General features: G+C 40.6%; 7 protein-coding genes across 19 annotated transcripts; 1 reads left to right on the top strand and 6 right to left on the bottom strand.

Moving 5' to 3' along the window:
• Positions 1 to 5436: 5436 nt before the first annotated feature.
• On the bottom strand, positions 5437 to 49435 carry bcam (basal cell adhesion molecule (Lutheran blood group)). Of its 3 annotated transcripts, none has more exons than XM_067510970.1 (17): positions 49116 to 49435; positions 19580 to 19707; positions 19203 to 19419; positions 17378 to 17445; positions 17184 to 17280; positions 16861 to 17043; positions 15995 to 16116; positions 15684 to 15825; positions 15227 to 15342; positions 13911 to 14052; positions 13497 to 13618; positions 12380 to 12521; positions 11721 to 11744; positions 11108 to 11140; positions 9319 to 9460; positions 8639 to 8779; positions 5437 to 7452 (listed from the first exon to the last, which is right to left on the bottom strand). In XM_067510970.1, exons 1-16 carry the CDS (start codon positions 49177 to 49179, stop codon positions 8680 to 8682), a joined length of 1842 nt encoding a protein of 613 aa, XP_067367071.1. In that variant the 5' UTR covers positions 49180 to 49435; the 3' UTR covers positions 5437 to 7452; positions 8639 to 8679. The 3 variants fall into 3 exon arrangements, with proteins under 3 accessions (XP_067367071.1, XP_067367070.1, XP_067367072.1); XM_067510969.1 differs by having other exon boundaries at positions 8680 to 8779; positions 49116 to 49434; XM_067510971.1 differs by lacking the exon at positions 11108 to 11140 and having other exon boundaries at positions 8680 to 8779; positions 49116 to 49433.
• A 15565-nt stretch (positions 49436 to 65000) lies between these two features.
• Positions 65001 to 70168, bottom strand: rps19 (ribosomal protein S19). The gene is made up of 6 exons (XM_067511441.1): positions 70108 to 70168; positions 69293 to 69363; positions 68976 to 69076; positions 67962 to 68145; positions 67260 to 67314; positions 65001 to 65057 (listed from the first exon to the last, which is right to left on the bottom strand). Exons 2-6 carry the CDS (start codon positions 69361 to 69363, stop codon positions 65028 to 65030), a joined length of 441 nt encoding a protein of 146 aa, XP_067367542.1. The 5' UTR covers positions 70108 to 70168; the 3' UTR covers positions 65001 to 65027.
• A 6514-nt stretch (positions 70169 to 76682) lies between these two features.
• Positions 76683 to 211926, bottom strand: cadm4 (cell adhesion molecule 4). 9 transcript variants are annotated; one of them, XM_067511098.1, is made up of 11 exons: positions 114216 to 114637; positions 112314 to 112572; positions 104857 to 105003; positions 99256 to 99543; positions 96570 to 96731; positions 94915 to 95005; positions 90582 to 90754; positions 83591 to 83704; positions 81969 to 82082; positions 79911 to 80039; positions 76683 to 78645 (listed from the first exon to the last, which is right to left on the bottom strand). In XM_067511098.1, exons 2-11 carry the CDS (start codon positions 112408 to 112410, stop codon positions 78536 to 78538), a joined length of 1425 nt encoding a protein of 474 aa, XP_067367199.1. In that variant the 5' UTR covers positions 112411 to 112572; positions 114216 to 114637; the 3' UTR covers positions 76683 to 78535. The 9 variants fall into 9 exon arrangements, with proteins under 9 accessions (XP_067367199.1, XP_067367203.1, XP_067367200.1 ...); XM_067511102.1 differs by lacking the exon at positions 114216 to 114637 and adding an exon at positions 78907 to 78985 and having other exon boundaries at positions 112314 to 114209; XM_067511099.1 differs by lacking the exon at positions 114216 to 114637 and adding an exon at positions 114130 to 114146.
• A 2903-nt stretch (positions 211927 to 214829) lies between these two features.
• si:ch211-79k12.1 (uncharacterized protein LOC568891 homolog) lies at positions 214830 to 223561 on the bottom strand. Its single transcript, XM_067511108.1, has 7 exons — positions 223396 to 223561; positions 222591 to 222712; positions 221788 to 221986; positions 220574 to 220719; positions 218521 to 218662; positions 216679 to 216823; positions 214830 to 215626 (listed from the first exon to the last, which is right to left on the bottom strand). The coding sequence occupies exons 1-7, from the start codon at positions 223445 to 223447 to the stop codon at positions 215539 to 215541; spliced, it is 894 nt and encodes a 297-aa protein (XP_067367209.1). The 5' UTR covers positions 223448 to 223561; the 3' UTR covers positions 214830 to 215538.
• A 1851-nt stretch (positions 223562 to 225412) lies between these two features.
• Positions 225413 to 228953, top strand: taf12 (TAF12 RNA polymerase II, TATA box binding protein (TBP)-associated factor). The gene is made up of 6 exons (XM_067511111.1): positions 225413 to 225572; positions 226581 to 226804; positions 227190 to 227267; positions 227580 to 227694; positions 228381 to 228469; positions 228633 to 228953. Exons 2-6 carry the CDS (start codon positions 226724 to 226726, stop codon positions 228666 to 228668), a joined length of 399 nt encoding a protein of 132 aa, XP_067367212.1. The 5' UTR covers positions 225413 to 225572; positions 226581 to 226723; the 3' UTR covers positions 228669 to 228953.
• Positions 228954 to 229094: 141 nt separating this feature from the next.
• rab42b (RAB42, member RAS oncogene family) lies at positions 229095 to 232565 on the bottom strand. 2 transcript variants are annotated; one of them, XM_067511109.1, is made up of 3 exons: positions 231990 to 232565; positions 231624 to 231846; positions 229095 to 230656 (listed from the first exon to the last, which is right to left on the bottom strand). In XM_067511109.1, the coding sequence occupies exons 2-3, from the start codon at positions 231839 to 231841 to the stop codon at positions 230206 to 230208; spliced, it is 669 nt and encodes a 222-aa protein (XP_067367210.1). In that variant the 5' UTR covers positions 231842 to 231846; positions 231990 to 232565; the 3' UTR covers positions 229095 to 230205. The 2 variants fall into 2 exon arrangements, with proteins under 2 accessions (XP_067367210.1, XP_067367211.1); XM_067511110.1 differs by having other exon boundaries at positions 231997 to 232557.
• Positions 232566 to 233443: 878 nt separating this feature from the next.
• LOC137130670 (CTP synthase 1-like) lies at positions 233444 to 243825 on the bottom strand. 2 transcript variants are annotated; one of them, XM_067511095.1, is made up of 18 exons: positions 243667 to 243825; positions 242583 to 242763; positions 242221 to 242391; positions 241874 to 241974; positions 241019 to 241135; positions 240736 to 240819; positions 240085 to 240165; positions 239354 to 239505; positions 238973 to 239105; positions 238724 to 238812; positions 238075 to 238169; positions 236016 to 236078; positions 235831 to 235874; positions 235630 to 235750; positions 235495 to 235550; positions 235197 to 235293; positions 234917 to 235061; positions 233444 to 234534 (listed from the first exon to the last, which is right to left on the bottom strand). In XM_067511095.1, exons 2-18 carry the CDS (start codon positions 242746 to 242748, stop codon positions 234459 to 234461), a joined length of 1791 nt encoding a protein of 596 aa, XP_067367196.1. In that variant the 5' UTR covers positions 242749 to 242763; positions 243667 to 243825; the 3' UTR covers positions 233444 to 234458. The 2 variants fall into 2 exon arrangements, with proteins under 2 accessions (XP_067367196.1, XP_067367197.1); XM_067511096.1 differs by having other exon boundaries at positions 235654 to 235750.
• Positions 243826 to 288358: the final 44533 nt, after the last annotated feature.

Raw genomic sequence — 288358 nt, 5'->3', positions numbered from 1 at the left:
AAGAGGGAGGGGAGTCTGGAGGTGTCGAAAGGTAATAATAAATACTTAAATACAGAAACACACACACAAAGGAACTGCAAAACATCATACTCAAAGACACTTACTCACACAGTATTTCTTCTCCTGTGTGTGTATGTGTGTGTGCGGTTAGTCAGGGCTATGTCCCCTGATCCAGCATCAAATAAAGTGGACAGGCCTGATAAGCGGATAAGGAGGCAGCTGAGAGAAATTGCAGGACTCTTTACGTACACACACAAAGAGGTGACACAGGAAAAGGGGAACCTTGACACAGGTAGACACAGTGGCACAGCAGCGGTCAGAGACTTAAATGCTGTGTCGTGTTTTCTATTACTCCACAAAGCAGTTTGATAAGACCCACCTGGCTCTGTAATAAGCAAGGGTCTCTCATCACTAGATAACTGGTAGCTTTTTCCGTTAAGGTATAGAAAGTAGGGAAAGGCACAGAAGTGATTGAGTTGTAGAAAATAGAAAATGAGGTGAAAAGGGGAGATTGAAAAGGGAAAAGATGTTATAAATGAGAGGGAAAAAGACAAGGCCAATCAAGGTTGAACTATTATCTCCCTCTTATAACAAAACAAGAGAAACACACAAAATTCTCTTTCTACTGAAAGAGGAAAAAAAGGAGGCCAGGATGGCATATAATGGCAAAGCTCCATTAGTAAGCCAGTGGAGCATATGATAGTAATTATCAGATGTTCTCTTGGGATGCCCTAAGTCGCTCTCACTGTCACTACTATTACGGTTACAACACACAAGGGAAACAAACTCGTCCTGCAGAGTGTGCAGGTACGTAATCTTGTATAATGGAAATTGAAAGAACAGAGTGAAGGAGAGAGGAGGCTGGCGTACTGGCAGATCACGTAAAGGCAACCAATGTTTTCCTTGGCTCTGTGTGTGTGTGTTTGGCCTCAGGCAGCTGTGTGTTTAAAACATTATTGTATTTTCTAGTTGAGTTGAGTGGAGTTGGGCAACAAGGTCAAATGCAAAGAATGGGCCACTCTTTCACTATGCTACACAACTCAACACGCTGCTAGGTATGTGTGGCATTTGGGGAGCCTTGGTTCAACACACACACACAAACACCTAGAAGTGCACATGCTAGACAGGAGTGGTGAGTGTTTTTAGTGTGTGTGGGTGGGAATACCACATCTCTGTGTGTAAATCATCTCCAAAAACACTTGTGTGTGTGTGCGTGTGTGTGTTTTATCCTCCAGACAGCTGCTGTACTGTAATGTTAGCCCTGGGGAGGAGCCTGTAGCATGTACAGAAGTCCTCGGAGGGGCAGCACTCAGCAGCTGCTCTTCAGCTCCTCTGGGCCTTTCTCACTCTTCAACTCTTCTTCTAACACCAACTTTCCTCTCTGATCTTCTCTGTCTCTCACCCCATGTGATTTTGCTCTGCCTTTGGCAGTACCTTAAATCCAGCCTTCCATGGTGTGTGACTGTGTGAACACAGTACAGACCATACAGTACTTTATCATAATCCAGTGTGTCAGGGAATTAAACCTTGTGGCTGTTTATCCCAAAATCTTAAAGTAGTTAGTTTAATTGATTGATTAATTAATTGTTTAGTTTTGTGGTGATTTTTACTCATGCCCAACTACAAATAAACAAAAACAGGCATAAAAATGTTTGGTTGGTATCCAAATATGTGTGTGATGATGGTTTACATTTTAGTTTACATTTTTTTCCTTCCAGCCTTCTACTTTAATTTGCATAAGCAGAGTGAACTTTTCTCTGTGAGATTTTGACAGAAAACCCCAAAATCTACTCGACACTTTTCAGGTTTTAGATCAGAGCAGATCTGATAAAAATATGGATTTTTGAAAATTTTGATTTTCCACAACTCCATAATTATCTGAGTCTTGAGCGAAAATATTGGATTTAGGTTACTTCAGCATGACCAACGGTAAAATTCACAGATGCATTATTATAACTTTGAATGTTTTGTGAATTGTTCTGGGGAAGAACAGTCCTGACTTTGTGTGTTTGTATCATTTAACCGAATCATGTTGTTGATCACTGTTATAGATAATGTTGGTGCCCTTTGACCTATGCACATTGATTCACGCACACAGCTTTCCATTAACTTAGATGAACTCAGAGGGAGTGAAGCACATTAACACAGCTCCTATTCTCCAATTACATTTTTGCTTCTACACATCAATATTACTTTATGTATTTATTTTTTTCTCTGCTGGAAATTCGATCTGTCTCCATTGTATTTGCCTCAGATACAGCACAGAGTAGCCTAAACAATTAAAATTTTAAACACACCCAGCTGTGAGTTAATAACCAACCATCCTACAGGTGGTCTGGTTCTCCTGAGTGACACATTCACATGCTCGCTAAAGCTCGAGCGACGGGGGATCGGTCGCCACTTGGCTTAATCGCGCACTCGCAGATACAATCAATGAAATGAATCTTCCATGCTGCGAGATATATATCAGAAATACAGCAAATATAAATAAGTGCACGCTCACACACGAAGTGCACACACACACACACACACCCACACACACATGCACATCTCTCTATTCAGTCTCTCATAATCGCACCCAAACAGTAAACACATTCAAGCCACAGAGGATATTAAACAATAGGACTGAGGGAGATAAACACATTTATCACACAAATGCTCTTTCATTCTTTATCTCTGTCCACATCTCTGCTATACACCTTCACCCTCCCCAACACCCTATCTCATGCTTTATTTCTATAGAGCCACTATTTGTTTAAAGCCTGGAGCCAAAGCAGACTTATGACATCTTAACAAGGCATCTCCTATTTTGTCCTTCGTTTCCAATGACTACTTTAATTTCCTCTTATCCTGACAGTAACCCCTACTAGCACATCTCCTCTTTCTTTTACTACCTACTCATCATGACTTTAAATCCATTTACAGTTCACTCCTTTTAACTATTTGTCTGCCTTGTAAAAGCCTTTCTATTAATTATCTATCGCTTACATCCCTCCCTCGCCACAGTCTTCTATTAATCTCTGGATGTTTTGTCTCCAGCATGGAGGAAACATCTTTATCCACGCTGGACCACTTCTTGCCTCATTGCTCTTGGGCTTGTGTGCACATGTGCTGCTGGTTATGCAGGATGATGGAGCACATATTCTCAGGAAGGCTGCCACTCCAGTCTTGTTCAACCTGGATCCATCACAAATGCATAAAGAATAGTGTTTCTATTTCTGGGTTGAACTGGAGCCAAGTGCTACTGAGTAGCCACCAGATCTGGGTTGAGCTGGCAGAGGGGACAGACAGTGCTTGTCATCCCTCAATAGGCTGACACTAAATAGCTAAATCAGTTTAAAGCTACTGTAACTAAACCCAGTGGGGACAGCAAGAAAACTCGGCAGGCGAAGGGGGGGAGGGGGGGGGGGAACCTGAGAGGAATGACAGTAATCCCCCTTCATTGTTAGTGAGACTGAAAAGCACTGATCCTTTCATTCTTTCGGAAATAAAAAAAGATCACACAAACAGCCAAAAACACCACCACACACTCACTCTACATACTCCTGATTTATATCATATACTTGTTTTTGCTTTGCTTGTGACTTTACTTCATACATTTATTCATCACTAAAACTGACATCAGAGAAATTGTGTCCTTTAAATGAAACTTTGTAACTTTTAGAAAAGGAAATTACCCAATCCCTCAGTGTTTTTTTTAAATGAGAAGCTGAATTCATAAATAATGAAAGACACCCTTTCTCAGCTCAGTACACTGTCTGGGTATTACTACTGCAGTGATGACCAGTATCTTATGGGGCTAATGGGAGATCAGATTTTAGTATGTAACATCAAAGGCAAGTAACTTTAATAATCTTCTCTTCTTCTACTGTTTTGTGGTTGCACTTGCTGTCTTGCTGAGAGTTTGATGGCATTTAGGGAAACATTTAATTTCTCCACCATGTTTTGTGGAAAAAGAAAAAGTTGCACACATGTACTCTGTGAGCAGAGTCGAGTCATTATTGTTGCAGTGTATTAGGGTCATTACAAATAATTTAGAAAATGCTGTTAAGTGTTGTTCAGGACTGCAGTAGTGCAGAGACGTTCATTTCTAAGCAATCAGAGAATTCTAACTTGCTTGATAAGAAAGTTTTGGACAATTTTTTGTAATGTTATTCTATAAAGATGACCACCTGCGTCACTTGCCAGAGTGTAGTGGAGTGTAGCACAGTGTAGCAGAGAATGATAGAGACATTTTCTTATATAAGAATTCAGCCGAGAGATATTTTAAAATGGAAAAAAAATCTGAAATAGCAAATATTTCAAGGTTTCATTACAGAGATTAAAATGTTAAGACCCTGAAGACAGCGACACATGGAGTACTCTCATCTCCATTCATCAGCAGGGGATGATAATGACATGGTTATTTATGTTTCCCATAAATTCCCCCCATCTGCACACAGTCTTGCTTTTCTTGCTTCTTTGCCGCTTTGTATTCCCAACACATATCGATTCCTCCAGGTCACACCGGTTACAGACTTTTCATTTCCTAATGGAAAAGCGGCAGTGCAGAGCATGTGTGTCAGAGCAACAGCTCAGATGGGCCTATGTCCGGAGACTATGTACGGAGATGTACTAGAAAGAACTGTCACAAAATGGTTCAAGGTGAGTTATATAATCCTAACTTTAGAGGAGAACAAAATAGAGAGAAATAATATCAAAAAGATATTGATTTTGAAAGAATTACTTGATTCTATGTGTGATTAATAGTTGGCTTTTATATATGAATGCTTAAATAGCCAATTTTGATCATAGCTGTTATTGATAATGTCATCCTACAAACTGTTACTGATCTATGCACAAAGCAGCACAGTAATTTGCTGATGATTGATGGCTTCATTTCAGCTCATTTCTAAACATGAAAGCAAGCAGAGAGAACAGTGAATCATGAAGTCAGCAGTGAGCCCATCCTTTAAAGCAGTTATCAATGCAAAACATGAGCTTCCCTGATATTTCTGTTCTGTCACAGCAAATCATGGGATCAATCAATATGAGGGGAAATTTACATAAAGCTGCTCATATCAAAGAGATTAAACTTTGGTGCAAGCTGGGAATCAATTTAGATGTCATCTGGGAAGTGTAAGAGGAAACATACAAGGATGAATTACATCAAAAGCAATCTGAGAACTTTCGGTCTGATGAATGAAGATTTTAGAGATGATGGTTTGGCAGTGGTGACTAAGTGTTTCTGCTGCCATATTGTATAGTCACACTCAATTTCTAGTTCTCATACAGCTGTTGTGTCTCTTAGAAAGCGTATGCATTGACTTTCAAAACAAATTTCATATAATGAAAAAAATAACTGATAAAGCTAAAGAAAATAAAAAATAAATTTTTTTTCTTTTTGGTAAACTGCCTGTTGTGTAGCTGGGAATAAAAACACAGAGAAAATAGAGGTGGAATTGGTTTTCTTAAGTTTTTTTTTCATTATAAATTCTACACAGATGAAACTAAATAAAAAGATGCAACAACACACCACAGAGGTCACAACAGCGTACCACAAAATATACAGTATTACAGTACAGAGAGAGAGAAGTAAAGCACTGAGAATATTTCATAAAAAAGTCCTAAAAAACATAACTACAAACATTTCTCTCTTCTCTCAGCAAATGGAAAATGAAAACTCAGTAGTTCCAAATTTAAGAAACCCCTTTCTTAAAAAACAAAACAAAACAAAACAAAAAAACACTTTAACATCACTGTAGTTTTTTATATAAAACATGGAAATTAAAAAAGAAACAATGCTCGAATTTTACGTATTTAACTTAGCCTGTAACACAGATTTGCTAACAGTGAACATGGCAAGATCAGTAGACAGACAATAAAAAAATGAAAATGAGCTTAAAGGTTGTAGATAGTGGTTTAAAGTGACCTCTTTTTATAAATCAAGGGCCATTATTTCCAGTGTACAACAAATTAAAAGGGTGCGTCACCCCTCTATGAAACATCTTTGACCTCCCAACAGTGTAGGGGAGAAACCGAAATGTCAGTATCCTGTACCTAAACACAGAAACACTCAAAAACAATTAGATTTGGTAAAAATAAAAGATAGAACACATACTCCGGCAAGTAACCCGATCCCGCACAAACCTTCCCTTCCCTGCTCGTATCATGCCACAGTGAACCCACACCAGTGATATCTGCTAACAGGTGAATCTATGCTTCACAGCCACTGAATGTCCCTCGTTGTTGTTATGAGGAAATCCACAACTCAGCAGGCCACAGTTTGAGATTGTCAACCAAATTCCACCAATTTTACAGTAAAGGCTGATAATAATTGGGCTTCCTGAGCAGAACTACTGTGTGTTGTGACTGTGACAATGATTTCATTAGGGAGTAAAGGACTGAGAGGCAGCAGCTCAGTAACTTTGAGCTCCACCTCCCACGTGAAAGACGTGAAAGAAAGAATTTTAATTTACAGGAAAAAAAAACAGGAGAGCAAAGGACAGAAAGAAATAATTTGTAAACTAACATAATATACAACTACACTGGAAATGGCAAAAGAAAATTTTTACAACTTGGTAGCCTGCTTGTTTGGTGATGTGTGTTTTAGCTGGATTTATAAAGGCAAGCAATTTTAGAGAAATGACTGGTGTTTTTAATGGCTGGGCTGTTTCTACTGAAAGTTAATTATACTGTAAAAGAAATATATCAGTGTTCATAGGTGCCAAATATGCAATTAAGCACACAGAAAGAATGCAAACGCAGCTTCTTTGAAAAGAAATAATACAACTAAGTGCACCCAACAGTGTGCTTAGAGATTAAATGTTGTGAGCGAAAATCATCACTTGTTATCGAGAGGAATGAAACAGAAGGGCAGCCTGTGATCATTTTCCCCAATATACCCAGCTGAGAGCAGAAGAATATAAGTGCAGGCTCCAAAGCAAAGTAGACATTCAGTGTTAAACTTCCATGCGAACACATGCTCTAGAAAAATAAAGAAACACAGTGGTTTAATGGCATTTTGTCTTACATTTTGGGGTAGATGGGAAAGATTCTGCCACTGTGCTTGGACTGTGGCCACTACTCAGCACTCACTGCTCAGTGCTCAGTCCACCAAAGGGTGTGATAAGAGTTTCAATCAAAACAACCCATGATGTCATATTATCAATGTGTGGTTTATACCTGTGGTAGCACAGTTGGATGCAGTTGAATCTTGAATTAAAAAAAAAAACTGTAAAAAAAAAAAATAAAATTCACCTACCTGGTCGACTCCAGGTCATAAAACATGAATAACAAAGGCCAAACACTGTGTGCCTCACAATGCCCCACCACAATCCCAACTCCATGCTCCACTATTTGTTGGCCCCCTCACTAGTGTAGTAAATAAAAAATTAGCCCTGTTGTCTTCATGCCTGGTGTCCTCCTTCCCTTCATCCTTCTGTCGGTTGCGTGTCTTGACTCTGTTCATTACTGTTTGAGAGAAAGAGAGAGAACAATAAACACTTCACCAATGCTTAATCATTAGTTCCTTATTCATGGTGCATAATTATTCGTTTGGTTTTTTTTTTGTTATTTGATTTTTATTGAGTTTGTTAAGACAATTCTAGGAAATATTTGAACATTTACCCACTCAGCCACCCCTCCCGCATGGGACCGAAAATAAATTAAAAATAATAATAATAATTAACATAACATAAAAAACAACAAATATAAAATTACATAAGTAAGCAAATAAAACACAATAAATAAAAAAAAATATAAAATAAAATTAGAAAAACTTTTTTTTTTTCAGCATCCTAAACAAGTTAGATATTCATTGTTTAAATTTGACACTGAATGTGTTTGGGCAGCTGGCATTAGATATCGTATGTAAGATCAGATAAATATGTTGTCAAAAAGTGAAGATTTAACATCCGTCTGTGCTTGGCTGCAGCTTTTTAGAAGAGCTTAGAGGGTCGTATTTTTTTTATTGGCAACACAAGAAAGAAACGTCACTTGATAGAATATGGAGAGAGACTTTTATATCTCCCTGTTATATCCATTTCAAAAGCAAAATGAAATGTGTCTGCAATCTCCTTGCAGTTCTAAAATGTCATCCAGTTTTGCTGTCAGTAGTTCTAAAATCACATAAAACAAGGCTCGCTTAAACAAGCTTTCACATTCACGTCCAATATGCCACTGACATAAATTTAACGATGAAATGTTTTACATTTGTGATGGCATTTTCAGGTGACGCCGTACAGCTGTCACCCTCCATCATTTGAGCGGTGGGGACAGCTTTTTCAAATGTGCTTTCTTTGAGCTAAGCCTGACTTTAGACACTCAATCAGCATGACTGATGTGCCTGAAGATATCCCTGCTCACTGTAAACCTTGTGTTCATGTCAAACTGATCACACCTGCCATGAAGAATCTACTGTGGGTGAGTTTATGTCATCATTCCCAGCCTTGTGGTGCTGCATTAATAACATTGTGGACTACAAACTATTTTCATGTGAGAAGGTAATAAAGATCAGGAGTGGCTTTGTTGTCATCTATTGCATTCTTGTTAAAAAACTGATGGGGCATAAACTTGTTGTTGCATATCATTAATTACTTGAGCTTGATGAGTTACATTCATTAACCACCTATGAAAACTGGATTGGTCTGATACCAACATTGAGCCCATATTTGTTCACGCCATGTCCACTGGCCTGACCTATTCTGTGGATGGTCTCTTCTTGAGGAGACCGGCCTGTTCATTGGGCTTGTCCGTCTTCATCTCCACCACAATGTCATTGTTCACCTCTCCAGTGGCCCTGCAGACAGAAAGCAAAAAACAAAAAAGACAGAGTCAGTGGACTGTGTTGATCAAAATGTTTCCTTTGTTCCTTTGCACCTAATGGATTTAGACAGTGTGCTGACCACAGTTCGGACTCCTATGCACTGTTCTTGACATAACAAATGATATTGGACAACTAAAGAAAGCATGTATTTTAACATTTTATGTACAATACATAAAAACGTTGAATTGGCATTAACCCAGTAAATTGTTGCAAAAATGTATTTTGATTTTTATGGAAAAATTGGCATAATTATCGATGATACTGATCAGCTACTAATTACTATATACTAATTTGATTGGCTGCTATTAATTTATTTGTAACATGTTTCCTCTTTCTTAAAAATGTGCCTTTATTGTACATTAAAAAGGCAAACAAAAAACATGCAACAACCTCATATTTTCTTATGAAGAACATCACAAAAAGCACCTAGGTGTAGTTTAGTGGTTAGTGCATCACCGTGCATCTTTTCTGTCCCTTCCTCCCCTTTACTTTCTCCCCACATCTCTACTCACACTTCCTTCTTGTCCTTCTTGCCACAGGGCAGCTTGCTCCTCTTGTTCAGGAAGTAGATGAGACCCACCAACAACAGGAGCAGCAGAACACACACCACCACAGCAATCACCACCCCGCCGGAGCCTCCCTGCTGCTTGTCAGCTACAGCGCCACAGTTCGGGGATCAATGGAGGGAGAGATGGAGAGGTGGATAGAGGGGTGGAGGATTTTGGGGAGTGAAGCATGAAGGGACAAGTTAGGGATTGTTTAGAGTGGAGGAGGTAGGACGAGGTTAGAGAGGAAGGAGAATTTTGTATTTTAAAAGGCCAGAGAGTGGTGCGTCATGGAGGGTGTAGAAAGGGGGGGTGGGGGGTGGGGGGGGGGGGGGGGTTGTGGTGTAGAAAAGAAGGAGAGGAAGAAAAAACAATTTGATTTAAGGGTAACATAGGAGGGAGAGACGAAGAGATGGAAAAATGTAGGGGATGGCAGAGAGGATGGGCACAGGTTGGGGCCAGGCATGGGTGGACAGGGAAAAGAATGGGGGCGGGGATTGGGGTTTGGGGTTAGTTTAACTTTTGAATGAAATGATTGAAATGTAATGGGACCCAAAACAGGGCCTGTACACACAGATAAAACTAGACAGATGGTCAAAATCAGAAAACACTGAACATACTCACCTATCCACCTACAACTGTATTACTATACTTGTGAGGACATGACACTAGATGAGTAATCTCAAAATTGATGGCTCCTTATAAGAAACTATGACATTTTCTAATAGACTTTGATGGATAGAATCAATACCGATTTTACTATAAAGAACTTCTTATTTTTAATTGGCTTTTTGAAATACTGCACAATTTGGGGAAATATTATTGGTGGCTTTCTTAACAGTTATATGATAAAATGGATTTCATCTTTAAACTTGACTGTTAAATATGATGATTAGAATAGTTATAGCTAAAGACTATAAATGAGGGAAACATGGGTACAAACATGAGAGTGCTGTTCTTATACACTAACTCTTAATAAAAATACTGACAAGTGTAGAACAGGGCGCCTCAAAAATACATCTGGTAACATTTAATACAATAGATTATTAGGGCATATTAAATTGTAGGTAACCACAGAGGCAGTGCTTCTGTTTTCTCACTTCAAAACATTAATGCTAATTCAAACTCAGTTTATTTTTGGCCAGAGATAATTCATAGAGCCCTAAATGGTCTGCACTTATATTGTGCTTTTCTACTTATAGGAACTCAAAGCGCTTCTTGTTTACCCATCCGCACTCACAATCACACACTGATGGTGGAGCTGAGGTGGAAGTGTTAACCACTGCACCACAACGCTGCTCAGCACAAACTCTAAATATGTAAATTACTTTGTTTTAACAGGTACAGTAGAACAAGTGAAGTGAAAAATAAATCAAGCAAAAGAAGTAAAAAAAAACAAAAAACAATTTAGCCGTGAGAAGACTATTCATAAATTACTATTCGTAAACCCATTTATACAATCTTGTAAATTTCAAGTTGTGATGGATAATCAGCAAAATCTCTGCTTCTCCCAAAATTAATAATGATACCAAAAATTAAATGAAAAGGTTCTAAAAAGAAAATCACCTCTTTCTTTTTCTTCAAATGTCAGATTTGATCCTCACAACTATAGTAATACACATATGCATACAAAAACACATCTAGTTAGCTCTTGTTAACAGAAATACACTAACCTGTGTGTGCACGCAGGCATCAATACACACACAGTGACTTACAGTTCTAGCAAACACATGTCTATAGGGTTAGCGATACAGACCTGACTTAAGCACAGGGTTTCCATAGAGCAGCACTTTGGGAAAAAGAAAGTTTCTCAGTCCCCATAGCATAGCAAAGCAACAATCACAACAGACACCACAAAGAGCACACACACACACGCGGTTATACACAATCCTACACAGCACTCTGGCAAGTAAAAACGGCGAAAGGGAAAAGCGACAAACAGAAGGTCAAGTAGGGAAAGTAGAGGTGACCACAAAGGAGACACAGTAAAGAAACAAAGAGAGGAAAGGAAGGAATAGAATAGAATAGAATCCTTTATTGTCCCCAAGGGGTCACAAAATATTGTAGTAGCATCCACAAAATATAGGACAGACATCATACAAAGGTGACAAGAGAAGAAGAATTACAATATACAATATCCACAGTGTTTGGTAGCAAGAGGGCAAATATACAAGATTACAGTACAGCAGAAGGAGGTGTGAGGTGTGTGTGTGTAGGTGTGTGTGTGTGTGTGTGTGTGTGTGAGGGAGCGAGATGGAAGGGGTGGGGTGAGAGGAAATGGGTGGAGGTTCAAAATTACAGGGTCTGTAGAACAAAGATTCCTGAGAAAAGGAAGGAGAAGAAGAGGAGGAGGAAGGAGAAGGCTCTACCTCTGTTGGCCGTGTTGTCAATGTCTGCAAAAGAAGAAAATAAAAGGAGCAATGGTTTAAGTTGCAGGCTATGAATCTGGTAAACAGAAACGAGCAGCAAGTTGCAAAACTATTATAATGCTGGATATGTAAAGACATTTCTAATGTCTCAGAAACTTGGTGGTTAGCAGTAAGTGTTTTGCTAAATGTGATTATTGCACCATTAGAACCTTTAAGAAGATGCATCTTTTAATAACTGATGTAGAAAGTGGCTGCTGGGAAAGAGTTTGTTTTACTCTTCAACCTGAAGCAACCGGCTAAAATCATCCCACGTTCTGGCATAACTTCCATAACACACAGTGTGAGATGGCAAACAATACAATAACCCTGCCGACCCATACTTCGTAATGTAGATTATGATTAGCATTTTAGCAAGTGTCAGGTCACATTTGTCAACCCTTATCCATATTCGCCCTATTCTTCCGCCATATAGGAGCAACTTAATGTTACTTTGTCAGTCAGTTCTGCCAGCTGTTACTGGTGCATAATATCAGTATCTAATAACCTCAAGCCACATAAGAACAAGATGCAAATGATTTGTTTAACAATATAACACAAAACTGATTTATATTATTTATATAAATTTATATGACATAAAACGGCATTACATCTCCAATCACCTGCTTTTTGAGAGACTGCTATGATCTTGCTGTCTTTTCCGTGCTCATTGGAGGCTTCGCAGGTCACACCGTCCTTCACGACCTCGGGTGTTGCTTGTAGGGTCAGGGTGCTCACCCACTTGTTGCCATCCAGTGATAGAGACTGAGAAGAAGGTAAAGGAGGGAAGAGGACAAGGACAAGACATGAATTTCTCCACTTTTTCTCACTGTTTCCTAACCACATTTTGATTTTATGGTATTCTATCCTGTTGTTAGCATATTGTCCTCTCAATAAAGACAGGCAGAGCACACTCCAGTGAAGCTTTATTCAGTGTTTCTACATATTCTCATTTATACACAACGGCTTGCTCTTTAAAAATGTCAGCTTTCAAAATATTTCCAATCTACAATCTATATCACTGCCTCTGAAATGATGTTTTTAGAAAGTTCATTCCACTTTTACCTGATTTAATTACTATATTTCTGTAATATTTTTAATAAGAAACAGCATTCTTCTGTTAAGAGTCTGAAGCTGTTTTCTTTCTCACATCAATATGAAAGTCTAAGAATAAAATATTACCATCCATAGCCCTGCAAGCTGTTTCTCACTCTCATTTTAAATTGCTTTTGAAGTATAATAAACTAGCCTTCTATGAAGAAGATCTTAAGATGCTATGAAAAATAAATCATCCTTCAAATTTCACATCTTGACCCAAATGAAAACATTAAAAAAGATAGCTGTGTTTGTTTTAAATCAGTTTGAATCACAGAGGAGCCAACGATGACTGATAGCCCCCCACCCAGAAAAGACCTGAGCCCCTCCAGAAGGAGGGGGGTGAGAATTAAAAAAATAATTAAAAGTCTAGTTAAAGTCAAATGATCAGTTTTTAGTTATTTATACTGTATGTGCTTAGCTCTACAGTGGTCAGAGTGTGACTTTGCTGTCTCCAATGTCTACGTGATTAACTGGGACAAATTCTGGGAAGTTGTGTTTATTCTGATTTATGAGCTTTTTTTTCCATCATCTTCATCTGTGTTTTTTATAGATTTACTGGTACAACTATTTATATTGAAATAGCGACACTTTCCTGTAAATAAACTGTCTTTGTCTCTGCTCTTCTTGGGTGTGTCTCTGTACCTCTGTTCCCGATGATTTCCAGGTAAACTGAGGCGCAGGGGAGCTATAGACCGAGCACTTCAGAGTCACTTTGCCATCCTTTCCCACCTCCCCAGGCACTGGATTTTCAATCATTGGCTTCCCTAGGGAGTGTAACGGAACAAAGGTCACATCTCTTATAAACAGTACAGCGAATTAAAAGCATCTCTCAGCTTCTTCCAACTAGTTCCTTCCACTGAGTAAAACAATAGCCCACATGCTCACAAATTGGCCGCTGTTGTTATTATTTTCCTTTGTGTTTGTGTGTCAATGAGAAAATAAGTACTCAGCTTTACAATAGAACATAAACTGTTCTTACACAACAGGCCTCATTCTTGAAACTGCATGACTGCATGCACGTGTGTCTTTATGCATATGTCTCTGCAAGTGTGATACCTTTGACCGTGAGGTTGACACTAGCCTGGGCTGTCAATCCTGGCACAGATGGCACGGCTCCAACACACATGTACATTCCAGCTTTATCATATGTAATGTCATGTATTGACAGAATGCCGTCCTGAGAGAGCACCTGAGAACCCTGGTGGAACACAAACATCTGGAAATGAAACCAACTAGACTCATGACATCAGCCCACTATTTTTTTGGTTTTATTCTCCATGCATAAATATGAGAGTTGATCGCCTCGTGAACATTTAGTTTGAAGACTCTGGGAAAGCAAAACGAGAAGCAAGTCTTCTCAACCTCTTCTCACAGGAATTCTTTCCACCAACAGTCAGTGAGTTTCTATCACAACCAGGAGAGACAACAATAGATACACAGGATACAACAGGCCTGGCAACAGAGGATCCAGGAGGAACACTGTTCCACTGCACATAATAAATGGAGGAGCAGGAGCGAATACCAAAAATCCCATAGTATCACACTGATTTGTGCTTTTCCGGTACTGAGAATTTACTTTACTTACATACTTGCTTCAAATAAACTTTAACAAATAGTCTGTTGTTTGTAATATTAATAATGTTTAATGAAAATAAACACAATATTGTATGACTTGCATTGTATTTCAGAGAAAAGAGACACTAGGAGTGCTTAAGTTACCAACAAGTATCACCTTTAGCTAGCATTATTATAGCATAACTCCAAAAATGTCTAATCATCCATTACTATTCCAGAAAGCCTACACTTAAACTCAGATGGTTTTAAAAGTTTTAAATCACATGACAGGAAGTTGTCCCATTAGTGTAAATTTAAAATATACAGAACATTTTCTCCCACGGAGGAGTTGTACTGTATGTACTGCTGTCCCTTTTTCCTCATTCACAAATGAGAACTAACACCAGTGTTCTCTCTGCAGTTGCTGCAACTGGACATAGCACAATGCAGCATGTGTAGCAAGACCACAACTGTCATCAAAGGGAGTCCAGTCTCAGACCTAAAGGCTCCAGTTGTGTGGATGCCACACATATAGTTAGCTCTGCATTACTTTATGAAATGGGGTCTTACTTCCAGTTAATTAAACATATTAGGTTGTCCAAAAGCTGGACCAAAGCTAATGAAAAATATCCAAATATGCAGCCTCAGGAGGGACAGAATTCTTGTTCAACACCCAGACAGAGATTTTAATTTGTAAGAATGACATGTTTTATATATTGAATGCTTGGAAATTATTGTGTGGAACGATGAGGACAGGAGCAATAATTTGTACTGAAAAGAGAAGCAACAATTAGGGTAAACAAAGTGATTTTGCAAACCTTTTTCCAATGAACTGTGTGCGGAGCAGAGGCCTTGGTCTTACACTGCCACTCCACCTTGTCTCCGAGCATGACAACTTGAGGTTTGACAGGGGTGACACTTACTGGGTCGATGTCTGAAAGAGAGCAAGACACATAATGCATGAGGACTTCTCTCGTGTTTATTGAATCAGCCTCTTATTGCTTCTCTAATAAGGCTCTTAGAATGACTGTAATATAATTGTTTTTAATAGCGACAAAGCAAATACACATACTCTGAAGTCCAGGTTAAGCCTATTCCAAAAATGTTATTGGATATCGGCCGGCAGAAAAGATTCCACTAAAGCTTATTTTAGTCTAACAACTTTAATTTTGTGATTTACTGATGAAAAGAACAGATTTACTGCAATGGCTAAACTGCAAAAACAGGAGGTAAATTGTCCTATATGTGACTTGTGTGTGTCTTTGCTACACTCACAGTGCACAGTGAGGTTGATTTCCCCACTCAGGTCAGCATCCAGGTTATCAAAATCTGTGGCTGTGCACCTGTATAGACCAGCATCTGCACGCTTGACAGACTTCAGCATCAAAACACCAGCTTGACCAGGGATGCTTTTTTGCTGGAGGTGAAGAAACAGGGATTGGCAATGAAAGACATTGGTGAAGACTCAGTCAGAGAGTAACAATAATAAAAAAAACCTAATAAATATTTTAATTTAAAAATATAGGAAAAACTAAGATTGAGCTCTTTTACTTTTATTCGATTATGTACATGAAATGCATGCCTACATCTTTAAAAAATTCAATCTCAGGCTGAGGGTTTCCATCAGTTTCACACTTCATAGTGACATTATCGCCCTCTTTGACTGGAGAGCTGCTGAGCAGGGTAAATGTCGCTTTCTCAGAGGGATCTGGACAAAAACAGACATAGAACAGGTGAAAAATCATCGTTTTAGATACATTTATAGTTATACTGAATATCATCAGTCTGAAATGAGTAATGCATTGCAAGGGTTGTGTTAAGTTGCAGTGTTAGGTAATGACATGGGCACAGAAATTGAAACACTAATAGCAGTTTATTGATACAGAGCTGCATCTAAAATATATTTTCTTGATTAATAGATTAATTGTTTGTAATCAAAAATACTCTGCTCTAGTGGTAGAGCACTGGGTTGGGATACATAAGGCCACGGGTTCGAATCCCACCCCACCAGGCATTGCCCCGCCAAACCACCAAGAGCCAACTTGGGGCCGGTCCCAAGCCCAGAAGAAAAACAACTTGGGACGGCTGCGGCAGGAAATGCATCCGATGTAAAAACTGCTAAATGGCAATTTAGCTGTGGCAATTGATTGATCATTAATATGTTTTTCCTACAAAATTAACTGAATGCTTGTGGTCACAAAATGGTGTTGTGAATTTACCAAAATGGTTATTTTGGTAAATTCAGGCCTTTTTAGGAGAAATTGCATCTGATGCACATGAATTGATTTAAAATGATCTTGATTAATCCTAATGTGGTAATTTGGCACAAGATTTCAGACAAACCACACAAAGAACCAAACAGGAACTGAAGGACCCCTGACTGAAGACCCTCGATTAACTAAAACTAATCTCCCGGTGCACCACTCTGCTCCTGTCCCTCCTCTCCACTCACAGTTGAGGTTGATGGTCATGGGGTCTGACTTCTTCTGTTTGATCTGCCCTTCTGGCATGCTGTACTCCACGGTGCAGTAGAACACGGAGTCCTTGTCAGCCTTGGTAGGATGCATGTACAATGTACTCTTGAAAGTTAAGAGCCCTGAAGCCTCCCTCACCAGTGAGGGAATAATGTAGGTCTCTGAGAGCAGGAACGAAGAAAGTAACATCATTTGTTAGCATAAATTACTTGAATGACCAATAGAAAACACTTTTCACACTTTTCAAGGTACTGTGTGTGATTGGACTATATTATTGTTTGTATGCAATAGGGAAACATACTCTGTTTTTTGTCCTTGACCTCAGGTAAGGGCTGATCATTTTTGAACCAGATAATTCTTGGCTGGGGATATCCATTCATTGTCACACAGGTTCCAATCTAATACATGTGAGGAAAGAGGAACAGGCAAAGTGTAAGAGGCAGAAAAATAATAATTCAATAAAGAATGTGTAAACACAAACAGGGCGACACAAACCTCAGAGCTCAAACCGACAGAGATGGCCTGGCTTGATGGCTTCGTTAGTTCTGGCTTTTCTGGAGCAACTGAGACAGAAAAAGCCAGGGAGTAGTCATTACTAAATCGTGCAACATTAATCGTCCTCCACTTCCACATATACGCAGCGCATCCCACATGCCTGCTGATCTCGTTAATTAAGTGGAGCAATAAATATCCACACTTATATCATCCTACAGTAACCTTGTTCACATGAACTGAAAAGGGTGAAAAAAAAAACACACACACAACCACAGGTGTGAGTGTGTCCCCCTTGTTCCTTTGCTTTAACTCACTTCACATGCAAGGTCATCTTATCGCTTCCTGCAGCTGTTGAACTCTTATATAAACAAACAGTAGATGGGTTTTTCTGTCTCACTCAATAGATCCTTTGTTTTCATTTTTTTATGCTCTCAAAACTGCTGTAGTATTGTTAAAGCCATTGCCATCCCACATGCTGTGAAATGCAGGCAGCCGTTCGTACAGTATACTGTTGTTTAGATGCACAGCGAGGCCTTGTTAACTTTAAAAAGCAGATTTCTTCACCCTTAACACTCAGAGCATGACTAAAACTCTCTTTTATGGCCCCTTACATTCAGCCTAAATATGCCTTTTAGCCTAAAGGAGAATTTTACACTAGAATAATTTAATGTGAGTTATGGCAGCAGAGGAAACACAGAGAAATGGAAGCAGGATTGTTTTGTGTGGTTTTATCGTGCATCTGTTTAATAGCAAACACACTGTTTGCTCTCCACTGCAGGCCTCCTGAGAGAGAAGCCAGGCTATCTCTGCTGTGGCTCAACCTTCAGGAAACCTCATAACTCAGACCTATTAAGTTAGGGCAGGGCGGACACACAATAACTCATCCTTTGATGAGTCAAGTGGTCAAATGTGGATAAGGAATAATTGCTGGCTTGTGACACAAGCTGTTTTCTTACAAGGGTGACCATTAAATAAAGCTAAAAAGACCTTTGTCAAATAGCACCTCATTGAAGGATTGTTAAGCCCTGACTGGTACTTTCAGAAATAATAGCTTATTTTGAGAGACTGCTTTTAAATTAAGTGCCTCTGAGTAAATAAATGTTACCGTATAACTTTTAAGCTCTTATTCAAATAACAGTTTAACTAAAGAAAGGGTTGTTTTGCCATGCTCCTAATACATATTCTCTCTGTTTAAAATGAATGATCAGTCCAATCCAAAATGCAAATGAATCCTATTCATTTAGTTGGGACTGCTAAATGCTAAAAGTATGATTGATGTTTTAGGAGTTGCTATGGAAAAGGCAAAAGCAGAGCAGGCTGCAGGGTCACCAATCAACGTCTTGGTGATAAATTTGGACTATTATTAAGGTGAGATATATGAGACATGACAGGTGTGATTGAACTATTCATCAGTTATGTCAAGAGTGATTAGACTATGGTTAATTGACCCCTGGAGACCTTATCAAAGGAAACTGGTAGCCCCAAGCATTGGAAAATTCCAATGCCTACACATGATGAAAAAACATTAAGTCATGGTTAATCCTTGAAAGGTGTAGCTCATTGAGAAAATGTATACTTTTTGTGCAGAGTGACATTGAGCATGTGCAAAATGCAGCGAAATAAACAAATCTGGAAAAATTAAGCCATATCTTAATCAAAGCACGCATGAATACAGCCACAGATGGATGAATAAACACCGATCTAATTATATCCATAAGCCTTTAGTAGCAGTGACAAACTAAGTCAAAAATTCCACACATCAACAACCGATGAGAAAAGGAGGAGGGATCATAATGAGGTTGCATAAAGGCCAAAATGCACTCACAGAAGACTTTAAGCAAAGTGACAGCATCTGCAGACCCCGCGAGACCAGCAGTGACCTGACAGGAGAAGCTGAGCTCGTCAGAGGGTTGAACAGAAGAGATGGTCAAAGTGAAATCTTGTTCCATAGAGACCCGGCCTGCCAGGGGGTGGGTTTCATCAGTTTTCCCCTCACCATCCTGGGAGCGGAAAGCCACGCGCTTCCTGGTTCCTTGCTCCTCCTGAATGGTCAGACAGACAGTGAAGTTTATAGAAAGAAAATGGGAGGAGCGTAAGGAAAAACAGAAGTGGAACAATTTAGACCTAAAATCAAGTAATAATACATTTGTCTTTATAATTACTAATATTTAAATGTGAAAACAAATTTCAAATTTTACTTACAATGAACCATTCAACAACAGTGTTGCTTGATGATTGTGAAACGGTGTATGTGCAGGGCAGTTTGGCAGTCTGTCCTTTATACACCTCCACTTTAGGAGACACCATCACAGTCACTGTGCCACTGCACACTGAGGACAAGAGTACACACAAACAAAGACATATTAAGACTTGGTGGTACCTAACCAGAAGGACTGGTTGAAATGTATCAATGACACAAGTATAAAAACAAATACAGTGATTTATTTAACCCCTTGAAATCAATTACATGTGAATGGTAAAGATATTACAGTTACTCGACATAAAATGTAATAAGTTATGGCGTGATCTATCTCTCTAATTAACAGAAGCTTCAGATTGTTCAAACACTGCATTAAACTAAAGTGCCACCCCAACAAGCACCCCAGAAACACAAAGTCATTGTATGCAGCGTAACACCAATGCACACAATATGGTAAACCCCCAGAGATGACAACTGACACCAGAGCAATGGCAGAGGGATGGACCACACATACACTAATTCAAACAGATTCATCATGAAACTCACCTTTAGCACAGAACAACACAAATGCTCTAGAAAAGATTTGTTATTTTCAGTGTAGAAAAATATCTAGTATTTAGAATATTAAATAAATAGTCTGGTAAAAAACAAAGAATTACAAGTTTTTCAATGTAAGCCATGTCGAAAAATAAAGAAAATAAAAAGAAAAACATTCAAAAAATCTTCCACAGAAACTTCTCAAACCATCCCTGCAGCATAATGCTTTATCACATACTCCACTATAGTATCCACTGCTTTCATGTTGTACTACTGCCTGTGCATTGGTTTAAAGGGCTGCCTGTAGTATGAATGACATTTGTTTGGAATATTCAGTTCAGAACATTTCAATCACTTGTAGAAATATGGCTAGAGAAGTTTCTGTGGACAATCGAATATGTTTTTTGTCAAGACTCTGGGTCTGAATAACCCCTAATCCAACCACTATGATTCCAAACAGACTACAACATCAATCTGTCTAAAAATATTCATATTGCCTTAGAGGTGTATGAACAATCAGGGAAAGTGCTTCAAGATGCTTAAATAACTGTATAGCACACACTCTTGAATTGGATATGGATAAAATCTCCAAGCCCCTAAAACAGGGAAGCTACAGAAGAAGGTTTGTCGCTGTCAGTGTGCTCTACTGAATGTTACATTAGGAAGCAGCTAGGGCACGGGAGATGAAATGCAGAAAGGGAGAAAGGGAAGGGACTGAGAGCTGGAGGAAGGGAAGCTCCATGTCTGCTAATAAAGTCACTGCAGAGCCTACAGTGTCATCAATCGCACTGTACAGTGACACATGGTAGCAAAGCACTGTGTTGTAACTGTAATGAAAACGCCGACAGACACACTTAGAGGAAATTAAATGATATGCCAGTAGAGAAAACACACAGAGTTAAGGAAGTGGAGCAATGTTTACTGTAAGATAAGATACTCAGAAATAATCTACAACCAGAAAACATTTCCATAAATAATAGATGCATGAGCAAAGCTTCAGTAAACAACCGCTCAACAACATTCCCCAAAATCCCTATATGCTGCACAAGCAAAAAACTTTATGTGAATAGCTACACTCAAAATATTGTGAACATACATGTTGATGACCAACAAACCAGCCTCGTATTGTGTTTGGTCACATAAATTATTAACAACATCAATTTCTGGACTACAAAATTCCACTTAAATAATTTATTTGTTGCAAGATATTGCCAGGAATGGGCAAGATAGTCATCTGGAAATCTGAAATGTTTGACAGGCTAATTTTAATATGAGTTTAAAATGAAGATGCTGTGTTTGCTTTAAGAGAAACTGAAGAATAGGAGAAGCTGTCAAAAATGTACTACGTGGTTTCTTAGCGACACTCCTAGTTAACATTTGATGAAAACATCTCATGCATTTCTCTAATGTTCTATTTGTTCACTTTCGCTTTTTTTACTTTTTATCTTTCCTTTTTTTCCTTTTGCATTTTTTTTACATTTCCTGCTCCCTTGACCCCATCCAGCACCCGCCCCCCACTCAGCTCAGTAGCTCTCTCAAGTGAACCAACATTAGTTTTACAAACTGACTCTCATGTTCCAGAGTCTGTAAGAAGGATGTAACCCAACAGAAAATCCCCCCTTCTGCTTCTGCGCCAACACAAACAGCAAGCCAGACAAGCAAATGTACAAGAATGTGTGAGTAAACTGAGTGCTGTGCTTTTTAGGCAGCACTCAGGATTTAAGAGTCCTGTTAAGTGGTGCATGTAAAACACACACACTCACACACATACCACATTAAATTAAGTGAGTTGCTTAGAAAGTCCAAATCTTAGCCTGCAGGTTTGTCAAATAATTTGGCTTTTAGAAAACACATCTAAACTTAGAATCTTAGAAAGGGAGGGACAGCTTGTAAAGTTAACTGATGCATAATCAGTTAAAATAAAATAATTATAATCATAAAATAATCTGTACCACATTAAACTCCCCCTGTTTATCTCTGATTTTATTTCAGTGTCTAACACTTGCTGTTGTTCTTTTCAACTAGGGTTTGGTGCATTTAAATGCATGCATCTGAGCAGCAAACTGACAGGAAGTGAAAGCAATGACATAATCTAAAATTGAATATCAATAGGCCATCTGTACCACATCTTTCATTCTCAGCTCTTTATCTCTCATTTAATGTCAATGTCTGACTTACTCTCAATCTTTTTTCTTTTTACATTTACATTATGTTTTGGGCCATAGTGATCAATCAAGACACTGCACTGTGTTGTACACACTAGGCAGCTGCACAGAGAGAGACAGGCAATTAGGGAGCATAATTAGGGAGTCCTCTGTCCATCCTGTTTGATTCTAGAAAAGTGTGTGCGTGTGTGTTTGTGTATTTAGACACAGACTGTTGGCCTGCCACTATAGAAACTAGAGAAAATTAACAAAAGGGGCGGGGGCTACTGGGGGCAAGGGGGAGTGAGACTATCTACATGGGGGTCTCGTTAGCTGGTGCAGGCCAGATAATCCGATTTAGCCAAAGAGAGGGAAAGTGTGTGTGTGAGGTGGTGCATGACCGAGTATAGAGACAGATGGGAATGAGACGGTCAGACTGTGCTCGGCACACACACACGCAAGCACACACACGTACCCGTACACACAAACACACACACGCACACGCACACACACACACACACACACAGTACAGTACAGTACATCTATAATGCATGTGATATTTATGAACTGAGCCACCCTGAAAAAGCTATTAAGTACAGTGTGTGTCGAAAACGTAAAGATTCAAGTCTACGTTCAAAGCAGTGTGGCAGAGTGGAGGAGAACCCAGAGACTTGTGCGAGTCCCACATCTACTGAAAAGTTAATGTGAAACCATCTTTAATACTCTCTCTGTCTAGCTCCCTTTACTTTTCTTTGACTCTACTCTCTCCTACAACTACCTTTCTTTCCCTGTCTCTTTCTGACACACATACACACAAGAGTACCCCTTATTCTGAAAAAAAAAGCTGGATCCTCACGTTCCTGCCTTTCTTTCGTCTCTTTTTCTCCCCTCACCAATCGTCACATTCTGGACATCATATCAGGAGTCCCTTTCTGTCTCTGACTCTCTTCCTTTTATCCCTCATTCTCAAAGAGCATCTTTGAATACCCAGGGTACAAACGTGTGTGTGTGTCTTGTCTGTGCATGTGTGTATTTGAATGAAAATCAAGAAAAGGAAGAGATTGCAACAGACAGGCAAATATATAATTTAAAAAAAGGGGAAAGAAGGGAGAGGGAGAGAAAGAAAAGGATCAAAGGGCAACGTCTTCTAAAAACCCAGGATTACATAGCCTGCATGAGTGAACCCAACTAAAGCTTCTGTATGAAGCCATCATAAACCTCTTCACTGATAGTACCTGCTAGTGCTCAACTTTCAAGAGATGGATGTTCTTTGTTTTGTCTACTGTATAGTACACACCTGCATGGTGGGGTTAGGGATTCAAGAAGAATCTTAGTTTACAGTCAGGATGAATGAAAGAAGTATGAAGAATTGAAGAACACTGTGAAAAAGATTGTACAGAAGTCTTTATCTGTGAAATGAGTGTAAAGCTAAAAAAGAAGAGTGCAAAATGTCTTATATAAACAGGAATATCTGTAGTTATGCGTGTGTCTGTGTGTTTTCCTGTTTATGTGGCTGTGTGTGTGTGTGTGTGTGTGTGTGTGTGTGTGTGTGCGTGTGTGTGTGGTCCAAAACATCCATCGCCCCTAACAAGATTAGTGTGCTTCACTGTTGGCAAAGCAAACAGAAGACACAGTATCAATGTCACGAGGATTGAGTCACCTACAGCACAAGGTCGTAAAAATAAGTTCCAGTCTTTTATTTATCACTTTTCAGTGACTAGAACCTTCCAAAAGGGTGAAAATTATTTGTCAGTCACCTTACAGTTACCTTCTCCTTTTTAATCAAAACTGCTGGCATGTACATGCTAAATATTTGCAGATTTGCGACTCTTAAAAGACAGGATCTTCTGCTTTTCTACTGTATCATAAATCAAATATCTGACGTTAACAGCTAAGTTTCAGGAATTCATTTTATAGCAAATATCTAAAAAGTCTAAATCAGGGTAAGAACACCTATGGAGATACTGCATGGATACCACTAAAACTGCATTTGCAAGCTTTTGGTCACCATAGTCTTATATAGGAACAGTTTGTTCTTCTCAGGAAATATTGTTTGTTCAGTTTCATTCCAGAAGAAGAACTCAGCCAGGCTGAGAAATGTACTAAATGTAAAGGCAGAACAACCACTACAGGTCATGCAGCGGCTGTCATTAAAACTACTTTATGTATATATACTGCATGAAGTATGTGTGTGGTAGAGGGTAGGCCGGGTCACACTGCCACTGTCAGGGTGGGTCCATGTAAGGCATGGTGTCTGTCAACGCTTGACTGATGAGACAAGAACAGGTGCAGTGCAGGAACAGCAGCAGCTGCAAACCCACACTCACACATGCATGCATACACACATACCAACAATGAATGCTACATAAAGAGGGCGAAGGAGAGAGTGAGACAGACAGGCACAGCGAGGCACAAAGAACTACACAGATGATGGACAGGGAGAGGTTTCCAAACTCCTGACAATATGCAGACCTGTTGAAGAAAAACTTTTGGGAACCAAGGAGACAATAAGTAAAAACATACACGCTCAGTGGAATGGGGCAAAAATAGATATTACCGTCATTCTTCCACCGTCTGTCTCCTTGGAAACTTGGAATGGTATGTGTATCCATACTGTACTAGCTGATAAAGTGCTGCAATAATTGGCAGAGCCCTGCTAAGTACTGACCTTTGACAAAGCAACAAAGTTGCTGATGCTAATTAGATTCACACTGCCATTTACTATATTCACAGGCTAGGATTACATCTTATGAACAGCAGCCGAGGACAGGAAAAAGAAAACACATTTGCTATGATAACAATGAAATACCCGGAACAATCCAAATTATACCAATCAGCATGTACTCACTCCACACAGAAAGTGATTTAGTAATTAATTCATTCCTCACAAAATGTTCAAACCATTGTGAATAATCATAACAGAGCTTTCTGCAGACATGGGTGGGTGTCCAGGCATTCTGACCACTGTTTGCTACTGTATCTTACGATATTGCATGGCAAGTGGGACTGACTAGTTCTACCTGATCACACCTGTTTTATTACCTTTAAGTAATTTTTGGATTTAAAGGAAAGCAATTCAACACCTCCTTATGAACAAACATTGCCAAACAGTTAGGGTTTACCTGTAATAAAGTATAGCTGAATCTCCTCAAAGACTTTTAATTATTATTTTTTGGACAGTATATCATGGACGGCAGCACTCCAACATACCAATTACAGCAATCAGAATATCACGTTACAGAGTCCTGTAAATCTGGTATCACGGTTCAGAGACAAGTCAAAAGCTTCTGCAATCATGAGTCCCAGTGAATAGCCAAGATCTATTGTGCTTCAAAGATGATATCTAAGCCTCTAATTGGAGCCAGACACACTAAAATGTTCAGCAATCATATTTCAATGCTTGGTGAAACTGGTTGCATCCGCTGCTTTTATAGCCTCAGTGTTTAATAAGGGTTATGTGTGATAGCTGTATGTGTTCAGAAGGTGAGTCTTGATTAACGGTGAGATCCCATGCGCAGATGTCACATTTAAGCCCTCGCTCCACAATTACAGGATATGGAGGGGCCTGTCTGGTTTCTTGTTCGGACTTGTACAGATAAGCCACTTGAGTGGAGGAAAAAGTCACACCTGGCATCCTGCAGTAACACACAGCCTGATACAAACCTTCAGGTTGTAGCTGGATGTACAGGTCATCTGAGTTTTACCACATTTATTTTAAGTACTAAAACTACCAGCTGTGTATGTGTTATAGAAAAGAGGAAACAGATGAGGCAAACGATGGACTGTAAGGGGAAAGATTTTATTAGATAAGAGTCTTGTAACCTTTTATTGTTGTGTTCGCAGGCCTCAGAAGTTTTTGTATTAGCTCTATTTGTCACTTCTGTCAGGCTGCAGTTTTATGGTTTTTTACATCTCTTCTTGCTTCAAGTCTGATTTCTTTCTCGTCAAATGTGTAAAGCCCTGAAAATGATTAGCACTAAAACAGGTTTAACTTAATTTGGGTTCATAATGAGTAAGAAGAGAGAGAGGACTGACTCAAAAGAAGGGAACAAGGACAGAAGTTCAGAGGAGGTCTGTTTTCCCAAGGACTTGATATTGATGTAATGCAACTGAGTCAAACATAAGGCTATTAACAATTAGACTGGGTACGCATCAGTCCTTTCCATCGGCATAAACACAACAATATTAGCATCTGCAAAATCCTACTCAATGCAATAAAATACAGAGCCCCAAGTCATTGCAAAGTTCAATGACTCGGCAAATGATGTCTGCCAGCCAAGCTGGATGTGTGTACTTCTCCATCTGTAAAAGTGTATGTTGACTTGTACTGAAGGATAGACGGGTAACATCAGTGTGTGCAGTTGTGACAGATAAATCACAGGTTTATTGGTGTGTGTGTGTGTGGGTAGTGTCATTTTATGGCAGTTCAGGGCTCAATGTAAACAACGTGAAGTGGGCTGCAAGGTCAACCCCTCACACAGTCTTTTGTCCACCCAGAGATTCCCTACCGCCAGTCCTGTTGTTCTGGCAACGTGGTGAAAAGTCAACCCCATTCAAACATGAGAGTTTGGAGCCGTGTGATCAATGAGTGTGTTTGTGATGTGTGCTGGGTGGCGGGAATGAGGTGTGTTTATCCTCCTCGAACATGAGCCAGTGAGTGAGGAGGAGAAAATGAGGACAAAGATAGATGGTAGGAACAAGAAGTACAACAAAAAAGAAGGACAAATGTAGATGGAGTGCACAAGCAGAATATAAATTTATGGAGCTGACATTGCAGTCCTGCATCCCATTCTGCAGCAAGCCACATCGGAAAAAAACAAAAAATAAAACAAAGCCAAAATGTTTTTTAAAAGCGATTATAAATAGAGCTATGAATACATGAGTCTTATGAGTTTTAGTGCTATGTAAGTGCTTCTGCAAAAGTAGCCTGATATATGGTCTCACTGATAATCCAAAATGTTCTCAGAGTGTCCTTCCCCATTCGAGTAAGCTGAGGAAAACTGAACTCATACAGGATATCTGGGCCTTTTATGAAGCTAGCATCTTTTAGCTGACAATCTGGTGCCATTATATATGACTCCATTAAGACAGAGTTAGCCCGACAATAGCCAATGCCTTCTAATAGAGCTTCTATATTAAAGCTCACATTTGGCTCTTAATAAACTGGTGGTAAAAAAAAAAAATTAGGTAAGGCTATAGCATTGAATGACATGAAAGACTGGATAAAAATATCAAGTAGAATTTCATTACTTTACGAATCAAAGGGCACAAAACAGAAAGGGTCTGCAAATTACCGCAGTATGTCTACTCCTAGCTGCCTCTCATTTTGAGGAGGATCTCAATTTTGGTGAGAAAGTGTGTGTGTGTGTGTGTGTGTGTGTGCTGATCGACTGAGAGAAAACCCAATCAGTGGATGTCACTAAAGGGGAAGAGATGAGAAAAGGTGTTAATATTTAATGTTTTGGGGCCCCCAAATCTGTGCCTCCATTCCTTCTTCTCTCCCTTCCTTCCATCCTTCTTGCCGTAGGCACTCCAATTAACACTCCCTGTCCTTTTCTTCCCCCTCTCTCCCTGTCTTTCTCACTGTTCACTCACTTGAAACAGGGCCTCTGGCGAAAAACAAAATTTAGAAACAGGAGAAGAGAGAGTCAGGGATGGAGGAGAAGAAATGAGGAGAGTCTGCCTCGGATGGCGCCAGGCAGTGTGGTGCAAAGTTTGGATGAGAACGAGTTAGAGAAACAAGGAGACACAGGGTAGACTGATGCAAATGCAAGCATGAGCAGAAAGTGTGCACAGAAGCTACTGCTAATAGAAGAGTTAAAACTGGAGCAAGAGAGATGGAGAAAGATGAAGCGAGCAAAGCAGAGGCTCCCCAATGCGTTTTCAATTCCCCCTCGCCTCAACCTATTTATCAAGGTAAATGACTTGCTTTAATGGGCCAGAATGAGATGCAGCGTTTGGCAGAAGCAATGCGCTTGCATTTGTTGTCACTGATGTAGTTGGTTTCCATAATGGGCTGTTCTAATGAGGTGCACTGAATGGTAAGGGTGGCAGAAAACATTATAAATCCCTCTCAGGACCCAATAAGGGAAGAGCCAGCTACAAAAAGATGATGGATGGATGGAAAAAGAGTGACAACTGAGATCCTAAATATTGTGTTCATTGATGTTTCTATATATGATTGGGGGGAACAGTGTTTTCTTTTTAATGCAATGTTTTATCATTTTGTCAAGATGCATTCACAGAACTGCTTGAGTTACAAAAGTCAGGTCTTTAAAAAATGTTAGTGGTACAGTTCCTTGATTTTTAGCCTTAGTGTTTTATGTGTACCATCGATGGAGTTTCCTTCCCACATATTTATAAATTTAAAACATTAAATGATGCATCACTTGTTGGTAGAGCAACATGCCTGTGCCTTCATTAAGTTTTACTGTAATCAATTATATTTCCACCGCACGATTGTGACATTAGAATGTTTTGATGTTATGACTAGACATTATAATGCCAAAGCTTCATATTTATTCATATATTTGAAAGGTTTATTGACAGGCTAATGTTAACAGGTTGTGCTCCTCAGTGTGTATTGCTGCATTTCCCTGGGCAGGGCTGACCTTATTTTAGAAATGCTTGGGGTCCATCAGTTTTCAGTGTGTTTAGAGACTGCACTGGTAGAAGAGAGAAAATGTTAAACTTCTTCAGTAACACAGCAGGTCTTTAAGGGAGATTGTCCTCTGGATGCACTGTCCTTTCCTTCTGCTTTCATCAAAGACAAAACTCACATGGCTCCATGTTGTTTTGGATTAGTGGCAGCAAAGCAGTGCAGAGCAGGGTCACTGCTGTTATGTCAATGGGTATTATTTAACGGAGGACAAACAAGGACTTGGATTATCTCTTAAGAAATACAAAAGTAAGAAATGCAGCCCCCTTAAGACATGGCAGGCATTTTATTTTAAATGACTCAAAAAAAAGATTTTTTTTTACTGCTGTTTGTTACTTTAATTGTTTTGTATTTTCAAAATGAAGATGTATTGACACCTCTGTCTTTTACAGTTGGGACAATCTATCAGAGTGTGGAGACAGAGGGCGTGAAGAAAGGCTGACTCAGGGTATAAATAAAGCGAGAGACATTAGGACTACAGCTAATCTCACTAAAAGGGTTAGGATAAAGTGCTGCCGCCACTGCTGGCTCTCTCGCTTCCTCTCTCCTTCTCCTTCTCCTTCAATCATTTCATTCTGCAAGTCATTTCTTAGCATGCAGCACAGATAAATAGTGTAAGGTAGGTGTTATGCTCATTTTCTCTAAGATAAATCCAATGGAGTGTGTCCAATATATCCAGTGTTTGTACATTTGTGTGTGTCATTAGCCCAACAAAGGGTGTGTATGATTAAGATTAAAAACAAAACTGACCCATACACCTGTGTTGTACGAGGGAAATAACATTTGAGATAAGTTTTAAGGTGAGGAAAAGGTGAAAGAAGGCCAACATGTCTCCGTGTGAGTTTCACATTTCCACTCTGGACCCAACAACACACACACACACACATAGACAGTGTGTATGCTGTATGCTGTATTAGGCTGTTCTGCCAGTGCATGTGTATTTTAATACTGATGAGTTTAGAGATGAGTGCCATAGGTTCTATTTACAGTACCATAACCTATTTACAGTATGATTATGGTTACATTCACAAACAGAGCATAACACATGCCGCAACCACCCCTGCTCGCCCTTCAAATCTCAACAGCTCAATTCCTCGAACATGCTGCCTCCTCTTTCACCTTTTTCTAGCAGTCATCTCACACTGAATTGTAGCACCCAGGTGTTTTGTTGGTCTGACAAAGGATTTGTTCCTTGGTAGAAGGGTTAAATACACAGTGCACAAACTGGGCTAAACAAAGAGAAGGGAACAGTAAATAACACTGAGATGCTACTGCACTTTGCTTCCTGACTTTATTCCCTGTAAGGCAAAATCTGAGCTTTCAAATTAATATTTTCCGCCTGCTCAGTTGTCTGACAACAGGAAGATAAAGAAAGTGTTTGAGAACAACTAAATTAGGAGTTTAATGGTATTAAAACAATCCATACATCATCGTAACCAGGGTACAGAAAATCCATTCTAAACAACTGTTGCTGAGATTAATTATCCCATTTTTACCACATGGTGCAGGTGAAATGTAACTTTTTCTAGTTGAAGTTTTAGTGTAGATCTTTACGAAAAATAGCCAGAAGGCGTTAGCATGGATGCTCATTTCTATGCACATTTCACAGTTTCGTATTCTGCCAGGTCCTTTGTCTCAGCCATTCATTGAAATGGTGACAAGGTTCTTGCTTATATATTTTCCATTTCAATTTTTACTCCACATTAACAGAATATTTTGCCTGCATTATCTCTCTGATGCATCCTCTTTCCAATTTTTCTCTCCTCCTCTCTCTTGTCTCTCATTCTGTCTCTGTAGGAGTGCTGAGTAGCACTCTGCCCATCTCATTTAGAAACAGCCCTCCCTTCACTTCTAATGAGCCTTCATTTTGGCAGAAGAGGGAGAAAAGCCAGAGAGAGGAACACCATTTTCACTACTTCAGCTGACAGCAGCTTCCACTTGAAGCCCTCTTCTAATACCCACATGGGACTACACAAGAGGGTTGGAATAGGGAGAAAATGGTGGAACAAATGGATATCTACTCTCACTATTAGCCTCCATTATCCGCAAGCATCATTTCATAACTAGCAACTGACAGCGCTTCTGTGTCCACCCATGCCTCTGTTGTATGCTTGAATTAGTGCCTCGGCTGAGCAAGGATACACAAATCTGGTCTGGACAGCTCAGAAACCAGACAGAATTGTCCTTTTTTGTGCCCAATCTGAAATACGAGAGCAGTTGCTGAATAAAGGGGTCTTACAGGGGGCGAGGGCACTCCTTAGGGGGCCAGTCAGCCGGGCGTGACAAGCCGGTGCCGTTGTAATGAGATAACAGGCACTGGAGTACGCGTTGATTCATTCCTCATTTCTTTCTTTTCTTACTACATCCCTTATCCTTTTGCTGTTTTCTTATCCGTCCATTGCTCCATTTTATAAAAAGCGGGCCATCATGCTCAGCAGGCTGGAAAGACCCGTGTGTCAGGGATAGATAGAGGGATAGAGAGGAATGGGTAAGCACTCTGGCAGGGAGATAGAGTGAGACAAAAAGAAAAGGCCACACAAGTGTGGAAATAAACGCTTTTAAAGGAGCGTGTCTCTTTGTGTGTGTCCCTGAAAACATATCTGAGAGCGAGTTAACAGGATCTTGGAAATCTGAAATTCAAACACAGTGCGCTTAGGAGACAGAAGACAGGGAGTAATCAAGACACAGAGAGACTGGGTGTATGTATACACTTGGGGTCACTGCCTCCAGACAGGCAAAGTAAAGCCTACCTCCACTCCTCAACCATCATAAAATTACCCCTGCACCTGCCCTCCACCCCTCCTGACTTCTTTCCCTCCCTCCTTGGACAAACAATCTACAGTGTTGACAGTGGCAACACAGTGGGAGGTTGAGAGACACGGGACATCCCAGCTAAAATGTGTTCACTCAATGTGTGTTAGGAATACATGACTTTTAACCTGGCAAACCTATCTCAACAAAAGCCTCACCACGTGATTTCTGTGTTTTCTATAGGCACTGGTAATTCACTAGCACCCCTGACCTCCATGTGTCACCTAAACCACTCCAACCAACTTATCTCCAACCTCTTCATATTAATCAATAGTTCATTCAAGAAAACATGTTTTTTTCCCGCCTAGCTCTTAAATAAGGGTTTTCTTATCGTATTTAGGTAGATTTATGTAGTGATAGTGAGACAGCCAAAGCTATGATTTCATCTCAAAGACATGAGCTGTCTGCCCGCCTGGGCTATCAACACTTACTGTCCCAAAACAGCGTATAAGCCAGAGATTTAGAACGGTCTGTCTAGTCCTAAATCTCTACTCTCCTGCCTGGCATACCTCACACACAGCAGACTGAAATACACACTCACCAAGAAAACACACACTACCTTTTGATGCCCCACCTCCAACCCCCTGTTCCTTCTCCCCTACTTTCTGTCTTTTTGCCTATTATGGCGGATTAACTTATAACGCTTGGATGAACTTCAGTAAGTGGGGGGTACAAAGTCACACATCAGCATACACACACAATCGCTGGCTGGCTGGCAGATACGGTCACAAGCCCGTTGGCACAGACACACGGAGCCTTCTGGAGAACAGCAAGACACATGAGGACATACACACACACACGCATACATGTTCATGCACACATATAACAAGCACACGTTTACATACACACATACAGGAACCAGACTCCCATGCTAAAACTGAATGAAAGGTGCAGAATCCAAACCAAAGCCACTATTAATCCCCCTGATCCCTCAGAGATAGAATAATTCTGAGTTAATTACTATTATCCTGCATTCCTCTCTTTCTTTTCCTTGATTTTTAAATCCACCAAACTCCCTATTTCCCCCACGAAGGCAAACATTTGAATATACTGTCTCCTGTAGATCATTCTTTGTCTCCTCTTCCACATTTTTATTTGTTTTCCCCCACTGCTCCTCGTGTGCTTTGGCAGAATCTTCTACACCATGTCTTTATGGAGTGAAAAGAGAGGTAAATATGCTCATGAGCCCTCTATCCCTCTCAATTCTTCTCACTGACACACACACACACACACTCACACAAACAGGTCTTGGCAGTAGCTGATGGAGTGTCTGGCATTGAGGTTGTGTCTTTCTGGTTGAGGTTTGGAACCACAGTGAGTTTAATTAGAGTGGAGAGGGACCACATGGGAGGCTAACTGGCTGGTGTAAGACTAGCTGAGAGGCCGGGAGACCCACTAACAACTACACCGTATGATGTTAGCTGTAAGACCATGTGTGCAAACACAGTATATTTATAGTTATAGACACTAGCTGCATAAAAATTTGTTGCAGACAGCCTTCTCAAATACCTTTCAGCTCTTGCATAAACTCGATATAAAACAATAAAATTCCTGTGCACTAAACGCATGAAAGCATCCTAGATCATTACCCACGTCACACCGCATTATCTTTCGTGTCACATGATATTTAGTTGCATGTGAGCTGCATATTTTACAGCGGAAAGAATAAACATGGCAACATGCATTCTTACATGGTGGTTTCTATTTTCTGCATCAACACTTCAAGACAGGCCAGCAGATAAGCTGGAGACAGGAAGATAGAGAAGGGCTAACACTCACTCATGGGTAGGGCAGAGATGGAAGAAAGCTGTGGTATGTTTACACACCCACAGAGCGTATTTCAAATATCATCCAGCATATGGACAGAGCAAACACACCTATAATAACTGGGATGGAGTTCACATATTATGCACACATATTTTAACGTAAACCCAGGGGAATGAGCTTGCAAATGCACACAAATACACATTTAAGTTAGCCAACTCCTGTCTGTGTCTTCCAGCTTTCCTTGGTAATCTCCAACATAATGGCACACCTGTCTTCTCCCACTCTCTATTACCTCCACAGACATACAGTGGAAATTTGAAAGGGGCGAAAAAACGGAGCACACTTAGCATATTTATGAACAGCTGATCCATCATGTCTTTTAATTTTCTCTTTCTTTATGCATCCCTCTATCCAACTTCAACCCTCCCTTCTCTTCATCTGTTTCCATTTGGGGGTTTGTCTTTGGCTTTAGGGGGGCTGCATGTTACCAAGGTAACAGACATAGAGGCATTGTTATAGCTAGACATGTTATAGTGGTGAAAGTGGGAAGGAATGGGGCACAAGAGGGGTTTCTACCAAGGGCAGGGGCAGGTCAGAGATTGTAACAGTGAAGGCCAGGGGGTGAATCACTAAAGCAGTGGGCAGGCGGGGTAGATAGGTAGGTCACATTATTATTGATTGCCTGACATTATGTGGACAGCAGGGGACTTCACGGAGACAGACAAATAAATTGTGGCTTGACATCAAAGTCAGGCTGCTGACACTGAGCCTGCAGGGGACAGAAGCTGCCCAAGGCTGGATTAGATGATACACACAGGCACGCATGGACACAGAAATAAACACACACTATGACAGCACTGTTTATCAGTTAGTTGATAAAATTAAGGTTGTTTGGGGGGAGCTTAAAAACAAAAATGACAGCATGAATTAAAAGGAAATGTCAACCATGCATAATTTCAATTCCAAGCTCTGATTTTGAATGAAGCCACTTCTCACAAATTGGACATTTTTCTGAATAAGACAGCAAAAATGTCTTATTCATTTACACATCAAGGCCCACCAGAGATTTTCATAAGGTGCATTATTCTAGTCCTTATAACAGTCCAATCTGCTACCCAGAACGTTTTTCATATTCATAATTCTTCATTAAATTATTATTCATAGCTTGGATGATGATGTGATTAGAATAGAAATGGGAAGCAACATACAAAATAATTAGGGAAATGAAGATGAGATTTAAATATTCAACATTTAATCTAACTTTGACTGATTCCAGAGACAGTTTTCTGGCGAATCTGCAAAGCTAAAGAGTCAATCACCTGACAGGACAACAAAATCATCGGAGAAGATAACCACATAACTGTCCAACATGTCCCACCTATTACCCTTATGTCTTGTGGCTGCTTTCATCTGTGGGCATCAGGCCTGACACAGAGGACATCATCCATCATTGTCTGCAAAGTGACTGACCACCCTGTCTAGATGACTATCATCTAAGCTAACCAGAGTCTAGTGATAACATCTGGAATGTGTGAAACCTGAGAGAGACAAAACAACACACGTCTCAACCTGCACAGACCTGCAGCTCCAGGAGATCAAAGATTAGACAGTGTGAGGCTTAGAATGATGTGTGTGTGTGGGTGTGTGTGTGTGTCTTTGTGTCAGTGTGTGTGTGTGGGGGGGGCTGGGTCAGGTGAGGGTTGGCGGGTTTGCTGGGAGAAACTGCAAAGTTAAAAACAGACAGACAAAAACAGTGAAAGACAAAGACAAACAGCAGTCAGTGAGTAAGAGGAAAAGGTTGAAAGGAATGAGAGACTAAGATTTTGAAATATGTCTCAGACACATTTTACTTCCTCGGCAAGGTTTTGAATCAGTGAATTCAATAACAAACTAATGCGCACAATTGCTGCAACTCTGCTCACAGAATGTGAATGTCCTGCTTTACAGGAGAAACTAAATCACAGGACAAAAATATTGCCAGCTCTACTTTAACTTTCTAGCATACAGTACACACCCAAGGTCACACACTGATGTGTGACGCTGTTGGGCTCCCATGAGATCTCACACCAGATGGGCCTGTGACCCTATGGGTTATGCTTTCTATTTCACCCACACACAACGAATCATCAATCATTTATTCTAATTTAAATAAAGCAAATTTAAACTTCTGTAAGGCTTGTGTTGCCCACTGACACTTCATCAATATAACTGCTTCTCCTCTATAGGTTACTGACATCTTCCCCTTTTACTGGCCATTGAAAATCAAGGACACGCCTGGTTAATAAGGCAAGAGTGTGGCATTTAGATCATAAGAGTTGTTAAGTATAAGGAAGGCCAGGTCAGAAAGGTTAAAGCTCATTGGAGCATTCTTAGTACTGAAATTATTAAATTAGATTGTACTTATTTTGACAGTAAGTAATCTTCCAGATTTTCCAATGTGATGATTTGTTGCTTGTTTTTATTTTACACCATAGAACAGATTTTTAAGCTTTTGTGGGAAGAAAGCAAACAATGCAATAATACTACCTTGGGCTCTGAATACTTGTGATCAGCATTGTTCTTTATGTTTTTGATTCTGACTGATTTCTTTTGTCTGATTAAGCTACCGCTTCAACACAACTTTATCAAACATCTTTCTTTTCCTTAGCTCTTTGATGAAAGCTGCATCTCTGTGCCTTACACAAACACGCCCCACAGGTTCAATCAGGATACCATATCAAGGAAAACAATAGACTGATGTAGTCTGAATGACTCCAGTACAGGCGATGGACTCCGACAAGAACAGATGAGAAGGCTGGCTGACACTGATGGGAAGAGAGGGAGAAAAAAGGCCAAGGCCAGTGTGGCAAAACTGGCATGAGGATGCAATGCTAATTGCCAGCATACCAAGATCAAAGGGAAAATGAAGCACAAGAAAGGAGTGTGTCAAGGTGTCCTTGTATCACTTTAATCATGGCTGCTGCATACCTCAGAGGCAGTGAGTGTTGAGAGTGATTTGTCCCCCTCATAATTAATAGAGTGCATCCTGCAGAAACAGTATCTTCCCTAAAAGTACTGAACCGGTAGCTCAGTGGCTCACTATTTTACCTTCGACTTAATAATCCTGCAGTGTGGTAGACTAGCATTTTTATACATCGTTAAATGTCCACATGTGTGCATTTTCATGTGACTTATTCTGTACTTTATTTTTGTGATAAAATTAGGGCTTAAAATGTTCAGCTTGAGCCTGAAAGAGCCCTTGGTTTCTCTCCAAGTAGATCGATCTTTTTGAAGGTATTTACAGGAGCAGATGGTGCAGGTAGGCGTTGTGAGTGCTGGTTGTTTATAATAATGGCGGAAATTAAAGATCATATGGTGAGAAATTATGCAGGCTGAATGTGTGTGTGAGGGGGAGGCTTCTGGAATTTCATAGGTTACTGAAGCTTAACTATCAGCACCTCTGCCACCCTGGCACCACCTCCCCCCATCTTCAAGCATCTGGTATAATGCAAAAATGTTACAGCATATGACGACAGAGGGAGGGAGCAGGGGAGATAGCAGAAATGGGTGGTTAAAGAAGGAGTAGGGCTATGGTGAGGAAAAAAGGGTTTAGATGCAGGGTAGTGAGCTGAAGACCACTGTAAGTGGTAAGTAGGATAAAAATGGAAAACATAAAACCTTCTGCAAGCATTGCTCACATTTTTTCATTCAGTCACATTTAGTCAAGTGAGATACAAAGGGGAAAACTTTGTCTATATCATGTCAAGATAAAATCCATCCTGTGTGGTCACATATTTGTGATCTTATAACTGTGTATCCATAGCTATTAGCCTCATGCGTTTCATTAGATGACTGGGCGGGTGAGGAAAGAGAGAAATAAGATCTAGATAAAAGCACTGATGACACTATTGAACTTGTTTCAATTAAATGAACTCAAAAGCAGTGGCGCTGAGTTGCTGGACCTCCCATTAGCATTGTTTATTTATCATTCATAACACTTTGTCCAGAATCACAGGTCTGTTCATAACAGATGTTTTTAACCAAAGGGCAGAGATGACTCAGAGCATCTAAACATTTACAGTTACAGGATTTTTTTTATTGGCAGGATGTAAGTCATCAATGTGACTCTTTCTCAGAGAATGTCCTCTCCCTAATGCCTAGTTTAAAATTACACACATTCTGCAGCTGGGTTGGGGTCCCCTAGGCGAATTTTGACATTTATCATGGGTAAGAGGAGGTTTGAGAGGGGGTTTGCAAAGAAGCAGCCAAAGGCATGTTCGTACAGGTATGCGGCAGGAAGAGGTAGAGTGAGGGGAGAAGGCAATGAATGGGAGGGAATGAAGAGTTGGGAGATAGCTGTCAAATCCTGGAAGAGGTGAGGAGTGTGAGCTAAGGAATGTGGAAGCAATGTAATCAAAGTTGATGGACAGGAGACATGGAAGCTGTCAATCATCTGCAGCACTCCAGAATTCTCCTTCTCCAAGCAGAAATGTAGGTTAGCCAACCCACAGTCCTCTCAATAGAAAGCAGTGAACCACGGGCTGCATTAATAGGAGAGGCAGAGAAACATAGGAGGAACACTCTGTGATGAGTTTGAGCCACACAAGGCAGATGGGCTTGTTCTTCCTGCTCAAATCATCTATGAATGCTACCATACTACATACAAATTAAACTTTATCATTTTTGTGTAGAGTCATGGGCCATGTACCAAAATGCTTATTAAAGCATCCAAGAGGGAGAGATACACACCCCTAACCCCAACTGGTTGTTTCGTCCACAAGAGATTACTGACCACGTATAGGAGCTGAATTTGGACTAAAAGGAGTTCATTTAGAAAATAAAATACAACTAGGATGTCTTCACACTCAGAAGGGAATAACTTCAACTAAGCCACAGCATTGCCCTGTATTCCACTAGTTTTCTGTTGAGCACAGACATAGGAAGTGAGAACTTAAAACTTGAGCAATAACAAAACTTTTTGGACTCTGTGATGACTGAACATTCCCCCACTAGCAACTAAGAAAATGATCTGTCCAGGAAGCATATAAAACACAGAGTTATTGGCACAACTTAAAATGATTTCTGGAAAGCAAACGCCTCTTTCCACCCACATGCATAAAAGCCTTATGTGAAAACAACCAATAACAGTTTCTGTATTTATCTGATCATTTATTCCATTTTGGATTGCACTACACTGAAGCCAGCTGCTGCAAACAAACATGAGCAATACACTGTGTCACTGTTACTGGCTAATATGGTGTATGGGCAGACCTGCGGACCGAGACTGGCTCGAGCTGATATGGAGGCTTGTTTCCACGCTCCACAGCCAAGCAGCCAATCATTTGGATATTCTCTCATGTTTGTTATGGAGGCTTTGGCTGCCCTCTGTGAGTCAACTGACTGATAATCCACTGCAGAGGCTCTGACCACATAGCAGAGTGGGAACAGACAGAAAAAAAACAAAAAACAAAAAAAAAAAGAAACAGCACAGAGAGAGAACGAGAGAGACAGGGGGATGTGAAATTGAACGAGACAAAGACAGAAATGTGAGAGTATTGGTGGTAATAGCAGTAGTGAGAGGAGAAACCAACACAGCAGGAACTGGAAGAAGATCACAGAGACAAAAAACAAGGACGGGTGGGGAGGAAAAAATTAGGCCTTAAAGAGAAAGAAGTGCACACAAGAAGTGAACACAAGCATCACAATCTTGTGTCTATGACCGTCCAGCTGACCCTCCTCCATCTCAGTCCTTACCACTATTTGCTCTGTCATTTGAGATGGCAAAGGAATAGAGAAAGAAGAAGTGGTGGTGGAGGAAAGAGAGAGTGCGCACTGAAGGAGAGGAGGTCCTGTTCTGACACTTACATACACCTAAAGCGAAGGAGGAGAGAGCAGGTGTGTAACAACAGGAAGACAAATATCCCATTGTTTGGCTCGTACCAGTGTAACCACCAGGTGCAAGTCTCCTCATACGTAGCATTTAGCATCTCCCAGCAAATGTGAATTAATAGTTAGCATTAGCTTGGGGTTACTGTGGCACGCTGTGCTTTGACTTTGTTTGCCATGTAATGCCGACGGTGTGCACCGCTTTGATGCTCTCCTGGACTGTTACGCCAACTGCCCTTAAACCAGTGCCAAACTGACACACACGCACTCACTCAGTCACAGATGGGGCGAGGTAGGGTGAGTATGTGTGTGTATGGGTGAGGGGCTACAGAAAAGGGTGTAGGAGGTGGATGGTTGATTTTTTTGGCTAGCTTTGCTTTGCTAACTTCCGCGCCAAGAAATCATGTATCGCCAGCTGGCAATCCTGGAGGCCCAGCGATGGTGGCACAATATGACACAATGCAACCCACAATTTTTAAGAAAGAGTAAGAGAAAGGACAGACAGTGGGTAACAAAACTTTACCTTGTTTCAGAAATGTCAAGGATAAATTAAAGAAAGAAAAAGAAAGGTAGTTCTAGCTTTGGAAGCATTGGTAGGCTTTACATTGTAGTCCCATTACCAAATGGTACTGCGGGATTACACACACACACACACAGACACACACACACCTATTTATAACTTTTGTTAACTCTGGATTCCAGTTCACATTGCCATTGCAGTACTTTTCACAGGCTCCTAACAGCACTCACTGCTCCAAGTGAAGGGTGCCCACACACATGGATGCAGCCTGTCCCACACCCAGTGCTAACTCCGTTTGGCCTCACACACAGGCACAAACTCATTTACTGCGGCGTTGATGTCGTTAATGGGATTTGCATTCCAGACACACATTCAAATACCCAGACACCCCTTCTGACAAGTGTGTAGATGCTCACACACATACATACATGTATTAATCCATGTGTGCACAATCACACACAGTTTAAAAATCCATAAGTACCAGTGTTTCACTCTACATCCCCCTCTCTTTTCCATTCCTCTCTGCTTCCTTTCCTTCTTTCTCCTTCTTGTCTCTCACTCTGTTGTGTGTGTAATCAGCCCTTCTTTAATACCTGCATTCCAACAGCCAACAGGAATGTTTTAACAGTGAAGCCTTGTTCAGGTGCAGAAAGAGAAAGACCTCTATGAAAGATACATTAAAAAGTGCTGCAGTGAGGAGTCGAGGGACTGCAGCATGCACAATATGAACCAAGACACATTGTGATTTGAGGTGAACGCAGCCGAGTGGAATACACTTGGCTCTCATGCTGCCTCCAGCACTCGAGGCTAATCTATGAAAACAAAGTCACACTCGTAACTGCACAGAGTCTATTAGTCAAGTATACCACTTGTTAACACTATCATTCACATATACGCTTGGTTTCACATATACTGCTTGGTTTTTAGTAATCTCCAATGATAATTATTTTCAACATTTATTATATTTTACATGTAAACAAATCTGCATATTCACTTCACTGTTAATGAAAATAATTATAAGCTTTAACCGTAGTCCAGCCCAGCTCAATATCACAAGCGAATTTGTTGCACTGAAAAAAAATCTAATCCTTTTATACCTCAAAGGTCATTTTTGGGTGTATTTCAATTTGGAAAAAATTCTCTAATATTATTATGATTAATTTCCAGGCCTAAGCAGAAGAGAGATAATCAAAAGCAGTGACATATTGAATGCCCCATAGCCCTCCCATCCCATCCTCCCTCCATCCCTCCCTCTGCCTGTCCCCCTTTGTCAGGCCTTATTATTGAACATGTGTCCTCTCTGCCTCTGCCATTAACCAACCCCACCCTCGCACAGCACTTTCAATGAACAGGCACACACACACACACACACACACACGCACACACCCAAACTGCTAATTGACATGGGGAGTCGGTCCACTTTCATCATTCTCCACAGAGACAAATCTTGAAGCGTGTATGGGTGATGTGAGTGGGCACTGGGATCAAAGAGGGTCCTACAAGCGGCCTGTCCCAGACCTCTAAGCTTCTTTCAACACTCCATCCGGCAGCCAGGGAAGGCCAGATATCTATTGCACTCAATATTCACATGTACTACAACATGAACTTTCAGAATGTTCAGTTTAATGATTATTCAGTTTCAATCATTGTTATCTAAATTTAGCCTTACGGTAGCAACATGCCTCTCAAGGCAAAACACAGGGGTTATAATTACTTTAGGCCTTAATAACAAGAGGCTAAACCAGTTAGGCACTCTGTAAGTTAAGCATTATCCCTACACCAACTATCCATCACATTTGTTATTCTTCTGATTGCACAGACATATAATTGTGGAATCATTTAGCCAGATGGAGTTATAACCCAATTGAATACTATTGATTTTGGATTAAATATTCATGTACCAGAACCAGTTTGTGCTTTTTTCCTGCTCGATTGAATCAAAAATGATGCCTTGAAACTTGACTCTCCTTGTATTACGGGAATATGGCCATAACCACTGAACAACACACAAGATTTCACATTGAAAACAAAAGAAATTTCTGAAAGAAATGCACTTTCCTTAATGGAGTACTTTCCACCACTTGCACTAAGTTGTACTAAGATGATGCAACTTTACAAATACAGTAACACTAGATGTGACTAAATCAACCCCCTTCGGGTTTATTATTGTCATTAGTTGAACTGTCAGACAGAAAAGAGAAAAACACTAATTTCCCCTACTGTTAACAATTAACAGGGATTTGAGACACAGGTATTGTATTGTATTGACGATTAGACAACACACGGTCAAGTAGGATCATATGTTTTTTACTGACATCTGTGATATGCCACAAGGCTTGTGGAGAAGAGAGACGTGAGGAATGTCAAGATAAGAAACCCACAGTGATGTGACAATTTACAGAGCTGAGCAAATAGCAGGGTGTGGTAAAGAGACTGCCAAGCTAATTCCAAGGAGAAATGTAACGAACAGAGAAAAAGAGACTCAAACTGAAGTTAAGAACAGGATGTGACTGGAGGACAACATTAATAGTCAGACCATGGTAATTTTACCCCTCTACTTTTCTGTTTCAAAGTCAAGTTCACACAGGAAGAGAGGAGCAAAGGGAACTTTAGTGCTGTGGTCGTTGTTTCAGTGGGGCTCTTGTAAGCAAAACCTCAATAAAACAAAGACGAGCTATGTCCTTAGGGCAGTTGCCTAACTCAGAAGGCGGAAGGCTTAAAAACTGACACTGGATCTGCAGAGTGATGACACTGGTTCTCAGGTAACATGGAGAGCCCCTTTTTCTCACACAAAAATATGACGTCATACAAAGCACGACCTCTGAATCTCACACAACAACCCCTCTTTAACCTCGCTATCCTCTCCTCCTCATCTTCCTTACCGATGTCCAGGATTAATGTTCCCACTCCTCTCTCCCAGTTCCCCCGGGCCCAGTTAAAGCAATAGGATCTCATTGTCAAACAGTGACCAGTCTCGCTGGGGAGGTTAACCACTGCTGCTTAACCATTAACTAGATTAAAGTCATAGGGGCACACAGGAATGTTTTCTGACAGATGGAAAACAGAGATTGGACATGAAAAGTGATTTCAGGGAGTAATCCCCATGGTTTTGGCCTATCTTTGTGGCAGTTTTTTGAGTAAATTTGCTCCCCTTCATACTCATAGTGTATGTAAACATGGGACATTCTGTAGCCTGGCAAATTTCAAGTGACCCTCATCCCTTGAGAGGAAAAGAATTCTTTGACACTTCCCCTTTCATATTTCTGAAACTACTTCCTGTGAAGCAGAAAGTAGTTTCAAAACAGTATGTACAGTTATTTTGCATTAGCATTTACTGTAATGTCATATAAATATATAAAAAAAACTAGGAGCAAAATGAATAAATTAATAAATAAGCGCATTCACTGTAAACATACAGTTTAAGTCTTTTCAAAAAAGCCCAAACCAGTGGTGTAGAAAGACACAAGGTGAAATAGAACACAAGGGTGTGTGTGTGTGTGTCAGTGTGAACAAAGGGGGTTATCACTGTTTTTTTCAGAAGGGTGAATTCAACAACTGCTGCTGAGGCAACTGTTGAAGTCTGAAAAGCAACAGCTTGCAGGTCTCCCAGAGGACACTCTGCCAGCCAACAGTCAGATGGAGGATTTAGGGTTGGAGGGGCGCAGGGGTTAGGATTTCTTCTCTCCTGCCAGGAAAATGATCTCCTTGGCCACAGATCCAGGCTTTTCCGTGACATTCCCCCCATTCCTAATTGGCATCCCTCAATCCTGACGTACTCTGCCTGTCTGATCCTTAATTCTGCAATTTCTGCTATTTTTGCTTTTGTTCACGTTATCCCCACTTACACGCAATCTGACAGATTAAAACAGCTGGGCAGGACACAAGAGGACTGTTGTAAAAGTAATTTTCTGGAGCAGGCATAAAATGTGAAGGCCATGTTTTATGTCCGCTCTTTGTTGTTTTATGACAGATTTGTATAGCACACGACTAAAACTGTTCAAACCATTTGTGCTACTTTGTATATTCTTAGAACACACACACTGAGAACTAGATCCTTATACTCATATCTTGCTAAATGCATCTGGATCACTTAACCTCGTCTCCTGAATGAGTTTATTTGCTGCAACCCTGAATTGCTCCAACCTTCCTCCTCCCCCCAAACCATCACCACTATAACATACGCAGAGGTAGAGACAAGGACACACATACAGAATCATGGGGCCTCTTTTCAAGGCTGCATTTAAAAATTTTCATCATCATCATGGCCCTTGACACAAGAATAACAAGACTTCCTAACCTCCCTACAGCTTCCACTGATGATTAGACAGCTCCCTCAGAGCAACAGACCAAACAAGTAATCAGCAGTTTCCTTTGTCAGCTTTCTTTCTACACCACTTCTTAATAGATCAACAGCTTTCGGCTTGTCCCTTCAGGGGTCGCCACAACGGAATGTGTTCCGCACTTGGATTTGGCATGCATTTTTACGCCTGATGCCCTTCCTGCCGCAACCCCCCAATTTTATCCTGGCTTGGGACTGGCACCAAGGTGGCCCTTGGTGGCTGGGTGGGGACACACCTGGTGGGGTGGAACAACTGGACCAACTGGCCCCCATTCTTCTTCTTAATAGTCTTGGTAGTTTTTGCTTTTTGAGACAAAACTACTTTAAATTAGGATTGAATCACAGACAGTGGGCAAGGCAGACGTCATACTGCAACGTTTGCTTTGGATAATGAAAAACAATAGTGAACATGCCAAGGGAGGGAGGATACTCATTCCTATTTTAAAATCATTAAAAGTGGCCATAAATCCACTGAAGAACAGCTCTAGGAATGAGTGTCAAAGCAAACAGAGTCCTCTCCCACTAACACACAGCAGGCAATCTTCCTGAAGCTATGCAGCGTCATTAACTGTGAACCCTGCACACAGTGGTAAACACATGCAAAGACAACATGGTAAATCACAGCAAGCACGTGCACACATACACACTCACAAACACAACAGGACAATGAATGACCTACTCTCTAGTGTCAGTGTAATGGAACAAAAGGAGAGAGAATGTTTGCTAAGAGAGAGACAAGACTGAGCGGGAAGTAGACATACCATCAGGAAAAGAGATGGAAAAGTAGACAAAGGTTTTCAGGAGATTATGCTTAATGTATGAGAACCCATGGAAGTGAGTGTATGTGTGTAATCACAGCTTTGGCTGCAGCTCTTTTGAAACTCTTGTGGGGATAAGTGGATAAAAAAAAATCAGAGGGATAAACTTTTCCATCTCCACTGTGAACAAATTATTCTTGCTAACTGACTTCAAACCAGATTTAACCACGTGCATGCAACCTACCATCTGCTGATGCCCAGCTGCATACCAGTGCCGACTGCCAGATCACCAGCTACCATGTGAACTGTGTCGTTCACTGCAAGCAACACTAGTGGGTATGAGGAACGCTGATGAGCTCCAATCCCCTGTTCACAGCTTTTTTTTTTTTTTGTCCTTTCGGCTTATTCCGTGAGTTCAGGGTCGCCACAGCGGATCATTGTCTGCATGTTGATTTGGGACAGTTTTTACGCCGGATGCCCTTCCTGACGCAACCCTCCCCAATTTCTAACGGGCTTGTAATCAGCTCACAGATTACTTAATGGACTTCTGCACAAAAGTCTAGCTGAACATGTTTTTTATTTCTACTGACTAATGTTTAACTTGTGCTCCATGGTTGTTGTGCTGAGTGAAACTTAGTCAAACCATAACAACACACCTTTGCTGTGCACAGACACCGGATTTTCACCTATGACGCAGACTTTAGACATGGAAGCCACATTGTCCATTTGTTTTTACATGGATTACTGTCTGTGGCTTGTGGTGAGATGAGGGTTTAAAGTGAGAAAAGCAAGGCCTTTTCTATAAGAGTCACAAGTGACGGCAAACAAACACACACGACAAAGCGAGCTTCAACGTGTCCAGAGGAATGCAGCTCATTCCATGTCAGTTCTCAACCCAGTCGTTGTCACACACAATGAATGAATCACCTCAGTAATTAGGGGCCCACCTTTCCAAGGCCCACTTCTCCAGATGCCTAAATGACAAGGGGGCAAACATGGACCTGCTCTTAGAAAGCAACCACTATCAATCTGTCACTCACTGCTGTATGAGCTAAGGTTTCCAGAATCCTGCAGTTAGAGACATGTACAGTGTGTGCTTTTATCTACATTTTACATTATGTTTGCATGTGTGCGTTACTTTGTTGTTCTGTAATTACACACATATAATATGCCACCACTGCATGCCTATTGATAGTTTAGTATCCGTGCTTTCAAGAACACACTAATGCTTAAACCAAGTGCCCTAGGACAGCTGTGACAGAGGTCCCCCAGCTTTTATCTCCTCATGGCTAAATGGCTCTTTTTCTGGCTTAATACCATAATAATTGCACGTGGCTGCAGGGGGTGCACTTTTGATTCTGAGCTGGCAGGAGGGATTGAAATTAAAAGTGAGGAAATGACTGTGGGAGTTAAGGCAGCGATAAACAAAGAGGCTGATGCTGCATGTCAGTAGCTAACACCTTGAACTCAGCTGATGCTTGTCACAATGATTCTTTCCACCTGTTCCTGGTCACTTTGGAGTTGCTACCATTTATCTCAAACTCATCTGATCATTCAACTATACTTTTGTAACTTTGTTCTTTTTTATCCCCCAAAATGACAAAAATCGATGTGAAGGGAGAAAACAAGACAGCTCTGCAGATAAAACAAAGTAACTTTTTTTTAACAACCACAATACATTACATTTACTTATTAAATGCATACAAGTCCACTTAGTAAATATGTTTCTAATTTCAGCGAGAATTTTTAAAAACCTTAAATTAACTTATATTTCAGTATGTTTTCTGATCCATGTTGTTTTCTGTGTTGTGATGTAAAACCCAAAGGAATCTCAGGAGCGCAGAACTGAGGTCATTTACCAAAGAGTCTGGGTGAGCAGGTCAAAGGGTCAGCACAATCCTAGGCCCAGGCATGCCAAACAGCTTGGGGCACCTCAGGTTGCCATGCACCACATACAGTTTATGTATGTCAGGACTGCATAAGTAAATACAGCATACATGCTCGTCTGTAGACACTTTTACAGGAGAGGATGCAGGTGTCACGTCTGTGATTCTATGTAGTGCACTTCTATGCTTGACTGCTTAGAAGTTGCATGTCTGCTTGACCAGTAAGTGTGGAAATGCAGGTCTGTGTGACAGAAGCCCACTGAGAGCAAACAGCAATTGCTGTTAGAAAACACAACTGCACAAGAAAGAGAAAAAGAGAGTGGGTTCAGAAATACAATTTCAGTGACAAACGTTTGTTAGAGGAATTTGTATTTGTATTTGTAGCACCAAAGTGAGAAGATTCTTTATTCCCCTCAGACTTCTGCAGACTTGAGGCATGAGGGGAGCGTGGGGAGGGGTTCAAACACCTGGGAACAAGCCTTTAAATCAGTGTCCCACTGCTGTACACAGGGATCTGTGATCATCTGCAATGCATTCATTAATTACAGGGGACTTTTGGGTAGACACCTTTTAAAAGGCTCCATGAAGGGCAGACAGCAAAGCAAAACAACTGTCTCAGAGGCCAGACAGGGAGGGCAAGAGATGAAGCAAACCTCACCCTGCTGAACCCAGAGGTCAATGCTGATATAAAGTGAAGTTGTTCTTTGAGATTAAAAAAAAAAAAACTACACATAGGCCTGCAAACATGCTGAGAGATGCAGCGAGAGAAGAAAAGCCAACCAGCCCCACCCTTTAGCTCATCCTGCTCCAAACCATCACTGACTGACTGCTTGCATGCTAAGAATTATAAATTTCTTTGAGAAAGTTATGTCTTTGTAAATTAGATTATGGCACGCACTCACACACGCACACGCACACATACACACACACAAGGAAGAGCAATGTAAGACTACAACTGTACATGTTTGACATGAAACCGACATTTTATTATTAAACAATTTGCTGGTTATTGAAATATTAGTGATAATAAAATTTGTATTTAAAAAAACACACTAGTGTTATGGCAAATCTCTGGTGGGTAGAAAAATATCAAGTTCACTGACATTACACTTGTAAAACCACTCCTTAGCAGAATATGAAGGCTACTTGACTTTGGTTAACAACTACAAACTTTTCTTTTTCTTTTTTTAATAAGGATCATATAAGTCAAAGTCAAATTGTGTTTAAATTAGCTAAGCCTCTCTAGCAGCACCCAGGGGTCCTCAGGGTGAGAGGAGACACAGTGAATCCGCAGATCAGACATCAAAGGATAAACTGCACCACACCAGCATGAATGAGACGAGCAACATGGTCTTCAAAATAAAACGCACCTTTCTTTAATTTTCAGTTCAGAAAATCAATGACCAAAAAAAACATGTTGCGTGTATTCTGCAGATTCTCCGTTAAAGCTACACACACACACACATATATGTGTGTATATATATATATATATATATATATATATATATATATATATATATACATACACATACATATACATATATGTGTGTGTGTATATACATATATATATATATATATATATATATATATATATATATATATATATATATGTATATACACATATATATGTGTGTGTGTATATATATATATATATATATGTATATATATATGTATATATATATGTGTGTGTGTGTGTATATACACATGTATATATATATATATACATATGTATACACACACACACATCTGTGGTATTCAGAGGTACGTAATGGTGTGTTTAGGTGCACGCAAGTAACGCGCACAAGCCAACTAAGTGCCACCATCAGCCCTCAAAACAGCCCGTCAGCGCAGTTTCAAGTGCGCTGGGGTTGAGCCTCCTGAAGGCTGCTGAAAAGCCTTTTTTGACCAGTTCAAACAACGATGCTCGTCGATTTCGGGATAAATCCACCTGCCGCCGGCGTGTTCTCGCTTCGTTGCGCAGCCAGGTTGTCAGCAAACAGCCAAACTATAACAGGTTTGATTAAGCAAAACGACTTAATGAGCCGCTTCGGACTTTGGCGTGTACGGACAGGTTTGTCCTGTAAGAGCGGACTTCTGCAAGGCCGTCAGAGAGGAAAGTATAAATCTGTAGCCTGAAACCACAAAAAAAAAAAAAAAAAAAAACTAACCCGCCGCCGCGTTCCGTGCACGACAAATCCAGGAGGAAGAGGCAGACAGCAATAGAACGTAGCGGAAAGTTTCAAACACACTTACCTTGCAATGCACACAGAAGCAAGGTGCATAAAAGCGACGTGCGTCTTAGTGCTATCCCGTCCATGGCCGCGTCTCTAACTTTTTCAAGGAAAAGTATTCACTTTGTTTGAGGTTTTAGACTGTGGTAATCTGGCAGCAGCAAGTCTTCTTTCCTCTTCCAATGCTCCAAAGCTTCCTCTCAGTCTTTCGCCCCGTCTCTCTCTCTGCCAAAGCAGTGCCTCTGTCCCTCACACACGTACACACAGAGAAATCTGATGCTGCTGGCAGTCTTCTTGGTTGATATATTTGCACAAAAGGTGACCCCCTCTACTCCCAGTAGCCTACAACCCCCTCCTCTCCCTGGCTCCCTCCCTCTCCCTGCCTCTCTCTCCACCCCACTTGCAGTAAAAGGACTGCTTGACTAATCGTGTTGCAGCTCTACTGGGGCCCGCAGGATTTCTCTAAAGGAACTTAAAAGTGATTTTATCATTAGGGCTTTTTGACTCATTGCAACGCCAAAACATATGCCCTTCCCTGGCAAAAAAAACTTTTAGCAGTGTGGTGTATATTATTTCCCTGTTAGTGGAATATTACTGGTGCTTCTTTTTTGTTTTGTTTTGTTTTTTTTTACCTCAAAGCTTTTAAATGTCAATGTCACTTTTACAAATTATGGAGGCACAGCTTTAAAAAAAACTACATTACCTATAATGAAATAGGCTGTAGAAAAACCACCATTTTATGGAGTGGGAAATTGCAAAATACACATTCCACAGCTGTAACACCCACTGTACTTTAAAGCTGCCAGTAAATGAATCCAGAAGGTTATTAATCATTTTCAGAGATATTTATCTCACCCACTAATTATATAGAAAAAAAAATCAGCTTTCTCCAATCACTTTGTTCCAAACACAAACTGTATACAGTTTAGACATTTTACATGAACCATACCAAACATGCATGTCTCAAATAATGATTTTCATTTTCAAAGTACCAGAGGCTGTTTTTTGGGAGTGGGCTAAGATTGAGTGTCGTTGACATACCAATCATTCCTAGACATGTAACCCCTTCAAAATCTGTTTGGGTATTTACAGTTCAGATATACAGTTATTATGAGGAGCTGTGTGGCTTATGCACAAAGCTGTAATACTAAACAGAGTGGTAGAAGTGTGTATTCCATGACCTTTGATATAGGTCAAATCAGCTAGACGTTTGAAACCATAATCAAATATTAGTTTTCTACAAGATTACTTATTGGCACTAATGCCCATTAAAGTGTACATTCTGACCACAGTTTTGTTCTGTCTGAGGCTGGTTAACTGTGAAGCAGCACAAAAAATTGGCACCCCCTCGACGTAACAATAGCCCCTCGCAGAGCATTTGCACTCAAAGACACACATTCCAAAGACTGTTGGTTCAAAACAGCTGGTTAATATTTTCTCAGCCCTGTTGTATGAGAAATTATACTTGCAACCTGCCGCATCGCAGCATATGGAAGAGTCACCCCTATGGATGGGGGCCTGATAGTTGAGCTGCTTGGAATACACACACACACACACACACACACACACACACACACACACACACACACACACACACACACACACACACACACACACACACACACACACACACACAGCTGTTTTATGCTTAAAGAAGTCAGTGGTAAGCGATTGTATAGAGCTTGATGAGACTGAGGCAGCAAGTTTACCCTCACACACTCTCACTCTGGATTTCTGCTTATGACAGGAGGAGGAAAAAAAGCCTTCCCACTGACGAACATCAATAGAGCCACTCATCCCTGATATCGACCTAGTCATAATCATCTCTCAGTGCTGTAGAGACATGAGATCCACTAACAAGTCTTCTGTCCTGTGGTGAAGGACTTCGCATGGTTTTACCCTCACACTGCCTTACATAAGACTCATATCATGCCGCATTGCTGATTTAGCCAAGCACAGGATATTCTTACGTAAGGCCTTTAGTCATACATACAGTGGCTGTGGATGCGATTTACTGTATTGGCTCATTACTTAATGGAGGAAAGAGCGGAAGAGAATAAGGATGGAAAAGGACAAAGGAGGACACAGAGCTGGGTAGTGAAAGGCATAGGAAAGGAGAGTTGATGGAAACACTTGGACAGTGGGGAAAGACAGAGATTACTACAATATGGAAAGAGAAGCGGGGATGAGTGAAGACTTGAGAGGAAGAAATAGTAAAGATGGTGACAGGAGTTCTATCCCGTGAACTACTGTAAAATGCAAAGTAATTGTTGAATTCAGTTCTGGTGACAAACAGCAGCTCACAGAATTCAGCTTGGTTTCACTATAGAAAACAAAGGTGCAGCAAAGATTAAACTTCATGAGGAGGTAGCCCTGTGTCCTATTTGTAAAAGTGGTGTCAGACAACCGATGACAGGGTAGTCATCCTCCTTCTGTTTCGTGTACTTTGATATAATCCACTGAGTGGGGAGCACTGTTCAAATACTATTATTTTAAAGCCATGTTCCCCCATACCTGGCATTAAGAGTATGTGTATTGGACTCACAGTGTAAACAAAAGTAATCAGACTGTTATTATACAATGGAATGCAAACTTCTAATTAACAGCAACAAGTCACACTTAGATTTCTAGCTGTTTGCCTCCAAACATAATGTTGTAGTTCATACCAAATGAATATGAGTTTGCATCCACCCATGGCTCATGTCACTTCTGCAGCTTACTGTATCTGGTTAAAGATGGCCACATGTTCCCTGTGCTCAGCCATATCCTCTTGCACCCCATTGGTGCCAGGTTAGATATAATCCCTCCAGCATGTTCCTAGGTTGGCTCCAGGACCTTCTCCCTTGACATGCCTAACATACATGGAGGCACTCAGAAGGCATGCTGCTCTGATGCCTAACAACAACTAAGCTTTTTTAAAAGTGCTGCAAACTCTTCATCTTTGTACCTTATAGATCACCGTCTGATTGAACCCACTTCGATCACCAACCAAGACAAATTCCTATTTTCTGTTGAACTTAAGATACTACTTTCAATAACAACTGAATCGGTGCCAAGAGATAACCTTGGCTGATTCCAGTTAGTCAGAGTACATCTGACTAGAATAACTACTATAGAAGATTCACATTATCGTTTTTTTCACTGCAAAAAACTCAAGGGAACACAGTCATAAGCTAAGGACACACCGCACATGTAAAGTGCATGGCTGGACTCCAATAAACCCCCAAATACCCTTGCTTCAAACTGAGTAGTGTACAGTGGCTGACTAATTTTGGTTTTCAGTTTTTTTCCAATTGAGAATCACAAGCCCCCTGCCAGTGCATAGGCACTGTCCAGAGAACTTTTGTCTGCCCCATCAGGGTAGTTACTGCCTCATTAAAACCGATCAAACGTTGTTTAATATTTCCTTCCCGAGCTCTTTGCAGACCTGTGTATTCACTTCCACAAGCTCAAAAGCTGCCTCCCACCATCTGTCTGAGAGGTTACACCAATAAACTCTGATGTGTAAAACTGGTCTCTGTGTTTAATAGATCACCAGAGTTATCACAATTCATCCTGAGCATGGATGACAACAGGCAACACTGTGAATTAACATGATGTCCACCACAACATAGTCTTAGTGATGCCTTTATTTTTCCTCTAGCAAGGAAAACATGTCACATGTCTGCTAGCACAGACTTGTCAGCATTTTAAGACTTCAAGGGAAATAAATTCATGCTGCTACATGGCACTTACTGAAAGGTCCTTATAGGCAAATTGTCGCCTCGTGCAAAACATAAATCAGCCACCTTTATGGTCCCTTGTTTTATGTGATTTACCTCCCCCACCCCATGTCAAAAATTAGGTTACCTGACAGGGAGAAAATTTGACACATCAGCCTTAAGCAAGGGGATAAAGAGGAACAGGGACACGGAGGCACTACAAAGAGAACTGAGATGTGTAATGAAAGAATAATGAAGAGAGCAGATTAGAAGTGGAGGAGAAGGGGAGAACTTTAATTCTAAAGTCAGAGGATGCGTATAGCCCCGGGGATTAATAGCAAAGTATAGGCAGAAAAAAAGAGGGTGGGGGGGGGGTGGGAGAAAGTGAAGGTAGCTGTAATCTTGTATGAATTCTCATGCCTGGTCTCAGCATTGCAGGGAAGAATGAATGAAAGATGTGCTGAAGCTTCACTCTTTACCCTGTGATGCTTTGATCAACCCCTTTATTTCACTCTTTTAGTCTCTCTCTGTATATTTTCTCTTCATCCCTGTCCACTCTAATTTCTCCATGTATCTTTACTACCCTCGGTTCCCGCTCCTCTCCAGCCCTCACTCTGTCTCCTTCTCTTTCTTAGACTATCTTTTCTTGGCTGGACCACGGATGATCACAAAGCTGTTTTCCTGCCAGTGATACATAGAGTGGAGTGTGAGTCAGTGCAGGATTTGTGAAGCGATGAAGCTACTTTCTGAGAATTCAATGCTACTTTATGTAATGTAATCACTTACATTTGGCTCCGATGATCAATACACCCAACAATGGAGTCATTAATCATTGTGAGTCATCCTAACATCACTTTCTATTTTACCAGCTTTAGACATGTCACTCAGTGGGCCAAACAACAGTAGATGACACTCCTCAGGAAGTGTGCATTTGCAGTGCTGGGTCTAACAGGATCAAATGAGCTGCAGCTCCTTGTTTATGTCCCCTGTGAAGTTTCCCTAGGCCCGAGTCTTTTATTGTGTGTTTGTGTCTATCACAGTGACTTCTCTCTGACTAGGAGCCATGCACAATACCACCCACTCTAGACAGTAACTCTGTGGGAGGAAAATCTGTCATGCCCACCATGGACGGGGCCAGGCTACAGGAAATGATGCTGAACAATACCAAAGTCACATGCCCACCTCTTTGCCTATAGAGGAGGTCAGCGCATCATAAAGGTCATCTGTGTGGTCATTGCTGACGAACGCAGGCCATGATCATGAAAAGCCAACTTAGTTTTCATGGTTTTAAAGAGGACATCCACTCTATAATCCAACCCCCATGTATTTTAGTATGCAACAGTTCACTTTTAATTTGTGAGCTTGATATACCATCCAGTTAAACTGATGAGCAGTGAGAGAATCTACTGTCAATTCCTAGAGCTCTGAATACAGATTTAACTCATTGTGATCGCCATTGCGATTATACTGGGATATTAAGACGTTTTCTAATTTACAACTGTAAGCCGCTGCATTCAAATACAAAAATGGTCTGATTCTCTCAAGTCCTTGAGAGAATCAGACCAATTCCTTGTTACAGAGATTTTCCCAAAATTATCTGAATATAATTTTCAGCACAAATAATTCTATTTGTTCTATTAAAATTGGTTCCATAATACTAAATGTAAACACATTCTGCAAAATTACTGCATAAGAATTATGTAAAGCCCCTTTTATGGATGAGTTTAAAGACATTCTAGTAGTAGCACCAATGAGTGAGAGGCAGACATCAAGCCTGATTTTTAACGTGAGTGGCTGGGATGAATTAAAACCAAATCCATGGCACACAATTAGTCCACAGTTCATGATTTAATTTCATGCACCACCAGATGTAGATATCGAACCACATGTCTCTATTTTTTTAAATTCCTCATTAATGTTCTCTAATCCATTCTGAATATTGTCCCAGTAAAAAATTGATATAGATTTACAAATGGAATCTTATTCACTTAAAAATATATAAGTCAGGCTTTAGTAAGGATAAGTATGAAGAGTTTTATGAACATCCTATGAAACTAAATAATATTTTCCACAGTTACTGTTTTTATACAGCTAACTCTTTGATACTCTTGAACTACAGTTGGCTTTTCTACAGACATCTTTTTCTGTAATGCATGTAAATGTAGCTTTAAGAGGAAAATTAATTAGGAATCAGCTCTTTGCCTTCAAAGTCTCTAACGTCTCCATACAGCACTTTTCAGTTGCTTACAAACACACACGCACGCGCGCACACACACACACACACACACACACACACACACACACACACACACACACACACACACACACACACACACACACACACACACACACACACACACACACACACACACACACACACACACACACACACACACACACACACACACACACACACCATGCCTGCTGGGCTCTGTAGACTTCCTCGCGCCTACACCAACTCTACGTTGGTGGCGTCTCTGCTCTCAAACCCTCTGGCTTTTAATATGAATACACAAACCATTTTATAGAATATTAATCATCATTCGACACTGAATGAAGTGCAAGCAATTGCATTTTCTCTGTGTCTGCCCTGAGGTTATGACAAAAAAAGCAGAAGCATTACCACCTCTGTCAAACTTAAATGGTGTAGTTACATATTTGAGCACATTTATATTTGCATGTGTATGCTGTCCTGGCGGTTGTCTTGATGTGACCCAAAGCAATGATATCCACACAAAAACTTGTACAACAACAATGAGGTCGAACACATTGTGTAGTTCAAGACCAACAAAAAGTTTCTATCCAAAATGAGATTCAAAACTGCAGCTTGTTAATCTCAGAACTGATGTTTGCAGAGATTTTCAAGCGCACTTAAAACAACAGCTCATTACTTGAGTTAATTGAGCTATATTTATTTGTATTCATCTCCATGCCTGCATAGTGCTGCCTGATCTGTCTCAACACGTCTGTGTTTGAGTCTGATAAAGCCCAACTGAGGGACCCATCTGTGAGTCCAATGAAGTCCGAACCATTATATTGCCACTGATTTGGCCCCTGAGATCTGTAGCCCAGTGTCTTTTCTGTCTGTTTCTCCCTTATATTCACACTCCTTTCTGTCTCTCTCCCATGAAAAATACCTCTCTCTCACCCTCTTATGCCCATAACGGAGGGGGTAATTATGGCATTACAGCCACAATGAGGGGCTGAAGAACCGTGACACGCGCTCATGCACCATGGCCAAGTGTTGCCATCAACACAGACTTTTGTGACTCTGCAGGAGGGCACTAGGAGGGAACATGGGGGAAGAGAAGAAGAAGGAGAATGAAGCATTGAGGGGGCAAATATAAGATAGATTGGGAAGAAAGTCAGACGTGGGTGGCTGTCAGGGGGGCTGAGAGTCAATTAGTACAAAAGGAGGAGATAGAGCAAGGGAGGAGATGCAGGTTTCTCAAACAGCAGCAAGAGAATAAAAGACAGAAGAGTGAGAGTGTCAGTACAGCCAACATCAAAAGAAAGCGAGTGAAGGGAAAAAGGGGGAGAGACTGATGTGTTTCAGAGTGCAGTGAATCAATTTGAGGCAGGAGATGGAGAAGGAAGGAGAGGAAAAGAGGAGAACGTTTCTATCAATACCAGCAACAATAAGCACTTGAAAGGCTGTGTGGCCCGTCTGACTGGTCATTCAGTTTGCCTAAGCTTGGTCTGCTGGGTAGGGAGACTGCTTGGCATGGTGAGATTTAGTGCACCTCACTAGTGGGCTGTCAGTGGAAACGTGACAGGTAGAAAAGCTGTTTATCACATAGCAGTGGCATGGCAGCGTAAGAAGAGCCACCATCTCGACGGGGAAAGAAGAACTTTCAATTACATTAATTGCATTTTTATATTTTATTTTTGGTCTGTTTGGCTTATCCTGTGAGTTCAGGTGCTCCACATCTATTGCATTGATGTCTAGCTATTCACCTGTACAGACAGCGAACTAACCATTTTATTATTAGAGAGTAAAAAAAAAAAGAACATTTGTAACATATTCTTATTTTAGAGTGGACAGTGACTGGCATTAAAGATTAAATAGTCAGATTAACTGGCCAACACATTTTGTCACACTTGATTACTTTCTTATGAGTGAATTACTTCTGCTTCTGTGCTTGCTCATTCAAATCAATATCTGTTATTGTAATCTATTGGCAGCAGATGGGTTTTGCCATAAATGGTATTCGACTGAAACCTGAGTGCCCGGCTGTACAGCACTTGAGAGGTGTGCATTAGGGGCTCTATCCAACAACACTAACTTCAATTAGGGTGCATGGATGAGGGTGTGTTTATATCTGCGCCCCTCACAATGGACGCTGCTGAAAGATCACATGACTGCTCACAGACCTTGTGTGTTCTATCATTCAAAAACAATCCTCCATATTCATCAGTCCATTTTGCTTCCTCCACTAAACAGAGCTCTGACACTATCAACATGAGCCTGGCTGTTAAGTCAAACACTCACTGATGACCTCGTGGTCATCTGTCATCGCTGTCAGGATCTGAGGGAGGGTGACGTGGCACTGGACCGCAAGCGGAGACGAACAGAGATTGTCTGTAGTCATAATGGCACACATCATAGTGAGCGCATGAGCCGGAAGTGCAGTGAAACTGAAAACAGTCTGAATCAGCTTTGGGTAATTCTGAAATCTGAAGAAGTCATGCTGAAGATATTTGACCTCAAAAACTTTGGATTGCCAAGAACATGTGGGTAATATCCTCTATGGTTTCCACAAAATCTTTTATCTTCCTTTTTTTTTTTAAATTTAAGTTACATTACAAGCAGATATTCAGTTTACACAAGGTCACACTGAAGTGTTTCTTAAGCACAAAAATGGTTTGAACTCCTAGCTCATCAGAACTTTAAACTCCTTCTAAAACTTCATGTCTATGCAGATTTGCAGTATTAGTAACTCAAAAGACCAAAGATATATCACAGAACTAATCCCATTAGTTTTACCCATATAAAAAGAAATACACACACGCACATGCACACGCACGAACACACACACAGAATCCCAATTTTTCCAACTGAAACACAACCAACCTTGATTTTGTTTTGTACTTCATGTTTTTTACTTTCCACTTCGTACTGTTTACTTGGACTAAGCAAATAACTTTCAGTTGACTGATCATTTGTCGTTTGTTCTTTTTTGGAAGGTGCGACCCACAGAAATGTTCTTCCTCTGTGCACTCAGCTAAGCTTGAATGACAATTAAGTTAAACTGAATGATTTCCCTCTGTCAGCATCTGTTGCTTTGCTTCATCTTGCATTCTTCTGCCCTTTCTCCCTCACACCCCCCTCTCTCCTGCCTATCTCTTGTCTGAATGTACATTTTAGAAGAAGTCAACTCATGCTCGTCTACATGCAGAGTGCCTTGGTTCCAGCTGTGACCGGAGGATTGAAATGGAAATGGAAAGGAGAGAAAGAGCAGATTAAGGCCCTCAAATGCATGCACTGCCTCCTCGCTGGCCCACCAGCTGAGTAGAGAGGGAGAGCGAGAGAGAGAAAAAGGAACATGGGTGGGTGGGTGTTTGATAGGGGCTAAGAGTGAAAGTGTAGGAAGCAGAGCTAGACAGCAACAAAGTGTTTAGAGTGACAGAAAATGTGGGGAGAAATGAGGAAGTTAAAAAAGGTCAGTAAAGCAATTTTGGGCAGAAGTTGCAGAACAAAAAGAATGTCTCCAAAGAAAGATGTGGGGTCCCGTAAAACTAGATCGGGACTGTCTGGAAAGCACCAAGTGTTCTCACACAGACACAAAGGTGCCCCCACACACAAACTCTAATGGACCAGACAAGATTCATGTGAATAAACTAATGCTGACCTTCAAAAACTTCCGCAGACAGTTTGGACAGACAGGCAGACAGTGGCTGAAGGAGATGATTAACCGCATGTGTAACATTATACACTGTGCTACAAAAAGCAAAGAGATACACCAGGCTTTTGATAAGCATACAAGAAATGTCTGGATGATATCAGCAAAGTTTACAGACAATAATTGCATTATGTTCATTTTAGGACAGTGAACTGTCTTGTGTCATGGAGAAAATAATGATGCAAACAAACATACATTTTTCTTGAAAAAAAAATACAAGAGATTGATCCACTGCAATCAAAATACTGAGACTGAGTTTTACACACACTTTCCAAATGTCAGGGAGCCTGCCTCTTCACTACATTGCTATTCATGAGATTCCTGAGTTTTGATGCTACTGAGGAGCGGTGAGTATTGACCCCAGCCGGAACAGCCAGATGGGAGAAAGATGGAAAAAGGGAGAGAGGGTGAGAAAAAAAAAAGCTGTAAAATGGAAAATGAAATAATGAGAAGAGAAAATGGGACAGTGAGAAACCAGGAGGACAATTTCTCTATTACGACCCAGAGGAGCACGACCCTCTGCTTTGCTGCCTGCCCGTATTCAGCAGGCCTGGAGGCTAGTGCATAAAGTTAGTCTAATGTTGTACCAAACCTCTGCCACAGCAGGAACCAGCCAGTAAATTAATTGTTCTCTCAGAGGACGGGTCCATGTGGTGTGTCTGCATTTCCATGAAAGGTTCCTGTGATCGTCAAACGGTCAAACGTAGTGTTTGGTCTCAGCTTCTTTCTCACCCTGTCTTCATGAAACCGACAGGTTTGAGATTGCTTGTAATCGCGCTCACTAACCAGCATTTTTTTTTTCTGGAATGTGCAGAAATGTGCACAGACTGCATTTGGACTGGTTTAGAAAATGCAGGTTTCTCAGGAGATGTTTTGACATAACGGAGTAAAGAGCAGAGGAAGCTTTGAAAGAAGCTCAGCGGTTAATACGATTTTCGCTAATGCAATCTTACTTCTCTGTCACACTGTTTTTGCACACACACATATACACAGTCAGTGCCTAGAATGTTCTCACACACAGTTTCCTTCTGTGACACACATACGCATATACACAAGGAAGACAGTGGCCCACTCACAACAGTAGAGGATAAGCCGGTTTAACTATGTATCTATTCGGGGAGGTAAGATAGACAAACAAAAGCCCAGTGACAGACCGAAGGCTGTTTGAGTCCAAGGACAGATTTTGTATAATTGTGTGCACAGGATGAATGGAAAATAAAAAGAGAACGAGACTTGCAGGGAGAAATGAGAGAAACATAGAAGTGATTGAGTCTGGTGGGAAGTACAAAGGACAATGGGGACTAGATGGTTAGGAGATGATGAGGCAGTGAGTAGGGTTGAGAAAAAAAATAAGGGCATGTTGGACACACTGAAGTTACAGTGTACACACCCAGACACACAAATGCATACACATACTGTGTGGGACAAGCCTGTTTTGCTATCTTGATGTGGAATTATGTTGAAATTATTGCCAAGAAAAACAGATGCAAAAGGACTAAAAACTATCCATCAAACTGCCAGTTGTGTTAGTTCAAAGATGGACTTTGTGTTGTACAGTATCTTACTCCGTCTTAGTCATAGAAGAAAACTATTCCATTAATTTTTATATATACAATGACTGACCCTGAATGCACAATTCACAAATACAGTTCTGAAGCATTAATCACATTTTTACTAACGTGTTCAGCGCGTTGATTTGGCATGAGTTTTTCAGCCCGATGCCATTCCTGCTGCAACCCTCCCATTGTATTCGGGCTCAGGACAGGCACCAAAATGGCCCCCCCCAGCCACCAAGGGGCCACACCTAGTGGGGTGAGTTTCTGCATCCCAACCCAGTGCTCTACCCATTGAGCCAGCAGGCCCCCTTTCCCCTAGAAATAATTTATTGTGGGTTTTTTTTTAGATAAAATGAGCATGACACAATGGCAATGCAAGAGGCGGAGAGTGTTTAAGTAATAGTGTACTAATGTTATCAAAGATTACAGGAAAAAGGAAACAGAGGAAAGACGATACCAGGAGGAGGGGAAATATGGGCATATAATAGTAAATGTTGAAAGAAAAAGATAATTACAGCAATTGTTTGGAGGAGGAAATTGGAGGAAAGAGGGGCACGAACTGAGAGAAAACATGGGAAGGAAAAGCGCTAAAGGTCAGGGAAAGTTTTCACGTGTAACTGCAGTTTAAAAGAAACTGGAGCATTGTGAGTGAAATACAGAAGGCATGATTGCTGTAATTATTTAAATAAATATTAAATTTAGTATTTAATGAGTATTATCTTAGAATATTCTACTGCATCTTGGATATTTCTGAGCCTTTAGTGTTTCAGTTTTGGTCCGTTTTCCATTCAACTGCTTGTGTTTATGTGAAAATCCAATGTGCAAAGCTTAAAAGGGCCATGAAGTGTAAGGTCAGTTCAACCAATTTCTGTTAACACAGTATGAAAAAGAGGAACTCTGCTAATAGCTCATGCATCCACTAAACCTAGAAAATGTTTCTTAGGAGTAACACAAAAAATAGAGTCGTTGGGTGACGTGAACTCTGGGTTTTTAGATAGTGAATATGGGAAACTGGTTGGAGCTGTTCTATTGGCTACTTTCATACAAGGCTTGGTCAGTTTCTGACACCTCTGCTTGGCATTTCTTTGGAGATTTTCCTTCTCACCCACAGACACAGAAAGATAGGGGAGACAGTGAGAGAGATAGAGAAATGATGAAGCACAGTTAGAAACTCACACACTTCCTCCTATCTCAGTCTGTCACTGTGTCAACTATCTCCACAGCCATTCTGTGTCACACTGGTGTCTAGCTGTCTCCCTCCGTCCCCCTTTTGTTCGGTGCTGAAGAAAGCGCAGGGCCGAAGCATCAAAGTATGAATGACTTGAAAGCTCTAATCTGAATGTGTGCACACACGAGCACAAGCACAACATAGAAATTATATGGTCTGCACACGTGCGCATACAGTGCACACTGTGCAATCAAGTCAGTTCAGCTGGCTTTGTAGACAGCATCTGTTCTGCTCCCCATCATCCTCCCTCTGTACCCCACCCTCTGTGACAGGTGGAGGGGATTCAGACTCAGGCTCAGAGAAAACACACAGGCACACAAAGCTGACAGAGACCCCAAAGTCACTGACACACGGTTAGTGTTTCGCATACACACTCATATATGTACACACCTGCTGTGGGACAGCGCTTCAGTGCCCTGTGGTGCCAGGCAGGCGGAGCAGCGCATGGCATGTTTACACCACCTGCTTTAAGGCCAAACACAGGATGAGGGAATAGAGCGCACAGCAAACAAAAGAGCAGCATCAGACAGATGTATATAAAACCAGTAAATTGGTGTCAACAAGGTCAAACTTACTCTTATACATACATAAAAACCAAACAAGCAAAAAAAACAGCGAACCTATCATTCAGTTTTTACACACTGACTGGAACTGATAAAAATGTAAACCAGGCTTCTTGTAAATGAGTTGTCTCACTCACAAGACTTATTCAAAGCAGAGGGCACTGAGCACAGCTTTCTACTAAAACAACAACAACCTTTTGGCCTCAGACTAATTTCTATAAACACACTCATAGTTCAGAGCTGACCCTTGCCCCACAGCTTGAACACACTGTGCGTGGCCTCTACACTGTGTGTTCTGTGATGGGTTAGTAGCTCACTGGTATATTAAGAGGTTTGATCAAATTCTCCTTTTTCGTATCTTAGATCAAGATTTTTAAACTAACACAAATGAATGGCTTTAGAGTCTTTTATAAAAAATTTTTTACAGAAAGTCTTATTTTTTTTTATTGAAATAAAATCTAGTTTATAAGACAAGGACAAGTGCATAGTATGCGATCTCAGTCAGCTTTCCCAAGAAACCACCACTGACTTAATGTGCCAGAGACTGGGAATGCTGGGAAACTTTCTGAGGTATGTCTCATCTTCTCAGAAAAACATGCCAGAGGGCATAAAGCTGCAGGTTGACAATGTATGTGTAGCAGCCCTCCTGATAGTGGTTCTATTTTAGAACAACTTGTGCTGTGGAGACATTTCTTAGTTATCTGCTGCTTCCAGCCCTGAGGAGGTGAGAGGCAGGTCTGCATCCATTCTCAGTGTGATCAAGCTGAGCTGCCAAAGAATTGGGAGAATGAGTAGGTGCAACCACCTCCACACACACACACAGAGAATGAGAGAGAGAGAGAACACAGCAAACCACTTGAATGTGCATTTGTTAGAGTGGTAATTGGTCCACAGCAGTAATTGCTAGTCTGATGATAATTACAATGTACACAGTGACAACTCAGTGCACAAGTTGACTAGAGCTGAAAAAAATGCACACATCACCACAGAATATGGATACACAAAACAGAAATGTAAGCAAGCACACACTTGCAATTGAACAGTAGCAAGTGAAAAAACATATCAGACCACCTCTGGTGGATTCCACACATTTTTCTTTCACTCAAGGACATGTTTATCCTTCTCTGTTTTCCAAATTACAGCGTGGAGAAAAAAAGGGGGGATTGTGAAGCCAAGGGAAAAGGGGGAGGGAAATAGTGGTGGGTTCAGGTGTTCAGGAACAGCTGGCCTCCAAATGAAAAAAGAAGGCGGATGGAGAACAGAGAGAGGATGAGTGAGAGGATGATGGTGTATTATAAAAAGACTTGATATTAATATTTCCTGAGAGATGTGCATAATAATCGATGGTGACTGTTTATGATGACTGACATAAAAAAGGAGAAGACAGCAATGTGCTCAGCTGGATGCCACAGCACATACAACATTATGTTTACCGCACTGTGTGCACAGTACACACACATACAGTCGATGACTGACTGGCAAACACTGCAGGCTCCATGTCCAGGGATCTACAACACGATATCTTGCAAACACAGGACCAAATATAAGCCTACACACACAGAGTGAGCACAGCTGGCTGTGGACCATAGCTCTGTCAGAAACAATGCCTTCTGTTCGTCTGCAAATCTGTACATGTATCGAGTTAACAACATAAAAGCAATCTGTATTATTTCAAAGGGCAAGTAGATATATAAAGGCAACACAGCATTTCCTCCCTTCTCCTTCAGTTGTATTTGTAGTTTTTAGCCTCAATGCCAGCAGAGGAATAAGAAAAAGGCAGCACAAGTCCCACTGGCCCAAATTGGAAAAAAGAGATAGGATGTTTACAGTCAGCTCGACCTCACTATGAACTTTACATAAAAAATAGCTATTATGAAGTAACTTTTAGCTGTATTTCATATTATATACAATGAAATACTATAAAAACACTACTGATAAAACAAACTCAAGCAATCTTTAAAGCGTAGTTTTAAAAAAAAGAGCTCAATTCTGGATTCAATTGGAAGATGCTTAATGCTTTCCAACTGGAAACAGGCTGACACTGTGAGATTAAGAATTGCAACTGAATTTAACACCTGCAAAGGCCCCTCTGAGACCATTGTCCTAAACTGCATATATATCTCAATGATAGATATTCTATAGGCTTTGGCACCCTCTGCAGGATTTCAGAAGCACCACTAAATTAAACCAGTCAAGGGGACTCATTGAGCTTGGTGCAACAGTAAGTGCACAACTCAAGAAAACTAGATTGTACTCTGGGTAAAACTGAAAAATCACATTTAGAAACTATATACATACTTTAAGAAAAAAAAACCTTTTTGCTTTAGGTAACTTCCAAATCCTAAGGCTCCTTTAGGAAGACTAATTAGACATAACTGACCATGTTGTTGGCCGTTTTAATCTCTAGGTGGCACTGTGGCCCTGAACGACGTTGCTAAATCATGACATCATTCTTTAACAGCCACTGAACTCTTAACTGTTACTTATGGAAATGTAATCATCGCCCTTTGTTGAGTGGACATTTTATTCCTTGGTTGTCATGGTATCATGCTACAAACTGCATCTAATGCATGTACATAATAAGAAGAACTAAAGATTAGTATCAAATCCAGGTTATACCAGAGTTTGGACACTGATGAACAGCTCTTCAACTGCCCGGCGATACAGAGATCTATTGCAAAAACACAGAACTCTAGCAAACACAGCTCCTGTTGCTTAAACTTAAGCAAGGAAACAGATCATCAGGTCAACCATCTTGGTCATTAAAATTATCTTCCATACTCACAATATTGACTTGAACAAGGCCAATGAATTTGGAAGTATTTGAGCCCAGAGGCCCGTTCAAGCAATTTCTTGGGAGTTAGATAAGAGGAGCGTAGCACTTTGAAATACTCAACACTATTTACATCTTTGTTTTTATCTTGATTGTTGACATTAATAAAGAAAAGACACAGCATTTGAGTTTCTCCAAAAAAAGCATTTATTAAACAGTTTTCTTGTTGGCAGCAGCAACCTGGGGAAAAACAAAGGAAAGCATGAAGCATTTTCACAAATCATGCAGTAGATAAATATCTGTAGTGTCTTTAACAAGTATCGCTTTCTAAACAAAAAACAATGGCTTATAAGAATTTAGGAATTTGGATTTCCCTGAACACCCCACAACTGGCACACTAATAATAATAAAAGTAATGAAAAACATGTGCCCAAAGGATAAATTATAACATATTCCTGGACATTATGTATAGTTTGCAGGAGTCAGAAAATTATTCTTGATGTGCAAGAGACTATTACAGAAACTTCTGGGAGAGGTGCCTGTGCAACAAATATTTAAGAAAATTCTTACACTTAAAATTGAAAGCCCAAACTTTTTTTTTTTTTTTTTTAAAAGAACAGGTCTGGTGATATCAGGCATTTTTAGACTGCCCCCCCAAAGGGAAGCAAAATTTGAAGGTAGGGATTAATTGGCACTTAATTCTAACTACTTTAACTCATTATACTCTGTCATCCAACAAAACCTTGCATCCACTTAATATTCTACAGGGTTTGTTTAGTTTTTTACATTTCTCACATTATGACCTCCTGCAATATTGCGTTTCAATAGGATGTCTGCCACTTAAGAAGTAAAATGCTATCAAAATGCAATTTCATGGAGACTTAAAAAGTGAAAACAGTTTAAAGGAAAATAAAATTAGAAGTTACAGAAAAAAAAAAAGAAAAAAAAAACCAACATGAATGGCCTGCTGACAGTGCACAGCACAATTGTCGTTCTAATCTCTTTAAGCCATCAGAAACTACAACACACAAGGGGCACTCGTGGAAAGGTAGCAGAGCCACACCAACATGCTTCCTGCCAGTTTTGTGAGGCAGGCAGGCAGGCGGGGCTGGGACTAGGTCTACTCATCTGCATACTGCTCATTAGCATGGGTAAACAAGGAGAAAACTGGTGCCATACGGCAGACTTTCCAAGCATGAAATTCCCTCCTCATGTTTACCCCCTTTACCCTTGGATTATCACAATGCTGCTGCATCTCCTCTCATTTTTGACAACTGTGATTTGCTTTTTTTTTCTTCCTTAAGTCAAACGAACAAACAATTCCAGTACTGTGTGTGACACAAGATACATAACTCATTCAGCTGGCAGAGAAAAATCTGCCTACGGACAAGTGCTTTAAAAAGCTTTGTCATGAAGTGACACTGGGGCAGTGTTCTGCTACATGTCACATAAAATGATATTATCATACACAGTCACTAAAAACAACCTTTGCCTGGACAGCAAGAGGCTGATATGACACTCCTGCAGCAGTTAGGATGGATCATATTGGAGCATGTAATTTTAGCAGTGGATCAAGACTAGGCTTTGGCTTTTATATCACCACCTTAGTATAATGGCTGACATTTGAAGCAGTGGAAAAGCAACCCCCCCCCTTAGCATTTTATCTGTTTAAAAATTAGGAAACAAGTACAGATGCAAGTGAGAATCCTCAGTCAGCAGCATTGTTTATGGCTGCCAGAGATACAGGGTTTAAATCAGACCGCTGGAAATATGTTCATTACACCAACCATAGGCCAAAAACACACTATATTAAACCCAAATGAAAGACCTCAGTTAATCTCTCACTCTGACAAAATATACTTTGCACAGTGCCAATCTGATTGATTTTGTACACTACTCCAAGTTAAGCCTAATTTAAAGCAGTGTATTTATAAACAAAAACAGCAGGCAAACGGATGGCAAATACATAGTGAGGCCGTTTGAGGGTTTTTAAAAAAATCACAGTAGCAAGTAAGTTTTATGTTGCTTCTTTAGCAAGCATGCTCAACAGTAGTCATATGCAGGTCACTCATTGGGATTCCAATGTCAAAGCAACAAACATGTCTGTTGCAAATACAAAACATCAGTCCTTCCCCTGTACAGTAAGATATTTCAAACTTAGCCCTCATCTTAAAGTCAGTTCGAGTCCACCATGTTAAAATATACTACTGCAGAGTAACCGCACACAGCACTGACACATTTACAAGTTTATCAACAAGTCAGTTATGTCCTTTAAAGGGTATTCAAATCTCTTAAAATTAAAAGATGCAATTAGGTCATGAACAATTAAAGTATTACACTCAGATTACTGGCAGACTTGTGTAGCTATGCATGTTTTTGCACTGATGTTTAATAATTTGTATACTTAGAGTACATATCAGTAAAAAGAGGTTAGGTTCTCACCTGGCCAGCAATTCTGTCTAGGTCCCTGGTTCCCTGGGCGGTTAGTCTGCGACCACTGGGGGAAGTGCAGAAAACATTAAAAAGTTAAGCAAAATTTTAAACAAGATGACAGGGCACAATAGAATTGGACAAAACTACCCAACTTTAAAACATTAAACATTAAAAAGGAAAGGGGAAAAAAATCAATACACAAAATGCTTAAGTCTTCAATAACTGCTTCTTCACGCCACATTGGCCACAGTATTACAGTCAGGGAAAGCCAATGATCAATTCTCCATCCACACACATTGGCAAAAATCACTCATTATCAACTCTGAAACAAAGACCAATTTAAAAATAGAATTTCATTTTCCTGCCCACTTGAACTGAACAAAAACCAAGCCAATCAATTAGCCTTAGCTCTTGTTACAAAGCAATTACATCTTTACTGCAGGCTCACAACGAAATTTTAACTGATGCATTTAAAGTCATCCAGCATCATGAAGGGTCCATTCCACATCAGTACAAGTACAAAAAGGTGTAGATGGGAGTGTAAACTATTCAGAGCACACACACACACACACACACACACACAAAATATCCAAACAACATCTTTTTAGTGCACCTGTATGCTTGAGAACTATTTCCATTCAAACAAGTTACAAAATGTCTAAGTTTAAAGTCTATATGCAAGACCTAATCGTTCAGCAAATTAAGACTCACCCATTGGGATCCTTCTCAATCATCTTTAGCAGCTCAAGGGCCTGCAGCACCTTACGAGCCACATTCTTTGATCCGACACTGTAGTGGGCAGGGCACACCCCATTCCTCTTGCGACCTCCATAGATCTTGGTCATGGAGCCAACACCAGCACCTCCACGGAGGTACAGGTGGCGGACTGTTGATGCTGAGAAAGTAAAATACATGAGGGTGTAAGTTATGTGTTACCTGTGTGAATTCCCTTTAATAAAGTTAAAGTTAAGTGTAAGAAAGAGGAGTAGTGCTGGTTAATATTTCGAGAAGAAATCCCTAAGAAACAAAGAATTAAACTTAGCTAAGAACTAAGTGTATTATCCAACAGCTAAATTACATGATAAGAAATACACTGTGTCTAAAGTATAAAATTACCACGTTTTTTACTTTCTTTGCTTCTTAAACACTTGAGAGAATGTGATGTTAGGTCAGAGTTTGCTGCATTGTTTGAGATCAAGATCTTGTGAGGTATCATTTACCTGTGCCCACTATATAGGAACAAAATAGATAGGAAATAAGACCCTACCAGCAGAAAGTAAATCGCAATAACAAGCAGCAGTATTTAGTATGTGGTTATGTCATGTACAACCAGACAAAGAAATTATTTTGCAAGTTAGTCCTACAGTATGGGCTATAGCCATAAATTAATAATTATTTAGGTTTGCCTGTAAAGCCCCCCCCCCAAAAAATAAATACAATTTACAGCCTGCATCTTAAAATCTGAAAGTAAAAGGAATCCTTTCAAAATGGCACAAAAACTGTTCAGCACCATATGACAACTTCAAATGTCAAACATATTGTAGGAATACAGGTGCTTATACTTCTTCAGAAGCCAATACCTAGCCCCCAAAACAAAAACTTTTTTTTTTTAAACTTATATGCAATTAAACCTATGCTGCATATATGACTACCTCCACTAAAAATTGATTGTCTTTGTGGTATTGAAACATGTTTCTGAATGCCAAACTGTTCACTTTGACTTACCCGCTCTGATATAGAACCAGTTCTCATCACTGGGCGCCAGCTCCTTGTGCTTACCCAGCTTGACAAGGTCCACCCAGTCAGGCACCTTCAGTTTTCCTGACCTGGGGAAAGTAGAGAAAGATCAGCATGACATACATCACAACCACTTTCTTAACCTGAACCATACAATTACATATTAGCACTTCAAACAACAGGATGTACATTGTGGAAAATCAATGGGCTAATCAAGCAAACTACATTTACAATGAGGCCATTCATGGACATATTTAAGTGAAATTGCAAGGAATGGGATGCTTGGAAGAAAACATAACACTCACTTCTTCAGGAAGGCCGCCAAGGCACGGACAAACTCCTGCTGGTTGACGTCTTTTACAGTCACACCTGGCATCTATGAGAATTAGAAGACAAACTAACATTACATTTTATATAATTAGACTTGGCTTATAAACAAAATTTTAAATGGGCATTCCTCATTTAGAAGCTGTTCATTGTTAGAAATAAAGGGATGCCACAGAACATGTGTGGCTAACTGCATCAGATGTTCAGTGGCTAACAGACTATGATAATACGGTTATTGACAAGGTGGTGAGATTTCTAGTAATCGGATGGCATATTAGCAATCGAATACAAACCCCAACAATACATTTCATTTAAATTTAACCATTAACTAAATATGCAGGGGTTCTCGACAACAACCGGCATTAGCCACTCCGCATCAGAAGAGCAAATAATTAGCATTAAGCTGACGTTATAGCCAATGCCACAAGTCAGACAATTTCATTATTTGCAAAGACCTAACTTAGCTCGTCATAACATAATACCTATTGTGACAATATCCATGGTAATCTTTATTTTCCAAGAATAAATGGGAAGCTAAATCAGGTCAGCTAGCCACTAGCAGGCCTCAACGAGGTAGCATGGGGGCAGCCATTACTAACAGATCTATAGTATCAGTCCAACATTCAAGCAATATCCTTGTAAATATAGAACACACGTCTAACGACCGCACACACAACTAAGTCAGTTAATTAATAAGAGTGTTATACAAAGTACGACAACGTTTTAATAGTAAATGGTAAATATTTTAAGTAATATGCTACTATATAAGCGCGGACGAAAAATAGCGCTTTACCTTGCTTGTGGACAGCGAAGGGAAGAGGGTGCAACGGGGTTTCCAACCCGTGTTAAAACGGGCAAATCTCGTTCAGTAACGCGATATCTGTCAACACATTAATATTGGCTGGGGGCTTCGCACATAGCACCATACACAATACCAGTTTTCACAGAGTCTCCCGTCATAGAGGCAAAATAAAACCTTTTAATTCAAATAACGCTTGGTATTACAAGCACATAAATGCATATTTTTACCATTTTTACCACCTCCTCAGTGTCTCAACTTCCACAATTACCATACTATAGCTGTATTTTTAGGATAAACTGACTTTCTTATTCTGTGTTCTTGATTTGTATCGTGGGTGTTTTCGTAAAATAAAGACCCATCAAATGGGTTTAGTGTGACCCCAGCATGGAGCTTTGCCCTTTTGGCAGACAGTGAGAGAATGATTTGCAGGCACGTTGATATGCTTGGTTGATGTTGTTTTGGAAATATAGGCCATAACTGTAACCTCTACAGTTCAACTGAAGTCGTTTGCATCTAAATAAATAAATTAATTAATGAGTACACCACTCAGTTTCCAATAAGTTTTGGTAACTCCAGGCTTTGTTTCTTGTCATTAGAGCTTTGTATAATTTCTCAGTTGTCTGGAAAGCATTATTGAATCAACTGTCTACAATTGCAGCAATAATATTAATAATGTTAGGTATAAGCCTATTATTTATTTGGGAAAGGACCGCCTCAATGTAGGGTTTCATGGAACAATGCCTTTTACATAATCTTTGCATAACTTTATTGCCTCCACTCCACCAGAAAGCACACCCACTGCTTATTACCATGTGTCTGTTTTTAAAATAAAGAGAAAAACCAAATGAATCAAACGCAATCTGATTAAGAAAGAGTGGTATTGTATATATGTATATGCATGTGTATCATATTTATTTGGATTGTTTCCTGGCTTGGAGAGGTGGTGTTGCCCTTTGGATATCTAAGATAGAAAGGGCAAGCATGCCCCAACATTGACACAATTGATATGTTTGCAGAGACAGGAGAGAGAGATCGACAGTAGGTGGATAAGCAGAGGTTTATGAATCAGGTTCATTCTGTCAGAGGGGCAGACAGTTAACACTGAGAGGAAAAAGGAAGACAGACATCTTGGAGGGAAATAAAAAGGCAGGCAAGTTATACAGAAGACAGCATAGACAGCTTTGTATACACTATCTGTGCCATCGCAGGGCTTCACAACAGGTATCTGTACATTTTTTTATCCTAATATATTTCTTTAAAATTATATCAACATCTAGGCAGCATCACTCTAAGTTGCAGTTCAAATGCTGACAGGTTTGGCCCAGTAGTTTGAATGTTACTTCAAAGAGGTTAATTGATTAATTAAGGCAATTAATTACACTGCGAATAAGTAGACATCAGCTTGAATTGAAAACTCACACAAGGTGGATTAAACTCTATTAATTACTCCAGTAAATCAATTTTGCTTAGGCACTTCAAGTACTGAGACAGGAGACAACTGTGTAAAATGATTATGAAGCGGTATAAAAAGGTTATTTCAGCCAGTCATGATTATTATGGAAAAGTGACAACTAACACCAAATGTTTGAAAAAGGTCAAACTAATTATGTGAAATGGACAGGTGGCATATTGTAGCTGCAAATCTGCTATTTCAATATTCATCCACTCCGCTTTATGTGGGACAGTTGTTTGAAGATGTACTAAAATTAGGTGCCAATCATTTTTGAATACATTTGTTGAAAATTACTCATCGGGGGAGTGGGCATTTATTTGATTGAGTGTCACTGTTTATGCATTTACTCATAAATGTCTAGGCCTATTTGTGTTTCATGATGCATGTTAGGCTACAGGGACAAGAGGCAAAACAAAAAGGAGAGAGAAAGGAGAGTGTTAACAGTATGTTGCCACCCACCTTGGTGCATGTTGCTCTGTGTTTGCATGGTGCTCACATCCTCAGCGGAGAGATTCTGTCAAGTCTGTTCTCGCCTGACCTTTTCACTCTCCAGGCACGTTTGCAGCTCTCCAATACCTATCAAACTATCTACTCTTTCCCTGCCCATCTCTCTGCCCTATAGCACAAACTTGCATCATTTTCTCTATCCTTCCACATCTGTACTTTCTCCATCTGTTGCTGACTGCTTTTATTATTCTGACCTATACACAGTGCTTACACTTAAAATCTCCACCTCCGTTGTCACTCCGTTCTTTATTGCATTCCCTATACTCTTTGCCTTTCTCTCGGTTCCATCATTCTTTTGACAAGGCAAAGAAAGGCTGCAGGGGCAGTTTTTAGCTTAAAGAGCTGCATGGGAACATACAGTGGGGCAATGGTGGCAACTTGTGTGGAAGTGAACGAGACCATATTTACATAAGCATTGATAAATTATTTTTCTAATTTAGTTCTTTTCACATATATTCAGTATTAGCTTTTTAATCTGTAGTAAACATATTCTTAAATCATTGTCTTTTTTTGTATGTCCCCCAGACATGGAATTCATGTGGCTATACTCCCTGTGCCAGTGCATCCTATCTCTATTTGTAATTGTTGTCAGTGTGAGGTTATGTATGGCTGTTAGTTGCACTGGTACCATGGCCGATACCCAGAAGGGATCTCAGGGTGCCAGGCCCCAACCTAGGAGTGTCTCAGGATGTCTTCGTCTGTGCCTGGGCTTGGTGGGGGCCATAGGAGGTGCAGTGGAAATCCCAGTCTCTGTGTTGCTCAACCTGCGAACCACCCAGTGTCTTTACACCTGCATAACATTAGTGTGCTGCCCACTGCTGGTCAGGCAGTTTACCATGTTCCTGTTAATTCTGGTTACACTGGACACCCACCTGCAGGATCTTTTGGCAGAGAGGTGAGTCTAGAACAATACATATTCAAATCCTCAGTGTAAGTTAAAGGGAGAAAAAGACACAAAATATGCAAGATGTTTTTCTGAGAAATATTCTCATTTTAACAAAGCCTCATATACTTTAAATTACATTGCTGTAATACCTCTTTGTATATGTGTTGCAGTGGGTAAGTATGTGCTTGTTTACTCAGATCTATTCCTATTTTAAAACCAACTACCTCCTCCCATCTAATAAGTAGATCACCTGTTAGCTACCATTTTGTAATGGTTAGTGAGAGAGTTAGGTTTTGTATGTGTTCAGTAATTTACAGTAAGTAGTAACAGCTTCTTTCTTCTCTGTGTGCCAGGTACTCCTCAGTAGTGACCCATCAGCGGGCTTTGTGTGTAGTTCTGCTGTGCTGGGTGGGCTCTGTTCTGTCTTCCTTTGCCCAGTTCATCGCTTCAGATGTTCTTGACACATGGAGAAGCAGGGAGACAGGTCCGGGCTCAGCTGGTCTCGGGCTGGGTGGCAACTGGACGACCTCTATACCCCATCTTACCCGTTCCCCGCCCCCTAGGCACCACTATGACCGCAAGGTCATTGGGAAGAACCTTCCATATGGAGGATTTTTGTCCAAATTTTATGTGGAAGACATGCACAACTTCACCTATGCTGAGATTCACAGCAGCCACTGGGGAGTCTGTGCCCATGACACTATTCTCAATCCTCAATTCTTGGTCTATGTTCATGGAATGACAGTGTTCATGCTCCCCTTGCTTTGCCTGCTTGCCATTTACCTTGACCTGCTATGCATGAAGCCTAAGAAGACTCCTTTTAGTCATAAAGACCCCCCAAAACTTGATTCCTCCCGTGTCCGTTCCGTGGCTATGTCCCTTTCCCTTTTAGTTCTGCTGTGCCTGCCTGTCCACATTATTGATGCTCTCATGCTTTTCACTCCCAAAACCAATATTCCTGCTTGGGGTCATGCAGTTGTCCTGTTCCTCTTTCAGATGTACAGCCTTGTGCCCCAGATCCTATTCACTCCTCCTCAGAAACAGGCGGAAGAAGAACAAGCTTCCTTCCCGCTTTCAATTCTCAACCTTCCACCTGCAGTAGCCCCATCCAGAATAAAATCGTTCCGTATGGTCCTGTGTGAGGCAGCCCAGGCAGCTCCATGGTCTTCAGCTAAACACTCTCTTAAAGCTAAAGTGTGCCCAGAGGTCTGACTTCCTGACAAAGAGAAGACCTGAGCTGTTGTTTTAAATGTAGACAGTTTTTATCAACTAAAAGCCGCTAAAGCTAAATAATCGTCCCGTCACTTCCATGTTGTGGTTGCCTAAGTAATAGCTAGCATTTGAAACAAATGGCATGGGGTCTAAAAAAGAATAAATACATATTATTCTTGCTTGTTATTTGCTTTTTAACTAATCAGCAACCTTGTGCACAAACACTATAAATAACTTGCAAATGAAAAGGCCAGTTAATTATCGGGTCCCACACCAAATGTCAGTGAGAAAATTAAGTCTCCAGATGATGACTACTATCCTGATCACAGATGTCGGTTTTCTTTGACTGCTCTTCCCATGGGTCTTATTCTAAGTCTGTTTTAAGTCTTCGTTAAGCCCACCACAATAATGTAGGTATATGAGTGACGCCATTTAATTAAACATTCATTAATAACATAGTGGCCCAGAGAGGATGCAGCATTGGAGAGAAACCATAATTAACGTGGTTATGACACAATCTTCATGGCTGTTCTGATTAAACTTGTAAATACAATGTGAAGCTCTCTTGTAATAAAAAAGACCTTGCTCGCACTAATTGGATTGTTCATCTTGAACCGTGCTGGTATAAGAAATCACCGATGTTGAAATCCATCTCCTTCTGCATGGAACATTGGCATGACAGCCTACACGCTTTCTTTTTTGTTTCTTGTAATCATAGACCTTCTCTTCCATTTCTCTCAGATTTTTTCAATCTTTCAGCTAGTTTGTCATTTTCCAGCTCTTTCTACTGATTTTGTGTCATTTCTCCATTTATTTATTACTCATGTGTTTCTCCGCTTTCCATTTCCTCTTCATGTACAAAAATAAAAACAGACTACAGTATGTCAATAATATACTTGGGGGGGGGGCTTCCATGGCACTGCCCATTCAATTGTTCTGTCTGCCTAAAAGCTTCCTGATTATGCCAGGCTTCACACAGTCAGCCACCTCAATCAATGCCTCTTACTGTGCTGCTGCTCTGTGCACACATCCACGTTTTACTGGTTCCACCTCTAAACCAATGAACATAAACTTTGTTCATTGCACCAGGGTGACTATAGGGTTGGCTCTAAAGATGGTTAAAACAGGGTTTAATCCAGCATATAGCCACCAGAATCAGAAAGAAATAGAAGTATAAACCACAAATATAAGAAATTATTTTAAAATAGGCTGAGATATTTACTGCAACTCATAGAGAAATATTACGATCATAAACATGAAAATTCTAAATGGGAAAACTATTATTTGAGAGAAATGTAAAAGTAATTCATAAACTTTTCGTGTTATTATTGGCCAGATTGGCTTTTGCGTTATTACTGGCCAGAATATGGTACATTCACTGCATGTTATAAACTTGGGGATGAATGCAACTGACTGTTGTCTGGCTTGTCCCTGTCTCATTTTTGCTTGTGTCTATCGAGTCAGCAATCATCCTTTATGACCACAGTGGTGCACTGCTTGTCATCAAGTTCAGCAGCCAAACTGCATTATTATAGTTACAGTAGATAATGGCCAATTTCCCAGGATGCATCAGAGCAAATGGTAACAGCATTAGAAACTCACCCAACAGTAAGTGGTGAAAGTTTGAATGGGCTTAAAATGTTTCCCTAAGGAAACCATGTAAAACTACGTCAAACATTTACTTTTATTGATGACTATTTTTTCGGTAATGAGAGGCAGAAACAACTATCAGACAAACACAGCCAGACTGAGTGCTGTGAACCCCACAGCAAAACACCAGATGAAACCTTTGTTTGAAGGACATGCACTTCTGTTTGGAAGACGTATAAGAGAAAAATATTCCCTGTTTTATTACTCATCGACCACAGTGGGTCTGATAACAGGAGCTACATGTGCTACCTCTGAGTCATCATAAACTGAAGATATGTCTGGGATGGACTTGTGTATGTGTGTATGTGAATTGTTTGTTGGCCAGAGTGTCAACTCATGCTGGTAGCGCCTGGCAAGTCCATTACTTTGATTGCCGTTTGACAATCTGTCTTTATGACAGGCGACCATGGAGCCTTGCCATCGATGGAAGAGAAACACATCGATCTATCACCCTGCGACCTCCGGCAGCTTTCAAATCTAGCCCTGCACACAGATGGACATGTTGAGTGCTCCTCAACAGAATCGCGTATTGATTGCATGGAAGTTAATGGCAGAGTCATATTTTTCTGTGTGCATCTGACTCGATTCTCCTGTCAGCCTTTCTTCCCTGCTATCTGTTCTTCTGATTCATTAGCGGCACCACAGAACCTTCTGTTTTGTTTATTGTGTTTATTCTGAACAAGCTGCCAGTTGTAACCAGATCCACAGCCTTCATCTTTATCTTCCCACCTATAACTCCTCTATTCCCCATTGATCTAATCATATGCTCCATCTCCTGTTCTCTTTTCACAGGAATTCAAAAACAAAGCCTGTTAATTACCCAGTAAATACATCCAAAAACCAGTCTGATCCCCAAGGTTGTTTTTGGATTCTTTTTATTTTGCCGTGCTTTGTATCTTTCCCCTATAAAGAAATAGTTAGCTATATATCAACAGTGACACATGGACTCTAAAATAAACAAGAATGAAAGACAGGAGAAAAGACAACTAGGCACAGGAGACGAAGAGAGAGAGTAAGAGACTGGGAAAGAGAGGAAAGGTAAGAGGAAAAGAGTAGAAGAAAGACAGCAATTTTTCTACAGTAGAACCAAAAACAAACCATAGGAAGTATACATTTCTTTAACATTTACAATTTTAATAATAACAACGGCAATAATAATAATAATAACAGTAACAACAATCGTAATTGTTCAAATAATAACAATAAAAAAATCAAAAAGACCTCTGGTTTCTCATAAAGACAAATTATTTTTTTTTTAAATTCTTTTTAATTTTTCTTTAAAGATCACTGGACAGTAGTTTGTTCGGCTTTACACCTCTATAGGCTAATATTCTGTGTTAGTATATAGTTGCTTCATAATGCGTTTCAATAGTAAACATTTTTGTTGTTTCTTAAAAGTTTCATTTAATTTATGCTGCTGTTCTGTTTTATACAAATAAGGAATTCAGAGATATGTATACTGTTCTGTCAACATGTTTATTGTACGTATGAATGTTTGCATGTATTTGCGTATGTGTGGTAGCATTCAGAAGAAAAAAATCCATCCATTTTATTTTCTCATTCATTCCTTTTGCTATCACTCCCCTTGCCCTTCTTATTAAGACTTTTAAACCTTTTTATCCTCTTAATGACATTCTAAAATAATTAAGCTTTTCTTTAATGCCTTAACAAGTCATATTCCTTTCTTCTGTGTGAAGAACTCAAGCCCAACACTAATCCTTTCATTATTAGGAGCCAACAAAGGAGGAGTGATAGAGGGGGGCAGACAGAGAGAAAGAGAGATGTAAGGGTGAGGGAAGTCAATGGCAAGAGTGAACGGAGAAGAGGAGATGGAGAATAAATTAAAAAGGAAAGAGAACCATCTTGCAGCGAGGGAAGAAAAATTAAAATCTGACAAAATATTCGTAAGACACCCAACAGGGATAGCAAAAAAGGACGGTTATCCTGTTCATAAAGTATGGATACTTCCTGGAACTCTGGGTTTACACATTCCAGTGTTAGGGAATTTAATATGAGTTATGCTCTGTAGGCACAAAACTTTAGCAATTTGAAAAATTTAAAATTTCTAGTATTGAGCACTCGGTAGCTCCTGGTCAGCGCTACTCCTCTCCTCAGTCCCTCCCCCCCTCTCCGTACACACTACTTCTCCGCCAGTTAAAGATTGAGTTTTGCAAAATTGATGGTTTTCTCCAGGCATGGAATTATAGCAGTCATCTGCCTCTAATTTCCCTTCCACTTTGGCGGCCATACGACCAGAGTGCCAGTTTTCTTTGTGCTCCCTACTTCCCACTCGATCAAAATAATTATGGCATCATTTCGTTATTGTCTACATTCACCTCACCTCTCCCTGTTTTGTCTTGCTCCCTCCATTTGCCACAGTTTCTCCGACTTACAGTATATGGCACAGTTGTTAATGGCTGGTGGGTCTATAGGCTTTCTTTTTCTCCATCTGTCTCAGGGTTTATGTCCGTCTTTATGGAGGATATGGGATGAAATGGAGCGGGATGGACTGGCTGTGTGCAGTATCTGTATACAGTCGTTCTCAGAAGGCCGCCTCTTATGGCGTTTTGTATAGAATTGTATTAGTGCGTGTGTGTGTGTGTGTGTGTGTGCGCGCACAAGTCTGTTTGTACTGTATATAAGAAGAGAGACAGGGAGAGGAAGGGATAGAGGATGAGGTCAGAAGAGAAGGGAGTAGGGAAGCGATGGGGCTACAGTAGGTACTCCTTCTTTCCCTGGCTTGCGTCGTTCCCATTGAGGAAGGCCTCCTGCACTTCGCCATGTTCATCCAACCCACTGGCCTCATGAGTAAGATAGGAACCTAAGTGAAAAGATAGACAGAGCAAGAGACACACAGAGAGGGAGAGAGAGAGAGAGAGAGAGAGAGAGGGAGAGAGAGGGAGAGGGAGAGAGAGAGAGAGAGAGAGACAGAAAGAGAGAGAGCGAGAGAGCGAGAGAGAGAGAGAGAGAGAGACCAAGAGGGACATTTGAGGGGGAAGGTTAGGAGGCAAAGCGTCATGATCACTGCAGCATCATGCAGCACTGTCAGACAAATCAGCGCTAATATTATTGAGTACCATACCTGTGACTGATTAATTCATTAGTTAACTGATTGTTAGGTCAGTACCAAGCAAGAATAGGCTCTCGGGTGCGGTATGAGCCTACCAGCGGAAATTAAGGGTTGGGGATAGATGTGTGAATAGAAAAGGCAGAAGTGGAGGGACAGGTGGAAAAAGATAGTAGAGAGTAAAAGACAGGGAGAGAGGAGAGATTGACAGAAAAGGGTGGAGGGAAGGTTAGGTGCAAGAGAACCATGGCATGTTTGCATCACTCAGACAACCCATCAAACATATTTTTAGACACTTCAGGTCTGTATGATTAATGATTCATTGAAGTGCAGGTTACAGAGAGCAACAGCTGCTCAAGTCGTCTTCCGGTTGGAGTGTCCCTTCACTCCAGGGGTGAGTGACACTCTCATTGTCTTTACGCAGAGGTTGACTGGCATGCTTTCAGTCACGGTGGGGCGAAGACAAACACCTAATGGCTCTGTCTCAACACTGATTGGATGTAATGCTCCTGTCTCTGTGCTGATTGGCGGTCAAGCTATTCTGAATGCTGAATGACAGCTTGTCTAGTCATAAGGTAAGTGATGGCTGCTTGCAGCCCGCTGCACTGTTCCTGGATCATTTCTTGGCAGCCGTGGTGCACAGTCAAAGACTGCCAACAAGGGGGCACTTAGGGAATGCAGGAAGGCTGCTTTTAATAGATGAGCCTTGATACTAACATATAGTCATAAAACATGGGGAACACACCTACATTTCCCACCCTGCCCTAACTCTTCTGCTGTCCTGGACAAGGTTGTTCATCATGGACAGTGTCTGACTGGAGAGGAGCATCCCATCCTGTCTGCTTTGCATTGCCCATTTTACACCCGGCCGAAGCTGGCCTCCAGTAATTATTTTTTAACAAATGTTAGGCCAGAGAGTCGGGAAATTAGAAAAAAGGGGGCCCATCAAAAATGTAATAAAATACACAGAGTGCCATGCTTGTGGGAGAAACTTGGGTGTATTTGTGAGCGTGTGTTACCTTTCTGTCGGACAGAGCACCAGATGGTCACAATGAGGACACAGATGACAGTAAAAACCAGAAACGCCAGAACACCACCTATCACTGCATATGGTACTGCACTGTGGGTCTCTACCACTGCACCGGGATCTGAGAAAGAGCAAGAAAGACAAATAAGTGTGCGTAGGTAGAGCATGGGGTATAAAGGATAATATGGAGATAAAGAGGAGAGAGCAGTGCAGGCAAACAAATGGAGACAAAGAGTGAGATGGATCAAAATTGAAAACAGGAGAGATGTCGAAGTGGGGAGGGGGGGTGTTGGAAGAAAAGTGAGAGAAAGAAAGCACATTAAAACACCAGTGTGGGCGCGAGCGAGACAGGAGAAAGGAAAAGTCGATATCTTCCTCCCAACTTGCATTATCACCTTTTATCATCCCCCACTGTACAGAAAGCCAGGCAGTCAGAATAAGGAAAAGGTAAGAAAGAGGTGGAGAAATGAGGAGACTGTATAAAGAAATAAGTATGTCAGCCTCTAAAAACCCACTCCAGCCAAGCATCTGTCAAGTGCACAATGCATTTTGAATCAGGAAAACTTTGAGTGTTTACACCTTGAGTATATGCAGCCCTGGGAAATGAAATCAAACACTGCACCACAAGATGAGTGAAGAGAGATAAAAACATAAGAAAGGCAAGTTAACTTCTGTGACATGTTGTAGTATAAAACTGCATTAGTAGTAAGGAATTTTTCATGTCAACCTCACCTTTCACCAACTTTACACACCGCTTTAAAGGACAAAACAACAACAAACACAGAAATAATGAAGAAGACTGCTGGTTAGTGATGAAATTGTTAGTTAATTAAGCAATTTGAGTACTGAAACCTGTATTCTCTGTACAGTCTGGTTAATTGGCAGACAGTTAATCAATTATATCTTTATATGTGCAGACATAAAAAATATGTGTCTCAAGTAAAAAGAAGCTGACAACACTAAAAGCAGCTGATTGAAGTGCAGGAAGGTAAAGGAAAAGAAAGACAATGTTAGTATGGTACAAATTAAAGTGATCTGTGCAACAAAAAAAAAAAAATCTTTGAATCTGGGCTCAAATACTGAGACAGTGTCTGAGTTGCTGATAATAACACCAAGCTTCTTTTTATTGATGAGGGGGAAGAAGTGTAGTCTAAGGTCAATAGCAGGGAAGGACAGAGAGTTATTGATGCAGCTCTTGGACCTTGACAAAGTGGAATTAAAACATGAATCATTAAGATAGTGCTATCACATAGAGATCAGGAGAGAAGGAAAAAATGATGGGGGAGTCAAAGGAAAGGAAGAGTTGAGAGGATGGTGTGTTCTTCTACGTGTATTTTTTCAGACAAGCGTCTCATCAAGTACTGTGACAAAACGCATCCCATCCCTGTTCAGGAGTAACACATGCCAATACTTGATCATGCACACAGCATGTACAAGTATTGGCATGTGTGTGCGCTAAAATAAAGTTAAGTTGTGTGCATGTTTAACAGGATCAAGCTGTCAGCCCAAATTCACAGGGGATCAAGCGCTCTACCTTTACCTCACACAACTCTGTTCTTAATCCACCGCAGCCCAAAGCTCAACACAAACTAAGCGACTGTATTTAAAGGTGTGGTACTCCCCCCCAATGATACATCAAAATCAACTAAATGTTCACCAAACTGTTCAAGCCCCAGTGTTTCTTATAACTCTTTATGACATCTCCACACATGCCCAGCAGGTGAACAACCTCTACCTGCCAGAGACTGTGGCAGTGGTAACAGAAGAACAAGAAGGATGCTCCTGCTCTCTGTGCTTCATGTTTCCTTTTAAGCAGCAGAGAAGAGACAGAGAGCAGCTAAAAGGTGAGGAAAGAAAGAAGAGATACCAGTGAGCATGTTTTTGTGTTGAGATGAATTGAATGTGTAGATAAAACAAGAAGGAAACTAAAGAGTGTGTGTGCAGTCACCTGAGAATTATTAAATGAGTAGGGCAGTGGAAGACATCAAAGGAGAACAGGAAAGGACAAGTAGAGAAACGGGGGGGCAGAATACAAAGGTGGGCTTGTTACCTTCTGGGTCCAGGATGAAGCTGGGTGTTAGGAAGGTTGGGGTGGCGGGATAGGAGATGATTGGTTGGGTGGTAGTAGGAGTGGGAGGGACCGTGGTAGTGACTGACACATTATCTACAGACAGACAGGGAATGGGATAACACATACACAAATGCTATTATCTACAACATGCAGTGACATTTGAACATCGATGTTCACAGGGTTTATAGCAAAGTTACTACTGCACATAAAAACATGACACATGCTTTATTGAGGCTGAATATTAAATGAGTTTCATGGCTGCTGTGCCTCAGCATTTTTTGCAACAATTGTTCGGAGACACCTATTTCATCCAATGATTTTGGGTTAGGAGACTTTAAAGGACAAAACAACAACAAAAACAGAAATAATGAAGAAGACTGCTGGTTAGTAATGAAATTGTTAGTTAATTAAGCAATTGGTCAACTTCTTCAATTTAATGAATAAATGTTTCAACGGTTTCCAGCTAACAGGATCAAGCTGTCAAGCCCAAATTCACAGGGGATGAAACAGCACACACTCAAGCGCTCTACCTTTACCTCACACCACTCTGTTCTTAATCAACCGCAGCCCAAATCTCAACACAAACTGAGTGATTGTAATTAAAGGTGTGGTACTCCCCCCCATTGATACATCAACATCGACTAAATATTCACCAAACTGTTCAAGTCCCAGTTTTTCTTATAACTCATTATGACATCTCCACACATGCCCAGCAGGTGAACAACCTCTACCTGCCACAGACTGTGGCAGTGGTAACAGAAGAACAAGAAGGATGCTCCTGCTCTCTGTGCTTCATGTTTCCTTTTAAGCAACAGAGAAGAGACAGAGAGCAGCTAAAAGGTGAAGAAAGAAAGAAGAGATACCAGTGAGCATGTTTTTGTGTGAGAGTGTGTATGAGATGAATTGAATGTGTAGATAGAACAAGAAGGAAACTATAGAGTGTGTGTGCAGTTTTACATGTGCGGAGATGCACACACACACACAGAAAAAAGGTAGTAGAGTGGTGCCAAGAAGTCTTTCTTTCTCCTGCTGTGAAAAACTCATCTGGGAGAATACGGTTAGACAACCACCTGGATCCCTCATCTCCCTTTCAGTCTATGTGTGTCTGTGAGTGTGTGTGCAGGTAAATACATTTGTGCAGCATTTTCTCTGCGATTCTTGGCCAGTGCCAGTCAGTTAAAGGCTGGATGCGCTGCCAGTTCCTTAAACCCTTAATGCAGATTCATTAACAATACCTTCCAACCACAGAGACACCCACCAGACAACACATGCACAAATGCTGACTGGGCAGTGTGTGTGTCTATGGAGAGGAGGGGTTGTGGTTGGGGGAGCATTAAACAGCCTGTGATAAGAAAGTGCGAGAGAGTGGGTGATTGCGCACAGTGGATACCCAACTGCAGGCACGTACGCTTATGTACATGCAGGGCAAAGGAAGGTTGCAGCAGTAAAAGGTTGTGTATGTGTGTGATGTGTGTGTTTGTGGCGGGGGACCTGAGAATTATCAAATGAGTAGGGCAGTGGAAGACATCAAAGGAGAACAGGAAAGGACAAGTAGAGAAACGGGGGGTAGCAGAGGCAGAATACAAAGGTGGGCTTGTTACCTTCTGGGTCCAGGATGAAGCTGGGTGTTAGGAAGGTTGGGGTGGCGGGATAGGAGATGATTGGTTGGGTGGTAGTAGGAGTGGGAGGGACCGTGGTAGTGACTGACACATTATCTACAGACAGACAGGGAATGGGATAACACATACACAAATGCTATTATCTACAACATGCAGTGACATTTGAACATCGATGTTCACAGGGTTTATAGCAAAGTTACTACTGCACATTAAACATGACACATGCTTTATTGAGGCTGGATATTAATTGAGTTTCATGGCTGCTGTGCCTCAGCATTTTTTGCAACAATTATTCGGAGACACCTCTTTTATCCAATGATTTTGGGTTAGGAGACACACATATAAAACAAGAAATGGAGGACAGACTTTTTTAAAATGCGCTAATCAGCAGTGGAGGCTGATGCCATTTCGGTACCAGAGACAAATGTAACTAATTATTTTTCTAAATTGACTGTGTGTGGGAAATGGAATCGATCTCGACCCCTGACAAGCGATAAGGAAACAGACAAATTACGTTCTTTGGTGGACCTCTAGACCAGCTGAGGGGGTTAAAAGAGACATTTACAATGGGAATGACATGCTTTAGAGGAGGGGCTGAAGAGAATTACACCTGGCAGACTGACATTCATCTACGAGGCAACAGGAATATATAGAAACACATTTTCTATCACTGACACATTTTCTATGGTACAATGGCAGGAGAGACAGAGACATTGTCTGTGACAGATGCATTCCCAGTGGAGTAGTGCCATGCAGGGACAGTCTCATTCAATGTTGAACAATAGCTTGGATCTTGACACATTCTCCCGATCAATGGCTGAGACACAATGGTAGGTAGAGAGGTAGAAAGAGACAAGTTCATATTGCTGTTAAAGACAAAAATAATGGCTGACACCAACTAAAAGGGAGACGGAGGACGAGGTGTGGAAGCATGCACGTCTGTGTGTAAAAATCAGCACTTTCTGAGTGAATAACACGCCGCTTCATCAAACAATCTCTATAAAACCGCAACATGCAAGGTAGTCTTTGAACTCCAAGTCTCAGGACAGACACACACACTCAGAGCTTGTTATTAAATGTGAACACATGTGCACAAGTGTGTGCATATTTGTGCATAAATGCACACATAAGTGCACGTACAGTACGTGTACAGTATAAAACATTGACAAAACATTGACAAACACACACACACACACACACACACACACACACACACACACACACACACACACACACACACACACACACACACACACACACTGCCCTTTCTGCTCTTTTCTGAGTAATTTATTGGTAAGTATTCCTCTGTCTCTTCTATCCCTTTCTCCCACTGGCCCTAAGATCATCAATCTCTTTTTGCACTCTTCTTATGTCAGCACTATGCCATCTCCCCTCCTACATTTTTTTCTTTTTTTTTTTCAAGCCCAGCCCTGGTCTTTCTTATGGAGAGAAATGTACATGATGCATAGTGCATTTAGTAAATCTAAGTTTTTTGTGAAAGAAAAGTAAGAGGGGAGCTATATAAAGGTATATTGGACTATAGACAGAAAGAAAAATGACCCTAATATCATCATAGTGTGTGTGTATATCTGTTAACTCTATCCTTTATGTGTGCAAGTGTGAGTGGATACATGTGTGTGTGCACGTCACTGAGTAACAGGGCCGAGGATTAATGACTGGGGTTGCTGCACTAATTAAACGGACTCTGATTCATTTCTCTTGACTATCACAAATGACCTACAATAATTGTTTCTCACCATTTCCAACTTTTTCCTTATCTTTCTAACAACGTCGCCCTCTTTATTTTTCCACTTTTCTCTTCACTAAATTCTCTTCCCTCCTTCACTTTCTTTCTCTCTGCTGCCTCTCCGGTTTCATTCCTTGGTTCCCTCACTGCCTCTCTTCAACTTAATTAAGTAGAATGCCATACAGCTGTCGTTCTCTTGGCCGATAGCGTCCCTTTTTCCTACATCATATTGTTATTCATTAACACTATATGGCTGCCAATCAGGCACACAGCCCATGTTATTTGCAGGGATGGATGTGGTGGCACTTGTGATAATGACGCTTCTCCTTGTATCTCATTCTTGCAGAAGTGTGCCTGAGGATACTGCACCGCTATTTTGGTTGAACCCTGTTATTCTTTCAAGTTTAGTCTTCCTGATTATAAGGGCCTTGCCCAAAGCAGTGGTGGCTCCAGCTGTTAATCAGCACTTTGAATGAAGATACTGGTCAGAGGTCGACTGCTGATGCCAAGACAGATTGGCTGAAGAGTCATTCAAGATGTACTCGGATGCCAAAAGAGGTGTGTTGTCAAGTGTGGGGGAAAATGGCAAAGAAGAAAATTTTTTCAGACAAAATTGTCTGTATTATCTCTGTCTGGCTTCCTCTGCCACTAGCCCACAACCTTTTCCCATTTTCATTCTAATTCTGTTTTTTGAAAGTCTCACTTCATTAAACAGAAGTCTATGTTTTTCATTCCAATTATCCTGACAGCTCATTACAATAGCTGAGAAGACACACACTAATACTTGGTCACTTACTATCCCCTTCATCTCACTATGCACCAATTGTTTTGACTTTCTATCACTCTCCTCTGCCTCTGATGAAACTTTCTACCTTTGCTCAATTTCTGTTTTCAGATACATGCACATGCACACTCACATACCTACTGTATGCATGTAAGTGAGTTACAAACCGTATACGCCAACATTAACAATTCTTATATCTCCATCTCTGCCTCTCTCTCTCTCACTTCCTTTGCCTCTCTATCTTCCACACTCTCTCATGCAATTGTAATGGGTTTTATTGGCTTGGTGATTCATGTGGGTGCAGCAGCTCAGTTCAATTACTGTACATAAGGGAGCCTGCTGGGTTTTCACCAGACAATCAGCAACATTCCTTCCCCAGTCACATGCACATCCATTCACATACACCTGTGCATATATAGTACATGCACATAAAAAAAAAATCCAATTTCTTTTTAACAATGGTGGCAAAGAAATGACACAACCAACAGAGAACACTTCCTTTTCACATTTTGCAAAATCTTCCTGTAAGTCCGTGTGGATAATCTGTTCGTTTAAAACAATTTCTCACATTTATATTATTAGTGATTCTGAAAGTTGCTATATAATTTGATCCTAATAAGTTGTGCACACATTAAAACTAGCAGGAAACCTATCTTTCTCTATATCATAAACACATTAAAGCCCATGAACACACTCACACAGATTTACAAGTGAGGCCACTCAAATGAAGCTGAGCTTCAATGCATCACGTCTTTGCTACAGCACGGACTCCCTGGAGAGTTTCCCACTCTTCGCTTTCTGTTCTCCATCGCCCACATTAAGCCCGTCTCCCCTCGTACAGTGACAAAGCCTAAAGCACCTACGACAAATTGGCAGCCACTTTCGCCTGAGTCTGCGCTCAGTGTACAGACCCTGATGGCAGATAACTCTCACAGAGGGAAGGTTGACACGAAATAAGAAGGAGAGAGACAAGACAGAGCACTGGTAGTTTTTCTGCACCTGAAATAAAATGGTTTCTTTTCTGCTGACTCATCCTTTACAAGGTATCCTCCAGCGCTCCCTCCATGCCCCTGCTTCCCCCCACAGTGCACTGTGGGCTTTCCTCTGGGAAGGCTGGAAGCCAACTAAACTGACATCCCATTTATCTGACAGGCAGTGGTATTGAATGTTAACCTGGGTTCGACCTCCATCTTCCTTCTTTGTCTTTTCATCCCTCCCTTGCGCCATCCATTTTCCCCCAACTTTTTACTAATATCTCTATATGCCCTATTCAAGAAATCGAGACCGTCTTTGGTTAAAGACACTGAATTGAGACTGGCGGGCAAGCCATTGGTAAGGTGAGAAAAAAATGAAACGGTGTGGGAGGAGTGGACAGAGGGAGAGGATGTGGACAGGAGGTGTAAAAGAGGTGAGAACAGCAGGCAGAGGACCAAAGGACTGGGTAGTAGAAGAGAAAAGGAGCAATTATAGAGAAGAGAGAATAACTGGAAGAGATGGAAAAGGTGTGGTAAGAAAAAGAGCTAATGATGAAGTGGTTAAAATACTGACTTAAAGAGAAAATAAGCCCACAGAGAATGACAAAGTAAAGAGAAGCCTGAGTGGAATGAGGCTGTGTCTTTTTTCTATCACCAAAGTCTTTAGGAATAGGCAAAAAGCTTTGTTACAAAATGTAATATTCACTATTTAAAAAACAAAAAACAAAAAACCGAAGACACCAACTATTACAACGTGGGTGCTGGAATGAAAAAAGCACTGTGGGTAAGTGTTGGAGTTATGAGTCATCTTAGCATATTGTACAGCAAGGAATCATATTTTGTCATTATTGACTAATGAACTTAACCATCAAAATATTGCACTTCTCTTACACCATATCAAGTCATGCATGGTAGTTCATGTGCATTGGCAGTGATGTATAGCAAACCCGGTATTATCTAGTTATGGTTTATTTAAAAAGACACACATATTACTGGAACCTTTGGAGCCTAAATGTGAGGGGTTCCTTTGACTTTACTTGAGTAATTAAGACTGTGTTAATTGGATTATTAGTTGTGACTTACAGGAAAATCAAAAGTCGCTTTCAATCTTTAAAAGACAAATATGATGCCTGGATCAACAACTCTGAGCCCCTGAGATAAGGTTAGAAACAACCTGCTCAGTGGGAGAGGACACATTTTGTTAAAGTGCAGCAAACCAACACAGATACAGGACTACACCAGGAGGATTTAGGAAGCTGATTGCTGGAAAGCCAAGTTGCAGAGCAGACGAGCTGGTGCTTGGCTTATGTTGGCTATGTGGATTTCTGGTCTTTTATGGATTTTGGTTGAGGCATCATTACTTACTTGAAGTGTTCTTTTTTTTTTCAAAATAAGAAAGTACTGCATGTGTCATGATCCGGACCTCGTTTCCACTTCCTGCCAGGGACTTTTACTTTGTAGCCCCATTTACCTGCTTCCTGCCTTATGTTTTGTTAATCATTCAGATTGTTTTCACCTGTTCCCTGGTTGATTGTTTTTTTTAACTCTGTTCTGTTCCTGACCTGAGGTTTGGTTTTGTTCAGTTTTTGAGTCAGTTTTATTACCTTAATACCTTAGTATTCTAGTGTTCATTTTGGTTTAGTAGGTTATGTTTCGATCTTTTGTTGTTGAGACTTAACCTGGTCATTACTCCTGGTCAGTTTACTCCCTCTCACTGTCTCTTCACTTGGGTCTGTCCTTATACTAAAACTTGACAGCATGAGAAAAAAGTTACATCAAATTAATAACCAGCACAGGGCATCTGCATGAAATAAAGAAGGTAAATGATAAAACGCAAAAAAGAGGAAATGCCACAGGAAAGTCAACAGCTGAAAAAAATGGTGAGGTGAGACAAAGGCAGAACATTTTATTTTTTTTTTACAGAGGAGATAACACACATCAAAGCTCAATATGTCTAACCTTCTAGGATTGAGAGAGAGTGAAAGGGAGAGGAAGTGAGAAGGAGAGTGAAGTGGGGGATGTCACCTTTCATCTTACCACTGTTTTCACCCTTGATACCAGTGCAAACTGCCATTACAGTATGTGTGCTGTTTGATTCTAGACATGCTTGTACAAGAGTGTGTGGTTGTTGATTGTGTGTGTGTGTGTGGATGTGTAGGAGAGAAAGAGACTAGTAATGTGATGGTTGAGGCAGTGCTAACGAAAAGGAGCTTTACAATGCTATGTAAGATGTCCTGTCTATATTCCACCTATCTATCCCTCTGCTTCTGATCTCCACACAAGGTGCTGGGAAGCAAGGACAGGAGTTGCCACCAGGCTGGGGGAGGAAAGGGAGCAACCTGCCGAGTGACAGTAGTGTGCACACAATTGGGCCAAACCCCAAACATATGATGAAACTTCTAATGAGGAGCCAGCTTTGCAAGTCCCAGTAACCTATTCCAATTTTGCTCCTAATTGACTGCAAGGTTACTCAGTTTGTTACATGTGTGGATTACACAGCACTTATGCACATCAATACCTTTTTTCAGATGTTCTTGAAATTCAGAGAGGAAGTTGGCCAATTTGCCACATTTCCTGAGAAAAATGATGAAACATCACTCTCCTCCTTGATCCACCGTGTGCAGTCTATCTGGGTCAACATTCATTACAAATTTAGCCACCACCAGTAGGTGCAGCATCTTGGGAAACTTGTAAAACAACAAAAGCCCACATCTTCTTCCTCCCTCTCTGATATGTCTGCTTATGCAACAAGCAAAGTTTATTCACTGGAATTTTAAATGCGACAGATGTTTCACAGTTGTTTCCTGTCAAGTGTACCTGTGCAGATTCAGCATTGTATTAATACTTTGCACTGTTTGTTAACTTATGTTGTCTTCATCTTCTATGTGTTAGCTTGTATTCTGGAACCTATTTAGTTGTCAAAAAGTTATTGTGAATTCTTTCAAGACATGAGTGGGTCAGAGGATCCAAGTTAAATTGGTTCTTTACAAGAGGCGGCCTGAATAATGATGCTGGTGACTAGCATCAGAGCAGAGTAGCCAATGTCGTCTTTTGGAATCAATATCTCTGTTGAATCAATTGCACAGGAGATTTAGCAGAGGTTTCCTGCTGTGTACCAAATCAGGAAAATAAATAAAGCCGAAAGATAGATGAAACAAGCATCAAGATTTAATAGATTTGTTGCTCAGAGCAAGTATAGCCAGACTCCAAAGACACTGGGAAGATAAAAGGATCAATAAAATTCAAGATATAAAAAATAAAAAAATAAACATCAAAACACAAGAACAAGAAATGTACCAAACACCAGTTCCATTGAACACAAAATTATTCAGAACAGTTAACAATTACCTAGGTCTGGAAATGAAAATGAAGAGATAAAAGAATAAGTGGAGCAAACTTTCAAAAGTACTTGTGGAAACTCGAAAAGAACTTGCAACAAATAATTAACTATTATTCATGGTTACTCACCATACACTAATAAGGTGTAATGATCAGCAGCGCGCCCATAGTTGTTCTGGGCCTGGCACAAATATGTCCCATTGTGTGATTGGCTGAGACGGGCAATCTGAAGGTTGGGGCCAGAAATATCTGCCCTCTCAGGTAAGGTGTCATTGATCTTGGACCACTGAATGTTCCTGGGCCTATAGGAGAAGAAGAGAGAAAGCTCAATGTTTGATGCGGGAACAATGTTGTTTATTGACCACAGGGTCAATGGTTTGATCCCCGGTCCTGGCTGTATGTCGAAGTGTCTCTGGGCATGACAGTGAACCCCTAACAGCACATTCCCCTCCTCAGCTGTGCAGTGCCGGTCTAAGCCCGGTAGAAATTGGGGAGGGTTGCGTCAGGAAGGGCATCCGGTGCACTATGCCAAATCATCATGCGGACAATGATCCGCTGTGGCGACCCTGAACTCATGGGATAAGCCGAAAGGACAAAATTGTTTTTCTCTGGTTTTATACATTCAAGTTAACTGAACTTTGAGTTTTGCGCTGAAAAAAAACACACCTACAATCTGGGCTAGAAGATATTGAAGTGTTTATTTTATGATTTTATTTTGTGTATATAAAGTCATTGGGTCGACTGGACAATGTTTTAAAGAGCTAAACTGTATAAATAAAGTTGATTTGGACATTTTATTTAATATTTTAGAGCAGATCATCAATATATTCACATAACTAAATTCAAAGCTGCAAGGCTTTTAATATGTAAACACATCCCTATTAATCTCTGCATTGTTTCACAAATACACACGCTAAACAAGAACAGTCTGATCTTCCAGTACCCACCATTTAAATCCATTTAGATTTACTGTTACTACTACAACCACCAGTGCTGGCTAGTAACACTGGTATTGTATGGCATTGTATTAAATTGATGCAATGTTATGTCATGGTAATTGTCTTTTGCTGTTATTTACTAATGCTACTTTTATACATTTCACCCCACCTAAAGTGCTAAAGGGTTTAAAAAACGAGAGAATGGAAGGAGACAAGATATTGAAGCACAGACACCAAGAGATGCTATAAAAAGAGAGGTGAAAAAGGAGGGTAAAGAAGCCCACAGGGGGAGGATGACATGAGATGAAAGTATAAAAGGGGCTTGAAGAAGGAGCCAATGGCAAAAGAGGGCTGCATCGTGACAAATAATGAGGAGAAGGATGGTCAGAGGCCAACTATGGTGTGAAAGGGTTGGCAGAAGGGAAAGGAGAGCAGATGAGAGGGAAAAGGGGTGTCAGATGTTAAGGCTGGAAAAAAAACAGGAGGAAAGGCAGAGACAGAGAGAATGTGCTACTACTGATCGAGGAAGGACAGAGAGAAGAAGACATGGTGTGGTGGAAGATAAAATGAATTGGTCATGAAAGACACGCAGGAAAAGCAGACAGGAGGTGCGAGGATTACACAGACATCCTGATGAACGAGGCAGTGTGTGTGTGTGTGTGTGTGTGTGTGTGTGTGTGTGTGTTTAAACAAGAAAGAGGTTTAATTAGACTTCCTGAGGGATTAGAACCCAGATGAGTCAGGATTGTAATCTGGCCAGGGTGGCATGAGCCATGACTCTCTCTCTCTCTTACACACACACACACACACACACACACACACGTACACACACTAAACGTTCACAAACCAAATCTCCTTCTGCTCCTCTAAACACACACACACACACACACACGCACACACACACACAGCAATTCCTTTAAAAGCCGACGCGCAAAGAAATACACACAATCAAGCGAAATGACAAGACATCAACACAATGAGTGTGTGCCCTGCCACCAAAAGAAAGTGGCACATAATTGGTTATTTATGCTTAACAGGCAGTTAACAGAGCCGGGGAGCAAGCATGAGGGTGACAAGGGGACTACAGTGTGTTTGAGTGTGTGTGTGCAGTCCAGCGTGAGATGAGGGTCAGAGAGTGGAGTCGTCCGCTGTCCCATTCCTCACTGTCATATACGTGAGCATGCATCACACAGACGCAATAACACACAGTGTCCCTAACGAGCCATTACAAAGCTTTAGTGGGGCTATAGCCAATACGCTTCTCATCCAGTCCTCACTGTGGGATTTCACTAAAGGCATCACACACACAAGCACCAAATGCACACAATTTGGCTGCATGAAGCTTTACTGGGGAGCTTTAGGACTTGACGCCCACAGACAGACGGACCATCTTGGGGAGGTTTTAAGAGCTTAGGACCCAATACTCTTCTGGAAAGTGCACAAAGGGCTGTGAACACAGTAAAAAAGGCTTGTTTAAAATCTGGCTCTTAAAAGTGTTTTCACTGCTGATTTGGTTTAGTCGCTCTTCCACACAGAGTCACATACAGGTTTATAATATGTCCACATTTACACTTAGTTACTAGTATCTGTTCACACACTACTGGTAGCCTCTCTGTCTTAAGCCTTGACCTGTTTTTCTCCTTTATGCAATTAAATATGGATCATGTGGTTTTTTAAATTTATTTCACCCGCCAATATTACTTGTAATTACTAGTAAATGTCAGGTGCCACCACTCTTCTGTTTTTTGTCAGACTTAGAAGCTAAGTGCTTCTTTAAATTTGGAAAATATTCTGAATAATTCAATGACAATGGGAACATTATCATGTAATTTACATGGTATATATTAATTACTGCACTTGCCCAATTACTTGCCCAATGGCAGCTGGGACATGCTGCAGCATCCTGTGACCCTGAACATGATAAGTGGTGGATGGATTTTAGTCATATCTACAGTTCACTGGATCATGTATGTGAAGTTGATGTGGTGGGGGACATGTGGTTGTATTTGATATGATACAATTTCCCTATGATTTCTTTAAAAGGTTTCGTTCAGTTCGATGTTCAGTTCAATGTGATGTGTGTACAGTAATCATCGGGAATATATTAAGGTTGGTGGAAATTAGAAATATTTAGTAAGTACTTGAACTGTCATTGAAAGAAGCCTTGTATAATGTGGGATACTAGTTATGTAGAAAGGTGATACCTTAGTAAAGAGAAAAAAGTATAATACTAACACAGGGCTTCAGTCTGTTTAATGCTACTTATTGGAAAAGTTCACAGTCATTTCTCTTATATTTTAGTTTGGCTTCCGAAAACTGTACTGAGCCCTGTTAAAGCACGTACAGTATGTTCTCCTTTCAGCAATGCCTCGCTTTGCTCTCACACATTTGGTAGTCGTCCAGGAAAACCATTGTTTTCTGCTGCAGCCAGTGAGAAGCTCCACTGGAGCAGGTAGAGGTTACTCAAGGTTTTGTGTGTGTGTCTGTGTGTCTGTGTGTCTGTGTGTGTGAGTGTGTGTCTGCGCGCGTGTGTGTGTATGGGTATGGTGGATAGTAATATCTTGGAAAACAAACTGTAATTTTTTTTCAGTAAAAGCATCTGTGTGATATTCACAGATCACCTACTTGATTTACGTCTGTATCTCCCAAGTCATACTTCAGTCAAGAAACTATTTAGCAGCGTTTGGCAGCGCAACTGACTGCTAAATTTGAGTGGGTATATTGGATATGTATTGATGGGGCGGATGTAGCTCAGTTGGTAAAGGCAGTCGTCCACGGACCACAGGGTGAGTGTCCCTGGGCAAGACAGTGAACTCCTAACAGCCCATTCCCCTCCCCAGCTGTGCAGTGCCGGTCCATGCCTGGGAAATTGGGGAGGGTTGTGTCAGGAACGGCATCCGGTGTAAAAACTGTGCGAAATCAACATGCGGACAATGATCTGCTGTGGCGACCCCGAACTCATAAGCCGAAAGGACAAAAAAAAATATTGGATAGGCATGCACTTTTCTAATCTAAACCCTTTTAAAAATCATCCCAAAGATCAAATACTAAACACAAATTGCCAGAATTAACAATAGTCCCTATGGGTTTGTAGCTACATGCTACTTAGAACCTAAATGTCATTCGGTGGCTGTTTTGATATTTTGATGAGTATTTTTTCTTCCATAATATTTTGTCCTCGCTTGTAGATAAGGATACTTATTCCAGGCCCCTGAGGGCTGCAGCCCTGCTTATTTTCCACCTATTCTTGTCCTACCCACTGCTGTTAACCTGGGTCAGGTGTGTTCACTCAATCAGCAGTGGCTCATGCAGGGACAGCTGAAAACAGACAGGGCGCGAGGACCTGAAATGACTACACAGATTGTATGAGTTGCCATTGGACTTGGCAAGCTTCTGCATGTCCTTGTCAATCAACAAGGTTTGTGTCACAATTTTGTGGCAAAAGTAGGAAACAGGTGTCATTTACTGAAGGTAGATAAGAGACTGACTGAAGTTATTTAGCACATGTAGACATATAGACTTACAGAGGGTTCCCTGTGACGGAGCAGGTGAGACTTAGAGAGTCGCCCTCTCGCAAAATGCCAGAAGGAGGAACAATTCTCACTGTAGGTGCAACTGTAGAGAAAGAAAGGAGAGGGTAGACATATGAGTATGAATGAGAGAGAAGCATAATAAAAAACAAAATGGCCCAAAAATGATCAAAAAGTAGTGACAATCACAGACGACAAAAGACAGGAAAGAAACGGACAGCAAAAGAGGAGACAAAAAGGAGGAACAAGGGAAACATGAGAAAGTGGCATGAAGAAGGGTCTTGAACATCTGTTTCCAAGGTAACCAGCCGACAATCCTACGGTTCAGACACCTGGTATCATAAGCAGCCCACCGCTCCAGCAGCTGCTGTACTGCACTTACTTCAGTAACAGAGCGATGGGACACCAAATACACACTGACAGTTGGTTATTATTGCCAGTTCTCTGGCTGGAAGAACCACCAGCACGCAGATTGAAAAACTGTTGAATATGAATCGTTCAGATCGATCAACAGACATAAATATACATGTGGCCAATTACTTACAAAAGTACTTGTTGAATATTAATCATATCACCAAATGTAAATATTTATATACACCTGTGGAATATTTGACTTCGCAGAAACTGTAGATACGTCATGAGGAGAAAACAAACAGATTGATTAAATATTGTTAACTTAAGTAATATTGGTTAGATAGGATTCGGAATACTAAAGGAGCACTTTCAGCATTTATTAGCATGTAATACATTTTGTATTCGTGCATCAACTACATGCTGGTGCATGTAATCTGATGCATTTCTTATATTCTTTGTTAGAATAAAAAAAAGTGACAAACCCCTCCAAAAAGATAGATGTAAAAGAAATAAGATTCACATTTCATAAATAGTAAATTATACATTTTAGACTACTAAAAATTTATCATAGCTGTCTAACATTTCAACTGTAGTCCTACTGAACTTTCAATTTGTCAAAATATTAATTTAGCTAAAAATAATAAAATATGGTTCTTTCTGAACATATTACCCTGAGCAAATAATAGGTTTAAGCCAATGATACATTTAAAATTCTTTCAGCTTTTTTACAGTCTTCACTTCCCTTGAATGGATATAGTAAAGAGATTTCAGTGCATACTAAAATATGCAAATAAGCTAGCAGAGATCAGTCAATCCCAGAAAAGTACTGGGATCATTGCACATACTAATGTGATACAGGTTTTTCATAGCTGATGTTGGTTTGCCGCTTAAACCACAGCCCTAACCTGGCTGCAGGCCTGTTTCTGCCAACTCCCTGCATGACAAGATTTGTATGTATTAGGTTTTAATGAGAGCAGGTCTCACACAGGGCAGCTCTGAGCATCACTGTGTTAAAATCCTGGACTGTGTGTAAATGAGCTTCATTCTAAAATGAGATATCTACCATTTGAAAAATGAGACTGCTACCCTGACAAAATTATTGCTGGCATTAAAATAAAGCACTATAATGAATAGCACTGAAGTAGCAACTTAAGTGACAGCAATCCAGATGGAATAATCCGTGGTTTTGAAATATGTGGCAATGAATATTGTGTTACATCATTTGTTCCCTAGATGGACAGAAATCGCTCTGATGTAAAGTGTACACACACTCACACACTGAAGGGAAGACTTACAATACACATCCAGGCGGTAGTGTCGAACCCTCTTCTGCCCGCTCAGTGCTGGGTGAAACGCCTCACAGCTCAGTGCAGCTCCATTGTCTTTCCTTTCTACTGGGATACGAATGGTGCTGGACACACTGAACGTCTTCCCGTTGTCCTGCTGGGAGACTACGCCTGGAGAGAAGCAGGCGGAACCCAGAGAATGAGACAATGGAAGGGAACAAGATAGGTGTGGTGGCCAAGAAACACGTTAGCTGCCAAAGTATGCCTGTCCTTCTATTTTCCCTTATGAGACATCACACCTACTCTGGGACTGGAGATGGAAAGAGAAGTGTGAGGAAGGAGAGGGACTTTGGGAGAACAGAAGAAGTGAGAGGACCAAGAGGGAGAAGATGTTGGTGATTGATGAATGAGCTTTTTAGAGCAGGTACCTGTAGAGGGGAGGGTGAGTGTTTGGAGGACAGGGTAAGAGTGAAGAGAGAAGTGAAAGCAATTTGCATCTATATTTCATGGCAATTATGAGCAGCAGAACTGTTTGTTTGCAGATGGTAAATCAACTGAGTGCTTTGTGTGCGTGAAAGAAAGAGAGAGAGATAAAAGAGAGGATATGCATAACCGAATTGAGATTTTAACTGAGCCAGACAGGGAGAGAGGGACGTCAAATAAACAGGGTGACAGAATAAAAGCAAAGGAGAGAGGGACAGAAGAGAGGGTAACAAAATGGGCATGATGGCGAGACGAGCCCAGACATGAAAGAGGATGATAAGAGTGCCAAGCCAGATGCAATGAGGAAAGAAGGAGGCAAGTGAAGAGGAGAAAGAGGAGGAAAGACAGAGGGAGGGAGAGCAGGGCCAAACTAATGGGACTTGACATGGTCACGTACTGGGACTTTGTGCCTGTTGAGGCAGAATACAATAATATTACTTCTATCACATGAAGTTTTCAATTATTACCGGAGACCAAATGAAAGCAGGTCCAATCTAAGCGTGAGGAAGGACGGCGCTGGGCGTGGATGAGAAGGAATAAGGGAGCAGAAAGAAAGATAGTGTCTTAATTAAAGAGTGCTTTCCTATATCTTTTGGGATCTTCCTCTAACCTTTGGTGTCACAGTTCATTTAACTCCGAGCCAAAAGACAGGGCAGCAAACAGAAGGAAAGGGCAAGAAAAAAGGAGATAAGGGAAAAGGGGAAAGGAGATTGAAACACGAGGAGAGAAGAGCAGAGAAAAGTGTGGCCCCTGTCTGTTGCAGCTCTTTGCAACCAACAACTAAGCCGAGAAGTGTCACGTCTTTGTCAGCAGTGAAATTTAAAGGAAAAAAGAGAGGGAGCTCAGATGAAAGGAAAAGGAAGGAGTACAGAAAAAGGACAGAGAGAGGAGAGACAGAATGATGGTGACGAGTGTGTTCTGACAGAGAAAACGGGAAGAGACTGGATGAAAGAGACAGTGAGTGTCAGACAAAAATAGAAAGGCAGAGAGACAATGGCTCACATGAAGTCTGAAAGGGCAAAACATTACTTGATGTATATCCCCAAAACTGTTGACACCAGATTATCTCACATTATTTCGTTTGGTCTGCGCGAACCATTTGAAGGCTCCCACTGTGAATTAATGAATAACAATAATGGCACAGCGATTTTTGCCTTCATAAAAATGTTGTCTGCATTTTTTAAATATTGGAGCAACTTAGACTAGTTACTCTTGTTTGTTTGTGTTTAGCCAACTGAACAATGATTAGGAAGAATTAAAACCAAAAATACAAAATACAAATGCTGAATGGCTGAGAGCAGTAAAAAAAAAAAAAAATCTCAGGGTTAAATAGACTTAAGGCAACCAAAAGCTAGGTCTCAGATGTATTATTGAGTGAAGTGCCCCTTTAACAGAAAGATGCCAAGGGAGACAGAGAGTTAGAAAGAAAGATAGATCAAGGTAACAGACTGATGGATGGCTCATAGATTTATCAGAAGCAAAGTACGAAGATCGTAGAGGATAGTAAATAAAAAAAAATGTGTGTGTGTCTGTGTGTTTGTGTGTCTGTCGTGTGTGTGTGAATAAGAGGCAGAGTAAGAAAAGCAGAAACTGTGGATTGCATGTAGCACCTGTGCTCCCATGTAATGGTGCACTTGTCAGATTATGTGCAAATCAAGCTCATTTGAAATGGAATTTTCAAGAGACAGCATAAGGCGAGAGCGGAGGAGCTGTGTATCTGTTTAGAGGGAGAAAGACTTAGACTAATGGACATACTGCAAAAAACACTGAAATCTTTTGCAACAGTTGCTGTCAACACACACGTCCGAACAGAAATTTTCCTTCAAGAAATGGAAACAGGAAACATATTACTGCTCAAAAGACGTTTCCATCAACTTGATCTTCGCCCATGAATATTGCAAAGAACACTTGTTTCAAATGACAGAAACCAGAGAAGAGGTTTTGTGAGCCCTGAAGGCAAAATCATCACTCCCTATCCATTTGTCTTTCCATCCATCATCACCTGCTCCCATCAGCTGATCCATCTGCCATGCCAACCCATCAACCACCTATCCATTTATACTTCTTTAGTTCAGCAATCAGCACTCACTCGGTGATATCATTCTCCCATTCTACTTCACCTGTTCTATGTTCCCTCATTAATTTCCCCGTTTATATGCCATCATCATGATCTAACCATCCATCAGTCCATCTGTCAGCCATATCCTGCTACCTGGTATCTCTCTGCCATTACGTATCCAGCGTAGGGTGGCAGCCGGCTTGCTGCGTGGCGACACGCAGGTGAGCTCTGCCTCGCCGCCCTCCACGGCCTCCTGTTTCACATCCACCGTCGGCGTCTCCGGGGGCACCAAAACAGAGAGTGTTGCCACCTGATGGTGCGTGGCGTCCGTGTAGAGCTGGCAGAAGTAGCCACCCTCATCTGACACGCTGACGTTGGTCAACGTGATGCGCACCAGCTGCGGCGTGAAGAGCACCATCTGGAAGCGATCATCCTTCAGAGCTAGAAGTGGGCAAAAAAAACTTTCCTTTGAAAAATAAAACAGCAAGAAAACATACTTTTACGGTGGGTCAGTGTAATTGATTTATGTCCTTAAGTGATTCAGAGTAAGATAGAGAGTGTTGAGAATTGCTTTTCTTAATGGTGTTTTGGTTTTTTTTAAATATGCCACACACACACCCACAAGTGTAAACTGCCAAAGTGAATGTCATGTTTTAAAGGACATGTTTTAACACATTTTAGTGGAAGGCTTTAGTTTGAATTTGTTTTAAGATGAGAAGCACCCAAGGGAGCTGGTTTGTGTTGTGTTCAGTAGGCTACAGATTTTCTACAAGTTCAATCTTTTTACTTCATTGTTTACCTTTTGGTATCTGACATTGTTGCTACCTGACATCATGTGAGCCACTTTGCATTTCTGGGGGTAGTTGGTATTTTATCCTAAATAATAGGAATAGTTCTAAATAGTAGGCTGATCAGCTGAGGTCAACATGGAAAGTGGTAGCAGTTACAGAGTGGTTCATTTCCTGGGTTAGTGATTGTGGCAGCCAAGCTATGATCACAAGAAAGAAAATGTCTAATAGTCTTAAAAGCTCTAATAGTCTTGTTCTCTGCCAACCAAAGTAATAGCTCCTACATTAGTAACCACAACACTAGACCTCTGTTTGATTTCTGGAAAAACAAATCTTTCATTAGAACTGAACAGTCCTAGTCTTTGGTGGGAGGGAATTTGGGGGTACCAGCAGTGCAGTGCATGATGCTTATAATGATGTTTATAGTACTTATATGTTTAGTACATATCAATGTATAATGTGGCAAAATGTATCAATCATGGACGGGGGGGTTGGGTTTTATTGGCGAAATGTTGGACTAGAACTACAGGAGTTGAACATCTGACAGTCTTAGGTTGGGGTTGAATAACGGTGCTCATGATGGATGTGTATCTTTGAAAAGACATTTACCTTTTTGCAGGCAGTAACTGCTAAGTACATAAAAAGGCAAAAGAGGAGCGAGGGCTGCTTTAATTGAGTGGCATTACATTTGTAGCTTTGGAATAATTTATCACTTAGCCTGTAGTTTGCTCTGTATTCGTAAACATCACTTCTGTACCCGACACTCTGGAATGATGGTAGACTTTGCACAGCCCTCTAATTTGTGATGTCACCCCCATGACAGCTCGCAAAGGAAAAATTGCAAAACATGGGAGAAATAATGACTATGACAGCACAGCAGACAATTTTCTGCTGTGGAATTGATAGTGCCGCCAAATCTTGAGCTTGGTCTGATATAAAAAGTTCAGAGAGAGTTTCAAAAGTTTCGTCTCGTTGAAGGAGCTCCAGGCTGTACATTGATACAACATAACAGATGTCTTGGTTCTCTCATTTCAAGCTTTGAGAAGTGTTGTTCACTTTCTCAAGCACTGATTAGGCTACTGTAAACTACAATATATTCATTCATTCTCTTTGTAACTGCTTGTTTTATTTCTCTGTAAGCCCATTTCTAATTCTAATTAGTGTCTGACATTTTTACTGTTCGTTTTATTAGGTTTTAATCATAATTGTGCTGCTCGCTTTTTACTTACTATCTCTTTTGAAAAAAATTACTATGCAAATAAAGCTTCTTGCACAAACAAACAATTATTGTAGGAAAGCAACTAAATTGAGTGTTGTCTCCCATTGACCCTTGAGTTAGTGAGAGCCTGTTGTACACTTGATACATGTGCAAATCAGGTTCTGAAAAATATATTGATAAGAGAGAGTAAAAACACACCGGCTTTTATTTGAACTGCCAGTGCTGAGTTGCAATTGTTCACCTTGAAAGGCACAATAGAAAGAAGAGAAGGGACAGTGACGATGAGGATGAGAAGACGTGAACAAGTAACAATTTTCCTTTTGTTACTGAAGAAATAATAGAATCAATGTCGAGAAAAATGCTGATAATAACAAATAACACTAATAACAGTCTGTTGGTGACAGTGGCTCGATGTCCATAGATTCTCATAAATACCTTCGAGACTCACTTTGTATCGACTTGACTGAAACCGCTACCTAGGTCTCCATCTCTGTATTATTCTGTCTCTCTCTCTTTGCCTCTTTGTGTTGACTTTGGCGCTGGCTCATGGAGGGGAAAGGCAGAAAGTTGCCTGATGTAGCCCACTGCCATCACACAGCCTAATTCATCACAGCACAGACACTACAGTACAGATATTGACTTTGCGCGCGTGTGCGTGGAGGAAAAGAAGAGAAGAGAAATAGATTAATATACCTATATCATCAGATGAGAAAAATTATACAGATAAAGACAGAAATTCACAGGAGACTGAGAGACAAGCCCACAGTGATGGAGTCAGTCCAACTCTTCCTGGACGTACACCACACTCATATCTCAACCCCACCTCCTAAATTTCCCCTTCACCCATTGGCAGCGAGACCACTGTTAGAGAGCTATTCCCCACAGATAGGTAAATCTTTTTTCCCCCTCTCTGCACTAAATGGCAACTAAATGTCAGACTTCTGTTCGAGTCCAAGTTCACCTTTATTGTCCTGTCTCATTTGCATGCTGAGGAGATCTGGCAACAGAGAAAAGAAAGAGAGATATGGACCACTGAGGAGAAAAGGTCCATTTGGTTAGTTCCACTGCTCTATTACAGCTATCAGTCCCCACAATCTCATAAAACACACCCCTGACTGGTTGCTCCCTCGCAAAACAGGCAGCCTAATTCACAGCACTTACAGCAGCGACTCTATTTGGGCAGTTAGTGTGGAATGGCTCTACTCAGAAAGGGCTTAGTTTGTTAGGCTGATATCTGGGTGGCAGATGGGCAATAGGCAGATATGGAAGGGCCCTACAGCGAGTGATGGAGCAAACACGAAGGTAGAGAGAGCCAGAGTGAGATGCAATTTACTCTCCTACAAAATGTCCCGAATGAGGCCTTTCTGGGGTTACAGGAGCCAAATTAGTTACAGGAAGCCATCTATACTTGATACCTTGCCTAACCTTGGATCATTTCCCAGCACTGTCTTTTGCAATCGCCTGAAACTCCCTTTCTTTATTCTCTCTGTTACTGTTTTCTTTAACCTGCCACCCTTTGTCATTCTGCCCCACTCTTTTTTTTAATTCTCTCTCATTTTCACTTTAGTTCCAACTTTCACACCCTTTCTTTCCCTTAAGCTTCATTTTGCCTTCAGAAGTGTGCAAGTCCATGTCTCGTGGGAGTGCAGAAAGGGCGGCTCTGTTTAAATACTTAATGGAACTTACCGGTGGTGCTGATCTGATGGAATTGGAGGGAAGAGTTGAAACTAAGCTTTCTCAAAGCAGCGACCTACCCTGGCCAATTAAGGGTGTTCCGTGATCACGGTGACAAAATAAGTGAAGAAAAGGTGTGCAGAACAAAGGTATCTGAATGCTGGAGCGGTGAGCAGTCAAAGAGGCTCTTTTATCTTCAGTGTTTTAATCAAATCTTGGCATGTTCAGAAAAATCCACTAGGGTGTAATTCGTCTTTGTCAAATCAATCTAATTACAAGTGCTGGAAGAAGAAACCATTAAAAATAAAATGAAAATTTCAACATACAAAAATATCATGCCATATGTTTACAAATGAACCTCAGCATGACATGGCCTAAATAGGAGTTATAAAAATTACAGATTCCAGTCTGTTCTGGCTGTGATTTTTACATTCATATAGGTTAATTATGTGAAAGTATTGCTGCAAAGTTTCGTTTTAATCAGTCCTCATCATGTGAAGGTTTATCTGCAAGGTCAGCTGCAGAAATATCCCTCTGGATCTGGCAGCCATTCATTTTCTTGATAGTTCCACAAGCTCCTTCTTTAACCAGAGTGCTTCAGTTGAAGATACAACGCAGTGCTAGCACTTAAATTTATTTGCCATTTTATATGGTGGAAAGATGATGAATACCATTTTATAACATATGTCAGTGTGAAACTGGCATCACGTGGTTTTTTGCAGCTGAGGTGCAAAGACAAATACAAAGACTGTAAAATTTTGAAGTAAATTTTGGTGTCTGATGCTTTGTTCAGTTTAACTAAATTAAATTAAATTAAATTAAAATTGTGGATACTTGATGACAGTGACAGTTCAAATACATTGTGTAAGACTAGCAGATTGAGATTAACATAATTAATACAAACATCCCATAAAGTACTTTGGAGCAGCTTGAGTAATTTTAGCTGCTCACGGCCTGAGTTTAAAGCAAACTGGGGAAATTAACACCTGTCACACAATTACAACAGTGGAACAATTCTTTTCCAAATCAGAACTAATCAAAATTATTTTTAGAGTAGCACGGTGCAGGAGAGACTGAATAGGACATAGAAACCACTGAGAAGTTTGCACAATGCCTGTCTCCTTGGATAAAAGCTTGGCGAGTACTGTTCCGCCAGCCTGATTCAGTGTTGGATAACTGCAAAATGTGTTTTTGAAATGATTTGTGAAAAAAAGGTAGCAAAATAATGTGTCCCTAGAAATTCTGCACCTGTGAGAAGATCCATGCTGTTTCTTGTGGTTATTGAATAGCCCCAATTTTCTTAAAGCAGATAACTAGTTTAGTTTCATTGTTTGGTTTTGTTTAGTTTTAGTTGCAGTGGCTTTAACAATAAGTTAATTCTACTTAATCTAACAGTTTGTTAAAAGTGTAGCCTTTTGTTTAGCTAAATAGCAGTGGCCATGCTTGAGTGCATGTATCCTTAAATTTATAGCCAAGTACTGATATAAATAGCACATGTTACTGTCAAAATAATTTAAAATCCTGTGATCATTAACTATGATCATTGTTTTATGGTCAGAGAGTTTTACAAACAGCACTAACAGAAAGAATCTGGCTAAGGTGGCAAGATTTCCATAAATAGGCTGGAAAAAAACACAACAACATTTTCCTACCCTCAGGCCCTCAATGTCTACATTATAATATTGGTTACAATGATAATTTGCCATAAAGCTGGATTTAAAAAACATGCAATTGCCAAGGACATGCTCTAATAAGGGACCTGTAATAACCTCTGATTTCATCACTGGGGTTAACATTGGATTATGCGAAGAACTGGAATCTGTGCTTTCAAAACAGCACTGTTAGCGCAGACAGTAAAACCATCTTGCAAATTAACTCTGCGGTTATCTGACTTTTTAATGTGGAATCGCTTCAAAGGCAAAGTGAGGACATTTGCAATAAGAAAAATGTGAGTGTTGGTGAGTCATTCCTAATGTGCTTAAAAGGCTGACTTCAAATGTCACTGAGGGCATATGCTTAGACACAGATAGATTAAGTTTGTCTGCTGAGACAAATGTTTGCAGAGATACACACCTCGCGTGCCATTGAAGAAGAGAGTCTGCCGTCGGGGATTCTGGATGACCACGATTGATCCATCGTAGTTCTGCAGGCGGCAGGAGATCTGGGCCATGCCTCCTTCCAAGACTGTCACATTCTCAGCCTGCACCGCCTGACAACGGGCTGGGGGAGAGAAAGGTGGACATTAATATAGTGATACAGAGGGTGGATGGTGGAGAGGAAGAAAAAGAGGGACAGAGGAGGGATAAATAGGAGGAACAGATGCAGAGAGAAAAAGATGTTCAATTTGCACCTCAATTGAGATATAACCTTTCAAAATAAGGTACTTAGAGCATCCTTCATTTACTCACTATTCATCATATGGACCCAAAGGAGAAATGGAGACAGTGAGGAAAAGAGAGGAGGAGACGGTGATGGTGATAAAAAGATTGAGAGCGAGAGAAAGACACTAAAGGCCTCAACAAATAAAAGAGGGTCCTTATGAACAATGTGTTCTTATGATTATAATAAGGATGATTATAATTACTGCCATTCATCTTTTTACAAACACACACACACACACACACACACACACACATCACACACACACACACACACACACACACACACGCACACACACAACCCTGTTGCCTCTGGCCTAAGAATGCATCAACACACACATTTGAATACATAATGCCTTATTAAATCTCTAAGTGGCTGCCAGTCTTGAATTTAGATTCTCTCACACATACACAAACAAACATGAACATTGGCATATTTGCACACACTCACACAAGGGCACATAGTCTGATCACAGGCTGGACTGTGGCCCTGCCACCACCTGTGTGTATATAAATATTTTTGACTGCAGTCGTATGAGACTGGGAACGACTCGGTGTGAAAAAGCTGGCCGAAGTGCAGAGCAGTGAGACCATGTTGGCAGCCTTCAATGCGCTTCACACATTCTTAATGCTAGTTCTCATCCAGGTGCGAGGTAAACCAATTGATTACGCTCCATTATGCTGATGTAATGGTTCTTATAACAGGTATTTGGAAAGTGCTACAGGGTATCATGCAACAGCTTTGGCTCTTTGTGAATGAATAAATGCATGCAGAAGGACACTTTTGTGAACATTTGTGAATCCATGTGCTTTAACAAGTACACACTGACAAATGAGGTTCCAGAGATGCACAGACATTTGCATTTGACATGCACGCACACAGAAACTTTCACACAGAATATTTCAAACAAACTTATCGGGGCCCTAAACCCCAATTTTTTAGAAACAGCAGGGAGCCTCTTTGATGCTGCTGACAGCCCAAGAGTCAGTAATGAGGAGGTTGATTATGCTCTGATTGGAGCACCCTTCGTGCTTGTGGGTCAGGCTGTTGACACGGTTCGGCTGAGTTACGCCTCCCGCTGAGCACAATGGACACCGAGCTTTGCCGCTTGCATTCAAATGATTTCCAGGGCAATTAGTCATATGGCTCTAGCCAGCAGCAGAAAGTGATTGCCTTGAAGAAAGTACCATCTTTCTGGGCTCCCCAAACTGATATTTACCAATTTGCATCCTTATTTGCATTCCCTCTCTCCCTGGCAAAGTGTTGGCCATGGGGAGGATTTAGAGAAAGCCCGACATCAGTACTGAAGCATGATGATGAAGCAGGCAATGAGAAGTGCCGATAAAGACGGCGGGACCACATATATATTTCACTGCTGGGTCTGGCAGTGTCTCTGAGCTCTGTAAAACACCTTCCGAAAGCAGGAAATGTTGTGAGACAAACAGATGGTGGCTGCCATAGCAGGAGTTGCTGACTTGGCTGCTTTGGGCCAAAATAAATGTCTATATCTGCAACCGAGCATGTCCTAAGTTTCTTTGTGTGTGTGCAAATGTGTGTGTATGTATATTAGGTGGGCATGTGCACTGGGTGTGCATATGCAGGGGCTGGCATTGCAATTAAACGACTTTGACATCATCTGATCCTGCCAACTTCATCCAAATTTAATTCTCCTCTCGATTTTAATCTGCTTTAATGAAATACTCAAGGCCTACATATTCATCACATCAGAGGGAACAGAGAGACATGGTGGATATTGAACTGAAGACAGAAAGAAACCAAGAGGGGATAAAGACAAAGGGGACTCTAATACTCTATGGAACAGAGAAAAAAATCTTGACAATTACCACTAATTGTAGTCATTATTGCTCCCATTCTCTGCATCAATATTGTGATTCATATCGGGGGCCATCAGGGCCTGCCACCGCCATCCCAATTATTTTTCTAATGGCTGTTATTACTCATCACCATAGCAACCAGGCCATTGTTTTAAACGGTGGTAATTGTAATAGTTGTGTTTTGCATCCTGACAAAGTCAGCATTGTATCTGTGCGATTAGTGACCCATCAAAACCTCCAGAGAAAGGAGAGCAACTCCAGAGAGGGAGCGTGGTCAAAAGTTTGCATCTGGTTGGAGGCCAGGAAAAGTAATTAGCTGTCCATTTGTACACACGCTTCTCTTGACAGCTGTCACCCCTTCTAAGGAAATGAGCTGCAGTGCCATAGCAGCAAAGCGCAAAGAGAAAAAATTAACAGTAGTTGCGAGCAGGATGGCTGCCATCCGCTGTCGCCTGCTGAGAGATGTAACCCAGAAACACCTGCTAGCTGATCAATATGGGCACAGAGAACAGAGGGATGGAGAGATGGTGGGGAAGTGAGGGCTCTAACCAGGAAATGATAGCAGGGAGTTAGGAAGTGACGGTTTGGGGAATAATAATGCAGCTGGCGGGGGCTGGACGAAATATACGAGAGATGACGCATATTCTTCCATCCAGCTCATAACGCAGCTGGGTACAGCACTTTAGTTTGACTGTAGGTTTTATAGGCCATTCACATCAAGACCATGTGCCTGTGCTTCTGATCACCAGCATAGTATAGTACAGAAAGGAAATGAGAAAGAGGGGGAGGGAATCAACCTCTGTGACAGAGGTATTAATCTGGCCCCCATTAAAATCTGTGCCTATAATAAAATACTCCACAAGCATCAAATCATATTAAGGAAGAGAATGCTGAGAGCAATCAATATCGTGGTAGTGCACTGACGGCTACGATCAAAGGACGAATAAAACTGAGTGGGGGAAAAAAAACAAACAATCACTTCTCTCTCCAACCAAGCGGGGGCAGTATTTCATAACAGTGAATTGGTGCTTCTCATCATGTGAAATGCCTCTACCCCTGCTGTCAGTGCCCCAGAAACAACAGGGGCCTGTTATTTACTGTGGCAATAGAGATCCGAGAAGGGCCATCATTTCCAAATACATAAACAAATAAATAAATAATAGGCGTGCAAATTCATAAGACAAGGCTGTTCAGGGGCCTGTCCTAATGGTCCCGCAATGGGGTTGAGTTATAAGCCAAGGGAGGCAGGGGATAGAGGGACAGAGGGAGAGGATGAAGGGAGGTGTGTGGAGAGTTAAAAGAGGGGGATTTAGGAGGCAGCCAGGTGGACCGCTGCCTCACCCTTGGTCACGGTAAATTCTAGAAGCTGCCTCAGTGGTGCAGGGTTAGTGGGCTGAATTACCGCCATGCTGCTTCTCTCCCCCTCGGTTTCGCTCTCCCCCCCGTCTCTGGGAGCGAAGTGAGGAAACGATAGAACAAAAAAAGCAAGCCACATAAGAGATGAGCTGTCTCCATTTGCCCCAAACAAGCCCTCATGTATCCTTGAAGCAGTGCAGTCACTGTCTGCCTATTCATTATCTCTCATTATCTTTCAATTGGAAGTGGGCCAAGAGCTTGTATTTCTTTGCATGCTGGCCACGGAGTTACAAGAGAATCGATGCAGGAGACCACAATGCACAACCCCTCATGTTATTACTGCTTTAATTAAAACAATAACAGCAGCTCACAGTTTCCACTCATATGGGGTCGTCCGTTGGCATCTTCTCCATCTCCTCCCATCTGGATGTACATTCTTGCCTTTATCCCCAGAGTTTCCAAGGCGAGTCAGTTTCCACGTTATGTATGCAAATGAAGTTTGCAATGTTTACGTGCGTGAGCACGTGTGTGTGTACGTGCGTATGAACATTTGCTCCAGGTTAATCACTGAGTTTTGCGCTGTACTGACTCCGTGAAATAGCTGACTTTGAGGTTCTTCTTCTCCATTCCTCCCTCTGCAGACCTACAACTCTCCCCCATTCCCTCTCTCCCCTTTCTCCTCCCAGTCTAAAATTATCACTTCATCTCTCTCAGGGCTCCAGGACTCTGCCAATCAAATCCAGTGTAGAGGGAAAAAAATGTTCCCTCTATAAATAATACATAATCCTTTACAAATCTTGCTTTCGTCTCTCTCATTACCTTCGTTCTGTCACTTTTTCCTGTCCTCCTTTTCTTTACTCCTTTGCTCAGCATTTCTTCTCATTTTTTTCAGTGCACCCCCCCCAACCTGTCTCACTTCCATTTAGTCCCCAACTCATAATTCTCTCCTCCCATTGCCTTCGTGTCTAATCTTATTTTCACTATCCCACTCTCTTTTTATTTAAACTTGCAGTTTCTCCCTTCTCACTTCTCCACCTTCTGCCTGATCCAATCATTGATTCTTCCTCCCTTCATCAGTTCCTTCTCCTTTCTTCCTGTCTTCTTCCTCCTTCTCTTCACCCTTATCTTTTATTGCATCGTTCATCATGAATCTTCTTCATCAGTGCTTTCCTTAAGATGCTCTCTCTTTTTCTTCACGGCCTCAGGAGAATTGTTTCAACTCTTTTTCTCTCTCCTGCTAAATGCTCATCACTCCTGTCCCCCCCACTTTCTTTTGCTTTCGTACCCCCCAACCCCCCCCCCCCCGCAATAGTTTCCTTCCAAGCTGCAATACGCTTTCATTCCTATTGCAATCTCACTCTCTTTCTTTCTCCTTTGGTGACTCAGTGGGAATCTTTTCCTGCCTCTCTGCTGGTTATATCTCCACTCTCTCCTTTGCTAAATGTGAGTTGTTCTGCAGCTCAAGTCTGCAGCAAAATCACGCTGTTTTTATATTGTGCTGGGAGGATGGAAGAGAGGGAGAAGGAGGAAGACAGAAAAATACTGAGATGAGTGAATGGGACAAAACAAATGAGTAGAGTGAGGAGATTTTCTTCCCTCTTTCATCTTTTACCCTACTTTGTCTTTTTTTAATTGCCTGTCATAGACCTCAGTCCTCACTCCACTTTGTACCCCTCTATTTTTGTCTCTCTCTCTGTCTGATTTTCTTAATCTCTCTCTTTCTTTGGCAGAAGACATCCTCTCCATCACCTACTGGTGTGCTGTGAGCACTGCACTGCTAATCAGCAAAATCAGCATAAAATTGTCTCTTTTCACTCTTGGCCTCTCATTAAAAACATTTACTTTCAGTTATTAATATATTTCACATCCTGTTTTTAACACTCTGACTTTGCTTCCCAGTCACGCTGCCCCCCCCCCCCCTGCAATGAAATGTGTTGTGTCTTGATTCTCTCATCACCTACACTCTTCTTTTTGTGCTCCTCCTCCCCTCTTCTCTAGCTCCCGCATCTCTTGCTTTGACCTTCGTATCTTTATGCCTCTCCAGCCCTTCAGCGGATTTCAATCACCTTTCCCCTCTCTTGCCCCATCCCCCCTTCTTCTTCCTCACGCTGCATTGCATCTCACTGAGCCCTCTCTTCTCCTCTTGTCCACCCATCCCATTACTCTCTTTTCTCCCTTATTCACCTCTTCTCACACTTCACAAACCACCATATTCCTTTCTCTTTCTTTTCCCTCTATTTACTCCTGTTTTTTGAAGCTGGTTAGCTGTGTCTCCTGTGCAAGATTTTATGGCTCGGGTCTGTCACAGCCCCAACAAGCCTGTGACAATGGCCACCAGACACACCCCAACAGCGGCTTAAAGAAAATTTACAGGGCTATTACGCGATGGTTACCACACTGGAGATTCACCACAGCCAAAAGGGCTGGTCTTCACACCCCTTCAAAATCCCCCCCATGGCAGCCTGCCCTATAGTGTGTTTCTGTTGTGCACTTTGTGTGTGATGTTGTTGAATTTGTATGTGTGTGTATGTTTGAGAAAGGAAGTGTATGGATGTGTGCATGCATTAAAAAGGAAGTCCACTTGTGCTAAATGTGTATGAGAAAATATATGTGTGTGCACATTCAAGGCCAAACACAAAACTGCCCTACTGGCATCAATTACATAACCATGCTGACTGCCAAGACACAAACTCATTCTCCCTCTGTATCCATCACTCCCCCATTGTCACCCCTATCCAGCATCCCCCACAACATCCCACAAAACACAATGTCCTTCTGTTACTCTAATATGCAAAAAAAAAAAAAAAAAGAAGAACCGAATTGAGATTTAGGTTGGCACACAGGAGAAGGTACTGTGCACAGCAGTACTATACTTGTTTACCAATGAGCGGCAGGGAAAGAACATCTCTCTGTATTAAAAGCATAATAATAATGACAGGAGTTATAAATAGTACTTAGCAACTTTGCAACTGAACCAATTCCACTTTATGAACTGCTTTTTCTCACCATCTCCGCTTCATGTTCAAACAATCTTATGCCTCTTGTTTCGAAATCTCGACCTGATGCAGGTCTGTTTGAGGCCGTGTTGCTTAGTTCATCTTTGTATCCCTCGCTTCCATCTCTGTCTGTACACACAGAGACTATGCTGTTCTTCATCTCTGTCTCACTGCTTCCTCGCTCCCTCACATACAGTACCACTTTCTGTCTTGCCAGGTCTTTTTCCTTGTGTCAGTCTGTCTCTCTCTCGCTCTCTCTATATTGGTCTCTTGCAATGCACTTCTCCCATTCTCTTTCTATTCGACAACCTCTCCATTTGGCTCGCTATATCTCTCCCACTTTGGGATCCACGTTTCTTTTATTAGTGTCTTCAGCTAAGAAAAGCTAAGAAAAAAGCTTGAGCCACTCTCTTATACAATCTCTCCTTTTTTCTCTCTTTTCATTTTTGACTGTTCTCTTTTAAGTCTTTGGTCCAAACACCCTTCTCTTTCTCTGCCTCGTCTCTCATTCCCAAGTCCTTTCACCTCCTGGGCATAAGCTCCTGTCATCATACTCTCTCTCTCTTCTTACTCCTAATTACCAATTCTAACTTAATTACCAGCATTTTGCACAATCTCTTATTTTATGATTCCACCACAAGCTATTTCTTCCTCGATCATGTGCTGGGCAGTGCACTGAATTTAATTCTGTATCACTTTACACCAATTAGTATCATATCCACAATTGTGTTCTCTTTTCATATAACAGAAGCAACACATTACAGTATTTAGAGGTATATCTGCAGGGAGTTTAAATAAAAAGAACAAAGAGCTTGCACTTGCACTAAAATACCATATCCTGGCTATAACAGTGTCTACGTTTGAATATTACGTGCTTGTTTCCCTGATTTATTTGGTTTTTAATGACGCCCTTCAATGTAAATGTATTTTTACGTACATGAGTGTTCATGCATGCATGACTTACGAGCAATGCAGAGCAGGACCAGGACCAGGCTGCACAGGGCCAGAGAGAGACGGGCAGTGAGGAGGCAGCAGAGAAGATCGCTCCGGACAGGCGTCATTGTGTATTGAGAAGCAGTGTGAGTGTGTGTGTGCGCGCCCAAGTTTGATCAATGGCTCCTCTGTCACTCTGCTTGCACTGCTACAAACTAGTCCACACACACTCCGGTTTGTTCTCAGCAATGCTGCAGACACGTGCACACGCCAACTGTACAGCTTCAAGCCTGTGCAATTAAACAGTAGATGTTGTTTAAGGATAACACTTAAAAACACAAGCAATGAAACTAGTTCAACTGCAAAGTTGCCAGGGCTTGCACACAATACGCAGATGTTTGGCCAGAGCTCAGGGTGCTAACAGAGCAAGTGATTCAGATACTATATCACAAGGCAGAGAGACATGAGCTTAGAGCAACAAAAACTTCCACTGTTGAATTTTGCACCTTGTAGTGCTTAAAAAGAATTCGTAACGTGCACTGTCCTAAATCCATACACTACGGAAGATGCCACAGAGGAGTACAGGCGCTCAGTCCCATTTAGGAAAAACATCAACAAAGCAAACGCTGCTAGGCTAGCTATTTTCTGCCAGAGTGCTCTGAGCCCCCTGAGGCCGATGCCCAAGACCCAGATCAATGAACCCGACAGACCAATAACAAAAGTGACCAAAGCAGACCTGTGTGACTGGGCTCTTTACCAACCAGGGTATTCAGCAATGGCAGCTATGCAATTAACCAAATGAGGGGCAACTTAATTAGCTGATCACCAACTGTAGACTGTCGTATCAACCTCCGAGCCGAGCTTGTTCTGAGCACCAAGCATCCTAACAATCAGCCACACAATTAGCCACAACAACAAAAACACTACTTGTCTCCTCTAGGTCAAACCACACTGCTCGCAGGGACAGAAAATGTCAATAATACTATTTTTCAGTCAGATATAGGCTGGGAAGCTGTCTCACAAAGCCAAGTCAAGTTTATCTCTATTGATGTTGACTGAATACTAACTTTTGAAATAAAGCTACCTACATTGCTATGCCCTCAAGGGCAGAGAAATCTAGGGCAACAATGTTCATTCTTTACCACATTGTATTTAAATGAGTCCAACGTTTTCAGCTCTTCTCGGCCACAAATCAGCAGCCAGAAGTCAGTGTTCCTTTGAGCTATAACCAGACCGGCCAGGCCTCTAGAGAAATGAAGACACTATCTTGCAGCAACTCATCTGGAGATAGCTGAGGTTAAATAAAACCCATTGAGCTTGAGTGCTGCTCTATAAAGACAGAGAGTACAAGTACTTGCCCCGTGTAGAATAACCAACTTGCAAGTGAGAACTGCAGTAAGACACTTTAGCTTCAGATATTACACTTTTTGGTCTGATGTCTTACCCTAGAGACTTACACATTATTCTCCCAAGGTATCTACCATTATCCGCTTGAATGCTGGAGCTTTTTTGATATGGTATCATGTACACACTGAAGAGTAAATGGACAGTTATTTTACATGGTAATTTTAGACTCCTCAATATAATCACAGGTTATCAGACAGCATAATCGTGCAGCTTCGACTTGCCTAACTCTTCTTTCCAACATGCTCCACTGGGTGCAGTCAGCGCCTGGATGCACTCCAGATACACACTCACTCACACACACTGATGTGAGCGCCTGCTGTGTTTAAGCTCCGAACAGGGTTCCGCTCAGGACCTAATGCACTGTAGGCCTCTGAAAGTGTGTATCTATGGCGTGTTTGTTGTGTGTTGTACATGTGTATGTGTGTTAGTAGTGTACAGACCAAGCGTGACGAGCAGCACCACACACCTCGTCGAGCACTATCTGATGGAATAAAAGTGCGGGTTTTGTCATAAGATTACTACACACCGTCCGCTCGCTCACTCTCTGTGCCACTGCAAACAAAATGAGGTCTAATGGCGATGGCCCTGACACTTCTGGCAAAGACCAAAGAGGATCATCGCCAATCTTCCCTATGGCGCTGACTTCACCGGTCAAATGGCTGACACTGAGAAAATTACTCTGTGCTGGTGTACACCTGCAGCTCTGGGCCGGAGGGTCTGGGCCTGGCAGCACACAGACATAAAACAAAGTCCATGCACTTCTTCAAATTGATCGCCTCAAATTGTGTTTTGTTTATCCGTTCCATTAATCCTCCAGTCAGTCTGCAGAAGAAATGTAGTTCCCAGAAGTTTGTCCTTTTTTTTAGCTTCGCTTCCTTCCCGTTGCTCTATGAAAATTGCTATAATCCCAGGGTGATATCATTGTTGATTCACATCCATCTGTCTATCTGTTTTCTGGTCTCCACTTGTTTATATAACCCTGGCCTCCCTCCCCTTACTAAGAATGTGTGTGCGTGTGTGTGTGTGTGTGTGTGTGTGTGCGCGCGTCAATGTGGGATCAGTGTCTGCATATTTTGCATACTATTTTGTGAAGGTTAGAGAGGGAGTGTGTATGTGGGGATGGAAACAGCTACAATGGTTGTCTTTCAGGTCAACAAACAGTACCGGCATGTGTGTCTGAATGTGCTCGACTGTCCAGTGTTGACTGAAGCAGAGTGTACATTTGGCTGTCTGTTTGGCCCTTTCACTATCTATTACCCATTAATTTACCCATGCAGGCACACACAGAGGCACCATAGTGCCTCTTTATGTTAAATGGCTGTTTTTATGGCAACAGGGATGTGCACGACTGTCCATGAACGAGAACTGTGTTCGTTTTTGTGCGTGGCATTTATAATTCCAAGCAGATATGGATAAAGCAGAAATAAATGTGACTATGACTGTGTTATGAATGCTGTTGTTGTTGTTATTGTGAACCTGGTCCAGTTAATATATCTGTTCCATATTGTTATCCTGATGAAACATTCCTACCAGCTATTTCAACCTGTCAGTATATTTTGCATCAACATTACATGCATAAAGCAATTCCTTTGTTCAAGTTCATTGCCACATGTACTATCATTACTGCTACTGGCAATAAAAATGGCAATACAAAGCCAATGGTGGAAGCTAACTACACTAGACTCTGCGTGTATGACTTTCATTGTCTTGTAAAATGCAAAAGGCAACACTGTTTTGCTATTATAATAGCACCTCTATTTGCTCTTAATCAACTGATCATAAACTATCCGTTCTCTTCCGCCACAAGCTATTTACAAACATCTTTACGCATTCAATTTAAAAAAACATGCTGTTCCCTATTATCAAGTCAAATAAAGTCAAATTTATTATATCAACTGCTTTTAACAAAATAGGGTCATCACAGAGAGCTTTATAAAGCAACAAAGGACATAATTACAGCCAAAAAAGAAGAACACGTTGCAAATCATTGCACTGCCGGTGAGTGTGTGTGTCTTTGTGTGTCTGCAAAGTCCCTGTGTGGGCAACCCCCTGATGGGTGTGTTTGTTTTTGTTGCAGTGAGTGCGGAAGGAAGGGAGGTAATGGCAAATTGTGTCCCCTATCCTCTCCATCCCCCTTTTTTCCCTCTCCCTATCTCTCTCTCATCCAAATCAAATTTTTAATGGGCTTCATTGGTGCCACCGTGGAATAAGTGTTGCCAAAGCACTTAAGGGGCTTAAGTCAGCAGCGTGCTGAAAATATTAAGCACTCTAACAGCCTTACAAGGATCCCTGCCTGCTTAAGTATGCCGGGGAGGTCGTGCCAGCATTTAATACCAATGGTATTAAAGCGTTCCAACAAGGGAGAGGAACAGAAATATAGATATATACTGTACAGTATGTACCACAACTGGGACTAGATGGAGAGATGGAGGCTGGTGAGAAAAATAAAAGGAGGTGGTGGAGGCATGAGGTAGTAGACACAGGAGAGTCAAAGGCATGGGGAGACAAAAAGGGGGTGTAAGAGAGGTGGAGAAAGGAGTGCAACAAAAGACAAAATACAGAAATGGAAATTAAGAAGAACTGAAGAGGCAGTTGGAAGAGGGAAAGGAGGAGTAGAGAGGGAAAAAAAAGAAGTGAAGAGGAGGAGAGATGCGAGGGAATTGGGCCAAGGTGTGGGAGGTAAGGGTTGATGGGATAGCTGTGAACCAGCAGTAGAGGACTAATGCAGAGATTCTATCAGGAGGCTTATCCAAGATTAAATTTCTCTTTGTCCTTAAGGCGCTTCTTGGGTAAGCGGAAGTGTCGAATTTATTTCTTATGTCTCCCTTGAGGTTGTGCGGGTGAGTGGGTTGAGAGCTTGTGTGTGTGTGTGTGTGTGTGTGTGTGTGTGTGTGTGTGTGTGTGTGTGTGTGTGTGTGTGTGTGTGTGTGTGTGTGTGTGTGTGTGTGTGGTGTTACATGTATATGTGTCTTTGTGGGTGTCAATCTTGAGGGTTTATTAGCTGGCAAAATGAAAAAGAGGACATGTATTCCTGAAAGGTAAAGATAAATCAAATGAATGTCTCCCTCAGGGGTCTTTCAGTATAAGTGAAGATCCAAAAATTAATGTGGTTACTTTATTGTAGGTATGTGAAATCAAACATACTATATAGATATTCATGAATAAAGATTATTTCCATTCTGAATGGAATCCAAATAACATTTTTTTTGTTGTTTTATGAAGCTGCCACAAAGTCCCAGACTACTATAAAGTTGAACCACTCACAGGAAGCATTATCAGAGCTGCACTGATTGAGTAGTCTCCCCTGGGACACACTCCACTGTAAACAAAATGCACAATATTATTTGCAGCTACATTTTAAGATGCAGCAAAACCAATGAACTTGATTCAGTCTTTAACATCCTTAACTTTAACAAAGAGAACATCAGAAATACCAAATTATAAGACATTTGTCTAGTAAACGCAAACATTTTGATCCAGGCCTGAACAAACTCACGTCAGGGTTGGCAACTCAGCCCCTCCCCTGGCCCTCTGCTCTCCTCTTGTCTTTCTGAGTTCTTGTTTGTCTGGCTGACTTGCTGTTAATAGCCAGCCTAGAGCCATGCACTAGCTAATCCAACTGGGTTTGAGTTCTCTGAACTCTCTAATTAGAAAAGTCACAGCTCCTCGATCTATGGACACTATCAGTGACTGCAGTTTCTGGAGGCACGGTTCTGACTGCTTCCTGCTCACCTCATGCTCCTGGGCAAATGGATCAATACGGCCCAATCATTTGGGTACATTTCAAGTGACACCCCCTGTCTTTTTTGTTACCAAAGTTACGGTTACAAAGTTTTGATTTTCTTTATTTTCACAGTCTGTTGATCGTGGAGTCAAGAGGAAAAAAAACAGTTAATATGTTTCACACCATGACAGGCTAACAAGAATACAAAGCAGATTTGGAGTTGAATCACTGGTTGAAATGACAGAGTGCAGGGAAATTAGTTTTTTATTCCATATATTTTTGCTCTGCCTTTTTTATATATACAATAAATCCAGGGAATAAACTTCAATTCTGGCAGAAAATAAACTTAGCACTGTCTTTTCACTGGTTTTATAGGGTGGAAGTAAAGACTTAAAGGCACTGTGGTAGCCACTGAAGACATCCTGTTATTAGTCTCATCCCATTATGTGTTTATCATGCCTCAACTGTGCATTAAAGAAGGCAATTTTTGCGTATACTTATCGAGCCTGGCAAAGAAATGAGCAGGCATTTTAAAGCAAAACACTCTCAAGTGACATACTGCTAGATCTGAAGATGGATGGTATTGATGGATGGCTCTGGTGTAGCTAAAGAAGCCAGCTGAAGCCCACTACTTTAGTAGAAATTTTTGTGTTTAATTCATTGTGTTGAAATCACTTAATCAGTAATTTAACAAACACAGATTTCGTCTCTCATATGCACGTTTTCATCCTGAAGACTAAATCGATGTTTCTGTCTTTGACGAATGCTGGGGAAACCTCCTTTCTGTTAATGCCAGTGCAGACAAAAGCCAGATGACTCTGAGGTCAAAAACATTAAAATTAATGTTTAATGTTTGTGATTAACATTAGCCAACTTTAGGCAAGTCAGATGTCATGTAATTTCATTCACAGCTACAATATACAAATTCTGCAATTCAAGCAAGTGTTGTGCACAAGCTAAGAATTAAATCATGTCAAATCTGCTGTCTGAGAGAAAATAATTTAGGATGGCTACGATATGAAACATAAATATGGCCCCAGTCCAAGCTGTTTTCATATGTACAGTTCATTATTGGAAGACACATAGCTTAGGCATGATGAGGCATTACAGGAATATTTAATGCACCCCCCCAGACACACACGCCCACACACCCATAATTGGGAGGCAGCAGAACACTAAGCTCTGCCTTCCTTTATTCAGTAAGGTAAATGCAAACAGTGTTACCTGCCAAGTTGACACCGTACTTTCAGAGCTTTTTAACGATTGTTTCTGTGGCCACTGTGAGCCACATGCTACACAGCTACCTGCTGAGGGTAATGCTCATTATCCATGTGGCATCATACCTCCCAGTGACAGGCTAAGACTCTGTGCTCGCTGCTTTTTCTCCTGCAGTGTATGTGTCAGTCTTTCCTCTTTATGTTCCCAGTGCATGTGCTAACATTTGTGTGTTTCTTGTATAGAAGTCTCCTTTGTTCCCTGATGTATGTGAGACAGATAAGTTGTCGCTGTGCCTGTGTGAGCAGATATCAGTTCATAATCTTGCTCCTTACTTTCGAGGTATACGTATGTAATGTGTTATTGATGTGCATATCAACCAGTCAGGGCTGAAGCCTGTGATGTTTCTTTTTTGTGTGCTGTGCAGGAGGACAGCTTGCATATGTCAGTGTGTTTGCGTAGCTGAAAGCATGGTCAGGACCAGGTTAGCTGTGCACTGCTGTAGCATAGTGTGAATGGTTAGAAATGTGCAACCATGTGCCAATTCTCCAGGGGGGTATACTGGCAACTGCTTTGCCCCCATTCTGCCAATTTACAAATGCCTAACAAAGGGATAATTTCTCCTCCACATGATATAATCTTTCCTTTCACCCAAAGCCTCAATGGAACCCTTTGTGGCCATTTTTTTAAATCACAACTCTCTTCCCCTCCCTCTCTCCCTCTTTCTGCCTTTCTCACTTTGTACATCCCTTTCCTCTTTCTTCTTGTGTGTCTCTCTTCCAGCTTGCCCACTCTGCCTCTGTTTTTTTTCCAGGACTTTTCTTGCTCTACTCTTCTCTCACTCTGACCTTACAGAGGGTCTTTTGCACTTAAGTCACTCTCCTTACTCTCTCCCTTTCTGTCTCTCTCTGGAGGAAAATCACACACTCATCAGTTTGCCGGCTCTGTTCCTGACGAGCAGGCTCGCAAGGAGAATATTAACGAAGCTCCTCAGCCAATTAACACCTAGAGCACATAACAACCTTTTATGCCAGCACACTCCCATGCATGTGCGTGCACACTCACACAAACAATTATGCACGGAAATACACACGTTGGTTGCCACACACAATTCAGCCTAAACACACTCTGCTCGTACTAGCAAAGAGGCTCATTTAAACAGACATACTGTACAGGCCTCAAAGCAAAGATAGGCTATGCTATCACAAGCATACAGATATGTATGCATACACACACTGTTAGATTGAGCTGATGACCGTGGGTGTAGAAGGAGGGGGATGTTTAAAGGAGCAAGGGAAAGCAATATGGAGAGAAAGTAGGAACAAACAGAGTGATGAGCACCACTGTGGTGGAGAGGGAGAAGGAGGGAGACGAGAGAGTGAGGAAGAGAATGATTGCGAGAGCGAGGTGAAAGACAGATTTATGGAGTGTGAAGAAGAGCATAAAAAAAAGGGGAAAATCAGTGATAGAAGGTTAACTTGGCTTGGCTGCTCCTGACATGGTTCATGCTAATTTGAAGTGTCTAATAGTGAGTGTGTACTTGCGCACACGCGCGCACACACACACGCACACATGCACACAGATTTCTGGATACGTGGGGCAGTATCCTTGTATGCATAAAACATGGCAAGAGGCAGCAGGAGCAAAGGGCGCAAGGGTGATAGGGAGAACAAGTGCGAATGGACAAAAAGCATTTGGTAATGACCCGGATAACGAAAGATGGCCGCAAGGGGCGGCGAGTCAGATAGAAAGAGAGAGAGAGAAAGAGAGAGACACTGAGTGAGTGTAAGTGTGATAAAGTAATGCTGAGAGGGGAGAGAGAGAAAGTTTCCTCATGGCCTGCTGCTTTTGGATTGAACAGCGTGCAAATGAAAAATGGAGATGAAATAATTAGACAGGCTGACTAGAAGCGCTCATCTAAATATGTAAATGCACTTAATTTTACTTTGATTTGCTCCACTGCTTCCCTATCACTCTCCCACTTCTATCTCTCCCACTTCTTTTCTCCCATTCTTTCCTTCTCATCTGTTCCCATCCCACCCTCTCTCTCGCTTTCTCCATCTTTTTATCCCGCTTGCTCTGCCATTTTGTCACTGTCCTTTCTACTTCAATTTCTCTCTCCACATAATAAAGTTTGGATTATTTCAAGTCCATTTTAATACAATACTCATATGCTATATGTAAAATGAAAAGGTTACTGATCCCTAAAACATTAATACAATCAATACCTCCTGTCCATACTGAGATGAACCCCCCCTAAATTTTTTTAGTGCGAACTTAAGTTGAGTGAATGTGAAAGAATAAGAAAGTAATGTGAGGTTTTACTGTAGCAGTCTGAGGCATCCAACTGTATTGGGTGTTTTCCAAATTGACAGACTTTTTAAGCAACATCCTTCTTTTGTTTCAGGCACAGTTTCCTTGCTGAGCCAGAGCAGAAGGATACATCCTGAAATGTAAGTTTGTTGCCAGAAGAAAAAAAAATACTAAAAATAAACGTACTATCAGGATGAAGATAACATGATTTCACTAGTTTACACCTCATAAGACTAGGCTGGATTTCAAAATACAAGGATTTTAGACAGAAGCACTGTGAATTTTTGGCTCTATTCACTTTGTGCTTCCAAATTTAACTATGCCCATTTTGTTTTCCCATAGACAGCTGAAGTACAGTACCAACTGTTAAAATGTTAACATTTGCAACAAGCTGCATGTAGCAAGAGAACTGTAATCCTTTCTCTACAATTCCTCTCATTTTTGATCTCATCTTTGTGCAGTCATGAAGCAGATCGATAAGGCGCAAAGTTTTTGCTCAAGCTGAAACATTTTCATACTGCGTGAACCCGTCTTTGCCTCCGTTTACTTCGCCACAAGCATATTTCTGGCTAACCATGCCTAGTCACATCTTTCCATTCACTCTGTATGCAAAAATCTTCAAGACTAAAATTCTATATAGGTGGTCACATAAAGTGCTACCAGCTGGAGAGGCACCAAAACAAGATTGACGTGTTTTGCATTTCCTCCTGATCTATTTTTAAAAGTCTGCCACTCACATTCAGTCCAGTGCATCCTTTACATTGTTAAAAATGCACTGCAGCAAACACAATAGGAGATGACAGCAGAAAGTGGAGGGACACTGCTGGGAGCTGACCTTCTTCAAACCTGCTGTTTTTTATTTGACCTTTCTGATGGCACAGTTCATTCGCTCACACTGTTCTGTGAGAATCCCATATAAGTAACCATTGTGTGTTATGTGTGGATGTTATAATTTTGTTGCAATGCAGGAAATCTGTCATTGCAGATGGAACAAGTAAAACAAGTTAGTACCAAACAGGGCCTATAGCAACCCTGTCTCCTAAAACTTATGTTTCTAACTAAATTACAATCACAGTTATATTTGAAGGAAACCTACACATGCACAGAGTTGCTTAGTTAATGATTGAATTTGTGGATGGTGCACAATGTTCAGGACCTTCATCCCACAGCATAGAGTTTCACTCCAGATTCCTCGGTGTGGTTAAATTCAGGCCAACTCCCCCTACTCAAGGTGAGAGACAGATCATGGATATGTTTAAAAGCAATTAAAAATGTTGTTTGTGAAGTGACTGTCACACTTTAATCTGTTAAGCTTTCGATCTTTCTCTTACTGTGACCAGCTGCTGTGAGTGGCCAAACACAACCATAAAAACTGTTTGATAATGGTGTAGTCCAACAAAATAGAAATTTTACTACAAAATCCCATAATTCGGCAGAAAATAACGAAATTATCTGGTAACATTTTATTTATTATGTTCAGTATTTGCAATTTGCCATTTACGTTAAATGTTAACATATCCTCATTATGTTTACAGAAAATGTAATCTGGTTGTAATTACGTTCCCTAGGAAAAACATTTTCCCTTTTCCAGTTGAGTTAAATAGAGACATGATATTTAGGAGACAGGGTTGTGTGCACATAAAAATTCTAATGGCACCAAAGAATGCCGCCACTGGGCACCAAAATGTACAGAAACGGCCCTGGTCTGAAGGCCCAACAGCAACCCAGGAGAGGTGAAATGATCACTGTACAGTAATAAATGGCTTTTCCAAAGTGTCATATTACCTCAGATACACAGGCAGGCAAAGCTGCGTGATGTTTGCCTACTGGTGTCTGTGGATGTTCAGTGGGTGTCTTGGTGTTTAAATAAAAAGGTTGTCTCTGTAATGCAACAGTAAGAAGAAAAGGCACAATGCATTTTATTCATGGTGTTTTGAACTTTTCGCTTAAAGCTGCCCATGTAGTTCACATCACTACTGTCTTTTCAGCATCCAATAACCATGGTAACAGCTCACAGATCCCGTTATAAATTAATACATTGCGCATAAATTCTAAACGTTTCTGCACCTTGTCAACAAAACTGGCTGTAAAGCACTGTGAAATTAAAGTCACCCATCCTCTCATATTTTCCAGGAATTTTTGTAATTATCTTTTAAGGGTAAGTTGACTGAACATATTATTAAATTAGATTGTGCATTTCCGTTGTCACTTTTTATTCACTGATGTTGCTCTTAAAACAGAAATCTAAATTCTAATGAGGCTACATCACCTGAAAGCATAAAGGAAAAACATAAGAACAAGTTTGTGTGTGTCTTCGTGAACACATACAGTACCTTGTATGTGTATATGGATTGTTAGAGTCACCATGGAAAAAGGCAGCTGTCCTTCTTAATGACAATCTGTCAGAGCTCTTCTCTAACTACTCCTCCTCTTTCATCAGTCTGTCCTTTCTGTAGTTTAACTTGTACCAAAAAACATCTTTCACTGGGACACTCACTTCCTGTTCCTACAAGGTGACCCTGATAGCATACTTCCTGATTTCGCTTCTTTGCGTTTACCTTTATTCCTCTGCCCACTCTTGTTTTGATTTGACTATGTCTTTGTGTCGTCTCTTTCACTTTATTAATAATTGCAATAATGTCAGGTTTTTATTTGCAGATCCAAGCTTGTGCATCTTCATAAACCAAGTATACTGAATAAAATAAATGCCTTTATATGTTGTAAAAAAACTGTGTCACACTGCTGTTATATAGTAATGGTTTGTGTTTTTGACTTATAGGTGATAATGCAAAGAATACTAATCTTTATTCCTATATGGCTCCTATATCTGTCTAATTCCATTATAAAGGGCGATGAACTGTATGGTGTGTGTTTATTATAAATGGTTTAAGTAAATTTGTATTCTTTTATCACGTCATACAGCACCTTGAAAAGCATTTGTATGAGACTGCAAAAGTAAAGTACTTCAGCAGCCACAGCAAATCTTACCTTCTTACAGTAGTTAAATGATCACATGAAAGAAATTATGATTGACACTGTAACACAATGACGCTACTAATTGATATTTAAAAGGAAAATGTTGATAAATGGAGTAAAGTAATAATTATTGAAAAATCAAACGCAATTTATTAGATAAGAACAAGTTTATAACTTTTCTTCAGGCTATAACTTCTTTCTCATTTCTACCATCTGTCGTTCTTCTACTACTGTCTCAAGTCTTAAAAATGTCTTGGGGGTTTTGATTTGATTTATTTCAGCCCTTTGTTGTTCTTGTCATTTTAGAGGCTTTGCTATTTTTCTATTTTAATTTTTTCCCTCTGTGGAGACAATAAAGGTGACATTCATTATGTTCAAAGTTTTTTTCTCTTCTTGACATCAGATCGCTGAAGATATCAAATGCAGTATATTTCTCCCTCTGTCCCTCCCTCACTAACACTCCACATGCTGCCCACATACATCAGTACCGTACTAAACAACCAGTTGGCATGTTCAAGGTACCTATCACTGCCTCCACACAAGTAAACCTGACACAGCAGTGTTGTTATTCATGTGCCCTTTCCTCCTCTTCTCCCATCCTCTCCTCTTTGCATCCTCTAGCTCTCTCTGCCCCCAGGCTACGTTTATTCATGTATAATGCACCACCAGTGTTTTTTTTTTAACCTCTGTAAGCATTAATGCTCTCTTGGACTGGACTACAACAATCAACATATGGCTAAACACACACATAGACCAATCAGTGACTACTGTGTGGGAATGTTAAAGTTGACATATCTACAATATATTAGTCTGACATATGTACCATATATTAATTGTCTTGTTGGCCAAATTAATATACTCACAAAATGCAGACCTAACAAAGGCTTCCTTCTCCAATCTGCTAATTATTTTACAGCTGAACTTTCAACTGATTATGATGACGTTTGCTTGAAAACATAAAATTAACGGTACTGTTATAGGGGCTGTCAATCAAACAAACCACTCAGTTGATCACAGCCAGAGCTAACAGACACAAAAGCTGGGTCAGCCTCCATCCCTCTTGAGCCAAATGAAAGAAAAAATATCAATTCATCTAAGAGATTTTCTTTTCCTCATTTGCTGTGCAGCGGGCTGCGAGGCGCTGTTTGGATTTAACAAGCAAATACTTGCTCAAACCGCTTTAACGAGCTGATGGCCCACCTTTCCTCTAACAGTGCACAGTGAATTCAACACACAAACATGCACACACACGCATTCCTCTATTTACCCTTGAACAACTTCGAGTGGACCGAGAGCCTGCCAAGCCACAGCAGAGGGATCCATCAAATGAGCTGTAGTACCTCACAGTAATTAACAAGGGAAGATTTTATATACAACTCGACTCTTAAAATTTCCAGATTTCACAAGTCATCAGCATGATCAACAGCATGGTTGGTTAACTTGCTTGAGGAAACTTGGGGAATTTGGGACCATTTAGAGACTAAGAACATGGGGGAAAATTACTGTAGACCCCAACACAGCCAACACTTGTAACACTTCTGCTATCAGGCAGTGTTTTATCTGTGAGGCCCCAGTACACCTGTTGATAATTCTAATGAAGAGAATAACACCCCCAGCAGGGGACTAAATTAAGCTGCAGCATTCATAAACAGGCCTAATAAGGCACTACGTGGGGCTCACACACCAAAACACAGATTTCATGCATTTGTGTGTGTGTGTGTGTGTGTGTGTGTGTGTGTGTGTGTGTGTGTGTGTGTGTGTATGTATAAGATAAAGAAATCGAAAGATGGACAGTGTCCAGTTTTATTACATGACCAGAGGAAAGCCCTTATACCTGAAATCCTGTAGGCATAAGCATTCTATAGGTATTTATCTCCCACCACACACATACGCGCAAACACACATAAACACACTCTAACACACAGTGTCTTATGGTTGCTACAGCCCTGACAGTGGCCCTTCTTTAATATCCGTTCAGTAATAAATGAGAGCTTCAGTCCATGGTTTGTAATGATAGTTATTTCATTGCTCTGCCTGCAGCAGGCTATCCAACTGACATGCACATCCTCTCAAACACAGACACACACAAATACACACACTTAATTGATACATGTGCAATTGGGCAGTTCAGTCAGGGAGTTATTTTGGAAGGAACCAACACAGTAATCCATGCAAATGCACTCATGCATGCAAAGACAGAAAAACACATACAACCCCCTACAGCATCTCACGCACAAACCCACACACACACACACACACACAATCATCCATTGCAGTCATCCTCCACACCCAGCTCCTCATACTAACATCCATCGCCTAGCAACCACCTATCAGAAAACATGCTCATCTCCGGACCTGAGCTGCCTGCCCCTGAAAGGCAACCAATCAGGTGAGTTGCTCTCCTGGGACAAACTACTGATATCAGGAGGACGTGGGGAGGAAATGGTGGAGGGTTAGTCAATAAGGCTTCAGTGTCACCAGCACTAACCTCAGTATTTTTTTTTCTGTCAAGCTTTTCACTCTGTTTTTATGTTCTTTTGACACAGTTATTGATGTCAAAGCACTCGAACCCGTTTCTCTTCAGCTATACTTCTCTCTCTCGCCCTCTCTGTGTGTAGGAGGCACTCCATGACTTTAAAGCCCAAACCTATTTTGTAAATACAGCACATCAGATACATAGAGTAACAGTGACTGCAGATTATCAGTATGCTCATAAACACATCAGGATTAGAAAAAGATACTGTGCCACTCACTCAAAAGTGATTTGTTACAGGTTATAGACACTAGAAATACTGCTAGCCCAGCTAACAAAAATACCTCAACTAACAAGACATAAGTGTGGCCTTACTATTAGATTGTCACATTTTTTGAGAGGGGTTTTGAGAGGGATTACGTCCCGCCAGAGAATTCACTTCTTCTTTAGCTGTCAGGTGATTGACAGTAAGCAGAGCACAATGTAACGCTATGATATGAAAGCACTCAACTCCGGGACTCTGGCACAAAGAGATATTGATAAAACCAAACTCTAACAAAACTAAATCAAGTATTCACTTTTTACTGTGATAATTCTTCTGTCTTAGACAATTTTCAAATTTGTTCAAGTTGTTTTACCAAGCAGAATTAAAATGGCAGCAAAATATGTTGGCGAAGTGAAAAACGGAACCATTTTTTTCTCCCGCTCTGTTAATGCACCGCTGAGAAAAATAGAAAGAAGGGCAAAGGCACAAACTTAAACAAACAACAATATTATCGAGGAACAATAAAACCAAATTGATGGTGTTGCTTGAGGACCATCAAAACAACACTGAAGGCAGTGGATCAGTCTCAGCATGCTCAGCCTATTACACCTCATAGTGTAATAAACTCTGCTCTCGCTGGTTATTGTCAGAGCCGCTGTGGTGGACCGAGTCTGTGATCCCCATGTGGTACAGGATTTGGTCAGGATCTTTACAGATGTTAGGTTATAATTATCAGACATGTTTGACATTGCTGGGATAGCTCCAATCAATCTGCAAGTTCAGAGGGTTAGATTAAATTGAAACTTAAACCCCCTCCCTCACTCTACCAGATAAGTGTAGGCTGACCACTGGTCCTGATCAAGCCTTTGATCCAATTGTCCGGGTGAACAAATCTGCTGTAAATCAGCCTGATAATCCTCTGGAATACCACAAGCCTTACTCTGTCTTACACCTTTTCTGAGTCTCAATCTCTCTGTCCACATTCCTCCTATGTCTCCCCCCCCCCCCCCCCCCCCCCCGTCTTGCACTAAAGACATATAAATGAAAAACGTATTTTTGGAATAGGCAATGGTAGGCGAACCTGCTTAGATTAGATGGGCATCAGATGATCCTGGATGTGTATGAGCGATTGAATAAAAATTATAAAACTTATACAACAGTTATACCTAATTATTTTCAAAATGACACATACAAGCCAGAATTCATAAACAAACGGTTTTGGACCACTTCAGCAACTGTGTTTTGTTCCAGGTTGCAATATCAGTGTGAAACAGAACTGGCATTTTCTTCATCCAGGCTGAGGCTAATAGTTTTATTAATTAGTACACAGAAATAATGACAAATAAATAATTAATACAAGAGGCCATAAGATCACCATTGAGTTGTCTATAATTTGCCCAGGAAACTGAGGAATACTGAAAATATCAATAAAAAAACATTTTAGTCTGAATTTGAACGGCAAAAATATGTCTTCATCTTGCTCCTCCTTACATTTTTTATTGGGTCAGAGGCTCCATTCCACTCATGCTAACACAAATATGTGCACACGTGTGAGCTGCTCTGGTTGCAAACATCTGTCAAAGAGTTTGTTATGTTACCATGTCATTATTTCAAGCAACAGGAGTCACCACTTATATGTAAACCTCCTGCTTTTTGTCTCACTCCATCCCTCCCTCTGCCCTCCTCCATCACTGGGCCTCCATCCGGCTGTCCCTGTGCCTCAGCTGTGATCCCTCCATCATCTGTATCACTCCCTGGTGAGCTGTGCTTTTTCGCCTCATCGCTTCACCAGCACCCCCTTCCTCCCTGGTTCCCCTCTTTCTCTCTGTCTGTTGCTTTCGTTCAATAACTTTACATCCCCTTCCTGCACCCCCTGCCTCTATCATGCTTCCTCTCCTTGACTCCAGTCTTTTCTCCAAAAATCACTTCCTTCTTCACTCCCTCTTATCTATCTACATGTCAACATGGATCATGACCATTTTTATCTGTTTGTCATATTTGCTGTACGCTGGATATTCATCTCTAACACTACAGTATATATGTCATTCTTTCTTAGTATCCTGCATTTCTTCTCCTCTACATGATACATTTATTCAGCAGTCTCATGTATGTTGAGCCCCCAGTGTGCATTAGTCCACATCTACTACACTGACTGGTGTCTCATTATTTTCCATGTTTATTTTTCATAGAAAATTATATTTTTGAAATGAGAAAAAAATAACGAACGCAAAACTCTTACTCTGTAATACTGGATTATATACTTACAGCATTAACATTTTTTATTATATTATTATTACTTTATTAGGGCTGATCTTCACATAATAGCAACTCTTTCACATTTTCTCCTCATTTACACTTCTTCATCTATTAGCAGAAACAGATTCTGAGTTGTTTTGCCATGGGAGGACTTTGGTTCCCTGTAAACTGTGATGAACAGCTTTCTCTGGCAGGAGGAAACAGAACAACATTCTGGTGCGTGGGAGCACAGAATTCAAGTGAAAATCAGTTTGAATAGATCTGGTGTGTTTCTTTCAGTGAAACTCTGGGTGTTTAGGGGGTGAAAATCATTAAGAACTGAAACTGATTAGGCTCATATGCTACTGTGTGTGTGTGTGTGTGTGTGTGTGTGTGTGTGTGTGTGTGTGTGTGTGTGTGTGTGTGTGTGTGTGTGTGTGTGTGTGTGTGTGTGTGTGTGTGGAGCAGAGTTCAAAGAGAGGACAGCAGAGGGGAGGAGTTGAATATGTAGCACAAAGGACCAGAGAAATGGCAATTCACATGGAGGGTTCCTGTAGAATACTGGCACATGGGGACGCACACACAAATTACAGCCACACACAGATGAAATGTAAAGTAGTGGCTGATGGTACCCTACACTTTATCTGAACAAGGGGAAATACACTCATGTATACACAGGGAGCCAACAAATGCAAATTAAAATGGCTAATATACCTCTGTGCAGTCAAACCATGGTCCCTTTCTCCCTCTTCTCTGAGCTTACTGCATTCACGAGTGCACTTTGATAATGTCACAGCCCATAGATTGAAACTATCCCTAAAGGACCACCCCCCCTGCTGCTTCAAGTCAGCATCTTAAAATTTGTGTTTCCTTATTTTTTATTTATCTTTTTGCCCTTCCGGACGCAACCTTTCTTTCTTGCCAATTTCTAATGCGCTTGGACCAGCACCACACAGCTGGGGATGGAAGAAGGCTGTTGGGGGTTCAGAGTCTTGCTCAGAGACACTTTGACATATAGCTGCACCCGGGGATCAAAACACTGACCCTGTGGTCCGTGTTCGACTCCCCTACCAACTGAGCGACAGTCGCCTCTATCTTAAAATTTGTGTGTGCGTGCAATATGTGTGGGTGAGTGTGTGTGTCTGCGCGAACGCGTGCGCAAGCATATGTGCCCCTTTAGGGCTGACGGTGATGAAAGCTGCCTGCGGCAACAAGATGAGCTTCACCATGACACCAAGCACACCCTGGAGTGCACCATGTGGCTCATGCAGGAGTGAAGAAGAGGAATGGAGTGACAGACAGAGGATTGTAAGAAAAGGAAAAAGGGAATACAAATAGGAGGTGGAGGGCAATGAAGACATACAAATGGAGAGAGTGTGAGACTGAGAGGAGAGGTAATATGTGATGACAGAATAAGAAAGAGAAAACAAAGAGCTAGCAACAGAAAGAGAGAGGTAGGAAGCAAGAGAGATATGCACTGTGATAGATAAAAACACAGAAACAAGGAAAGATGAAAGACATCAGAGAGAGATGGAGAGAATCTTCATCACAGAGAAGGAAGGGATAGAAAGAGTATTTATCTAAGCCCTGAGGGGAGGAGAAAAAACAGTGGGTGGGAGACAGAGTATACAAGAAAGAAAGCAAAAAAAGAGTGAGGGATGAGCAACAAGAAAGGCTGAAGAAGAGCTGCCTTTTGAAAGCTATTTGGTCCTGAGTCCCCATTAATTCAGCCCGCATTTAGCTCTCTATGTGAAGTGCTTTGGTAACAATGGATTCATCAAGCAGCCTGCACAATTTGAATTTAACTCCAGGAAGGGAGACACGGATGGAGAAAGGGTTGAGGGAGTCTGAGTGATGGCAGAGATACAGTTGGGGAAAGAGTGAAGTGGAGGGATGGGCCAAGTGTGTGGCACTTCTTCACGGTGTTGAGGGCCATTTGTTGTGAGTAGATGCTCATGGGAAGGGTAGGGTGTCAACGTTTATTGTCACAAAGACGAGTTATTGTTTATTCACCCGCACAGACACAAAGGGAGGCAGGGAGGATAAGCGTCCCTTTGTGTAAATAAGTGCACGAGTGTGTATATTCTATATATATGTGTGTGTGCAAGCAGTGTGTGTGTGTGTGGGTGTTTGGGAGGGGGGGAATTAAACAAGTAGAAGGCAAAGTGAGCATGATGAGAAAAGAAGAAAAAATCTAAATAATTACATGCAATTTACTCCTTAGAAAATCATGTTTAAATGTCATCTTGGATGAGTCTCTTCTTTCACATGCAGAGTAGGCCATCATGCTGCATTTTCAGGAGGACACGCATTGCTGACATACCTTAAATCCTGCATAACTGCCTATCAACGCCTCCACTATCCTTCCCTCCTTGCATCTCCCTCTGCTGGGATTATTTACCATTTACAGTATGTGCTTGGATCATCTGTCTCTTCTGTCGCCTGCCAATGTTTCTTTCCCTCCCTCTCATCTCATCTTGTCAAACACTGAGGTCATTGTAAAAGTAGACAAAAGCCTTCATTCTTTCTTTCATCCTTTTAGTCCTACACTGTCTCCCTCTTCCCTACTTTTCTGGCTTCCATAGTTATCTAAATTTGCGGGATAACAGAGACAATATAAGAACCAGAATCACCTCATTTCTTCTTTCAGCTTCTGGCCCCAAAAGGCTGAGATAACAACACTGAGTTAATATGGTCACCAATAAACAATACAAACACCCTGCAGAGTTGTTCGTCCATTTTACCACTTGGATCCTTGTAAAGTCACTTGTTACGTCTGTAGCTCCAAAAGTTTCACAAACTTCCATGATGAAATCAGAGATATGTAAGGATCCTTGTCTATTTTTTCAAAACACTTTTTTATGAAAAAAAACACCCAGAAACACACATTTGCAAAAGCTGTCGAAGGTCCTGCAGCAAGAAGTCTCTAATCACTGCTGTTTACAGTAAATTAGGTTTTTTTTTGTGAAGTGACAGCTCAGAATGTTCCAGTAATAAAAAGCGAAGGGACAAATGGGAATAAAATGCAAATAAGCTGCTGATTATGCACCGGAGTCTCTCTTAGTCGTGGATAAATTATGAGATAATGGCTCCCTGCGGATGGACGTGTAAAAAGGTGCTACCATCCCTAACTTTGGTGATCAGGTGACCGCACAGGTGTCGACTTTTATTTCATAGCTGAAGTGCATATACTGCATGGTGTCAGTACAAAGCCCAAGATTTAACCATCCTAAACCTGAGGGGACAAACACACACTAACCCTTTGAAGGTGTCACAATGATTTCTTTCTTTTGGCAACTTCAAAGAGAATATTTGGGTTATTTCCCGAGTTTGTTAGGAGGACTTTTTGTTATTTTGCTCTCCAATGTAAAATCGTCACGTGACTTTAAACAGATGCTCTGCATTATACAGCCCCCCTGCCCCAGTGAGCTCTTGGGCCTGCACCAGTCAGCCCTCATTCTCTAAGAGCAGTGAACAGCCCAGAGCAGCACATGGAAATTTTACCGGATTTGAGATTATACATTTTTAAAAAGCATATTTCTTAAATCTACAACATGCAACTTAAGCTACCACTGCAACAAGGCTCAAAATTAATCCACTCTGCTCTGCCCAGCCCTTCCTTGCCTAGAGCTTCAGGTAAGCTGAAATTCCAGTAAATGAGAATATTCTCAAATTTTCTAATCAAGCAGAAATAATTGGAATTCTGGTTAGAAGGGCGAGCCTCACTTAAAAACAAACACCTCTGCACTGCTGCCAGTGCTGTTCAATGAGTCTGGGTCACAGGAGGATTCAAAAGCACCTCTGCACATTAACATGGGCACTGGAGCATATTTCTAGTTAAGAAATTATATCTTTAAGTGTCACAATTACTAAACCAAAGACATAAAATCCCAGTGATTTGGAAAAGCAAACATTTCTGTCAAAAGATCTGTAGCAGAAATGGGAAAGAAATAACACACAACAGGACCAGTTTATTTACACATCACTTACATATTCTACACACATATAGGGAGGCACATGAATACGCATGTGCATGCCACCACTAAACACTACAGAAAAATCAAAAGAGCTTCTGTCCATTAATCGAAGCCAGTTTGACAGTCAGGCCAACACTTTGTTTATTCTCATTATTGTGCCTTGTTACGTCAGCCTATCATCAGTAACTGTTGACCACCACAGAGAGACAGAGAGAGAGACAGAGAGACGGACAGAGAGAGAGAGAGAGAGAGAGACAGAGAGAGAGAGAGAGACAGAGAGACAGACAGAGAGAGAGAGACAGAGACAGAGACAGAGACAGAGAGAGAGAGAGAGACACCGCATGTTTCCATTACACAAACAGAATTCAGAAAACCCCAGAGATAGACAGTGCATGAAAGGCTCCTCTCCAACTGGCTCATGTATTCAGCTCGGTCCCCCAGTGGATGTGCCCTATATTGACAGAGCAGAATAGTGAAGGCCCCGTCGAAGTATGAGACAGAACAGTGTGACACAGTTCTCACTCTACCTGAATGACACACCAAATAATACAACAGCACGTCCTCACATTTTCACTCAATTGTGGCAATGATCTCACTGTGTAGGACACCAATGTGAAGCTACATTTAAAACTATCTAAAGGTAAATAAACAGGCTATATTTTGAGGGAACGAGGCAATGTCTGAAATATGGATGCGGTTTGACAACAAAATCAATGCAGATAACACAGTGAAAATGAAAAAAGCAGAAGCAGTGAGGTATTATTCTTACCACAGGCTTTTATCTAACTTGTCAACCTTGAGAGCAGTACACACTGTATGCGTTTCTGGATGTGTGTTTTTTTAAATAAATAAAAGTCTGTTTTGCTGTCCCTACTTATTGATAAAACAGTATTTGAACTACTCCCATTTCATAAAGAAGTTTGCATTTGCTTCTCTTGGTAATGATTGTAAAAATAAAATGTATTTGCATAGCACCTCTGTATAGCAAGTGCCTCTCAAATCAATAAAGCAAAATAAATGACACAGACATAGTTTATGCAGCAAAAGACATCCATCAATAAAACTTCTTTTTCTGCAAATCGGTGCTCAGACACACTTTACAGGAGTGGGACCAACCTAAATCCAGTGAGAAGCTCCACCAGACCCTGAGGGCAACCGAGCATTGATCCTTACAACATGGCTGAGGATTAGCCAGAAAACCGTATTATGTAAGGCAAAGGGTCAAAGGTTCACAAGCAGGAGCTTGATTGCAGAGATATTTACGAATTAAAATATCATCTTAAAAATCAACAATTTCTTTCACCGGCATTGTGACACAAAAATCAACAATAGGGCTGATATGAGCCCTGCGGCTGATTCTACTTAATAAGTCTTGCTGTGGCATTCTGAAAGGAGCTGTAATTTCTGCAGCGCCGACAGCCGAGAGAAACCGAGGCGTCTATAATCAATTCCAGTAGTTGTTTTGAAGCACAATAAGCTGTAATTTGGAATTATTTCTAGGATAGAAAAAAGAAAGAGCAGCACAGAAGAGACTAGAAAACAACACCGACGTTTCTCCAGTAATAGTTCAGCGTTCCAGTTCAGGCTCAGCACCTTCTGATCGTAAATAGTTATGTATTCTTCACTCAGAAAGAGGGAACGTTTAGCTATCAATCAACAGCTATAGTGTCCTGCAGCCAGGGGGCCAGAGACACATCATGGCAAAACCCGGGTACCACCTGCTGCCAGAGTACGAAGGTGGCAGGAACTTGGTGTAAAACTTTCAGCACAAGACAAGTTCACCAAATGTGAGACTAAAAGAAAATCTCGTAGTAGTCTCATCTGCCTTATATTCATTTACAAACTGTTGACCACTGATTTTGGGGTGATGTAACTTCGTCTGAACAAAGTATGACAGTAAACTGTTAAACAACAGGATTCTGCTACTTTTTTGGGTCCTCATGATTTGTTTGTATAATTTGCAATAGCAATATAATTTTACAATGAGGAGGGGAGGCTGGCCACCACCGGGGACTGGCAAGGGGACTGAACTGACCAAATCTGAAGCGGAAATGAACCTCTCACCAGCTGTTTATTATCATTTGTTTATGATTATTTAAAGATAAATATGGTAGATAAGTTACTTATTTAAATTTTCTGACACTGAACAAACACTTTATAAACACAACATTAGCCTGTTATAATTTATTATTTCCAAAAACATTCTTTAAATTGAGTCTAAAACTTTGAAAATTATTTTCCTAATGTGTCAGCCTATTTTTGCATGTCCCCCAGTCTGGCCACCCCAATAAGAAATTTGAGATCCGCCCCTGTCTATGAGAGGGATATGTACGCACACTGGCAGTGTTTTCACACTCCCCGACTCTCCTACTGTTGAGAGGTGCTAATGTGCCAGGAAATGTACAGCCCCAACAATAGGTGCAAAACGTTACATCGTGAATAAAAATGGAAAAAACATTCCAAAAGTGGATAACGTACGAGGAGGGAAATAAATTCGAAGTGTGCTACATTAGATCTGACAAATTCACAATCTACACTTTGTTGAGAAACACATGAAATACACATCTGTGTTGGTTCACACAGTGTAAATGTAAATAAAGTACCACACTATATATACAGGCCAAAACGATGTGAAAGAAATTAATACATAAATAATAAACTACCACTTTCACTATTTAATGTGGCACGACAAATTAACTTGAGCTTAATAACCCATTTCTTAATCTTATTGGAGTAAAATTGCTTTGGAGGAGAAGATTTTTCACTGTTTTGTTTCAAGTCTCCTTCCTCGTTTGCTGCAAGTAGCCACAGTGAACCACTGTGCAGCTGTGAGATGGGAGGCTAGGGGAGACTGTGGGTGGGGAAGAAAGGTGGTGCTGGGCTGATGGGAATTTTATGATGTCCTGTGTCGTTGGAGCGTGGAGTTGGTAGAGGAGGGATAAGGGCCAAGAGAGAAGAGTGTCAGCAGGACCTCTGGAAGGATACGCTTCAGAGTGGGCACCTAGTGGGTTTTGAAGGCTTAAGAACATTTGAGAGTCTGTGTGCGATTGTGTGCGTGTGTTGTTCCATTATGCGGTTCTCCAGTTTTTAGACATGCAGAGTAAAAACTTTTGGACTTTTTTTTTTCTTCAAAAGTTTTACTTGGGTCTTGACTTTTGATTAGCAGGGCCAGGTTAGTTATGTATAAAGTTATGTTCTGAGTCAAAAGGGAACAGCATTTCAATAAGTAATTCACGGTTGTTCTAGTATAAACAGATGTCTGGGCATGAACATCAGGCAGTAATGAGCACAGAACAAAAAACAAAACAAAAAAAAATTCCTCAAAACCGCATGAAATTGACTTCCCATACACTACAATACATTCGAGCCAACTATTTGTGCATTGGCAAACGCAGTCATGCTTCAGCACTCTTTGACACTCTGTCGACAGTTGTGTCTTGACAAAACGGGGCACAGTATGTCACACCTCACCCCTCATTTAAAGCTCAGAGACAGAGAAATGATCAAGGGTGAAGAGATCGTTAACTTCCTCAGCCCTGCTGAACGACTGCTTCATTTCACTCATGGATGAGAATAGAAATAAATAGAAATAAAATGTACAGTTTTATATTCATGTAAATGAGTCACTTAAGTCATGATAGTTTCTCATTTCTTTTCGTTTAAGGAAGTGGCCATTATTACAATGGTGACAAACTATCCAATCACACTGTGCAGCAGTCCTTGACATTGCCATTGCATTACAAAATTCTGCAAAGGAGGCCCTGCAACACTTTTTTTGCCCATCTAAAAAGGGTGCTTTCTGTCAAGACACGTCTGTGTCCATCAAACATTTTCAAGTTCGTGTTAACATGTTTCTACTGTATTTTCTTTGAAAGTTAAAGTTGCAGGTTTCGTATAACTAACATTAGCTTCCGATGCAATTTAATTTGCCATGCAACTTTGAAGTTATTTTAAGGTTAAATGTGGATTAGGAATCAGACCTAGAATTAAAATGTTTCTCGACATTCTGCATGTTTGAGGTACAGTGAATGCCGGCAATCATTGAGAGGTGAGAATGAGTTCATAGATACGCAGATGAATGCTCTACTCCAATTTAGCCATCAAATCATGGCGGTGTGCACTTTTGCTTTTTGTCTACCTGTAGGTGAATCATTTGTGTTTCTGTGTGTGTTTGTGTTCACCCGTGTGTGTTTGATGCAGTGTTTGGAGGTGCCTGAGTACATCTCTCGCTCGGTGCAATCTGGAGCCAGTCTATAGTTGTTGTATTTTTTCCTCGCTCATCCCTCCACTGGTTCCTCTCAAATGGCAATTTGTAAAACACGGCCCTCCGCTAGCCCTCTCCCTCGCCTCACAGCCCTTCTCCCCCACTACTCCCTTCTCCCATCTGTCCTCCCGCTCTCCTCTACGCATCACTCGTTTTACTTCCTTCCCTTCCTTTTTCCTCCTTCTCCACGTCTCTCCTCTTATTTCCATACCCCCTGTATACTCTGCATCCTGGGCCATCAGCTTCTCTCTGCCCGTTTCTCTCTCAGTGCCGTCCTTTGTCTCGCTCGCTGATTTTTCCTTCTTCATTATCTCTGCCTTTTTTACTCTGTCCATCGTTACTGCTGCACTCTCATTAACTCCTCCATCTCGCCCTCTAGTTTTTTTTTGGGGGGGGGATGTCAATCAGCATCTTACACATAATGTAATTAAGAGTTTGTTTCTTTGCATACACTAACAGTGATATGCGCATAAAAATGCAGTCACTGTTAAATCCCCAGTTTAAACTGCATACTTTATGAACTGCTCCTCACTCCGTTCCCAAGAGAAAGTGGTTGGGAACAATAAGTGTTTTGCACTGCTTTCACTGTCACTCAAAGTTAAAAGGAACAACCTGCAGAATGGTTGGTTGAGTTGTTGTCAGTATAATTCGTTGGCCTTATTGGAAAGAAGCACTCAGAGGATAAGAATACTGCCTGCAGCACCGCTGATCCGAGATTAAAAAATAAATAAATAAATAAATCCATGATGAGAGACGTGTACATGGCTACCAGTGTTCGTGCACGCGTTTCACTTAACAGTTACGACACCTGTCTTGCTTAATGGTGCTTCAACAGAGTCAGACACAGTGGCTGTCACAGAGGGTGAACCTTGAAAATTGAATGAGGAATGGCTGAGGGTTGCTACGTGTAGACAGAAAGACCACGGAGGATAATGACTGATGCATAAATGGAGGAGAGAAAGAATAACCTGAAGGACAGAGGAGAAGAGAGTGATGAACAGACGACACACACAGATTTCCTCCTCTCAGCCTTGTCTGCTTCATATTACCTCCTTCCTGTCCACTTGTCTCATTGTCCGCCACTATTGTCAATTGTTTACCCCTGCCTATTATTCAGTTCACCTCTATTAAACTTGTTCCACGGTTTCCAGTATTTAGCATTTTTTGGCCAGACACAGTTCTCTGTCCTCTCCTGCAAACTCTCCCTCGGTTACTCCGAGGTACGCAGTCCTTCACGCTTTCATCTTCATTAACCATACGTCCACCCATCTTTTATTCCCTCTCTCATCCCTTGACCAATCCATTCATCCACCCACATGCCCTCACACACGTGCCCTTGTATACAGGGACGTGTGTGTGTGACTGGTTATTTCCATGACAACGTCAACACGAGCCCCTCCTCCTGAGGTTCCGCTCATTTTGCATTTCATTTGCATGTTTCCCGAGCGACCGGCGGCATTTGACTTTGACAATGGCAGGGAAACTGGCATGACCCTGTCCATTTCTCTCTCGCTCTCTTTCATCGTGTGTGTTTCTACTCAGCATTTTGTCATTTAACCCCTCATCTCAATCTCCGCTCATCACTCTTTCCCTTTTTCCTTTCTCTGTTGGTTCCCATAATAGTGTCAGTCAGAATGGCATTTTTCCCCTCTCTGCATCCTTCCTTAGCTGCTGTTGTGAAAACACATCACTTTCACTTTGCCAAACTGCAATGTTACCTCCTCCCTCTCCGTTTCTCTCATTTGTAAACACTTTTCCATGGTTTTCCATCCTTCTCTATTCCTAACACCCATCTGAAAGAAGTTGCAACTGTAAGTCTTTCATTCCTCGTCTGAATAAGAGTCACACTTGCAGCCTATTTGTTTGGACAAAGAGCTTTCCATCTATTTCCTTTGCATACAAACACAGCTGCTGCTGAACACGCGTGCACACATGCCGCTATTGACAGTGCATCATACTACACAACACACAGATACACATTTATTGAAAGTCTACAACAAAAACATACTGTACAGACACAAAAAACGTGCATAACAAGCGTGCACACATCACTACTGAGAGTCCAGGGAGACATCCAAAACAAATGCACAAAAAAAAACACAAGAACACACAACTAACTGCTATTCACACTCCTGCACATCCAGAAAGATGTCCCCAAGTAGCTGTGAAATTAAACCTTTTTTTCCCTTCCAAATGTGACATGTTGCAAAATCTTTTGAGTGGTTAAACAGACACAAAAGCACTTGCCTTTTTTCTCTAATTCATTTCCCTTTTTTCATCATGGAAAATTCCAATTAAACAAATTTTTCATAACTGAGATTAGCATCACTAATTTGCTTTCTCCATCCCACCACAAATTACATGCCAGTATCAACAATATGGAAAAGCCACCTCTCCTTCTGTATATTCTGCAAGAGGAAAGGCAAACTTAAAATGATGTGTGAGCTTGACAGAACATGACTGTTGTACGATTCTGTCTGTTCACATCCTCCGCTGTGGAGAATTTAAAAGCCGTGCTCAGGAGCCCTGCTGTAATTGGCTATGTTGCTGAAGAGCAGAGCTGTTCACTTCATTACTGCCAAGTCTACATGTGGCATGTCAACGAGGTAAAAATTAGACGCCATCACCAGTCATCTCACTGTGTATATATTGTAAGAGTGTGTTTTGCTGCCTTAGTGAGAACCAAATGTGTTTGTGTGCACACATAAAAGACTGAGCGTTACCTATTAGTCTGAGTCACCAAATGTACGTGTGTGAGCAAGGGAGGATGCGCATGTATCTGTGTGGGGAAGTGAATGAAGCACTCATTAGTGTTTCAACCTGCATATGTGAGTTTGTGGGAGACAGAGAGAGGGACATTGTCCATGTCAAAGAAAAAAGCTCTCTGGCTCTTGTCTTGAATTTTAAAAGCCAATCAGCAGAGGACAGAAAGTTTTATGAAAACAGAGCTCTGTCCAGCAGAGATGACAGCAAGAGACAGACAGACAGACTGGCAGAGGGATGGGGGTGAGAATAAGTGAAGAGCGGAGAGGGAGAAAACGCAGCGGGAGAGAAAAGTATTATGAGAACAAGAGAGACAGAGAGAACTGGATTCAAAGAGGCAGGGGGAGAGGAAGGGCCTGTGCAGTTTCATTGATTAGAAGCCGTGGGAGGGGAAAGAGCGAGTGCAGGGGGGCGGCTCAAAGACAGAGCGGCCACTGTAGGAAAACGACTTTATAATACAGTTAAAGAGCAGCGCACAAGACAGACAAGCAGATGAAAAGGAACAGAGGAGAAGTCAAGAGAAGCGAAAGAAATTAGCAAAAACAGATGGAGAGCGTTTATTTTCATATTTATATATATTGGTCTTTTCCAATTTTCTGATGCACATTTGTGTAAACAGCTGTAAGTGTCATTAACATCTCCAAGTGACAACTACCTCTAAATTAGCAATCTGTAGTCTTTCAAACACTTCATACCTCCCACTCATGACGTCTAATTAACGTCGTAATTGTCAACAGTACATTTATTGGTTTACACTCACAGTTCCCCCACAAGAATCAATAAACTATCATCCTTCTCACTAAAGGTCAGTGAAGCTTCCTGATATTTCGGTAGAAAATGAGACAGTTAATATAGCTGTGCATCATGCGCTTATGTGATTTGTAAAGGCATCACTCACTCATTTACTCATTTACTATAAATTGAGCTGTACCCATAATGTGATTTGCACTTGAGTTTAACTAGTATGAGAAGAATTCGGTCACGATACAAAGCTCTCGAATTGATTTGAGCTGAGGTGAGAGGCAGGGACAGAGATTAGTGATGGGTTTTAGAGAGACAAAATGAGAAAAGAGACGGTCACAGAGCAATAAACATTGTGTCAATTTAAATTGATAAATTACATAAAACCAGGAATGAATTTAGTGTTTCCAGCGTCGCCAAAGTCTGATATTCTGTAGTTTATTCCTCTGTTGCGTTGTTGTATAAAAAGTATTAAAAACACCTCAATGAGCTGTTGCACTGGATGACACGTACCTCATTACCACGCCACTGGGCCCTGTTTGATGCCAACATAAAATTACCTATTTTCAGCTGTTATAATAAATTATTTACCTTTTAAAATAAATAAACTATATATCTGTAATATGTTTTTAAAGATTTATGACTTTGAGATAAAATGGATGAGGCATTTACAGCGTTATATAACCGCAGGATTTGTGAAGGTGTGCTTGCATATTTGCCTAATCTAAATCGAGATGTACTGGTAATGTAATTTGCACAATAGCAATGCGAGAAGGATTTGATCACACCTACAAACATCAATCATCTTTATTTAAACTGAGGTGCAGCAGAACAGGGAAAGTGGTAACAACTGAGATGAAAAAAAAAATAAGTAAAACAAAAAAAAAAACAGTGCTCATCATCTTTAGTATTGATGGTTTCATATAATTAGTTGTTTTGGCAGTATTGTCTTCTTTCCTGTTGATTAAGATAGTTAAGGAATATGTCTACATTGTAGTTTGTGACATGCCAAGTGTGTACAACTATTGTACATAGAACACTGACAATAAACAAGGTATTCAGACATCCAGAGCTACAAAGAAAGGATGGAGGAGGAGGTCAGATACTGTAGCTAAGTGGAAACAAAGACAGACAGAGAGATGAACAGATGAGCTCAGAGCACCAAGGAGTAAACAAGGCCAGGCTGCACTCTGCTGTGACCTGCGGTGACCCTTTGACAATGTGACTAATGGCTTAGAAACATACAAGGACCAGGAGAGCAACCACTGATGTAAGCACACAGCTCACGTAGACAACATGCTGTAAAGGGAAAAAAAATTGTGAGAGATTTTAGCAGAGAAAAAAAAGGGATAAAGGAAACAAAACTGCATGGCTAGGAGTTAGCTTTGTTTACTACAGTGCCATCGTGCAGGAAAAGAACTAGCAGAGACGTCTCTTTACCCATGGTTTAAGGCAGCTTAAATGTGCAACATGAATCACTTGTAAAAGAAAGAAAGAAAGAGACCAGCAGGTCAGATTTTGGCAACACTGCTTCATTGCTTTACTGCGAAAAGGCAACATACTTTCCAGCATAAAGATGCATCTGCTCTGTTCAGTGTACACAGAGATGAAGCTTTCCACACTTGGCACTGTTGGAGATGGTGGATCCCATTCAGTGCTGCACTGTAGGACACATAATTCCTCTACAGTGTTTTGTTAAATTGTTGTCTTACAATCTGACACGTACATGTACAGTATAAACTTTCCTCGTCATTACTAGATAATGACTTGAGTAGAAGGAGAGAAGGACAAAGGAAGAAATTACAGGACATCTGAACTCCAGCATAGAAGAGGATTAATGCGCTTGTGTTCAGCTGCTTCACTCCAATCACTGTTCTAACTGATTTCAATCTCCTAGTTCATCTGCAGTACGTGGTGTGAAGAGAAACGTCTAAAACAAACATGTATGTCCAAATATACACATCTTGATATGTTTGAATGTCTACAGATTATAACCTCCATACAGAACATTACCAACCAGGCTTCATTTGCACCATATTAGGGCCTTAATAGATTTGAAATGTATAAATTACATCCCAGTTACTAGTGCCAGTCTTCCTAAGAATTGGATGGAAGAGTTTTGTGATTTATTCCACCTGTGCGTTTATTGGAAACATAAGTCCAGGATGTATTAGTTTGCCATAGGGGATGGAAGTGGCAGGAGGTAGCTAGCAATCACAAATAGAGGAGTATACATCCTCCAGCAACCCCAGAGGTGTCTTATCAACTGTATGAATTTTGTCTTCTTCGTTGATTAACTATCCACTGTTAATGCTGGGGCTAGACAATCTGTTGACCATCAGTAAATACCTGCCAGCTGTATGCAGGCTGCTGCATGTGTTCTGTGTGGTGTGGGCCCTTTTCAGAAAATGTTGCTTTTGACAGCACTGGGATGAGTAATGAAAAGAAATTTTACAAGAACTGTACTTCTGTTGAGTAGTGAAATAATCTACCATTATCCTTTGTTTACATTGTGATAAAAACATCATACCAGGACAGAGAAAAAAAAAGGAAGGCATAATGTGTGTGTGTGTGTGTGTGTGTGTGCGTGTGTGTGCGTGTGTGTGCGTGTGTGTGTGTGTGTCGGGAGGCTGAAGGCAGCGTTTCAGGATTAAATTTATAGAAAGATACTGAAAAGATTGAGATTAATAAAATGATTGATTGCCTGCGTCCCAAAAATCCCTCAGAAGTGGCCTATTTTTCATCATCTTCATCGTTCTTCTCATTGCATTTCATTCATCCCTCTGTCCTTTTTTCCATCTTTCAGCCTCTGCATCCGATTGCCACTGGGGCTCCTCGCATTTCTCTTTCTTGTTTGTCTAACTTTCCCTTTCACTGTCACTGTCTTTCTGCCTCTCCTTCTGTCTTACTGTACCTTCTTAAACGTCAAATTCCTATTCAATTTTTACTTATATTTTTCCTGTTTGAGTGTCTCTGACGTTCCTCTCTCAGCCTCTCCGTCATTCAAATTATACTGTATTGTCAGTGTCAGTTAGGGATGTCTCGCTCACCACCCACGCTTGCAAACACACCATTAGCTAAGTGAACGTGGACTGATGCACACTTACAGGCAGGCACACACACACACACACACACACACCAAGGTGATGTCTCAGAGAAGACACTGTTTCAATCACCATCAACAGTGGTCTGTCACACTCACTTGACACACTCTCAAAGGCATGCTCATGCACGGATGCGCGTTTCAAGACAGCGCATGTCAAAACATGCCTACTTCAACACATTCAAACTGCCGGTAAAGCTCCACCTATTCCACAACTTTCTGTGTCTTTGTCTCACTCCTTTAGAGCTTCTTTCTTTCCCTCTACACCTCCCTCCTCCCTCTTTCCCTTTGTCATCCCCCTTTACTCCTGGGAGGCAATTACTGTTTTCCCCTGGACTCAAACTAATTAGTTTAAAACTCCCACAAATAAATAAAGCATTTGGCGTGCATGCGTGCATACACTGTGCACCTATTTGCTTGTGCTTGTGTGTAAATGAGTGGAAAATGAATCTGAATATGTAGATATCAATATGGCACAGATTTAGGCAGATAGTGTGCATCCTACAATAAATGGCACTGAAGTGCTATGTGTGCCAATACACATGCACATCTCTGACAGCTTAATTCTGATCATATATGAAATGTGTTCACTGACTCACACATACAGAGTAGCCTGTATACAGTATCTGACAGCTTATTTTGCTCAACTTGCAGGGCTGGTGAAATACAAAGCCAGTCATGACAGGCTGTAGTGTCACATAGACATTTCTACTTGTCATTTTTAATGATTTACTGACATAAACAATCTTCCTTTCATTCTACACTCAAGAAAAATGATAAAATAACTTAATGTGAAGCTGCAGTTGCAAACAGCTACATACCAACTCCAGTACAGGTTGGTCTCTCAACAACAAGGCTAACTTCTCACCCAGGGGGCTCTTCTGCAAGCTGGTAAATCGAATGCATTTAAGTAGGTAATCACCCTACTTATCTGGGCTGAGGTATGAAAAATTCACAAGCAAAAAATGAAATTCAAAAAAGAAAGTGAATTTGAGACCTGAAATACTGCAATGAGGGAAAATCTAATTTCCAAGATTATCGTTCTATTACAGTTTTACCATTTTGCAGCGTTTAACCCATGCATAACAAGAACACATAACCACAAACACACAGTGTAATGCATGTGCGAATGAGCAGCCACTTTTCAGAGCTCTAAAAGATTTGCTTACATATGCTACACAGGCTTGCATGTACACACGGAGACACACACAAATAATACTTGATTCATCGATTTCTCCAGAGTAACACAGGGTTACTGTTTCGTAATAGCCCTGTCTCGCTGTAGCCAAAATGAACATCAACGCGCACAGACACAAAACACGTGGCACCCTGGTAGCGTGGGAAGCATGTCCATGTCCCATTTTTTAATAACAAAAAAGCTCTGGGGAGCTGTGTGTGTTGATAGCTAAATGACACTTACAGGTTGATGTGCTGTGGATGTGGCAGGAAAAAAATAACAGGCTGCCAGGCACAAGGGGAGGAAGGCCAGGCCTACATAGGGAATTCATACAGCAGTGAGGAGCTGATTAAAGTGCCTAGCAGAAAAACTGGCAGAGCTATGACTAGACACAGATCAGGGCTGGCCAGGGAGTCTCAGATCGCACAGTAACAATACAAATCCCTGCAGGCACAAATATTGTCTCTTAACAGCTTGTGCTTCCACTAAGGTTCTAAAATAACATTTTAACGTCAACAGTTCTGGAGCCATTTGAATGATTAACTCATTTTAAAATGTGGAAAAAACTTGTTGTCTACCTGGCTGTCCTCATTGAAGGCTTAGCACTTGCTGGAAATAATTCAATACAACTTGCAAACCTAAGACACCTGCTCTAAGTGCAATATCCATTCTACAGGTGGTACGGGAAAAATGTACAATAGTAATGGCGTTTAAAAGAAAATTATGCTTTTGTTGGTTTGTTCCAAGTGTACAAGGAGTAGATATAGGTGAAGACAGATATTTTGTTGTTATGCTGTAAGGGAAGCAGTACTACATGTGAAAGGGCTGCAAAGACATACAACAACTGCTTTGAGTCTGAAAAAAAAGGATGTGAAATGCTGTATGCTGCAACTGAGACTTTGCTTTGCTGACAACTACAGGAACCACCTCCACTGAATTAATAACAAAAGTTAGAGGAAATTAAAACACTGTTATAAAATAAAGCCAGAAGCCTCAAGGGAGGGGAAAAAAAGCACAGAAGAAAAGCAAATACTTCACACAGAAAAGACAACATATTTAATGAGTAAGGACATTGTTCAGACTTCCTCTGGAAACTAAATTGACCACATTAGACAAGATGCCATTAGGATCAAACAGACTCAGCTCAGTATGTGACAGTGAATAATCAGTTTGGGATATGCTATTACTAATAATTATTAAAACAACACATCACAATAAATAAAAATATTTATTGAAGTTAGTCACAGTCATCAAGGGATGTGTGAAAAGTTATTGCATATATGAGACAACGCTAAAAGCCCTATTGGCTATGCATTTAATACTGTACAAGACTGACAAACACTGCACTGTGTTGGGCACTGCAAAGGAGAGTTTTTGGTGCAGAGAGCCAAATGTGTTGCATGTAGCAAAGTTGGTAATGTGTACTGTACAGCTGTATGTGTGTGTGCAAGCAGGCTAAGGGGGCTACTGTCTGTGTGTGTTTGTTGTGAGGGAAAAACACAACAGAAATAGTGACTTTCCCAAGTGGTGACGGTTTGTATTACTCACATCTGATTATAAGAGAGAGAGAGAGCACAAAGAGGGAGTTAAAGAGATGAAGAGGTGAGACGAGGTGGGAAAGAGGGAATACAATGAAAGAAAACAGAAAAAGTCAGTGTGTTCAGTCAATGTGTCCCATTGTCTTATAGCTACAGGTGTAGTATCATATATCATATTCGACAAAAGTCTAGTGCTACGACCACTCTCTCACACACACACACACACACACACACACACACACACACACACACAGACACACACACTAGCCCCCTTAGCCTGCTTGCCATTCCCTCCCTCTCCCAGCTCCACCCATGCCCCCACCATATACATCTCCATGGAGACTGCCGCCTGGCAACAGCTGGAGGAGAGCCAGTTGCCTCGGCGACACTAACGCCCAACGTCCCTCAGTAAGGAGCAGTAATGTCACTGGGTGGCCAGGATGGGCAGGCTATTACAGGCAGGCCAGCAGATGATGAGCACTGTGAGAGCTAAACACTCGTCTTCTCCTTTATAGCTGCCATCTATCAGCTATCACTCCTCTTCAGTGACAGATTCTCTCTGTTGTTCATCTTCATTAGAGGTGTTTCTGTGGCGTCTTTGTTCATCTCTCCCTCTCTGCCTCTCGTTCAGAGTCTCTCACTCTCGTCATGTTTTGCTCTCTTAATCTTCTGTTCTGTCCTGTTGTCTCTGTACTTAGTCGCCTTTTTCTCCCACTTCTTTCATTTTAGTTCACCTTAAAAAGCTTTAATAGCCTGTTAACATTATCTTTCAAAAAAAAAAAAAAAAAAATAGGCATCACCATTTAGATTAAAACAGACAAGCATGTCTGGCATTATAAATTAGGCTAACGCATAAAAGCAAGACAGCGTTTACTTAATATTTCTTTCATGGGCTAAAAGATGAGTGTACACAGTGTACATATAAAATATTGATGCTGAATATTAACCCTTTAACTTTCACACTAAGAAATACATTTGCAAAAAATATTTATTAGTGAAATTTTGTTGCTGCCTCTTCATTTAGCAATATTTCGGGTTTACCCAATCAGGAAGTCAACCAGCTGGTTGACGGTTATCCTAGGCATGAATAGGTTTAATTCATTTCTGCAACACAAATTTTAAGTTTTTTTTCCAAAGAAAAACATCAAAGAGATTAGAATACATACTTTGAGTAGTTGTTTGTGCATTTTAGTATGTCATTATCAAAATTTTGCAGATTCATACAATATAAATATCAAAGGAGTATGATGTTTTTGAGCTGTGATCATTTGTTCAACAACAGTGCTCACCAATCAAATAAAAGTAAAACAGCAGCAAAACAAAAAGTCAACCGCGCGGTTACAATGCCAGTTAAAGAGTTAATGGGAATGGGCAGTGTTGAGTAGGTGGAAAACATCTGTGTATTCTTAAACCTAACTTAACACAGAACAAATGCTGTAAAAAGAAAAGAAGTTGACAGACCTGCACTGAATTCAACTGAATGGAATTGAAATTAAATTAAATTTTTTGAATAAAAAAATTTGGAAGAAAAAATCGATTATAATTAATACATTAAATTTAACAATGGAAAAGAGAAGCACTCGTGAGGAAGAGTTACTTTAAAAGTGTTATGATTACTGGATTATTGTTATTGACTAATTAAGATATTGTATAGGCAGCATTTTAATGAGTCAAAAGTAGATCGATACTTTAGTAGTAGTAGTTGAATTGTTACATTTTTAAATTGATCAAAGCATGATGTATGTAATCCTTTGTGTTTTCTACATTTACAATAAAGTAACGATACAGACAGTTTTAACAAAGGAATGTCAGCACATTCAAAGATGGAACTAATTTGCATGTTATTTAAACCCTTTGAGGTCAAAAAGTGGCAATAAATCAATTGTACAGTTTTAGTATTCCTGTCTACTCCTAATGTAAATGTTTTAGCATATTTCAAGTTATAACTCATACAGAATGAACCTTTTCAAACTGTACACATGTGCTAGCAATGGCAGTTTTAGTGACAGATAGGAAAACCCTGAATAAATTATGCAACTATGATATATTTTGTAGTTTGCAAACTGCAAGTACATAAAATATATTCCGCAATACAATTTATGAACATCTTTACTCACCCACACTGAATGCATTGTTCCAAAATTCGTACAAAATCATGTGACACATGTTGTGCTAGATAACCATGAAATTGGATCTACACAACCAGGTACAGAAACCATGTGACCGCTATGTAAGCATTTGTCAGTGGCTACATTGAACATGTGCTAAAAGTGGTTGACCTCTGTTAGTAGCCAGTGGCATTGAAGCATTTCATATTACCAGCTAATGACACTGGAGTTTCACTGTGTGTACTTGTTTACGTGTATGCCTGCCTAGCTCAAAAGCGTGGCATAGTCCCCTGAGGTGTATATGGGCTCCAGTTGGAACTGTCTAACTCTGCAAGAGGTACACAGCAGAAAAGTTTTTTTTTTTTTCATTGACAATAAATTGGCCTGCTGTCACTAGTCCAGGCATGAACGCCCCTTACTCCTTGGATCGGCCCTGTAAATAGTTTTTGTGAAAAGTTGATTGTCTGATTGTTTATCCGTATCTTGCCATTCTGAAATATTTTCTAACGTTCAGTTAATTTTACATGTTGCAGAGTGGCAGTTTAACAAGTAGCACAAATTCACTTTAATTCAACAGCAAATAAAGAGGTGGTCGTTTCAGAAATTTTCTAACTTGACGTTAACCACTAATGTCATGTTCACCTGCAGAGGATATTTGTCAAATCATCAGGAAAACAAATGACACACTCATTGAAAGAAGGGGAAACCAAAAACCCCACTTTTCTGTTTCGCAGCTTCTGCTGTAGAAAGCAGCGCCATAAAATACATCTGCGGTTGTTTGCTTCCTCCCACACTGTATTCACCTTTTTCCTTGCCACAGCTTGCACTGCCACCCATCTCTCTCCTCTGTTGGACAGCTGTCCTACACTCTGACTCAGTGTTCCTATCCTTATCTTGTCATCCACTCCCCCTTCTCCTCACTCCCCTCCCCTCTATTCGTACCTTGTTCCAGTCAAAATTGAGCCACCAGCCAAACCACATCTTATTCCATGCACATGAGCTCACAGACATACACAAACTGGAGTAGAATGATAAATTCAACTTGCAGAGGTAAACACTGCAGATAATGATAGAGTCTCTCTGGATGTGCATGCACAACAGAACATTAGTTTCCTATGGCTTTTACCTTATTATTAATCCTCCACTGTTACATGTCTCACCTTAACCTCACCCTCAACCTAAAACCTCATAACCTGAGCAAATGTTGCTCCAGAATGAAAATGGTTGAAATCTAACGAACCAGGTTCTCACAAGGATAGAAATAAAGCACACGTGCAACACGCGAACACAGACGGTTCTTTTTGTTGTGGTTGGTCAGTGACCCCAGGAGAAAATGAGAGCAGGGAAGGCGAGGATTCAAAGAAGTAGAGCCTTAGAAAAGAAACAGGCATGTGATGAGGGAGGCAACAAGGCAAAGCAGAGTGGTCCTGCTTCACTTAGGGCACTAACGTGAACTGAAATGCTCCACGCTTAAACCAGACTTAATTAAGAGGGTGTTGTTGTGCCTATAGATAGCCTAATGCTAAAAGTAATGAAAAAATTAACACAAAAGCTAATGCTAGTGGAAGTGCTGCAGACACTAGTATGTAGTTACTGGGGTGCAAGATCCATGTGCTAAACGGCTTGTGATTTAAGTAATTGGCTCTGGAGTAACTAATGTCCTTGTTGGTGCAGTAGGGGAGCTGTTAGGAATCACAAATCAGCCAATCTCTAGTTTTCGTACACAGCAAGACATATACAGTATATTTATACAGCATATGGTAAAATGCCTTCATTTTCCCTTGAAAATGAAGGCATTTGTATATGGCTCCCTCTAATGTATTCCCATTCAGTATTTCGACAGTGTGGTAAATTAGTGGAAACAGAAAAGAAGCCACTGGGAAATAAGGAAATACAACAAACTAGTTGAATTGTTACATAATAACTCTTCTACTGTTCTTTCTTCTACTGTAAGTCAAATACTGCTCTGGGGTTGCTCTGGGGAAGTTTGGATTATACATTCATAATAAAATCAGTCCTAATCCTGGATATGGCTCCGTGTTTTTGTTCATAAAAGGTCAGCAGTCGTGCAATTGTTGAATGTGTGGAAATATTTTGGAATTTATAGTATGGAGAGGACTTCACCAATAGGACCACTCCTCGACCCTTCCTGTCTCCAAAAAATTTTTTTTTTTGTTATTTAAATTAACAGCAATAAGCAACTTCCCTCCATCCATCATCTTAACCACTTATCCTGTTCAGGGTCACAATGAGCTGGAGCCCATCCCAGTCTTCATTAGGCAAAAGGCAGCATACACTCAGGACAGGTCTCCAGTCTCTCTCGGGGCCAATACAGAGAGACACACACACAGAGACACAGATGTTTTTTACTATTTATACACATTTTCTGGGGTTTCATGAGCTGCACCAGGCTGCTACTATAGAATTATAGAGCAGCGATACCTGGATATCTCAAGATATCCAGCAATACATTCAACCAATACATTCTTGTTCCTACCATGTTACCATGTTCTCACCTAAACTATCAAAAGTGCCTAGTTGCTGAGTAAATACACTACACATCAATAGCTATAGAAGCCTTCATCATATTACACACAGCCTTACTTCCAAAGAACTGTCCATCTAGTCTTGGGTTACACCAAACCAGATCGAGAGCCCTTCTTTTCTCATTACTCTTTCCTCATCTACATTGCTACTTCATCTGCCAGCTAACAAATCTTACTCAAATCTTAGCCAGGCATTGGTTAGCAGAGCAGAGCAGGACCCGTGAAGCTGGCCTTGAGCCTTTCCCATGCTGCAGCCATCATCCCATTCTACCCATGGTTCTACATCACAGCATCATCATATTTCACCAATTTTCATTCATATTTCATAAAATTTTTGTAGACATGATAGTTAGAGAGACCAATAGCAATGAGTGGATTTACACATGCACTTCAACATGAGATACTATGAAAGGTGTATGTGTGTGTGTGTGTGTGTGTGTGTGCGTGTGCGTGTCTGTGTGAGTGCGCGTCTGTGTGTGAGTGCGCGTGTGCCTGTGTGTGCATGTGTGTGTCCTGCAACTTTGAGTAAAGCTGTTTTCTGCCCTCAGGGATTAAATGCTAACTTCGACTTCTTAGCCTTCTCTTTCACTCTTCACATCCCATGTTCTCCGCCCCCTCCCATCTAATTTGTCCCTCTTTCTCACTGCCATGGATCTTGTTTTTCTTCCACTCCATTTGTTTTCTGTCCCTTCCGGTAAGTCCTCACGTTTGTCTCCCCTCTTTCACTTGCTCTTCTCTTCTCTTCTGGCTGTGTTGTGAATGCAAATAGCCTGACAGAAATTAACAGAGAGAACCCAACAAACACTCACACACACACATCCATTCTCTACGCTGCTCTGCTCCTAATGGGATAGTCGGACGATTGATTGCTTCCCATCACCAACACTGGTTACATGTAGATAAGGTTGCACACAATCAGGTGCAAATTCAGAAATACAGACAAAAGCACACAAACAAATATCCCATAGGCACATATTTGTCACATATGTCATCCCCCTTGAAAAACACACAGTAGATTCTGGCACAAATTACCTTCTTCTACCGCTTTGTTTTTTGCTCTCAGACATGATTCACACTAAGCTAAATGAGAAAATGTGGTTTAAATGATGGTGCATGCAATGCGCGTCCACATATTTGTGTTCTCAGGTGGATTTGGTAAATCTATCCATTTTTTCTTCTACTTTCCCATTAAATAAACAGACTCAGCAGGATCATTCTGTCGCCTCCTGTTCTTCATGGCCATCTATAATGTTTCAGTACATTTTAGCACCTTTCATTTATATCTTTTTTTATTTTTTGTGTCAAATAACACAAGAAAAAATCTGATTTGTTCAAGATCCATAAATGTAATTTCTTGAGATATCCACTAGGTTACTATTTTACAGTACAGTGGATAAGTTGTGGAAATAAACATAAATACAGAATAGATCCTTGCTTGTAATTTAGGATATGTTGACATTTATAGTGGGTGATTGCAGAGAAGGCTGGAAGCAATAGAAAGTCTTAACCCTACTACCACACATTCCTCAAACACGTATGTCTGAGCAGGTTCAAATGAAGCTAAATTTTCCCTGACCACATGGAAACCTGAGGGTGGCATTTTTATATCCATCCACATGGGAGAGCATTTTTAAAAGCTCAGTGTTTGAGGGGTTAGAAAATGCCACTTTATGGTGGAAATGAAAAAATGGGTCTAAGTGTGGACTTTATTTAGCCCTGTCTTCATCTGGCCAGAAGGTCGGTGTGTGGGTCAGAACTTCATGGTTTGTTGTGCTGTGAAGTCTCACAGGGAGCAAGACAGAGGGACTGAGAGACCGGGGGCAGCCCATCCATCTACTGTGGTCAAACACAGAGAAGGAGATAGTTGACTGAGCACACACACGCACAAACACACACACACTCAAAAGCACACCTAGCCAGGGCATTCAAGCCTAATTAAAGTACAGTTGACACTTCACTGGAGATACATGGGTATGCTTAGCAGTTCTGGTGTACGAGTGTGGGCTTATCTATGTGGGTGTGAAAGAGAGAGAGACGGACAGAGAGAGCGAAAGAGAGAGAGAGAGAGAGAAGGGGTATGTGTGTATGTGTGTGTGTCTGTGTGTGCACTTAATCTTTTAGCCTGTTAATGTTTTAGTTGGGTGAATACACATGGGAGCACCCAGCCTGTGTGTAGGCAAGGCTTGAAGAGCTCATTACTGCATTTGTGTGAATCCAACTATCTGTAAAAGGATGTTTGACTCCTGTCTGGCTGGGATTTGTGTGTGTGATTTGTGTGTGTGTGTGTGTGTGTGTGTGTGTGTGTGTGTGTGTGTGTGTATATATATACATACACACACACACACAAACACACATATATAAATTAATAGAAAATACACACACACACACACACACATATGCCTACTGTACGCTTGAGAGTTCCATTATTTATGAATGTTTGAACTTTGTGCCCTCGCTTGAGCCTCCATGTGCCTTCAGGTGTGCATGTCCTTTCTAGAATTAACAAATCAATCCCTTTTTCAATCGTTTTTTTTCCTGGCCTTCAGTGTAGCTTAAAAGTGAGGTTCAACGTAAATCTGACACACACACACACACACACACACACACAGTCTCACTAAAACTATTCTCCAACTCTGGCTCCTCTCCTACAATTGCTACACTGCCTGCCTTTCTCCCTCTTCTTATCCATCCTTTCTCCGTCTCCTCGCCTTCCGTTACTTTTCTGTCTGACACGTTCCTGACAGGAAGACTGATGGATGCACAATGACAGACAACTCCCTCTGCACATTTCAAAGGCCACACACAGACAGGCACAAACACACAAAGACAGGCTTACGCAGACAGGAAAACACACAAACTGTATGCAGACAAGTGCATACAAGAACACACACGCACACACACCAAGAACTATCCGGACACCAGTTAAATGGACTCAAATAAAGACATAAAGATAACACAAAAATAAATGAAAGTAGACACATTTAACCAAACCCACACATATACATATTTACCATGTAGACAGACTGACGTAGGATGAATCCTGGTGGGTTGCCCAGTGTGTGGGCTGGTCGGGGCATCAGAACCTAACAGCTTTATAAACTGACCAACATGACTTGCTAAGATTAACCAACTGGTGACCATCTGTGTGATTTTATCAGCCCCTGCCTTGTGTTTGTGTGTCAGACCGCTAACAGCACATACTATTATTATTAATTATTCATTTTATTATTATTATTATTATTATTATTATTATTATTATTATTATTATTATTATTATTATTATTATTATTATTATTAACTACTAATTACCACTACTACTTTTGTAGATACAGTCTAGTTTTTAACCTCCATTTTTAAAGGCACTACACTCATACATTATGAGCTTAGAAAAAGACTAAAGCTGAAGCTGACTACTCTGACAGAGTCTTTTTAAAGATCGAACACTGCAGGCCTCACAAAGGTAGTATATTACATGGCCATTGCACTGGATTGCTTATATTTCAGTCCTTCTGCTACTTTCATTGAGTTGGAACGGCCCGTTACACCTGAATTTTCAACATCACAGCAATCTGCGGTGCATAATATTGCTTTATGTATCACTATTTTCTAGCCGTCACTCAAATTGTCACAGCAGGAGCCCTGTTGTTTTGCTCTGTGCATTTGTCGCGGTAAGCAAATGTTACTTTTGGTACAAATTCAACACTTCCATTATGTGCAACCCGACAAATTCATACTGTAAGAATGAAATGGAAGACTCTTCAAATATTAACACTAGTTGATGTTAGCACTTAAAGTAAGCTAGCATCACCAAATATTTATTTAAATATAGATGACCTTTATTCCAGTAGAGATACTGTATGTCAAAACGGTAAGTGTTACAATGACCAGACCTTTTACCTCCTGTATCCATCCTGTGGACAGAAGGGGCAGAGAGGGCAGTGTTGCTGCAGCTTTGGCTCTAATCACAGATGCCCACAGCAGCTCAGTGCTGTTTGTAAGGTCTGTACAGTATCTGTACACAGAACCAGGTATTTCACAGGAGGGACTGTGTCTGTTACACTGATTAGAAAAGTTGGATATGTCTCCCCACAGCTCAGTAAAAATAAATCTGTTGGTTAATCCTTCATCCTATTGTCAGACCATAAAAACAACAAAATCTACCCAGAAACAAGGGGTGGAAAGGTTACACCTCCTGAAATTCCCTAGCACAGTTTTTTGCCAAGAAGAAATAACTGTGTCATTTACAGTACTTAAGAGCCGGCACCAGGAGATGTTAAATGATGATGCTGATGGTGCTAAAGAGATATCAGAGGAGTCAAAACGAAGACACACAGATTTAAGCTCACTGTATAACAGTTATATGTTGGGGGGGGAACGTTTCGTTGGTCTATGTGCACATTTTACAAGTGCAGAATTGTATTACCTGACCATTAAACCTAATGCATGCTGTAGGCTTCCAAAAGCATTATTGCCCCATGTTTTATTATGTAGGAATCTCATTTAATGTTGTACTTGAGTCTGCCAGTAGTTATTGAGTAGAAAAGTAATTGATGAGGCAGTGCCAGGAGGATCCTTGAGGAATGTGACAGCTAGAGTTGTGCCCTGTATTAAGCTGTATGCAACTTTTAGCACTGCATATTTTTGTTCTTATTCAACAAATTTAAAAAGCAGGAAGAGAAGAAAACACTAAGGTAGGTTACAAACACAGAGTGATGCTTATTCTTTTGTTGAGGTGTACTGTACAGATTCTCTTTGAATTCTTTTTAGAGAGTGGATAATGAATGATACGTGCACTTTTTTCAATTTAAGACTATCTTAAGTTCGAGATAAGAGTAAATTGGCTTATGTTACGTAATGACAGGAGCGTCGGGTGCTCACACGTTCACTCTATCCACGCCGATTCTCAGTGTGTGACTAATATACATCTAGTCAAATCTGAAAACCAGCCTGTGATGCCTCCCCACAGAGAAGCGCAATGATAGTGCAGTCACTTGTTTTCACCACACACACACACACGAAGTACATCCACACAGGAGCCCACAAACTCATCTCAAACACATATAACTCACTGCCTAAGCCTCTCTCTCACACAGTGTTGAATCCACCTATATCCTTATTTTTCCATCTAGATAGAGTAATGCTACAGTAGCCTCCAATTCCATTTTCTACATTGACTCTCCCTTCTGCACGCTGTCCCCGTCTCTCACTCATTTCCACTTTCTCTCCCTTTCCCTCTCTACATATCTGCCTCCACCTCTGTATTCCCTCCATCTCCTCCCGTCTCACAGACCAACTCTTATTTTCTTTTTTCGCCCTCAATCCCAGTCTGTTAACAGCTCCCTTGTTGCATTTACTCTCTCTTGCGCACCCTTTTTCTTTCTGCACAATCCAGCGGGGCTACTGACAGTAACCACAGTACAGTGGGTTGCAATTAATCTTTCAAATAAAATCTCTCTCACCACAGACAGTGGACACACATACAGAGAACAAGGAGAGAGAGTAAGAGCTGAGGGGAGGGTAACAGAGAGGCGAGATAGACAGCAAAACAAACAGAGACACAAGAGACACCCAAGTTCTGTTCCTACATCAGAAGTCTGCCGCTCATGTGTAAATGTAGGCCCATAAATTTTGTTCTTTTTAAATAATATTCAGAAACTCAAGCAGAGCTTGGTGAGGAGGAGTAGAAGTTGTGCAGTTGCTGGCTGCCAAATCTGTTTCAACACGTCACAGTCTCAGGAGGTATAATTAATCAGAGATTGATGCATTAAACATGAAGTCCACATTTTAATATACACTATGCCTTCGTTTTGACAGTCATTGTTTAATAGAGTGGCAGCCAATATATTTTGTAGAGCTGTTGGTGAAATAAGACATTCAGAAATGCTTAAATTTGAAAAGCAATTTCTTGTAGCTGAGACAGGAGTGCACTGATTGACAATGACTCAAGGTTTGGAGGAACAAAAATTCTCCTGTGCTGTCGATCTCTTTTAAGTACTTAATAAGTGTTTTATTTTTACAACCTTCTGGGCATTTCTTTGCAATCGTTTTTGTCAGTCATACAGTCACAGTGTTAAGCTTATTTCACTTGTCAGGTGGAAGTACCTGATGTGACCAAAGGTTCAACTGCCAGCTAAAACCTAGATTTCTGTAAATATCAATTGTGTATGTTTCTTCTGCCTCCCAACTTCATTAGACTCCAACTATGAAAGGTTCAAAGTCATCAGCACTGACACACCACCATCCGCAGCATCCATTTAGTTACCACTTTAGAGCTTTCCATGAACTTCATCAGCATAATCTACAATTTATGTTCAAGAATGCAGTTTAATTCTGCACTTAAGCTTTTAAGGTCTCGCAAAAAAGAAAAATTGAACTGCTACAGTTCCATGACAACAGCTACTAAATGGACTAAAGCTACAAAATGTGGCTATAAGCGGCGGCTGTAGCTCAGTTGGTAGAGCGGTTGTCTATGAACCACAGGGTCAGTGGTTTGACTGCCAGCCCTCCTGGCTACAAGTCAAAGTGTCTCTGGGCAAGACACTAAAGCCCCAAGTTATCCCTAGTGTCTGTTGCATTGATGTAAGTCAAAGCAACAGACACTTGGATAAAAGTGTCTAAATGTGTCTGAGAGTTGTACAGGGTATGTACAGTATAACTTTGAAGGTTTTTAGGTGAAACAAAGATAATCAACAGGATAATGCAAACTTTGATTTTAAAATATTATTACTTTATACTTCAACTGAAAACTTGTAACTTCATACTAAATAAACTTGTTTAGATCATTGTCATTCACATAAACTGAGAACAGACCTGTCAAACTGGAGTTTGTGGCATGCTGAGCTGTGCTAAATTGTGCATGACCATCTTCCTGGCTTTGCAGTGCCTTTAATTACACTATTTAATTAGTGTTTATCCATTCAGACACATTGCCTGAGTGTCTTGGCTTTTTGTTACACAAGTGAAATATGCCCTTCTAACATGAAGACATTTTCCATGCTTGCTAGTAAAGGAAGAATAATTAGCAGTAATTATGATTAATTCAATTTAACAGGAGAGGAAAGCGCAAAGCCAAGAGTAGATCTAAAAGGTACGAGGAAGGCAGAGAAGAACGGAAAGGTGTGATGGGATTGAAGATGTACAGTAGCTGACTAAACTGAGGTTGGGAAGAGAGGGCAGCCTGTTTCTTAAAAGGAAAACCAAAGAATAAGAATGAGAACATCACAGGGACAAAAGCAACAAAGAAGAAAGGAAGAACGAGGGCAAAGGAAAGAAACAATAAGAAAACAAACCAGCGACGAGAAGAGAGCAAACAAAGAATTCAACTGTGGGGAAGAGAGAAGACGGGAACTGTGGATGGGAGGACTGTGAGGAGAAGCAGGTGTAGATGAGGAGACGGAGAGATGAGGGATTACAGAGAGAGAGAGTGTGAAATGCTGCAAGAGGTCACACTTCGCTCTTATTGTCTGCAGAAGACAATCATGGCTCACAGTGAGTCTGTATGTGTGATGGTGTAATGGGTAAAGATCAGCGTGAATGTGTGTCTGCGCTGACAGCTCTGTTCTCACTACAAGGAACAGTAGGCGTGAGGCAGAAGGGAAAGGGTACGAAGCGATGTAAATCACGCATCAACTGTGAATCACAGAGACATACAGAAAGAGACATATACGTTTAAGGCATATGATCAAGGTTCTTGTTCTGAATAAATTACAGTAAGTGCACACACATATGCCAAAATTCAAAACATCCAGGAATAATACAATGGAAGGAGGCCAACTGAGCGCATCAAATTTGATGAAAACTGTTTCAGCTTGGGCAGTATTTCTGTCCCGTGCGAAAAACACAGATGTTCCATATAACTCTACAACTTGCGTGAGAATCATCACATTCTCACGCAAAGGGGGGGGGGTTAATTCCAAATTAAGCTAATTATTTTATTTTTATCAATATTGCAAAATTAATAATGATAAAAGATATGATTTTTGGCCATTTTAACTGAGGAGATACCAGAGTGTCTGGCTGCAGGGTACAACACGTACTGTCCATGTTTGCATATTGTAGACATGGGGGTCTGTTAGCTTTAGTGATAAAAATGACATGGGTTTACCAAAAACTCTTTTTTGCAAAAAGAGCTGTTTGATACCTCACATGGTCTATTTGAAAAACTTAAAAAATACAAATAGAAAAGACGTATGGCCCAATTTGAAGTCACAATTAACTTGAGTTTTTACATTTTGATTCATAATGCAAGTAAAGCTTTAACTCTACTTCCTGTTTGAAAGCCCAGTCAGGAGTGCAAGGGTCAGAACCAGACGGACCTCACATAATATGAAAAAAAAATGATATTCTTGTACTCTTGGAGCAAAGATAAATTATTGAAAAGGTGAAGAAGGTCATTTTTTTCACTGGCAGAGCCAGAGACATAATGCAGACAGACAGTGTCTGCAACAGTATGTGGATTGATTAATTAAAGATCTTTATCGTTCATTCTACTGACAGAAAGAGAAAGAGGAGGCTGCACTTGAGAGAAAGAAAGACGATTGGTTGAAGAGGAAGTGAGAGATGAGGAAAGCTGGGAGCTAAACCAATTGAGGAACAGGGAGGAAAATTATGGAGAGAGACGGCTATTCTGGAGGGAAAGATAAAATAGATAAAAGATATAAATAGTGGAGAAATAACCATGACAGTGATGTGGAAGCAAAAGAGGCAGATGTGAGTAGAAAGAGGAAATGAGGTAAGAGGTAAAGATAAGGGGAACTGTAAAAAGATGGGATGAAGGTGTGGAGGGGAGAGGGGAGTCAGGGTGATGAGGCTTTATGGTGTGATATTTTTACCTTCTTCCCATGATGGAGCGATGATAGGTGGGTGGCAGAGTAGAGAACGAAAACTGTAATTAATGGAGGAGACCGGGTAGGAGGAGGTGGGCCGAGCGCTTGTGTTGCTAATAAAAGAATGGCGAGTGTACAAAAAAAATCTTAATCCTCTCTTTGAGTACTGTTTTTAAAGGCTGCCTACTGTATGCGCATTTTAAAATAATACAACCATATTCCAATTATACAAATACAAGCTGCATGGTTGCTTGCATTTACATCATCATGTAACAAGTGGTTGCAAATTATCCTCATTTGCACGGTACTTTTAGTGTTCACTGTAATTCTGTTTACATTAAAGTGAGCTGCTGTGCCTATGCAGTCAGGTAAATAGCTTCCTGGGCACAAACACACCATATCAATACCACAATTATCCCCTTCATTACCCTGTGATATTATTCCACTGTTTTGCTTTGTAGAGCGAGTATATATTTCTCTCAGCTAATTTATACAAACACCTGTTAATGGCCAGCTCCTCATTCCGGCTTCGAGCTTTTATCCACAGTTAGTTAGTTAGTTTTTTTGTCGTATTTGTGTAACAGAAATGATGTGCTAATTGCAATACACAGGATGTAATGTAGTCTAACACCTCCTTATGTCATTATTCAAGCCAAGCGTTTACACAGCAATCTGGCTTAGGTGACAAAATAAAAGTTAAGCCATGCCAGTTTTCACACTGTCACGCCATCGCCCATTACATCTTTTTCCACACCTCCTGAACAAGCACGTAATTCCAATATCCACTAAACACTCTTTATCTTTCCTCAGTCAGCACTTACCTGAGCCTCAGCCCACTGGATTGCAAAAGACATTTGTGAGCATAAACATCATGAATCTCTGTGCTACTAGTGGCTGACTGTGCTGCCTCCGAAGCGCTCACTCAGCAGCGGGAAAAGAAAAAAAAAAAACACTATTGTACCAACAATCAATGTCCAAACTGATGTTTGACCCTGCTGTCATGAAAGAGCTCGCTCACCAGCCTGGAGATTTACAGTAAGTCTGCAAAGTGTTGCATCTTTCCACAAGCACTGTATTTTTTTCTAACCATCTTGCAGAATATCTTGTAGGATGTTCTATAAAGATCAAATGTACTGTATGACTTAATATATACTTAGCTGAGGGCATCCAATTGCTCTCAGTCACCCCTGAGCTTTCGTTGTGCTTGTTAATAAATGACTTTGTGAGACGGGTCCAGAGGTGCAACAAGATACTTAGGATTCAGGTCAACATCACTTGACCCACACATGCAGGCTCGCTGACTACAGCCCTGGTAATAAGACTTGAGGTTGAATGAGAAAAGTCATATGGAGAGATGTTTTGATACAAGACTATGAACCTGCTCTTCTCTCAGTGACCGGTCTTCCAGCTCTCCCCTCCTAAGTCACGCTCTTTCTGCACCACTCACCTCACTTTTGTCATTTAATTACTCTCTTTTTAATTTTTTTCCCCCCTCCTCTACCTCTTATCCTCCTGAGTAATCTCATTTGTTCTCGTTCTGTTTGTGCCTAGAAGAGATCACTCGTTTACATGCCTCTTCATCTTTATTTTCTTCTTGCTTTTCTCATTCTGCCATTCATCAATCTCTTTCTCCCTCTCTCTCATTATACCTCGCTCTCATCATTTCATTTTCTCCTGCTCTCTCTCAATCAACTTCTAGCCTTGAGCCATTTTTGCATCTGCACCGCTGACTCCTTCTCTACTTTCCTTCTTTCACTGCACTCCCTCTCTGGCATTGACAGATAAAGATGATGATGTTGAATATTTAAATTATTCTCACAGGAAAATAAAAAATGAATTAGTAAATTGAAAGAAAATTTGCAGCAGAATCAAACAGTAAAAGGGAACAAAAATACAGAACGTTATTTATTTAGCAGAAATGCATAATTCTATTTCTTTATTCAGGCGTTGCCTACTCCCCCCTCACTGCACGGCAGGTGCCAGGTCTCAGCGTTGGCCGACACAAGGCCAGACCTCACTTGCTGTTTGTATTTCTCTCTCACTCCCTTGCTCTATCGTGTTCTGACCTCTCACCTGCAGGTGAGAGAAAACACTGCCCACAAGACTCACAAACACACACACACCCAAACACACCAATACCCACATATAACAATGTATATGATGGTCTCAGACACACAGAACCTGCTCATAATTCATATAATAAAACTGCTGGTTGAACCCCAAGGTTCAGATAACATATCACACAACCAAGCTGCATCACCATCACCATCACACACACACACAGTAAATTGCACATGAAGAGACCACTCATCCAGGATCCCATACATGTGTGCAAACCACTCGCAGCACAAACAAACACAAAATCTCTCTATACACCCTGTAACCACAGGTAATGCTCGACCCCCTTAGACAGTGCACCACCAACAACCTGCTCCTGAAAACTAGTCTCAGATTCAGTGCTCCAGCCTTTCACCTCATACACCCACACTGTGGGCCAGCGACACAAATAGAAAGCCTGCCAGCAGCAAGGGGACAGTTGTTACACAGGTGTAACATACAAACCATATCTATCCATTACAGCCACCCAACCCTTAACTTATTCCTTAAATGCACCCTTGTCTACTACATTGTAAAGATTTTAAAGGTTATGGGAGGATAAGGGACGGGATTAGTATCCACCCATCTATGGTTCTGAAACTGTGAGATTGTCTCTTGGGATGCTCCCTGGTGAGCAGAAGGTTGCTAGTTTCGATTCCCCAGATCAGACAGATTTTTTGTTTTACTCCATAGGTAGGGATGGAGTTAGGCAAAAAAAAAAAAAAGGCTAGTATTTTGCCATTTTCTGGACTTAAAATTGTGAGTGCAAGTAGATCAGTTTAAAGGATATAAACAACAGCACTCCTGATGAATGTTGCTGCTACTAAAACTATCATCAGTTCAGGAAACTCCTCAACTGGATACTGTCCATACTCTTTTTTTCTTAGAGTGTGACTGCAGTCTTAACTTGTTTGTATTTATTGATGTCACATTGTTATTTGCCCTCTCTGCCAGGTCTCTGTTGGAAAATAAGACTTTAATCCCAACCAGACATTTATCTAAACAAATAAATCATATTGAGAGGCGACCAAATAGTGAAAGCACTCCTCTTCAAATGTACCATTAAATATCATACATGATATGCTGTTAAGTGAAGTTTTTGTGTGTTTTAAAATACATCAAAAAAGTTGATTACATCAGAAAAAATATGATTAAATGCACTCGCAGATTTAACAGCAATCTGAATTTAAATCACTCATGTTAGATTGGACTGTTTTTTTTTCCCCACACATTCGCTGTGAAAACTAAAATAGACAATGCTGACAATCTCTCAGAGCAAGAAAGGCTCCTTCTACAGGACCATCTCAAATTGTGTAGTCAGTGCGTGGATTTTTATTCAAAGATTGCTTTTACTGCTTCACTTGCCCTAAGCATAAATACAAAAAGTATTTCACAAAGAAACAATAATAATACAAATATTAACAGTTTGACAAAGTTCGAGCTATTCAGCTGCAGCTTATCAAGAGCTGGAATTAGCTGCATATAGTCAAAGTGAACACTCCCATTATATCTAAAAAAAAAACAAAAAAACAATCACTGATAAAAAGCTGAAAGACGATTTTTAGACACAAAAAGTCATAAATGTATTTGATGTATGTCTGCAAAACATAACAACATGTGGGAAAACTTCAACCATGTGTTTTTTCAAATTTGACCTTTGACTTTTAAGAAAAGTCAAAGGTCAAAGGTTTTGTGAGAATCTTTGGGAAGAGTTTGTGCTTTCTTAAGAAGGGTGGCTGGTGAACGAGACCCATTGTCAGTCGAACGCTATACCTGTAGCTAACTCTGTCCAAAAGGACTTAAGAACGATAGTAGGATATAGAAGTCTATAAAATCCATTGCTTCCAACGATCCTTCTCTTATAATTTTCTTCCCCTTTTGTATCCAAAAAGCCTTTTTTGTTTGTTCATAGTGTACTTTTTTAATTTGTACCTTAAATTTCGAGTGTTATTCAACTGCTAATTTTATTTTCCTTTACCGTAATAACCTTGGTCTGTTGATAACATCATATGCCATACAATTTCACAAGTCCTCTTTCATTTCTTAATTACTACCATTCATGCATTCTTGGTTTTTGACTATGCATAACATCTCTTCATTCCAGAAAACAGATTACAGTCTTTGAGCCTAGTGACTGTTGAAAAGAAAAATAAATGGGTAATTTTTCAAAGAATTCATTTCAGTGCCATAGTGAGTGCAGGAGTGAGAGGAGTTTCTAGTGTGTGGTAATTACATGTGAAAAAAGGCCCCAGGCATCTGTGTTGGACTTTTGAGACTTGTAAGGTCATAATGTGATGAGCTGGTTAGGCAGACAGGCAGGGTTTGGGTCTAGGAGCTCGTCTCAACCCGAGGACCGGGTGGCAGCTCTTTCATGCTGTCCCCTAGCTGTCATCGTCATCCACCCACTCATGCGGAACCCAAATTATAACAGCATGAAGCCATGTGAATGCATGGATTTGTGCAGTGTGTGTGTAAGCGAGAGAGAGAGAGAGAGACAGAGAAAGAGGGTGCGTATATGTGTGTCCCTTTTTAAAAATGTCTGCATCTATGTTGGAGAAAGAGGTAGAAAGGAGAGAGGGGGAGATGACAAAAGGTTAGGGCAAAACCACATCTCAAAATTTGGCAAGAGCTCAGATCAAAGAACTGTGATGGCAGAGAAAGAGGCGAGGGGAATGATACCTGAGGAACCATCACCCCCCTCTATTTTCTTTCCTTTAAAATTTCGTGTTCCTTTCTTTTGGAGTACAGTCTGTCCACACTAAGCCAGCTTATCTTATTTTCTTTGTTTGAGAGTGTCTCACATGTGTGACAGTCTTCAGAGTGTACAAATCAGGAAATTGGTCCCTTGTTTTGGATTTAAACATGCCTATGTAAAAAAACAAAACAACAAAATACGTCCATAGGGGGTTTAGGAGACATTTGAATAGCTTTCTTACGCTTGGATTTGTGTGTTTCACATCCACTGACTGACAGGATTTTGTAAACAAGCACATTGGCTTTTCTGTGAGCTGGTGCAGCCTCGAGCTATCCATAACATGTTTTGGACAATAATTACTCTAGCCTTAGTGTATAAAGAAAACCAAGCTTTCATGCCCTTAATTGCAGATGGACATATTCACCAAAACAACATGTAAACACCAGTGTTGACTCATGCTTTCGCACATAAACAGTACTTTCAAATTTAGCTACAAGTCACCATGGTCTCCATCCTTTATTCCTGCTCCATCCCAACTCTCAAATGGTCATGTAATTCATCATGCTTTCTCCGTCTCCCTGTTTCCATCACTTTCTTACTATTGCTCTCTGTCTGACTCTCTCTACATGGGTGGAACAAATGGAGATCAGTCGTACTAATGCTGAGTTAGGACCCTCGTCGCTCTGACAAAGCTAAAGCATTACCCCTCTCATTTAATCGGCACTCTGATCCACACACACACACACACACACACTTGAAAGGGCACACTTTATCTTCATTTGGCTCTTGAACACTCCTGCATACACAGAAATACAAACGTCCAAAGCTTTTCATGCATTCTTTTCATTCAAACTTTAAATTGCAGCATTATACCAGTGTTGTTGCCCACAGTGTTTGCAATGCTCCGGTCGGTTATGCTGCTCTTTAACGAGGTTCCTCAGAGCCAAGTGTGAATGAGTTTCGCGGGTATCGGTTACTTTTGTTGGTGATGTTTAGTTGTGTTCTTAAAGGACATGCATGGTTTACAACAACTCGGATCTCAGTTTTGGCAACAGTTTCTCTGGAAATTAAACACCGCTCGCCAATTGAATTGCTGATATCTCGGGAAAAACATTTCTGACAGGTCAAGAAACACAAGCAAGAGAATTTTAGCCAAACGTATTGTGCAGAAAAACATGAGTGAACATTAAGAATATGGCCCACGCTGGTTGTAGTAAACCAAACTGTCAGTTTTAAATAACTGTGTTTCAACTTTGACATACATACTTGCAGTACACTTACAGTGAGGGATTATTAGCAGCATTTTATATGTAAATACTTCATGTTTTTGCCTCCAAATAGCATATACAAAAAAGTTTCAGGCTTACAACATCTCAAGTCAAAGCTTGTGTTCCCTGTGCAATCTGACTCTGACGTTGTTCCCAACTCTCAGAAAAACTTTGTTATGTACCATTCACAATGCCCTCATAACTGATGGAAATATAATGCCCAAATTATAAGAAACCTGAATTAGCCTTTCACAACATTAACTGTGTCTTCCCACACGTGAGGCGGGCTCTGACATTTTATCACCTCTATTACTGTTTTTCTGGGCCTTTTTCTAACACGATGCTGGTAAAAACGCACACATTTACAGACAAACTCACTCATTCACACTCATACATTAGAGCAGAATAAAGCATTAGTAGGAGTCTTGTACTTCAATCAGCCAATTAACCTGGAGCAGAGCAGAACAAAGCATTTGGCATTTGCCAATAGGGCAGCCACCTTCCAGTGATAATTACTCTTTGAGAGAGCACACACATACACATAAATATACATATACACACAGACACACATGCCCCCCAGCGCAGCATCTATCACACGTCATGTTGGAGACAATGGTGGCTATACTTCCAGCGTAATCAATTATTTATCCTTGTCGACACATGAGCAATCTCGAAATGCTGTGTCCACACGTAAACCCGTGCAGACAGACACGCACACACACAAAAAGTGATTGTTGTCAAAGTTGAAAACAGTGTGCAGACAATATGAATGGTGTGATTCTGAGCAATGCCTTAGGGCATCAGAATGCTTCATGAAATGAAAGGCTTACACACATTCTTAAATAAAGGCAGAGTAACACACACACACACACACACACACACAAATAAGCCCAACGTCATGTGTACAATTGAGACATTTTTCCTGAAGAGAGAGCGCCTTGGTTTTGAAATGTCAAGATAAAATGCCGTGACAGTGGTGGAAGAAAACATGAGGGAATGTTTGAAAGTGAGAGAAAAGAGAGGAAAAGAGGGAGGCCTGCAAAACCCATGTATCTTTGATTGAGAAAGGAAATGCAGAGAGATGAAAAAGGAAAAACGAGGAAAAGAGAGAAAAGATGATGGAGAGTTACAGTAAATTGGCAAGGCCGCTTCTGAAAGCACGCTCTAGGGGAGAGGAAGGGAGGGAGGGAAATAGAGTGAAAGACAGAATAAGAGGCAGAGGCTAGGGAGTCGAAGAGAAATGCAGCAGCCAGAATGGATTGTTAGCTGGTAAACGACTGTCACTTTCTTTAGGGAGATAAACAGATTTGACACCTCCGCATTCTTCCTCTCTCCTCTTGTCCCTTTCTTTTCTTTGACTCGACACGGCCTGACAACCCTTCAAAAAAATAAAAAATAAAAAAATAAAATCACTTTCTGACTCCCTCTCTCCCTCTCTGTTCCCTGCTGTTCTTCACCATCTCTCACTCCTCCGCTGTGTTTTTTTTTTCTTTTTTCCCCCCATTTCTCGCCTCAGATATGTGCGACAAACTTGCCCTTCCGGCAAAAAAAAGCAGCATATTAGAAGAAGAAGAAAAGGGAGAACTACATAAATAAAGACCCATTTTCCCATTTTCAAGCACGCTCTCAGGGCCTTGTGACAAGATTAGATTGGGGGGGGGGGATCAAATGAAAGAGAGATTTCTTTACTGACATCTCAAAGAAGTAGAGCGGGATAGAGAATTGAGAGAAGCAGGTGAGATGGAGAGTGTAAACGACACAAAGAGCAGGATCAGAGCGGAGGTACACCTAAGAGTCGGAAAAGGGGAGATCAGTGAGGAGATGAAGAAGAGGACGAAAGAGATGTGTCAGTGCAGAAGGCCTGTGATCAGCCGTCACAAGCGAGTGTGTGCTCCTGCCCACACACACACACACATTAGCATCCTTGCTCCCAAAAAACATACACACTAAAATGAAAGCTCTCACACATGTTACGTTAATCATTCCCATCATGACCAGAACATTTTAAGTGAAAGCACTGGTGGTGGACTGGTGCTGACCGAAGACACGCACACCAAAATAGATATGAGAAAGAAATACGGGCCTGTTTTTATGGGATGCAGCAAAGAAGAAGGAGATGAAGATGGAACAGCAGCAGTCATTCAAATAAATGAAAAGGCAAAAAAAGATGGAATAAAGTAGGTCTGAACACATTAGAGCAATATAGTTTCTGTGTTCTCTCCCTGTGATAAAGGAAGTTGTTCTGCTGTGATACTGAGGCCTCTGGAGGAAAGATGTGAAAATCTAAACAATGCGAAAATTAGGCCACGCAAACACTCGCACACACAAACACATGCACATTTGCTCTTTCCCTCATCACAACACATGCTACCCACTGAAGGGGATCACATGAAGTACAAAGCAAGCCCTCACTTGTCCGCAAGTATCTCCACTCTCCACGAACACACACACAAACACACAAACACACACACACACAGATAGAGAGAGGGAGATAGACTCCGGCTGTTTATGTAGGCAGGGGTTGGAATAAATAAAAGGCAAGCATCTAACAAATAAAATGAATTTTTAATCAATGGACCCATTTGAATTAGCTCTGTCATTAAGTAAACAGGAACAAGCCAGAGTTTGAAATATTCATGCTTGGGCCTAAATTTATTAGGCTGTAAGGAGGCGTTGTCCCCCAGGGGCCACATTCAAATCTGGAACAACACCAAGGGCACGATGATATACTATACATACACACAGTACACATACTGTTACAATGTAAGAGGAGTGGGGCTGAAGAGGAAGAAAAAAGGGAAAAAGAAAGAAAAACTCAACTGTTCTAATACACTTGCTTTTTATAGTTTTTCTGGGGGAGAGGGGGTTGGTTAACAGCAAGATGAAGGGAAAGTGTTGAGGCAGCCTGGAGAAACTGAAAGAATGACAGAAGAGGGGGAGGGATTAAAAGAGTAAAAGAAACCAAGGGGAAGAAGAGGGGGATTAGGAGATGAGGAGAAACAAAGTTAGTTCAGAGGCAGGAGGAAGCGAAGACAAGGGACGGCGTGAAGCAGAACACAGCAAAGAGCCCAGAAATCTGAGTAGCAGGTATGGAGGGTGAGAATGGAAAGAAAAAGCCAGACAGCCAGAGAGAGAAGTAATTCATAGTGAGATCAAAAGAGTTATGGATAACAGATAGAAAACAGAGGTGAGGATGCAGCGTTGCAGCTTAATCTGTGGAGAATAGCAAAGGATTTTCATGTACAACCGATGTTATGAGAGCAAGCTGTGCACCAAGAGGGAAAGGTAGATAAGTGAAAAGATGGAGAGATTATAACACGAACCAGAAGCGGGGTACAGAAGGAAAGAGAAAGAAACAGAGGAATCAGAAAGGTAAAAAGTAAAGGGAGATGAGTCTGATGGAAACAAGAGAGAAATTCCAGCAAGATAATAAAAGCAAACCAGAAACACCGTTGCTACAGAGAATGGAATAAATATTGTAATCTCCTGTATTTTTCTTATAACATGTGACAGATTGCATTGAGCAAAAGAGTAGAAAAAGATGGGGGTGCAAAGAAAAGAGAAAACCACTGAGGAAAGAATAAAGCATGTGGACTGCGTAATGACTTTAATGAAACTTCTGAATCCCCACCGGACAATTTAGATACAACTCACAGGGAGTGATGAGGAAAAAAGAAGGGAAAAAAAAGAGAGGGAGAGGTGGGAGGAGGAAAGGAGAGGGAGGTGGAGAAACAAAGACAGAAATTAAGGAAATTCCTTTTAAAAGCAAAGAAAAAAGAAAAACCAGCAAACAAAAAAAATATTGGGCTGAGTGTGTGTTTGTGTGTGCTAGGGAGGTTTTGGCGAATACAACAAAACATATTATAGAATTCTAATATGATGAAAGCTCCGGGGGGTTTGGCACTGTGTCTTACAAATAAATCTTCCATCGCCTCAAGCATTTATGGGAGTGGATTTTGCCTACACTTTCATTTCCTAAAGGAAAAAAAATGAATCGTTTTGTTTCCCTGTATGTATTTGTTGTGTGATTTTGGGAGATGGGGTGACGCACAAAAACATCTTGTCATCCTATTTCTAATCTTGTGACAGCTCTCTATTGATTGCAGAGTTCCCTAAAACAGACCTACTGTAGGCCTCATCTCTAAATGATGTCACTGAGGCCCGGCTCCTGCCTTTTCATATAACTAATAACACAAATGCACAATAACTATAGTGTGATAAATGAAATTAGAAAGAAATGGTCACACATGAGAACCTGACAAAAATTATATTTTTACTCTATCGAACTGGACTTTTTTTTTTTTTTTTTTTTTTATCTAAAGAACTGGAGTGTATGGGGATTCAGAGAATGGCTTCAGAGCTTGCAAACCTGGTCCTCCTACATTCCCAAAAGAACTCAACTACTGTCAACTTGGTATTGGTCTGGTAAGTTCTCTGAGCTCACTTCTTTTCTGACTCCTCTTCTAGTCTTCAGACCCAACAGCTCCCTCTGGAGCCACAAAAGGCTTTATAAACTTTTTTTTTTTTGATTATATATGCAGAACTACCTCCCAAGACCTGTAAAGAGAAAAATCCGTGCAGTTCTCCTTTAACAGGTCAACATGTCTGTCCCAAATGAGACTGCATTTAACTTACTCCTATAGTGGCATATATCATTGGGTTTATTGTCTCAGGTTTTAAAATATTTATCAGTGAAGTTTCTGCTTCCTACCCTTTACAACAGAGGTGAGCGGACTTTCTTATGTGGTTCTCACATCATTGAAAAATGACATTTAAAAAATTCAGGAGGGAAAGCAGGTCATCCATTAATCACGGGTTTGGCGTTTTGATCCCATGCTTCTTCTGTCCTGCCCACATATCCCAGTGTCCTTGAGCAAGACACTGAACTGCAACTGCTGCTGATTGTTTTGCCTTTGCATTTGTGTGTGTGTGTATTTGTGTGTGTTCAGCAAAACAATCACATGGTTTAAAATCCTTGGTGTATGTGTCTCCTTCTCAGTCTTTTCCTCCTTTACTCTTCCTCCCCTTTGTTGCTTGAGGGATCAAGACAGAGTGAGGCAGACAGACGAAGGCTGGAGGTTAGATGGGGGTTAATTTAGTCTTTTAAACAGGACGACCGATTGGATTACCGGTGCAGCAGACCAGGCAGCCACTCTTAGAATTAAAAAGGACACACCTCAAAAACATGGGCAAGCCGAATTAGACTCCCACCCGCTCGCACTGCAATCGCTATGCAGATCATGAAGCCAAGCATTTGCAGGGGGGCAAACTGGGGTTGCTCTGTGTTTATCTTCCCCTCTCTACCACCTTAAGTGATTTGTTTTTAAAGTGGATGGATTTGGGCCTCCCAAAAAGAACACAGGAGCACGAAACCCAAAGGTTGAAAGAACCACCTCACCAGTCTCAGGGGAAAAAAAAATAAAAAAATAAAAAAATCACAACAAGATGAAAGAGGGGTGGACGGGACGGATGGAGTGATTGATTTTCATGCAGCTCTAAAGCAGATCCCTCTGGAGGCCTGAATAATTCGAGAGAAGAGAGAGGGACAGGGATGGAGAACAGAGAGAAAATTGAGAAACAGATAGAAAAAGAGAATAATGGAGAAAATAAGGAACAAGATACTTTGCCCTACTCCTGTTACTGTCTTAAGTCTTTTCCCCCCTTTTACTCCTTCGATCTGTCTTTATTTAGTTCTTCTATGCTTCCTCTTTAGACCTACACAGGGCTGTCTTTATTTTGACTGGAAACCTAATGGAACCCGAGCGCTTGCTGAGAGAAAAAAAAGGAAAGGGGACATAAAAGACAGATAGAGGGAAATAGACAGATTTAAAAGTGGGATGAATGACTGCTCGGATGGTGAGAATGAGAAGGGGCGTGGAGAGAGAGGAAAGGTGAGTCCAGCAAAAAGCTGAAGGAGGCAACAAAAAAAAAAGATCAGAAGGTCCAAAAATCACTAGTGCGATTGGAAAAGAGGTGTCTGTGTAGGTGTTTGGCTGCAACTGATCACTGCCGGAATGTGTGTGAGAGTGTGTGTGTGTGTACAAGGCAGGGAAGCTACAGGGAAGGAAGAGAGAGGTGGTGGGGATGGGAGGAGGGGGCACACTGGGATAAAGGGCTTTGCAGCCATGAATGTCATACTAATAAAGCCCAGTCGGATATTGAGGTTCAGTCTGTGAGATGAAGAACAACAGAAGGGAAAGAAGAATGGAAGGAAGAAAGATAAGAGAGATGGAGAACAGAAGAAAGGTGAGCAAGAAAGATGGAGGGAATGGAAGAGGAAGAAAAATGTCATCGCTCAGGCTGATACATTCACACAGCTGCTAAAACTTCCTCAGAAATAGAAAGAACAGGTCAGAAAGAGGGATAAGGAAGATAAAGGAGGAACGAGAACTGACGAGGGGAGAAAAGTGAGTAATGGGAAAGTACAGAGGGTTACAGGGAAAGAGGATAAAAGTAGGAATGGGAGGGTGACGGAAGCAAAAGAGAAACGAAAGCAAAGCAGAATAAATGTTTGGCAATATCCCATTTTCCACAGAGGAGATGAAAGAGAGAAAGAGGGGATTAGAAAGAGTGGGCAGAGAAGAGGAATGAGCTGGTGATAGGGAAAGCACGAGGGGGGTTCAGACTAAAAAAAAAAGTGTGTGTGTGTGGGGGGGGGGGGGGGGAACGAGGGTTCCGAAAAGACATGCAGGATGAAGACAAACAGGGGAGAGGGTGACGGTGCTAATCGGTGGTGTGGGGAGTGTTTGTGACATGGGAGTGTTATCATTACTGCCATCTAAAAATAACATGGCATTTGGCTGCCGTGGTGTGAGAAATGGGGAGAGAGCTGAGGAAAAGGTAATTACAATGGGCCTATTAGCATGCACGCCGCCCTCATTAAATATTCACACAGGAAACTAGGTCGGGAGAGTAATGCTTATGGGCAAGTGGCAGACAGCCTGCTAGCCAGCCCTCAAAACTACATGCAGACAGCAACAAAGACAAGAAGAGGCTACTGTCCACTCAGACTGAGTGTCCAGTTAGCAAAACACTGAGACACACAATCATAAAAGGTCGTCACGCTATCAGCCATATGCTAAAGCTTTAGAAGCATTTAATGCAAGACATTTTAAATGATACCAATCAAAGCCTAAAAAGAAAACTATTTCCTTATAACACAGCCAAATTAAAATCTGAAACCGTACATTAGCAGTATAAACAAAAGGACATCGGGGAATTGCTAAGGAACATTAAGTGCAACAGCGTTTAGTAATGCAGATGCAATAAAAAAAAAAAAAAGATGATGCTTATTGTACTACTAGTCCTTTCCTGTGTTAATTTTCCTTATTAAAGAAACTGCATTGTGGAAAAACGAGGTCTCTGAACTGTAGTGAGAACATTTTCATTTATAAACAATTTAGGACATTTTCAGCCTTTCAAGCACCAACAGATACTGTGAACCGAGCAGCCAACAAGCCATAAAGCCTATTAGCCAAGCAGACAGACACACAGCCAGACGGAGAGACAGTCTAGAGAACAGCAGGGAGACACATGGCTCTGAGCCTGCTAACAGAGCCTCACAAACTTACTGAGGGGGCGTGTGAAACAAATGCACAAATGCACCTTCACGTGTACTCTACCAACTTGCACACATGTAAAAACCGAAGTGTCTTCATACAAAGAGACAACGGCAAACAGATGTAAATGCAAACAAACACCATCATTAGTACACACTTGCATTAAACAAAAACAGACTTGCATGAGTATATGAATCCATATAAACATTCTGACAAATAATTTCACTGACACTCAAGGCCATCTAAGTGAGCGCGCTCACCCCGAGTGTGTTTCAACACTTGCTAACTCAGTGACACTAATCCTGGTTGACATTTTGACACGAATGCAGAGCAATATAAATAAACATACGTCCACAACACATCGCACAACCAACACAACACCTCCTCTGGCACTGATAAAAGCAGACAGTCTGACACAGAGACACACATTACACCCTTTCCTTCACTCCACAAGTAGGACATAAATACAAACACACACACACAAACACTGCAATACACAATAAGGGGACACACATACATGTCACTACAAATAAACAAATGCACAAGTGTCACACATTCAGCCTCCACTGGATGTGCGAAAGCATAATGGCATGTGTTGATAGTAGGGCTGCAACTAACAATTATGTTCATTTTTTTAGCCATGTGCACATTTTTCTGTAATTAATTGGTTAATCATTTGGTCATAAATGTCAAACGAACTGTGAAAAATGCCAGTTGTTATTCATTCTGTTATTACAGTGTGATAAAAAGAAGCTGTAAATCCTGTTTTTTTCAGAAGCTGGAAGCTGGGAATCTGTTGCTTTTATCATTATTCTTGAAATTAACCTGTCGTTATCAAAAGAACTGCTTTCCTTTCAACTCCAGTTAATAGTGTCAGAAATCAAGAACATCATTTCTTTAAAATGGTTCACAAAACTGTAAATAACTTTTATTTTCTGCATAAATATTCCAGAACAACATTTTTCACTCTTGCTTTAAAGCTGCATTAATGGACAGCTTCTGTGTTTATAAGGTAGCTCACATGGCATTATGATATGGAGTGAACAGCATATTTTGCAAGAGTACAATTTTCTGTACTATTTTGACCAGCAAGGATTCATGGGAACTGATGGTGATGCTGATAGCATTAAATTCTCACATCATTATTCTGTGTTGTGGCACTCTAAAATGTCATCCGCAGTTTCAAAACCAAACAACTTATCGAATGCAACTATACTGTCTGGAAAAAATGTAATTTCCCTGCATTTACAGATAGACAGAGGCAGACAGAAAGACAGACACATTTTGTCAATAAGAGAGACAGGCTCACATACTAAATTACCCAGAGTCGCACCTTGGCACACACTCGCAGCTGGCTTCCCGAAACTAACAAGTACAAACATGACCTAGTCTTGTCCCCGAGAAAAATCACACTGGTGAGCTGGCATACAGTGAAATAGCTCGCTGCCAAACATGGACACCCACCCACACACACACACGCACAAACAGCGTACCTGCAGCACAGTGACATGAACATGCAAATTTAGGTTGGTAGGAAATGGAGAATGCTGGATGTGAATAAGCAGCTGCTGACAACAGTTAAGAGTTAAGATTTGACATGAGCTGAAACTGTACTTTTTTGCCTGCAGTTACACAAAGATATACACACACAAAATAAACATTAGTGGATTGGCTTCATAGGCATGTTTTATTATATTAAGTGTCATGACAACCTTTTGATTTCCTTTTCAACCCCTGGCCACTATCCCTGACTTACTGTATGAATGGCTTCACCAAGCCCTTCCCATAAGGATCATGTTCCACACGCAAGGGTTTTATTCAGACTTTTCAACACAACTTTGCTTTGATTCACCTGTGTAGGTGACAACAAAGCCAATTTAACTTTGGTGCTACTGAATAAGTGCACTGAAAATGCAGACCTTGGAATACATACAAATGAGCCCGGTGCTATACTGTAAGAAGCTGAAACGACAGCAACAAATTACCCTCTGATGTTTTTATGGATAAATGGAGAGAGATGCTGTTACCTAATGGCCAGTTTCTACCTTAGAGAGGCCATAATAAGAAAATGGCTTAGAATTCTCATACATATTTCATGTTTACCTGATGTTTTTTTATTGTTAAAAGACAATGTTGCAAGTTAATATATTGTTAAGCAACTACACCTGACCTGTACAGTATGCTCCATTCTGTTTGTTTTTTCTTTTTCATTTCTTTGGCAACTGGTCAAAGATTGTGTCACATAATGATTTCACTTTTCCAAGTGCTTCTGGAGCTTAATTTTTTAAGATATCTCAGATAATCATGACTACACCGGTTCTGTATAATCAGTCATATTATACCTGTTGGAACCTGCCCTCTGTCACAAACTAAAGTAGAAAAAGAAAGCATTTTCACCAGCTATTTCTGTAGAATTAAACAAAACTGATGCTTGATTTTACAGCTGTGGCTTTAACCCACTGCCTCGCTCTTTACTTAGAGTGACAGCTATTGTCTCCAGATATTTTCTTTAAAAAATGACTGAGATAAAGGACATGAAAAAAAGTGTTTTTACTGCCATTCTGAAGAAAACAAAAGCGAAAGAAAAATGAAAATTTAACCTCAAGTCCAAGTGCTTCTTTTAACATTTCAAAATGTCTTACACACAATCTCATGTAAATGGACATAAAATATCAGTTGTGTGCGCACACACACACGCACACAAATGGCTATGGGGGTCAGGTCTCACTTCTCCATGCCTTTTGAGTGCTACAATGCTGCTACAACTCCCACTGCTCCACATCTACAAGTCAGACAAAGACTGACAATACAGCCACAGTCTTACACGTTGATTACGTAAATCTCCTTACATAAGAATTCTACAGGGATAAGTGCTTGTTTGTGTGTCGCCTAAAACAGTGAATGTGGGTGTAAGTGCATGAGAGTCAAATTATTGCAAAGAAGTCGATGTGTCCGCTGTGCGTTTCAACGTTGTGCACGTCTGTCTTTCTTACATCTGTAAATCCCCGAACACAGACAGCTGCACCTCAACTGTCGATACAATAAATGACATGAGGTGCTGAAACTGGAGGAGAGGCAAAGGTCACTCAGATATGTTTTCGAAAATGTTGAACAACAAACAACAAAAAGAATCTCCAAATGAATTTTCCTTCTTTCTCCGAACCACACAGAGAAAGAGAGAGAGAGGGAAAAAAAATAGTGCTCTTTCGATTTACAGAACAACAGTCTGGCTTGTTTCCCTCAGTCCATGCACGCAATGGCTGACTGATGGCTTGGAAGGACAATGTAATTGGGTTTTGGAAGTGTCTCTCTCCTGGGGAATGGCACTATGTTTGCCTCTGTGATATTTGTGACACAGAAAGAGTTTCCTGTTGCACAACCACTGACATTTGAGATGAGAAAAACAACACATACTGTGATTACTGTCAAAGTCATGCAGTAATCAGCTCTGTGGTGGATAAAAAATGGGTACGCTGCCATCTACTCATTAGTATAAAGGAAGTTAATACATTGTTTCCAGGGAAATATGAATTCTATCTATTTATTTTTAATCATATTATTTAATACATTATTTCACATTGATGTTACTAACTACAATTTAGCCTTATAGTTGTCTAAATAATGGTTCCAGAACTATACCTTTCAAACACTGCAGAGACATGAACATTCTTTGTCAGTGAAGCTGTTCCTCATATTCATTCACATTCAGACAGATACCCACAGCCACACAGGGGAGGCTCCCTGTACAACTGCAATCTTCTGGTATTGAACACCAAGGAGCTCCAGTGGAGCAGCTGAGGGAATGTAACTGCTGTGATGATTTTTAACAGGTAAGGACAGCGTTTTTTTCTTTCTCCCCCATGATCAAGATCAGTGGTGTAGTGGTTAGCGATGCCACCTCAAAGGTAGGAGGTCCCCGGTTTGAATCCTAGCTGGCTGTGGCCTTTCTGTTTGGAGTTTGCATGTTCTCCCTCTGCTTGTGTGGGTTTTCCTCAGTGTAACCTGGTGTCCTCCCTCAGTCCAAACACATGCATGTTAGGTTAACTGGGGATTTAAAGTGTAAAAGGTGTGAATGTGACTGTGAATGGTTGTCTGTCTGTGTGTGTCTCTAAGATAGACTGGCAACCTCTACCCCACCTCTGGCCCAATGACAGCTGGGATGCGCTCCACCACTGTGACCCTGAATGAGATGATCCAAATCGTTGTAAAAGTCAAACTCAAAGATCTCATAATGTCCGGTTATTTGCAATTGTAAAATAAGCTCAAATCAGGCTATAGATATTCCAAAGGAGAGAAAAAAGTTATTTAAAGCTTAAGTAAAGTTTAAATATAGGAAATCCTCAAACCACCTGTTTGTTCAACCACTTCCTACACATGCAATTTTTACTGGCACGGGTTCCTTATTTATTTCTTGTAAAATGTTTGAGATGACAATGAATGTCTCATTACCTCAACCATAGAAGTCAAGCACTCAATGTAGCTGCAGGGTTGCTGAAGCAATAAAAGGATCCATTAATCTTTGCGTTAGGCTTCCTGCTGTTCATTAAATAAAGAGTTAACATAACAAAGAGTTAAACGTGGTCCACACTGGTGTAATGGCAAAAATGGTACAGCACAGTTATCAAATCTATTCATACAAAACGCGAGGTTGTTGCTTTTTACGCTATTTCGATAAAGCCGTGGGGCGTTGCAACGGCCAGAGGTGTGGGCGTAAAAGAGAGAGCCACGCAGGAGGGGGGGCAAAAAAACTGAGTGAGAAAGAGAGAGAGAGCACATGAGAAGGCCCCAGACATAGGAAGAAGTGGTTGTGTTTGCACGAGATAAGGCCAAGGAGCTAAATCACATAGTGAGCGAGGAGGTATGCTATTAAGCAGGACAAATACGCCTATTCAAACAGCAACTTTCACAGCCCAAATGAAAATACTTTAGGGCAAGAGATGGAGGGATGGAGAGAGCGAGAGACAGGGAGGGGGTGAGTGAGACAAGAGGGAGAAGACAGGGAAGGGCAAAGGGGGCAATGGAGGGAAGGAACCAGAGATGGATTATGCACAACAGAGGAAGAGCAAAGAGAGATAAAACAGGGAAGGCACTATTTCATTTGTCTAATTATATTTATCTATCTGTTGCTCACAAACAAACAAAAGAGACAAATGGTGCTGACTAAATAAACTAAAGCTGAATGGGTACAAACAGGCACTCAAATACATGAACACAAACACACATATTAACCAAAGGCATGCAGCATCAACAAGGAAACAAATCCAAGAGGAAGTAATACTGAGAGCGAGAAGAAAAATATGGGAACTGAGAAAAGTGGCGAAGAAATGAGCAAAGCTGCGAGCGGAGAAGATAGTAGGGCTAAGGGCACAAGCCAGATTGACACTGAAAAATTAATGCGCAATTGCAAAAGAGGAATGTGTGTGAGGAGTGTGTGACTGAGATGGAAAAAGAATGTGTGAGTGACACAAGGACGGAGGAGGAGAATATTGGTCCCAGTGCTGACAGATTTAAGGTTATGGTCTATGCACTTCTCAGCCACACACATACATCTTTACTTTCTCCCACTCATTTCTCCTTCTCATTTCCCTTTTCCCGCTCTGACTGCTGTCTCTCTTTTTTCTCTTTTTCCCTTTCCATTCTCATTTCTCACATCCTCTTCGCCCCTTTCTCCTCCTCCCACTCTCTCTTTCTCCACGCATGTTTGCTGTGCTTTGGCTATTTGTCTTCTGTATGTCACACATGTGGATGTTTACACACACACCCTCACACACTCTCCAATGACTGTTCATCTTCGTATATCTGATTGTGTCAATTTGTCTCAGTGTCACACCGCTCTCCAATTTGCCATCTGCCTGACAGGATCTTATTGATTGGCCCACACACTTGTCATTCTTCCAGTCTTTCACCCTCCTGTCCAATCTCCACATCTCCATATGAGAATAGTTTTCAGACACCCCCTCCTTCCACCTCCTTATATGCCTGCCTCTATTTTTTCATTATCACACCTCCTCTGACACATATATCTTTCCATATCTCCACCCTTCTCAACACCATTCCCACATTCCACTTCACTTTTTCGCTCATTTCACTCCGTGGGCTTTATAGTGCACACAAATCAGGGACTATGGGCTTTTATACTGTGATCAGTAACCCAAATGGAAACGCAGGCATAATCGTGATTACCTGTCATAGCCCAGCTTAGCTTATAAGCAGTGCAGGAGCCTCCAATCGTCGACTTGAAACGGCAGACTAACAGTCTTAACAGCCCCTGTAATTCAGCCGAGGTTTCCAGCATTTACAAACCGTGTTACTCTCTCTGCGGATTAGAATGCCTAAAGAAAACTTTGGAGTCATTGAGAAGTTTTAAATCCAAAACATTAACAAACCAAAAAAAAGTGTCTTATTTTATTTAAACTGCACCTGTCGGACATTGTGTAGACCACTTTCATTCTGCCAAAACTGCATTGACCTGCTGAGGCGTGAACTCGACAGTCCCGGTGAAGGTGTCCCCTGGTACTGTCTACATCTTGGCACCAATACATCCGTTACACTAAGTGGTAAGTTAGGGGCCCCTTGGATCGGACTTGTTTTTCTAGCACATCCCAGAGGGGGCTCATTGGATTGAGATCTGGGGAATTCAGAAGCCAAGACCTTGAACTCTTAGTAATGTTTCTCAAACCGCTCCTGAAAAATGTTTGCACTGTGACAGGAAACATTATCCTTCTGAAAGAGGGTACTTCCAACAGGGAATACTGTTGCCATGGGGGTGTACGTGAGCAATGTTTAGATAGGGGATGTCAAATAACATCCACTTCAATACCCGAAGCGAAAACCTTGCCCGGAGGGTCAGCTTGCCCCCCTCCCATAGTTTATACTGATCTTATCTTTTCTTCAGGTAAAAGATTTACACACACACCCAGCCAACCACATAATGTCATAGAAAATGTGATTCATCAGACCTTCATCCATTGCTCCATGGTGCCCATGAACCCGTCACCACTTCATTCACTGTCCTTCTATGAACCACTTTTGGTCAGTACTGACTGCTGAGTACCAGGAACACACCCCAAGAGCTGCTGTTTTGCAGCTGTGCAGATCCTTAGGCCTGCCAATTTTTCCTGCTTCCAAGGTGAGCTTGTCTATAACTGGATGTGTGTGTGTGTGTGTGTGTGTGTGTGTGTGTGTGTGTGTGTGTGTGTGTGTGTGTGTGTGTGTGTGAGTGTGTGTGTGATTCAAAGTCTCCTGGGAATAAACTGAATGTCCAACTCCATCAAATATCCTGCTGACAGACAATCTTGTCAATCTACAGCTGCAATCCATCAGTGTAAATGCAGTAGGTTTATTTTATTGGGTACGGAAAAGCTTCCTTTTCCAATCGTTCATTTCAGGCAATGTCTTTGATAACCGGCAGTGAGTTTCCAGATTAGTACATTTTGAAATAATGTGCTCAGCAGGACATCTATGGAATTCATTCCGAGTGGTGTAGAGATTTTTTTTCCCCCCTTGCATAGTGCCTGTCGTTTCCTGCTCTTTTACCATTTAATCACATTGATATCTGTGTTTTAAGCAGTGTGGCTATTTCAAGGGAAAAAAAAAAGATGAGGCATTGAGAGACTGTACCACCAACACAAAGTCCACAGGTTCCGTCACCACAACATCTAAGGTGTCGATCAACTGCCACACGTCCTATTGATGTGTTCCTCTAGCAGGAATCCAACTAACTCCCTTTAATCTACTCATGGATAATGCATAACAATGTAGAACAGGCTCTGCTGTTCATATAAATGTAACAGAAAATGAGCAAAGCACTGATGTTTTTTCCGTGCCTTTTACTTCGCTTCCTTTTTAGCGGTGTTGTTTAATTCATGAAGAGACTTTTATTACGTAAATATCCACAATAATTTCTTTTTGGTTAGGTTTTGTTGTCTTTTAGTTTCGTCTATCCAGTTCAGTAGCACTTTTGTCATTTGGCTTTTTGGTCTATTACTTTTGAAGTGTGTTGTTTTATAAGACCCTTTCCTTTTATTATTTTCTTTTTCTATTAATGTTACCCCCACAATTCTTTTACCACTTTGTTCCCTGTGCTTTGTCAGATTTACTTGCTGAAATAAACCTTACCTTGCTGAAGCTATTTCCAGGAATACTGGGTTTTACAAGCCAAAAAAAAATCTCCTGCCATGATGCAAGCCCGCACCCTTTGACTCTGACTGCAGCTGCCATAAAGCACAATGTAACCACACAGAAGAGACGCGCATGAGAAGACATGTCGTCATAATCAATCTGAGCCGGGTAAGACGTGCCGGAGAAAACTGATGTAGGCCCACATGAGACTGTCAAGGCAGCAGAGTTAGAAGAGTACAAGCTCTGTCTTCAGTCGGAGCTCGGGAACTGTCTGGGGACTCTCCACACCGACCAACCAGTGTTTCCTTAACCTGAACCTTGTTTCTATTCCCCAGACAAGTGAGGAGGCCCTTCTTGCAGACATGTAGAAGAACACATTTTGGATTTATTTTACCTGAACCGTTAGAAATCAACAATGATTATCGTTGATCCTTCCAAACACACAATTGCCGCACTAGTGCATTTTCGGACCTCAGGTTTTAAAAGAAGACTTAACAAGATTGTTGGAAAGAAGTTGTCTGTTCAACAGGCCTGAGGCACAATAGAGATCCATGTTACAGAAATTCAGTAATAACGACTGTTTTTTACATTCTGTTTAAGTGATAAATGAACGTATAACCATATTCAGCATGTAACGTCATGCCCTGCTTTCTGGCTGTGAGCTGTGTGTTTGGATCAAAAAGAATACTGAATTGGACAACCTCAGTATCTTGAAATTAGATTTGTTGATGCAAAGAGAAAAAAAAACACTTTTTGCCAGATGGAGCTCCATCTGCAGAATCACTTTTCAAGTCATGTAGAAATTTCATTATATTATCTAAAATCCGACATCTCTCATTTTACATCTTCTCTTTGTTTGCCCAACAGGTAACTGGAGTGTTGAAGGCGGAATAAGAAAGACTTCGTTTAGGAGCCCATACTTTTCAGAACTCATTTGCCCAGTAAAAGCCAGAGCTTGTAATTTAAAGATGCTACATAAGCATTTCCTTTGTTTCAAAGTCTATTTTTTAAAGTTAACTCGTGAGATTTTACTTTTTTTTTCTTTTTTTTTTTTGCAAGGCAAAATTGGAGAAATGCTGATTTCTGCTAAGAGGAAAAGACACAGCTGTGCATCTCCGCACTGATCAGCCGCACGTGATGAGCAGCATTTGATTTGGAGTGCAGCGAGTGGAGCTAATCACACATCCTTCTGCGAAATGGAATGATTTAAAAAAAAAAAACTTCAAACATTCACAGGGGTGATGAGGTCAGTGAAGAGGGGCTTTAATATGAAAAAGGGGGCTGAGGGGGTGGGGGGTGGGGGAAATAAAAGATTAACTTCATTGTATAATCAATCATACTTGATCCCTACCATTAATCAGCTCTTCTCCGCTCCTCAAGTGCCTCATTTTCCCCTTCCAACTCCCTTTCACGATCTTCATTGTGCATGAGCTACTGTGCGTTTTCTGGTTCTCACAGATCAAGCCTTTTCATTATATTTTATGTTCTGCTATATTTCATCACATCGCATAAAAGTGAAAGCAAAAACTAAGAATCGCCAGACATATAATGAATTGTTTTCTCCCTTCTGCTGCCAGATCAGATCAGCGGCAATAACAGGAATTTTAAATCAAAGTCATCCTATGGACACATTCACTTGGCAATGGTCAGAGCCACTTAACTCATCTGCCTCTCACTGCAGCGACTACATCTGAAATAGCTGACTTTGAACTGCATGTCATCTTTTTGCAGTTACTATTTATAAATCACATTTGCACATTTGAATGTCCAGTAGCACTTTCATCCTTTTTATATTAAATGGACGCCTTCATTCTCACCTACTGCATAATAACACATTACCAATCACACAATGGAGGACTTGGTGCACAATCTAGAGTGGGGAGAAGTCTTACATCAGAAATAACACCCACACTTTATAAATTAAATCCCTAGAAATTCATCTTTACTCAACTTTTTTTTTTTGCTGTGTTATCAATATTAAAATTTAAAAATCTATAAAAACCTCCTCTGCAATTGTCACATCTGCTGCTTCTTGTTCTCACAAGACAAACAGGACTTGGCTTGGATAAAATTGGCTTTGAGCTGTTTGCAGCAGATTTCATCTCACTGTTAGTGGAGGGAATGTTGCCCAAGGCAGGGCAGCTGATCAATATTATCAAGGTGTATCTTCCAATGGAATCAATCACATCTGACGGCTTTCCAATAGAAGAGCAGAAATGAAATGTGCCTGTCTCCAGTGGTCACTAATGTGTCTATGTCAGTTGCTTTTCAGGTCACTGGTTTAGACTTTTTCCCGGGTTTTATGTGAATTTATTCCTGTGGTTAATATAAAATTATAAAGACTACTGAAATGGTTTGCTCTACTTAGAATAAACCATAATTATCTTTTCATGAATTCCATTCAAATTAAATATATAGTGCAATTTTATCCGACTTTACCCTCATTACAAATAATATTTCATTTTTGACACAATTATCATTTAAAATACGACAGAAATGCACCTATTCATGAAGTGATCCTTAAGGAGGAACAATAATGCTTCACTCATACCTAGAGAAGGAACACCTAAGGGCTTTGATTGCTGTCTGTAATCAGCTCCAAGTTTTCTTCCTCACTGAACAAATATCACACTTGCAGGCTTCTGATGAAACAACAGGCTTTCTAATTTGGCATCTAATGTACCAGCAGGTGGCAAATGAGTCCCAAAGCCTGGGATGGCAGCTCCAACAGCATGACCACCCCTTTGAAAGAATGACCATGTTTGATGCAGGCAATAACAAGTATTCCCATTGACCTGTACTGTGTGTCGGGAGGCTAAGATTGGCTGATTCTTGATGGGAGCTTCATTTGATGTCAGCAGCACCACTAAATGGTTGCAACCCAAAATTATGCTACAACTACCTCTTTTATCAATACCCAACCATCCTTATCCCCTCATCTCACTTCCCACTGGGTTCTGCTGTGATGAGAAAAGAGCCCGGCCAACCTGGGAGACTCAAGCATATCTAAAGTGTGTATTTCTATGAGTGGTGTGTGTGTGTATGTTTGAATGCATGCAGGTGTGCATTTGAGTAGACCGGGCTTCCGTTCATTACTGAGCTCAGCTCTCAGGGCACTGCTGGAGACATAGGTTGTCTCGGAGGACACTGATTGGCTCAGTGGGGGACGATGAGCTTGAGGTAGATGAGGTGGAAATGAACTAAACCTGACCTGCGGTGTAAGTGCACACAGACACCCTTGCACATACACACCAGTCATGTTTTTTTTTTTTATACACAAGTGCTGACACATATACACAATACTTGCAAGGATAAAAGCCCCTCGGATGTTCTTTGATATAACATTTCGTTTACACGTAAATTAAATGCACAGACCCAACTTCTTTTCCACTGCACATAGATGTATCCCACAGCTTAATGACACCATATGATGGCTCATCACTCTCGTTTGTGTTCCCTCCACTTTCCTGTGTGTATGTTTGTGTGCGATATTCTACATCTTAATTTTCTGCCTCTTACTGTGTATGTGCACAGCAGGTTCGCCTTTAGTTATCAATTTCCGTATTTTGGTGGTTCCATGCATACGTGTGCGAGAGTTGTTTCATTTCTCTATGTCCTACTGTTGATGTGGCCATTTTTATGCATTTATCTGTCTTTTGCCTACTGATAATGGAAAGCTTTGATGTCTATATATATGCATGAGCATGAATTTCTGTCAGTGTTTTAGTTCACCGTACTGTCTTCTCTACTTTATGAGTGTATGTTTATGCTTTTCTGAACCCCTCACATGTGTTCCTTAGACATGGCAAAACCCTTTGGCTTTACAAATCTTCTGACAACATGCGTATCACTTACATCACCAAGACAAAATCCCTGCCAGCATAAAAGAATTTTGGGTACCTTGCCAGTGCAATTCCAGTGTGCCTGCACAAAACACAACTGCACAATGCGTAATGAAACTCATACATTGCTTTGACAGTATGGCTAAGGCACGTTACACTTAAAAGATTATTTTAGCCCTTTATGTAATGGCTTATGATTTATGTGGAGCGAGTGTGCAAGTTAAATAGTTGGTTTACTCTCCCTATACTTTCATACTTAATGCAATCTTGAACCACAGATTTCTTTCACAGAGTGTGAAAATATGGAAGGGGTTGGAGGAGGTGTCTGTTATGTCTCCCCCATGGTTATGGTCCAATGGCACAATAATTTTCTTCCCCAGCACTGCAAGAAATGCTTGCAGCAACTAATCTGCAGGGGGGACACATATAAATTGCTGAAAAACACAGACATGACATTAATGAGTTTTCTGAAGGGACATATTGAAGTTTGGCCAATTTGCAAAAAAAGGAAAAAAAAGGGGGGGGGGGGATTTTCCACTTTCTTGATAATAGCTTTGTAGCATAGTCTATAACAAATTAAAAACATTCTGACAAAAAATATATACAGGTAGACAATAATATATATTTATATTATATCGTTAATACATTTATTAGTAGAATCAAATCCGGGGGGCCGGGTGGATCAATGGGTAGAGCATCAGGTTGGGATACAGAAAGCTGCAGGATCAAATCCCACTCCATCAGGTGTGGCCCTGGCCTGCCAACAAGACGCCACCATGGTGCCGGTCTCGAGTCCGGAGGAAGAAAATGGGAGGGTTGCAGCAGTTAGTGTATCCTGCACCACACACACACGCCAAATCAACCTGTGGTGACCCCTGAAGGGACAAGTCGAAAGCAGTAGTTGAGTAGAACCGACTCAGCAACAACTTTTTAAATACAAACTGCACTGCTACTTTACTGGCTAGACCTGTCCGTGTGCCTGTACTGAAATAAAGCCTTCCAGTGAAATGTGGACCCATCAATCACTTTTGGGTGGAAGTGCTCTGTTTGAATCATGGCATGAGCTTCCTTCACTATTAACACACTTGCCTGGCCAACTTTGTTTCAACTGAGACAGCAGCTGATAATTCATGCTGACCTATGCATAGCAAAGCAAGCTGATTCAGGGCTATCTCCATGCTGTTTGCTACTTCTGTGTAATGTCTGTTATTACAGTCATCCTGTCATCCAGCGACAGCAATTATGTCAATAAGATGCCTCCTCTGCCAAGATTTCACACATATTAAGGAGTGTTGACATATCAGGTTTCACCCTATTGTGACTATAGCAGAAGGTGTGCTGCTCATCACACAGAGGACATAAGGCTATGAAATGAACCTCATGCAGATTATAAGGGTATGGTAAAGGATCTGTGTTGCTGACTTTACTACATACTGCAGCTTTTTTTATACCCAATATAAAATGAATTATTTCCCATCACTAGCAAGAAACCATTTTAACAGCAAGAAACATTCCCCAACACTAATCAGTGCAAAACTGACTGCTTGAGTACTGCTTGAGTAAGTTAGGTCACTTCTCAAAACCAACAAGCCTAAGATTAAAAATACAAATATTTGCCACATTATTTCTTCTTTGGTAAACTTTGTGTCTTAACTCTCAATACGGTTGCTTAAAGCTAGTACGGCTTGCTAATTAGTTTCTTTTGCAGTCTGTGACTGCGAAGTATCCACTATCTGTCGATAGTGGAAAGACCATCAGAGGGAGGTCCTGACCACACAAGAATAAAAACCACACTCTGCCCTCTGTCACCATTAATCTGTATGGCCACCAGCCTCCACAGCCCATCATCCCCCATAGACCTCTGTTCACACTGAAGCAAAGAGGGGAAGAGAGCACAGGTGGAGTCAGGGTGAAGGTGACGAGTCAGCTGTGATGAAAAAGTAATATGGTGAGGTGAAAGGGAAGGTCAGGGCAGCGGAAAGAAATTAAGAGAGATGACATGAAAGCTGCAGGTAGGTAACCAATAGGAAGATCACTTCAAATACTTGTAAGGCCCAGGGAAGCACAGGAGAGGGTGAAAAAGAGGTATGATGCCACTTTATGGAGGAAAGGTTGAAAAATTTGTGTTGGGAGAGAATGATGTACGTCCTGCAGGCTTAGAAAGGCAGGGAAGAGAGACACTGTCAGGCACTGAAGGAGAGAGCAATTAGATTTATCTGCTCATTAACAGAAGGGATAATTGACTACAAGAGTCTGCAGCGATATACTAGAAGACAGGGAGAGAGGGAGAAAATGAGCCAGGGAGAGAAATGAGAGCAGGTGGATGGAGAAAAGAGTGGAGGCAGACAGGGAGGGATTGGGAGGAAAAGGGAACAAGGCAGGGGAAATAAACAAGGGAAAAGTGAAAAATGAAAAGAACAGGGAGAAAGAAGGAGAACGCCACAGAGAATGCTGGGGGGAAGAGAGGATTAGTGAAGAAAGGAGGAGGGGGAGTTAGGAGGAGTAAATGAGGATAAATGTACAGCATGGTGTTTGTGAGAGAGTGTGTGTATGTGTGTGTGTGTGTGTGTGTGTGTGTGTGTGTGCACTTACACTCAATTCTTTTGTTTCTGTTTTTATGCAGCAAGGCAAGTTCTCACACATCCTTGTTTGTGTGTGTAGTCGTATGAAAAGTGTCTGTCATTAAGAATAGGTCTTGATGACAGATGCGAATCGTTTAACAGAACAGATCAGAAGTATTTACCTTTTGTGCAGCTGCCAGTCAACGTAAGACCCTAACAACACAGACACACGTACACTAGAACTCTAAATCACAGCCAACCAAAGCCACATCAATGTCCACCCACTGATACTTACCCATTTTCAGCAACAGTTGCAATCAAATCCTGTCACACTACTTACAAACTGCAGTAGCCTGCAGATTGGCTCTATGCCAAGAATGCTACAGTACATCGTCACCAACATCACTGTATGTAGTTGTGAGTAAAGGCAAAAATTGACCCTCTCCTGTGGTGTCTCAAACCTTTCCTTACACGATTAGGTGTTGTCAGACTGAAAACAACTCTCACTACTTTTGTTTCGGTTTTATCATAATTTGTTTTTTGTGTAATGAAACTGTAAAAAAATAAATGAAAAAACACATCCCACGTTGTGATTTAAGTGAGCACTAACTTTTTCCCAGGCTCTCCAGCAGCATGGCTGTAGGAAGGCAATCTGAGGATATGGGTTGGTCATTCTGTCCCCCGCCTGGATCCATACTAAAATCCATCCATTTGTCATTCTGTTGAGGGCCTCACGGGTAATGGGGCCCATCCCACCTGTCATTGGACAAAAGGTGGTGGACACTCTGGACAGGCCACAAGTCTATCTCAAAGCTGACAGGTAGAGAAAGACAATCACTGACACTCACATCCACACCTACAGGCCATTTATAGCCACAAGTGAACCTAAAGATAAGTACCCAGAGGAAATGGGCAGAACATGCCAACTCCACCAGCCAGGCTGCATTCAAAATGGGGACTTTCTAGAACTTTCTTAAAATTTTTTAATCTCCAAAAAACAAAATTGCTAATGCAAATGCAATTATTATTGAGACCTGTATGATGGTCTCTATAGTAGAACATGTCCTCTGAATTTAAGAGTAGGCCAGTGCCACCCATATTCTAGTCAAAGCTCTGTGGGATTTAGGATTTAAGAGACAAAAGCTTTGAACATTTGACTCTGAAGCAGGAGCCTGACTCTGAGCCAGACATGCGAATGTTTCTGGGATAGTTAGACACAAGTCAACGTGTGACGTACCATTAATGCAACATCACGCCTTTGATCCCACAGAGGTAGAGTCAGGCCTCGCAAAGTAGGAGGTAATAACAGGGAGTATAGAAAAAAATACCAAGAACAAGACAGAAAGCCAGCCTCCGTCACCTCCTTCATCAGCTTTTATTGTTTTTCTGCTGACGACTCATTGAATCTCCAAGTAAAGCAGCCATTGCCCTCAGTTGCATCATGGATACAGCAAAGATGAAAAAGAAATAAAACAAAGGGAGGAAGGTGAGTGCAGATGAAGAACACTCTTAATTCTTCACCACTCCTCTACTCCCCACATTTCATTTTTAGGTTTACCCATCCCCTTGTTGTTTCACTCACCCCTCGCTCCCCCTTCCCCATCCCCTCAGGCACTGATATTGTGTTGAGCTGCTCTCTAGTCTGATCTTCTCATGTTCACTCATTCTAAATTAGAAAATGCACTGGTTGCATCAGCGTTACACTGGCAGCATTACATGAATTTGATTTATTCCATTAATGCAATTATGCATACTGGTAATCAAGTCGTATTTATAGTGTTTCATTATTGTAATATTGCAGCATTAAATGAAATAAAACTTATAATATATTTTTTGAATGTTGACACACATGAAAATGCAGTGTTGTACATTTAAGCCGCTTCCTTTTTAAAGATCACTCACAGCAATATGAGTTTTGCTCTTTTACAACATTGGATTTAAAACTTTTCTGTTCGTTGGTTTTTATGTCATTCACTGTGATTTATATCCAAACAGCACCCAAATGACTCAGGAAACAATTTTATTCAGTGTGCACAGATAATCCTTCACTGGACACAAGGCCATCAATCATGTTCTGAATAAAATATGGGGTTTAAAACTTCAAATACAGTACTGCTTGCTGCTTCATATTAACGTGAGCATCCAGGCAATCATTAAAAAAAAATTGGAAACATTTACAAAGCCCAACACTCTATACTTTCTCCTTGCTCTTTTTGATTCTGTGTTTGATGCAGCAATTCTGTACTTTCCCACTTCTTCCAGCACTGCTGCAGTTTAAGGGTTTTACGAGAAGTGTGATTGTGAAAGTGGAAGTAAGGTTTAGCTTCCAACACTTGGCCAGCTCTCAATCTATAAGGCTGTGAAACTGCCTGACATTGCAACTCCCCAGCCAAGCACAGGCACATACCACAGCCGTGTATGCACAAACACATACTCGTACACACTAGTATACTTCCATGCTTGACAGGAAGAGGAAATGGCTTTTCTCCATTTGGAGAACCACAAACAAGAGATGCTGCCGGCCCATTTCAGATAGCGGCCTCTTAAAGAGGCCCTCTGTCTATGAATATGGAGATGAGGATTTGGGAAACACGAAGATGAGGAAAAAAGAAAAAAAAATTGAGGGAGGAGGAGAAGATCAGAGAGTGAAAATTGGGGAGCAAGAGAGATTCTCTGTCTCTTAGGTTCTTCTCCCACCTGCCCTGTGGCCCTTGGATTTACACACTACATCCATAAGAGTGTGTGTGTGTGTGTGTGTGTGTGTGTGTGTGTGTGTGTGTGTGTGTGTGTGTGTGTGTGTGTGGTGCAAATGAGTCAGTCTATGAAGACTCTGAGCCAGAGGCGACAGGTCAGAGAGTAATCACACACAGACATGCTTATAGTCATGGGACACAAAAATACACACACAAACACGCATACACCTTAATCAACTACCCTCTCCTCATCTGTTTTCTCTGTTACACAACCCTGCCTATATTATCCACTCTGTTAAACACATCTGCACTTGCACACTCACATACAGAGCACATACACCAATGCATCAGCTCAGTACACAGAGCGGCACTTCTCCACCTGGCTCCTTCTCATCCCTCTGCTCATCTTTCCCTTCATTCACTGCAGAGCCAGCATCCATTGCACCTTAAGATAAGCCTATAGTTTCCCTTCCCACCTGCATTTATTTATATGCAGCTCTCCAGCAAAACAAACAGTCGCCCGTGTACAGCAGATAGTATCACAGTATCATCATCCAGCAGCCGCTTGGTACCTTATGAATTATGTATTGGTGTAAGTGTGAGGAGGAGGTCAGACAGGAACGACAAAGGGCAGTCCCTCGGGCCTTGTTAGATGATTGATGACAGCAAATATAACAGTTCATTTCCACCATTATCAATGCTAGCTTTGCAGCAATGATAAACATGCCTACAGAGTCACTGACTACATATAGCGAAAACAACCTTCATATCTGAGCTGACCTGTGAACTCTGCAAAACTTAATTATTAGAAAATCCTTTGAGCAACGGTAGCAAACGCAAATCATGTGACCTTAATGTTCACAGCGACAGATGAAGACAGATATGTGCAGATTGATGTTTGTACTGTTGCTCAAATTTATCCAAGAAACAAACTTTTTCAGACCCTGAAATTAACCCTGCTGCCTAGAGAGATCTCTTCCTAATATGATTCTAATGTAAAGAACTATAAAATTACTTGAGCTGTGGTACAAATACAATGTGGTAGGAAACCTTTAACCTTTTGTTTCCTTCTTCGGTTGTGTGCAGGTGTTTAGATACTGCATGCTATGCTACTTTTTAATGAACCCACAGAGCATAGTGACATCTCAGACACAATTATGTGCAACAGCTGAACTTTTTATTTTTAATTTTGCATATTAATTGTCACTGCTGGCTGCACGGGGACTCCAATCTACTCCCAACAGTCCAGAGACAAAGTTCAAGCGAATTTGCAACTCCAAAGGTAATGGGAATTTTAGACTTTAAAACTGCATGTGATATACTTCTCACCTAATGCATGCTAGATAGGCTTCGGTCCTTCTGTGACCCTGCACAAGATAAGCGGGCAAAGAAATTGGATGGATAATTAGCAGAACTGACAGCAGTGGCAGCCATCACATTTATCATCATCTCCATTACTGTAATCAGAATTCCAACCATCATAATCACCATTAAACCAGTATCTTCATCACCATCATGGAGGATGAAATGTTACATTATCACCTTAAACAGCATCATCATCAACAACTAAATCCTAACACGTCCATGGCCGTGCAGCTTCTTCATCCTCTTCCTCAGTGGTTTCTCAGACCTCGTCAGGTCTCATTTTTTAACAGCAGCACCACATAATGAGAGTCATAACCATTATTGTCCAAAGGTCTCGTGTTCCAATTCTTTACTTTACCAAATGACTTTCCTTGCCCCGGCTCTCTCGCCATCACAATTTCCCATTCCCCTGCTCTAATTACACACTGTTTGTTTGGCCTCCTGGCTGCCCCCTAATGCTGAGGAGAGATGTTATTAAAATGATTTACAGATGTAATCCCCCCTCCCCCTCCTTCCGTAGTCCCCCCTTTTCCTTTCTCTCTCTAAGTTCCCACCCCCTGGCACCCCCAAAGTATAACTCAATCTAATATCACCAGTGGGATTAAGATCCATTTCAATAAACCACTCACTGCTTCTCTCTTCGTGCATTCTCTTTCACTGATCTTCCAACAGTGCCGCCTCCTACAACCCCTAACTTTTTAGCTTAAAACTGTTTTTAAGAGCTGTCGTCTTCATTCTTCCTTCCTCTTCACCCGTATTCAGTCTCCTTTCCACACACATAAACATTATTCCTTGCTGTAATTATGTTATGGTTAAAAACTTTAATAACATTTGAGCCAGACATTAGAAGTTATCTCATTCTTAACTTCAGACATGCATAGGAAATGAGGCAGATTGTTTCCTGGCTCCTCTTAATCTGCCATCAATGCCCAGATGACTTCCACTTGTAACTTTGCCTTATTTGACTCTTGCAACAAGGAAACACATACACCACCTCGTATAAAACATATTCATCTTGCAGACACAAACAGCAGGATTAAATCAGATTCAATTAATCCTATTGCCTCCTACTCAGCGATGCTTCCTTTCATGCACACTTTCCACATCACTAACTTGCCCATATTACCCTGCAACCCCTATCTTCTCAAGTTAAAATGGGTATTTCTGTTTGTGTGTGTGTGTGTGTGTGTGCGTGCGTGTGTGGGCAGGTAAATAATTTCTTATTCAGCTCTCTGACACCCTGTTATCTCACCTGATTTTCCCACACCCCCACTCTCGGCTTTTAATTAACACTCTTTATTTTGCATCTCTCACTGCTAATCTCTCCATCAGAGGTCCTATAGCACTAGAGGCTGAGCTTTCACTCCCACTGCAGGCTCTTTGTAGTCTTTCAAAACAGAAACAGCAATAAACATTAGTCTAAGGACGTAAATAAAACCCAAACACACACAAACACACACACAAACACACACACATACACACCATCACTCTTCTCTTGAAACACATTAACACACTGAAATGAAAAAGCAAAAGTAAAGACGCACAGGTAAAAATAGCTTTCGTCTGATTTATAGTGAGAATTGTACTCTCTTTTTCCCTTTGCTCTGTGGTGCATAATGCTGCTATATTAACATTTAGAGGCGAGAACTGATGCATTTCACCTGCAAGAAAAATGAGTAATTTCTGTCCAGCCACGGTAAATCATTTCAGTCTGAGATCTATACTAATTAGTTTCAACCAAGAAGAGGACGTGATATTTGTTTGTATGTGAGTTTGTGTACTTCATTAACTGTATAGACATATGAGTGCCTATGCCCTTGCACTCATACAGTAGATTTCAATGTGTTTTCATTCTTTTCACCAGAAAAGCAATGACAATCACATTAAAAAAAAAATGTGTACAGAAAGAATGCATCTGCAATTTTCTACTACTGCAACAGAAATATCATGTTGTTTTAAAACAGCTTAAAACTAAACTTATAAATCAAAGATATCCTGTTTGAAAAGCTGAAACTGCATAAATAAATGAACTAAAGAGGCATCAATTGTACTCATTATGGCAAAGGCCAATTCATACTTTGCCTTGCACACACTTCCATTCATACTATTCATCTATTAGTACTTTTGTACTTCAATTGATTAAAGAATTGAAAGTGGTACTTCAAATTGTAGTGGAGTATTTACTCTGATTTTACTTACGTATTGAGTTTGAGTAATTGTACCACCTCTGTCCAGTTTACTTTTTCAGAGACTGTCCACTTTTGAAACGCAACAGGGCAGGTCTTTTGTGCCAGCTGCTTAAAACCAACAACAGATTCCTGTTATCACTTGCCGACATCTAGCAGCTGTAGTAATATTATACTGTCAAACAGTACTTAAGATTCTCCTACATTTGCAAGAAGGCTGGTCGGGGCCAAAACACAGGACTTTCACTCAGGAGACCAGCTGATGATGCTGATGTTATTGTTGTTGCAACTAGTGACATGATACTGATTTTTAAGGCAGACCACAACTTCTTTACTAATTCTAACATCTAAATTTAGTGCCCAAATATAACCTAAACTTCCTCTGATGTCTTTATTCCTAACCCTAACTAAACCAATGTTTTAGCACAGTTTAAATATTGTGTCTTTGATTTTATAAACCAAAAAAATAAGTGCAGCATTATAAGCAAGAGTATCTACTATTTTGTTGTGTGACCCCAAAAGGGGTGCGATCAGGCTGATAAGAGAGCGTAGGTACAAACAAACTACAGGGGCATTTAAGTTGGAGGGCTTTTCTTGCTTTTCTAGCATGTGCACAGACTTGTTGCTTTCACAGCAGTTACAGAATATATCACGGGCTGTGGAGGAGCTTTGTTATCTGAGAACCCCAGGTTATGTCATAATACTGTCATCAAGGTTATCTTGGCTAAAAGATGGTGACTGTTTTACAAGCTGAAAGTAAAAGTCAGTATGTTTTGGCCTGAAGTTTTGGGAGTCTTTCCCCTTTATCAAAGCTTAACACTGAAGTTTAAATTTAAACCCCTAAATAATCAAAGTAATCATCAACCACTCGATCAAACAATGGTGTAGAACAGTGGTTCTCAGCCCTGGTCCTTATGTACATCCGCCCTGCTTGTTCTCCAACCTACCCACTGTTTATTACCTAGATCAATCAGAAGCTGGAAGACACCAATTCACTTTGTACTTTCCTACTGCGGCCTCATCTATAAAGGCATCTTCCAGCTTCTGATTGACTGAGCATAACTGAACCAGGTAATCATTAGCGGGTGGGCTTAAATTAAATAGTAGCAGGGCAGGAGCACTTGAGGACCGGGGTTAAGAACCGCTGCCGTAGAACATGTGTGAATCACCAGCCTTCGCACATGCTCTACACCATGCTTTCAGTGACCTTCATGAATGCACTGAGCTGAGTGTGAAATAGCAATGTGGCAAAGAGATAGATAACATCAAAGAGGGAATTTGAGCTTTGGGCGACATTTTATTTGGAGCCTTAATCTTTCCAGCACATCATACTGTCGGTCTCACATTCTCAACACAGCTCTGCATAACTTTAAAAAATGAGCGGGTTCACGTCTTAATTTCAACATGAGTTTGTTCTTAGGTTAACATACCAAATGTTCACACAAATCCTTCTGCAATGTGAGAAGAACATGCGTGAGATCATACAACGGTGAGCCATGAATGTGCTGTTATGGCTCACAACCTATTAATGTGTTAAGGATGTGTGGAATTCCAAAAATGCCTGCTATGGAGCTGTCAGAGGATGTTTGTAGAGCCAGATTAAGAACAAAAAAAGTCTGGTTTATGTCCAAATAAGGTCAAACAGGGATTTGTTGACAGCTATTATTGGTTAATTGTGTGAACAGGCATTGCGCATTTGCCCATGTGCAAAATTTCACCCTGAATTGAGATTCATTTGTCAGAATAATACGTACACGGGGTTTAATAATTCTTGCAGGGATTATACAAACCCTTTTTCTGAGTTTGTGTTTTCACAGACTTTTTGTTTGAATCACCTGGCCCCCGAAGCTTTGACACCACAGTTGTCTACACCTGTAAATACCTGCAGGCTAGACTCATCAGGGCTGACAGCATTTTCTTTCTACTTCTGCTACAAAGACTATGTGCAAATGGACAGCCTGTACCCACATTTGGGGAATGAACATGTGTAAAGTGTTCTCAGTTGTGCTTGACAAATTCTGCTACTAAGCCTGAGGTTACACTAGTCTTCTTGACAGGCATTTACTCCTGAAATCAGGTGTTTCTGTTGGTGGTGCTTTGTGAGAACAATCTTTCTGAAGAGGAGAAAATATCTCCTTGAACTGCATGATGGAAGACAAAGACAACGATTAGTTTTACAAATAGTTCTGTCATATTTTGGGTTTCTTAATTTCTTTGTGTGTAATAACTGTCTCTGAAAATATCATAGTATTATAGAGTTATTATTAGTCACAAGGAGCCTTTAAGAAATTAACAGTCAAGGGTCAATGCCAGTGATGGAGAAACTATTCACACACTTTAAATAAATAAAAAGGACTAATACCACACAGAAAATGCACAAGTTAACCCCCTTGCAGGATCCTGCAAGGGGTTTTTTTTTGTGATACGCCATGAAAGCTCATCAATTAACAACAACAACTTAACAAATTCTCTATATCTCAAATACAGGATCCCCTATTTTTTTAAAAGTAGAGGAGACAAGGACAGAGTAGGGAAAAATGAAAGAAAAGTTGGGAGTGATAACCCAGGCTGAACCAATACCATGCAGATGAGGCTCTGTTGCTGCTTGGCTTTATCCATATCTGTCATCCACCATGGAGATGTCTTTATTGCAGTGAATCACATTACATCGCTGTGCTGTGTTTACACAGGGGAGATATGTCACATAATTGAACGAGTGTCACACTTGGATCCAGACAACTGTTCAGTGTAAATATAGTATCATTATAGTGGCTCTGAAACCCATGTTGCATTCACGCCATTCTATGAAAAGCTCTATATTTCTACAGCATGCGGTGTGTGGCAGTTCAGCTCAGCTGATTTCCTAGAACACTCCTCATCTCTAATAGTGTAAAAAACAATGTTCTATCACAGGAGCTCTGATATGATGCGTAAGCAGCAGTGCGAAGAAAATCAACTCGACCTGTGAGTGAAGACATCAGGTGTGGAATGCCATCACACACACACTTTCTCAGCCTCAGCTTTCAAAAGACGTTTCTCTGAAAGATGGTCCACTCTTTCCAATCAGGCCTTTATTGTCCTGTAATGAATTTCTCATAAAAGAAAGGCGCTGTGGGAAAAGCGAAGAGAGGGAGCATGAGAGATATAGAAAGACCCAGAGCAGAGAGAGGTAAATGAGGATAAAAGTGGAACAAACGATACACACAAGCCAAAGTGAGAGTGGGGAATTTCAGGGTGAGAAGGCCAGAAGGTTGTTTCCTCTTTCCGACACCTTCACATTTCACCCACATTGTTTTCAGTTTGATATAAAAGGAGTTTTGTAAGACTTCGGTTTGTACTTCCAGTTGCAAATCAGCAATGCTGGCTGCAATGTGTGCCTGTTTTTTGGCCCGTTAAATAACCCCCATTAAAGAGCAGCAGCAACTAATGACAATGTCCAAGCTGCACCAAGCTTGTTCCTGTGGACTGTCCCCTTCTCCCCCTTGTTTAATTTCCCTTCAAGCCAGTTTATTGATTCCAGTGCCTCCATTCCGTTACTCTTTTTATTAATAACACAAAGCAATAACAAGTGTGTCACAACCCTGAGTTTCACATGAGTAATTAATAAGATTAATCTAAAGCTGGTAGATGTGTGTTTACAGCCTCTCCCTGACTGTACGTCTGACCTCATCCCACCCCCTTCACTTTTTTTTCCCTCTGCTCTCCTCTAGGCTTCCCCGTCATAACTCTCTGCCAACTCAAACTTGTGAAAGTAGGTGCAGAGTGAGAAACAGAAAGACAGGAGCAGAGGTTTGGGCCAAGTACAAAAGAATGGGATTTGATACCGAGACTGAGCAAAAGAGACTATGACGGAAAGAAAGGGAGGCCAAGAGGAACGCGAGAAAAAAAAAGACAGAGGGAGAAAGGAGAGAGGCGGGAGAAATGTGGGAAGAACTGCCAAAAGGCAAGCCTTAGTGGTAAATTCAGAGGCGGACAAGGTGGAGAGAGAGGGAGACAGAGAGAAATACGGATGTGCTGAAGGGAACAGAAATGAATAAATGATGAAGGGAGACAGATAGGATCGAAAGGTAGCCGAGGCGAGTGAGAGAGAGCTGCCGGTACTATTAGATTCTCAGCAGGCAGTCACTCCCTCGCTCTACCTCAGCCGTAGTTATCAAGTCTGGCTTTGTATAATGTTGTTAATGTAGCTACTAAACTATCACAGTATGTGTGGGCGAGTTCAAGGAAGTGCTCATTCAACCTTATACAGGTACAACACATATGCACAGGACCCAATCTGTGGAGACCTGAATTCTATGTGTGCCTGGGTGCTGTGTTGGTGGGTCTGTGGGCGTATAGGGGAACATCACCTGCTACAAATATAAGAAAATCTGTTGGATCCACTGACAGCCACAGATTGAGTTTTAATGCTTTATTTAACAACACTGCAGGTAAATCACCATAAACGCAGGATTTATCCTAAATATTTTCAGAGGTTGTATACTTTCTTTGACATTGGGTAAGAAATATCGCCAGTCGCACACAGACTCCTGTTACAGCTGAGATTTTGTCTGTTGTCTAGCTCTTCATTGGTTTAAATTTTTTTTGGCTAACCTGCCAAGTGTAACCCACTAACTGTCAGTTTGTCAACATGCCCAAAGCTGCTAACTATTAGAATCACTAACATTCCTGTCTATAGATCAGTGATATCTGCAGGCAGTGACTGGTACTTAAATATTGTTTTTATATTTATTACAACAACACACACTCAGAAACACACACAGCATTATTTTGGGGTATTATGATGTTGTTCTATGTGTTGTGCATGGTGTAGTGTAGAAAGATTAAATCATATGAAGTGTGTGTAGTTTGAGTACATAACGCATAACAATGTGTGTGTATAAACAGCTTTAATAAATGTGAGCTGCTGTCAGCTTCTGCTGCCTCCCTTCCACCACACACCCCTTTGTCCCCTAAGTGGCAGGTCCGTATAAGCTGGTCACAGCCAAATAATTTTTGGGAGGTTTGGATGGTGGCATTTTGTACCCTTACACCCCTTCCCTCACTCTGTCCATTCACCACCTCTGGCCATTCCCAGCACTTCACAACTGGATGAGCAAAGAAGCAGCACCTAACTCTGTGATTGACTGCAGTGCTGCTGAGCGAGCTTCGCTGTATCTGTACCTTGTTTATTGCCTCTTTCACCTTCGCTGTAATTTAGTCCCTTACCCATGCGAAATATGCACCATCAGACAGGTGGATGTGTGTGTGGAAGGAATCCATAAGGGGTGTATATGTAGGAGCTGGGACTTGACTGACAGGTTACATAACTCAATTCAGCAATTCTGAAGGAATCCGGGCCCATGTGTTTGTGTGTGTGTACACAAATCTTTGTGCAGTTATCTGACATGTATGCGTGGGCCCCTATATTCTTTAGCTCTGGAATTTTACAGATGGGGACACAATGCAGGGACAGTGATGTATGTGTATGTGCCCACATGTGTGAGCAGAATACTACCACTACTACTACTACATCTACTACTACTAACACACACATACACCACAGCACACAAAACTGTGAGATGGCCAATATGCCAAGAACAGGCCAAGTATAAGAAGTGAATCATGATAAAGTGGCACATAGGTTAAGGAAGAGAGATAGAAAAGGTAGCAGAGGGAAGAGAAGAGTGATGAAGTGTGCGTGTGTGTGTGCGTGTGTGAGTGAGATGCCCTGATCATGAGAGAATGATAGAAAGTAGATGAGTGAATTAAATATGAAGGAGATAAACTCTGCTTTGGTGCAAATATCATAAACCGAAAGTTATGCGCAGGCTTCAGGAAAAATAAAAGCAGCAAGGGGGGATAGAGGAGGCAGAGGAAAGATATGGATTAGTTAAAACAGTCAAGGGACCAAGAGGAAGTGGGTGGGAGATAAATGGGGATGGTTGGGGTACTCTGAAGTCTCTGAACTGCACTTAAGGTGAAAATAAGCCTCCACCTCCAGAATATTGCAGTGCAGCATATAAGTAAAATGCACAGTTCAGCAAGCCCAGAAAGAGAAGAAAGATGGAAAAACAAGGTAAATCTGGAGATACAGTAAAAAGGAATAAGGCATCCGACTATAAAAAGAAAACAAAAAGGGGAAGGAAAAGAAAAGAAGTGGAAGTAGAACCTATTCTGAGAAACAGCAACAGCAGCCAGGAGAAAACAAAAATAATATTGGAAATGAATTGAAGTGGTGTATGTAAATGGAAGGAGAGACTGAGGAAAATAAAGAGTCAGACAGAGTGAAAAGCCATTTTGTTTATGCAAATGAGCATTGGGGAAAGCAGGAGCACAGGCGTTCAATTTGGCCACCTGGGCCCTGTCAATCCTCCCTCTCTACTTTACTCTTCTTCTCCATTCCTCTAACTGTATACCTCTCCACACCTGGCCCTGGCATCCCTATAGCCTGCAGCTAAAGTGTAAGCAGTCAAAAGAATAAGGAGGCAGGGAGGGGGCGCAAGCAGCAGGGAGGCTGAAGACACTATTAGCCCAAAGATCTATCAGCATGTGAACCTGGCAATGAAAAGTCCTCCTTTCCAACCATCTATCTTTCCAACTATCTGACAGTGCGTGTAAATGCACATAAGCAACCAGGTTACAGTTGGCTTTCCTGAAAAAAGCTGATTCTTGAACACTAAATGAGAAATCGAGATAGGCAGTTACAGAAACCTGATTTCCCCCTAGTAAATTTCTTCTGGAGAACTCCGATTTCTCTGCCATGTATATGTGGAGGCAGGTTTATAATCAGCTTTTTACCAGACAGCACGCACGGGACAAAAGGCTAAAGTCAAGTAAAGTAGGGGAGAGAGATCACAACCCAGAACAATGGCTGCTTTGTTTTTAAATTAACTTGCCCTAAGTCCAATTAAAAGTTAGACTAAGACAAAGTGAAATGTAGAGCTCTGAATAAGTTGCTTCCCGCTGCATTTTTTTTTATTCAAACAGTTTGCAATGTATAAAAAAAAAAGGAGCTCTATTGTGTCTACCTGCCTGTCTGCCTGCCTATCTTTGTACACACACACACACACACACACACAAACACAAACACAAACACACACACACACACACAAAAGGCCTGAAGCAGCATCTTCTGTCACTATGCAGTTGAAATCTGTGAGGCATGCTTCCAAGACAAGTTGAAGGTAGAGGAGAAATATCAGAGTCTGCTGCATGTATACAGGGGATTCAGAGTGACCAGGTTACCTAAAGTTGCAGTGTGCAGCTTCACAATTTGTATTTTTTACTAGAAATATGCTCCAAAACTTCATATTTGTGAAGAGGTGCTGTCAGAGCTTCCTGTTACCCAGACTCATTGACAGCATGGCCAGAAGTACAGAGATATTTACTTCTAAAAAGGTGTTCTGAGTGAGGCTCGCCCTTCTGACCAGAGAATTTTAATTATTTCTGCTTGATGGATTCTCATTTATTGTAATTTATAACGACAAGCGCCTGAAGCTCCAGAGCCATGTTGGAGCGTGGTAGACCACAGCAGAGCAAGGAGAGAAAGGGAAGGAGCAGAGGGGATTGATTTCAAGTCTCATGTTGGTGCTGCTGTACATTGTAGCTTAATGCGTAAACTCGTTCATTACCCAAGAAGCCTGGTTTGTATGAGTAACCTGGTTGCATTATGTGCACGGAAACACACTTCCTGAGTTTCACTGAAAATTCCCAGTAACCACTGGAGAAGATGCATGTGGACATGCACCTAGAGCACATAAGTGGAGGGTGTGCATGGGCATGGATACTGGCATTTAACTAACAACAAGGCTAGATGTAAAAAGACAGACACACGGGGAGGAATAAAAACATTTAAGTTATCATGGAGAGTTCAAACAAAAAGACACTAAGTGCTGAGGCCCTTGAACTGACTTCACCCTGCGAGAGAATTTGGAGCAAGGGTATAGAAAGAAAGGATGAGTTGAAGGAAAGAAAGACTGATAGGGCTAACGAAGGCGGGGGAGGCATTAAAAAGTCAGGAAAAGGAGAACAATACAATGAAAAACATTTGAAAGAAAAAAATGCTTTTGTTGGAGAACAAAAGGCAACAATGGGTGATACGTGGACAAAATGCTTTGTGCATTTGTGAATATGTTTGTGCGTTTGGAACACCAGGTGTGTCGTCCTGTTTGTCTACAGTATCCTGGGGAAGCTCATGAAAAAGGAGACCAGAGAGAGAACATGACATTTAAAAAGCACAGAGCACCAGGGTATAACACGCTGCAGTAAATAAGTCTGGGGAACACTAAAAAGGTCTCTACAATCTCCTGTGCCGACCCACTCCCCTAAAACTTACATTTGCCTGCAACTAAACTGAAACAAAATGTGTTTTCTAACGTTCTTGCAACTGGACCATGTTTGTTATTGCAGTAATGAGGGTATGTTGAGAATTGAAGTAAATGGCAAGTGGCAAATTTGTTCCTGAATTTTTATATGACACATCTAACCATTGCTTAGGGTTAGAAAAAGATTTAGGTCTGGATTAATAGATAAATGACTAAACAAAGCCACAATTTTTCCAACACCTTACCAAAGTGCCTTTCTCGCCTAAAATTAACTCTCCATTTGACCAGAAACACTATTCTTAGGAAACAGGTTTGCCCAAACAGCATGCTGTCTGTATAGGTGCATACTGTATTACCCGTCTGCCTGTCTGCTTTGCTGCAGATTTGTGCACTTCTGTAGCCAGGCCAGTGATTTATACGTACATCAGTCATCATTCGGGATCAACCTGCTTTTTAATTACGAATGGTTTATGTTTGTTTTTAATTTTCCCCATAAGCTCATAAATCGCCTTCCCCACAGCACAACTCAAACTCATCTCCATGGTAAATAAGCATCAGTTATAATTGCATATACAAGTAACGCTGTCACAAAACTAAGTGTGACCTCCCTACCAATAATGTCATGGCTTTGAGTGATTGCCTTTAAAAGCTGAAGAATGTCTATAAATAAGTAATGATAAATCTATGATAATGTCAATGTGAATACACTACCAATCAAATATGGATTATAGGTTTTTTAATTTCCATCTAAATGCTGTTGAAGGGATTTTTGAAGCAGCTATGGCAACGTTTTTTCCCTGACTCATAGCACCACACACATAATACACTTTTTTCCACTGAATTAAAAATTCTTAAGTGAGCTGAATTTTTATTCACGTTAAAAGCAAAATAATAAAAAAGAAAATCAAGTGATATCTTGTAGTACAATGTTTTTTTTCCCCCAGTATTTTCACTGTGTGCAAAACTTGTAGGCATCCAGAGTCACATTTATCCAAGAAAATTGCTCAAAATGTCAAATTATGCTCCGTCAGTTGGGAGTTTTATCTAAACAGCAGTGACAAATTAACGACAAATGGATATATGGTTTTTCCGGGTGATCCAATCCTGAGAAAGACAGAAATTTACTTTGTTTTCAGAGTGTTGCACTCAAACCTTACAGGGTATAGGTCAAAGAGTTGTTGCTTTGCAGTGACCTGACAAAACCCATCAGTCGTGCCATTTAATTTACACTAATGTTGTATAAGACTCAGTCCAGCATCCTGCACTTGTATTGATATTTGACATTTTATATTAAAATAAGATGCATTTCTACTATGAAATGTTAATGAAGGAAAAAGCAATTTTTTTAAAAAGAAAAAAAAAACTGGAGGCTTGTTGGAAAAAACAAAAACCAGCAGACACAGTTGGTCTGATAAGAGAAAGACAGATGACAGCCATTTTGCCCCGTGGGAAGAGAAAAAATAATCACGAATGAAAGGACATTCTCCCACAGCTTTCTTTTATTAGTTTCTCTCGCAATAAAATATGTTACTGTATATGCAGTCAGGGGGCAACAGTATCGTGCTGTGTGTGCTCTGTGGCTCTCCAGACTGTAAGATCTATATTGCAGACACAAAAACCACTTGCTGTCCACGGCTACAGAATCCACTGAAAATACGTTGGTACAGATCACAGAACCCCACTGGCCTCTGCAAGCTGCTTCACTCTCAGTTCTCCAGTACGGCCCAGCAGGTGGCAGTTGCTACAAACCAGAAACCTCCACAAGTGTGCCGAAACGCCCAAGGCCTGTGTCAAGCGTATTCAGTCTCACAGACTGTGCGGCTGTGCCACTTCTCTATTGCAATGTCCAGGAAAGTGGAGATAGTCCTTCTGCGGTCTGTGATAACATTATTTACCCAACAGATGGACACGGAGATAGGAACACGTCTGTAGACATGAGTCAAAGTGCTGCTCAATCTGCTGGTGCACTTTATGGGAGGTTAGAGGATCGGGGAGGTACCTGTTAATGACCATAAGGTGAATCAGCAGCCGCGCACTTGAATGCCCCTTCAGCTGCTCAGGAGAGAAAATGAATCCTGGGAGAGAATCAGCCAGAGCTTTCCTTCAAGGTCGTTGGTGCTTGGCCACTTTTTAAGTAGCTGTGCCAACTGTAACAATCTCTGCAGAAACAATCACAGCACCAATCCAATTTGGCTGGGATTCTTTTCTTCTCTCTTTACTTCAGTGCAGACGACTGCATAGCCTTAGTTTTGTTTTGCCCTGCTGAAAGCAGTGCATGAATTGATGACCTTATGAATCTCAGAAGAGCCCGGCAAATCATTGCGGTAAATCTCGCCCCAGCACATTAAGCATGACCGCAGGCTTTTTCCCCCTCAGTTTTTTCCTTTTCTTCCTTCTTTCTCCCTTTCACTGTTTTTTCCTACAAGCACTTGGGGGTCTTTGAGAGCGGTCAACTTTTCGAGGAGGGTTTTCATGTGCCGCTAATTAAATGCCTCTAATTAATGGTTGTTTACGGTTTGCTAATGAAGTGGATCAAGGCTTAGTACTCCTGATGTTGAGGCTCCTGTCTTAGACCAGAGAAAGAGATAAAGAGAAGAATACTGAGACAAAAACAAAAGGCAGAGATAGTGTAGGGGAGTATTTGTTAAAAAAAACTATAGTGGAAGCTGCAATTGATTGTTTTTTTCCAGAAGCTGTGTCAACAATAACTTGGAATCTGTCCAGAAAGGAGCTAGGAAATCTTAGTTTGATCTATTGGCAGCTGCTGTTATCAGTTGTGTTTTGTTAAGAGACAGCTTTCCGTTTTGAAAGTGCACAAAACCATAATTCTTTCTGTAACATTTGCAAAGAATCTGTGATAATCTTTTGCTTACTCAATGGGTTTCGTTTTAAGACAACATCCTCTCTTCTTTCTTTCAACTTCAAACGCCTTAAACATTCATTAATTAAGATCTGATTTCATTTTAAGAAAGAAGTTTAAAAAAATAAAACAAAGTCTTTACTGAGGTTTCTGTTACCACTGAAACTCATACTACCTTTTTATCTATGCCAGACGTGGTCATAGCCCAAATGGATTTGCCACTCATGGGACAGACATTTTCAGAGTTTTCAAAAGATAGAAAACTCATCTGAGACCTCTTCAGCATTGTTGTGTCCGCCTTCTGAAAATCTCCATCTGATTTCCCAGTAGATAGTGCACTGCTTTGACTGGCAATTTTCAGCATCCGACAATCTCATCAAAGCAAACCTATTAATGGTGATGATATGAAGTAGGATTCTAAATGGCAGACAGATGAATAGCCCTGTGCGTGTGTGGGTGTTTAATTCTCCAAGCTGAAGCACCGCGTAGCTTCGGTGAAAGTAGGACTGGCTGTGAGCTGCCAGGGGAACCATTTGTGCGTACGCTGTGTATTTGGGCGTTTGTGTGTGACTGTGTGTGTGCATGCTGTGACCTCATCGATCATGACTCCTCGTCTCTCTGGTGTGGTCACCTACACAGTGCTTGCCCTCTCTCTGTCTTTATCTCTGTGTATCACCATCCATCTCTGCGTCTCCCCTCCTCCTACTCCCCCCACACACCCCACACCCCCATTCTCCTCTTACACTAGCGCAGTGTACTTTTCTGCTTTGGTACCACCTTTTTAATCTTACTCTTTCCTTCCTTCCTCACTTTTTTTGGTCTTCTCAATCTGTCATTTGGCACAGCAGGGGTTGTTCTTTTTCCCCCCCTTTGTCTTTTTACACCCCTCTATTTTAGAGCTGAAAGTCTGCAATCATTCACTCATTTGTTGGACTCCTCTCTGCCTGACTTTCTCCTCTGCTCCACTCCTCCCTGCTTCACTGGTCTGTGACGCATGCCCCTGGTGCCCCCCCCCCCCCCCCCCCCCCCCCCCCTCGCTCGCTTCCTTCACTCTTTTATACACAGTGCATCCAGCCATCTTTTCCCTTCTCTCACACTCTCCTTTACGGAACAGTCCCTCAGTGGTTCAACTAAGCCTGGTCACTCTTAATCAGCTAGCCTTCACTGGACACCCAAGACCTCCCAAGGGTACGGGGAATTGGGGTCTTGTTGCCAAACTCTGTCCCCAGACTTGACAGTTTCACCTTTACTGGTCTTTCTTACCCTGGATGAGCACCTCATTACCAGCCAATGACCCCCCCTCTTGTCTTAACATCAGTTCTTCCACATTAGGTGTGTATTAGCCTCTACACTGGTAGAGTACACAGTTTACAGTTCTTCAATTTTAGGCATTTGCCCTTTTCAGCTCAATCAGCCTCTCTCATCCAATCACAGCAAGTGAGAGCTTCGTTGCAGCTCCTGAGAGGGGATAATCACCTTGGTTACCGGCGTTACCGGAGGCCGCTGTCTGGCCACGTTAGTGCTGTGCCCTGCGGGAGCCGTGGAGACAGGTGTCACAGCAGCAAGGGAGGGTGTTAAACAAGCCCAGGGCCAACCAGGAGGTATAAACGTTTACTCTTAGTCATGGAAACTGTGTCAGCAATAGCCGGGAATTCTCACCCCATGGTGTAAGTGTTTTAATGTTTTTTCAGAGTCAGGATCCTGTCTTTGTTCCCAAACTGTAATTCAACTTTAGCTTTAAACATCAGTACACCTCGTAGCCCAGCAGAAAGAATACATAGCAACTGCCTTTGTTTGGAGTGCCAAGAAGCAGTGTGAACGGAATCGCTTTTTACTGATTTCACACAACCAACAAATTTACAGCAAAAGAGGTCAGTGGTTGGAGAAAAGCTGCTGGCTCAGGGGACACCAGGTCTGGGTGTGCAAAGATGCACCGATGGGGGTGGGGTTCGCTTTTGTACTTAGCCAATCAGATCAGACGGAGTTAAGAGCACCGGATTGATTGGCAGGCTTTGGATGCCAGCAAAGAACAGGAGATGTCCTTGTCATCTTACCCAGCATTAAAAAACTTCAGCGGCAAAGTTGGTGAAATGCCAGTTGTTCTCAGAGAGCGACACATAAGGACGACATAGATCACAATTATGATAATCACAAGCGGCACTGTCTGGGGAATAGTAATGGGAAGGAGATGAGGTGGCAGCCATAAAGAGTGTTTCTACATTAGCACTAGCCTGATTAGATTGACAGAAAGTTTCACTAATGGACAATTAAACAAATGGTCAAATGAGATATAAGACTTCAATTACCAATTGGTGTCTTAGTGGGCCCCTCTCAATCACTGTTCTTCATGTATACGTTTATATGAACTTCTCCTTTAGAACACATGCAGCTCTAAACAGGATGTGAAAAGGGAGATGTGATGGCCTTCTCATGTGATGTGTCCTTGCAGTGGTAGCCAAATGACGTGTCTTAATTCCCTTTATTTCTATTTAAGTAAATTGAAAAATAAAATCCGCTCTCGATGAGGTCTATAACGCTTGAGGGGCTTATTGAGATGCAATCATTGTGTGAAACAACAGCAATTCAAAACAAGGAGTTATGGATTGTATTGAAGACCGGGGGGCAGATTAGGAAATAATTACTGTAAAATACATCACCTGCACTAAACGGTGAGCCTAGGTACTTCTTCAGCTTCTGAGTAATGGACCTATAAAAGCCCAGGGGAGACTAAAACCAGCCCACACTAAGCTCTGTAACTCTTTAAGTCGTGACTTGCCCAAGAAGCGACACAGTCCAATCTGTTTATGGAGCTTATGCTGAGGCAGTTGCTCAGCTGAGATAGTGGGCCACCCCCATCAGGACCTTCTAAAACTGGATCAGCTGATCAAATGAGACCATGCATGACAGAATCATGCAGCTTTGTGTGTGTGTGTGTTTTATGGCTTGTTTCAGCTTCTCTTGAAGTTAGGGGCATGCCTGAGCTGTCTGTCAAGTTCAGGTTGCCCAATTATTTAGACCTACATGGAATAAGAAAATTAAAAAAGAAAAAAAAGAAAAAAAAAAGATTAGATTCAGATTTACACTGTGAACCAACACATGGCAGGGCAGAGAGCAAGGAGGGAAGATCTCGCTCTTTCCTTAATTAAATTGACAACAACTTTATTTTGTTTTGGGGTGAATTATCCTCCAAGGTCTAGATCATAGAATAAACCTTGGCTTACGCTGAAGACTTTTTCAGCGCATTAGAGAACAAAGAAAGACACTGAAATAGCAAGCCCAGCACAATGTGAATGTGGAAGAAAGCAAAAAGGCAATCTAAACTGTGGCGTGATGCAAACTGCGTCTGACAAGCATCAAAAACTGCAATTGGGCTCAGACAAATGCTTGCATAAGCAGTCCTGTTCCTATGTTCAAAAGAAACTCTAGTGAAGTATGTCAGCGCATGTTTGTGTACATGTTTGCTTCTGCACCTATGTGTGTGCTCATGCACCATAATTTTTGTTTTTGTGTGGAAAGCATTTCCCTTGATGTTTGTTTCCACACCAGGGCTCCCTTCTGTGTCTTACAGCGACATTGATTTATGCATGGCCTCCGTGTGTGTACTTCCACACATGTAGCAGCTATAATTGGTATTCAAATCTCCTCCCACAAGTACGTCCAACTGCTGCCGTTTTTCAACTGCCAGAGCTCCAGCCAAGGCCCAAACAGCATGATGGGGAACAAGCTCAAACGGATGGCTCTCATTGCACATATTCAAATAAACAAATGGAGGTGATTTAATGCACACAGCGATAAGGCAGCTGGTAATGGAGGGATATGGGAGGAAATTGAGGAGGGGTGGGTTAATGGAAGTGATGGAGGAATGTGTGGTAGCAACTAAGGTTGGGCAAGCGGCAGAGGTGGCGTTAACAGCGTTTGTTACTGTGCAAGTTTGGTCCATATCTGCTGTGGTTCAGCCACCCCCACAAGGCCGTGCACTCTGCGCACAAACTCACAGCACTGACTCTGTGTGATTGTGTGCATGTGTCCCTCAGGCCTGCCCGTCAGACACACTGTGAAGTCTTTCTGCCTTTCTTGCTCTCTCCATCTTTTTCTTGCTCCGTCTCTCATTCGTTCTACAGAGGAGAGCCAAGACTTCCAGCCTCGCCATCTTCACAGCACCCTCTCAATCTATCTGTCCACTCATCCATCTATCCCCCCAATCAATCTGTCCATCTTTGTCCTGGCATAATAACAACTGCCATCCCCCATTCCCTGCCACTTTTTCTTACTCTTTACCTTTCCTCTGTTGATTTTGCCTTTTTTTTTTTTTTTTTGTAAGCATTATGAACAGGATTTCTTATAGGAAAAACATTTATATTTTTAACTTTATGCAAGGTATATGTGCGCATTTGCAGGATGTTTACACCAGAGCATCCACTTCTCCTCCCCCTCCTTTCTCCATTCACCCTATGTCGAAAACACCACACTCCCCCCTCGATGTGTCTCCCGGCCCCTGTCAGTGGCTAGATTAATGTCAGTGATCAGTGAGCAGCCCCCAGCAGAGGTTGCCTGCAGCTCAAGCAAAAACCGACACAGTAAGGAGCACAGGCACACAGACATAAACCCCATTTACATGCAACACACAAGCATATTCACACACACACACACACACAAACCTCTTACACAGTACTTCACTTACAGTAGACTAACATACAAACGCCTACTCTCACATGCATATAAATGAATTTTTCCCTGTTCCAGGGGCAGATGCTCACACACACACGAAGAAATCAATACAAAGGCCACAGTGAGGTTGGTATCAGTGCAGCTGAGGGAATGGCCCAATATGCAATGTAGTGCTTCCTATATGTAGGAGTACAATAGCACAGTACAGGTCTGTGACAATGACCAACCAAGCACTCAACCTCAGCAATGCCTCAGGACAATGTAAACACAGCCCTGTAGAAAAAAAGAACTGCAGGACACAAAAAGTAAAGCGACATTACTGTACACTTCCTTATTCCTTCTCTGTTACAATCACTATTGTGATTTTTCACAAGAGTATTTCGTTCCACATCGAAGCAAACGTCATGGAATATGATGCTGAAGTTTCTCAGACTCATGACTGAACCTAATCCAAAACCCTATTGCAGCACATGCACTTGTTATAGAGTAGTGACCATGAAATGCATTGTCTCTATAAGGGAGTAATGCCGGACTACCCCAGACTGACATTTTCCAGTGAGCAAGAACGAAAGCAACAAAGGAAGTGTAGGTGCATTTGCTAGGCTTTGTAATAGATTGTTAAATGTTATTGTGTCTGATAAGGTGAGGTCTCAAAGGTCCTCTTAGTCCTTCACACTGCTGCAGAATATAAAAGCAGTATCAGTCACCACTGCTAGTGTGTGACACACGTATGGTCCACTGCGGGCATTTGTTATGAGCTCTCATGTGGCTGTCAGGATACCCAATCGGAGCTCTATGAATATATGTCTGTATGTACAAGCAGCATATAACACAGGCTCCCGTCCTGTCACACACAGCAGCAAATGCTCTACACAATAGTTCGCAATTCTGTGACACACGAGGGTGAACAGAGCCCTGGGTTATTCCCTAACGGAAAAAAGTGAGCGCTTGCAGATGCCTATCACTTTTGTTTCGATTGGGAGGTTTTTGGGTCTTTCCAGTTTAACGCAATGACTCATAACCATGTACGGACTTTTCTCAGACCTGCGCAAAGGGATTCAATTACCCAGGGGGGTGAATACTAACGGTGGTCCGCAGCATGATTGTAAACTAAAATAGGATATGTGCACGTGTTTATGCACCGCGTTGCGCTCATTTCACACAATTCAGAATAGATCCAGTGTTTTTTTGTTGTTTGTTTGTTTTTGTTGTTTGCTTGTTTTGTGTTTTTTTTAGCGTTATCCAGCTTCTTCTTTGAAGACTTGCTAAACTTGCACGGGAGCCCTCAACACATCGAGCCGCCTAACACTCTTCTCATTCACGTCACACTCAAGCCACACTCTCACGCTCGAGCCTTACCAGTGCGCACCAAGCAGACGACTGTGAGGACAGTGAGGGGGACGCAGTAGTTCCACACGGTAGCGAGAGCCATGGCTGCCGTTGATATTCCCCTCTGCTCTCCTTCTTTTAGTATTCCTCTTCCTTGGAGAAATCAGAGGGACACGAACCCGTAGATTCACTCTCCGACTGCGCCTTCAGCGTCTGTGGTCTCTCTGTGAGTGTGCGTGAGTGCGCGCGTAGGACTGTCCGTGAACGAGAGTGGGTTTTAGCGAAGCGCTCAGTGCGTAACAGCGGTCCCCTTTCATACACACCCACTTTGTGTCTCCCTGGATGCCAGAATATGATGGATTGTCCTGTTTTTCTTGGTTATTTTACACTGTAAAGATATTTGAAAGCGTGCGACGAGGGCGGGTCTGTGTGTCTCGCTGGCCAATTGTAGACAACAGGAGCAGGTGGACGAGAAAAGAGGGGCTGGGCTTTAAAAAAGAAACTGACTATACAGGAGGAGACCGAGGGAGGGAAGAGATGCTGCATCTTCCAATTAATTGAAATCAATTCGCTCTAAATGTGATTGATAACTAACATTAATCTCCCGAAGCAAATAAGCAATTTGTTTCAAATACAGTTCCGCGGACTAAAAAGGGGGATGGGTGGCACAATGATTAAGAAGACAAGAATGAAACAGATGTTTATTGTTGCACACACAATAATGTTGCGATCATTTACTGTGTTCTGAAGACAATGCGGAATGAGTTGCTCAGTTTAATCAGTGCATGTTTTATGCGTGCAGATCCACCTTTCCAGTATTTGTGGACTTGCACATGGGCAAAGAAAATTATCTCGTCTACAATTGTTATTTAGTTTTTCAGTGATTAATTACTAGATGAAACCCGCTGCCGTGAGTTCATAAGTGTTGCATCCTCAAGATAAGATCGCGGGACATGTTGTTGCAGCAGCTCATCAAGTCAAGGGCAGGAAACAGACCTGAGAGTGTTCGTTTAAATCACTGTTCACAATGACGGCAATGGCCTGGAACAAAAACTCGTTCTCTGGACAAACCGGTGTTTCTGCTCATCCATAGTCATGGCCTATTAGGTCCTGCTGAGGGGGGAGTTTAAATGTACTCATGCTGTGGACACAGTTTGCCCATAATTGTGTTTTCCAGTCAGAGAGCGCTGCTCCATTATGAAAATTGTTTCTCTTTCCACAAATCTTTTCCCCCTCTCTCTAATCTACGGCAGTGTCATGCCATGGGGCTTGTGGCCTACAACTTTTGAAGGCATCTCTTTGAAGCTGTGTCTTTAGCGCCCCCTTCAGGTAACATTAGGAACAGCGCGTAATGGGTCTTAAATCTGCTTTGGCCTCTCTCTCATCACTTACAAATCCTCCAGACACTTTGGCCAACTTGATTCCAACAGTCGGAAAAGTTCCAACAGGCAGCAAAGCATCAAAGTGGGCTATCAGCATTAATTTTAATACTTCTAGCCATGACTTCCATAAAGTTGCTTTGAACTCTTCCTTAATGTCTGACCTCAACTTGTGGATCTGTAAAATCTTAAAGTTCTAGCTTCGGGCTCTCTTCACTTTCGCAACACAAGCTTTAACCTTGTTTTGGCGAGGATAATATTTCATTCCCCAGTTCCCATCCCATCCTATCCCATCCCTTCCCATTTTTCCCCGTCAGCCTCTCTGCGCTTGTTTGTTCCCCAGTTGGCAGGGAGTCAGTGGCAGAGGCTCCCCAGCACCAGATGGGACATTGTCAGGAAGTAATGAGGGAAAAACACCTGCTTCTCCAACGAACTCCACTCCTTCATTTTCAGCCATTTGACACAACATATGCAGGATGCACATACAAAACCAAGTGACCGTGACGAGAACAGCAGTGGGTGATAGCACACAGTTACAAACACTTGGCATTCGATGTTAGTCAATGAGCTATGTTTGATATAAGTCACCTTTACATGTGGGATATTGTACTGAGGGCTGTCAGGGTGTTTGATGTATTGACTTTAATGTCGCAAATCTGCATCTTTGTCCTATTGGGACCCTGCCCGCACAACATCAAACATTCGGCTTCTCTGTATTCTCTGCACAGATCTGCATTGCCCTAAGCTGTTGTCCGGTGGTTCATCTGTGAGGCACTATCAAGGTCAAAATGTCACTGTAAACCACACTTCTCACCCTCCCAACCAGAGGCATGTACCCCAGGGACAGCTCCACTGTGTGAAATTTCTGATACGTAATCTTGTCTTTTCTCGCCAACCGGATGAAGCCCCAGGACCAAAGCCCACTAGGGAGTATGCAGCTTTTCACTCATGACTGACTCAAAGGCCAAAACAAAATGGTGCTCACTGGCATTTCACATTCAGGAGGGCACTTTAAATTTACAACGTTGTATTTTGTTCTACAGAGCATGACCTTTTTTTAAGTAGTCTTTCTGTTTTGGTTAGAGACTTCCTATCTCTTGTCTCTATTTTCTTGGACTTGACCAAATACACAAACTAAGTAGAAGTTTGTAGAGTTGGAGAAAAAATACAAGGAGTCTGTAAAATGCTCGACAAAGGATGGCTGCAGCAGAGGAAGGCTGTACAGGGAGTTTGAATAATCAGTTTAATAACATTATCCTGGCTGTGCTCTGTGGCGCATGCACCCGTTAATGGAGTGTCATTGTTAAACTGCCGCTTCGCCCATTATTAACGACGGCCTACGGTCAACCACACACCGATAATAAAATCACATAAAACCCGACATAACTTCAACAGACAAGTGTAATGAAATTCTCAGCATTATGAGCACGGTTATGGCAATAAGCGATGGTGCTATGGCATGGCGTTAAGGGTTACAAGGCAACAGAGGAGAAAATTAAAAAGATGAAGTTGTAGTCTTTGATAGTTGTTTTGGGAGCGAGTCAGAATAGACAAGATCTTGTCCAGTTAAAGTAGAATTAGCAGTCGCTAGCCCTGCCTGCTCTTACTGGCAAAGTTTCAAGGTTACCTGACTTTACAATTGTTCTAAGTGTGAGTCTTTGATTCATGTGTATGTTTGTGAGCTGAACTGAGTGTGAATGGGTTTTGTGCTTAAAGGCAGATGGGAAAAAAGCTATCGTTCACAGGCACAGTACTTTGAGTAAAGGTCATTGCTTCAGAGCAAAGTCTTACAGGCAGAAGGGGAAGGTTGGTAAACAGGCTGATGCAAGTCCAAGATGGCATTGGATCGAGAAGATGTGCAGCCAGGCGAGCACGCATGTCCGGCTTTCAGCATGTTGTCAATACCCCACAACCTCTGTCGTATCTCTAAACCGGACCAAAATCAATGGCACACAGGAGACCAGTAAATAACATTTTCTGAAAGCCATTTAATATCAAAGAAATACAAAGTACAGCAAATAAAATCGTAGAGTGCAATGTGCTTGAGAGCTGTCACAGTAAAGAGATTATTATAACATTTTCACGGATGCTCAGAGCTGGTTTAGCTTTGGAGGAAAGACTTCAAGGGAAACAAATCACCAAAAAAAAACCTTGTCCTATAACCCAAATGGTTCATTGCTGGTATGCAGCTGAGCCATTATGTTTCCAACAGAAAGGACAGAATTGAATGCGGAGTCTTTACAGCCCTTACGCTACCTAAGATTAATTCGCAATTGTTTTGCAATAAATGTAGCTCTTTTCCACGTTGCAGAATAAATATGGAGAAAATTGCCCACCTTTATGTTCAAGATGCATAACTGCAGCCCACATCCACCACAAGCAAAATAGCTTCTACACCTCTAAAGCAATCAGTTGCCCTTTAATTTGTTTTTTAAACCAGCCTGTAACCCATCGTGATTTAACTCCTGCTACAGCCTCCTTGAATCCCTCTTTTCCTCAATCTCCCCCCCCCCCCCCCCCCCCCCCCCCCAATATGAACATCCATAACCCTATCCCATCTCCTCCCTCCGTAAGTATCCCATCTACACCATCCCTCATTTTCTGGCCAACCACTCCATCTTCCTTGTCTCTCGTTCCATCTTTCCACTCCTGCTCATCCTTCCGTTGGTGTACGCAGTCACACCAGCGGCTGTTTGTCTGCACTGGTGGAATTTAGGGACTCCACACTGGCTCTGTAGATGGGTTTTTTCTGAGACCGGTCATCACTGAGGAGAGGAATGGAAAAAAAAGGAAAGACATAGGAGCATGATCATCAGTATATCGACCCCCCAGTAGGCACAAGAAAATTATAAGTGAGGAAATTATAGACTAGAACCGAGCAATGGACTCACACCTGGCTGTTGATGTGAAAATCTATTTGTCTCTCTTTTGCTCTCCCTTCTCTCTACACACATGCTACTGACGCTCGTGGCAGCACATGTTCACCCACGTTGGAGGGATTAAACTTGTATGCCACCACATAGATACAGAAATCATAGATGAAATGGGCTGTGAATGTTATTTTTGAGTCTATAATGGAAAGGAGTCAATGAGTGAAGTTGGATGGGATCATTGTACATATTAACATGCATATGGCACATGATTTTAATGGGACTTCCATTAATGTTCTTAATGTTGCTGTAGCCTTTTTTATACCTAATAAATTATCACCAAATTGAAATTAAAGCTATTAGCCTAGCATTTTCAAAAGCAGAATGTGTGTGGAAACACACTGTAGAGGAAGGAGCACAAAAGAGATCGAGGATGGGGTCAAGGAGGTCAAACTCGGTGAGACACACTTCAATACTCAGTGTGGATAATGGCTTTTAACACTCATAAAAGCACACTGAGACTTGTTTGCACGTGTGTGAAAAGGATTTTTGCAAGGACACTGGGTATACATAGCACACACACACACAATGTGAAGGTGCACACTGACATACAAAAAACAAACACACTGTATCTAAAATGGCCTTGGTTCTATCACAAGACAGAGTGAAATATTGCAGCAATAGCCATATCTGTAATGTAAAGTCAAACTGCAGGAGGAGAGAGACTGAGGCTGAGTTAAGGAAAATAGGAAAGTGAGTGTGGATAAAGTGTAAAGAAATCAAACAAACATCCAGCACAAGCACAAATATGTATGCACTCACATTCACAGGCAATGTTATCCATCAGATTTTGAACATGATTTAAGATGAGGATCCCAGCCAAGACAAAGGTGCTTGCTTATTATGAAAGAGGAGCACACATAAACACTGAGACAGCTGTTTCTTACATGGGTCCCTTGCTGGTCTTGATCTGCTTGGCCCTGCGGCACAGGAACACAGTCACGGAGAGGATGAACACCATGATAGCCATAGCCGCCGCCGAGGTCATCAAAATGAGGCGGCCATTACTAGACTCATACCACGGGGCATTCTCTGTGGGACAGATCAGTCAGACATGAAGGGAAACATGCATCACACAGAATCTGAAATCAGCTAAACTACGAGCTTTCCGCCTCAAGGCAAAGCTTCTAAAGGCAACCTCCTGTTTGTTTGGGGAAGAAAAAATGTCTGTCTGGATTTCAGATGGTTACAGTCCTGTATGCAGCACTGATCTTCAAGAAGTCTGCGTGTTAGAATTTTAAAACCGGACCGATTAATGTTTCCTCTTCATGTGCAAAATTACCTCACATTAATTATTTTGGCAAAAGCAGATTTTCAGTCCTCAAGTTCTGAGACCCTTCTTCAGAGCACTGGACAAAGTAAATGTTGAAAATGAAGGTTATGAGGATTTGACGCGGCTACAAACACATGCATTGTCTGTTCGCATATACAGTAACTCCTCGGATTTCTTGGCAGCTGGAGTCACACAGGTTTCCACCAGCAATGTTTGCTGAAGGTTTGTATTACTATTGTAATACAACATCAAAGCAACAGCAGGGACATGCAACATTTTCTCTCCATGCCTTCAGGGATGAGCAAACATTATTCCAGCATCGAGAAATTATTACCTTTTTAATTAGTACAAGTGCTTCAGAGAAGATACTAGAGACACTGTGGAGGCACAGTGACCAATGAGTCAATTGCAGCAGTAACAAGATAACTCTACCATAATAAATAACATGCATCGGCTTAATAGCATTTTTAGAGGTTGCGTAATTTCGACGATTGAAATCACAGGGCTTATGAATTCCACTGCGTGGAGAGGATGGCGTTTAAAAACCAGAGTGCATTAACACAGTGCAGTCATCTCACAGGTCACTGATAAAATGATGAAGACAGATGAAGTGCTATAAATGGAATTAGCAATAATGAATTTGTAATGAAATTAGTTCTCCACTTAACTACAATCGTCATGTTTCATGAGAAATAAGACGAGCTTGTCAGTTATACAGTTTCAGAGACAAGTTAACATCCATCTACAAAAACAGAAAACTGGACTGCAAACTTTTACTTGCTTTCAATTAATATACTTGTATACTTTCCAATTACTCCACGGATGTGTCCGTCTCTTTTATTTGATATTTCTTTCAGTTTTTTTATAACTTCTAACGATCCTCGTATCATTTAAACTTAATGTAACTCTGCCATTTATGTATCATTCTGAAAGTCTTATTATGTTCTAATTTGATTAATCTTACCTGTTGTTATTTGACCTTTTAGAGGTTTCATTTCACTGGGGACTTTTATGTCACCTTTTTAATGTGACTTGTTTTTGTAAATTTCAAACCTCATCACAATCTCCCACCTACAGTGTTACAATTTCTGTGGAAGATATATGAAACCGCAATGCTCCACTCCTTCCTTGGAAATTGACATCATAAAAGGTTTCACACTATTGACAATGGCTGAAAATGCTCTTGATGATGTCATTGCACATAATCACCTTCCCTTTCTGGTCACATATCAGTGGCTGATTAAAAAGGAATTGGAAGGTAATATTTCTTGTTTTTGCCAAGGGAGTGTTGGCGGGTGAATTTTCCCAGCAGTTACAAAAAATGCACAAATCGGTTTTAAAAAACACAAGGAAACAGCTACTCTAGTCTCATAAAGTACAAATGACAAAATGTTGGATCTACGTGGACAACTGCCTTGTCCAGGTAGATCAAACGTTTTTTTGTATTTTTTCTTACCAGGCAGCACAGTGATGCTGATGGTGCGTTTCTTGCTGAGTGACTCCACAGAATGCTTAGCCATGCAAGTGTACTGTCCCTGGTCCATCGCAGTTACCTTCTTCAGTGTCAGTTTAGGGGAAGGCAGGACCCAGTCACTACCCTGAGAAGGAAAGACAGAAACATACAGGAGAGTGAATAAACAAATATAATAGCAGAAAGTTAATGTGCTGTTTGCAGCCCCCAGAGATCAGACGAATTGTACTTATTATAATTGTGCTTTACTGAGACAACAAGAGACAAGACAATAAACAATGATGGTTGAAAGTGTTATATTGGCCGACGTGTGAAAAGGACAAGGAAAGTAAAATAGAGCAAGACAGGGAGAAACAGAGACACTGGAAATGGTAACGGATCAGAGACAGAAGGACGGAACAGTAGCAGATATTTCTGTGTGTGGCCCTCAGAGAGCAGTCCCCAAAGTCCCAAATAAAGTGTATTTACCTGAGCGGTAATCCCAATGAATGAACACACATCAGCACAAGTCAATAACCCAGATAACACCATCATCCGCAAAGAATGATGCCGCAACAACGCACTGTTAACACAACACATAATGAGATGGCAAGGGAGCAGGACGAATTGTTGACACAAAAATAGCAGCACTATTATGAGATAGAGCTTAACATGGGAGGAAACAAATAATAGGCCAAACACAAGCAGTGAAAAACAAACGAACGTGCAGGAAGGGGTAAAAAAAAAAAAAAAAAAGACATTACACCATGCAAATGATTTGGCTCCTGGGAGCTGCAGCTCCTGCCAAGAAAGTCCATTTCAATTTGAATGGATGTGAATTAAGAGGATTTCCCATAAAGGCCAGGTCTGGCCAAAGCAGCATTTTGTATGCAAATCCACTGGCTCCCAAAGCAGTGGCCCGTTTCTGCCTCTGTCCTGCTGTCATTACCGAGGGGCCAATGTGCCCATGGCACCTGTCTGTCAAAGTGGACCATTCTGATGCCACTTTTTGCCCCATATCCAGTCCTGTCATGCGTGCAGTGGCCTCACGCACACATACAGACAAAGGCACACACACACAAACACTCCCACTAAACATTGCTTCTCATCTTATCATTTCCTTGAAAGTGTCATTTCACTTTCCAAAGGTCTTTTGACTAGTGAATGGTGCACAAACAGATAGGTGATTGCCCCTGCACACAGTCACAGAGCTTTTATTATTCATTAAAGTGAAAGTTATAGTCTTCGAATAATGACAAAACCTAAAACATTTTAAATGATCGTGTCGAGGACAAACAGCATTGACGGTATAAAATGTTCACTGAATTGGATTTGGACTTGTAAGCCCATTTAAAACCAGGATTAACTGTAACCCTTTTAACAAGCATATTAACCTTCAGACAACTTATTAAGACAAATAACAAAAAGGGAAACTCAGCAATTATGCCAGTCTGTTCCCTAGATATCTAAATAGCTTCATGGTGCAGTGGTAGCAGCTTGAAAGTGCAATACCCTTTTCTTACCACAGGGGCTTAATATTTGGTTGTTTTACACACCTGTTGACACAATGGCGTTTTACATTGAGATATCCTAATTTCCCTCGGGCGAGGGCTTCTTAGCTCAGCGAAGAGCCCGGTTGAATAATTCAATGTTGGTTAACCAAACACTAAAAAAATAATTAGAAATGTATCCACATAATTGGTTTCTGGTTGACTGGCTCTTGTCTAGACCTCATTAAACTATTAATCCTCTGTAAGTGGGCAAGCTGCAATCCCCAGCGAGTGGTGGGTCTAAGCCAACTGGTCACTTAAACACAGAGCACTTCTTCTGTAGAGGGGATCAAAAGATGACAGGAGAGGAGAAACAAGTGGCTTGAGAAAGTCCGAGAGAGAAATGGAGACATGTTAGGAGAGGGGAGAACATTAAAACAATGCACAAGTGAGGCCAACAGAGCTTGAAAGAAGAACGCGAAAACGAGGTCACAAGAAAAAGTGGAGGGAGAGGGCTGGCCCATTTTAAAAGCATGACACACACACTCCTAATTCCGAGACTCTCTCACCTCTTTCATCCAGAAGAAGTTTGGCTCCTCCGAGGAGCTGGCAGAGCATGTTAGCGCCACATCTTCCCCCAGCTGGACCCTTAGCTCCTGTGGGACACCCAGGTAGCTGGTGTAGCCTTCTCTGGACATTAACAACTCTCCCATGTCTAAAATGCAGTTGGAATGAAGGAGCATGATCTGGTATTAACGAACCAAGAAATTCAATACGCACTGAAGCTACCTCTGCGAGAGTATGGGTCATGACTGAACATGTGTTTTCGTTGGTAGCAGCTGGTAAACCCACATCTTTTAGGTTTATTTGAGTATATAGGCTTAACTTTGAATGCTTCCCAGTGGAACAGTCAGTACCAAGCAATCAATAATAATGATAATAGGCTTCATCTTATCGAAGTCTTTAGAGAGGCAGTGTTGTGAATAATGACTCATTTTCTCTTCCATCTCAATAGATGGCCCACGTCCATCCAGCTCCTGGCTTTCCTCCCCTTCTGTCTCCTTCAGGCCGCTAGTCCATTCTAATCTTTGCTTCTTATTGATTCCCCCCATGAGGCTGAGGAGCCTATCAAACAGCATTACGGTCGATTTGATGGCCACTGAGAAGATAGAGGACACTGATAATCTGAAGATATGCCAGGGATGCTGTTTCACGCAACTGTGTATTTTACACTGATATGAAGGCAGACAAAAATTCGGAAATGACTTTAGTCAACCTATTCCATGTAACGCAGCTTTAGCATCAGATCTGTGCCTTCTTAGCAGTTGTTTTGCTGTTTACACTGCGCTTCATGCATTGTTGTTAACTATTAATGTGTTTTTCTATCACTCACTGTGAATAGAGCGGTGTCCACAGTGTCTGAAGAATTGTCTTTACCTCCTGCTGGTTGGAATTATGATGAAAACTAAGAGAGTTGCTCTGCTCAGTTTCTCCATCTAAACTGTTGTAAACTGTAAACACCCTAATCCACACAAAGGCCTTGTTCATTGTAAAGTCAGTGTTCTGAGCTGTGCCCTTCCGTTCCATAATGTTAAGTGAAACTCAGTCACTTATTTACCTAACGTATTGCTAGATTTGTGCATCTGTTAGACTTCTGCAGTGACAGACCACATGAAAAACCCCAGGTGTTCTTCGTTTGACAACAGGGAAATACACATAAACGTCGTTCCACAGAGTTTTAGCAGTTAGACCCAATGCAGCTCAGATAGACCCAGGTACTCACAATGTACTTTAAAGCCCAGAGGCTTGGATGCATTGTCTGGCGCAGTCACATTTTCGGCATCACTCACACAGCGGTAGGGCCCCTCAAAGTACCTTCCTGCACGGGGGATTGTCAGGAATAGACTGTCGGCCGTCTGCTCAATCATCATTGAATAGAAACACCAAGATCGCTCATAAACGTCATGCCAGCCTTGCATGTACTGGTAAAGAAACAAAGAGAAAAGAAAGAACAAAGGAAAAATTTGACTTTGTGCTTTGCTTTTCAAAGATCACACTTCTACAAGGTTAGTAAGTAAGTTTAGAGTAAAGAGAACGAGTAAATTATTTGGTTATCTATTTAAGGATACTTAAAAGAAAAATGTAACAAAGCAGAAGAGAAAAACTTCAAAAAATGTTAATCAAACATGACCCAATCACACTGAAGAGCAGTATGATAAATTACATTTCATGTATTACAATTCCCCAGTGTTAAACCATACAGTAAGAACAGCAGCCAGCTTCTTTGTGTGATATTTACATAAAGCTGTCAGCCATCTAGGGAAAAGTATTTCAAATTAGTTTAGCGTATAAAGTTATGTAACATATTCTGCTTACACACAGTAACTGCCTACTTATACAAAACATTACAAAAATATTATACAAGTGATACAAGTTATTAAACTACCAAAGAATAATAGGGACTTTCCACTGTCACCACTGCACGGTTATTATGAGGCCAAATAATGGTCAGGCAAGAATCCTGGGGTTTTAAAAACACTTCTTTACTCTCTCACATCCACCTACACATTAGTTCCCATGGCTCACCTTGGAGAAGACCTCAAAGCGGACTTGGCTGATGTTGAGTTCGGAGTCTGTGAACTGGCACTCCAGTGTGACAGTGTCTCCCTCTAGAACTGGCTGGGTTGGCCCTGTGATGACCAAAGTGGCTGCATGTGGACAGAGAATAAAGATGTAGGTTATTGATCACAACATAAAAAGAAGAAAACGAGGACTGAAGGAGTGTTGACGTGCACTGGGAATCTAGCTGCTGTTCTAGGCAACATTATTTTGACACTTCTCCAAAATCACTATGGCCCCATGTCCAGCAACAGGTTCTTCCACTTTACTGACACTGGTGATAACACAGGCAATTTTTTTCCCCTCTTCCATTGTACAACACAAATGAAAAGTAAACATGAGGTGAGCCTCACCCAGCATACAGTATATAAATAAAAACTGTCCTTCATGACAGTCTCTCTATAATTCTGCCAACATTTTCTGTTTTAGTCTGAATGTTGTAACCACCTGGGAAAACCTATCAGTGTGACAGAGAAGTAAATAAAGTATTTCCTCATGAGGACATAGATATAAACTCTGAGACAGACAGGCAAGCAAACAGAGAAACAGGAAAGTAGAAACACACACGCACTCAATTCCCAGGAGCAAAACAAATCCCAGGAGCATCAACAGTACGAAAACCTACTGATTCTGTATAAAAATACATGTACATATAACCAAGTTAGAAGATGAAACTAACAGGTTATCATATATCAAGCATAACATCAAGCCTTTAAAAGTGATTGTATTTATATCAATAATAATAAAAAATACAAAAACTACCATAACTTACCATAACTGCCCTGAATGAGGGCACACAGTGCAACAAGAAGGAGCACTTTCATGGTTGTGAAGATCCTTTTTAGAACCAGAAAAAACACGGTGTTTTATTCTACGCAGCTTCTAACCTGAAATGAAAGTATGCTCACAATTTATCAGCAACACAGTGGAGGTGTGGCTTTCATGCTTTGTTTTTCAGGAAGTAGACTCCTGATAGTCTGAAATTCTGAAAGCACACAAAAAAGGAAAGTATCCAATTTGTTTTCCATCTAAGTGTTATTACATGTTGACAGTGTAATGGCTCATTTTTACTGATGAGCCAAAATATTGTTTATGTGAACCGTAAAACAAGGGACATATTGCTGCACCAATAACCAAATTAACATTTGTGTGTGTCATTAGTCTCCAAGGGGAACCGGGCCTATCATGTTTTCACTTTAAGCTTGTTGTTGTTGTTGAGGTCACCATTTTTCTAGAGTTCAACCAACTTTGAAAAAAAAAAAAAACTCGTTGACATGTCGCTGCTTAGCTTTGCAGTTTCCTAGCGTGATATTTAATGCCAAATAAGCAAACATTTCATGCTTCGTTTGATGCACATTTTAATATTTTAGCTGTTCATCATAGAGGAGATATGAGTGACAGAGACTCAAGGACATGAAATTGTTTACTGTATGCAAGCTTCTATAGCTAAGGAGATTTTCACTTTCTATCATACGTCTCATTTTGACACAGAGCCTATTACTGAGGCCTACAGTACTGTTAAAATAAATGTAAATAACACAAATAAAATCTTGAACAAACATTTGTCAGATTATGTGTTAGCTATTTCATTATTAGGGATATCCATTATTAGTAATTTTAAAAAATTGATGATTTATTTTTTTTTTGTTTGTGTGTTAATAATCTTTTCAGACTGATTTATTGCAAAAGCACCTTCCACCCTGCATGGCAAAGGCTTAAATCTATCCCATTATCTCAGCCTACAGTATCTAATCTTTTAAATGATCATGGTTAAGGATATTAAAAGGGCTTTAAAATGTATTGCAGAAAGACCTTGAAAAGTTCACTATGTGTCCTAAACAAGTTTATAATCAATAGTATGATCCTCTGGTGGACATTTAATTTGTTTTAACTTTTACAATTGTCATTAATAGCTGATCAGGCTATAAAATGCAATTTTAATAAATGTTTCATGATTGATGAATTTAGCATTTTTAAGCAAAAATATAAAAACGTTACAGGTAGAAGCATCTGAAATGTGACCACTTGCTTATTTTGTTATAATCAGACCAAACAAGCAAGCTGAATATATTGATGTGGGCTTCAAAGGAAAATATTTAACATTCTGTTTGATCTATCAATTCATTATTAAAATTTCCAAAAAGAAAAGGCACTCTGAATGCTTCAATGCTGAAAGTATTTTCCAAGCAAAGCTGAAAAAAGCTGAACTGTTTTTGGTGAAAGGGCTGAAATGCATTTGCTGAAAGCTGACTTCAAGCCGAACTATTTAAAAATAGCTAAAAGCTTTGTTTTGCTAAAAATAACTGAAACATTTACAATAAAAATAAAAAGAAATAGCAGTAGAAAAGAAAAGTAGAAAAATAGCAGAATTGAAGGTTACCTGTTTAGCCTCGAGTAGATGTAACGTGAAATAGTTGCATAAAAATGCTGGAAACTGTAGAAATGTAATAGCTGAGTGCCAAGTTTAAATCAAACAACTGAAGAAAAGTAGAATTTTATAGAAATTTATAAACTACTATGACCATTTCAAACATTCATGTTAAAGTAATATCTCAGTAGGTCAAAGAAGCAGATATAAGCTGAAATAGCTGAAAGTTTACCTTTAAGGAAACTTCAAGGACAAAACCTCAAAGGCAATTATGTGATGTCATCAAAGCCACAATGTTCAAAAGTATAAAAGGTATTTAAAAAGCCGTTGTAACGATTAGAATCAGAGCTAATCAGCTAGTTGATCTGTGCTGTTGTTCTGCAGGGTATCCAGCAGGTGACACTGGAGATGCCACATGTTGTCACAGGAAATAGATATAAGCAAAGCGGAAGTGGAGGAATTCTTTCTCGTTCTTTACTTCGAGCTGTACAGAATCAATCTGAAACGTTTTTTTGCATTTAACTCACGCATTGTCTTTGCAACGGTGCCGAAACATGGATTGATAGTGTGCATTTAATTGGGTAAGTTGGCAATTAAATACATAAATTCGAGCTCATGTATCAGCAAGACTAGACTAGCCGCTTGTATTAGCCTATCCGGCTAACGTTAAAGCTTGATAGCTGCTATTGTTTTTAGCACGTAACGCTAATGTTATGTTAGCGGGGATATTTTACGTAGGTAATCTCTTGAAGCGGCACCACCACAGAACCGTGACATGTGTAGTATTTATATCTTGTATTTTGCTATTTTGGTTGATATTTAAATAAGGTCCGACAGCGTTGTTCTGCGGCTTATTACCTGCCATCTCCGATTTGTAGCTCATGTATTAGCATACTTTCGGTTCACAGAAGTAGCGTTAGCCATTAACCTAGTATGTGTAAAAGTTAGTTAAGCTTCAGTGTTTGGATAAATAAGAAGTCCTTTTAAAAGATATTGCCCACTACAGTTTGTCTCAGATGACCAGTTTTAAAAAAAATCCATCACAGGTTTAACCAGCCGATTAAATAAATGTCCGCTGCATAACAAAATCTGATTCTAACTTAATTGGTAAGTAGCCACTTTGTCTGCTGTCCATGTAGCCGTAGGGCCACCGGTTTTATTATTCAGCGGGTTTAACGTGTTATATCCAATTTGTTAGAAGAGAGTTTTGTGACGCTAGCGCTACCTTCACGGTGCCTTCACAACAAACTGCCGACTGGGGTTTTATTTTTTTAAACATTAAGTTTTCATAATTACGTTGTAGAAAAAAGGCCAGGTTCCTGCTTCTGTACACTTTGAAATTAAGAAAGTAGATTAATAATAATATATTAATAATTAATAATGTTGTTTGCAAAACCATTTGGAACCAAGTTACAAAGTGCTGAATAGGAGATAGATTAAAAAAGCACTGTAACGGAAGCCAGGAAGTAAGATCATTATTCTTGGTTGAAATGGAAAGTTAATTTAGTTAAATGAAAATGTTGGTAAAAGGCTGTTTCATAATGATTATTTTTACTATGCTAACTGTATAATTTTTGACTTTATCTCAGATTTACAGTCTGGTATCTGGAGAAAGAAGAAAGTCCTCCACATTTGTTGCCATCTGGCACTGTCACTCAGGGCTTGGACAGATACAGGCAGAGACACAACAGTTCAAACTTCAGAGTCCCTCCACTTTTCTGTGGCCACCAGTATGGCTAACAGCACCCCAACAGCTCTTAAGGTTATTGGGGCCCCTGGCCCTGCTGGCAGAAGTAGCCCTGAAGGATCTCAGGTCAGTCCATTTATTCACCTAACGAAAAATAATTAGCAACAAACAGCTTAGTTGTTATTCTACATTTTTCCCACATTTATTGTGACATTTGCTTTTATCTCATTTGATTAAAAAAAAAAAAAAAAGTTAAATTACTTAAAATGGCATAAATCATTTTAATTTATTGTCTTTTACTGTCAAAAAGGGTAGCTGACAGTAATGTGTGCTTTGAACTTTTTGGGAAAAAGATTTGATTTTTACATCTTTAAAAATATTAGTGCTCAACTCATGCTCTTAACCCATAAATCCCTTATTGTGGGAGATAGTCTGTCCACTAGTAGATTTCACATTTCAGGTCATTATTCCACTGCTCTACACTTATTAATGGATACATACTTTTTTCTAGGTGCTCACTAAGAAGAAGCTACAGGATCTGGTGAGAGAGATTGACCCAAATGAGCAGCTGGATGAAGATGTTGAGGAGGTCTGTCTGGTTTTACTGCAGTTTCAATTTGAAACTGTACTTCATAAACATAGAGTAGTCTTAAGCAGCAGTGTGATCTTTTTGCAAAGTTGCATTCACTTCTATCTTGCATGCTGTTTTTGCTCTAAAGCTTTAATAGTTTACTGCCACATCCATCATTTGGAAACATTATTCTATCTAAAGCCTGGCTGGTGAAATGATAAATGGTCTGAAGTAGCTGAAAACACGAGGGAATTTTACAGCTGTTGTAAAATGTTGTTTTCCTTTCCTGAACATGATTGATGGATTTTCAAAATGTCTGTGTCTTCTCAGATGTTGCTTCAAATTGCAGATGACTTTATAGAGAGTGTAGTGACAGCGGCCTGTCAATTGGCACGCCATCGCAAGTCCAACACCTTGGAGGTGAAGGATGTTCAATTACATCTCGGTAAGCTTCTGGTGGAATTTTTTTTTCTTAAGGTTGCACCACATAACATTTTCACAAAGGTGGATTTATTGCAGCTGTTTAATTCATACACAAAATAATAACACAATATGATGATCATCCTGTAATTATTGGGTGATAATTACTTGAGGCTATCCATTATTGGATCCAAATTGTGCCCCATTTATTAAATGTGTGAAATCAATTATTTCTTAATCTTAAGCCATAATAGGATATTTACATTGAAGTATGTTTGTTACTTTAAATGCATAAAAAAGTTATAGTAAAAGATTTAAATTCTTTAATTTTGTACAAAACGTGAGACGGAATATTTAAAGGAACTAGTCATGGATTCCTCTGCTGTGGGTAACATAGAAGTACTTTATCTCTGCTGCTTTGCTGTGTTCAGTTTATACCATAAGTAGAATGTTGCAAATGTGGATGCTCAACACTGTTGTTCAAGTTGCAATGATTTCCTTTTTAGGTCCAACATTCAACAGATTTTGGAAATAAGATGGAAATGAATTGTAGGAGTGTGACGCTTTGCTGATAGACCTTATCACAAGATAATGATAGTCCTGATAGCAAATGTTCTTGTTGTAAAGTTTTTAATCCCTTTGAATGTGCTGAAAGGCCTGAATAGTTCATAAAGCTTCTGTCTTGCTAAGGTTGTGTAATGCTTTTCTCAGAGCGCCAGTGGAACATGTGGATTCCTGGTTATGGCTCTGATGAGATTCGGCCATTTAAGAAGGCTTGCACCACAGAGGCCCACAAACAGGTGAGTCATAAAAGAATTTCTTTCTTTTGGACATATTTGTGCACAGATTTAGAAACATGACAGCTGTTAATAATTAATCTTACATTTGTCAATATTATTGATTTGTATGTTTCACCAGCTTAGAGAGTCTAACCTTTTTGTTTTTGTCCCCCCCCCCCCACAGAGAATGGCACTGATCCGAAAGACGACCAAAAAATAGCAAGACTGTACATGAATATTGTACCTACTCTGTATTTCCTGTGATTTTCTTTCTTTTTTTTTTTTTTTCCTTTTTGACAAATGGGTCGGGGGGGGGAGGGTTTGGGTAGGGACATCTTTTTTTGAATTGGTGTGTTATTGTCATGTCTCCATAACTTTTGAATGTTTTGTCAGCAGCATCACACAATGTAATTCTTATCTGATTCTGTTTTGTTGCCATTAAGCTAAACCTGGCAGAATTGTTCATTGCATTTTTGTCTTTTTTGCCAATAAACATTTACTGGAATTCTTCTGTTGAATTATGACCTTTTAATAACGTAGAATGTTTAGATGTGATTTGTCTGCCTCCTTAACAGTATGTGGTGTTATCTTAGCTAACACAGATAAGCAAGATATAGCTTCTTTGTTTACAAGAACACATCAGCCGTTGTTTTAAATGCCTCTTCTTTTTTTTTTATTGCTAAATTATACACAAATAGTTTGCGAATATGGATTCCATTGTCCCTGTGGTTCTACATAATTGCAAAGAGCTGTATTTAAATTCACTTATTGTTTGTTTACAAATGATTCACTGTTTACGCTGGAAAATTGTTCATATTGATGACCGAAACTCCTAATGTTAGAAACCATTTCTGAAGAGGAAAACATTTCCAGAACACAAAACATAATCATTAACTTGCTATATACTCAATATGAACCTAGCAGACAAATAATATACAAACACAGCATGTGACAGTGAATCTTTCATCTGGGTGTCTTTTAGCAGAAAATCTGCATTTTAGTTGCAGGAACAGAGAAGAATGACTGGCCATAAAAACCTCAACCGTTTAAGAAAACAATATCCAATGGCACCGAAGATTTTCTATTTAATTAATTTCAACAACAACAGGACCTGAAAACAATCACTCCCTTGCAGGATGCTGTGCAATTACTGGTGATGTAACAAAGCCTTTTCCAGACAACTACTAACACCCAAAAGATTAATTCACATAAGGGCCTACATTGGTGTCTTGAATCCTAAACAGGGAAGTCATTACCTTAACTGCTGGCAGTTATGGACAGAACCAGAAACCCAGATTACACTTTTAAATTCAGAATGGGTTCAGAAGAAAAAATAAAAACAAAACTGTGGCTTCTAACCTTTTGGGCTTTTGTTTCTTTGAAATAAGTCCACTTGCAATCCTTTGATACAAGTTCTAACTTCAGTGGGGACACATTTGTATGCTATATCCTTTTTGAAAGATGAAGAGAACACATTACAGAATACTATTACAGATAGAAGGTGGATTCACCTTAAATCTGTCAAGATCAGTAGTAAGGATGATGTAGATGGAATTCAATTTTCAACCATTTCAATATGTCAGTCATTTAAATTGCTAAGTGGGTGAAAAAGTAACTTCATAAAGGTGCAAAGACTGCATTTAAAATCAGTATGCTTCATATTGGTCACACGCAGCAGTAAGATTTAACACCCCAGGGCCCAGTTGTGGCTCTACAGCATGATAAGTGCATACGGGTGTCCGTGTCCAATCCACAGCTTAACCACAACACTTCTTGTTGTTCTTGGGGGCAGTGCTGGGCTGAGTCAGACTGGCTCTGTGTAACTGCAGCCCCTGTGGGGCAGCACACTTGACTCCATCCCATCCCTCTTGCAGCTCTACCTCTCCACTCAAAAGACCCTGGTAGACCCGTTGAGCGAGGAGCTCGAAGGACTGTCTTACATTCTGTCCAGTCTTGGCGGAGGCTTCCACATAGGGCACCCCTAACTGTCCGGCCAGTTTCTCAGCCTCTTCTCGACTCACTACCCTCTCACCGTTAGCTGCCTGGTCACTTTTTTGGCCCACCAGGACAAACAGAACCTTATGTGGCTTCACGTGTTCACATACTTCCGCATGCCACCCCTTAATATGGTCGAAAGAGGCTCGATTGGTCATGTCAAACACCAGCAGGCCTCCAACTGAGTTGCGGTAATAAGATCGGGTCACTGACCTGAGGAAAGAAAAAAAAAAAAAAAAGGAGGAGAAAAGTACAAATGTTGAGAAAAAGGGACATTTAATTTTTTTAAACACAAAAACCATAAAACCCATACTGTTCTGTGCAGAGTTCAGACTTTGCTACCAACTTATTTCCTGTTCAAGTCAGTACATATTGACGATTCTGTCTGCTGTTTTAGTTGAGCTGTTAGAGATAAGCAGATTGACAGAGTCTGCCTCTTTGTAAGAAACTGATAACCACCGTCTTCACACCCTAATTATGAAACTTTCAAAAGGCATCAAGGAAAGGCTTGAAAGGCCTCCCTTATGCCAGTTGGTAAAAACTTGCTTCTTCATTAGAATATTTCTTTATGAAAACAAACCTGCCAGAGCTTTTAGCTGACTCGTGGGATTAGCAGGCTACAGATACCAACGAGAGAGGGGGTAAACACAAGCAGGCGCAGTTTGCAATTTGCTACAGTTCATTCAACTGGAGAACTGAAATAATGACTTTTGAGACAGAGTGAAACATGTTACTTCTAGTTTGTTTTTTCATTAAATGTGCTGAGCAAGAAGAATGCCTTTTCAAGGATCGGCTTTAGCCATTTGAAGCAGTATACTTATTGCATCTTTATATAACTGTACAGTGAACCTTTGAGGGTGACAGGGTGCTTTTATATTCGCTTATGCCTCTGGCGTGAATTAAATAGGCATTAGTGGTTTATTTGAATAATATTGGCATGAACGCTAGGTCATACAACAGTGCTTTTTTTTTTGTTTTTCTTTTCATTTTCATGACGCATTTGACCTTTATTTTTCAAAAATGCACCAAACTAGATTTCCAGACCTGACGCATAAAGCAATCTTAAGCAGACATCTAAGAATAAAGAGTCTACTTTTGTAGAGGTGTTCAGTTAAGACAGGCTTCAGTGCAGAAAACAGACACTTTGTTCCAACTTGGTACCAGATAAGTTCATTCTCACCTAAACCTCTCCTGTCCAGCTGTGTCCCAGAACTGGAGCTTGACGCGGACTCCTGGCTCCACCTCCAGGAAATGAACATAAAAGTCTACACCCACAGTCTGGTTGATGGAGTCCAGGAACAAGTCCTCAGTGTAGCGCTTCAACAAGGAGGACTTGCCCACTGTGGAGTCCCCCAGCATGATGATCCTGAACTGGTACTGCCACAAAGTTAGGTCCATTGTTGCTAATGGTAGTTAAGGAGTGAAGAACAGAGGACAAACAGCTTTTAAGGATATTAAATTGCAGAGAATTTCTGGAAAAAGAAGTGTAAAAAGATTAAGCTTAAATGAAGTTTAAATTATATGCAAGTAAAAGTTAACTGCCTACATAGTACCGTGGAAGTTGGAGAAAGAGATGAAACCTGCTGTCCCACACCAGCTTCCAAACTGTTGACTCCATATATTTGACGCTCCAAATGTTGAGTTATAATCACACCAGCCACTCCTTACTAATCTCCCAACAAGTAGCGCAATCTGTTACTATTGTCATCCCACACCTCTGTGCACTTTTAGTTGACGCCTGAGTCTTAGTCTCATTCCTGTAGCAGCTCCTCAACCAGGTAATGTTGAAGAAATGTCCCCACAAAGTAAATTCCAGTCATACTGCAGTTGAGCATGTGTATTTACTGCGCAGGGGTGTGGAGTTTTAGGTTTGCCTGTTGATACTTGACAAAAGGAGGGGCAAGAGCATGAGGTCATGGGGAGGGCTATTGTAGGGAGGAAGGGCCAGATGTAGGGGGGGGATTAGAAGGAAGTATTAGCAGCAATTTCCACCACGAGAGAAAGCTTTTAGTTTGCTACTGTTACCAGCTCATATCTATGTTTTCATTAAAAAAAGTCATAGAAAGTGAAGGTGAGAGATGGCAACCATTTGTCCATGAAATTGGCAGTTTTTATTCACCTTGTAATGTTGATGTAATGTTAATATGAACATTCCCTCCCAAAAAGGGAAGTCAGTAACAATTCAGCTTAACATCCCTTGGAAGACTCTGGGAGAGGCTCAGGACATAATAGGTCAGTTGGGGGTTTGTTGTATTTACATGTACTGGCTACATGTATTTTGGGCGCCTGGTGGTGGAGTGATTTCTCACTGCCGGTTAACAGCTAGAAGCTCCTCAATTAAAAACCACCTGCCATCTGTGTGTTTGGATATTCTGCCTGTGCTTGCGTTAGGCATGTTAGGTTAATCGATGCCTCTAAATTGCCTATGGGGAGTGTAAGGGTGAATGGTTGTCTCTTGGTTGGGTTGTATTAGCCCTGACACAGACTGGCGACCTTTCCAGGGTATACTCTGCCCCTTGCCCAATGACAGCTGGAATAGGCTCCAGCCCCCCATGACCCTGATCAGGATAAGTGGTTGACATAATGGGTGACTACATGTATTCTTATACACATATCAAACAGATTGTGCAGATATTACAGGCACAATCTGTTTCAAATATAAAATCGGCACGTAATATTTCGAAACGCACAATTGGGCCATACAGGTTACTCAAGAAATGATTGCGGTCTTAACATGACAGCAAGAAACAAATATAAGCAAATGTTTGTAGATGCTGGTTAAGTTTGATTTGCAGCAAAAGGTGCTTTAGACATTCTTTGTATAGTAGAACAATGAGGCAGTTATGATCTGAACTGCACATAAGAGCCGCAGAAAATCAACAATAAATATCACACTGTATGTGAAAGATGTGAGGTTATCTATGCATGACTACTGTTGTCACTGATGAAAAGCAGAACTTATGATTCATGGCTTAGCTAGAATTAAGGGCCAGGCTGTAATGACAATGCACTTTTTTATTAGAAATGAAGATACAGTATCACATGAATATATAAGAAAAACAAACATGCTTTTTATATGTTTGGGCCTCCAATGATGAATGGAAGCATTAGCAGCAAAATCAGCCATACAGGTTGAGTTATGAATTGATGTCACTTACTTTGTCAACTCCAAAAGTGAAAATGTAACTGATAAACTTGATGCTTATCATCTAAAAGTCACTGGAACATGTTCGGAGATCAGATTTATGTCTGTTTCTGTTTTATGACCTTTGTTGTCACAGGCCAATCTTTCATTTTCAGGAAGTACTGTTGACTAAGGGTCATTTAAAGCTGGCTAGATTATCAGATGACTATGCATCAGTAGGTTTTATTTTCAAAAGTTCTAGATCAGATTTGGCAGTAAAAGTCAATGGAGTTCAAAACCTTGTTTGTTGTCTCCAGAGTTACGCAGCCAGGGTTGGTATGATTATGTTTAAGGGATAAAAACCCTCGGGCCAATCTGAATAAAACTCATGTTTGTCAGTTTTCATACAGCTTACTATTTTAGGTTGCACGATGGCTTCCCCAAACAGGAAACCCGATTGCATAGAGCCTGTCCCTGAGTTACTGACATTTACATAGAAATTACAACACTGCCTGTCACCTAATATTTCTGCCAAGTTATACTGACAGTTATGTCTATGCTTTAATTTCTCATACTGACTCACCTTTTCTCTAGAAGTCTTCAGCAGTGTCCATATCTTTTCTTTTTTTTTTTAAAGAGTTCTCCCATAAATATTTTATTCTAGTATTCCTTTAATAAAGCAGCTGTAAAGATCCAAAAACAACAGCAAAACCTCTCTTTCCTTGTATAGAATTGCTGAAGCTATATTATATTTGGAATATAAATTGTTAACATGACCAAATTAACAATCAAGCAGAGAATAAATCATATTTTGGTCAGTTCAGGATGGGCCAGAATTCTTTTTCTGGGCCTTGCAATTGTTTGTGTGTGGGACACAAACAAAAACTACACCTACAAAGAGAGGAACTTCAGATCTGGGATCTCCATTTCAGGAGAGCTGCTTCCACTGCAGTCACTGTAAGTATCCCTGCAATTAAAGACAAACACATAAAATAATATTATAGCAGCAGAACATGACTAATATTACTTTAGTGTAATTGCAGAAGAATTAAACTGACACTGTAAACTGTAGTAACTGTGTTTTCTTATACTAATATAAGACATGATTAAACAGAAGAGTAGATTATGACAAAACAGAAATCCCCCTGTGATGTAATTCATATTCAAAAAAGGAAATTTGAGTAAATGGTTTTATTTGTCTATAAAAGTAAAAGCATTTTAGAACTTTGTAACACTGCTGCTACAAGAGCACTGAACATAAAAATCCAGAGCGGAAAGAGTTAATATGATGTTATGATGTTCCGCCAAATAATATTTGAACGATAACACACTGCTGTGTCCGAGCCTACCGGGGAGAAAGGCGACAGCCCTTGGTCAGGTAGCTCGGGAGTTTTCCTGCAGCAGCCAGCAGGAGGCCAAAGTATGGAGGAGAAGGTTTGATGGGTCTGGAGGTGAACTCTGGATGGTACTGCACTCCAACAAAGTAACAGTGGTCTGAAAAAAAAAAAGACAATGGGTTAGAACAGATATTGACCTTAACTAACTTCATAAATTTAAAAGCCACAGTAAGCATGGATAAAGTGTTAATACTATATTTTATATATAGTATTTATATATATCTTCACTCACCCTCCAAATCAATGATCTCCATTCTCTCTCCTTCAACATCCTGACCAATGAAGTGAAGTCCTTTCTCTTCAAAGTGGTGCTTCAACTCAGGGTTCACCTAAAACGAGTAAAGATTGGAGTTGTTTGAGATAGAGGAGGTTATTTTTTAATACTGTGGCTAAATCTAGACAAGAATGACAATGGAAAACAAAAATATTAAAATAATGCCCTGAATTTTTTATATTGTAACAAAGATTGTATTCATAAAATGTGTTGCTCTCCTAGACCAAAAGCTTGAAAACCTTGCTTTTGCCTTTACCTCAAATCTGTGTCTGTGCCTTTCCTCAACATATTCTGCATTTCCATATAGTTTTCCTGCAACAATAAGTCATTATTCATTAGATCAGTCATTAGAAACACAGTAGCTGCAAAGAATAAAAAGCTCTTAGCCCACCATTTATATCAGGAGGACACATACTCAGTACACTGGTGCTGGATTTAAAAAGGGTCCGCCTCTTCCCCAACCTCATAGTCCCACCCATCTGCCCTGGGTTGTGCTCTGGCATGTCAATCACCTGTCGGGATCCAAGAGGCTGTTAAATCCTTTTTGGTAAAGACTGCTGATACCATGTGATGCATTAACAAAGACACTCACCACAGGGTGTTTGGTTTCTGGGTCAAATTCTGTGGAGTTGGCATCTGAAAAAAGATAAGTGAGACTTATCTAAGCTCAAATCATCTCCCCAGTAGGTCTAAGCTTCTTTTATAATTAAATTATAAACAACACAAATTAAAAGTGTTTCTTAGCTCTGCCCCCACCTGGATTTTGCAATTACTCACCTGCCCATCCGAGAACATTGCGGGCAAACTCACACACTGCCAGCTGCATGCCCAAACATACTCCTGCACAAAACAAGACCAGCGGGATTCTTGCATAATGAGAGCTACTTGGAGGAGTCATAAATAAAGACAGAACAAGATCCCCATTGCGCAAATCACTTAAACAGTTAACACTTCAGTCTATGCATTATGATTTTACTGTGCCAACAAAAAAATATTTAGCTCTCTTTGGACTTACACGTTTTATTAACTTCAAAAGCTGTTAAGTTATTTAAGGTCAATTAAGTTTTTTTTTAATCAACAGAAAAGAGATGCTTCATGGTAGTGAAGTGAGAACATTCTTTAAAAGTACATCAACACAAAATAACTGATTACACAAGCACTTAAGTCCTTCATGTTGTTATATTTGGATAGTGAGTCTATTTTAACATTTTATCTCCTTTTGTCTTTGTATAGTTGCTCAAAATATCCTGGCACACTTTAAGTGGCTTGAGTGTTGGATTTTTACATAGCTATTGAACACACTGTTCATTTCATCTGGCTCTGGCTTTATATGTTAGGTTGACATCTTGAATATCCGTCACACTGTTTTCTGCCAAACCAAAAGATTTCCCTTTAGTATTTGTCTGCATTCTGAATACATTTTCCTTTATCACAGAAACCGTCCTACTGCATGATGCTTTATATGTCACTTCCAAAAGTACTCTGGCCTGCACAAGTGTTTTTTAATCTAATAATGACAAAAAATGCAATGACTATAATGAGTTTTTGTGCTGAACAAATGTGGAAAATAGAATTATTTTAAACCAATATTGCAATGTAATATTTTTCCTTCAATAGTTTCCACACTTTTCTTCTGTAATACTAAATGCCAACATTATTTAAAAACAAACAAAAAAAAGTGTAGCACAGAATCCCATCATTAAATAATTTACTCTTTTGTTTGTGACACACATACACCCACATGTGCCTGCACACACATGCAGTAGAAAACATCATCTAGCCAAAGTTATTCATTCATTCATTCTTAACTTAGTCTCCCTTCCCACGCACAGTAGGGGTTTACAAAACTGAAAATATTAACAAGAGGCAAGATATGAACAGGAATCAGGATTCGAGTGGACTAGCCCCGCTTACACTGACAGTAATGTTCCCCTGAAGACAGACAGGAAACTTTAACAATGAACTATACAATATAACAATAAATAAACTCAGTTTTGATCCAACTTACGTAGTGATGCCCTCACAAACCCACTGATGCCTAACAGGTGATACCTGGCTCAGCTTACCCTTCTTGGAGGTTGGTTTAGCAGAGCAGTTTTTAATCATCAACTATGAGATTTGTGGTGTTACTTTGCATTTTTGGTTCCATAAACTGACACATTCAGCATAACCTCTGTTCCTGCCATACATACTCTCATTTAAATCTAAAATATATATCCAAAGGGCCAATGTGACGTCACTGTTCATGTTCTCATTGACATTGTGATTTGCTTCTGCTGAGGTCATTTTCACTATGTTAGGACTCCCGTTAAACTTGTTTGGGTCTTAAACTTTCTTCATCCACGCTCACTCACTTTTTCTGCAGGCGAAGTCTGCAGAACACTTCTCTTATTATTGTAGTGTTAATGAAAAAAGCAAACATTTTAATTGCTCTTGCAATTTGAAAATTGCGTTCTGTTAAATTGCAATATTGACTAAAAACAAAGATTAATCATTAAGCCGTTCATGTTTTCACTTGCTCTTTTCATTGTGTGTGTTCAGAAATAAGGCACTATGATCCAACAGCTAAACAGTCAAACAGTCTTTATAAAACATAAAAAAAGCAAAGGCCAACACAGGAAACGATTTTTAGAGACCCTGCAGCTGTTCATAATTTTGTTTCATTCAAAAACACTGGCACAGAAATGCAAGTTTTGGAAACTGCACAGTACTGAGAAGAATTATATGTTGTATATCTTGGCTTTATCCACATCTTACAGAATGAAATCCATAACATATTAAATAAAGGAGAAGTTGGAAATTTTTAAGGCAATGGGTAGTTTTAAATCTGTCTTACCCAGAAAAGGCTTATTCTGTTTCCTTGCCCAGTTAATAGCCTGTATCTTGCCTTCTGTTCCTCTTACACCAAAACCTCCAGGTACCAATACACCACTGTGGAGAGGAAGAAAGAAAGTTGCCTAAGTTCATCGATGATGCTGACCCAGTATTCTAATAAAGGAGGAGAAAATTATACAATATAGATATTTTATTTATATATATACACATTTACATACATACACACACATACATATATAAAAAAGTAAAATTAAAATTACATTTTAATTTTTGTACCAGAAGGCCTTCGCAGACTACGCAGACCTCTATTGCAATACAAAACAATTATAGCTGTCAGAATAGTGGAATAACGTCTCAAAAACTAATTAAGACACATTGTCTTTCTCTATAGATTTGAAATTAAATCATCCAAAGACATGATTTCTGTATTAAAACAAACTAAAATTATAAATTTCTATTTGGTTATTGTAACAGCCGGGCTACAACAGGTTACTGCCCCGTAAAAATAACTACCCACAGTTTCATGAAGTTAACAACTGGACATGACAGCACTCCACTGCCATCCTGTGGCAAATGTAATTTTTATAGGTAATACATTTTAAAGGATCATCAAGTTTACTGAAATCTGTGTTCTCCCAGCGTCTACTCACTGAGAACTGCAGAGCTTTTGCCAGGCCTCGTGATATTTCACTGGCTCATCTTGCAGAGTGGCAGCCTCTAGGTCTGCAGAATCTATGTACTACAATAATAGCAAACAAAGCATTTGGAAAAAGATTAGTCAGTGTCGTCAGGCTAAAAAACTGTAAAAAACATAAAAAAAACAACAACAATATAACAATATGACAACCCTGGGGGGGATAAATAAATAAATAAACATAACAGCATGCATTTTTCCATACCATGACTTCTAGTTTGTGATTAATAGCAAGAGCTGAGTGCTCTAAGGCCTTAATAACTGAGGTGTAGGAGTCAGCTAACTTCGTGTACTTTCCCACCAGTGCTATGGAAACATGCTCCAAAAGACGGTCTGATCTGAGAAGAGACAATTCAAAGAACTGATCCAGAGCATTTTTATCACAACATCACAGCCACTCAAACACTGAACTGTTTTAAACAACAATATTCAGTGGATTTTTTCCTCCATCTTTTACCTATAACAGTCAGAAAGAATCTCTTATTACAATAACAGAAAGATATACTAATTGTTACTATATATTAATTTTTTTCCAGCAAGACACTAAATGAGACAAAAAGTAAGATTCTGAGACAAACTTCCACACCTGTCAGCCATCTCCTTCCACTTTGTGAGCATCTTTCTGGGCTTCATCTCAACGGGCAGGCTAAGCCGATGACACAGGTAGCTCACAACACCCTGGTCCTCCAGCAACAGGGGAACTTTGTAGACTGAGGAGACATCATGGACACAGATCACCTGAAAAGAGTCCCAAACACTATATCAGTCTTAATTCACAGTACTAGAAATGTCAGTATTTTTAACATTGTTTAAACACGTGATGACATTAATTTCCTTAAAAAAATAGGTCACACTAAGATTTGAATTAAACATTAAAATGTATTTAGTTGTTGATTTTTGGTGGATTGGTGATTTTTTCTTTCCATTAAATTTCTCAAGCTTTAACATTGGAAGAATTTCTTAATATATTCTGGACCTTTATGGGAAGTGGACAGTGAAACAATCTAGTCTTGTTGCTTTTATATCCCAACAGAAGCTGACCAAGGAATAACCTGGTTTACACACCAGATGATGATATTATTAAATATTAACCAACATTATTACATATCCAACATGTTATAATATAGCTGTTTGTTTTATAATCTTATGTACTATTTAAATGCATGGCCTTTACTTTTCAAATATTTTTCATAATATAATTGCACCAGTCCTTAATTTACTCAATGTTGGCAGTGTGCTCACCAGACAGGATTCAAGTAAGTTTACTGTAGGGGAAAAAAAAAAAAAAATCACAAGACAAGACACAAAGTACTTTACCTGTGTGGGCTCCACGTGACAAAACATGGAGATCTTTTCCTTGACAGCTGTTTCTAGGGGTGTTGTACAGCGGCACATAATCTGACAGACAAACAAACAAATAAATAAATAAAATCAGAACATAGTTTTCAAAACTTTGGGTCACATCGTATGTGGGAATATGAGATAAATGCTTAAGAATTATTGATTCAGCTACATTCATAGGAAAAAGTGGCAAAACTTGTCTACAGAAAATGTCAAGTTGACATCACACTGTCAACTGTTGTTGGTGAGTTAGAGGCTGATTTCTCTCATGCTTCTGAAAAGCCACAGTACTTCAGACCTTTGTATGTAACATACAAAGCACCAAGCCATTGTTTAACTGTTTAAGCATTATTCGATACTTGCTTATCCAAACACTTTTGCTTGTAATTGTGATTAAACTTTTCCAGGTCAGGTCCCTTTTCTTCTTCTTCATCTAATCCCTTCTCCATCATATTTGAACAACTTAAAAGATATAAAGGCAACCCATTCTAACCACTGTGGCAGGCACAGGTAAACAGACTGTAGAGATCAAATAATACTGCCTGCATTACCAAATAGTTGCCCATTGTGACATGATTTAATTTTCTCTATTGATGTTGTTTAAAAACAAATTGGTATGTGACTCACCAAATCTGGAGACAAGCCCAGCCCTCTGAGCTCTCTGACACTGTTCTGTGTTGGTTTGGTTTTCTGCTCTCCGGTGGTATTGGGCTGCAGATACAAATGCAAATTCACCTCATAATTGTAGGACTTGTATGTAAAGTTATGGTGCTTTTTTCTTGTCTTACCATTCCTTCAACTCAAAAAAAAAAAAAATTTATACATGAAGTAAAATTATTAGAAACAATAATGTACATTGTAAAAACCCAGCTCTCTGTTATTTGGTGATGATTACAGCAGTGCATCATACCTGTGGTATCAAGCTGACATGGATGTTGCAGAAATTTTCCCTCTTCACCTTGAACTGGAACTGCCTGAAGGCCTCTATAAAGGGCATGCTCTCAATGTCCCCCACTGTGCCGCCCAGCTGTTGATACAAAACACCAGCTTAGGACACATAACTGCATACACGAACACACTGGAAGGCTGGCACAAACTTGGAAAATACAGAATGTCATCAGCTGCACTGAGCCTATAACACTGTCACTGGTGCAATTGATGAATGCAGCACGAAAAGAACTGCTGGGGGCAGCGTAATCATTTTACTTGTTTTATGAGGATTTGGCAGTTTTCAGCTTAAAGTGTACTAAAGATTAAACACTTCTGCAGAACATATTGTCAAACAAATGCTTGATTTAAACCACTGAGATTATTTTTTGCAAGTTAAACATGCTATACGCTTTCCTTCACATGACTTCAAACAGAGGCAGGCTTCCACAAGAGGATAATATCACAGACTCCCCTTAAACACATTTTTAAACCCATTAATTTTTCATTTTTTTCCCTCCAAAATAATGTTTTTCTGCATCACTGATGCACTCATTCATGTAGGTTCACCAATTGTGCCTCATTGCCAATATTTTCCATTGCCTGAGGCATCATGCTTGAATTCATTTCTGATAAAAATAAATAAATAAATTTTAAAAACTCCACAATTTTTCATACATGCAGTAGAATAACTGGTCTGGTCGCAAATCACTGGAGTGTGGCACTGAGGAGTTGCTAGAATATGGAACTTTTAAACTGACAAATAGGTATTCAGTGCCATTCTGCTTGGCCAGCAACATCAACTACATAAATCCTTTCTTGCTGACAACATCTTTACCTCTATGACACAAACTTGAGGCTCCATGCCGTCATCGTCCACTGAAATCCTGGCTTGCTTCATTACCCACTCCTGTATGGCATCTGTGATGTGGGGCACCACTAAAAAAAATAAAAAAATAAATAAAATGAAAACACACAATGTCAACTGCTAACATTACATGACAATTTGTCCTAAAAATCTATACAGAACCACACACACACACACACACACAGTGGAGTGTCATTTGTTTTCCATGACTAGAAACAATAATGACCCGAATGACCTGTTGTGATGTTTCTGTCTATGTAGTCTCCACTCAAAATACATAAACATCTAAAGCAGCACCAAACAAAACAGCTTTTAACCTTGTACAGTCTTGCCCAGGTAGTCTCCTCTCCTTTCCCTGTTGATTACATACTGGTAGATCTTTCCAGTGGTGAGGTTGTTGTCTTTGGTGAGACGGATGTCTAGGAAACGCTCATAGTTCCCTAAATCCAGGTCCACCTCCCCACCATCATCAAGGACATATACTTCACCTATTCGACAGAGACATTACATCGTATTGATTCAGCAGATCCAAAGACAGTAGAAAGCTGGTGCTTTGCTTACTAGCAAAAGAAATATCTATCCAACTCATCCACATAGACAATTTAAACAGCAGATGATACATCCAAAACAATTTTTAAAAAAACAACAACAACATTACTGAGTAGACTCAATTACCCACCATGTTCATAAGGCGAAAAGGTGCCAGCATCAATATTGATGTATGGGTCGATTTTGATGGCTGTGACATGAAGGCCGCAGGACTTAAGGATTGTTCCCACACTGCTGGCAATGATGCCCTTACCGATGCCAGATATGACACCACCCGTAACTAGGATGTACTTCATATGGACATGTGAAGACTAAACACACACAAATAAAAAAAAAGACACCAGTAAATCACCATGCATGGTACCAGTACAAATGAGCCATGCATGTCTGCTATTATACAAATATTAAATGTCATAATTGCTTTGATGTTGGGGTCTATTAATCATAACACAGCATAGTAGATTTACATATGGAGTCATTTTACATAATGTTAGTGATCTGTTTTACGTATGCACTAATGTAACAGTAACAAAAGCAGAAAACATCAGCCAATATGCTGGAGGGTAAGAGATACATTAAAAAAAATATCTGTAATAAATTTCGTGGTGGCGCTAAACACCCATTTGTTTTCATGTGAATGTCGTATTTAAGTTTTATATGAATTTTTAAAAATGATGTCATTAATCGAATGAATTCGACATTAGGCAACACCTTATCTGAGAGTGTGTTCAAGCTGTTCATAGCTTTAAATCATTGGAGGCATAACCCAATAGCCACGATAAAGGAAAATTAATGGCGCGAATATCAACAGGCGCAGTAATAACGGACGCCTGTGTCTTTTCTGGGTTATTTCAGTTTCCACATTATGACGCCATTGTTCACCGTCTATAGAGTTAGAACCGATGTGTAATTACACACAGTTATTTGCTAACGTTTAACTTAGCTTCTTTGGCTAGTCATGTAACTTGGCGACAAAGCTAGTTTTGCGTTAACTTTACATCATTTAGGGAACAAAATATGAATCAAAAACAGTAGATCCAAGTGTCAGGTTACTAACTGTGGCTCATTTACATCAACCTGTATAATAGTATTACATGTTTCCTACCAGTTCTTCTCTGTATCACACAAACACGGCTGCCAATAAAACCACACATACTCGCATAACAAAGGCAATGAAACTGGTCTTTAGGACTCTGTTGACAGCTGATCTTTACCTCAGGTACTTTATGAATTTTCCGGTTTACCAAGCGTGGAGACCAACGTTGCCACGATAGTGAAAACACGTGTGTAAGAAATTGAATTGTCCACAGAAGTACAACATGTTTCCTTCCGTATCAGTGATGTAATTCATAGCCTCAACCATCATCGTCGGCCAGCCAAGCCAATCGCGTGGAGGATTTTATAGTTAGGTTGCGCTGACAGTCTTCCTGGCAGGACAAACTGGGATGCAATTTGTCAATGTAACGTGTATGTCGTCACATTTAGTGGAGCGAATGAAGGATTTCAAGGTCAATGCAAGTGCAACTTTTTCTTGGCAAAACGGTGGATGTCATTAAAAAAAATTTTTTTAATTAATTTATTCAAATTTAACCTTAACTTAACTTAAACACGTTGTCTTGCTTTGTACAGCAAGTTAACATAAGCTGTTGTTGAGGATAAAATAAGACATATTGTCTCATTACTTCTTACTATAGATTTTTTATTTTTGTATTTATATTAAAAATACACACATTGTTCATATAATGCCATTCATTCACCTGCTGTTCTTTTAGGTCTTGTTGAAAACCATCCCACCAGTAGGTGGCATTTGAGCTCTGTGCTGCATTGTTCAGCATACATCTGGGCTAAATTGAGCTTTTAGCACCAAAAGTTGTTTACAGATAATGAACCCAGTAAATTTATGGCGTGAGGCTTCAAATATGGAGACACGGACTTTATTGTTGTGTTATGTGGATGGGAACATAATAGATTCTGGTTAGGAAAAGTGAGGCACAACAAATTAGAGCACTGGTCTCTCAAATCATATAGAGCATCACTGGCTCCGAGATATTAAAGTTTTCCTTCATGTATTCACTGTCGTGCTGCTCCAGTTTTGGCATGGGTAATAAGAGTGGTGATTCTAATTCATTTCTGTCCATGATCTTGATCTAATTAAAGACCTCATCCCTGCCACCTCATTTTCATAAGCTGTTCCCTTCAATTACATCTGACAAGTGAGCACAGACACACATTAACCTCCTGCATGAAGAGGTACTGTGCTCCCCTCATCTCTCTGCAATCATGAAATGACAGAGAAGGCAATTCAAAGGCAATCCCACTTCTTTGAATTCACTTTTTTGGGAAGCATGTCAATGGATGAAAGTGTACGCTGTTACCAACCTAAAGGGGCCTACAATATGCCCATGTAATACAGATAACAAGCTACTGCCATGCAGTGCCATGTTATGCAGTGTGTTTTGGTTGAATGTCAATCAACCAAAACAGCTCATTATTGTTTGTTAATGACTGTCTTTGAATGTATTTTTCAGAAATGTCAGAAAAAGGCAAATAAGCCCGCTAAGACCTGAATACCAAATAAAAATAACCTCAGGTTATATGTCTTTCAGTGGGGGGAAATAGACCTGACCTGATTTATCCACCTAGAGCATATTAGAGCTCATACAAAATTGATTGACTTTTCTACTATTAGAATGGACATACCATCATATATAGCACTGCCAGCTATACTGACACTATTTCCTTTGAAGGAAAAGTGAGACAGATTGTTGGACTCTAATTTGAGTTTGGTTGATAAGCTTCACTTTTATTTATAGTTAAACCTCCCTGATGACTGTGTGTTCTGTACCCAGTTAGACAGAAAGCTACTTTGTTCAGCCCCTCTTTTCCAACAATGAACCACAGCTCATAGTTCACTGACACACCGCCATTTGACATATTGTGTTCATTAAGAAGCTTTATGTCTATAGATATCTACAATCTTTTACAATATTTTTATTCTTTGTTGACAGCCAGGCTATAGCTTTCATATCCTCCTTAATATCTTAAACTAACCCTATGCTACAAGCTAAATGCCTCCTGGCTCTCTGTACCTAAGACAGAGACATTAAAGGGGCATCTCAAACGTACAGAAGAAAGCTGAGCATTTTCCCTAAATGTGTAACTATTCCTTTAAACAACTCCTCTCTGAAGCCAAAACATTTCGCTGATTAAAACGGATGAACCAACAACTATTTTGATAACCGATAAATTGTTAAGTACTCATTTCAAAATGTGAGCCTGACTGTAGGTTTTTAGTTGTAAGAATTATAATGCAAATCACTATAATTTGCAGTACAGTGGTGTTAATATTTCTGAAGTTTTGGACTAGAACTTATCGTAATTGCATATTGTATTGTCATTGGTTCCAGTTTTACGTTTGATGGGCCAAATAAGCAGGTTAATCTATGATTAAAAAACCAAACATTTACAGCGTTGTATAATTTTCTTGATTTATCTGATTTTCTGTTAAAATGCAACCTTATTTTCTCTTTTGATGGTCCAGTATTGTGTCATATGGATTATTAGCAGCACAAATCAAATGTTTACTGCATCTTATTTGAGGGAGTTCTACTAAAAACCTCAAACAGACCTTGGCCTTTTTCACCTACATTAGAATTTATCTACCAACTCTTCCTCTCAACTGAATGTGTTTTAGGAACAATTATAATTAACACTGCATATAAGAAAAAACTGGGTTCTTCCCAACAATGAAAATACAAAATAAAAGAGTATACCAACAGTTTGCAGTGTTTTCCTTACCCCCACCCTGTGAAGCTTGATAGCTCTAGAGTCAGATGTCATGGGCTGCATGGTTTACTCTCACAGACCTGCAGCGGGCCGAAGAAAGTCCAACTCCCAGCTCAGAAGGACACACAAAGACACAGTAGCCCACATCCCCCACACTCCATACACATTAATTATCAATAATGCCTTTCCCTGTCATCTTGTACTTTTGGAATGTGCAGGATAGATTGATTTAAGATGGGAACACAGATGGCTCTTAAGACACAATGGAGTACACAACCACTTAAAAGAGCTCTTTGGCAATTAGTGTCATTATGCTGCTCGTTTGCTTGGTGGACTGGATAAACAGTGGCTGTGGTGGCAAAGGGTTAGGCATATGGGTAACATGAATAATGATCAGTGTCTAACAGCAGCAGAGCTAAAACACATCCTGAACAAGTTTAGTAAGCTGAATGACAGAATACAAAGGTTTGGCTTCTAAAGCCCAAGGTCTTTTGTTGTCCATTCAAAGGTCCCAAACCCCACATTATCAGTTTACTAACACACAAGAAAAAAAAGACAAGAAATAAAGTTCCACAACTGGCCAGCTGGAAAAGTTTTTTTTTTTTTTGGTCATTTTGTCCAGAAAAAAACAGTAAGAGTAGCAGCTTATTTTTCTAGAGATCACCTAATCAATTAATGAACTGCAGCTGTCATTGCATAAATTCGACTTTTATCATTTCAACTCCAATGATAAAATGTCAAACGATTTTGAAAAAAATCACTCATCATCAATCCATAATCCAAAGTGATACCAAACAATGAAACAAAACAAATACTCATGTCTCAGAAAGTGAACCAGTAAATTGCTTTATCTGCTTAATTAAGCATTAAATTACTTTTAAAACAATGATTTATTAGTTTTCTATTGACCAGCTAATCAAACAAATAATAATTATCGTGGCACTAGTATCAAAAGATTAACATAAACTAACATTTTACCAACATAAGATATTAATAAAGGTCTTTAAGTGATACCCCCAAACACACACACACACACAAACACACACACATGACCTCACACTCTTATATAAATTCTGTAACAGCTACAGTGACACAAATTAGACAACAAGGTCATGTGCAGTTGTAAACAGGAGCCCAAGGCAAACAATAGTGTCTCTGAGAAATCCAGCTCATGGATCTCTGGGGAAACCCACACTCTGAGTTTGTTGTCACTGTCTCTAAACCTAGTTAATTCTCTGTTTATGCTACGTGTATACATGCATTTGTGTGTGTGATTGCGTGTGTGTGTGTGGGAGTGTGACGTTTACCATTCTCTTCTTATTGCTTAAGCCACAAGTTATTGAGAAAACAAATGTCAGTTGGAGGGCGTTGTCTGTTTGGCATCTGAGAGTTTGTCTTTCCTCCCGCTACTTGGAGCAAATCTAATTCCATTATGGGCACCAGTCAAGAAAGGCATTGAGGGAGAGTTTATTGTAAAACATGGGACCATGGATGACAATAGGGAGACGAGAGGGACTAATGTGGAGAGGAATAGAAATTAAGTGATTTTGGAAAGAGTCGCACACATGGGAAAAGTCTCTTTTTCCCATGGGGATAAGATTCAGGATCTATGCCCAGTATGCCACTGCACTGTCATCTGTGAGCTGCCTTTGTACACGTATGGCGGCCAGCATATCCCATCATCCTCTGCGGTGGTTCCAACCCAACTCCATGTGCCTGCCTGCTCTCTCTTCCCTATTCCTTTTCTTCATGCTTCCTTTGACCTACTTCCTTCTGCACTTTTCCCTTTACCCCACTCTCTCCTTTCCCTCTCCTCTTTCTATCCCCCTCCTCATGTTCATCTCAGTCTGCCTTTCTCCATCGCTTACTTCTTGCTGCTCTCCAAATCACAGCTAGAGGCTGGGTCTCTGCCACCTCCATGAAAACAGATGACAGTGTTTCGTTTTTTCTCTTCCCCACTGCTGCAGCCCCCCTCCAGGAGAGGTCTGTCTGGCTGGGAGAAGAGGGGGAAATGAGAAGGATTGATTAATTTAAAACGCATGCTCTCCTCTTTTTTCTCCGCTGAGTCTCAGTTCATGAGTACATGTCTGCTCAATATAGAGATTGAGAGGAAGCTCATGGAAGCTCATTCATCAAGCCATGCATTGCATTACAAATAGTGTGTGTGATTTGAAAACAAGCGCTTCCTAACATATACTATATTGCCAAAAGTATTCGGTCAGCTGCCTTTAGAGCCATATGAACTTTAGTGACATCCCATTCTTAATCCAAACGGTTTAATGTGACGTTGGCCCAACCTTTGCAGCTATAACAGCTTCAACTCTTCTGGGAAGGCTTTCCACAAGGTTTAGGAGTGTGTTTATGAAATACATAATACACAGTGCTCGCAGTCTTCGCTCTAATTCATCCCAAAGGTGTTCTATCGGGTTTAGGTCAGGACTCTGTGCAAGCCAGTCAAGTTCTTCTGCACCAAGCTCACTCATCCATGTCTTTGTGGACCTTGCTTTGTGCACCTGAATTCATTTATTTGGATGGGTGAGCGAATACTTTTGGCAATATAGTGTATGTTTGAGGCCTTTAACCAGGATTAATATTATAACTTCTGTGAAGTGTTTTTGATGTTGGAGTAGTGACAAGCTCCACATGTCAAACCCAGGTCAAACACAAAGTTGTTGTTGTGTCACACAGCTCCACATTGTGCTTTAATTAATAAGCATGATAAATGTTTCTAATAAAAAATGGCAAGCTAAATGATTGTCACATCTTTTTTTGGCCTTCATTGAATATAGATTGTTCCATTAAGTTGTGTAATATTTTTTTCTTTCAAATCCACATGCACTCAGTGATAATTCCACTTTTCTATCTTAAATTAGTAACATTTTCAGTTTTCCTCCTTAGAATTACTCGTACTATTCACAGTGCCATTCAGTCTGGTAACAGATCTTACCAAAGATAGGAAAAATATGTTCCCTTATGCCTTGTGAATACGCACTTTTAGACCACATGTCATTCTCAAGTCAGATGCTAGGCTGGGCTGAACAAACAGTCCTTTTATACTAACTCAGTAATTCATTTATTTTAACCTCCTCGTGTAGTGACACTGCTTGAATACTCACTTACACAACTTAGCTGTGGCATCATCCTTTTACAGACAGGAGAGGTGTGACTGCCTGCTGATCCTTTAGATGACATCAAGTCCAAAATTGTTCATATTCATAAAGTTTGCTGAAAGTTTGGGATGATAAATAGCATGTCTGTTTACTGTTTATCTTGTTTCAGGGTCTCAGGGGACTGGAGCCAATGCCGGCTGTCAATTGGCGAAAGGTGGGATTCAACCTGTACAGGTCGACTAACCACGGGCAGAAGTCACCTAATGACTACAATTCACACTCACACTCTACGGGCAAATCATCAATTAACATATGAATCATTTAACAAATGAATTGTGGAAGAAAAACCCAGAGGAAACCCACACAGAGATAAACACTGGACCTTCTTGCTATGAGACGACAGTGCTCATAACAAGACCACTGGGCCACCAAAATTTCTAAAATTGAAACCAATTTATAATGTTTTGTTTTGCCAACAAGAACCCATCATCAGTTAAATGGCTGCCTCTATACCTCATGTGTGCTTGCCAGTGCATCTTGCCCACAAAGGAGCCACAGTGTTATACAATGAAGTGCTCTATTTTGGATTCCTTATCAATAGAGGATCTGTCTCTGTCAGTAGCTCAGCTCCCTTTTGTCGTCTGTGAGAAGTCATCGTGAAGGATTGCAAGGACAATAGATGACTTGATCAGAGGACATAAAATGTGGATCACATGTATGGAAGATTGCAGGAACATGACCCGTCCAGAAACAATGTGGTTTGGCCCTTGTGGATTGTGAACTGTTTGGTAACAAGCTTGGATGTCACGCTGACTTACTGCAGAGATCAAAGGTTCTTTAACGTCCAGCAGGAGCCTGTGCTTCAAAGACACGCACGGGTCCTTCCAGGCGCAAACACTGAATGTGTCAGTTGTTATCTGCAATGCATGAAGCCTCAGAAACAAAAAAGCTATTGACCAACATTTACTGTCCTCTGTGGCAGATCCCCTTCTATATTGTGGCATTCCACATGCGGTTGCATATATACAGTATGCACTATATTGCGTACTCGTTCAGAATCTGTTACTCCATTCAATATGCTGGACTAGACTCCGGCCTGAATCCTCAGTGCTCATGCATGGGTGGGGGTGGGGGGGGGGGTTAAAATCTACAAAGAAATAATCCACTTAAGACTGTTGACTCTAAGGCATTGTGGTAACTCAGCAGGTGCTTGAGAGTTTGAATCTGACACATTATTTTTGCAGCGTACCTCCCTCTGCCATGTTTCCCCCCATCTTCATTCTAGACCATGTAATGAAGCATGGCTGCCATAAAAATAATCATTAAGGAAAGATTATCTTCCTTTCACCTCTCCCTCAATCTCCATCCATCTCTCACTGAGTTTGGAATGCACCAGTGCAAACACCCCCACGGAGAATAACACTCATGTTGGGTAATTTTGTCTTACATAAGGGAGAGTATTGCACAAAACAAGACATGTAAAAACATCAGGCAAGGCCAGAGGGAGAGAATGCAATCCTCAGCTATTTGTAATGGAGAACAGGGGAGGGGCAGAGGGGTGGAAGATGGATGTGATTTCACATTAATTGTGTGGGTTCACAGGAGTGTGCGTGTGTGTGTATGTGTGTGTCCACATGGGGTGGGAGGTGTTAGTGGAATTTCTGAGAGCTACGCTGATTTTACAGTCGCAGCAGGGATTGTGTGTGTGTGTGTGCGTGCTTCAGTGTGTGTATGTAAAACTCATGGATACATGTATGATTTTGTGCCTGTATGATTTTGTGAATACACGCATGTGTGTTAAAAATGTTAGGATCGCTGTGTAGGTGTGTGTGTGTGTGTGAGCGCCCGTGTGTGTGTTTGTGTGTGTGTTGTGGGCCTCCACAGTTGGCTGGAGGTAGTATGCGGAATCTTCAGAGTGTGATGTTAAATTTTCAGAGCCAGAAGCAGAGTAGTTACTGTTCCACAAATCAGTACAATGGTGATTTCATTGCTACAGGTAAAAAATCTTTATCAGTATTTGCCTTTTATGAGCATTTGAAAGCTCCCTTAATTGTCTTTCTTTATATTTTGATGCCGAATAATAACAGAAGGAGTCAAATACTCAGGTTAAGTGAAAGGGGTGACAGACCCACAGATAATTCTCACCTCAACTCTTTAACACTCTTTCAGCTCATGTTTTAGTTTTAGGTCCCACACATTCAAGGGCAACACATGCTCATGGTGTAGAAGGGATACTGAAGCATGTGCAGGCAATGGTGGTAATCCTGCACGAGTGGCTCTTTGGTATAGTCTGGCTTTACTTCTTTCATAAACGTAGTTTTCTGCAACAAGCGGAAAGAGGATATTGCATAGAGAAGAGAAAACTGACTACATGACTTTATAAACGTGTTTCTCTGTGTGGGCAACTTCTTGCTAAAATGCCTTAAGGTGTATGTTGGTCAGCTCAGCCTGGGGTTTTGAGGTTCTAAAGCTCCAAGGTTAAAGTTTACTAGGGCTCTCAAGATGGATTTCACACACACACAAAAAAACATACCTTCTCTGAGCTTAAAAATGTTCTACACACATTATAATTCTTTGATTTGGTCTGACTTTCCTCTGACTGGCTTCAGCAGTGTCTAAGGCTTGTGGTACCGTAGTTTTTACTCCTGACCGCTTGATGACAAAATGATGGCAAAACGTAAATTCCCAGGACACTAATGATTGTTTCGTTTTCCAAGACAGTCCTATGTATGTTAAATCAACAACATTCATGACACAACTTAAAGAAAGTGTTTTGAGACAAATGAGTAAATGAAATGGGGAAGACACTTTGTAACCAGGGCCCTTTACCACCAAATACTTATGCTTAAGTTGTGGAATTGACAACCTACAGTGCAAATCATAAGCAGACAGTATTTTAGCAACAATTGAGGTCAGGTCAACTGATCTTCCAGACTAGTGAGCACCAGGTGAGAGAAGATTTAGAGATCTGTACGTACTGCCACATACTGGGCTGAACCAGTAGATAAGGCACCAGTCAACATTAGCGGACTCAACAATAAGATGAGAGAAACACTTAATGCCAGAAAGAACAATTAAGTGTTTGACTATACAGTTTTTCCATATTTAAAACAAAAATTGACAAGTTATGTAATGGGTTTGTTTCCCGTGGTTGATCTTCAGTGTTTCTGATCAAATGGCATTAACACACATAAGTCCTCTCTTTTAGAGGTGGGTTTGATAAAAACAATTTTTATTTCAAGTCACCTGTCTACAGCAGAGATACGGGTGAAGAGATGTGGGGGCTCCTCTAATGTTAATTCTGATTTTCACTTAGCCACCCACATCAGAAAAAGAGAATTCAGGTTGGAAATTGATGATTAAAATGCCAGTGAGGGGGATTGTTCATATGTGGGTTGTAACTTAATTAAGTATGGGTTAGTGTTATATATTACCACATACTGGGTGCCTATTTATCAAATACAAACTCACATGATTGTGGGGAATATTCCGGAACTTCAATCTGATTCAGACAAACACAAAAATCTGTGTACAGGTTGACCCATCTAGGGTTTGACCCAGTAAACACTGAGGATTGACGCACATTTGTACTTTGAAGCTTCAGAAAGAGATACCCATAAAAGGGCTGTGATGGACTCTGTGCTGCTTTACTACGCATCAGAAAACTGGGTCTTTCCTGGAAGTTTAGTTTATAACTAACCTTGTCTGGAATTTAGAGAACTGATATCAACCTAATGATGTTTGGTCTGTTTTAGCCATCAATTAATGTGGTTCTACATGTATTGTCTTGCTGCAAATGCCAGCTTCTAGTTTAAGAGAAAAGCCTTGTTGTCAGGATCACATCCATCCAACTAAGCATAGAATATTATTTCAGGCTTGGCACAAACCTGTCAACACTCCCTTTAAATCTAAACCGAATGTTTCATGAGATGATTGCAACAAAGTTTCAGCCTTGCTCCATGAGAAATTGTGAAAGTCAATTACAATTGCTCATGTCATCACTCTGCTGTTCCTCTCTCATGCTCTCTCTCTTTTTTTTTTATCAGTCTGTTACTCAACTGCCCTTTCTCACCCAGTGCTTCCTTTTAAACCACAGATGGATTAAAATATCCAGTCCAGCACGTAGAAACCACAATACTGACCTGAATTCCACTTTTTTTCATTTGCTTTCTTTGCTTTACTGTTCTTTTTTCATTGGTGCCCAACCTCTTAATTTCCTCTCTCTCTCGACCCCTTCCTATCCACCCCCCAGCTGCCCTTTCCTCAAATTGAACTTAACACATAAGGTGGTTTTGCTACTTTTTTAAGCTATCTAGAGTTTTTCAGCAAATTCCCAGCTCTTCGCCTGTTTATCAGGATCTCACTTTGTGAAAACACTTGTATGTGGGGTGGGTGTTTCCAAGGTTACCGCAGAGGCACTAAATAACTGTGACAGCTGTGGCTGGGGACTCTAGTCAAGCAAAACGATATTGCTATAGACACAAAGTACTGTTAAACAACGACAAATATTTCCCACACTTTAAAAACAAACAAACTGGTATTCTGATTTCAAACTAGCATGGATTTATAGACAAATTCCTTAGACAGGTGAAAGCTTGTGCTGTGTGTGAGCAGTGTAATAGAAGGCTATTGCATATTAGATCATCTAAATAAACTATGCTAAGGTTTGTCAAATGCCACTTGAGGAAGAGACTCAAAACACAGCCACAGCTAACAGCACTACAAATCTGTGATTACATTACATCCACTTTACTGAGAGGTTAGAGGCAGTGGAGAATGGCTGGGTTGTAATCTCCTCGGTAGTGTGTCTGTGGCCATCTGTGTCGCAGTGTTAGTGTGTGTGTCTAGTGGTCTGTGTGACGTCTGTTGCGTGCCTGTGTGGCTGGTGCTGCATTCATCTTTCAGTCACCCAAAAGCAGATGTCACCAGGACGATGGGGAGCGGCAGATTGCCGTGGCGACCGACCAGTGGCAGGTTGAAGGTGTCTCCGCCCCGCAGTGCCCAGCAGATGGAAGCTGAGGTCATTATCTGCCGCTGTGTTCATCTCCTTACCCCCCACACCCCTATGCCTCTCTTACTGCATCATTGTACTGCAAAGCAACATCAGAACAGTTACTGTGTGGCTGGTATTGAATGTAAACACTTTATTAGCTGCTTCTACATCATGCGAACACATTAGACAACTTAAAGTGTTTCTCTTGTTGTTGATTAAAGCTCATTATCACAGTCTTTTGTGGATGTGGCAAATGCTTCCTCATCTACAGAAGCCCAACATCTCAACCCTGATACTAAATGTTCTGTCAGTTAGTTGTAGAACCACGACATTTTCCCATGAACAGCAAAAAGAATAATAAAAAAAAAAGAACAACAACAAAGAAACACAGTAATAAGGTACATTTAGAACAAATACACTAAGTCAACAAGTGCAAGCAGAAAATAGGGCAATATGGAAAACAGTACTGTGCAACAGCAGGCAGCAATTCCTGGTTTGCTATGTTGCCAGAATCCTTCTATAATAAGGTGCATTGGCAGTATGGAGGACATGGGTAAATCCATGTTTACATGCTCCATGTCATGTCCTTTCTGTGTGCTGTGTGCCAGATAGCTGTCAGTAACAGAGGGTTTCCCTGACCATTGCAGCATCATGGAATGGCAATATAGCAAGCTAGGAGAGGAGCTACGAGAGTGGCAGTAATTATCTCCCAAACTGCTCCAGGCTATGGTATATTGAGCAAATTTCACTTCCTGCCCAGTGCTCCTGCTGCTCAGCAGCTCTCAGCTGTTGGTTTTCTCCCTTCTTACAAATTTGAAATAGACACACACTCCAGGTGTGTGATGTTGTGGATTATTGAGGCCATGGAGTATTTTGTATTTGTTATTGGATGGATGTTTGCAGCTCCGGTGCCTGTCCAAATTTGCTGAGATATTTTGGCCTGTTTGCTCTCCTGGTAAAGCAGCATTGTAACTGTTTAAGTACATATGGGCAGCTTCTCCCTGAAGTGAGTGTGTTAGAGCTGTTGGTCTTTTTACAGGCAGGCACACATGTGGCACACAGACGTGCTGAACATCAGCTCACTGGGGCGTTGCTGTATGGTCATAAGCTTCATTTTATAGAGCTACTGAAATGATCAAAGCTTAGGCTTGTTTAATTTTTCCATGTAGTTTATTTTCCACTCATTTTCCTGTCAGACAGTTGAGCTGGCAGGTTTGTTGATCACAACTTCCTTCTGGATAAATCGGTGATGCTTAAGTTTACAGCCCATGACTTACAGGTTAAGTACAGCGAACTTACTCTGTAGTTATTAGTAACAACAGTGTATCTTCACAGTACCTATGTATTCATATTTGTTATGACTTGAAAGCAAACTTTGGGGAATAACAGGGTAACAAGATGAGAACAAGAAAAATATCTACAGTGTAAGTATTACGTAGTAAAGGGGTACTTATTACATATTACATGATAACTACTGTGTAACTAGAGATCAGCAGAGCGTAAGAGGCTCCACTTTAAATCACAGCCCCATTTGTTGTACCTACTGTGCCACAGGTAACAAAGGGGTTTAGATTAATTTTGGAGAAAATTAATAGCAGTCATTCTTTTTTTTTTTGATGCCTTTAATTTTATTGCATTGAAAACCAATTTGAATCAGTTGAACTTTAGTATTCTTAACAACTTATCGATAATAATTAAATATCACATGATAGGTGCAGGTTAGCGCTGCTGCCTCTTTTTTCAAACATTAATATATCTAAAGCAAAACACTGTCACTTCCGCAGGTTTGCGTCATGTCCCGCCCCCCGCTCAAATTGCCCAAGCACCACCCCTCGCCCAATTACACGGAGTATTTCTTCACAGGTGAGCATCTCACACGGACTATCTCCCGATGTTGGCTGCATGTCTGAAAGGGAAACTAAAGACAATGATCAGGACCTGATCCTCCTGACATTCTCTAGAGTTCATGTCTAAAGTCCACAGTAAGTTCACTGTACTTACATTGTAAGTTGCAGGCTGTCATCTAAAGCGTTACTGCTAAGTCAAGTCTGATATACACATATGCTTATAATAAGTTAACACTTGGATTAAGAGCACAATTCGAATTCAAAGTTTTCAGCAAAGTAACAACAAACATGAATAATGTTCAATAAATCCACTGCTCATATACTTGTTCACATACACACATTCTCACACTCACTTTCCACTTGTATAGGTAAATACACAGGTATATAAAATACACCTACTGACACCAGTCTGTTTTGTCTGTCCAGTGAATGCTGAACTAATTTAGACCAGGAGCAGGAGATCAGGGATGAAGGCTACATATTGATGCAAATGCAACATCTGTTGCCATATTTCCAGTGTAGCAATGCTTATCAGTACTGCCGTCTTAGATCTTAAAATATTATAGTAAAGATTAATTCATGTTATAGTTCAGATTTATTAACTGTAAAGCGTAATACCACATACAGAGTTCCAGTGGGTTTTACTGTGCTATGTCTCAAGTGACTCCCCATTTAGTGACTGCTGATATCAACCACAAATAATTCTATTAGGATGGAGACTGCTTGGTGTCCAGACGGAAGCTCAACCATTAACATAAGTCCAGACTGTGAGGCACACTCCACTCTGTGGTGAGGCTGTTTGTGTTTCCTCACCCCCGTTGGTACATCTGAGGGAACTTTTGTTGGCCCCTGTAGCATTTTATTGAGTAATCGTAAGGCTCTGGAGCTCACAGGCCTCCATTTACATGTCAAAAACTCCCCAGGCTCTGGATGTAAGGGACCCAATTTGGAATGACAAAGCTCAGCCAGAGACAGCTGATCCACAAAGGAAGCCTGGTTAAGTTCTTCTTCCTAGGCGCCAGCTGCTGCAGTGAATCCATAGTACTCCTATTCAACAATCGTACACAGGAGAGAGAGATGGGAATGTTGCCATGCACACTTGCATGTCACTGTGGAGAAACTGAGATTGGTGTTTTATTAATATTTGCCTACGTAATTGGCATGCTGCTGAAACAATGTAGATTCAGTAGATTTAGCTCCACAATTAAACATCAGTGAATAATTTAAGAACATCGTGTACATATTCTCCATGTAAATGAAACGTTACTTTTCGCTACAGCCTGACTTTGAATCTTTAAAACTACTACTTGATTGTTAAGAGTGTGGATTTATTTATTTCCCCAAATACCAAATGGCTTTTACTGCAAAAGCAGGTCACACAAACAATTTGTCCCATGGTTGTGTCTTTGGGGTGTTGAATTCCAGTAAAAGCAGTGTTTTTTGTTTCAACTGCTTTATTTATTTATAACACTTATTTATTTTTTAGAGAAACAAATCATAGAACATGGGGTGAACTGAACTGTCACTGATGTTTAACACGGGTTTGTGCGTGCAGCATCTGTCGCGTGGAATGCCACACTGTTCGTGTCTGCTCCTGACAGAAAGTGGTTTAAGGATTTGTCACCTTCCTCCACCCCCTACATTGTGCACTGTAATGACAGGATACTGGCTGGAACTTGTAGGTCACACCCAGCATGTTTTTCCTGGATTTGTGCTTGACACTCAAATGGAAACACGTCGCTTCCACACATGAACTCCTACTTCCACCTCTAATCGTGAAGACCCGCTGGAAGCAAACAAATCATGCGATGCCCCCTCCACCCTTTCCGGGGGTGTGTCAGTGCTTACAAGTTAGATATAAGCTTAATTTTTATCAATCTGTATGAAAATAAGCAAATTATCTCCTGCATTTGATGTGACGTTTTGCTAAGCAGCAGTTCATTTTTACCCGTTATCCTGCGGGTCTGGGACATAGACTTGAGAGTATTTCCTCTTTGGTCACTCCACGAGTTTGTCCCACATTGTCGAGAATCCCACCATGCCTTGCAAAGACAGAAAATGTTAGATAGAAAATTAATAGGATCGACCTTCGCAGCACTTCACACCACGCTCAGGGGGTCTTGATGGTAAGAGCTACATGAGAGAATACACAGGCCTGAGTTTGGGAAACAGTAATGCATGGAAGGGATAATTCCAGAGCCAGACCCGGATTGCAAGGTATGGCCAGCTCCTGTTGATGAGAGGAAGAGATTACATAAGTAGAAATAAACCAGAAAAAGGGGGACATGTTTCATTAGTGTCACTGGTACTAGATCTATATTTGGAGTATGAGCCCACAGAAACAGACGTGCACGGATGAAAATAACCTTTAATAGCCCAGTTTGGGGGCTTTATTCTATTCCACTCTCCTGCCACACGGATAGTGACAGACGGAGCAAACTCCACAGAGACCAGCTCTTTTCACCCAATCACAGTGCTCCCTCGGGCAGGGAAGGAAGGAGGAGAGTGTGGGAAAATAGGAGAGGGGAGGAGGAATGGGGGGTGGAGATACAGAAGGACAAGATGTGGCAAGACGAATAAACTCAAAGCTACTGTTGTTATTTGAGAAGCTATTTAGGGATGATCCTCCAAAAAAAGCTGATTACCAATATTTAACAGCTGACTGCTGTATTCACATCTAATATAGAGATGGTGTGACACTGCAGCAGGCATGTTAAAATTTAACATTATTAGCAAAATTACAAATAAAATGCACTGCCTAGGTTGTAGTACTCTGTTGTATTTTTGCATCTATACTATACATTGCTAAGTTATTGCCAATAACTGTAAAATAGTTATTGGCTGCATGTGTCCTGTAGTGCCCAGATGTATTAAAACAACAATGTTTTTTTATATAACAGAGTTCAGAAGTGGCTTCAGACAAGAGCATAGACAGCCACAGTCCCTGCTGCTAGAGTGGGTGGGGGGTTGGGAGAGAGTGGGTGGTAGAAACCCAATCTCCTCGTATTGGGTGCCCAATGCCCCCAGAGGGAAAGCAAGAAACAAGAGGCCCAGCTGTCCTTAACAATGGACCTGCCCCTCACCAGCCATGACTCAAAAGGCCTCATTCAGGCTCCAGTCTCTCAGTAGGCTGCTTCCAGGGAAACTAGCCAGGACATGCTGACATTCAGGGCAAACACGTCTGTGTCTGTTTTGGAAAGGGTTACGTGTTATTGTGCATTTGCATGCACACAAGCTCATATAAGTGCGTGTAAAAGTCATTAAAACCAATTTTATAGTGGCGTACCTGGTTCTGCTTTGTTGGATTGTGGAAGATTTTTATTCACAGAGTCATTGTACATCAAACTTGTGTCAATGCTTTTTACAGCCACCTTCATGGGGTTGATGATCAGATGATTAACTGAAACATCATTTTTAATGCTGTTACTGACTTTTATAGATCCATCCATTCATCTATCAATATTCTGCTGCTTAGTCAGGTCATGGTGGCATCAGGTTAACTAATCCAGACCTGGCAACCCGTTCCTCCCTTCCTGAGGAATCCTATACTGTTCTTTCACAAGTGTACTCGGAACGTGACAGGAGCAGCTTGGGGTTGAGTCCCTTGCCCTAGGACACTTCTACACGTAGTTAGGACCGGGATCGAACCACTGACCCTGTGGTTCATGGATGACTGCCTTACCAACTGAGTTACAGCCGTAACCCACAGTTCTTTCACCTAAAGTTTTGTACCAACTACTTTCCATGTCCCTTGAACCCAGTTGATCATGCGGCTCATGGAAATTTGATGGCAAGTTCTCCCCTCAGGTCTGGTTTCAGGAGAGTGCCCCAGTTAAGTGGCCTTACTGCAAAGAAAGACAGATGCAGTATGCAGTATGTATTATATTTTATAGCACTGCTAATTTGTGCGTTCCTAATGATTATCTGCATGGTTCCCATTAAATAAATAAATATATTTTCTGGAGTGCCAACTTTTCCTTAGCTTGCCTCATCTTCACTGACCCAGTTAATGATTCACTTAATGCAACAGAATACATTTCCCCTGAGACTGTACCTGCAACTGCAGTTTAGGGGTTGTAGCGTGTTCCAAATAAAATAATGTTTTGTGATGGAGAGATTTATTTTAAATCCAGTTCTATGCTCATATATCAAAATGACCTTTTCCAACTGTCTTTGATGAATACTGGGATATGGAGACTTGGAGTTTCACTTCTAATGAAGATACATATATGAAGCCTAGGAAGTTCCACTGTTCAGATTGTGTAGAGAGGTGTGTTTGTAGGGGGGTGTTACTAATGCAAAGGTGACACAGCGGTGGGTGGAATAGATCTACTCTGACACCTATCTTGACTTTTCACTACACTCAAATGGTCAACATACTTGGACCCACTATGGACAATGACCTGCTAAATAGTGCCTGCTGGCTAATTGCTTTGTTGGTGCTCTACTATTTCATCCATCCTGTGAGCTTGAGACCATCTCACCCATAACTTTTGCCCCCTAACAGATGTCCTATAAAGAATAGGATGATGAACCCCTTAGTACAACAGTCTAACCTTGTGCTTAATCAACACCAGGGTGTAGCTATATGAGATGTGAACCTGAAAATGTATTTTTCTAAACATAATTATTGTCAGTGTGAATTTTAATTTGTTGTGGATAAATGTTATTTGTGTTTTCCATGGAACGACCTTGTGATACATGATACAGTTCAGTGAAAACTCATTATAATGTCATATCCTAAATACCACAGTGTTTAATTAGCTTAGAAATATTTTCTTTGTGGATATTTGAGACTTTGATGAAGATCAGAACTTATTTCATGACCAATTTACACTGAAAACCACCCAATTGCAAGCAGTGCCATTCTTTTTCCTGTGACTGTACATACAGTAAATATTTACTCTTTTGTTCTCACAGTGCATTAAATGACACCACATACACAGACTCTGTCACAGCCTGTTGTAAAGAAATAAATGATAAGTCTCAGCAGGTAAAACTTAAGCCATTTTCCCACATGAACTCTGGACAATGTGATTTCACATGTGTAGCACAAAGCAGGAAATCATCAGACACAATCTCACATGGGGAGAAACCGCTCAGAGAGCTATGACCTGACAAACACAGTATGCTGCAGTACAATACAGTGTTTTGTTTAAAGCACACTGAAGCCGTGGCAAGCCAGGCGAAAACAAACACACAAAAAATGCAGCACACCTACACACTTTTTACATGCTTCAGACAATTTAAAGCTTTATCAGCACATACACTTACTTCGACATTACCCAGACTTTGTACTAGGTGGCTTGTACAATAAACTTTAGATATGGTCCGGATCATCTGACATTACCCTTCTCACATTCAAATGATGTGTAGAGAAGTTTGGGGTTGCAGTGCATGCCTGAAATCAGCTTTAGTTAGTTGAACTTACTTTGTATTTTAGTGTTAACCAGAGTTTATGGTTATCACGAGGAGTTGTGCATGTTTCACAAACCCTATCCATCAACACAAGTTTTGCTAACTGGAAGAGGAATGGAGCAAGGTCTCATGTCTGCAGGAACTCATCACAGCAGATGAAAAGATTTCATTGCTCTCTCTGTAAGGGCACATGGTCCTGTAGGCTGCTCATTTAATACAAGAAAATTACGTTCCCGACCATTTAATTTCTGATTTTATGATGAGTTTATGTCAAAGCCAGGAGCATGTCAGACTGACAGCTGATGCATCTGCTCCAGTGCACAAAGGTATTCATCTCACACTGCCCCCTGGTCACAGATTGACCTTGAAATAAAAGTGCTCCTGGGTTCAGACACCATCTGAACACTCAGCATCAATATGTATTTTATTACCAAGGCTTTTCTTGGAATATATTGCAAGAAGTCAACATAGGAATAGATTAATATTACCCAGAATATATTGACTAATTTCCCCTATCTCCAAATTTGTAAGTAATGGGCTTTAGAGAGGCCTAAATACAGGAGACAAGAATGCAGTTAATATAAAACAGGTTTATAAACAAACAAACACAGATCAAGTTGGAAGCCAGGCAAGACAAAAAAATACAAAGATATTTTCAAAAAATAAAAAATAACTCTCATATTGTTTAAGTCTATATAAAAACCAACAAATGACACCACATGTTAATCAGCCAACGCGAACAGATGAACCAGCAAGGAGTGAATGAAAAAGTCACAGACTTTACACCATGAGAGCTTAGTTACACCTGGGCACAGCTGCGTGAGGCTCAATGAAAGGAAAACTGAACAAAGAACAGGGTGGAGCTGATAGGTAAAGGCCAGGAGGATAGTACTGAACACACAAACAACAAACCTACAGCAAGGCACACACCATGACATCATGCACCCCGACCCCCAAAGGGTTGGCTCAGAAATGTCCTCAAACATCAATAACAAAAACCAAAAACAAACCCAGAACGAACAAGACAGGCAGTGGAGGTATAGAGCTGGGGTTGGGCGGACAACCAAGCAGGATGACTCTGGCAGGTGGCTAAAGTATGGCATCTAACAACACTTCAGCATCACTGTGAGAAGTATTTTATGTTTAGTTGTGATGATCTTGAGGTAAACAGTCAAAATGCAGCAATCCTACAATAAAAAAACAATTTTTGCAATTAACTTTCTGTATGTCACCGGCCAGCAGAGTCACATTGTTTCTATTATTAATTTTTTTTTATTGGTTTACTTGGGAGGGACAGCGTACATCAATAAGCATTTCAGCAAATGTACTAGAATTAGCCAAAAGGCCATTTTTCATCCTCAGTCCCTGGAGAGATGTTAACACTGTCTCCCTAAAAAAAATAGATAAAAAATACAATTAAACAATATGAAAACAAACACAGTGAGTAGACACAGAATAAAACACAACAAATACCTAAATTTAAAACATCTAAACATATATTGAAACGACAAGATGGCAGAGACAGCAATAGTGGGACGGTAAAGTCAGGACAGAGCACCCACACTGATAATCTTAATTCTTATGGTAGTGTGTTTGACTATTAATGAATCAGTTTCTTAGATGTTTTTTTGAACAGATTGCATGAGGTCAGTTCTCTGATGTTCCACTCATGTGCAGCTCTAAATGAAAATGAAACGCTGACTGAAAATATGTTTACGGAGAGGGACATTGCAGTCCTCTCGTAGTGCACCTCTTGTTAGTCTATGTGAGGCATTTCTAGGATTTACAAAATAGCTGAGTGGAGGCAATGACAGACCATAATTTTGTATATTAAACACAGATTTGAATAGTTTATAATCTTCTCCCAGTTTAAACGGCTATGTTTTTGTAATATTTTGCAGTGGTGATATCATAATGTTTTTTTTGTCCAGTTTGTTTATATAGCGATTCTCAAGGTTTTAGTGTGGTTATGGTCGCTGTGAGCAAGTTGTTAAACAGTAATTGATATGTGACACAACCCTACTTTGGCTGCCTGCAGGGATAAATGCAGACTTATGAAACGGGAATTTGAGATGTTGAATGTACCTCGATTGCAACCTCTTCTCACCTGTGATTTAAAAGTCAGTTTAGTCTTTTAAGACGCAAGGTATTTCTATTCTGGAACAACTTGTATTCCATCTCCTGACACATAATCATCAGGTTCTATACTGGGACTGTTTGACCTGAAGAACATGGCAACTGTTTTGGTTACAGTAAGCACCATTGATTCAGCATTGCTGAATGATATGACATTGCGTTGTGTTTTGGCCCATCGACCACCCAGCTGCATTAGAGCCCTTCCTCCATTAAAATGATTGAGATGCTCTGCGTTGTTACATGCATAATGAAAGTCTGTTTTAACGCAGTCTTACCAACCGGGGGAATATAACAGTAACTAAATATTCCCTGCTACAGCCTGGCAGCGGTCCCACACATCCTAAGTCAGAAATCCCTGATTCAATCATGGCCATATGTTATGATTTTTTCTTTCTCTAATGTCACACATGCGTCTGTGATGAGCACTAATTGTGATCTTAAAGCCTAATAAGTTGTTGCACAGATGAATGAACTCAGTCAATTTAGTGACCTATACATTGAGAGGAGGTTTAACCTGAGCATAACCTGGTTCTCCATGTTGTTTAAAATGCCAAGAATTATTTGGAGATACTTGATGATCAGCATCTGCTCTTCAAACTCACAAAGTGTATCTCTCATGATCATCTCCTTCAGCTTTCAGTTTATCCTGTGTGCTGGCTGTTGCCTGTTGATGTGATGAGTGTGTGCATTAGTGCATAGAGTTTGAGTAAATACATTTGGGAGACAGACGTGTGGGCAAGACAAAGGGAGGAAGATAATGTTTGTGATGGTGTTTTGTGTAGGTGACGGTCCCCTGGGTATTCCCCACCAGCGACGGTCTTTATTCCGTGTTGCACAAACACAGCCAGCGCTTCATGGGGGAAAGCACCAGTCAGTTAGTTTCAGGATTTAATGCCAAAGCTTCCCCTCCCCCAACACAACAATGATCCTCACCCACTTGCGGACATGGGCATGCATGCAAGCTACACATCCTCAAAGGCATATACGAGAATGTTTCTTACATACATACACAGGGTTAGCCTCCTTCTCCTTCACACGCACAATTGTCCTCAGTGCCCCCATCCCCTCCCCCCCCCCCCCCCCCCCCCCCCCTTTATTCGTGGAAACCCCAGTGTTGATACCATCTCATTTTATCTCAATTTCATCAGCCAACTCCCTGTCCTCTTCAGCAAGAACTGTTTTCCTCTTCTCCTACGTTTGCACTTGTACCCTCTGTTTTGTTCCCTTCAACTAGTGTCAGAAAAGGCTCCTTATGAATATGAAACAAGCAGAATTAGGGACACTATGATGGGCAGCTATTTTATTGGGTTTTGGGAATGAGTTAGATGCTTTACAAAACAAAACAACAACAATGTGGATTTAAGACAAATCAAAGAGGGGTACAAGAATATGCACTATGGGAAATGAGGCTGTTGCATCCAATTGCATCACCACCCTTGGCAACTCCACATAACAAGCCGTACTGGTCACACATTATAAACTCAAAGATTTGAAAAGCAAAGCATGATGTAATTTGACAAACATCAGGCAAGATGCAACAATGCCTGTGAAATGAGATTTATTACTGATGCTCTTGTTTTCATGGTTGTGTGCTCCTGTAATTACACATTTCCCCTTTTCACCATTTCAGACATAATTTCTAAAGCCCAGGAAAATCTAAATACCTAAACATTCCTTATGTGCTGAGATATCTCATTTTCTGTGGCAGGAGAGCCATAAAGTGAAGGATTAGGGTCTCAATGTGTCATGAATCCCTTTTACAGATTTGATTTGAAGTCCCTATGGCAGGTAAGGTTTTACACTCTCGACATCTTTTTCAGCCACATTTCTAAGTCATAGGTGTCGCACTGCTGCAAACAATGTTGTCACATCATCCAAACACTTAAATTGCAAACCCCTCTGAGTAGTATTTCATCACAATTGTAGTGTCAAATATCTGACAAATAGCTTGATGATCCAGGTTGTTCACATCCCTGCTGCCGTTTATCATGGCTCCTTTGCTACTTCCCTTGCTCTTTGGTCAAGTACTTTCTATTGTATATCCCATTGTACATACCTTTTGGAATAAACCTCTGAAGAGTCTTTTTCTAAATATGTAATAGTAAAATTAACCCTGATAATGATTAAAGCTGCAGTGGACTGTGTTGTCACATGCAATCTATTATCCCCCTGCACTGCTTTTGTGCTCAAATAATTAGTCTATTGCTTACTGAAATGGGTACTTTGTTAAATTGGCCCTGATTGCACACAGTAAATAGTTGCAGCTATTGTTTACAGTGACAGTGGACACATATTGTTTGCTTGCTTTTTGGTCTCGTCATTTGTTATGGTATTTTTTTCCTGTTTCCTGAATGTTTTGCAAAATATGAAGGTGTGTACACACACCACACACGCACGCACACACACACACACACACACACACAGGAAAATTGAAAGTCTGCGACTGAACTTCTGCAAAGTACTGCCCGAATCCACTTCCTGTGACAGACAATAACAGGAAGTGGTTAACAAGATCCCTGACAGGCTTCCCTAGTAGTGGAAATGTGAAAACTGCTGGACACACCTACAATTTGTTTTGTTCACAAAAAAATGCATGATACAAATTTTGAACGGCAGGAAAGGGTGGAGTCACTTTTTTGGCTTAGTCATCCATGCAACCAACCTTTGTACAAACACATATTGAGATACAGTATGTTATGTTTAGTTACTGCTAAAAATATAATAATTAAAGCCTAAACAATCCTTACTAATTCACAAAAATATTGGTACTTCTAGATTTGTTTGTTTCTAGATGTGGATAGGTTTATCCTTGCAAATGAAGGACACAAACTATCAATATATATTTTTAGGATAGTCACATTGCAAATATTCACACCTTTAGTCTTAATGTCAACAGCTTGGTGTTGAAACAGTAATCTGCTGATACCACATAGCTTACTAATGCAGCTGTGAGGCTTCACAGGCAGCATAATGCTTGAGCTAAATGCTAATGTTTTCTATTTTTTATTTCTATTTATGGTAAAGCTATATTATTCACTAAATTGTTGGGATACATCATCATCAATAATTACTCTGGGAATTATCAGAGTGATGATTTTACAACATTTCCATCCAGTAACTGAGATATTTGAGATATTTTAGTCTGGAGCAAAGTAGTTTGAACAGTCATTGCCATCCCTTGAGCTAGGCTGATAGCACGGCAGTGTTTCTCATTGGAATTACATTTATACAACCAATGTACTGTACAAAGAACGTTTTGAGGGATCACATGCAAATCACAGTGAGGTGGTCAGGGTTGGTTTTGGAAATGTGTACAAACCACAGGACCAAATTGCTGCATTGTTAGGGGTGTGTTGTTTCATGTACTGGTAAGACAATGAAAAATGATCCAAGATGTCCAGTTAGAGAAACAGATTTATGGTTTAAAGATTATTGTTTAGATTTCTGCATTACTAAACACTCTGTACAACTGCACAGCTGTATGTTCGGATCTTGAGGTAAACTGCAAAAATACAACCTTACATTACAAAATTCCACAGGAATGTGTGTATTTATGTGGCCAATGCAGTGCCTTGGGATGATGTCACAGTATTGTACTAAAAAAGCAGATATAGTGGGGAAACCAATCTAAATATGCTGTCAGTGAACATTTAGCAGATACACACAGTGTGAACATTTTTGTGACTTGGCAGACACATTCATTAAAAATGGCTGCTAATTATATTGATAAAAAGTACTTCAGGCAGCAATTAGTTTTTCTATTCTGTTGCAAATTAGTAGTAGGCTACACACATATTTCTCTTAGAATACAGAGTTGCACTGGGAAAAAATCCAGAGATACCAACTTTTTTTTCTGGCAAAAAGCCTCAATAGACCATGACATAATATGACCAAAGGACATGTTGTGTTAGAGTGGGAGCATGATTTTTTGATTGCTCTTTTCTTCATGCTGCTATTTGTACTTCATTCTCATGATCCACGGTTGAGTGCTACAGCTTAGACCTTTTCTTTTGAAGGACTGTCAAGAGGCAATTTACAAAAGATGGGAATCTCCACCTGAAGTAGCAGAAGAAGAATATAACGCTCTAATTTACCTTTCATGTGTAGTATCAGTTGCTATGCATTCTAATGGACATAACAGCTGCCATCCATGATTTCAGATGATTTCGGATTACATATTTAACTTTCCCATCCAAATATTCACAACATTTTCAACATTTATGCTTATTTAACCAGCTGAATGTATTTAAATCCTATTTACAGTACAATCTTAAATGGTACCCAATTCAGTATGTAACCTGCCATCCTTAACAAGCATTCAGATATGCCCCTACTAGAGAAGTGCTTTCTCTTTCACTGTCTGTAATTAATGTTCTTTGGGGGGATGTGTAAATATAGTTGCTCAGTCTTTTAGCCAATTACGCAGAACAAAGACGGTGGATGTCAGCAGAATCCTCAGCGCTCTGGGAGCTCCCAGCACAACCAGGACTGACCTTCAGGCTTTCACGTCTTTGCTGCTCCTTATCAGCACACATTACTTTGTTATTGTCATCCAGGCTTACTGCAGTCTTTCAAGGACAGTTTGTGGTATGAATTATGCCAGAAACAAACTTTAATTCTTTAAGTTTTTTCAACATAATTACCTTGACAAACAAACTCTTTGTATTGGACTACCATGGTGCCCCATTTGTATGTTTTCCTGCTGCTGTTTGCTTGTGATGATCAGGTCAAAAAAGATGATCGCAATCAGCGATAGTGGCTGGTCAAGAGCGGGCACTAACAAAACTCAGAAGACCTACACTTTGTAGTGTCCCCGAAGATGGAGAGGCCGCTTGGGGTCTGCGGGTAAAGGGTGTAATGTTTTGATTATGTGTTTAGCAGCCAGGGTCGTTTCTCCAGGGTGACTCGCTTATATGCATTGATGGAGAAACAACATTTACAACATAATTCTATCTTAAGCAAAATGGTTGTTAAAAGTAATGCACTAAAGTGTTTCCCAAACTGTGGTACTCCTACCACTAATCAGTCCTTTGCGATCTTGCAATTGCAACAATTAATTCAAGTAATCCTCTGAAAGTTCTATGCAAAATTGTTATCTTATCACATCATAAAAACAATGCAACATTCACCACAACATTTTAGAGAAGCTGTCACAACACAAGGCATTTTAGCCCACAACAATCAGACAGTCGGTGAGTTTCTAGAGGAACTGGCTTATAGTTTGCAAGGTTCCAGCATTTAATACATTAGACTCTTGCTGAAAGACCTTACAATTGAGCTCCAACTCGCCCAAGTGCAAAACTTCAAACCAGAAAAATTGTAATTTTAAATATATATGAAACAGTTCCAACATATACACATTTTACAATGATGTAAAATTTAAGTTGTGTGACCGGAACATTAGCTTGTTTCAGGACCATGGACAGTACTGTTTGTCGTCCATAGGAGGTGGCCATATAGGTGTCGCACTGTCCTGACACAGAGCAGAGGAGCTGCAAATAATTGTTTAATTGAAGTGGTTTTGTTTGGACTTTGACTACAGGGTAGATTTGGAGTAAAGTTTTAGGATTATGGCTGGGCTCAGGTAGGTTTAATGGGGCTGGGGGCAGATTGTAATGTGATCAATTTCTGCTTCATTTAATGGTTGGGGAGACTGTGTTTGGATTCATACAAGTCCCAATTTTTTACCATGACCAAAGGTGACCCTATGTTGTTTTTATTTAGTCCTTCAGAGGCAAATCTAGCAGTAGTTGGTGAAGTGGCTTATTCTTGTAATTGCACTGGTAAGTGGCACTTGGTTTGGTACACAGTGGTACATGCTCAGAAAAGTTTGGGAACCTCTGTTAAAATTAAATGCCTGTAATGCTTCCAGTTCTATGAAATGTATTATTATTTATAGTTAGGTTGATAAATATTGGAACAAGTGTTTTGGCATTTGGCCTCTGTACACCACTACACTGAATGTGAAATGAAACACTGAAAATTTTGGTAGCTCATAAATAATAAAAAAAATGGCTGACCAGTAGTTGCTTTATCAGATGTGGCCTGTTCCCTAGTTCTCCATGACTCCATGGTTTTATGAGTCCATGGTAGCCAGTTCCAGTCTGTTACTGTCTGCCATCTTCATATTGCTGCCCCAGCAAACCACACCATAGAAGATGGCAGACACTAACAGACTGGACAAACTAATAAGGAGGGTTGGTTCTGTACTGGGGGAGGAGCCTGACCCTCTGCACAAAGTAGCACTTTCTGCAAGAGACTGATCCCAGTCAAATGCTCCACAGATCGCCAAAGGAGATCCTGTTTCCCAGCGGCCTGTTCCACTCATCCCCCATCTGCAAAAAGGAGGGGGACTAAATGGTCAAAATGTAAAAATAATTTTGTTTTTATTACATTTATTATTTTTATTTAATTTATGTTTAATCCTATAGCTGTTTTTTTCCTTACCTATTGATCAGTAGTTTATAGAAGTACTTGTTCATTGTCTTGGTTTGGTGGTTTTTAAGTTTTTTCCTTTCTTTTCTACTTTTCATGTGGGGAGCAGCTGAATGTGTTTCCCTATGTGATCAATAAAGTTGTTTGAATTATGAATCTTGAATCTTGAATCTTGACTAATCAAACTAAATAAAGGCCTGAGGGTGATTTGTTAGCTGTTTACTGGAACTCTCAAAATGAGGTCCGCGGAGGTGTCTACGCAAGTGAAGGGGACCATCATCAGGCTGAAAAAACAAAATAAATCCACCAGAGAGCTGAAAAAACATTGGAAGGGGTCAATACAACAATTTGGAGCTTTCTTAAACTTAATTGGCAGCTCAGTAACAGCACACGGCCTACAATACAACAGAACTCAAAGTAAATGACAGCAGAATTCTGACCATGACAAAGAAGAACTTTTCACAGCATCAATTCAACAACACATTTGAGGAGAAAGGCATGTTATTGTCAAAGTCTGCAGTTAGGAGAAGGCTTTATGAAGTCAATACAGTATTCATAACAAGGTGAAAACCACTGGTAACACTCAAGAACAGAAAGGCCGATTAGACTTTGTCTGTGCGGTTCTGGAATAAGATTCTTTGGATTGGTGAAAAGAATGAGGGGAAGAAAAAAGTATGGAGAGAGAAAGGAACAGGTCATGATATGAAGCATCAGTTGGTTCCATTATTTAAGAATCAAGAAAAATGTTGAACAGAAATTACTGTAATTCCAGATGGCTACTGCCACACTTTTATCAAATCCCCTAAATCAAAGTAAAAACTCTTACAATTCCCCAAAAACTAATTGTACAAATATTTAACAATACACACAAAGTGTATATTGTTCTGCATAATTGCCCAAAACCTATGTAACAATAAAGAGAAGTGTCCCAATAAATACATTCCTTATTATAGCTCAAAGCAAAGGAATACAAAGACAGTCTTCTCGCTTTCAGTGCCTCACTCATTAATAATCCATTTTCAATTTACCTTCATAAAGACAATATTACCAAGATGACAGTGAGGGGTAGAACAGGACACATAAAAAAAGTACAGTGAAATAAGATAAGAATCAGAGAAGACAGCCAGAGGTGTGGCTCACTGCCTACAGGATGTCAGAAAAATGGGTCACACGTGTGAGAAGACTTGATCCTTGTGTCTGAGTTAGAGAAAACAAAAGGCCTGAAGCTTGCAACAGCATACACAGGGGCTGTGACTCTCTCCATGCTGATGGGGTAGCACTGGGGGTAGGGACCATTGGTGGCCTTGTTTAATTAGATTTAGTCTTGCTTGCATCCAACCAGGGGGGTTTTGAGGGTGGGGGTGAATGTGCTGTGCAAACAAACTGGATGATCATCAGTGTTGCCAATCACACTGGACGTGATTAAGTTACACACCTTGTGGCCGCAGCGCTGGGGATAATGTTACACCGGTCGCCAAAGCAAACATTAGCACACTGCACTCACAGGCTCAAAGGTCAAAAGGTGTAGGGCTCTGTTTTTACATGAATACCCAAACAGGTCACATTACCTTCTAAGTATGCAGTGTAAATTATCATTTAAGTGTCATGACCAAGTTAAAAGGTGAACCCAGTTGGTGGAAGAGCTCTGTAATGCCATACTATTATTAGTGAAAGTTCTACAACTTATAGATTGTGGAAAACACACATCAGCAATGCGTTTCCAAGCAACCTACTATGATAGTAGCTACAGAAAATATGTCACATGGATTAGGTCTCTGCAAATGAAACTGTGTTTCATTTGAGGAGAGACCTTTGGCTTAATTCACAGAAACATTTGCACTTAGTTAAAACAAATGAAGGGGGTGTGTTCTTTCTTGTATCGACATGTCAGACGCTGACATTATCCAGGAACTCCAGTAGCAGAAACAACTGAATATGTTTCAGGGCTGGATGATGTGAACCATACTGACATAGGACAACATCCACAGTGAACCACTGTGATAGACAGTGACACGGGGTGGGTGTTGTTGTCAGAGACGGTCATGTTCTTCAATACCTGTTGTTATACACTTTTCATTAGTTGCCATATAGCATGGTGTTGGAGTGTTGGTGTTGGAGCTACAGCATGGATGAGTGTTCGCGAACACTTGTTTTTATACTATAAACTCCACTATGTGTGGATCTGTGGGTGGGGGTGGGGTGAAATCATCATGCAGACCCAACATCACAATATCTCTCAGCCTTCAGTTATGAACAATGGCATCACCCATGGAACCAACTCTAATGTGTTCAAAGCCTATTAGATAACAAACATCATCACAGTAGCTTTTAATTCTCTGACACAGAATATTACAAATCTGGAAACTTATCATGATGGAAAACATTTAGACTTTAGTTCTTATGATTGTGAGATAAACCACAGTGGGAATTCAGTGGAAATGCATGTTTGCATTTAAACTCCTGTTCAAAAGTTTTAGGATTAGTTGTTTGATTGATGACTACACACACACACACACACACACACACACACACACACACACACACACACATATATATATATATATATATATATATATATATATATATATATATATATATATATATATATATATATATATATATGTATGTATTTTTCACTCTCCTTAGAAAGCAACGAGAAAATATTGGTAACGTGTACCCAGTATTAAGAAACACAAAAATGTTGAAAAAACTATGCTGCTTCTATAGACCAAAGTGAAAGTATTTAGTGTGACCTCACCTTCCACATATCTTGAAATCTCTTGGCCAGTTGAGATCAGATTCACTGCCTGTGTGTGTCCCAGGTTTAATTCAAGAAATTTCTCAGAGTTTCTTCTTTGCAAGAGCAGAAGTCATCTAGCAAGGACCTGGCTCAGCAGCTGGCAGCTTCAGTTGATCGTCCCACAGGCCGAAGAAACTCGATCAGAAATGGCTTTTAAGGAAGGATGAGAGCCAAGAAACTACTTTTATCAGAAAAGAAATAGGTGAAAAGGCTGAGATATGCAAAAGATCACAAAGATTGAAGATCAGCGGAAAAGAATATTAGAAAATGACAAACTGAAGTTTCAAAGTTTGGGGTCGCACAGACGACAATATGTGAGAAGAAAGTTGGAGAGACGTGCAAGAATGAGTGTTTGCAGCTGTTGGTGAAACATTGTGGAGGGTCTGTCACAGTTTGGGGCTGCGTTTTCGCCAGTGGTGTTAGTGATATTATTCAAATTTAAAGATTATAAATACAAAAATACACAAACAGGCTTTAGTACATCATGCCATTTTTTCTGGAAAGCATCTGATTGGTAACAGTTTATTTAGGAAGACAAGAATTCCAGGAACACTGCTAAAGCAATGTGATAAAAAAAATACTGAAAACAGTCACTAAAACACCAACAATCATGGACTGGCCTGAGAGTCAGATCAGAATATCACAGAGACAGTGTGGGATGACCTGGACAGACATAAAAGACAGCCTGAGTCTAAAGAACTCTGGAAAGTGCTGAATGAAGCCTAGTATTATCTACCAGACTTACTTACTTAAGAAAACTTCAAGACAGTTTCTTCAAACGAATTCAAGATGTGCAAAGAGAGGTCACGCTAAAAACTGACTTTGCCTATAGAAACTGTTTTGTTTTGAAAAATGCTGTTTAATACTATGTACATATTTCCTATATTTTCTGGTTACATGTTAATAAAGAGACTTAGTCATAGATTGTCATTCCAACCTCGCTAAAGCAACATAGCTGGTTGTGGCCCAGGACTTTTGCACATAACTGGTACATATAGTGCAGTCCCTGACTGGAAGCAGGCAAGTTGAATTGAATTCCTGGTTGCTTTTCCATAAAAGTCACAAAGACAGTCTGACTGATTTGGATCAAGTAATATTTAAGTGTAATCGTCAGCATGGCAGCAGTGTAAATTGAATGCAGTCACTTTAACAAATAGAAAACACAAAAGTATGGGTTTTGACACATTATTATAAAATAAATCAAATAATTTATCACAAGAAAGTTTAAAATAAATATAAGAAATTGATCGGATTACATAGTTAATCTGTTTATGGCCATATAGCATAGAATTTAGAGGGAGGAAAAATACAAATTATAAAGTACATTTTAGGGTTGATAATGAAAATCTATTATAATGCCCTGAAAAATTTGTTTAAATCACTGTCTGGCCTGTTACAGTATGCGTATTATTCTGCTTTGACAGTCAGTAACAAGTGTATTGTATTTGTTAATAAGGTTCAGTGTCAAAACATTGAATTTTAATGGGTTAAAAGATTATTTTTACATGGTGCTGGTCCTTGATCAACTTTTAACCTCAACTAAAATGACTAAAAAATGTCGCATTTATGGCAAATACTACATTCATACTGTAGCTTTTTCCATCACCGTCATGGGTATGTCTAAATAAGATGACTGATGTCTGAATGACGTTAACAAATTGATGAGGTCAGCAATGTTCATATCCGGTGTCTGAAAAGGGCTTACATTACCGCACTTCCCCCATTTAAATGAACCGAAGTGAAATGACATGGGCTGTGTTTTTTCCACACAAAGTGAATGCCTATGTGATTACGGCCTTATGCTGTTTTAAAACATAAATGTTTAAAATATAAATATTTTTTATCAACATAATTTGTTTAGATTATCAGTCACTTTTTTATCAACAGAATCGCTTTGGATGAGATAATGTAACCCTGCGATGAATTCCAGTCAAGCAGAGTTGCATCAGTTGAGCTTAATTGCTTTCAGCATGAGCTGTTTGGATCCCTTCCACAGAAATCACATTTGCATCATTTGAATGGAAGGGCTAGCACTTTCTGACAGTCTGTGTGCAATACTGTAGACTCACTTAGTTTGACTCAAATCTTGACATTTACTGAAATATAACAGCATGATTGGTATAATTACTTTAACTTACCAGTAATCGAGCATTTCAGTGGGACTGAAGCAGAGGTGATATAAGGTGATTTGACAGGATTTTTTTAACAGGCTACTGGCTACTTTTGGCATATATCTTAGAAATATTTAGTGGTCATTCCCAAGTCAAACAGTCTTTCCCCTTCTTTTCCAAATGTGTCAAGAGTAAACAGGAAGCATCGGACATGTTCGACGGGGGAGAAGGGGAGGCATGAGACATGGAAAGAAAGAAAGAAAGAAAGAAAGAAAGAAAGATATATACAGTATTTTGTTAGTGACGTGTTGTTTTTCTTATTGAATACTTTACAGTAGAAAAGACAATAAAGATTGAATTTGAAAGGGGGACATACAACAATACTTCATTGCCACAAAGCAAGACAGCCCGTGAGATTATTGTGTGTTTCAAAATAGTGCTGCAAGAGGAAGAGAGAAACATGATTTGTCACTGGGGTGTCTGACAAAAGACACAGCAATAGCAGCTATCTTTGAGCAGCATACGGAAAACATTACCAACCTTCTAAAGATGAGTTATCAAGTCTTTGTATGGTCCTTCTACTGATGCTAGCTCCAGTGTTACAAATATGCCCTGTATTTGTTTGCAACTTGTTGGTTGGCTCTTATTTGATCAACAGCACACATTATAAGGAACAAAAAAAATCAACAACCCTAAGAGCCCAGGCTGCCTATCTCACTTGGCACAGACATACCATGTGCATTTCATGACCACTGCATGTTACAGCTGCCAATTCTTTGCTTTGAGTCACAATCACTGGGACACCCACAAAAGCCCAGGGCATTCATTTTTTATAATGCTGGTTTTGTATCAGTTTGACAGTCTCAATGAAAGGTTTAGGGAAACACTTAATCCTATGGGTCTAGTCAGGTAGACGGATGCTGCTACTGCTACTGTTGTGGTGATGAGACCTGCAGTGGAGGGATGGAGGGACGCAGGGTGCAGACTGACAAGCAGACAGACAACCCTGGCTGCTAATACAGCGGGGAGGGAGGTGCTGATGGCCTGTTGCCAAGGTGACACAGGCCAGCCGGGTTCTGTCTCATTTGCAGATGCAAACGAGACCTCGGAGCTTCTACTGATGCTTGCCTCCTCTGGAAACACAAACTGCACCCCCTCCGCTCTCCCCAGAGAAGAGCTCTTGCATACACCTGAGCTGAGAAAAGAGAGGATGCGCAGCTATTTATTTGCTTTTCACGTTTACTTGTGATGTGCCTCCTTTGTGTTCTGTCTGTCGTGGCTCCTTTGGGAAGGCAGGATTCCTTATAGTTTCTAAGTGTCCAATAACCCCCACATTGACGTTTTCCCTTCTTGTTTCCTCTTCTATTGCATTGATTCCCTGTGTTGAATTGGCCTTTTCAGAGAGGGGGGCTGATAGCAGCATGTGCTGCTGAATAATAGCCCTTGGCCGACACAGCACTCCACCCCAGCGACAACAAAAAGGCAGACTCCTTTGTTTGGCTGGAGGTAAACAGCTGGGAACAGATGATGCTGGCCGGGCTGATTTACGTGACCACAGCTACCGTAGTGACAAGGCTTTGTTATGGTAGGGACAAACAGTTGAGGGGAGAGGGAGGGAGAGGAGAAAGGCAGACAGAGAAAACAGGAGAAGTTAATTTAGAGGAAAAGAATAAAAGCACAAATTTTGAGAGCAGCTTGGGCATCTGTTTGGGTTTGTGTGGTTCTGAAGTTCACTTCTTGAACACACCTGAGAAAAAGCAGACAGCCTAACAAAACGAGTATCAGTGTGATGTCACACAGGTTTGAGAATACACATCCAAAAGCGCAGAAAATTACAAGAAAAACAAACCAAACAAAAATAAGATGAGAGAAAACAACTATGCCGATGTCTTTTTCCCATTTCAAAAAACACAAATACATTTTGTCTTATATTATAATAACCAACAGCTGGTCAATAGAACAGAATAATTGTGTGCCATGTTGTGGTAATTCTGAGGTACAGAATACAAAACAACAGTAATGAAACTGCTATTAACAACTGTGGCTGTCACACACTTATGAGAAACGCCACATATGCTGCACAGACCAAATCCTGAATGGTTAAATAGTCATGAATAATTAGGGCATTCTCTCACTGAGCAGATGTCTCTTTCTGCTGAATGCTGCTTCTCGCAAGAATGACGGGCAAGATAAGCCTTGTGGAGAAACAGAGTGGGGGTCTCACTGGATAGAAGAGGAGAAGAGAGAAAGATTGGATGCTGTGGCCTGTAATACAATATACCACGTCTGCACAATAACACAGAAGTGTGCATATATAATGCAGAGTCTCACAATATACACACATGTGCTGATCAATGCCTCAAGCCCCTTGATTCTCCCACATTTACACTAAAAGCCCCTGATGATGGAGAGACTGCAGCAAGGTCCCACCTGGCTACATAGTAAGAGGGTCAGTGAACCTATAAATTACCCATCTTGCCCCTCAAATATTGATAAGGTAATGACCATCTTACTGGTACACAGGGGACACGTTTTTCTCAGTTTATTGTTAAATTCTAAACATGCCTGCACAGGAGACTGCATCATTGTTTTGTAAAACTAGTACTCAAGTACAAATGTCCTTCAGATTACTCATCGGTTTCCTTTCATGTTAAGCTGTTAAAGATGTATGAGTTTTCATATTGTTTCGCATTTTCTCCCTCATTTATCATACAGTATTTTGTCAGGATTAGTGTTAACCAACTTGTTGCAGTCTGACTTTTTTCTCTGAGTTTTTGTCACCTTTTATTTTACTGTTTGATTAATTCAACTCGCCTTCACCCCTCCACTTCTCAGAATTCAATCCAGCTCCAGTGCACCAGCAGCCAATTAGCTCAGCTTAGCATAAAGACTATAAAAAGGGGGAAATAGCTAGTCCGGCTCTGACAAAATGTGAAAAGAATTGCCTAAAAGCATCTTTAAAACTCTATAATTTACATGCAATAGCTCATCTGTGAAAAAATAAATAAACTTTTACCTAACCCATGTAGCATTAGAGGAGGGTGGGGGTCTTGTTTTGAGGTTTTGTAAAATGCACATTTTATTTAAACCAGTCAAAGACTTTTAGAATTAGCTCTCCTTGTGTAACAGAACAACAGCTTAATATGTGCTCACTGACTGATTTTATCAGTCACGGACCAGTGATTGTATCATGTATAAATTCATAAATAGTGGTTTATGTAAAGGTCATGTCATGCCAGAAAGAATAAAGTTTATTCATCTTGACTGTAAGGATGTAGAGTTGCGACTGTCAATGCCCAGAAACATGAATGTGATTGTTGATAAATGTAGCTCATAACACTTTTATACATGGTTATGTATTCAACCTCACACCTGTAAAGGTCAGCTAAGAAAAACAAGTGAGGCATCAATATATATTGATTTGTCTCTGTAGAATCAAGACTATGGGCACCCTGGGATCAGAACTATGGGAAGTGAAGCAGGAGAAACAATAATTGGTTGTTATTAGGCAGGATGAATCACTGAGGTGTAGATTGTAAATTTGGCACTTGAAGCTTAGAGATTTCCACAGCTGCCCATATATATTTACATGCTTTGATGTCTAGCTTTGGCTCTAGTATGACAGGGAACAGAGATGTAATTCATAAACAGACAATAAAAACACTCCCGGGCCATGCTGTGAATAACTCATTTTCCTTTTGTGTTTTTGTAAAATCACTTCAACAAAAAATGCTGCACTTAATGGTAAACTCTTCTGCCTCACTGCTGCAAAATCACTTATAGAAACTGAATCATCTGCCTGTTTTGGAGATGAGTTTGTTCGACAGAGTGAAAGACATTCTTGTTTGTTATGGCTGCTTCACAGGTAGATGTTTTCCAGTTACAGACTTCATATTGCTTTCTGTCACACTATGTAGATTTACCATCCCCAATCCAGTACTGAAGCCGTCACTCTATAATGACTGTGTCCTGTATCTAGAGAAGTATGACTGATTCTGAGTTGTCTTTTTCATCCTATGAATTTGTTCATGACTCATATGCATCAGAAGTCAAACAGTCATGTGCTCATGCATTTTGGTAATAGATGTAAATGAGCTATGCTCTTCAGTCAAATAAGGATGTCTTTGTCTAACCTGGATCACCAAGCCTACAGTAGATTTTCCTCTTCTTATGATCGATGTATAATCATTTTGTCATGGCAGCATAAAACATCAAGGGAACAGCAAAATAAGAAGAACCACCTTCATTGTCATTGACCACATATGCATATTGCACATGCAGTGGAAATGCAGTGGGCAGTCACGGGGGGGCTGAGTGTCTCGCTCAGGGACACACCTAGTGGGTAGGCAGGGATTTGATCCTGCAGACTTCTGCAACCCATCCTGCTGCTCTATCCATTGAGCTACAAGGCCGCCAGCAGCATTATAACAGTCATTTTTTCGCAGCTCTAAACAGCAAATTACCAGGAACCATTTTGCTGCAAATTACTAACACATCAACAGTGTTGTTTGCTTTGTGTAGGTGTTTCAGTTCCTCATGGCAAAATGGCACATCACAACAGGGTGATCACAGTTTTTCACAAGGAAGTGGAGTTACGAAAGCTGACTTGGGAATGACTTCTCCTCTCGGCAGAAATGCCAATCTTACCTCATGTTGCCGTTTTAGAATAAACTTCACACCTCCCAAAATGCACAGGGGGGTGTGAATTCAATTCACCTTTTGCAGAAATATTTCACTGAGCCAAAAACTAAAACCAGAAAATTTGTTAACTGGATAGTTTAATCAGTCATTGCTGCTCCTTCTGCAAACTTTTACTTTGAATTACACCTGAAAAACAAGACATAAGAGACATTTTGCTTTCTCTTAAAATGAGAAGCACAATAAAAAGGCATCAAATTAAATCCTTGTGTTCCTAGACTATCACTGCAGACATGGTGATGTAGAGTGTTTTAATGAATGAAAATTTTTGTTTGTTATAGTTAGTACGCCTTTTACGATGACTAAAGTACATGTCATGATTGTAGTTATTTTGGTGGCTGTTGTTGTTTGTAATTTTACAAGAATCTAAAACCCCAATCGGATATCCAACATTCAAACCAACTTCAAGCTACTACTGACTATTTGAGAACGAGAGTATCGGTCGTTGTGGTGACAAAGGCCTCTAGCCATTAAATTAATTGTAATGTAAGCAAAGAAGGAAATCTGGGGACATCATTATAGAGCAGTTTGTGTAGGAAGAAAGTCAAAATTCATTGAAGGGTCAACAAAACATCAGAGCTAAACGTGGGAAAGCACAAGCTGTTTCCCATTACCAAACAACAGTTATTTTTAAAGCATGGCCAGTACATGACCAGCATGCACCAGTGAGTATTTAGGTGAATCACTTTAAAAGGGGTGAATGCTAATGCAGTAACTTATTTCAGTTTTGTTTGAATTGGATTATTTTGTAGAGTTTTCCCTTTGACATGATACTTTTGTCAAAAAAGCCACAATAATTCAACTATATTTCAATGTTGTAATAAAAGTGGACACTTCCAAAGGAGGTGAATACATTCTATAGGCACTGTATTAATATTAACCAAGCAGCCATAGCCATAGTTTAAGGCAGAAGACAGATATATCACAGTTGGAACCTACACTACTTTCTGTGGTCAAGGACTTACACTAATCAAAGTTCTAGATAATTAAAATACTTTAACACAATATTTTATATTCATTTGTTGAATAGTTATTAATTAATAAACAGAATTTTTTGTCCTTTTTTAAACGTAGAAACATAATTATGTGTCTAAAGTGGCTAAAATCCCTTGGCAGTGTTTGACATAACATGTTGTAGAATATATTTGTTTTCGTTGTTGCAGTAGTAGTAGTATATATAGTATATATATAGCATATGATCCAAGTTGAGGTAGCAGGACAACAAGTAAAAAAATATGGCGCTGACTGTATTGTGCAACTTTGGGCTTCGAACCGGATTCAGTGCCAACAAATGGCTGACATTGCTCACTACATCTATGTTTGTATTCAGCCTACAGTTTTACACAAGTTACAGTGCTTCCTTAACTTTAATAAACTGTTTATTTAAACTCAGACCATGACTTTTCCATTCTTCTAATATCTTAACCACTTATCCATTTCAGAGCTGTGGGGGTCTGGAGCCTTTTCGAGTTGTCATTGGGCAAGAGGCGGGTCACACCCTAAACAGGTCACCAGTCTATCTCAAGTGACCTTTCCATGTTTCCCTAAATCTAAACAAGTCATTATTGCGCCTGAACATAACCAAACGTTGACCGCTGACTCATATGATTCACTGCCTCAAGACTAAAAATTGAAAAATTAGAGCTAAATGATGAGAGATTTGTGAGAGGCAAGAGTGACTGACAATTCAGAATGGGCAAAACACTTTTGCCTTTGTTCCAAAAATGCTAAATGAAGAATATTTTACGGCAAGCATACTCAAGCCTTAATGGATTCAAAGATTCACTCTTCCAGACTAGATGAGAATTTTACATGAAATTGTGATTCATTACAAACGCTGTTCCATTGCAACATCAGTAAAAGTAAATTCAGTTCAGGTTCCTTTATATTCACGTCACTTGAAACTTGTTTTTCATAATATGTTGACTCACAGCCTGTTGCAGTCTTTGGAGTTCTAATGTCAGGAAATACCTCCAGATTTAAAATGACAAAAACTCTTGCCATGCTATTGGTTAATGAAAGATTAACACATGCCATTAATACACGTTGGCAAAATGTTTCTTATATATTAATGTTTTATCTAAGTTTGCATCCCCCCATATGTTCCATTCCTCATACAGACCTAATTAATCTTGAACAAAACACAGCACAGCATCACGTGAAATATTACCACAGAGGTCGAGCCCTGTAATAACAAAAACACCACCGTTTATTGCAAAATACCATGAGAAACAGTGCCCTTGTTAAAAAAATGTAAGATTCTTCTAACTGCAGAAAATTTTATGTGTTGTGATTGGTGCCAATGGGTCCAGGATAAGAGGGAGAACATGTAGTAGAACTGCACACAGAAAGGCTGCAGCCTTCTACCTGTGAAGCCGCATTGCTAACCACTCAACCACTGTGATGCCATTCAAAACTTACACAAGTTACGCAGGTGCCTACATTCAATTGATTGTGGTATCAAAATCATTTCATTTGTAATAAAAAAGGTTATACTGCACCGATCATATTGAAAATTGTATTGAAAGATGGATCCAACCACCAACATGCCCGCTGAAATGTTATTTTGGTCATAAATCAGCCATATCTCATACTAAAACATGACAGTTTCAATTTATTTAGCAGTGTATTGCTGCAGTAACACTGCCATAATCAGAGATTAACAGCTACCCTTTGCTAGTAAACTGTTCATCATACTTTGAGTTTTTTTTTTTTATGAACGTGCTTACAAAATGTCCATATACGTCTTCATTAAAAAAAACAAATCAGCTTGCAGTTCAAACAGCCTGTACTCTACTGACCAGTGCTTTGCACAGAAATGAAAATGTCTATTATGAATAGTTTTATAGCTCTTTTTTACATGCAAAAGTAAAACATTATGAACCTTATTTTTCTTATATTATTATCGAGACTGTTTTTGTGTTCACTTGTATTTGTCCCAGACCCATGCTGTTTTTCCCTTTACTAAACACCATGCCAGAGGGTGGAGGTCAAGACAGAGGCAGAAGATAAGAGGAATAGAGGAGCAGAGGGAGAATAGAGGAGAAGAGGGCGTGCTCCCTGACCACAGAGTGCAATGTCTTATCTTGTCCTGTGTCCTCCCTGTCTTTATCTCCTGCACATGGACATGGAGACTGTACACAGCTGTTTGTCACCAGCTAAAATGTCATTAGTATTTATATGTTTTGTAGAATTTGCGCGAGTTTGTGTGTAAAATAAATCACATAAAGGTAAAGCAGTATGCAGTATAGGCCGGAGATAATGTATCTGCATCTAGTCGCTCAAGAAACAAGATGTCACAGTGACTCAACCCTGAAATGTAAAAGTGTGTTGTATCTTTTGAGGTGAATCTAATTTTACAGATAAAATCCTTATTGGTCCAAAGAAAATACTTATTTAGCTAAAGCATCAGAACATTTAGCCTTAATGCCCAGTGCTGGAAGTTTGATTTTGTAGTGACTAAGGGTGTTTTCAAACATACCTTGTTTAGCTCGGTCGTATTGAACTCTGGTTCATGTTTCCCTTTGGTGCAGTTTGTTTGCAAAGGACTGAACACAGCAATTGCCCCCTAGGTGCAGACCAAAACAACTGGACCGTGACCCTTTTCTCATTGTCGCCCTAGTCTGGTCCCAAACAAACTTTATAGCCGTTTACTTACTGTGAGAATGTGAACCGACCTTGATCTGGCCCAAAACAGCAGGGTTTAGCTAAACAGCTAGTTGACAACTCATCCTAGTTACCATGTTAAGCTGCGTTGCACTTATTTCTATGCTTATTTGAAGTACATTTAGTACTATTAAAACTCACGGATACAATACAGAATCTACTTCCTGTGTTTGCTTTTGTGTTCCTGCCCCAAATCCACTTAACCAATGAGCAGACAGGACAGATCCCATGTGACCTCTCATGGTTGATTTTGGTTCTCTTATATTTTTTAATGTGTTAAAGGAATCAAAGAGGAAAAAAGACCAAGACCATTACAAACCGGTCAAGTGACTCTGAGAAAATGAACTGCATGTTTGAAAATGACCTCAACGAAATGGACAATGACTCAAGTCAGCTAGGTAAATTAAGTATGTGCAATGAATAATAACTTGTAAGCTCATACACTATGTTACAAATGTAAGCAGTAAACAAATTAGCAAAGCCTGCTAATGCTTGTACATTAAATCTGAGAAAAATATGAATAAATAAACACACGGAGTCTTATGAATTCTAACCTACTGTTCAAACTTTCATTATTGTGCTTTTTGATTGTGACTAGGTAATGGAAAAGATACCAACCTCCCAACACTTTACATACAAAGCCGGTTTTGCTCTCATTACAACCCAGTGCACATTGTTTGCATGTGGATAAATCTAAAACCTAACAAGTCTGCTGAGCCTAGTAGTGACATTCAAAGGCGTGACTTAACTGTTTGAGAAAATGTGTTTGTCCACTCATGGCTGACTGTTGACTCTTTTCTCCAATGGTTTATACTCTGACTAAACAGAGTTTTTATAAAATTGCACATACAGTAGCTTCATCATTTTTGTTCTCTGAAAGGTCAGCACTGTCAACACTGTTTGCTCAACACTACACATTTGCTAAAATTGAACTCTCTAAAAGATCAGCACCAATTTACTTTGCCTCTGCAAATCCAATGATCACAGCTATTTTCTGCTTGTGACTGCTAGTGTCTGAAGGTTAATGGCAAGTATATAACTGCACTATGTATACTGTTTTCACTAGGTAATACCACAACTGTTAAAACATGAAGTTCGGGTATTCATTTGATAGGCTTGTTATTTGACAGTTTCCTGTAGTGAATACAGAATGTTATGAATATATGACAGCAGCCTTTTTGTTTTATTCTGTATCCTCTTCTGTATGTTCTTGATTAATGGTTTCAAACAGCAATATCCAGGGATGAGCCTAGAGTGAGTCTTGGATAAGCCTCTAGCCCTTGGCTTAGGTCCCCACCCCCATCTCACTAGTGCTCACTTTCCTTCTCTTTCTCTCTCTCTCAAACACACACACACATGCTGGGACTCCAAAAGTACTACAGACACTCTTTGCCAATTTAATAAAGAGAGACTTTGTCATGCGTATCTCTCCCACAGCTTCCTGGCCAGAGTGACAACAGTGTGGGTGAGTGGAAAAACAGGAAGAGGACAGACAGCTCTAGTGGGCAGTGGATTGGCCAATGTGTGTGTGTGTGTGTGTGTGTGTGTGTGTGTGTGTGTGTGTGTGTGTGTGTGTGTGTGTGTGTGTGTGTGTGTGTGTATGCTTCCTTGCTAAAGTGTGTGCATGCGTATATGTACCATATGTGTTAATTCGCTAAGACATGTGCTCACCAGGACATTGCACAACATTTAGAAGTGAGTGTGGTGTAACACAGATAGGCTTTACAATCAAGAAGAACTAGCTGCTTCCTGGGGGGGGATGTCTATCTTTCAGCACTCGTGCGGGCCGATGTGGGACATGGCTCTACCATTAATAGACCTCATGTTGGGAAGACCAATTGACAAAGCGCTTCACCTAGGCCCAGAGCTTTTGAGGAAACTCAATAATGCATGATTTGAGTTCTCATGGTAGCATAGCATGATTGCTCTCCTGGATGTCCCTCCCGAGGATCTTTGAAAGTGTGTATACCTCCAGCTGTTATCAGAGAGATTTTAAAAGATATAAACATTTAGCCTTTTCAAACATGGTTGCACTTTTATTGTCACTCCAGACGCCAAAGGTGGCCTGTTCTACCATTGTTCTATGCATGACCAACACTGGATTTCTGCAATATTTTCCTCATTCACCCACACTTTACCTCCCATTTATTTTGCTGCTGTCAAAGATGTTGTAACCAACTGCTTGCATACTAACTGTATGTCCAAACAGATTTCTGCTGTGCGTGAGTCATTTGGTAAATATAGGGAATGACAGCACTGACTTTCAATTTGGGCTCAGCTGTTTAGCAGTCTAGTTGGAACACACAAACACATGATGACAGATGCACACACACACACACACATACACAGCTGTCAGTGGCTGGGGTGTTTAGAGATAACATGCATGTACTGAAGGAGATTGTATTGCAGAATACAAGTATGGTGTGACATAAATATGGCTTAAAAATAGGTCATTTTATAGACTGTATAGAATTTGAACTGCCTTACTTGTTCTTGCACGAATGCATCCGTATATGAGACCTGCTTTATCTTGAGGGTGAACAGAAAAAGAAATTATGCCCACAACAATCCAGTTTCTTAATATCCGCAAAAAACTCTTTGTTTGTGATTTTTTTTTGGTGAGACTAAATTATAGTCAGACCTGCCTTGCTATTGAATTTTGAAATGTATGCCTTGAGATTTATTTTGGAGAAGAAAACAAGGCCCACCCCCCAATTCCCCAGCCTGACACAGAGACATATCTGTTTAGTGAAGAGGTGTGTGTGTGAGAGGAGCAGACAGTAAGGCCACGAGTACACGTGCACGCATGCGCTCGGGTGTTTGCACCATCCCCGTCTGCATACTCGTGCATAGGTGTGATGTTTATTTGCGGAGGGTAAGAGTGTCACAGGGTGCTTTAGCCCCTGCACAAACCCGACTCCTCCTGACATCTGTGAGTCAATTAGCTGACTGAAGGGAAAACATCCCTGGCCCCTCTCTCCCACACCCTCCCTTCCCTCCATGCATCCCTTCCTCCACCAAGCAATTCCAAGCAGCCAGCCAGTCAGCCAGCCAGCCAGTTAGGTAGTGTAGCATAGCAGCTCCTGTCTGCTGGGGGAGGGGCACTAGTCAGGACTGGGGTGGCGGGGGTGATGAGGTTGGATGTCAAGAATGTGGCTCATGGTCTGCTCTTTTGTGTGTTTTGTGCAGGATGAATAGACCCATGGCAGGCTGGGGTGCTAGCCGTTGACTTAGAAAAGCCTGAAGGCCCCGGCCTGCTCCTCTTAAAATGACATACCAATAATGAAGGCTGCTGCTAAAACGCCCACTACATATAGACATAACTATTTCAATGTCTTTATTCTTTGTGACCGTTTCTTTCCTTGATGCGAATAGCTTAATTTTGTCCATTACTATCTCTCTGTCCTTACCTCCCATAGTCCCCTATCAGGATAGTTTTTGTTTGCTAAGCTGGTGTGGGGGCTGTTCTTTCTTTGTGCCTGATGTATCCCATATTCTCTTCCCTCTTCGTCCCCAATGCCCTCCACATCCTCAGGCTACTGCAATGGAAATATGCTTCAGTCACATTGCTAATTATTTAAGAGTCGTCACCTCATTAACAGTGCTGGGAGATAATGAATGATTAATAGGTCATTCTTCACGTCGTCACTGTGTTCTCCCACTCCCTCCTTACAAGTTACTTGTTTGACAGGTTGTTCTGGCTCTTTTTATCCACTTAGTCTGTGCATTCCCAGACACTCTTGCTCTGCGTGTGCATGTTCCTGGAGGTAACAAGAGACGTCGTCAGTGGCTGTATCGCAGGAAATGCAGAGGGGGGATTTGATTAGTGATTGTGTTGATGATGGTCCCTCAGGCTAGTAAACACTGTAGAATGATGCTGCCTAGAAATGTAGGCAGTGGGCTTGTGGTGCTGACTGTAGATGACTGCCATTGCTTGGTAATGAGCCAACATTCAAGACCAAGTTCAAGAGCCAAGATACATGACACCAAGGACAAGAAACTAACTCCAGCCCCATTTGTATAGCCAACATTAAGTCCTCACCGACGTGTCTGAATACCTGCTGACACTATTACTACTTATCATGTCTTTGCTATCATGATAAGTATGCTGGGAATTCTCAGCTGTAGTGGTGAAGTTGTTTCAGTGGTTATTTGGTGTCTCAGACTATTTCAACTATTCAGCCGAAAGGAATTTTGCATTGTTGGACACATTATTAAACCTTTTGATTATACTATTCAAGGCCCCACTGTGCTCTGGCAAGTTATACAACATGTCATTTTACCACATCTAAAGGCAAAAGTATTTACACCTTGGACAATGACTGCGTTTACATATGCTAATCCGAGAAATCAGCTTTCTCGGGTAATAGGGACATGGCATTTACATGCACTTAAGAAATCTGGTAGAAATGAGCATATACATGCAGCAAATGAGTAATCCAATTTCTCCTCCACCTCTGACTTATTTTGGAAGCGTGGTGCAGACATCCTAACTGTATAGTGACAGATAGGAGCTTCTGACTCTTCTTTTTTTGTGTGTGTTCATGTCAAAGTGACAAAAAAAGTTATGAAAGGGGAGACACACAGCGGATCCACAGCGGTAACTCTCTGAATTTTAAAAATCCACAGGGCAAAGTGATTTATTTAGACCTCCACAAGGTACTTTGTGTTAGTTTAATTTTCTGTCAGACTTTAGGCAGATTTTGTTTTATAAATGAGTTGTCATCGCCCCTTTAATGATCTCTCCTTTTATTCATTCTTTCACTCAGCTGTGTGTTCCTGTCTGCAGCCTTTTGTTACACACATGCACAGGTGCAGAAAGCTAATTAGAAACCTGATTATGCGTATGCCACTGCATACGTGGCAAGGAAATCAGCATTCTCCAAGAGAAATTTACCTGGGGAAA

Source organism: Channa argus, chromosome 7 (assembly GCF_033026475.1).
Source record: "Channa argus isolate prfri chromosome 7, Channa argus male v1.0, whole genome shotgun sequence".
NCBI lineage: Eukaryota > Metazoa > Chordata > Actinopteri > Anabantiformes > Channidae > Channa > Channa argus.
The sequence above is the reverse complement of the archived record's forward strand: the minus strand, read 5'-3'. Positions and strand labels throughout refer to the sequence as shown.

What these genes read in the sequence shown, in the direction of transcription:
- bcam (XM_067510970.1), bottom strand. Translation starts at nt 49,179, where the DNA reads ATGGACGGGATAGCACTAAGACGCACGTCGCTTTTATGCACCTTGCTT. An exon ending in GGAAATCATCGGGAACAGAG is followed by an intron (nt 12,522 to 13,496) that starts GTACAGAGACAC and finishes CCTTCTTCTCAG; the next exon opens with TCTCTATCACTGGATGGCAA. An exon ending in AAGAAGGACAAGAAGGAAGT is followed by an intron (nt 8,780 to 9,318) that starts GTGAGTAGAGAT and finishes TTCTGTCTGCAG; the next exon opens with GGCCACTGGAGAGGTGAACA.
- rps19 (XM_067511441.1), bottom strand. Translation starts at nt 69,363, where the DNA reads ATGCCAGGTGTGACTGTAAAAGACGTCAACCAGCAGGAGTTTGTCCGT. An exon ending in CTGGTTCTATATCAGAGCGG is followed by an intron (nt 68,146 to 68,975) that starts GTAAGTCAAAGT and finishes TTACTTTCTCAG; the next exon opens with CATCAACAGTCCGCCACCTG. An exon ending in ATTGAGAAGGATCCCAATGG is followed by an intron (nt 67,315 to 67,961) that starts GTGAGTCTTAAT and finishes CACTTCCCCCAG; the next exon opens with TGGTCGCAGACTAACCGCCC.
- cadm4 (XM_067511098.1), bottom strand. Translation starts at nt 112,410, where the DNA reads ATGACGCCTGTCCGGAGCGATCTTCTCTGCTGCCTCCTCACTGCCCGT. An exon ending in GGTCCTGCTCTGCATTGCTC is followed by an intron (nt 105,004 to 112,313) that starts GTAAGTCATGCA and finishes TCTCTCCCCCAG; the next exon opens with CCCGTTGTCAGGCGGTGCAG. An exon ending in TTACACCTTATTAGTGTATG is followed by an intron (nt 83,705 to 90,581) that starts GTGAGTAACCAT and finishes GTCTGTCTGTAG; the next exon opens with ATAATGTGTCAGTCACTACC.
- si:ch211-79k12.1 (XM_067511108.1), bottom strand. Translation starts at nt 223,447, where the DNA reads ATGAAAGTGCTCCTTCTTGTTGCACTGTGTGCCCTCATTCAGGGCAGT. An exon ending in TCTGGGCTTTAAAGTACATT is followed by an intron (nt 220,720 to 221,787) that starts GTGAGTACCTGG and finishes ACTGCATTTTAG; the next exon opens with ACATGGGAGAGTTGTTAATG. An exon ending in ACTTCTTCTGGATGAAAGAG is followed by an intron (nt 218,663 to 220,573) that starts GTGAGAGAGTCT and finishes TTTCCTTCTCAG; the next exon opens with GGTAGTGACTGGGTCCTGCC.
- taf12 (XM_067511111.1), top strand. Translation starts at nt 226,724, where the DNA reads ATGGCTAACAGCACCCCAACAGCTCTTAAGGTTATTGGGGCCCCTGGC. An exon ending in TGGATGAAGATGTTGAGGAG is followed by an intron (nt 227,268 to 227,579) that starts GTCTGTCTGGTT and finishes GTGTCTTCTCAG; the next exon opens with ATGTTGCTTCAAATTGCAGA. An exon ending in GGATGTTCAATTACATCTCG is followed by an intron (nt 227,695 to 228,380) that starts GTAAGCTTCTGG and finishes TGCTTTTCTCAG; the next exon opens with AGCGCCAGTGGAACATGTGG.
- rab42b (XM_067511109.1), bottom strand. Translation starts at nt 231,841, where the DNA reads ATGGACCTAACTTTGTGGCAGTACCAGTTCAGGATCATCATGCTGGGG. An exon ending in GCTGGACAGGAGAGGTTTAG is followed by an intron (nt 230,657 to 231,623) that starts GTGAGAATGAAC and finishes TTCTTTCCTCAG; the next exon opens with GTCAGTGACCCGATCTTATT.
- LOC137130670 (XM_067511095.1), bottom strand. Translation starts at nt 242,748, where the DNA reads ATGAAGTACATCCTAGTTACGGGTGGTGTCATATCTGGCATCGGTAAG. An exon ending in GGCACAGACACAGATTTGAG is followed by an intron (nt 235,294 to 235,494) that starts GTAAAGGCAAAA and finishes TACTCGTTTTAG; the next exon opens with GTGAACCCTGAGTTGAAGCA. An exon ending in GGCTGTCGCCTTTCTCCCCG is followed by an intron (nt 234,535 to 234,916) that starts GTAGGCTCGGAC and finishes CTTTAATTGCAG; the next exon opens with GGATACTTACAGTGACTGCA.